Source organism: Narcine bancroftii, chromosome 6 (genome assembly GCF_036971445.1).
Source record: "Narcine bancroftii isolate sNarBan1 chromosome 6, sNarBan1.hap1, whole genome shotgun sequence".
NCBI lineage: Eukaryota > Metazoa > Chordata > Chondrichthyes > Torpediniformes > Narcinidae > Narcine > Narcine bancroftii.
Genome location: NC_091474.1, coordinates 96098143 through 96332033, shown reverse-complemented (window position 1 = coordinate 96332033; position 233891 = coordinate 96098143). Strand labels below are relative to the sequence as shown.

Here is a 233891-nt window from a genome sequence, read left to right as displayed (position 1 = left end):
TCTGACTAACTGAACCTGTGGTTGTGTTGAGCAGAAGTATGCTGTGCATTCACAGCTGCCACTCAATCCTGATGTATTCTCCATTCACTCATTCAAAACGTTCAACCTCTTGTGTTTCATCCCGCACCCTTCCACTCTGCACCCTTCCCCACCCCCCTTTCCAACTCTCCTGCAAGGCAACTGTCCCGTCCACCTCAACTAAGTGGCCGCTCGACTTCAAAGCCGAGTGTCAGGAAACTATTTGTCCAAGGCTGCTCGATGGAACTCCATACTGGTTCATATTGGTAAAGGTGCATCATCGGCCAAGAGTCAGCATTGCAACAGAGGACAGAAAAGCCTCAAATGGTGCCATCTGGCCAACCACGAACAGCGTAACGATTCCCATTTGATGTTTCGTAGACTCATGGCAAGTGCAGCATGAAACAGGCCCTTCAGCCCACCAAATATGTCCTGGCCAAGTTCAAGTTTATTACCATCTGACCATACATATACAACCAGCTTTTCTCTGGATCTCAGTACACACAGCACATAATGATCACATATGTACTACAAGATATAGGAGCAGAAATAGGCCATTCAGCCCATCAAGTCTGCCCACCATTCAACCATGAGCTGATTCATTTTCCCCGTTTAGCCTCACTGCCCGGCCCCATGACCTTTGATGCCCCTGGTTAATCAGGAACCTATCGATTCATATTTTGGGAGTGTCCTGAACAGCAATAATACTGGGAACAATTCTTTAAAACTCTATCACAGGTTCTTAAGATGAAATGAGAACTGTGCCCTTTTGTGGGTTTGTTTGGTTATTCTCTAGAAGAGAGGATTTCCTTGAATTCAACTAAAAAAAAATTGTTCTTCATTGACGAGCAATTTGGATCAGGTGGGAAGACAGCAGAGCACCAGCCCATAAGCACTGGATACAGGATGGTGTGTCTTTGCTGGAATTTGGAGAAAATTAGATCTAATGTCAAAGGTTACATATCTAACAAGATAAGGGGTCCATTCATCAGCATTTGGTGGCTTAGGTAGGGCTGCCCTGGGGGTTTCTATCTGATGTTCGAGAGCCATGTGGCCATGTTTAGTGGGGGGGGGGGAAGAGAGGGGTCTTCATTTTCCTTTTTTTTTTATATAACTAGCACAGATTGGTCTTTTTAGATCATCGCAATGTGCCAGAATATGAGGTGAAATTCTCATACGGATTTTTCACTTTTTTGATAATTATATATAATTAATATGTGACTCATATTGTCATAATCATAACAATTACAGCACGGAAACAGGCCATTAGGCCCTTCTAGTCCGCACCGAACCAAACACCCCTTTCTAATCCCACCTCCCTGCACAATGCCCATAACCCTCCATCTTCCTCTCATCCATATACCTGTCCAACCTTTTCTTAAATAATACAATTGACTCCGCCGCCACTATTTCTCCCGGAAGATCATTCCACACAGCTACCACTCTCTGAGTAAAGAAGTTCCCCCTCATGTTACCTCTAAACCTCTGCCTCTTAATTCTTAACTCATGTCCTCTTGTTTTAATCTTTCCTCCTCTTAACGGAAATAGTCTATCCACATCCACTCTGTCTATCCCTTTCATAATCTTAAATACTTCTATCAAATCCCCTCTCAACCTTCTACGCTCCAAAGAATAAAGACCCAATCTGTCCAATCTCTCCCCATACTCCAGATGCTTAAACCCAGGCAACATTCTGGTAAACCTTCTCTGCACTCTCTCCACTCTGTTTATATCCTTCCTATAATTAGGCGACCAGAACTGCACACAGAACTCCAAATTAGGCCGCACCAACGTCTTATACAATCTCAACATCACCTCCCAACTCCTATATTCCATGCAATGATTGATAAAGGCCAGCATACTAAAAGCCTTCTTCACCACCCTATTCACGTGAGTTTCTACCTTCAGGGAACGATGTACCGTCACTCCTAAATCTTTCTGCTCTTCTGTATTCCTCAATGCTCTCCCATTTACCACATATGTCCTATTCTGATTCTTCTTACCAAAATGAAGCACCTCACACTTATCAGCATTAAATTCCATCTGCCATTTTTCAGCCCACTTTTCTAAGCAGCCCAAAACCCTCTGCAATCCTAGAAAACCTTCTTCATTATCCACTATTCCACCTATCTTAGTATCGTCTGCATATTTACTAATCCAATTCACCACCCCATCATCTAGATCATTAATGTATATAACGAACAACAATGGGCCCAATACAGATCCTTGAGGCACACCACTGGTCACCAGCCTCCAACCTGACAGACAATTATCCACTACCACTCTCTGGCCTCTCCCTTTCAGCCAATGTTCAATCCATTTGACTATCTCAAAATTTATACCTAAAGACTGCACCTTCCTAACTAACCTTCCATGTGGTACCTTATCGAAGGCCTTACTGAAGTCCATATAGACAACATCCACTGCGTTACCCTCATCCACATTCCTAGTCACCTCTTCAAAAAATTCAATCAGATTGGTCAAACATGACCTTCCTCCCACAAATCCATGTTGAGTGCTCCTGATCAGACCCTGTCTATCCAGATGTTTATAAGTACTATCTCTAAGAATTTTCTCCATTAATTTACCTACCACAGACGTCAAACTTACAGGCCGATAGTTGCCAGGCTTCCTCCTTGAACCCTTTTTAAATAACGGAACCACATGCGCAATGCGCCAATCCTCCGGCACTATCCCCATATCTAATGACATTCGAAAAATTACCGCCAGAGCCTCTGCTATTTCCTCCTTCACTTCTCTCAATGTCCTGGGGAAGATCCCGTCTGGTCCCGGAGACTTATCCACCTTTATATTCTTCAAAAGCCTTAAAACTACACCTTTTGTAATCTCTATATTCCCCATATTTACCCAATTTGCTTTTTTTATCCCACATCTCCCAATATCCTTCTCCTTAGTGAATACCGAAGAAAAGAAACTGTTCAATATCTCCCCCATTTCTCTAGGTTCCACACACAGTTTTCCACTCTGATTTTCTAAGGGACCAATTTTGTCTCGAGCTTTCCTCTTACCATTAACATATTTGTAGAACTCTTTTGGATTAGTTTTCACCCTGCTTGCCATAGTTTTCTCGTACCTTCTTTTAGCTTTCCTAATTCCTCTCTTAAGATTCCTCTTACATTCAATGTATCTTTCAAACATCTCCTTAACTCCATGCTTCTTATATCTAATGTACGCCTCCCTTTTTCTTCGAACCAAGTTTCCAATATTCCTTGAAAACCACGGCTCTCTCAAACCTTTTGCCCCTCCTTTTAACCTAACAGGAACATAAAGCTTTTGCACTCTCAAAATCTGATCTTTAAAAGACTTCCATCTCTCTACTACATCCTGCCCATAAAACAAATTGTCCCAATGCACACCCTGCAAGTCCTTTCGCATCTCCTCAAATCTAGCTTTTCCCCAATCAAAAACCTCAATCCTTGGCCCTGATTTCTCTCTTTCCATAATGACATTGAAGCTGATGGCATTATGATCACTGGACCCGAAGTGCTCGCCAACACTAACCTCCGTCACTTGACCCATCCCATTTGCCAACAGTAGATCTAACACTGCTCCTTCTCTGGTCGGCACCTCTACATATTGTTGTAAAAAACTATCTTGCACACATTTCACAAACTCTAACCCATCCATTCCTTTCACAGAATGTGTTTCCCAATCTATATGTGGAAAATTAAAATCTCCCATAATTACAACCCTGTGCTTATCACAAATATCTACTATCTCCCTACAGATTTGCTCCTCTAGGCCTCGGTCCCCTCCGGGTGGTCTGTATTGGCATTATATAAATAATAATTAATATCTAATATGTAATATTTCTATCAAATTAATAAAAATACTTTAAAAAGTACCTATCAAACTCTGCCTTAAATACACCCAGTGGGCTCCATATCCACCAGTGGCAACAAATTCCACCACCCTCTGGCTGAAGAAATTCCTCAGCAGTGGGTGCCCTTCGATCCTGAAGTTGTGCCCTCTTGTCCTAGACTCGTCCACCATGGGGAACAACCTTTCCACATCGACTCTGTCCACATCTTTCAACATTCAAAATGTTTCAATGAGATCCCCCCCATCCCCCCATTCTCCTAAATTCCAACGAGTACAGGCCATATATTCCTAATAATTCCAGGCATTATATTTGTGAACCTCTTCTGAACCCCAACATCAGCACATCCTTTTCTAAACGAGGAGCCCACAAACCTCCGTGAGGTCTCTCCAGTGAGTTGCAAAGCCTCACCATCACCTTCTTGCTTATATTCTAATCCTCATGAAATAGATGCCAGCTTTTCCCATTTGCCCTCTTAAACACCAATGCCACCTGCAAGTTTCCCCTCAGGGTATCCTGCACAAAGACTCCCATTTAGGAATTTTCAGTTTTCTTTCCACTTAGTAAACAGTCTGCCCGCTTATTTCTTCTGCCAAAGTGCACGACTGAACACGTTCCAAAATTGTATTTCATTTGTATCTTCTCTGCCCAGTGTTTCTGCATCCTTCCTCAACACTACCTGCTCCTCCACCTATCTTTGTATTACCTGGAAACTTGGCCACAAAGCCATTCATTCCATAATCTAAATATCAATCAGAAATGGCCCCAAAATCAAGCCCTGTGAAACCCCACTAGCAACGGGCAGCCATCCAGAATATGATCCCCCTACTCTAACTGTTTCCTGCCAATCAGCCAATGCTCTACCCACGCTAGTATAAGTCCTGTCCAGAGCCTGGGCTTTTATCTTGCTAAAGTAGCCTCACATGCAGCACCTTGTCAAAGGCCTTCTGAAAATCCAAATACACAACATCCACTGGATCTCCCTTATCCAGCCAGCTTGTCACTTCCTCAAGAAATTCCAATAGGTTGGGCAACCAAGATTGTCCCTTCAGGAAAACTCGTTGGCTTTGGCCTCTCCTGTCATGTGCCTCCAAGTACTCCATAACCTCATCCTTGGCAATCAACTCCAATGCCTTCTCAACCACTGACATCAGGCAAAACTGCTCTCTGCTGGCCCCCTCCCTTCTTGAACATTAGAGATGAAGTTTGCGATCGGGCGGCGTCAGTAAAATGGTCAACGTTTCAGGTGGAACCCTTCAACAATGATGCCGGCTTACACAGAGGAGGTCGGACAGCTGGTAGAATGGTGCAAAAAAAACAACCTGAGCCTCAGCGTGGACTCAAGGAGATGATTGTGGACTTCAGGAGGATGAAGGACGGCCACTCTCTACTGCACATCAATGATTCTATTGTGGAGATAGTGGAGAGCACAAAGTTCCTTGGTGTGTATATAAAGGGAGACCTATCCTGGGCTCACACCTCCTCACTCAGCAGGAAGGTGCAGCAGCCCCTACACTTCCAAAGGAGTTGAGTGGGTGGGGGGGGGAAAGAGAACAAGGCTAATGACCCCATATTGACAGCCTTTAACAGGAGCACAATTGAGAGTGTCCTGTCTGGCTGCATCACTGTGTGGGTCGGTAGCTGCAAAGCATCGGACTTGAACCAAATATAGAGGATCATAAAACCGGCTGAGAAGATCACAGACATCTCCCTTTCCTCTACTGATGACATTCACTGGGAACGTTGCTTAAGTGGGGCTCAAAGAATTTTCGAGGACCCTCTCCATCCAGCGCACAGTATCATTGACCCACTACCATCAGGAAGGAGGCACAGGAGCATCAAAATCAGGGCTGCCAGGGAAACAACCTTCCCGTTGGCTGTGAGATTGATGAACGGTGTCCTGTAACCAAGTAAATCTTCCCACACTAATAGTATTTATTTCAAATTATTTTTTATGCACATGCTATGATTATGTGCTGTGTATTGTGTGTGGATGTACCATAGACCAGAGAAACAGTGTTTTGTTGGGTTGTATACATACAGTCAGATGGTAATAAATGAACTTGATCAAGACTCCAATGTCTTGAGCAGGATCTACAAAAAAAATTCACCCCTTCTAAGTTCCTTATTTCTCTAATTTCCACCTCACATGGCTGTTAGCTCAAATCTCAACACAAACTCAGGAGAATTTAAATTCACTGTAATGTTAGCGGTTCAAAGAGGTTTGGTCTCAGTAAAAATGATCAGTGGTGGCCAGGAAAGTTGAATTGAAGCTGCTGAATGACTTCCCAGCCAGTCCCCGCTTCAGACCGTGGACGGTGTGGTCAACACTCCTCACTGATGCCTTGCCCGAATATGGACCAAAGAGCTAAAGTGGGAGCGATCTGCTCTGGACATCAGGACACCATTTACACAAATATAACCTCAAGGAATCCCTGGTCAAACTAAAGTGTGGGCAGCAAAAGGAAAATCATCATTGCCTCAGTTGTTGGAGGCCAGTCTTCCCTGAACTTTGAGAGAATATTCCCCAGTTCTCTCGATGACTTCAGCTCCAACAACATTCAAGTCCAGGAACAGGAGCTCATGTAACTGGTTCCCCTACCTATCCTACACATTCATTCATGGACCATTCCAGTACAGGCCTTTCAGTCAACATTGTTGTGCCCGACCTATGTGAACCTACTCCATAACAATCTAAACTTTCCCTCCCTCACACCCAAAATCCTCTGTTTTTCTTACATCCATCAGAGTCTTTCGAATGCCCCCATTGAACTAGCATGCACCAACCTCCCTCCCACCCTCAGCAATACATTCTAACACCCACCACTGTCTGTCTGACATCTCCCCAAAACTTTCCTCCATTCACCTTAAACCAGTGATTCTCCACCTTTTTCGTTCCACTCACATCCCACTTTAAGTAATCCCTATGCCATTGGTGTTTTGTGATTGGTTAAGGTGGGATGTGAGTGGGAAGGGAAAATTGGAGACCGCAGCTCTAGACCAAATTATTATGAAAGTATTTTGCTCGAGAAAAATTGTCATTGGCCCATTTTCTTTGGAGTTAGGAAACTGTGCACATAATGAGTTCATTAGATATGATTAAAACTTTTTCTTTCCACCAACATCCCACCTTAAACGATCTCTTACTAATCACAGAGCTCCGATGGCATCGGGATTACTTAAAGTGGTACATGAGTGGAAAGACAAAGGTTGAAACCACTGCCTTAAACAGATGTCTTCTGTTAAAAGGTGCTGGCTGTCCACCCTATCCATGCCCCTCATAATCTTACAGACACAAGATTCCTTCCACGCTGACACACAGTGGCTGCAGTACGTCACAGTTCATTCCCTGCAGAAGTGTGACAGAGGACCCTCTGATCCACGGCCTGTCGCTGGGAGCCACACTCAGAGTCTGACATCCAGAACTGCTGGGAGACTCACTTTGGCCGGCTCCAAATCTGTGGGTCTTACAGCACATGGAGATGTCGGTGAGGGAATGCTGCCGCCTGGCACGTTCCAGGGGTCCATGCTGAGGGACGCTGTGGGGAAAGACAACGGTCGAGAATCCTCGCATTACCAGGAACTAAGGGGCTGAGATTGAGGGGGAAGCCCTTCAAACAGCAGGAGGGGGGGAGGGGGCGAGGAAGAAGCGACAGGGTGCCACAGTGGTGGTAATGGTGTAAATAGAATCAAATGTAACAATGTACAGAGACTGGAATGTATGGATATGAAAGGGTGGGGATAGACTCCTTTTGGAAATAATTTATTGTGAATAAAGTCTATTTTTGATTTTTAAAAGTGTACCAGCTATAAAATGCACTATATTTACCTCCCTTGCTAACTCAAGAGGTACCTCTAAAACCTACAACCCTGACCGTGAAGCAGGACAAGAGTTGCAGGCGCATGGTCACAGCCCCACCTGCACCTCACACAACATCCTGACTTGGAAACAATATCCAAATCCCGAAACTCCCTGCCCAACAGCAGAGTGGGACCATGTTCACCAGAAGATCTGATGACACTCAAGGAAGCACTCACCATCACCGGGCCATAAACACTGGCCTTGCCCAGATCCTGAATGAATAAACACTTCCATATTCAACAAAATACGTCACCATATGCAACTGATTTAATTTAAAATTGGCTCGGAAATCATTCTGGTAAATCTCCTTTGGACATCTTCCTTCCTGAGAACTGGGGTAGCAGTTACCACAATGCTGTTACAGCGGCAATGTTCAGGACTGGTGTTCACATCTCGTGCGGTCTGTAAGGAGTCTGCACGTTCTCCCCAGGTCTGCGTGGGTTTTCCCCAGGAACTCCGGTTTCTTCCCACTACTCGTGGGGGGGATGGGGGGGTGATAGTCAGTCGTGTGTAATTGGGCGGCGCGGACTCGTGGGTCGAAATGGCCTGTACGTCTACATTTTTTAAAAGCTAAAGACCTCCAGAGATTCATTTATCAGTATTTACATCCCTCAAGGACAAACATTTCAATGCAAATTGTTTATCCCTCCATTTGTGTTTATTCATCCCATTTCTAGATAATTCTCCATACTTAGGAAATTACTTTGATTCTAGGTCCACGTAGAAACCCCACATTCCCAAAACTGGGCTTCAGTTCAATCAATCAGCCCTATACATAAATGTGCTGGAGAAACTCAGCTGGTCACGCAGCATCCATAGGAAGTAAAGGGTAACCAACGTTTCGGGCCCCAGCCCTTCATCAGGTCGAAGCAAAAATCAGGCAGGCATCTGAATAGGAAGGTATGGGGGGGGGGGGGGGGGGGGGGGGGGGGCGGGGTGGGGAAAGAAGGAAGGGACGGGGAGGATAACTGGCTAACAGGGAGGAAAGCCTATCTTGCTGCTTCCCTCTGTTAGCTCCGAGATTGCTAGGGTCTTGCTAGATCGTCAAAGGTTGTGGGGAGAAGGCCGGACAGAGGGGCTGAGTGGGAAAATGGATCAGCTCGTGATTGAATAGTGGCATAGACTCAGTGGGCTGAATGGTCTATTTCTGCTCCTTATCCCTGCTGCTCTCGAGTTCTACGGCCAAGACCCCTTTCCTTAGCCACGGGTCCTTCCCCATCCTATCCCCACTTTAACTTTGGCAGCATATTTAGTCCCTAGTCCTTCACCCAAGTCAGGATAAACAAGGTGGAAAGGGTGAGGACCAAGAACTGCCGCCTAATCACAGACTAATTATTGACAAAACACTCCAGATTCACTTCTTTTCTAACCATTCTCCCACCGAACTAATAGGTTGTCCATGACTGCATGAGCTAATTTTTTGAAGCCATCTCTTACATGGAACCGGATGCTTTACAGACTTCCTCGTATTTTTTTCCCTTTTCTAACATCCCACTTTTGATTTAAAAAAAACCAATGATAATCTCCTTACAGAACGGATTCTTTAAACAGTCTAAACAATCTTGCCCTGTTCAACCTCCAAAAACTAATAATTTCGAGGCTTTTTGATAGGCATTAGTCTTCATCGACAAGAGGCAGGTCTTGGGACAGCAGCCTCTATCCTCAAGGGGCCTCACCACCCAGGCCATGCCCTCTCCTCACTGCTACCATCAGAAAGAAGGTAGCCTGAAGACGAGCACCCTCCAGTACCAACAAAACAGCTTCTTCCCCTCAGCCGTCAGGTTTCCGAGTGGACAATGAACCACAGACATTTGCTCACTCCTTTTTCCTCTTCCTTTGCAGTAATTACTTATTTTTAAAATAGTGAATTTACAGAAATGTAATTTATCAGAATTTTTGCACCCCACTTAACTGCTGCCGCAAATTGTCACGCATCGTCACAACAATAAACCTGATTCTAGACATTTGGCACCCTCAAACGTCGTTTTCCCCCCCCCAAGATTACCGCGGCCAACTGGAGCGATCAAGCGTCAGACTGACCTGGGACCTCCCTGATGCCTGGATCGGACGACAGCCCAAGAAACGCAGGCACTGGAATGGTGAGTGGACAAGGGAGCCGGAAGAAGCCCTCAGCAAGTTAGACCAGCTCTCAAGAAAAGCTCCCGACCCGAAACGCTGACTAACCATTTTCTCCACGGATGCTGCCTGGATCACTGCATAATTATTTTTCCTTAAAGGCATATCTCATAAAAGGCAAGATCAGAACCTTTCCCTGTGATCAGATAACCAGAATCACACAGGTTCCACCCCAAACCTTCGCAAAGCTACATTGGTGTAAATACACAATGCTGGAGAAACTCAGCAGGTCAAATTGTGTCCGATATATTACAAAGATAAAGATACAGAACCAATGTTTCGGGTTTGAGCCCTTCATCAAGGTGAAGAGCTCAAGCTCGATATGCTGGTTATGTATCAGGTATCATACATCATGAAAGGCTCAAGCCCGAAACATTGGTTCTGCATCTTTATAATGGACACAATTTGACCTGCTGAGTTTCTCCAGTGTCGTGTTTTACTTCAACCACAGTGTCTGCAGACTTTTGTGTTTTCCTTCCCCAAAGAGCTTTGGTGTTCAAGGTTCAGGGAAGGGAACCTGGCACATGCCCACCCCTCACTGGAATTGGTCAACGTCAAGCTCCAAACTTACTCTCGGTGATGGTTTCTTCCACAGCACCTGCAAACTCCTCGGCCTCAGCATCGCAGTTCAGGTACTTCCACTTCTGCCAGTCTACAAACAAGGTGTGGAGATGCGGCGTTTCCATCACCCCACAAAACAGGATGACCACTTTGTGTGCTGGTCTCAGTATCCTATGCACCCCTTGTTCCATCCCACTGAACACAAGCCAGTCCAACAACTGGGGCGACAGGACAACCAAGAGGCATTTTGCCTGTCTAAACTGATTACAATCCTGGCTCGAGAATGAGGTATTCTCGCTCACTGTGTAGGGCAGAATCTCTAAGTGACTCCTTGACGTGAGCAAGTTGGTAAGATATTCAGTCCACTCGGTCGCATCTTCAGTGCTCAAAATCACCACATCAGGTGCAATCGATTGATCTGAAAGAGAAATTTATTCCTGTCAATTATTCTGTTAAAAAAGATACTTTAAATTCAGTTCGGTTTGATATGACGCCCCAACGTCACCTCAGGTAGCCTTATCCCACAGTTTCCACCATCCCCCTGTCTCATCTACTGACACCAAAACCATGTCAATCTCCCCCACTGCCCCTCCTCCAATGATGTCCAACCACCTTCCCCAATCCCCTCTCCCACCTCCACCACACCCCTCCTCCAACTGCCCTCTTATCTCCACCCTCCAACCATCCTTCCCCTCTCCCCCTCCAAACAAGGAGTGATGCTACGATGTTTCCAACACCCCACAATACAGAAGGGCCACTTTGTCACCACCCTCCCCTACCCCCTTCTCCCACCTACCGCCCTCCCCAAACCCCACCTCCCTCCCCACCCCTTGCCAACCCCCTTTCCTACCTCCTCCCACCTTCACCCTCCATCAGCCCTCTCCAAACCCCTACTAACCTCCATCCCCTCTCACCTCCACTCTCCCCATCCCCTTCTCAACCTCCTCTCTCCCACCTCCATCCTATTCACACCCGCAACCTCCTCTCCCACCTCCACCAACCCATCCTCCCCAGTCCCCTTCCCCACCTCCCCTCCACATCCACCACCCCATCCTCCCCAGTCCCCTTCCCCTCCTCCCCATCCCCCCACCTCCACCTCCCCTCCCACCTCTACCAACCCATCCTCCCCAGTCCCCTTCCTCCCCAGTCCCCTTCCCCCCCACCTCCACCACCCCATCCTTCCGTCCTCTTCCCCACCTCCCACCCCACATCCACCACCCCATCCTCCCCAGTCCCCTTCCCCCACCTCCCCCTCTCCTCCACCACCACAACCAGCCCCTGTCCCACTATTTTGGATGAAACTAGTGACCCATGCTCCAACATCACATGCACAAGGTAAAGCTTTTTGTCGAGAATAAACCCCCAGTCCAGGGCCTGTGAGTGGGTGGGAGTCTAACTACTTGGCCGAAAACTAACCCCTGAAGAGTGAAACATGGAAGTCTGTAGACGCTGTGATTGCTGTAAAAACCTGTGTTGGAGAAACTCAGCAGGTCTTGCAGTGTCCTTAGCAGGTGAAGAAATATCATCAATATGTTGGGCCCTTTTTCAAGTTATGAGTGAACAGCAGGCAGGCATCTGAATTAAAAGGCGGGGCAGGAGTACAGTCTCACTGACAAAAGATGTTCATTGGATATGAAGAGGTAAATTTGGCTCTGAGAATGCACAGCTGGGGTAAAGGAGACAGGGGAAAAGGGAAGAGAGAGAGTTAGACTAGTGGTTCTCAACCTTTTTCTTTCCACTCACATCCCACTTTAAGTAATCCCAATGCCGTCGGTGCTCTGTGATTAGTAAGGGGTTGCTTTAAGGTGGGATGTGAGTGGGAAGGGAATGTCGAGAACCACTGCTCTAGACCCAATTGTTACTAAAATATCTTGCTTGAGAAAAATTGTCACTGGCCCATTTCCTTTGGAGTTATGAAACCGTGCACATAATAAGTCAATGAGGTTTTCAAACCTTTTCTTCCCACCCACAAACCACCTTAAACAATCCCTTGCTAATCACAGAGCACCGATGGCATCGGGATTACTTAAAGTGGAATGTGAGTGCAAAGAAAAAGGTTGAGGAGCACTGAACTCGAGGAAAGGAGACACAAGTCGGGGTGGAGGGGAGGGCTAACAGATGTCAATGTGTCGATGGCCATGCCATCCGGTTAGAGCACACATGTCAAACTCTGGCCCGCGGGCCAAATTTGGCCCGCGATATAATTATATTTGGCCCGCAAGATCATTTCAAAAATGTATTAGAGGTGGCCCGCCCTGCAGCGAGAGCCGATGCTGTTTTTTGGTAATGTCACCCCCACCATCCTCCCCCTTCATTGCACATCCTTCCCCATTGTAACACGAGAAGTCTGTCGATGTCATCAGCCGGCAAGCCAGTTGGAAGGCTCCCCGCACAACCAGTCACTTCTCCCACCTGTTGAGCGGTGCGGCGGATGGGCGAGCGCCTGTGATTTCCTGTCGGCGCGACGGGCATGGCAGGCTGCGCACAGCCCCCGGGCAGCGCGAGCCCCGCGCGACTGGCACCGGACGGCTCTTCCACAGCGCGAGCGCACTTCTCCCGGTCGCCACGGCCTTCAGCGCTTGCACCCACGCGGACCCCAGGGACGCTGGTTCGGCCCTGCACGTGAAGAGAGAGAGGGTGGCTGTCCGCAAAGGCTGATCGGCAGCACACTGGGCCTGAGTGGGTGGGTAAGCAGGGGTGGGCAGAGGGTGTGGGTGAGGAGTAATGGGCAGGGGAAGTTATGGTGGTGCGAAGGGCAGTTAGAGGGAGGGATGAGTAGAAGGAGAGGTGGATAGGGAAGAGGTAAAAGGGGAGGGGCAGGGCGAGTAGGGGAGGGGTGATTAGAGGGTGAGAGACGGGTAGAGGGAGGAACAGGTTGAGGGGAGAGGCAGTAGAGGGGCATGTATAGGATGGGGTGGGTAGAGGCAGAGCGAGTGGAGTGAGGGGTGAGTAGAGGTTGGGTAAAGGACTGGTCAGGTAGAGGGATGGTGGGTCGAGGGTGAATAGAGGCCTAGAGCCTGAGGAGTGAGCAGGAAATGCTGAGTCCTGATGCAGGCCAAAATGGACATAGCCTGTGAATGCTGACGACATCTCCACAGGGACCAAATAGCAAGATATTTGTCAAGCAAACTTTATCCTCCTAAAGTTATATCCTAAAGTTTAACATTACATATGTTGAAAGAAGAGAAAACATGCAGATGTTGTTGAAAATTTTCAATAATTATTTAGTTCAGCCCTCGACTTAGTCCAAGTTTTTAATTTTGGCCCTCCGTGAATTTGAGTTTGACACCCCTGGGTTAGAGGGTACCCAGATGGAAGATGAGGTGTTGTTCCTCCAATTTGCAGGCGGTCTCAGTCTGGCAGTGCATAAGACCACAGACAGACATGTCGACAAGGGAAATCTTGACCTCTCGTAATGCCAGCCACATAAAGGCTGCCAGCGTACACTGCAGCTATATTGGAAATGGTTAAACATTGAGGTCTGTCATTTTAATCTTGTGTCAGCACACAAAATGAACTGCCCTTAACCACACGATAATGTTGAATAATTGACAACAGTACTCTGAGAACATGTTGGATAATGCAGTTCCTCAAAAGGACCTACACTAACACACACCAGGAAACATCAGCCTTTCTGATTACAAAGAACAAATCATATTAACCATGGATTATCCATCTCCTCGATCTCGTTAAACATAAACTTCATCGAAGAGCCTGCAGGAATGAGTTTGCGTCCTGTTGAATGTAGATTGACATTCATGCAACTCCACTAACATTCATGGAATCAGGACCTTCAGCCCAACTGGCTCATACTGACCAGTTTTCCACATGAGCTACTTAAATTTGCCTGAGTTTGGTTCATTTCCCTCCAAATATTTCCCCTTCAAATAAAATCTCTTTTGAACGTCACAACTGCCCCCACCTGCACCACTTCCTCTGGAAACTCATTCCACGTACCCCATCACCCCATGCAACTAAGTTGCCCATCGGGCCCCCTTTCAACATCATCCCCTCACCGGAGAAAGAGATTGTAACCATTTACCATATCACTAAATGTCATATCTTTCATGGCTTGGTTCAGCATCATGCTGAAGAAGATTGAAAAGAGGGTTGGTGCGAGAACACAGCCTTGCTTCACGCCATTGTTAATGGAGAAGGGTTCAGAGAGCTCATTGCTGTATCTGACCCAACCTTGTTGGTTTTCGTGCAGTTGGATAATCATGTTGAGGAACTTTGGGGGACATCCGATGCGCTCTAGTATTTGCCAAAGCCTTTTAATGCTCACGGTGTTGAAAGCTTTGGTGAGGTCAACAAAGGTGATGTAGAGTCCTTTGTTTTGTTCTCTGCACTTTTCTTGGAGCTGTCTGAGGGCAAAGACCATGTCAGTGGTTCCTCTGTTTGCGCGAAAGCCGCACTGTGATTCTGGGAGAATATTCTCGGCGACACTAGGTATTATTCCATGAAAGACCCCAACAATGAAGACGCTGTTTACATCCGGTACCGCACGGATGGCAGTCTCTTCAATCTGAGGCGCCTGCAAGCTCACACCAAGACACAAGAGAAACTTGTCCGTGAACTACTCTTTGCAGATGATGCCGCTTTAGTTGCCCATTCAGAGCCAGCTCTTCAGCGCTTGACGTCCTGCTTTGCGGAAACTGCCAAAATGTTTGGCCTGGAAGTCAGCCTGAAGAAAACTGAGGTCCTCCATCAGCCAGCTCCCCACCATGACTACCAGCCCCCCCACATCTCCATCGGGCACACAAAACTCAAAACGGTCAACCAGTTTACCTATCTCGGCTGCACCATTTCATCAGATGCAAGGATCGACAATGAGATAGACAACAGACTCGCCAAGGCAAATAGCGCCTTTGGAAGACTACACAAAAGAGTCTGGAAAAACAACCAACTGAAAAACCTCACAAAGATAAGCGTATACAGAGCCGTTGTCATACCCACACTCCTGTTCGGCTCCGAATCATGGGTCCTCTACCGGCACCACCTACGGCTCCTAGAACGCTTCCACCAGCGTTGTCTCCGCTCCATCCTCAACATCCATTGGAGCGCTCACACCCCTAACGTCGAGGTACTCGAGATGGCAGAGGTCGACAGCATCGAGTCCACGCTGCTGAAGATCCAGCTGCGCTGGATGGGTCACGTCTCCAGAATGGAGGACCATCGCCTTCCCAAGATCGTATTATATGGCGAGCTCTCCACTGGCCACCGTGACAGAGGTGCACCAAAGAAAAGCTACAAGGACTGCCTAAAGAAATCTCTTGGTGCCTGCCACATTTACCACCGCCAGTGGGCTGATAACGCCTCAAACCGTGCATCTTGGTGCCTCACAGTTTGGCGGGCAGCAGCCTCCTTTGAAGAAGACCGCAGAGCCCACCTCACTGACAAAAGGCAAAGGAGGAAAAACCCAACACCCAACCCCAACCAACCAATTTTCCCTTGCAACCGCTGCAATCGTGTCTGCCTGTCCCGCATCGGACTGGTCAGCCACAAACGAGCCTGCAGCTGACGTGGACTTTTTACCCCCTCCATAAATCTTCGTCCGCGAAGCCAAGCCAAAGAAAAAATGTCATATCAGCAAGTGCTGCCGCTGGGGTGGACCAGGGAGAGCGGGAACAAAGATCCCTTCTGTAGGGTTCGACCGCCCTGTTCTAATGGCTTTGCACAGCCTTGAAACGGCCTGTTAAAGAGGTTTCCATTTAAAATCTTGCAACTGCAGGGTCTGCGCCCAAGACGTCTGCGCCTGTGTTCAAAAACCGGCACGAGAGGTTGGAGACTCCGAAAACGGGGAGAAACACCACCCCACCCCTCCCCCATTGAGAAGGAGATACAGAGCAAACAACCCGATAGCACGGCAACAGACTAGCCAGGGGCTCAGAAGCTGAGGGGCCCACACGGGCTGCGGTTGGAGGACCCACATGGGCTGCGGTTGGAGGACCCACATGGGCTGCTGGAGGCTGGCTGATGGGAACCAGGCATCGGGGCCAGGATTCTAGAGGATGCCGAAGGCAAGAAGGGCCTATGAAGGGACTCTCTTTTGCCTTTCTCTCTCGTACTCCTAAGTGACACCAGGCAACACTCTCAGCAGCTCTGTGTCTGCCAGGTAGAAGGCAATTCTGTGTAATACTGCACTATTATATGAATCTTGAATAAACCTCCAAGATAAACAGCCCTTGTAACTCATGCCTTCTAGTCCCAGTAACATCCTTGACAAACATTTCAGTTTAATGACAAAACAAAGGAGCAGAATTGGCCAATTTGGCCCATTGACGCCACCCCACCATTTCCCCATGGCTGGTCTATGAGGCATTTTCCTTCAGCTGGGCACCAGCACTGACAAAAATATATTCCAAATCTGGCCCACCAAAGGAAAGTTCCAACCAAGCTGGCCTCTCTCCTCCAATACCCTCAAATAACTGGTAGCCTAAAAGAAGACCAAGTTCAATCTTTCTTTACAATCTTGTTTTGAAAGCTCCGCATGTCCTAATCAAACAGCACCATTTTCCAAACCCCCAGTGACGACCAGTGATGCAAACCTGACCAGGTATGCTCAGTGTCAGAGCCACCATCGTTCTCAACTGATAGTCTCCAGTTGAAGTGCTCTGGGTTCCTGCTACATACAAGCCATCCCTTGCCATCAAAGAAGATTCAGAATTTAAGAACATCTGATGCAAATGCTTTCCTAACCTTTCAAATAGACTCAAACCATTTTGTCAAGATAACAAAAGCAGGGTTTTTGACTTCCTTATTTTAAATTGACCATTGGAGTGTTTGCATTTCAGGAGTATTGCTTCTTCCCAGTTTCAACTTACAGTTGATGACTTTTAAGAAAGAAGTTGGGCCATTTTCGCTTGTTTAGCAAGTTAAAATAAACAAATATAAAAAAATAAAGTTAAAATAAGAAATCGTTCAGAGCAAACAGTGGTTCTGTGCAAACACTGGTCAGGGTTCGAATGTTTTAATTGTACGGTTTCTGATATGGGGATGGGGAAGGGGGGATGAAGAGCGGGGGACTGGGGAGGGGGAAAGAAAAGGGATGGGGGTACACCGGGAGAAGAGAGTGGGGGACCAGGGTGTGGAGGATGGGAAGTGTGGAGAACTGACTGGTGGGAGAGTGGAGCATTGGGGGGGGGGGGGGGAAGAGTGGGATAGATTGGGGGACTGGAGAGGTGGACCAGGTAGGGGGAGAGTGGGAGACGGGGGGGGGGGGGGGGAGGAGTGAGGGTGACTGGCACGGGGGGGGGAAAGAGTGGGGTTCTGGACGGGAGAGAGGGCATTTGGAAGGACAGAGAAAGGTGTTTTGGAGGGGCAGAGAGAGGGGGTTTGGGGAGCAAAAAGAGTGCTGGGAGAGAGGGTGGTTTGGGGGCAGAGGGAAAAGGATTAGTGGGCAGAGGGAGGGCGGAGGACTGGGAGAGAGCTGTCAGGGGCGGAGCCCCCACCACGCTGAGCTGAGGGAAGCAGAACCGACAGGAGCCGGATCATTTGGAGCAGGGAGACCGGCGCCGGCTGCTGGGGTGGATGGAGGATCCTTCTCCCTCCCGCCCTCCGTCCCCCGCCCGCGGACTCCCCGTCCCCCGCCCGCGGACTCCCCGTCCCCCGCCCGCGGACTCCCCGTCCCCCGCCCGCGGACTCCCCGTCCCCCGCCCGCGGACTCCCCGTCCCCCGCCCGCGGACTCCCCGTCCCCCGCCCGCGGACTCCCCGTCCCCCGCCCGCGGACTCCCCGTCCCCCGCCCGCGGACTCCCCGTCCCCCGCCCGCGGACTCCCCGTCCCCCGCCCGCGGACTCCCCGTCCCCCGCCCGCGGACTCCCCGTCCCCCGCCCGCGGACTCCCCGTCCCCCGCCCGCGGACTCCCCGTCCCCCGCCCGCGGACTCCCCGTCCCCCGCCCGCGGACTCCCCGTCCCCCGCCCGCGGACTCCCCGTCCCCCCTCCTTCCCGGTCCCGGCGCTGTGTGTCCGGCCGCTGACCAGTGATTACCTGGGGCGGACATGGTCCCGGCAGCGGCCGCCCGACTGCTGGGGCATCACCTGGGGCAGTCCCGGCACTGCCGCCCACGGAGGCTGAAGGCAGGGCGGCCGGCACTTCCTGAGCGGCGGCTGCGGCTCCGAGCCCGTCCCTCCCCCTTCTCCCGTCCCTCCCCCTTCTCCCGTCCCTCCCCCTTCTCCCGTCCCTCCCCCTTCTCCCGTCCCTCCCCCTTCTCCCGTCCCTCCCCCTTCTCCCGTCCCTCCCCCTTCTCCCGTCCCTCCCCCTTCTCCCGTCCCTCCCCCTTCTCCCGTCCCTCCCCCTTCTCCCGTCCCTCCCCCTCCTTCCGTCCCTCTCTCCCTTCTCCCTCCTCCTTCCCTCCCCTCCTCCTTCCCTCCCCTTCTCCCTCCCTTCCCCTCCATCTCCCCTCTCTCCCTCCCTCCCCTTCACCCTCCCTCAGTCTCTCCACCTTCATCCTCTCTCCTCCCTCCCTATTCACCACCCTCCCTCCTTCTCCCTTCTCCTTCCCTCCTTCCGTCCCTCTCCCTTCTCCCTCCTCCATTCCTCCCCTTCTCCTTCCCTCCCCTTCTCCTTCCCTCCCCTTCTCCCTCCCTCCCCTTCTCCCTCCCTTCCCCTCCATCTCCCCTCTCTCCCTCCCTCCCCTTCACCCTCCCTCAGTCTCTCCACCTTCATCCTCTCTCCTCCCTCCCTATTCACCACCCTCCCTCCTCCCATCATCCCTCCCCTTCACCCAACCTCCATTCCCTTCTCCTCCCTTTGTCCCTCCCCTTCATCTTCCCCAACCCTCCATCCCTCTGTCCCACCCCTTCACCCTCCCTCTGCCCCTCCATCCCTCTCCTTCACCCTCCTCCCTTCATCCCTCCCCTTCACACTCCCTCTGCCCCTCCATCCCTCTCCACCCTCCTCCCTCCTTCCCTCCCCTTCACCCTCCTCCCTCCATCCCTCCACCCTCCCTCCATCCCTCCACCCTCCCTCCATCCCTCCCCTTCACCCTCCTCCCTCTGTCCCTCTCCTTCACCCTCCTCTGTCCCTCCCCCTCCTCCCTCCATCCCTCCTCCCTCCATCCCCATCCCTTCACCCTCTCTCCTCCCTTCCCTTCATCTCCACCCCTTCCCTCCTCCCTCCATCCCCACCCCTTTCACTCTGCTCCTCTCCCATCCTTTCCCTTCCATCCCAATCCCTTCATCCTGCTCCTCCCTCCATGCATCTCCACCCTGTTCCTCCCCTCCCTACCTCTCCTTCCTCCTCCTTCCCAACCCCCCTCCTTCTCCTTCCCTTCCCCTCCCCTCCCTCCTCTCCCTCCATCTCCTCTCCCTCCTCTCCCTCCTCCCTCCATCCTCCCTCCGTGCTTTCCCTCGCTCACCTTCCTACCCCTGCCTCCGTGCTCCCCCTCTCAGCCCATCCCGCTCCTTCCTTAACCTCTGTGCCTTCCTTCAATCCCACTCCCCTCCCCTTCAGGTTTCAAAACTCTGCAGGGCCTCAGGTCACATGGGCTGGGGTCGGAAGATGCTCAGCTCATGACCTGCACTGTCAGACTTCATTGCACTTCCAGACAAATACATTTCAACAAGTTTGTTATTTCTATTCCAGATGTCAGTGTCACCTCTAAGCTCAGCTTCTCTCACCCATGTCCCCTTCAAAACAAGTTCAGCTGCTTCTGAACCACTGCAAACCGCCACCCCCCATCCCCCATCACCTCCGGGGAATCCAGTTCCGATGGATGCCAGGGTTTGTGTCTCATTACCAAGGACTGCTGAGATATTGCCATGTCACCATTACTTCCTCCAGGTGGAGGAATTATTATCATGGTGGGGTGGACTTGATGGGCTGAATGGCCTCATTTTGTTCATCTGTCTAATTGTCTTTGGTCTTCTGTTCTAATCAAAACTGATCATCCCCACTTCTGGCTTTAGAATGGATGGAAAATCATTGAAGAGGGAACCGGAGATAGCAGGACCTTGGACCCCCTCTCATGGTGCCCTGGGGTTAAAATGATCAAACTCCAAGACATAATCGTGCTCTTTCCTGCAAGGCGTGGAGTGTGGTACGTTTGTGATCAACTTAGCCAGGACCTGTCAATGTCATCAGGTGCTTCCTTGAGATCATCTTCGCCTCTCTTTGACTTATGGTGAACCCCTTGATTCATGGTGATAAAGCCCAGAGGTCCCGGGAGAAGGGCAGCACGGTTAGTGCAACGCTATCACGGGATGAAATCCACTGCTGTCTGGAAGGAGTTTGTACGTTCTCCCCATGTCTGCCCAGATTTCTCCTGGGTGCTCCGGTTCCCCCCATCCCTCTCCACGTTGCAAAGATGTAAGGGGTATAGTTTAATGCACATCATTATGAACCCACTGATCCTTCAATAACATTAAAGCACCTCTCACCTCGTGTCCAAAAACTGACTCGAATGAACAGATTATTGGACAGATTCCCTCACTGCCAATGACCTCCGTCCTCCCAATCCTCCTCATTCTCCAAAACAATTGGTTCTCATCATGTTTTTCCGGGTCGGATGGAACCTCGGATGGTCTGCCTCCCAGCTGGATCCTCCCCTTGTCCTCGAAAGATATAAGCAATTGGTGAGTTGGCTCAGCTCCACCACAGAGATCTTGGCTGAAATCCGCCCTTTATAATGATAGTCCACAGTCCAAAAGGTCAGTCCATGGTCCATAACATAGTGGAGAAGAGTAATTATTTGCCTGACATTCCTTTATACACGTGGAGAATTTTCCACATTATTATTGTAAACACCAGTGTTCTCAATTTGGAAAAGCAGTCAACATATTAAAGACCTTGATGAAGGGCTTATGGTGGAATGTTGTACTGCAGGCATGACCTTGCTGGGCCGGGCAGGCTGGCCCTCCTTCTGTCCCTGTAGCCCCTCCCCATAAGATCCCGAGTAAAGGCCGAGAGCCCTAGTCTCCTCCCTTGTAGCTGCCTTGGAAGTGAGCCAGCTGCATGTTGAGGCACGCCAAGGTTATCTGCCTTAGACTGCTTGCTTTGTGTCTGCGGGTGGTCATTGAACATACCACCATTTGTTAATCAGAATTTTAATTGCCATGGACAAGGCAATTAGACTGGAGAAGCTGGAAACCGATTCAAAGGAACCAGAGGCCTTCATCAGGTTCGACATGTGACTATTTTGCTTGAAGATCACAGCTGACATCCATCGATATGATCTGCTCTTCATAGCGGTGGGCCACCGAGTGTACCAGATAATCCATGACTGGGAAGGGTACGACGAGGCAATGGCCCTACTGTGACACCAATACAGAGCCCCGATGAATGCTATGTACTGGGCCCTGGTGAGTCAGTCGATGACTTTGTAAGGGCCATGTGGGAACTGGGGTGAGCCTTCAGGCGCCAGGATGTGACTGCAGTGGCCTACCAGGAGGAGCTCAATCGCCACGGGCTTCCTCTCCCATCACATAAGGGGCGACTCCTGGAGGCGAACGGTCAAGACAGGAAGTCATGCTGTTATAAGCCCAAAGGACCCCAAAACCAAGCAGCAATAGACATTCACCAAGACAAGTGGCTTTCAAAACAAAAGTTATTTATAATCAACTTCAAAGATGAAAATAGAATCAAACTTTAACTTAACTCTATACTTAACTAACCCAAATTAACCCCCTTCTAATTCTAAGCACACGTGTATGTAATGTGTGTGTAGATTCCTGAAAAGTTCTTTGGTTCACAGTTCAATCTCACTTCTCCTTCTTACAAGTTCTCTGGTTGCAGGCAATCACCATACTGTGCACAGAATTTAACATGTATAAAGTTCACCAGGCTTGGTGCTTGAAAGGTAAGTGTTTACTGCTCAGGAAGGTTCTTGTAGGGTTTGCAGAGAGAGATATTTGTTGCTCCAGAATTTCCACAACTGAGGTACCACCACTAGTCACCTCAGGGTCTCGCTGATGAAACTTGCCCCATCAGGGTCTTCTAGATGGTAACCTCTTTCTTCAAGCTACCACGGAGTTCCATTCCTTCCTCTATTTCAAGAGAAACATCAGACAGATAGCACTTCCAGCCATCTACTGCTCTGGAACTTGCTTTCATCAGTTTCAAACAGTTCTCCCTGGATTGCACTTTTCAGTTACTTGACTGACTGAGCTGTTAACTCAACTCTCTCTTTCCCAACTACAACTCCAAAGAGAGCATGTGTCCTGGGTAAACTTGTACCTCTCACTTTGTTCGTTTTAGATTGGTCACAGTGTTTGAGCTACCGAAAGAAAATAGACACACACGCTGAGAGTACTTCAGTTTATACAAATCTTTATTAAAAATTCTAAAGCTGATATCAAACTACAATATGCAAGCCCTTCCCAATTATACTTATCAATGCCTGGACTGGTCCCAACTGCCGAAGCAAGGCAACGACCGCACACTTGTAGTAGGTTGGGGCGCCGGTAGGTAGCAGCTTCTCCACCTCCCCCGACCAGGACGTTGGCTGGACTCTTGGAGTTCTTCTTCTTGCTGAGAGATGTTGCCACCTCTCGGAGTCTCAAACTTCTGCAGCGGGACCATGGCTTATATAACCCAAAAACTGCTTACCCAAGCACCTATTCCCAGCACAAAATGAAAGATAAGCGAGCAAGCTAGCATGCCTAGGCTTCTATCGAATAACACAACTTTCTAGGTTATCACTTTGAATACAATGGTTTATTTTGCGTCAAGGTTAGGTCTCTGCCTGAAAGACTATGACCAAAACAAGCAGGAAGATTAAATGTTCTTGGTACACTGATGTCTTTTTGTCAGATAACTGCATCTCTGGGCCCCATGGTGGAATTTAACATGTCTGCTGAGTCTCAAGCAGGTTACTGATTCCCAGCCTTGCAGGAGCGAATACATGGTTTAAATCCAATACTGCATGTGACTCATGTCTTGCAAAATCCCCCACCTTCTCCAGTAAACAACAAGAGTTTTTTCTTCTGCTCCATCTGTTGCCATCTTAGGTAAACAATCCAGAATTGACCTTTCTGTGAGCACTTTGCAGAAAGGGTACTGATAGACAGCATGACTCCAGCAAGACAATAGTCAAGCATTTTATGGCATCAGTTCAATTAACACCTACTTGTGAAAGGTGCTTAGATTCTCCAGAGATCCTGCAATGTGAATTCTTCAGTCTTTCAAATAAGATCTGTTTTAAAATGACCTACTCTAAATCTTATAAATTCTCCCCAAATATTAATATTGTTACAGTGCAGATGATCCAATCACTGGAGATGGCCTAAAAGAGTGCAGAGGCCTACTCAACAGGCCATGTGGCCACCAGGAGTGGAGAATAGGTGACGCCATCTTGGGACTCAGAGTCTCTGACTGGCACTGCCACCGCCGAGCACACGAGGTGCAACTACTGCGGCTAGAGCAAACACCCGAGGAAGTACTGTCCAGCCTGCAGCAAGACCTGCTTGAACTGCCGGATGAAGGGGCACTATTCAAAGATATATTGGTCTAAACCCCACCCCCCAGGAGTGCCGTGTACAGACTGCAACCCACATCGCCATCTTGGGCTGACCCACTTTCATTTCCAGTACCCAAGAAATGAACATTCAAAACAGGCACACGATGACACAGGGTGATGTCACATCTGGCTTCTGTTCCGTGTGCATGGGGGCGGCCATCTTCATGATCTCCTGAGCAGCCATCTTAACGGCAGCCGTCCCAACGAAATTAGCAGCAGCAGCTCGGACAGTGAGCTGACATCTGCCTCCATCGTGCTGGACCAGACCAGGCCACACCAGCTGGGGCCATCGATGATGGACATTGAAGTAAATGGCCACACCGCAGGCTACCTGTTTGACACGGGAAGCACAGAGAGTTTCATACACCCGGGCACAGCCTAATATTATTCCCTGACCATGTCCACGGCCAAGTGCAAGGTAGCGCTAGCCTCTAAATCCCTCTCCGTTAAAATCCATGGCTGTTGCGCCATGACCTTAACCGTGAGGGGCATGAAATATCAAAACCAGGCTGCTGGTGATGCCCCACTTCTGTGCGCCCATCATACAGGGGCTGGATTTCTAGTGCCAGCTTAAGTGTGCGCTGATGCAGTTTGACGAGGTCCCAAACCCCCTCATGGTTAAGAATAACCAGTTCCTGGAGGTCCGCCCATCCTCCCGAATAGGCCCAATGACACACCTGAACGCTGGGCAGGGTGTCCAACCTGGCCACCCTCCGGATCCCTCCGCCCCCTCTGTCCAAAGCCTCACCCCGGACTGCAAACCAGTTGCCACTAAGAAGAGGCGATACAGCCCCGGGGACACGGAATTCATAAAAACGGAAGTGGGATAACTGCTGGGGGAGGGCATCATAGACCCCAGTAACAGCCCCTGGAGGGCGCAAGTGGTGGTGGTGAAAAGTGAGGAGAAGCACCAGATGGCCATCGATTACAGCCAGATTACAGCCATCAACAAGTTCACCTTATTAGATGCCTACCCTCTCCCCCGCATAGCCAACATGGTGAATGAGATCACCCAGTTCAGGGTCTTCTCCACCATAGACCTCAATTCAGTGAACCACCAGATTCACCTGGAAGACCGACCATACACAGCATTTGAGGTAAACAGCCGCCTCTATCACTTCTTGTGGGTCCCATTCAGCCTCACGAATGGGGTGTCCATGTTCCAAAGGGAGATGGACGACAACAAACTAAAAACTACCTGTCCCTATTTGGATAATCTCACCATCGGCAGCCGGAACCAGGAGGAACACAAAGAGAACCTGCAGATGTTCCTGGCCACCACCAATACCCTCAACTTCACGTACAATAAGAAAAAGTGCATGTTTAGCACCAAGCGGCTGGCAATCCTGGGGTACGTGGTGGAGCAGGTGTCATTGTCCCCGACCCTGGGTGCATGCACCCCCTTCTGAAATTATTTCTACCCCAGGCTTTAAAAAGGTGCCTGGGCTCTTCTCGTACTATGCCCAATAGATCCCCAACTATGCTGACAAGGCCCAACCTCTAGTGAAAAGCACCATCTTTCCCTCACTGGGGAGGCCCATAAGGCTTTTGAGGGCATCAGGGACGATATTGCTAAGGTGGTGATCCACGCCATTGATGAATCTGTCCCAATTCCAAGTGGAGAGTGATGCCTCCGACTTTGCCCTGGCTGTCACGTAGGCAGGCCAGTCGCATTTTTCCCACACCCTCCAAGGCCCTGAATGCAGTCACACCGCCATTGAGAAGTCGTGCATCACTAAAGGCACAATTTTGCCGGCAGACCATTTACCCTGCTGATGGACCAGAGAGCCGTCACTTTCATGTTTAATAACAAACAGCAGGAGAAAATTAAAAATGACAGGATTGAGCTGTCCACCTACAATCTTGTACTGGTCAGGCAAGCTCAATGAGCCACCTGATGCCCTGTCCAGGAGAACCTGTACCAGAAAGCAAGTAGATCGCCTTCAAGGCCTTCCCAATAGCATCTACCACAGGGCTCTACCATTTTGTAACCTCCCCTATTCAGTGGAGGAAGTCAGGGAACTGTCTCGCAGTTGTCTGGTCGGCACAGAATGCAAGCCACATTTTTACAGTCCGGAGAAACCCCAGCTCATCAGCCCCTTTGAACGTCTCAGCACGGACTTCAAGTGGCCCCTCCCTTCCATGGCTGGAACGATTACTTCCTGAATATCATGGACGAGTACTCACGTTTCCCATTTGCCAGCCCCGACATGACCACATCCACAGTTATTAAAGCCCTCGGCACCTTCTTCACCCTGTTCGGAATCCCCAGTTATGTTCACGGTGACCAGGGGTCCTCGTTCATGAATGTAGTAGAGTTGTGACAATATTTCCTTTCTAAGGGCACAGCCACGAGTAGAACCACCAGCTACAAACCCCGTGGGAACAGGCAGGCGGGGAGGGAGAATGGTACGATCTGGAGGGCAGCCCTTTTGGCCCTCAAGTTGAAGGGATTCCCACCTCCCAGTGGCAAGAGGTCCTTCCAGAAATGTTGCAGGCTACCAAATTCCTACTCTGCACTGCAACCCTACATGAAAATTTGTTCTCCTTCCCTTGGAGGTCGATGTCAGGAACCATGCTGCCAGTCTGGCTGACAACCCCAGGGCTGGTGTTTCTCCAGAAGCATGTTAGGACCCACAAGGCGGACTCCCTAGTCGAAGAAGTGCACCTCCTGCAATAAGGTACCCAGACGGATGGGACGATATAGTGTCCATCCGGGACCTGGCTCAAGCTAGGTAACCAGCATGGGACGGTGTCCCGGTACCCCTGGGCAGTGACCAGTCGGCCCCAGGGACCACCCTGACAAGCGATAAAATGATCCCACCATCACCACGGCCCCTCAAGCTGCCCAACCACCCCTACAAACAAGTTCCCCCACCCCCTTGGAACCGGTACACGCAGACAGAGTTCAGCCCTTCGACACCCAACTGCCAAATGAGTCACCGTTCCGTGGGAACCGTCGGCACAGCCGGTGCTGCAGTGAACGCAGCACCAGATAAAACCATCGGATTGGCTGAACCAATGAACTGTTTTGGACTACACGACCAGGGCTGATGGGCATTGCCCCATGTCATCCCACTGGACTTTATTCATAAAAAAGGAAGGGTGAATGTGGTGGAACGCAGTGCTGCAGGCGTGGCCTTGCTGGACCGGGCAGGCTGGCCCACCTTTCGTACCCATTCCCCCTCCCCGTAAGATCCCGAATAAAGGCTGAGAGCCCTTGTCTCCTTCCTCATATCTGCCTTGGATGTGAGCCAGCAGAAAGTAGAGGCACATCTGAGTTTTCTGATTAATAAAGCCTTTGACTACATGCTGGTGGTCATTGATCGTGCCACAGGGCTCAAGCCCGAAAAGTCGGTTCTGTATCTTTATTTTCGCTATATAAAGGAGCCTGTCTGGAGTACTGAGTTTCTCCAGCATCGTCTTTTACTTCAAGCACAGTGTCTGCAGATTTTAATGCTTTATCCCCATACTAAAGACTCATCCTGACCCTGATCTCATGCTCTTCAATGGTCAGAGATCTCGAATATTGTTTCACAGATTTTATTACAAATCTTAGTTTTGTCCTGCATCAATGATCACTGTTGGCCTCCTTGTCTATGGTTAAGGCTACATCTTGGCTTCAAAATAATATCTTCCCAAACAGGTGCTGCATTAAAACGGGCTGTTTCCCAATTATGTTAGTAACTGTATCAATCCTTTCTTCACAAGATGTCTTCCTCCCATCATGAAGAAGACTCATGAGGATGTGATCTTACGCCCTACCAGATTCAAGGACAGTTTCTCTCCCACATTTATCAGTCTCCTGAACGAACCCCATACTGGTAAAATTACATTGGCTTTGCTTTGTACAAACTGATCTCTCTGTAATACTGTACCCTGTACTGGCTTTAATTGCTGGACTATATATGGGTTGACAAGCTGGACTGCTCACAAAATGAATTTCTTCACTGTCCCTCAATTCATGTGACAATAAATTTGTCACACGATGGTGTTGAAGTGTATCGGCTCTAGTCTGAATGGTGACATGCGTCTGATAGCAACAGGTCTACGGTGGATGCCATTTCACAAAGCCCTGGAACACCTGGACAGCAAAGATGCATTCATCAGGTGCTCTTTATCGGCTACAGGTCAGCATTTAACACAATCATCCCTTCAAAATTGATCGGCAAACTCCAAAACTTGGCATTCAACACCTCACTGTGTAATTGGATCCTGGATTTCCTCGCCTCTAGACCACGATAAGTGAGGATTGGCAAGAACATCTCCTCCACAATCTCCATTAGTACTGGATCATCATAGAGCTGTGTGCTTAGCCCCCTGCTCTACTTAGCCCCTGCTCTATTTAGCCCCCTGCTCTATTTAGCTCCCTGCTCTACTTCCTATACACCTATGACTGTGTGGCTTGGTATAACAACACCATCATCTACACATTCACTGATGACACCATGGTCGGGTCATAACGGAGGGAGATTGAAAACTTGGCTGAATGGTGCACCAACAACAACCTTGCACTCAATGTCACCAAAACCAAGGAAGGAAAACCCAGAGGTGAACGTCCAATGATCATTGGGGGATCAGAGGTAGAGAGGGTGAACACATTTAAGTTCTTGGGAGTCCCTATCTAAGAAGACCTTTCCTGGATGCCACACTCAAAAGGCATCGTGAAAAAAGCATGTCAGTGCCTCTACTTCCTCAGGAGTTTGCAGAGGTTCGGTACGACACCAGAAACCCTGGTAAATTTCTACAGATATGTGGTGTGCTGACCAGCTCTATCACAGTCTGGTAAGTGGACACCAATAACCCTGAGCTTAAAGCCCTGCAAAAGGTAGTGGACACCACCCAGGACATCACAGGCAAAACACTTCCCACCGTCGAGAACATCTACAGGGAACGCTGCCGTCGGAGAGCAGCAGCAATCATCAAGGATCAACACCACCCAGCACACGCTTCGTTCTTGCTGCTGCCATCAGGAAAGAGGTATCAGTGCCATAAGACTACATCACCAGGTTCAGGAACAGCTGCTACCCCTCCACCATCAGACTCCTCAACAACAAACTCAATCAGGGACTTGTATTTGTAATGCCATGTATGTACTCTGACGATAAATGCGAATCTGAAATCTGAAACTTGAATTTGATGTGGTGGGCTCGTCCAGCACAGGAACACCTTGTCCATGTTGGCTGTGACGTCTCTCTACTTCCATCCCATTTACCTGCAACCCTCCACACCTTTCCTCAAAGTTCAGATTTATTGTCAGGCTACCTACATGACATCACATACTACCCTGAGATTCTTTCTTCTATGGAAGAGGCAGAATTTCTACTTATCAGTAGTGCAAAAAAAACTGTACTCAAGAAAAGGTACATTTGCAAAAGAGAGAAGTATAAACAAAGAAAGAAGTGTAAAAAAAAATTGCAGAAAATAAATACTCTGAAATAGATATTGCGCAAAGTGAGAGTTTTTAATGAGACTGTGATGGGGTTTGTCATTGAGGACACTGTTTGACCAGCTGAGTTTCTCCAGCATTGTGTTTTTAACTTCAATCACAGTGTCTGCAGACTTTCATCCCAGGCAAGAGCCTGGTGAATCTCACGTGCAGAATTATCATGCCAGAATCGTGTGGTGACCAGAATCGCAACCAATATTCCAGCTGAAGTCGAACAAATTTGTGGAGTGGGAGACATGAGATACAGTGTCTCAGCTAACGGAGGCCAATGTCTCATTCTCCTTCTGCACCCACATGTGCTGCCACCCTAAAGGATTTTTGGATTTGACTGTCAACTTCCTCGATTCTGGCTTGAACAAGCCAATTACACAGTGAGGTGTTTGCCCAGACGTTGGACGCAACTAACATCCGGCACTCGATGCTAATCGTGGACAGTTAAATACAAGAAAAGATGCAACCAATGGTACCCACGACCCCTCGATCTGGTGCACGCACAGCACCCTGATGAGTGATAGTTGCAATACAGGCACAGTAGTGATTCTAGCCACGCACCTCAAACCTCGATAAGCCCCAATCCTTTACCACCAGCACACAATAAATAAATGTCCAGGGTCATCAACGGCTCACAACATGGAGTGGAGCTCGGGTTCATTCCCAGGGAAAAAGTGATCCAGCTGTTCCACATGGTGAGCTTTCTACCCCAGCCAGCTCAGGTATGCCCAAAACAGGGCAAGTGATTAAGGGAGTCAGTGGTGAGGTGTAGATACATTCAAAGGAGCCAATCAAAAGGTGCATGCTCACCTGTGGGTGGGCATAACATTGATTGGCAGGTGTGGTGACCTCCGACTGCATTTGGTTCCAGCTGGAAGGGTCACGTGACCCTCCATTCCACACCGATGCTTTGATGTAACTGTTGCCTATGGTTACGCTCCACACTCTCAACAACTTCACCAATATGCATGTCTTTTGTCCGCCATTGCAGATGAATCTCTTCTTCATTCTCTCAATTCCTCCCACATCCCAACTATTGATCTAATCAAAGCTTTGTACATCTGTAACATTATGTCCCAACTCTCATACTCTGTGCCTCGGCCGATGAAGGCAAGCTCATTGAGTGCCTTTATCACTATCCTACCAACCTGTGTGACCATTTTCAAGGAGATATGAACTTGGGCTCTAGGTCTAGTCAGGTAACATGCCAAAGAGTCGTGTTTAGGAGAATCTTATGGAAACAATTATGAAAAGGATCAATAAGATAGAGGCAGGTAAGTTGTTTCCTCTGGAAGGTGAGATTAGAACAAGGATAAATGGGTTCAAGATTTGGAGTAGTAGATTTAGGATGGAGATGAGGAGGAACTGCTTCTCCCAGAGAGCTGTGAAGCTGTGGAATTCTCTGCCCACAGAAGCAGTAGAGGCTGCCTCATTCAATATATTAAAGACAGAGTTAGATTGATTTTTGCATAGTAGGGAAATTAGGGGTTGTGAGGAAAGATTTAAGATTCTTTTATTGTAATATTACAAGAAATGAAGCTGGAAAGGGTGCAGAGAAGATTCACTAGGATTGGCAGGGTTGAGTTATAAGGAGTAGTTGGATAAGGTGAATGTGGATCATAGAGTCTGAACCTTGGGGCTCTCTCACAACAGTTCCATGGAATCACCTTTATCAGGATGGCAGCAGCACTTCAACGAAACAGCTCATCACCACGTTTACTGCCCATCCCTAAATATCTTAGATGGGCAGTAAACATTGGCCCTGCCAGTACTGCTTAGATCTTGAGCAATGAAGAGAATTAATAGTCTTTAGTCAATGAACAGAGTACAAGCGCCAAATCTCTGTCCTAGTTAGAATCAAGCCCTCTACTTGCTGTCAACTCTCGTTCATTCCACAAGAATGAAACTATTGTCAGCATTACATCTTATTTGTCATTCACGGCCTCTCTACATTTCATTTAAGTTCTTCTATCCTGCCTCGAAATTTTGTGTCATCTGCAAACTTGAAAGTTGTGCCATGTAAACCCAAGTACTCACGAATGAGTAAAAACAGTGGTCCTAATTGAAATTCTCTCTCTCTCTCTCTCTCTGTATCTCTACCTCTCTCTGTGCATCTCTCTCCCTCTCTCACTATCTTTTAATCTCTCTCTCTCACTCTCTCAATCACACTCTCTCTCTCGGTCTTTTCTTCTTTCCCTGCTCCCCAGCTTTTTAATTTAGATGCCCGCCTGCTTTTTATTCAGACCTTGAGGAAAGGCTGTTATATATCTTTTCTTCCTATGGACGTTGCAAGACTGGCTGAGTTCTTCAGCACTTCTGTACTACAATTGCAACATCATGTTTCACCCCGAAACCCTAGGGAACCCAATTCTAAACTCCTGAGAGCAACTTTTCACTACTTCTGTTTCTTATTAATTAATTAATGTCCCGCTCATACGGTAACAACATTTAACGATGATAATGAGTTTATTATCATCTATATTGTACAGTGGATTTATTAAGGGTTACGCAGAGTAAATGTAGGTCGGCTTTTCCCACTGAGACACAAACCAGAGGACAAGGGTTAAGGGTGAAAGGGGGATTTTCTTCCCCTAGAGAGCGGTGGGAGTGTGGAACGAGCTGCCAGCTGAGGTGGTGAATGCGGGCTCAATTTGGACAGGAACATGGATGGGAGGGGTATGGACTGGGCGCAGGTCAGTGGGACAAGGCAGAAAAATAGTTTGGCACAGACTAGATGGGCTGAAGGTCCTGTTTCTGTGCTGTAGGGTTCTTACTTCCTGCAGCTGATTGGGTGCTTTGTAGAAAATGAAATACAAAAACAATGAACAAGCTATGAACAATTAACTTAACCGAATTCAAAAGAGACAAATAAATACAAAAAAGATAAATAATAAATATTCAGTTATCTTAGAGTAAAAAAATGTGATTAACAAAAGGGCAGAGAGTCAGCCATTTTTAAGTAAAAAATGTGAGTTAACCACAGGGCAGAGTCAGCCATTTTGAAGTAAAAAATGTGAGTTAACAACAGGGCAGACAGTCAGCCATTTTGAAGTGCTGGAGCAATTCATGATTAGTGTTACAAGAGGGGAAGGGGGTTGGTTCAAGAGCCTGATACCTGTTGGAAACTGTTCTTAAACTGAGAGCTGCTGGTCTTCAGGGCTACTGTAACGCTCTGCCTGAAGGAGACTGTGAGAAGTGGTAGTGACCAGGGTGATGGGGCTTCCTTTATGATGTTGGCTACCTTCCTGAGGCAGCATCTCACGCACCCTGGACAGGAGGTCAGAACCTGTGATGGACCTGGCTATGTTTGTTGCCTTCTGGAGCCTTCTGCATCCTTCAAGTTACCTAACCAGTCAGCGCACTCTCCACAGGGCACCTGTAGAAGTCTGATAGAGTATCTGATGACATGCCAGATTTCCTCAGACTTGTCAGAATGTTGGTGTGCCTTGATGTGCTGTCTCCAGGAGAGTCTTCTGAAATATGGAGTCCAAGAAACCTTCAACCCTCTTGACCTCCATCTCATCAATGTGGACAGGTATGTGAGATGTTCAGCCTCACATCAACAATAAGCTTCTTGGTCTTGGTGATGTGTGTCATGATAATGAATATGTATGAGATGTACCGGAAGTCACGTGGTATGAGAGAGAGATAAGAACACAAGCAGGAGAACAAAGGAAACGGGAGAATAAAGCCACTGAGAAGTTTACCTGATAAAACTTGTGTTTAATGTTTTATTAACTTCACATTTCGGGCCACAAATGTGACATTGGCGACGAGGATGAAAGAAGCTTGAAAAAAATTAAAGACTAAACAAGATTACAGAGGATTACAGATGACTTCAAGGTGATAAGAATTTTCTCTGTGACTCAGTACTTTTGGGGCTGGAATATTTCTAACACATAGTGGAATTGCTCATTTTGACCCAACGGTTGATGCAAGCACTGTAAGTGTGAAGTGGAAGGCATGGCTGGAAGAATTTGAATCCTACGCCGACAGTCGTGGCCTATTTCTAGATACCGGTACAGTTGAACAAAAAGCGCAGAGGAGGGCGTTACTTCTTTTCACTGCAGGACCCTCAGTTCGGGAAACATTTAAGACACTTTTGAATCCTGGAAGAAAGGATGAGTACCGGAAAGCGGTAGATGCATTAAATGCACACTATGTAGTGACACCGAATGCTACATTTCAACGCCATTTGTTTCGGAGAACGAGACAAGAAGATGGCCAGACAATTACTCAGTACGTGACGAGACTACGCCAGCTCACTGTTGGATGCAATTACATGCCAGCTGATTTGGACAACCAATTACTGGATCAAGTCGTACAGCACTGCAGATCAGATAAACTCAGAAGACGTCTACTGGAAAGAGGGAGTGAGTTGGAACTCACCGATGCTTTAACCATTGCTGCTGCATTAGAGGCAGTTGAAGGGCAATTTCATACCATGACCCTGAAAGACAACTCAAGCCAGCAAATTAAGAGGCTCTCACATCGCCATAATCAGCCAAGATATACGTCGACACAGGACGTGGAGTGTTATCGATGTGGAAACCGAGGTCACTTTGGAAAAGACCCATTTTGCCCGGCCAAAGGCAAAGTTTGCAGAAAGTGTGGAGGTAAGGACCACTTTGCAAAGAAGTGCAAAAGCAAGTCCAATGCAGACCAGAAGAGGAAGAGTACAACTTCCAAAGGCAAAGCCTGGGGGAAAGGAAAGTATCCTGGAAAGAAAGATACCATTCGCCAGATAGACGGTGACGATGATGATACCCAGGAGGGACAGAGTTGTTACCAATTTACGTTGAATGAAGTACGTCATGAGAAGGTCCCAGTGATCATTGGTGGAGTGACAGTGCAGGTCATTGTAGACTCAGGCAGTAACAGTAATGTGATTGATCGACATTTATGGGAGAAGTTGAAAAGGAAAAAGATCATCTGTACCTCAAAGAAGTGTTCCAAGAAACTGTATCCATACACAGCAACCAAGCCATTGCAGACCATTGGATGTTTTACTGCAACTGTTGAAGCTGGAGATAAGTACACCGAAGCAGAGTTTATGGTCATAGAAGAGAGGGGAGAACCATTGCTGAGTAGAAGCACAGCGCAAGACCTGGCAATACTTCATATTGGAGTTTGTGTCAATTCAATTCAGTCATACGAGGATATGAAGCAAGAATTCCCCGCAGTCTTCCAAGGAGTAGGAAAGCTGAAAGGTCGACAATTGAAGCTAGCGGTAGACGAAACGGTCAAACCCAAGGCACAACCAATGCGCTGAACTCCGTTTGAACTTCGTGGGAAAGTCGAAGCCAAAATTAAAGAATTGATCGAACAAGACATTATTGAACCAGTTGAACATTCGACACAATGGGTCAGCCCAGTAGTGATTTTTCCCAAACCAAAGGGTGACTCAAGACTATGTGTTGACATGAGAATGGCCAATGAAGCTATAATTAGAGAACGACACCCTATACCAACAGTGGAGGAAATACTTCAAGAACTAACTACCAGCAAGGTATTCTCAAAAATTGATCTGAAGTGGGGCTATCATCAATTAGAGCTGGATCCAGGTTCCCGAGATGTAACTACATTTGTGACTCACTGTGGATTGTATCGTTACAAGAGACTATCATTTGGAATTAATGCAGCTTCGGAGATCTACCAGTATGAAATCCATCGAGTGATTCAAGGCATTCCTGGAGTTGCCAACATTTCTGACGACATCATAGTCCATGCACCAACGAAGGAAGAGCATGACAAACGGTTGAGGCGTGTACTATCTAGACTACAGGAGGCAGGCCTTACCGTGAATGGAAACAAGTGCCAGTTCGATGTGTCAGAAATGGACTTCATGGGACACAGACTTACACGGAAAGGACTAAACCCTGCAGAGGCCAAGGTGAAAGCTATTGCAGAGGCACGTGCACCTCAGAACGCAACAGAGGTGAGGAGTTTCCTGGGATTGGTCAATTTTTGTGCAAAGTTCATTCCTAATTTCGCTACAGTGGCAGAACCACTAAGGAAACTAACCAGGAAAGGTGTACCTTTTCATTTTGGATCTGAGCAGAAGAAAGCGTTCACAGCGCTGAAGCAAAGCCTGACAGATATTACGATCCGGCGGCATCAACCAAAGTCATAGCGGATGCCAGCCCGGTTGGTTTAGGAGCTGTGTTGGTCCAGATGCATAATGGAGGACTAAGAATCATTGCCTATGCCAGCAGATCGTTATCAGATGTGGAAAGAAGATACTCTCAGACAGAGAAAGAAGCACTCGGACTTGTATGGGCCTGTGAGAGGTTCCATGCATATTTATACGGCATTGAATTTGAACTCATCACAGATCATAAGCCATTAGAGGTGATCTATGCACCTAGATCCAAACCATGTGCCAGAATAGAGAGATGGGTACTCAGACTACAACCCTACAAATATAAAGTAATCCACATTGCAGGGAAAACAAACATTGCAGATCTGCTGTCCAGATTGGTGAAGGATGGTGGTCCACAATCCAAGTCAGAATTGGGAACTGAAACAGAGAGCTTTGTACGCTTCGTAGCTATTCAGGCGACACCGAAAGCTGTGACTACGAAGGAAGTCGAGAGAGAATCCGAACATGATCCAGAACTCATGGAAGTAAGAGAATGCATACAGAGTGGACAATGGGACAAGTGTACTCACAAGGCTTACATTCACATTAGAGACGAACTTTGTTGCATCGGACAGTGTGTATTAAGAGGTTGCAGATTGGTGATACCGCAAAGATTGAGACCGAAGATCGTATCCTTAGCGCATGAAGGACACCTAGGTATAGTTGGTACCAAGCAAAACCTCAGGACCAAGGTATGGTGGCCAAGTTGTGATAAAGACTCAGAGAGATTTGTTAAAACTTGTCACGGATGTCAAATCACAAGTAAGAGTAATCCGCCAGAACCGATCCGGAGTACGCAACTCCCGACAGGACCATGGATCGACGTAGCTGTTGATTTTCTTGGACCTTTACCGACGGGTGAATCAATTATGGTAGTGATAGATTACTACAGCAGATACTATGAGTACGTGGTGTTGAAGTCCACAACCACTGAAAAAACAATACAAGCGTTAGCAGAGATATTCGCAAGATATGGATTACCTGTTACATTATACTCTGACAATGGTCCACAATTCATTTCAGAGACATTTGCGGAGTACATGAAGACCACAGGTATCCACCATCATAAAGTAACTCCGAAATGGCCGCAAGCCAACGGAGAAGTAGAGAGACAAAATCAGTCCATTGAAAAACGATTGAGGATTGCACACGCTGAAGGACAAAATTGGCGAGAAGCATTGCTATCTTATGTGGCTATCTATCGAGCAACGCCTCATGCAACCACTGGAAAAAGTCCTGCAGAAGCATTTTTTGGGAGAAAAATCCGCACAAAAATGCCAGAAATAAAGGAAATCCGAAACGACCAGGAGATGAGGGACCACGATGCTGAAAAGAAAGGTGTAGCAAAGCTGTACACAGATTTGAAATGCGGAGCCAAGTACTCAGACATCATGCCAGGAGATAATGTTCTAGTGAGGCATGAAACTGATGGTAAGCTAGACACACCTTTTTACCATCAACCCTATACTGTCGTATCCAGAAGTGGCAGTATGGTGACAGTCAAGTCTCCGACTGGAGTCCTGTATAAGAGAAATGTATCAGGTGTAAAAAGGTACCAGTCTAGAGATACATCGAGCGAAGAGGTTGAAAGGCCAATACGAGATGCTGAAACTGAGAGACCTGATGATGTTTCAGAGGCAGTTACCAGCACTCCTGATGAAGTGACTAGAGCGCCAGAAACACTCGAAGCCGTGGCGAGCAGTATTTCCGACGCTGAGAGTGAACAACCGAGAAGCGACGACAATATTGCAGGCAGGCCGAAACGAAACCGGAAAGTGCCCAAACGATACGAAGACTTTGTGCCATAGTTTTAATAAGAACTTTGGGACAGTATTTTAATCTTATATCATACAGTGCATGTATGAGTGCTGTAGGAAGTAAATTTTATGTAGTTGAGTTATAGTATTACCATTAGTTATGATGTTTGTATGTTTCCGAGGGATATTGGTAAGTGAAGGTAAAGTTTATTTCTGATTAAAGGAGGGATGTCATGATAATGAATATGTATGAGATGTACCGGAAGTCACGTGGTATGAGAGAGAGATAAGAACACAAGCAGGAGAACAAAGGAAACGGGAGAATAAAGCCACTGAGAAGTTTACCTGATAAAACTTGTTTTTTAAATGTTTTATTAACTTCACATTTCGGGCCACAAATGTGACAATGTGGACAGCAGGATTGTTGTTCTGGCACCACCCACTGAGGTTCTCAACCTCCATCCTGTATACTGGACTAGGCTATGCAGTCATGGGTGTACAGTGAGTCGAGTAGAGGACTAAGCACACAGCCTTGGGGTGCCCCTGTGTGGACGGTCAGTTGTTATGAGCCCAGAGGACCCCAAAACCCAGCAGCAATAGAGATTCACCAAGACAAATGGTTGCTTAAACAAAAGTTGCTTTTAATTATCTTTAAACATAAAAATAGAATCAAACTTTAACATCACTATTGACTTACTTAAACTAACTTAACCCCCTTTTAATTCTAAGCGCATGTATATGTAATGTGTGTGTAAGTTCAGAAAAGTTGTTTGGTTCACAGTCCAATCTCACTTCTCATTCCTCCAAGTTTACTGGTTACAGGTAATTCTTATACTGTGCACAGAATTTAACATTTATGAAGTTCACCAGGCTTTGGTGCTTGAAAGGTAAATGGTTACTGCTCAGGAAGGTTCTTGTTGGTTTTCAGAGAAAGATTTCTTGCTTGTTGGACACAAACAAACTGATTCCTTCCCATCAGCCACTTCAGTATCTTGTCGAAGAAACTTGCCCCTTCAGGATTCTCCAGATGATAACCTCTTTCTTTCAGGTCACCACAGAGTTCCTTTTTGTTCCCCTTATTCCAAGTGAAATAGTAGACAGCCAGTCCTCTCCTATTGCATGAACCACAAGGGCTTTGACCAGTCCATCGTCCAAATGGAACTTTCCACAAGCTTACCAGCTTGTCCTGTTCCAATCCCAACTGCTGTTACTGGCTGTAACACTGTTGAAGAGATCTCTGTGTGTGTCTCGCTCTCTCTTAGAGAAAAAACTCTCTCTCTGCTTGCAAAACCACATGACCCTCTTAGAACAGCAAGCTCTACTCCAGACAGAAGGCGGCTCCGACAATCTGTTTAATCTGTTGCCTTTTTGTAAACAATAATCCATTATTGAAGTCTCTTGGGCACTCTACAAAACTCTTGCAAAAACTGTAGCGCCAATATGTCTAGCATTAGCAGAACTTCAGTATTTCAAATAAGATCTGTTTTAAAATGTTTGTATATGACCCATTCTAACAAACCTTTCCCAATTTATCTCCCAAAACATATCTATATATACTTTGTCACACAGTGAGGAGGAGGTGATGTTGCCATCCACACTGACTGGGGTCTGCCAATGAGGAAGTGGAGCATCCCAGATGCAGGAGGAAATAGAGAGTCCCGGGACCTTCAGTTTGGCTTGTAGTCCTTACAAGAGGAAATGGCTGGCTAGAGTGTTTGTACTGAAATAAGGGAAGCAAAAGGAACTCTGTGGTGACCTGGAAGAAGAGGTTATCATTTGGAAAAATCATGATAAGACAAGTTTCTTCGGCAAGACACTGAAGTGACTGAATGGAGGAAATCAATTTGTGTGTGTCCAACAAGCAACAAATCTCTCTCTGAAACCAACAAGAACCTTCTGAGCGGTAACCATTTAACTTTAAGCACCAGAGCCTGGTGGAAATTCATAAATGTTGAATTCTGTGCACAGTCTAAGAATTGCCTGATACCAGTGAACTTGGAGAAGTGAGAAGTGGACTGTGTTGCACTGGACTGTGAAACAAAGAACTTTCCTGAACATAAACACATTACATATACGTGCACTTAGAATTAGAAGGGGGTTAAGTTAATAGTAATAAGTTAATGTTTGATCTGTTTTTCTATTTAAAGAAAAGTAAAAGCAACTTTTGTTTAAGTAACTTGGTGAATTTGGGTTTTGGGGTCCTCTGGGCCCGTAACACCCCACCATTATATGTTTAGTTCAATCACGGTGACTGCAGACTTTTGTGTTTTACTCCTACCACAAAAGGACAGTCTAAGTTACTTATTTTCTTGTACTGTGAATATTATCAATTTGTCTATTAAATTTATTGTCACTTTTTAATTACAAGTAGATATTTAGCTGAAATAAGTAAGAATTTTGGTGCAGAAGTGCATTGCATAATGTGTATGACATTATTCTTTTACTGTTGTGACTCACTGGACGTAATACTCCAAATGGGGCCTCACCAACGCCTTATAAAACTACAACATGACCTCCCAACTTTTGTACTCAGTGACTGAAGAAGCCTTTTTTTGGCCACCCTGTGACACCATTTTCAAGGGACGATGTACCTGTACTCTCAGATCCCTCTGCTCTACCACACTCCCCAAATCTGTGATGAATTCCATTAACCTGCTCAGCTGCCCAGCTGATCACCATGATGCTGAGGAAGGGCTCAAGCCTGAAACATCGACTGCCCATTGCAAGACCTGCTGAGTTCCTCCTGTCCCGGTTTTCCAGCTTCTGCAGACTTCCTGTTTAACGATTGCCTGTTCCCTGCATGTTCCCTGTCAGACCCACTCCCCATTCCTCGCAGACCCCAGCTCCTGATACCTTATGTTTTGTTGTTCCCTTCAACTGTTGTTGTTCCCTTCAACTGTAAGTGCTGGAGGACCAAGCAGAGCCAGTATTACCAAAGCATTATCAATAGGGCCACAGGCCTGGGCCCAGTCCCGACCACCCCAGTTCCAGCGCCCACATTGACTCCATCAACAGTTCCCGCATCAACACAGCTCCTCAAGGCTGACACCCGGAGACCTCCACTGCCTCTCACCACTGTTTACCATTCCCTATCCCCTCACAATTCTCCTCTCACCTCCATATACTCCTTTAACCCCCCTTTCCTCCTCACCCTCTGACCCTCATTTCCCCAAATGACCCCAACCCCCCTCTCCCTCTGACCTCCCTAACTTCCCCTCCTCCCCCCCGACCTCCATAACCCCCTTCCTCCCTCCCCTGACTTCCCCAACCCCCCTCCTGCCCCCTCTGATCGCCCCAACTCCCCCTCTCCTCCCTCCTCCGACCTTCACAACCCCCTTCCTCCCTCCCCCGACCTCCCCAACCCCCCTTCTTCCCCCACTCACCTCCCCCCTCTGACCTCTCCAACACCCCTCCTGCCCCACTGTCCTTTCCAGCCTCCCTCTGACCTCCACAACCCCTCTCTTCAACCCTCTGACCTCCAAAACTCCCCTCCTCCCCTCTCTGACCTCCCTAACACCCTTCCTCCCCCCCACTGTCCTCTGTCCTCCCAACCCCCCTCCTCCCCCTCTGACCTCCCCAACCTCCCCCCATCCCCCTGACCTCTCCTACCCTCCTCCTACCCACTTTGAGAGGAGAGGGGAGGGAAGGGAGGAGAGGGGAGGGGAAGGAAGGTGAGAGGAGAGAGGAGGGGAGGAGAAGGTAGGGAAGAGAAGGGGAGAGGAGGGGAAGAGAAAAGCGAGGAGGGGAGGAGAAGGGAGGGGAGGGGAAGTTCAGGCTAACAGGTAAGTGGCCATGTGGATACGGATGGCAGGGTAGGAGAGAGAAAAACATGGGGGAGAGGATTTCCCTCTAATAGTAGGAAGGGAAAGAGGTGGGGAGCTGGAGGGAAGGAGACTGAGGGGTAGGGAAACAGAGACTCAGGGAGGTTAACAGATACAGGAAAAGTTGGCTTTAATGCCGTCTGGTTGGAGAGAGCCCAGACAGAATACAAAGTGTGGTTCCTCCAAAATGTTTCTTGAGTTTGTAGCGCATGCACCTTGAATCAGGTAATGCCTTCTCCAGGACTCTCCCGCCTGAGCCTTTCTATTCAATTCAATTCCTTTCTGCCCGGTTGCTGTGAATGTGTGATGCTGGAGCCCTCTCATGGTGGCTGAGATCTTCATTGGAGAGAGGCCACAGAAATCCACCTAGTGGGGAAGCCTCATTGTTGCAGCAAATCATCGCCAGGATCATTTCCAACTCCGAACAATGTAGTGTGCAACTAAATCCTTACTTGTCACTGCCAGACAGGTGACTTCATTCAAAAGGACCACGCTATTTGAATTAGAAAGAGCCGATAAATATAAAAGATAGATAACTAATAAGTTATCCTTGTGCAAGAAAAAAATATGACCCTTTTGGTTGGATCAGATATTTAATTTAAATTTAGACATACAGCACAGTTACAGGCAGGTGGGGGCATCTGTGAGCATTGTCCCCCCCCCGTGAGGTTCTGTGCTCCCTACCAGTTGCGGCCATCGCTCGCCGTCAGAACCGCCCCCCCCCCCCACCCCCTTCGGTTTCACGATTGTGCATCAAGCGTCACCAGCCTCTAGTGACGTTTGACGCCATAAATGCAGCACTCTCTTCACCTACATCGGATGATGTTAACAGTACCCTCCCCCCCCCCCACCAACTGAATGAGTTTATGAGCCCCCCACTAACATGCTAATACCCCCCTCTGACATTTGTTCTGGAGCCGACCCTGATTACAGGCCATTTCAGCCAACAAGCCCGTGCCGCCCAATTGACCTACACCCCCAGATAGTGGAGTGATCATGGAAAAAGATAATGTTAAGCATGCAGACAAAGGCCTCTGCAGTGGGAATAATGTTCTGCGCTGTGCCTATTTCAAAGTAGGAAAGGCGGATGAGCTTAGAGCGTGGATTGGCACACGGAATTAAGTCATTGTGGCCATTAGTGAAGCATCGTTGCAGGAGGGGCAGGTCTGGTAGCTCAATGTTCAGGGGTTCCGCTGTTTCAGACGTGATAGAGGGGGAGGGAAGGAAGGGGGAGGAGTGGTATTGCTAGTCAGGGAAAATAACACAGTTGTGTTCAGGCAGGACAGACCAGAGCCCTCATCTACTGAGCTAATGGATGGAGCTGAGGAACAGGAAAGGTATGACCGCACTCATGGAGCTGCATTATCGACCAGCCAATAGTCAGTGAGAATTGGAGGAGCAAATCTGTAGAGAAAACATAAGGTGATGATAGCAGGTTATTTTAACTTTCCACATACTGACTGATTAGTCAAGTCTTTTAGAGTTTTTCGAGGAGATTATAGAGAGGTAGTGATTTTGTCTACATGACATTGAGTAAGGCCTTTGACAATAGGACGAAGTAATAAATTGGATGAGACATTGGCTTTGTGGAAGAATCTAAAGAGTGCCCATCGAATTGTGGCAAGTGGAGTAGCTCAAGGATCGGTGCAGGGTCTATGATGTTTGTCATCTAAATCAATGATCAGGATGATAATGTGCAAATTGGAGCAGCAGGTTTGCAGATGACACTAAGATTGGAGGCGTTGTGGACATGAAGGTTTTCAAAGCTTGCAGAGGGATCTGGTCCAGCTGGTAAAAGTGGGCTGCAAAATGGCAGATGGAATTTAATGCAAACAAGTGTGAGGTGTTGCATTTTGGAAAGACAAATCAAGAAAGGACATACACAGTAAATGTTCGGGCACTGAGGGGTGCGGTAGAACAGAGGGATCTGGGAATACAGGTACATAATTCCCTGAAAGTGAAATCACAGGCAGGTAGGGTTGTGAAGAGAGCTTTTGGCATCTTGGCCTTCACAAATCAAAGTACAGATATGGTAAAGTTGTATATGACATTGAAGGCCAAATTTGGGGTATTGTGTGCAGTTTTGGTCACCTAACTACAGGAAGGATATCAATAAGGTTGAAGTAACTCTTTAAAATCTCACCCCCACCCCCTCCTGCGTCTCTGTTTGATGCACGCTACGGACTCTCCACCTGCCCCCCGGCCACGTCACTGGTGTGAGTCAGGTGGCAGTAGCATCTAGAGAAGCTTGACACAATAAAAGGAGCGCCCTCGTCTCCTACATCAGAGGGGTGGGTGATGCTAACAACAGGTAGGTCTCGGCATTCAATAGCCCACCCTCCACTCCCCACAATCGACAGGTAGATCCCGGCTAGCTCCCCCCCACCCCCTTCCCCCGGTGAATGAGCCCCCCCCAACATGCAAATGCTCGCTCCCCAACTCATTCTGGCGCTGACCCTGGCACAAGGGAGGATTGGGTTTATGTAGAATGGGAGCACAGGCCACATGGTGGGACAGGTGAGGAAGAGTGAGGATTTTCAAAGAGATTTTTCAGTGCTCAACAACAGTTCATTCCAGTTTAAAAACAAGGACAGGGGCAGTCAGCCGTGGATAACTATGGAAGAAAGGAAGGCATTGCACGATATGCTCATGCACACAAAGTGGCTAAGAGCAGCGGAAAATGGAAGATTGGGAAACTAGTAAAAAAGCAGCAAAAATCATGAGAAATGTTACAAAAGAAGAATAGATACTGAAAGTGAAGTAGCCCAGTATGTAAAAGCAGTGAGGGGTTTATGTACATAAGGTGGGGTGGCTGATGCTTAGAGGATGAGACGGAGGGATCAACAACGGGTAACTCAGAGATGGCCAAGCCCTTGAACAAGTGCTAGTTGATGCACAATCAATTCCACAAAGACTGAAGTTGCTGAGACTGAAGGCAAGAGATGGACAGCACCGACCTCACATTGACCCGGACTTGAACTGGGGGCAGGACAGCTTTTATGGAGAAGAAAGGGAGGAGGAGTCACAAGCCGGCCAGTTAGAGCAGGGTCAACCAGGCATTTGCAAATATGTACAATAGTGGTTTCACCACACTTGTGTCGGTCTTCATTGGAAGACACTGGTAACTGATGTTAGTCAGGCAATGGGAAGTGAGGACTTCGATACAATCACCAGCCTGGCGATGAGAGGGCGTGAGGCAGTTCTGGATGACCCTGATGGGATGCATCCCAGGGGACTGAAAGAAATGGCAGATGTCTTTGTGATAATTTACCAAAATTCTCAGGACTCTCAGCAGATATCAGCAGATTGGAAGATGGTGAATGTCACGCCACTGTTTACACAAGCAGGCAGACAAAAGACAGGTTAACTACCAGCCAGGAAAATGCTTGAAGGAAGAATTGCAGCATGAATTTGGAGCTGGGCCTACAGTTATTCATCATATACAGAAATGATTTGGGAGAGGGAACCCAGCATAGTGAATCTAGATTTGCCGATGACATAAATGAAGTTGAAAGAAAATATATGTAGAAATGTACAGATGGATTCAGTGAGTGCGCAGGGGTCTGGAGGGTGGATTGCAGCATTGTAGAGAACTTGGTCAGCGCCGTCATGACCACTAGTCCATCGAGGGCATCTACAAGAGGTGGTGTCTCAAGAAGGCAGCCTCTGTCTTCAAGTAACCCCCACCACCCAGGCCATGCCCTCTTCACGCTGCTACCATTGGGAAGGAGCCCGCAGATGAACAGCCGATGCTTCTTCCCCTCTGCCATCAGATTTCTGACTGGATAATGCATGACAGACACTCCCTCACTTTCTATTCATTTGCACTAATTTATTTGTTTATTTTAAAATATAATTTATAGCAATATTTGCACCTGTAATGGTGCTGCAAAGCAATGAGTTTTGTGACATGTTCATGCCAATAGAATCTGATTCTGAATTAAAAGTTACACCCGTGATCTTATTGAACAGAGGAGCAGACTCAATGAGGTGAATGGCCAACTCCTGCTCCAGTTTCTTCTGGCCCATAATGTCTGTGCTGAACATGATGCCAAATTATTGTCTCTTTTTCACAGAATGGGACTACAGACGTTTGGACGATGGCAACCAGTCCGAGCAGGGTCCCGCCTGCATAGGCCAAGATTGAGGCTGAAGCATTGGCACTCATCTTCTGCTGGGAGGACTGAGTGGGTGACCCACTCACTTCCTCGGGGAAGGGCAGCCCCATTCGATTCCAGAGACGAGGCAGGGACCTTTCCAGCTGTCGTACTGAATACTTCAGGGCCAGCTGCACCTCCAGATGCATATAAATGATACACGTTGGGAGAAGGGACAAACAGGCGGGATCTTAGTTAAAACACAATGCTGGATAAACATGTCAAACAGTGAACTTTACAAAGATACATAACCAACATTTTGGGCTTGAGCCCTTCATCAAGGTGTGTCAGCGTTTGAGGGCAGCCGAGGCTCAGGTGAGAGTCTGCGGTCAAAGCGTCAGGAGCACCAGAAGGCAGGTGGCCAGGGCCCAGGGCCCAGGCTGGAATTAGCTGTCGAGGCGCCTGGGAGCTCCACTAGGCTGGAGTTTACCTCGATGAAGGGCTCAAGCATCTTTACCTTTGCTCTGTAAAGGACACTGACCTGCAGAGTTTCTCCAGCATCATGTTTTACTTCAACCTGTCTGCAGACGTTCGTGCTTTAATAGTTAAAGGGAAACAAGATTAAAGAAATTCTCAAAAACTCAGCAGGTCAGGCAGGATTTGTGGAGAGAGAAAGTTAACACGTGGAAGACCATCTGACAGAACTGGCAGAGAGGGTAAATAAGCTGGATTTAAGTGGCATGGAGGTGGACGGGGGGGGGGGGGGGGAAAGGGAATTCCTATGATAAGATGAGGTAGGGTTGTCATGGAGAAAAGCACCAAGATAAGAGCTGTTACAGGGTGAGAATACAAACAACGAATAACCAAAGGCATGCTACTGGTGGGAGGAACTGGCCGGCTGTAATGGAGGATTAAAACCATGTGCCCAGATGCTTTTTGCTTATGTGGAACTGATGACACTGGGTCCACACTCAGGTCACCTTACTTTCAGAACTAGCAGATGTAATTAAACTCAGCCATGGGGATTTATCTGAAGATACACTTTGAAATGGAATTCCACTGTGAGGCCCAAGGAAAGCAGTTGTCAAATGCAACACTCTGAAATTGACGAATTGGTCACAACCTGTCTTGCTCAAGAAGTTTTAATAAGTCTTTGTATCTACGAGATAAACCAGGAAATCATAACATCCTGGTTCCATAATAATTAATCTTCTAAATTGTAGAATATTATGTTCAGTTTTGATTTTGACTGACAAATGTTAGAAGGAGTAGGCGCATGATTAATTGTTTTTGGGGTATATAAGCCTGTGGTCCTGCTGCTGAAGTTTAGACTCTCCGAGGGGTGGGAACACCCCTTGTCAAGAAGGAAGAACAGCCAGAGTCCGAGCAACGTACCGGTCGGGGGAGGTGGAGAAGCTGCTACCAGCGCCCTGACAACCTACTACAAGTGTGCAGTCGTTGCCTCGCTTCGGCACTTGGGACCAGTCCAAGCATTGATAAGTATAGTTGGGAAGGGCTTGCATATTGTAGTGTGAAATCAGCTTTTGAATTTGTAATTAACACTTGTATAAACTGAACTGCTCTCGGTGTGTGTGTCTATTTTCTTTCGGTAGCTCAGACACTGTGACCAATCTAAAACGAACAAAATGAGAGGTATAAGTTTACCCAAGACAGTAACTCATAATGTTCTCCAATTTGACGTAATACATCCCCAAACACTGTAGAGAAATCATCGTAAAAGATTTTATAAAATTCAACTGAAAATCCATCATCACCAGGCAATTTACCATTCGGCATTTTAATTTCCGAATCAGTAAATGGTTCCTCTAACTCCTGTATATCTGCATCCTCTAATATCGGTAAATTCAACTGTGATAGAAAAAGATCAATCGATCCAATTTCTTGTTTTTCTTCAGCTGTATATAACTTTTTATAAAATGAACAAAATTCATCATTAATCTCACCAGGTTTATAAGTAATAAGAGAATTCCGTCTTACAGCATTAATAGTCCTCGAAACCTGTTCTTTCTTTAATTGCCATGCCATTACCTTATGTGTTTTCTCTCCCCATTCATAATACTGTTGTTTAGTCCTATTAATCACACATTCAAATTGATGATTGCAAAGTATTATATTCCAATTTCAACCTAGATAATTCTATTTTCTGATCTTCTGTAGCATCTTTCTGAAATTCCTTTTCTAACTCAACAATCTGTTTCTCTAATTCAAGACTCTGATTTAATCGATTCTTTTTTATTTTAGAAGTATAACTAATTATTTGTCCTCTCAAATAAGCTTTCATAGCATCCCATAATACAAACTTACTTTGAACAGAATTACAATTTTCTTTCAAAAAAATTAATTTGTTTTTTCAAAAAATCAATAAATTCCATATTTTTTAACAACATAGTCTTCAACCTCCAACGATAGGCCACTTGAATTTTCTCAGAAGTTACATATGTAAAATATAACAAAGAATGATCTGAAATCACCCTACTTTTATATTCCACTTGTTGTATCTTCCCTTGTAAATGTGCCGATACTAAAAAAAAGTCAATCCTTGAAAACGATTCATGTCTAAATGAATAAAAGGAGAAATCTTTCTCTGTCGGATTAAGACGTCTCCAAATATCTACTAAATTAAGATCTTTCATCAACGCTTGAACCTGAACTGCCATCTTAGATTTCTTAACTTTCTTTGGAGATTTATCCAATAAAGGTTCCAAAACACAATTAAAATCACCACCAACTAAAATATTATCATTAGCCTGACCCAAATATAAAATTGCATCTGAAATAAATATTTCACCATCTGCATTTGGGGCATAAATATTAAGTAAAGTCCAAAATTCACTAAAACTCTTACAATTCAATTTAAGAATACATCCTGCCTTTTCCTCCATTGATTGTAATTCAAAAGATAAATTTTTATGTATCAAAATTGCTACACATTTAGCCCTAGAATTAAATGAGGAAAAATATACATGCCCAACCCAGTCCCTCTTTCATTTCATACTTTCGTTCAGATTCAAATGTGTTTCTTGTAAAAAAGCAACATCAATTTTCATTTTCTTAATACACACCAAGACTCACCTACGCTTGATCGGACTGTTTAAACCTCGAACATTAAAAGTAGCAAACCTCAACTTTGACATATCTACTATTGTTAGTAAATATCAATAATATCTTTATATGAAAACTCAAATCAAAGTATTAAATCTCCAATAGGAAAAAAAATCACAAATTAAAAGCTAACTAAAATGAAAATAAAAAATAATTTAAAAAAATACCCCCCCCAAAAAAACTACCAAAAGGTAGTAATCCCCAAACAAAAATTGGGTGTGGGTCACCCACCAGTGGCTGATGACTAGTAAAGAACTTAGAACAAATCTCTCCCTCCCCAGCCAAACAATCAATAACATCAAAATATCATAATAACAAAAAAAAGTAGAATAAGAATAAGAAAATTCTTCTATTCATCCAAGAGATTCCAGTCTCGGAGATCCCATTTCAGATAAAGTTGGACTCTTGCCATTCCCGTTTTTCCCATTTCTGCCATTTCTTCCATTTCCAGAACAACCAGATTATTCTTTAGGAGGCAACGGTGGACTACGCCTTTGTCCTCTTATGTCTGGCAATAAATCAGCAAAAATCATTGCTTCACGATCATTCTCAAAAAACTGAAATTGATGGTCTCCATAAAACACCTTCAACACTACCGGGTAGCGAAAAGTAGACTTATAACCTTTATACTACAAAGCTACTTTAACTGGGTTAAATCGACGTTGACGTTGACCTCTTGACTCAAGTCAGGATTAAAAAAAACTCTGCTATTCTGAATCAATAACGGAGTTTTGTCGTTTTCTCGCATTTTGCACTGCTAGTCGAAGTATTGCTTCTCTGTCCAGATAATTCAAACATCGAATTATTATCGGTCTCGGTGGTTGACCAGGTAAAGGTGTTCTTCTTAAAGCTTTATGAGCTCTTTCCAGTACCAAGCCTCCAGAAAAAAATTCTTGCCCTAATACTTGTGGGACCCAGTCTTTAAAAAAACGAAGAGGATCTTGTCCTTCCATACCTTCTGGCAAACCAACGATTTTCACAATATTCCTTCTACATTGATTCTCCAAGTAGTCTATTTTCCTCTCTAACTCCTTCTCACGTTCTCCCAATTCTATGACTATTTTTCAACCTTCAACACTTTTTCTGTGTTAGAAACCACTTGCTGTTTACAGTCCAAAAAAGCAGACTGAAATTTTTAAAATTCTTCATAAGATGCTTCCACACGTGCTTTAACTGTATTCAGTTCTGAACTTATACTAGCATTCATTTGAACCATCTCATTCATTAAAGGTTGAATGACAGCATTTAACTGCATACACTGTAACTCAGAAAAGCTCAGCCCTGCTTTCTCTGACGTAGTGGCAGAACCAGGTAACTGCAGCTCCTGCTGCAACTCAACAAAAAGCATTTTAAAAGCATTTTAAAAGTTTTACTGCGGGTCTAGACTCCCAGCGACGACACCCCAACTTCCTCAGGGGGTCGCTGCTGGTCTCCCCCCCCCCCCCCCGCAGCTTTTTTTTTCGCAAAATCACGGAGGAAATCGATATCTTCAGGTTGAAATGCTTCCTGATGCATTTCAAACAATGGAGTCGACTTGCTGCGTGCTCCCTGCGTTAAAATCGAAAGGCTTCCAGAATCGGGATCCACTTCTTGGGAACAGGCACCTTCTTCCAGAGAATGGGTAATTCCGGCGCCATCCTTCACTTGGTGAGTAGTAGACGTTTTTTTTCCAGCTCCCACAGGCAGTCTTTGTGGTTTAGACACTGAAGAAATTAAACCTGAAGCTGTATCAAGTCGTTTAGGCCACAAATCTTCAGCACTTCGAAAATGTAACTTCTTCTGCACTTGAGGTTTAATCTTTTTACCATTAATGGCCATAATAGTTCCTCAATACTTTAAACTAAAATTTAAAAGGTTTAAACTTGAAAACAAAGGGTTAAAAAACAGGTACTTAAAAGTCTGGCCAGAGAGGTCGAGATTACACGTCTAGACACTACGCCATCTTGCCACGCCCCCACGCTTAGCATGCATCCTTGAGGTTGTCTGTGTGGCTTTCAGTTCATACTGGCTGTGGTCTTCCGATGTGGAGGCGGTGTTACAGAGTCCAGAGGACCCCAAAAACCAGCAGCAATAGATATGCACCACAAACACAGAGTTACTCAAACAAAACTAATTTTTAATTATATTTGAACAAGAAAACAGAATTAAACTTTAACTTATTACTTAACCTACTTACTTAACCTACCTAAACTACTTAATCCCCCCTCTAATACTAAGCGCAGCTGTGTGTAATGTGTATTTAAGATTAGAAAAGTTCTTTGGATCACAGTCCAATCTCACTGGTTAGCATTAACAAAGTTCACTAGTCTTTGTGCCCAACAGGCAAATGGTTACCACTCAATAGGGTTCTTGTTGGTCTTCAGAGAGAGGTTCCTTTTGTTCCAGGACTTCCGCACCTGATTTCAGGTCACCTTTCAGATAGCCAGTCTTCTCCTTTGACCAGGCAGTCTTCCAAAAGAATGCCAGCTTTGTCCTTCTGGAATTGATTTCTGTCTCCTTCTCTCTCTGTTTCACACCCTCCCTCTCTGAGAGCAAAACTGTTCTGTCTCTGCCTGCAAAAACCATATGCTCTCCCAGGCAAGCTGTATGCTGCAACTCTGTTGCTCTTTTTGCAAAAAGCACTCTGCAAAAGTCCTGCAAATATTCTGTGTTTTAAAATGTTTGTGTGCCACCTGCTCAAACAATTCCTCCCAAACCACCTCTAAATACTCTGTCACAGCAGGTGCAGAGGCCCAGGGTTTGGAGCTTATTGACCTGTATTGAAGGCTGAGCTGTAGATGATGAAGTTGTTGCCATTGTCCAGGTGATCCAGAGCTGAGTGGAAAGACAGTGAGATTGGAGCGATTGTGACAGTAGGCAAATTGCAGTGGGTCCAGGTCTTTACTTACGTAGAGACCATGAGCAGCCTGTCAAAGCATTTCACCACAGTAGATGTCAGTGCTACTGGGCGATAGTCAATGTGGCAGCTCACACTGATCTCTCTGATCTTCCTGGGCACCAAAACGATTGATGCCTTTTCGAAGCAGGTTGGGGGGTGGGGGGACCTGCGCCTGCAGAAATTAGAGTTGAAAATGTCTGTTGGTTGGCACTGGTTTTCAGGACCCTGCCAGGTTCACTCTCTTGAAGGATGTTCTGATGCCAGCCTCAGAGACAGATATCACAGGGTCGTAAGCTTCTGCAGGGATTCTCATTGGTCCAGTTGAATTCTTCTTCTCAAAGCAAGCACAAAAGTTGTTCAGCTCATTGGGTAGTGAAGCATCACAGCCATTTATGGTGACTTTGGAGCAACAAAGAATGAGAGATAACTTAACAGAAGTGTATAAGATTATGAGAGATGAGACAGTCAACACCTCTTTGTGGGGTGACAAGGGCAAATACCAGAGAATATCTGTTTAAGATGAGTGGAGGGAAGTTTTGGGGAGATTTCACAGGTAATTTCTTTTTACCTAGAGTGTGGAGGGGGGGTGGCAGGAATGCATTTCCGAGGGTGGTGGTGGAGGCTGGTACAATAGGGGCATTGAAAAGACTCTTAGACAGGCACATGGACACGAAAAATAGAGGGTTATGGGTATGGGGTAGGTCGGCACAGCATCGTGGGCTGAAGGGCTTGTACTGTGCTTTAATATTCTATTTGTGGTCATCTTCACTGTAATGGGTGGAATCATATTGAAGTCTCCCCCTCTCCACCTCCCCACACTCTCAATAACCATCTCACCATTCTCTAACTCGGAATAAAAATGTTGAAACTGGGATAACTGATAGTGGAAGATGAAAGATGAGAAAAGCAAAATCACATTGTTTATTTATATTTACTTTTTGTGGACACTTTGGCTGGGTTGCTGTAGCGGTTAGCACAACACCTTTACAGTGCCAGCGATCAGGACTGGGGTTTGAATCCCACGCTGTCTGTAAGGAGTTTGTACGTTCTCCCTTGTGTCTGCGTGGGCTCTGGGGGCTCTGGTTTCCTCCCACCGTTCAAAATGTACTGAAGGGTGTGTTAATTTGGTGTAGATTGGGCAGCACGGACTCGTGGGCCAAAATGGCTTGTTACCGTGCTGCATTGTCAGGCAGATGCAACAGCAACGGGACTTCCTGAGAAGACTGAGATGGGCAAGGCAACCGGCTGCCATCCTGTCAGCTTTCTGTAGTAGTTCTAAGAAGCTCTAGCCTGATTGGCTGCATCACAGTGTGGGTACGGTTGCTGTAGAGAATTGGATCAAGGTCAATCCACTGGACCGTAAGAGTGGCAGAAAGGATCACTGGGGTCTCCCCCCTCCACCTCCCATCAACGTGATCTGAAGAAACCACTAGCAGAATTGATAAGAATAGATAATAATATAAAAGGAATAAAAATAAAAGACAGGGAATATAAAATCAGTCTATTTGCAGATGATGTTATAGTGTACTTAACAGAACCAGAACTATCAATAAAAGAATTATATAAGAAATTGAAGGAATATGGAGAAGTGTCGGGTTACAAGATAAACGTAAATAAAAGTGAAGCAATGCCTATGAATAATGCGGATTTCTCAAAATTTAAGAAGGAATCTCCATTCAGATGGCAAATGCAGGCAATAAGATACCTAGGTGTACAAATAAACAAAAATCTAGGCCAATTATATAAACTCAATTATAATCCATTAATGAAAAAATTACAGGACGATTTAGAGCATTGGAAAGATCTACCACTAACACTGATAGGAAGGATAAACTGTATTAAAATGAACATTTTTCCAAGGATATTATACTTATTTCAGGCACTGCCAATACAACTGACAGAATATATAAGGAAATTTTTATGGAGAGGGGGGAAACCGAGGATAGCACTAGATAAATTAACAGAATGGTATAAACAAGGAGGCTTACAATTGCCAAACTTTAAAAATTATTATAGAGCCGCACAATTAAGATACCTATCAGATTTTTATCAAACAAGGGAAAAACCAGACTGGACGAGATTAGAATTAGATAAAATAGGGGAAAAGATATCTGAACACATATTATATAAATGGGACGAAAAATTGGTACAACATAGAACTTCTCCAGTATTCTCATCATCTCCTCAATATTTGGAAGAAGATCCATGTAGAAAGAAATAAAACAAATTATCTATTACCAAAACTAATATTGACGCAAAATAAGCTTCTCCCTTTTACAATAGACAACCTTTCCTTTAGAGAATGGGAAAAAAAAGGGATTAAAAGAATAGAAAATTGTTTTTCAGGAAGTAGATTCTTATCCTTTGAACAAATGAGAGATAAGTACAATATAACTGGAGATACAGCACTGGCATATTACCAACTGAGATCCTACTTGAAGGATAAATTAGGAAGCAATTTGAGTTTACCAGAGGGAAGTAACTTTGAATATGTGATTACAGATACAATGTTAATCAAAAGATTTATAACAAATATGTATATTAAACTGCAAGAAAAGGAGAATGAGGAAACAAATGGTAAAACTAAACAAAAATGGGAACAAGATTTAAATATAAAGATAAAAAAGGAAACATGGGAGAAATTATGTTCTGGAACGATGAGAAATACAATAAATACGAGGCTACGTATGATACAATATAATTGGTTACACAGACTATACATTACACCACAAAAGTTAAATAAATGGGACCCAACAGTATCTGATAGATGTTTTCGATATTAAATAAAATAACAGAAAACAATATACCAAAGAATCCAGAGATCTTTCTCCTAAGTAACATAAAAAACAAAGAATTTGGAATTGATTTGGAGGATGCACAAAAAAGATTTGTTAAGATAGCCCTAGCCGTAGCAAAAAAATGTATTATGTCAACCTGGAAATTGGAAGATAATTTGAAAATACAACAATGGTATATAGAAATGAATAAATGTATTCCATTAGAAAAAATAACATATAGTTTAAGAAATAATATTGAAATATTCGAACAAGTATAGGAGCCTTACATTAAATACAATAGCGAAAACCTACCGGGGACAAACATTACCTAAGTTGATGGAAGGAGAAGGAAAGAAAAGAATGGACTCAGTAGAATTTCTGGTGTATTTTTGTTGAATGACAACATTGTCTGACTGAATTAATGCAACCTAGATTGTATACCTAAAATGGATGAGAAGGGGGGGGGGGGGGGGGGTGGGGTGGCTTGGGAGGAGGGAGGGCGGGGGAGAAAAAGTCACTGTAAATGTGTGAAAAAGAAAAAGTGTATATCATGGCTAATGTGATTTATGGTGTGAAAAATAAAAAAAATTAAAAAAAAAAAGTGATCTGAAGACGGCTTGCAAAATTTAGGACCCCTTCCACCCCGCACACAGCATCTTACAGCAGCTCCCATCGGGGAAGAGATACAGGAGGATCAGAGCCAGCACCACCAGGCTGAGGAACAGCTTCTTCCCAAGGACGGTGAGAACGCTGAACGACCAAAGGAACTGCTCTACTATTTATTTAACAGAATATATTTATTGTATCTTTGACTGTATGTGAGTTATGTCTGGTTGCCTGCGTGTTTTGGCACTGAGGACCAGAGAACACTTTCACCAGGTTGGACTTGTACAATCAGATGAAAATAAATGAACTTGAACTTACTTTATGTCAATGTTCACAATAAATTTCAATATCCTAATCAAACTGCCTTTGTTAAGGAGTCATTTGTTTGGTTCTTCTGAAGGAAACCTAATTCCTACAACCGTGGAAATCGTCCCAAATAAGTATACTTATTTGCTTATTTATGTGATCATTGTGCAGTGTGTATTCTGTGTCTTTGTGTGTGCACCGTGGTCTGGACAGATGCTGTTTCATCTGGTTGGAGATGCTAATTAACTTGAACAAATATTGCATGAACTCTCTCCAGCTGCCGACTCTTTACTGTTGAGTGTGTTTGTTGCTTTCTACCAATTAAATATCACGCTGACAACAATGTCATAGCTTTGACAAAGTGAAGATGCTTGTTTAAAACACACCTGGCACACTCCCATGCTCAAAGCAATCAGCTAGTCTGGGATCTGGGTCATTATTTTCCCAAGTGAGGTTTCATCCAAATCATTTTGCCAGCATGGTTAGCGTAGCAGTTAGTACAACGCTGTAACAGTGCCAGCCACCATGGTTCGAATCCCACATTGTCTGTAAGGAATTTGTACATACTCCTCGTGTCTGCGTTGGTTTCTTCCGGGACCTCCAGGTTCCTCCCACCGTTCAAAACATACTGGGAGTTGTTAGTCAGTTGGGTGCAATTGGATGCCAAGGTGTGCTACATGTGGATTGTGGAGAAACACGTGGCATCCTTGCCTGTCTGGAATATTGTGGATTGCGGGTGGTCACGTGCCCTCATAGTCTGAAACTTATTCGGAAGTCGCATCACCCATCAATTAAGATTGGACTCTGGCCACCCATTAGTGCACACCTTGCCGCTGACTAATTTAAATTACCTAGGGTCATTATTGGCCAGACGCCCAGATCAGAACTGTCTATAACATCAACTCATCATAGATTCTTTCTCTCTGCCCAGGACATCACTACATGGTAGGTTACTACTGTGGACATCACTGGACATGTTGTGGGTAAGGTGTACACTACATTGAAGCTGAGCAGTGGTACTGCAATAGATCAGAACTTGCAGAGACTCGTACCCCCGCTGGTACAGGGAGTTGGGAGTGTGTATGAAAGTCCCTGTCTTTAGAGCATGTGAGTATGCATAGATGGCCACTGGTATCGTAGTCCGATGTGAAAGTCTACAGCGTTGTTTAGTGGTAGGGTAATTGAGGATTGTTTGACGGTCTCCCCTGTTTGTCTCCTGTGTGTTCATTAAAGTTACCTTTGATTGCAACACTTGTGTCCAGACTTGTCTATCTGTGAATCCACTGAACCTGATACCCTACCATCATGGGCTGAAAGGGACTGTACTGTACTCTAAATTAAAAAAAATAAAATAATTTAATTTAATGAAAATGTAGGCCTACCTCACAGGACATCTCAACATTCTGATTGCTGGAGTGAAGAAATGTTCTATGTTCACAATGTTCCCACAGCCTGACAACCTGTTTTGCAGGTTGGTTGAGGGATAAGCATTTTGTCGAGCAATGGGCAACGTACTTCCTTGTCCTTTGACTTTTCGATGTCATTAATTCGGAAAGTTTCACAGCTTTGCCCAGGAACCTGCAGTGAGGATTAGTGGAGCAGTTTGCTGGGAATGAACCGAGACAGCTGACCAGGCTCAGAATTTCTTGGATGTTCTTTCAACATACTGATCCTGAGAGGACAGTCAGAACCAGAATCAGAATTTATTGTCTATTTGTAGGAATGATTGGCTGTTACCGAAAATTTCGTAAAAATTTTGCAGATTCTCCCGAAATTGGTCGGAGGGGTTGCCAAGAAGCATTTGTAAAATTAAAAGCCATCTTATGCCACCAACCTGTACTTAAGTCCCTGGACTTGAGGAAACCTTTTTCTCTAGCTGTGGACACCATCGATGAAGCCATGGGAGCCATGCTGCTGCAGAAGAAGGAAGATGACGAGGTTGACCATCCTGTGACATACTTCTCAAAGATGTTAAATGAACACTGAAAGGACTACTTGACAGTTGAGAAAGAACTTTTGGCTCTTGTGTTGGCTTTACAACTTTTTGATGTCTATATTTGTACAGCACAATGAACAATTATTGTATATATGGATCACACTCCATTAGTTTTTCTATGTAAAATGAAGAAAAAGAATAGATGGGGGATGTGGCAAGATGGCGTAGAGTCTAGAGGTGTAATCTCGACTTCTCTGGCCAAACTTTTAAGAACCTGTTTTTTAACCCTTTGTTTTCAAGTTTAAACCTTTTAAATTTTAGTTTAAAATATTGAGGAACTATTAATGGTAAAAAGATTAAACCTCAAGTGCAGAAGAAGTTACATTTTCGAAGTGCTGAAGATTTGTGGCCTAAACAACTTGATACAGCTTCAGGTTTAATTTCTTCAGTGTCTAAACCACAAAGACTGCCTGTGGAAGCTGGGAAAAAATGTCTACTACTCTCCAAGTGAAGGATGGCGCCGGAATTACCCATTCTCTGGAAGAAGGTGCCTGTTCCCAAGAAGTGGATCCCGATTCTGGAAGCCTTTCGATTTTAACGGAGGGAGCACGCAGCAAGTCGACTCCATTGTTTGAAATGCATCAGGAAGCATTTCAACCTGAAGATATCGATTTCCTCCGTGATTTTGCGAAAAAAAATGCTGCGGGGGGGGGGGGGGAGACCAGCAGCGACCCCCTGAGGAAGTTGGGGTGTCGTCGCTGGGAGTCCAGACCCGCAGTAAAACTTTTAAAATGCTTTTTGTTGAGTTGCAGCAGGAGCTGCAGTTACCTGGTTCTGCCACTACGTCAAAGAAAGCAGGGCTGAGCTTTTCTGAGTTACAGTGTATGCAGTTAAACGCTGTCATTCAACCTTTAATGAATGAGATGGTTCAAATGAATGCTAGTATAAGTTCAGAATTGAATACAGTTAAAGCACGTGTGGAAGCATCTTATGAAGAATTTTAAAAATTTCAGTCTGCTTTTTTGGACTGTAAACAGCAAGTGGTTTCTAACACAGAAAAAGTGTTGAAGGTTGAAAAATAGTCATAGAATTGGGAGAACGTGAGAAAGAGTTAGAGAGGAAAATAGACTACTTGGAGAATCAATGTAGAAGGAATATTGTGAAAATCGTTGGTTTGCCAGAAGGTATGGAAGGACAAGATCCTCTTCGTTTTTTTAAAGACTGGGTCCCACAAGTATTAGGGCAAGAATTTTTTTCTGGAGGCTTGGTACTGGAAAGAGCTCATAAAGCTTTAAGAAGAACACCTTTACCTGGTCAACCACCGAGACCGATAATAATTCGATGTTTGAATTATCTGGACAGAGAAGCAATACTTCGACTAGCAGTGCAAAATGCGAGAAAACGACAAAACTCCGTTATTGATTCAGAATAGCAGAGTTTTTTTTAATCCTGACTTGAGTCAAGAGGTCAACGTCAACGTCGATTTAACCCAGTTAAAGAAGCTTTGTGGCATAAAGGTTATAAGTCTACTTTTCACTACCCTGCAGTGTTGAAGGTGTTTTATGGAGACCATCAATTTCGGTTTTTTGAGAATGATCGTGAAGGAATGATTTTTGTTGATTCATTGCCAGACATAAGAGGACAAAGACGTAGTCCACCATTGTCTCCTAAAGAAAAATCTGGTTGTTCTGGAAATGGAAGAAATGGCAGAAATGGGAAAAACGGGAATGGAAAGAGTCCAACTTTATCTGAAATGGGATCTTCGAGATTGGAATCTCTTGGATGAATAGAAGAATTTTCTTATTCTTATTCTACTTTTTTTTGTTATTATGATATTTTGATGTTATTGATTGTTTGGCTGGGGAGGGAGAGATTTGTTCTAAGTTCTTTACTAGTCATCAGCCACTGGTGGGTGACCCACACCCAATTTTTGTTTGGGGATTACTACCTTTTGGTAGTTGTTCTTGGGGGGGGTATTTTTTTAAATTATTTTTTATTTTCATTTTAGTTAGCTTTTAATTTGTGATTTTTTTCTCCTACTGGAGGGCCTATATACGTTGATTTGAGTTTTCATAGAAAGATATTATTGGTATTTAGTAATAATAATAGATATGTCAAAGTTGAGGTTTGCTACTTTTAATGTTCGAGGATTAAATAGTGTGATTAAACGTAAGCTAGTTTTGGCGTATATTAAGAAAATGAAAATTGATATTGCCTTTTTACAAGAAACACATTTGAATGTGAAGGAAAGTGTGAAATTAAAAAGGGATTGGGTTGGGCATGTATATTCTTCATTTAATTCTAGAGATAAATGTGTAGCAATTTTCATACATAAAAATTTATCTTTTGAATTACAATCAATGGAGGAAAAGGCAGGATGTATTCTTAAATTGAATTGTAAGATTTTTAGTGAATTTTGGACTTTACTTAATATTTATGCCCCAAATGCAGATGGTGAAACATTTATTTCAGATGCATTTTTATATTTGGGTCAGGCTAATGATAATATTTTAGTTGGTGGTGATTTTAATTGTGTTTTGGAACCTTTATTGGATAAATCTCCAAAGAAAGTTAAGAAATCTAAGATGGCAGTTCAGAATCAAGCGTTAAAAAAAGATCTTAATTTAGTAGATATTTGGAGACGTCTTAATCCGACAGAGAAAGATTTCTCCTTTTATTCATTTAGACATGAATCGTTTTCAAGGATTGACTTTTTTTTAGTATCGGCACATTTACAAGGGAAGATACAACAAGTGGAATATAAAAGTAGGGTGATTTCAGATCATTCTTTGTTATATTTTACATATGCAACTTCTGAGAAAATTCAAGTGGCCTATCGTTGGAGGTTTAATACAATGATGTTAAAAAATATGGAATTTATTGATTTTTTGAAAAAACAAATTAATTTTTTTGAAAGAAAATTGTAATTCTGTTCAAAGTAAGTTTGTATTATGGGATGCTATGAAAGCTTATTTGAGAGGACAAATAATTAGTTATACTTCTAAAATAAAAAAGGATCGATTAAATCAGAGTCTTGAATTAGAGAAACAGATTGCTGAGTTAGAAAAGGAATTTCAGAAAGATGCTACAGAGATCAGAAAATAGAATTATCTAGGTTGAAATTGGAATATAATACTTCGCAATCATCAATTTGAATGTGTGATTAATAGGACTAAACAACAGTATTATGAATGGGGAGAGAAAACACATAAGGTATTGGCATGGCAATTAAAGAAAGAACAGGTTTCGAGGACTATTAATGCTGTAAGACGGAATTCTCTTATTACTTATAAACCTCGTGAGATTAATGATGAATTTTGTTCATTTTATAAAAAGTTATATACAGCTGAAGAAAAACAAGAAATTGGATCGATTGATCTTTTTCTATCACAGTTGAATTTACCGACATTAGAGGATGCAGATATACAGGAGTTAGAGGAACCATTTACTGATTCGGAAATTAAAATGGCTATGATGGAAATGCTGAACGGTAAATTGCCTGGTGATGATGGATTTTCAGTTGAATTTTATAAAATCTTTTATGATGATTTCTCTACAGTGTTTGGGGATGTATTACGTCAAGTTGGAGAACATTATGCGTTACTGTCTTGGGTAAACTTATACCTCTCATTTTGTTCGTTTTAGATTGGTCACAGTGTCTGAGCTACCGAAAGAAAATAGACACACACACCGAGAGCAGTTCAGTTTATACAAGTGTTAATTACAAATTCAAAAGCTGATTTCACACTACAATATGCAAGCCCTTCCCAACTATACTTATCAATGCTTGGACTGGTCCCAACTGCCGAAGCAAGGCAACGACTGCACACTTGTAGTAGGTTGTCAGGGCGCTGGTAGCAGCTTCTACACCTCCCCGACCGTGATGTTGGCTGGACTCCAGAAGTTCTTCTTCTTGCTGAGAGATGTTGCCACCTCTCGGAGAGTCTCTAACTTCAGCAGCGGGACCATGGCTTATATTACCCAAAAACTGCTTACCCAAGCACCTATTCTCAGCACAGCAAGAAAGATAAGCAAGCAAGCTAGCATGCTAGGCTATTAACGAATAACATAATTATCATTTTGAATACAATGGTTTATTCTACATCAAGGCTAGGCCTCTGACAGTCTGTGACCAAAACAAGCAGGAACATTAGATGTTCTCAGTACACAGATGTCCTTTCTTCAGATGAATTTTGCTTATGTCTGCTGATTCTAAAAACAATTAGGTTCTCAGTCTTGCAGAACCCAAAGCTGCAAGCTTAAAAAAAAGGTTCTCAGCTCTGCAGAACCAAGAGCTGGAAATTAAGAAAAAACAGGTTAAAAAATAGGTTAGAATCTTCCATTACATTCCACCCCTTGGTCACAGGCTGTCAGACACGAGACTTGACAAGCATTTGAGTACAAAAAGAGCGTAAAAGAGAAATCAAAACTACAATAATCACAAAAACAAGCAATAAAGTGAGCAACCAACGGAGAATATTGTGGCCCAACCCCCCCCCCAAATGTACCAGCTAACCATGAAAAAGGATTCCAACCAAGATTCACATTATCCTTGTTGGCCACAATACCCAGACACTGGAGCTCACGAACAGATTTTGAAACATGCTGAACAATAACATATTTATGTAAGCTGCACTTGAGGCGGGTGACCGAGGACTTCCTTGATGTAATGCACCAGACCGTGTCTCCCACGAACAACTCCCTCGGAACGTCCTCATTATTACAAATATAATTGTTGGCACCAAAGCAGCTGTTAAGCCAGATCACCAGGAACGTAAAACGGAGAACCTGGAACAAAGAAGCCTGACACATATCACTCACGATACCGCAAGCGTTCAGTGTTTAAACAGACTAAATCATCCTGTCCCTCAATAGCTACCCATTGAATGTTACCCTGGGCAGGTGTCACTATTTCCCCTTTTACAGGAGGGCCACTACCTGTGGTGCCACCCATACCTTTTGTCCAGCATTCTCTAGTTCAGGAGTGGGGGGCAATGACTGTTTTTCTTCTGGAATAGACTGTAGTTCAGAAGCATGAAGAAGTCAGTGGAAAGCTGTACCTCCTTTTAAAGGGCGATGATTCAAATTGTCGACTGCCTGCTGCAGCACATGACACCACCCCTTCAGGGTTCCCAGTGGTGTTAACAAACGAATTTGTTCCTTCAGTAAGCCATTCATTCGTTCAACTAACCCAGCAGCCTGCGGGTAATAAGGAATATGGTGAACCCATAAGATACCATTGTCATTTGCCCAATCACAGATTGCCTTCCCGGAGAAGTGCGAGCCACTATCAGACTGAATCTCCTCTGGTACATCATACTAAGAAATTAAATGATTTAGTCCTTGGATCGAGCTAGCTTGGTCAGCCGTCTTGGTGGGAAAAGCAAAAATCAGGCCCGAAAAGGTGTCAACCATTACTAGGACGTAACGTTTACCCATACAGTCTGGCATAGGGCCTATGTAATCAATTTGCCAAACCGCAGCTGGGTGAGCACCCCGTTTTATTTGGCCATGAGGACCAGGAGGAATGACACGGGATTTCACAAGTTGACATTCTGGGCATGTACGCCCGACCATGCGGACATCATCCAGATGGACGGGTAAAGCATGTGTTCGGGCCCACATAGCTGATCCCTTCTCCCCCAAATGACCACTCTGTTCATGTGCCCATCGAGCCAGGGGGATGGTATCAGCACGGCTGATGGTGGCAAGCTGATCTGCTACTGCATTATGTCGTGCCATGTTAGTCGCCACATTAGTATGGGCATCAACGTGATACACAGTTATGGGAAGCATCCCACAACAACTGCCACAGCTCTTTGCCCCACAGGGCGGTCATGTATCATCCAGTCATTCCTTTCCCAATCAGGCATCCATACCACAAGTCCATTAGCCACAGCCCAGGAATCAGTAAACAGGCGAAGAGGGTGATCATGGGGATCTAGTGGTAAAGTGACTGCCTTCAACTCAGCATACTGACTGGAGCCACCATCCCCCTCCTCTGATAAGTGAGTTCCTGACTTGGGATGGTAAGCCACTGCCTTCCACTTTTGCTTTCCTTGCACCCACCGGCTGCTACCATCAGTAAACCAGGCATCTTCTTGTTCTGCTGGAGTGAGTAAATCATATGGTTTACCCCACTGAACTGGTGAAGGGGGTAAAGGAGGGGGCAAGCCAGGTTCAACGTCCTCATGACGAGACGGAAGATCAGCCACCTGTTCGTGTATGCGGCCCACCCCTTCAGGCCCTCTGGTTGCACGACTCTGAATATACCATTTCCAGTTAATAAAATAAGACTGCTGCGCCCGCCTCATCTTTAGATTAGCGTCATTAGCCGGAACCCAATTCATTTTTGGAAGTGCAGGTCGCAATTGAACATCTGCATCACCTGTCATTCTTTCAGTCTCCAGCAGGGCCCAGTAACAGGCTAGTAACTGTTGTTCAAAAGCAGAATAATGAGTGGCAGCCTCAGGCATGGTACGTGACCAGAATCCCAGCGGGACTCGGCGACCCTCTTGTTTCTGCCAGAGGCTCCAGCAGGCTACCTCATCAGTAACGGAGACCTGTAGTTCGTAGGGGGTATCTGGGATGCGGGGAGCAATGGGTAGGGCCTGAAGAATAGCCTGCTTGGCGGACTGGAACGCCCTTTCCTGATCGTCACCCCATACAAAGTCTGTTTTCTTTCAGGTAACCTTATACAGAGGACATAAAAGCAATGCCAAGTGTGGAATATGGCGTCGCCAATATCCCAATAACTCCAGGAAACGCTGGGTCTCTTTTTTGTTAGTATGAGTGGCCAAGTCTGTGATTTTATTGCGAACTTTATTGGGAACCACTTGTTCTCCAGCATGCCACTGAATTCCAAGGAAAATAACTGTCTGGGACGGGCCCTGTACCTTGGCGGGGTTAATGGCCCACCCTCTTTGCATCAGGGTATCTTGAACACTCTCCAAACCTTCCTGTACCATCTCTTCTGTGGCCCCTTGGATCATCACATCATCAATATAATGGTGAATTGAGAGGGAAGGCGATATTGGCACCGTCTCCAGGTCACGGGCAATTAGGCTGTGACAAATGGTGGGAGAGTGTACATAACCCTGAGGGAGGCGAGTGAAGGTATACTGGCGCCCCTTCCAGGTAAAGGCGAACTGATCCTGTGAGTCCTCAGCTATAAGAATACTGAAGAAGGCATTAGCAAGATCAATGACAGCATACCATGTTCCTGAGTTCCCAATACCAATGTTTTCAATAAGGGTGACAATGTCCGGAACTGCTGAAGCAAGTGGTGGGGCATGTTTGTTCAAAAAGCGATAATCAACTGTCATTCTCCAGGAGCCGTCCGGCTTCCGGACCGGCCAAACAGGGCTATTAAAGGGCAACGTTGCGGGCCTCACTACCCCTTCTTCTTGCAAAGCATCAATGGTGGCACTAATCTCTTCTTGCCCTCCAGGGAGGAGATATTGTGGAATGCACACTGGTTTCATGGGGGATGGCACCATCACAGGATCCCACTTAGCCTGACCCACTACTAGTTTTTTTGTAATGGTCCGAATTCCAAATGCAAATCCCCCTTGGCTAGTATTAAGGGCCGTACCGGCCAACATATTAATACCCAGGATACACTCGTCAGTAGCAGCCACCAGGGCATGTGACCAGATAGGGGAAGGTCTGTCACCCACCGTGGCACGGACTTTTATTTCCTTTGCCAGGGTGACCATTCCTCCCCTATCTGGTTACAGATTAGGTTCTCAGCCTTGCAGAACCCAAAGCTGCAAGCTTAAAAAAAAAGGTTCTCAGCTCTGCAGAACCAAGAGCTGGAAATTAAGAAAAAACAGGTTAAAAAATAGGTTAGAATCTTCCATTACAGTTACCTGAGTCTTGTTCTAGTGCTTTAATTACAGTAATCCCAAAGAAAGATAGATATCCTTTGAAAGTATCTTCACATAGACCAATTTCATTGTTAAATGTAGATTATAAAATAATAGCTAAAATATTAGCGAATAGATTGGCTAAATTTTTACCTAAGTTGATTCATATGGATCAAACAGGTTTTATAAAGAATAGATATGCTTCAGATAATATTCTGCACGTGATTAGTTTGATTAATAGATTTTGACAATCTTCAGATCACCCGATGGTGATAACTTTAGATGCAGAAAAAGGATTTGATAGAGTTGAGTGGAATTTTTTGTTTAAAGTTCTGGAGAAATTTAAGTTTGGTCCTTTTTTTATTGGTTGGATTAAGGCTTTATATAGTAAACTGGTTGCTAGAGTATTGACGAATGGCTTGATTTCAGAACCTTTTAAATTGACTCGATCAACTTGTCAAGGTTATCCTTTATCACCAGCTTTGTTTGTGTTAGTAATTGAACCTTTAGCACAGCTGATAAGACAAAATACACAGATACAAGGTATGAAAGTTATAGATGAGGAGTATAAAATTAATTTATTTGCTGATGATGTATTGGTGTATTTAATAAACCCAGCTCAGTCACTTTTGCACTTGAAGGAGTGTTTAATACAATATGGATGTCTTTCTGGATATAAAGTTTATTGGGAAAAAAGTGAAATATTACCGGTAAGTGAAGGAGATTATTCAGTTTATAAGAATATTATTAATTTGAAATGGACTGATCGAACTAAATATTTGGGTATAATTCTGAATGTTGATTATCAATCTTTATATAAATTAAATTATGTTCCATTAATTAAAAAAATTAAAACTGATTTGATTAAATGGAAAGATTTACCTATTAATTTATTGGGTAGTATAAATACAATTAAGATGAATATTTTTCCACTTATCCAATATTTGTTTCAATCTATTCCGTATTTACTTGATATGAGATTTGAATAAAATGGTTAGGGAATTTTTATGGAGTGGTAAATTTTCAAGAGTAGCTTTGAATAAATTAACTTGGAAATATGAGTTAGAGGGATAACATTTACCACATTTTCAAAGTTATTATGAAGCAGCCCAACTTAAATTTATTAGTTCATTGATGGATTTGGAAAGGCCTCCTAGTTGGGCTAAAATTGAGATGGCAAATATTTCTGAATTTGAAATACATCAATTTTTGTTTAGATGGAATATAAATTTGTTACAGCAATATAATGTGCCTATACTAAAACATTTAATGTAGCTATAGATTAAGAAAAATAAAATGATAGGCTCTAGGGGTGAATTATTGGCTTTGACTCCATTGTATAATAATCAACTTATTTCTTTTTCAATACATAATCAAAGTTTATTGCATTGGAGATTTAAAGGTGAGAAGAATTTGGGAGATTGTTTTAAAGAGGGTAAATTTTTATCTTTTAATCAGATGAGGGACAGTTTTGGTATTGATAAGAATTCTTTGTTTCTCTATTACCAAATTCAATCTTTGGTAAAACATACGTTTGGTAGAGATATGATTTTACCTGAAATGACTAAATTTGAGATTTTTCTTATGAAGGTACCAGAAAAGGGTTATATTTCATCTATGAATCAAATATTACAGGATGGTATGGATAAAAAGGGTTGGGATAGGTCTAAAAGTAAATGGGAAGCGGACAATGGTTTTATTTTTTCCGAGGATGATTGGTTAGATATTTGTTATGATAGTGAAACTAGATTGATATGCACGTTATGCAATGATTAACTATAATTTTTTACATCAATTATACTTAACACCTGAAAAATTTAAAAAGTATGGTTTTCTTGAATCAGATTTATGTTTTAGATGTGGTAATTCTGTTGGAACTTTTTTTCTTGCTGTTTGGTCATGTATACATATACAATCATTTTGGAAGAAAACTCAATTGTTTTTAGAATACCTGTATAAGATTAAAATACTTTTAGATCTGACAGTGTTTTTATTGGGTAGTTTTCAACCTTTGAAAGGATTGGGATTAGATAAGTTTCAACTTGCTTTTGTATATTCAGCTTAATCTGTAGTGAAAAAATGTATTGCTAGTACGTGGAAAGATACAAATATGATTGATATTAATAGATGGCATAATGAGATGAAATATTGCTTAATAATGGAAAAAATGTTTTGCGTGATAATTATAGTTTTTTTATTAATAAGTGGTTGTTATATTCAGAATATTTACATTTCAATTAAAATTGATTAGATCTTAATATGTATGCTTAATTTAATTTTTAATTTTTTTTCTTTTTTTCTTTCTTTATGGCTCTCCTTAGGAGAGTTGGCTGAAGGGGAGGAGGGGTTCTTTCCTTTTCTTTTTTTTTCTTTTTTTTCCTCTCTATATATAAAAAAATAATGTTCATGTTTAGGGTTAATTGTTGTATATGGTCTCTTCAATCTGAGGCGCCTGCAAGCTCACACCAAGACACAAGAGAAACTTGTCCGTGAACTACTCTTTGCAGATGATGCCGCTTTAGTTGCCCATTCAGAGCCAGCTCTTCAGCGCTTGACGTCCTGCTTTGCGGAAACTGCCAAAATGTTTGGCCTGGAAGTCAGCCTGAAGAAAACTGAGGTCCTCCATCAGCCAGCTCCCCACCATGACTACCAGCCCCCCCACATCTCCATCGGGCACACAAAACTCAAAACGGTCAACCAGTTTACCTATCTCGGCTGCACCATTTCATCAGATGCAAGGATCGACAATGAGATAGACAACAGACTCGACAAGGCAAATAGCGCCTTTGGAAGACTACACAAAAGAGTCTGGAAAAACAACCAACTGAAAAACCTCACAAAGATAAGCGTATACAGAGCCGTTGTCATACCCACACTCCTGTTCGGCTCCGAATCATGGGTCCTCTACCGGCACCACCTACGGCTCCTAGAACGCTTCCACCAGCGTTGTCTCCGCTCCATCCTCAACATCCATTGGAGCGCTTACACCCCTAACGTTGAAGTACTCGAGATGGCAGAGGTCGACAGCATCGAGTCCATGCTGCTGAAGATCCAGCTGCGCTGGATGGGTCACATCTCCAGAATGGAGGACCATCGCCTTCCCAAGATCGTGTTATATGGCGAGCTCTCCACTGGCCACCGTGACAGAGGTGCACCAAAGAAAAGGTACAAGGACTGCCTAAAGAAATCTCTTGGTGCCTGCCACATTGACCACCGCCAGTGGGCTGATAACGCCTCAAACCGTGCATCTTGGCGCCTCACAGTTTGGCGGGCAGCAACCTCCTTTGAAGAAGACCGCAGAGCCCACCTCACTGACAAAAGGCAAAGGAGGAAAAACCCAACACCCAACCCCAACCAACCAATTTTCCCTTGCAACCGCTGCAATCGTGTCTGCCTGTCCCGCATCGGACTTGCCAGCCACAAACGAGCCTGCAGCTGACGTGGACTTTTTACCCCCTCCATAAATCTTCGTCCGCGAAGCCAAGCCAAAGAAGAAAGAAGATGGTATGTACTATTTGTTTTTTGAACAAATAAATAAAGTTTAAAAAAAAAGGATGCATGCTAAGCCCACTGCTCTACTTGCTCTACACCCATGACCATGTGGCCAGGTACAATTCAAATGAGTGCGACAAATTTGCCAAAGACCCCATGTTTTTCGGCAGAATCACAGATGGCAATGAGGAAGCATACAGGTCCACTAGTTGAATGATATCACAACAACAACCTTGCACACAATGTTAGCGAGACTATGGAACGATCATGGAATTCAGGAGGGGGAAATCAGGAAAGCACAAACCATTCAAGGGGATCAGCTGCGAACAGGATTAAGGACTAGATTCCTGGGTTGGCAACATCTCTGAAGATCTATCCTGGGGCCTCCATGAAGATGGCTCGCCAGCTGCTGCACTTCATGAAGAGTTAGAGGAGATTTGGTTTGTCTCCAAAGACTCTTGCCAATATTTACAGGTGTACTGTGGAGACCATTCAGACTGGTGGCATCACTGTCTGGTATGGAGGTGTCAAGTAACAGGGCAGGAAAAGACTCGGTGATCGCCATCATAGGCATCAGGGAGATGGTGTGTTAAGAAAGAAGCCTCTTTTCTCAAGGACCCCCACCACCCAGGCCATGCCCTCTTCTCACTGCCACCATCACAAAGGAGGTACGAGAGCCTGAAAATGAACAAGAGCAGTTTGTTCCCCTCGGCATCAGATTTCTGAAAGGACAATGAACCATAGACATGACCTCATTTTCACTTCTTTTGTACTAAATGATTTATTTTTAAAAATGTAATTTATGGCAACATTTTCACCTGCAATACTGCTGCAAATCAATGATTTTCGTGCTGTGCGTGACCATAAATTCTGATTCAAAGAGAAGAGCCTTGCTTCACGTGACATGTTCTCCAATCCAGGCAACATCCTGGCTAATCTCCTCTGCACCCTCTCAGAAGCTTCATCGTCCTTCCTGAAATGAGGCGAACGTGACTGAATGCAACAGTCCAGCTGTGCTCTCACCAGTTCTATAGAGCTGCTCTTGAAATCACCGAATGAAGGCCAACAGATCATACGCCTTCTTAACCAGCCCATCAACTTGCGGAGCATCCTTGAGGGATTTATGGACCTGGACCCTGAGAGCTCTCTGTTCTCCCACACTTTTAGAGTCCTACCATTAACCACACACTCCAGCTTCACGTTCGACTTTCCCAAGTGCATCACTTCACACTTATCCGAGAACTCCATCTCCTTTCAATACAAGAGGAACTGAACTCGATTTAGTAGGAGACAAGAATGAAACACAACTATGGTGTAGCAAAGCACGCTGAGGATTATCAAATCACATCAATTTTATATTTAAATTTAAATTTTTAATGTAGACATACTGCATGGTAATGGGCCATTTTGGCCCACAGGTCCGTGCCGCCAAATACCCCAATTATCCTACACCCCAGATACATTTTGATGGTGGGAGGAAACCGGAGCCTCCATGGAAAACCCACACAGACATGGGGAGAACGTTCAAACTCCTTACAGACAGTGTGGGATTCAAACCGAAGTCCTGTTCGCTGGTGCTATAAAGGCGTTGCACCAACCACCACGCCAACCATGCCATTTTACTTCTCTATGTCTTCAAGCTGAGTGTTGTGTGAATAAAAGGGAAAGATGGATATATTGGGATGTCTCCACACGTGAGAGATTAAACCAATGGTTCTCAACCTATTCCTTTCCACTCACATCCTACTTTAAGTAATCCCTATGTTATTGATGCTCTGTGATTAGTCAGGGATTGCTTAAGGTGGGATGTGGGTAGAATGAAAAAGTTTGAATACCACTGTTTTAATCGTACCTAATTGACTCGTTATGTCCATGGTTTCATATCTCCAAAGGAAATGGGCCAATGACAATTTTTCTCAACCCAAATATTTCAGTGGCAATTGGGTCCAGAACAGTGGTTCTCTACCTTCACTTCCCTCTCACATCCCACCTTAAGCAATCCCTGACTAATCACAGAGCACCGATGGTATAGGGATTACTTAAAGTGGGATGCGAGTAGAAAGAAAACGGTTGAGAACCACTGGAATTAAAGTTACAAGGTTGGAGATGGTCACTTAAAATTGAGGTGAGTAGGAACTTCTCGCTGAGATGGTGAATCTTGGGAATTTCCAACTCTGGAGACTCGTGCAGGCTACAGGTATTAAACTGGAGTGAAGCACAAAAGTTTGCAGACACTGTGATTGTTGTAAAAACACAGTAATGCCAGAGGAACTCAACCGGTCTCACAGTGTCCACAGAAGATAAAGACATTTGGTAGACTGAGCCCTTCTTCAAGGTGTAAGGAAAGAACAGGAAGGGATCTGAATAAACATTGGAGACTGAAAGAGAAAGTGGAATAATGGGAGGGTGTGAATTGGATCTGATAAGAGGAAAGGTGAGAATTGATTTTGGTTCTGTGAAAGGAGACAGGGATGAGAGAGAGAGACAGACAGACAGACCAAGCTGAAGGAAAGGCAGCAGGGGTAAGAAGAAGTGATGTTCAAGGTAAATATTAATGCCCTGACAGAAATGAGCTGCTGTCCCTCCGTTTTGTGGGTAGTCTCAGTCTAGCAGTGAGCCCATGGACTGCATGAGAATGAGACGGGGAAATGAAATGGGTCTCCATTGGGAGATTAAAAAGGGCACAGAGCGGAGGTTACTGGAAGATTAATGATTGGGGATGTGGCACAGAAGAGCCCTGGAGATCAGTCATGATCAGATTGAATGATGGATCGAGTGGTTCGTGCTGATATTGTCATGTGTTAGCCCTCCACTCCTCCCTCCCCAACCCTACCTGTTTTTCCATCCTCCCCAATCTCGCCCAATCGTGCCACATTCTAATGCAAATGTAGGATGTACCACACATCCATTCAATACCACTTCCCACCATGGAATAGAATGGAATCAGAATTTATTGTTATGAACGTGCCACAAAATTCGTTGTTTTGCGGCAGCAGTATTATACTTTATAGGTGCAGAAATTGCTATAAATTACATTTTTGTAAATAAACAATTTTAAAAAGTTAAATAGGTGCAAAAGAAGAGAAAAGAAGTGAGGGGGTAACTTTTTTTACACAGTGGGTGGTGGGTGTATGGAATGGGCAGCCAGAGGAGGGGGGGGGGGTTGAAATTGCACTACTACTGCAATGTTTAGATGGATCCGTGCACAGGACAGGTTTAGAAGGATATGGGCCAAATGCAGGCATGTGGGACTAGTCAGAAGGGGCAGTTGGGCCAAAGTGCCTATGTCCACACTGTGTGACCTCATAACAAGCAGTGATCCACTTGCACCTCCTCCAATCTAAGGCCCTGCACTTGATTCACAATGTGGTCTCCTCTGAGACCACTTTGCATCCAGACTGTAGGGTGGCACAAAGTTCTATGTTGCCTTCAAAGATAATCACAAGATCACGAGTCAAAGGGACAGAAGCAGACCACTAGGCCCATTGAGTCTGTTCCATAAATCGACACTACTCAACACTAGTTCCTATTTCCAGCCTTTTCCCCATAATCCTCGGTCACACTCCCGCTCTCCCTCTGGCCTGTCTGTCTGTAGCCTCCAGCATTGCAGTAGCAAGGCTTGTTGGCACCTGTACAAACAGCAACAGTGTGTGTGGGCATAAAACGAGAAAGTCTGCAGGCGCTGTGATTGCAGTAAATACATAAAAATGCTGGAAGAACTCAGCAGGTCCTGCAGTGTTCAAAGTCATTGTCTAGTACAACCCGACGAAACAGCATGCTCTGGTCCTCTGTACAAAACATGCAGACACACAACCAGACATAACACACACACACAGGAAAACAATACATATGCAGGACTAATATATATCTATCTATATATCTATATCTATATGTATCTATATATATATATATATATATATACTGTATATGAATAAATATTTTGTTTAGTGACTATGAGTCTCAGAGGGTCAGTGTGAGCAGTTCCTTTGCTTGTTCAAAAGTCTCACGTCCCGTGGGAAGAAGCTATTCCTCAGCCTGGTGGTGCTGGCTCTGATCCTCCTGTATCTCCTTCCCCATTGGGAGAAGCTGAAAGATGTTGTGTGCAGGGTGGAAGGGGGTCCTCGAAGGGGGTCCTCTTCAGAAGGATGATGAGAATGAAGGTGGGGCCGCTTAACGATCCCAGTAGATCATGTCAATGTGGGGTGAGGGAGACTCCAGTGATCCTCTCTGCCACTCTTGTGAATTGACCTCCGATCCATTTCCCTGCAGCGACTGCACCCACACTGTGATGCAGTTGGCCAGGACACTCTCAATAGAGCTCCTATAGTAGTTTAACAGGATGGTGTCTAGTAGTGTTGCCCAATTCAATCTTCTCAGGAAGTGCAATCACTGTTGACAAGTGAGGAGATGTTGAGTGTCCACAATAGTCACTGGGTTTAAATGAACTCCTAGGAACTTGGTGTCTCAACTCTCTCCACTACAAAGTTATTGCTGTGTAGTGGAGGGTGGTTGTTCCTGGTCCTCCTGAAGTCCACGATCATCTCCTTAATCTTGTCCACGTTGAGAGTCAGGTTGTTCTTCTTCTTTCTTTGGCTTGGCTTCGCAGACGAAGATTTATGGAGGGGTAATGTCCACATCAGCTGCAGGCTCGTTTGTGGCTGACAAGTCCGAAGCGGGACAGGCAGACATGGTTGCAGCGGTTGCAAGGGAAAATTGGTTGATTGGGGTTGGGTGTTGGGTTTTCCTCCTTTGTCTTTTGTCAGTGAGGTGGGCTCTGCGGTCTTCTTCAAAGGAGGTTGCTGCCCGCCGAACTGTGAGGCGCCAAGATGCATGGTTTGAGGCGATATCAGCCCACTGGCGGTGGTCAATGTGGCAGGCACCAAGAGATTTCTTTAGGCAGTCCTTGTACCTCTTCTTTGGTGCACCCCTGTCTCAGTGGCCAGTGGAGAGCTCGCCATCTAACATGATCTACATCACCTTTGTTGACCTCACCAAAGCCTTTGACACCGTGAGCAGGAAAGGGCTTTGGCAAATACTTAGGAGAGTTGGCTGAAGGGGGGGGGGGGGTTCTTTTTTTTTCTTTTTTTTCCTCTCTATATATAAAAAATAACATTCATGTTTAGGGTTAATTGTTGTATATTTAACCCAGTGACAATTGTGGACACTCAACATCTCCTCACTTGTCAACAGTGATTGCACTTCCTGAGAAGATTGAATTGGGCAACACTACTAGACACCATCCTGTTAAACTACTATATATTGTTGCAAAGGAGGAAAAACCCAACACCCAACCCCAACCAACCAATTTTCCCCTGCAGCCGCTGCATCCGTGTCTGCCTGTCCCGCATCGGACTTGTCAGCCACAAACGAGCCTGCAGCTGACGTGGACTTTTACCCCCTCCATAAATCTTCGTCCACGAAGCCAAGCCAAAGAAAAGAATGTCATGTACTATTTGTTTTTTGAACGAACAAATAAAGTTTAAAAAAAATAAAGAATAAGAATAGACGATTATTGAATTGGAGTTTGATTTTGCAGGAATATGAACTAATGATAACATATTAAGGAGAAAGATAATGTGATTACTGATTGTCTTTCTTGTTAAATTTTGTAAATAAGTAAATTATTGTACGTGTTTATAAGGGATATTGTATTTGTCTTGTATTATAGTTTTGCACTTTAGCTAACTGTTAACATTTTGTTCTTTCAGACCAAATTTTTCTTTGTGAGAGGTGTTGTGGACACTAGACAGCTTATTTTTCAGACCATGTACAGGACTGAGTATGCAGCAAGAGAGAGAGAGGTGCACGCTGTGAGAAGCACTGACGAAGCATGCTGAAAAATCAAGAGCCATGCGCTGGGAGAATTGACAGCTGTCAGGAGCATGAGAGTCCCATGCTGAAGCCAGTGGGGTGGAGAGTGCCCGCCCACTGTTGTCAACCTCTCTCCGCTATTCAGGAGAGCTGAATGCACAAGAGTTGAAGAGCCCAGTGCGCTGAGTTTGAACAGTTAGTCAAACAACAGCTGGTCAGACAGCGGCTCGTCGGACGGTCGGTCTGTGTGTGGGGGCTCACCCGGCAGCTTCAGCAGTCAGGAGGCCGAGTTGCTTTGTTCATGGGTGCCAGCACTGCTATGGGGATCTGTCTGTCAATGAGCTCACCAGCAGCTTCAGTTAGAAGACTGAATGGCTTTGTCTGCAGGTGCCAGCACTGTGTCTTGACAGCAGTTTGTGTCATTCATACCATAAACCTTGCAGTGTACAGTGAAAAAAATGAGATAGCGGTTCTCCAGACTGTGGAGCTGGTTACTGACATGGATAAATTACCTCAGAAACTTTTATAAATAACATATCATAAATAACATATCACTTATAAATATTGTGTTACATTTGCTAGCCCTGTGTCCCTGGAGTTCTGAAGCCTCACAGCTTGGGGGTGGGGGGGGGGAAGGTCTCTCATAATCTGGTCATGAGGGCCCAAACATTTTGCTACCTCTTCCCGGATGGTAGGAGGGTGAACCGATTGCGGGAGGGGGACGTGTGGAGTCCTTCACTATGTTTCTGGCTTTCCACAAACAGCTGCCATAAAAAATGTCCATCATGGCAGTGAGAGACACCCCAACAATCCCCTCAGCAGTCTTTACTATCTGCTGCAGGGACTTGCGTTCTGGATGGTGCAGTTCCCGAACCAGGTGGTGGTACAGTTATATAGGATGCTCTCAATACATCCCCTGTAGAACGTAGTGAGGATGGAAGGTGGGAGCTGAACTTTCCTTAACCTCTGCAGGACATGTTGGACCTTTTTGGCAATGGACCCAAAGAAATCCTCTGCCAGGTGCACACCAAGAAATTTGGTGCTCTTGGCTACCTTGACGGTGGAGCCATTGATGGTCAGCAAAGAGTGGTCCCCCCGGGCTCTCCTGGTTGACCACCATCTCCTTTGTCTTATTGATGTTCAGGTGTAGATTGTGGTCTCTGCACTAGTCCATTAGTGATTGCACTTCCTCTCTGTAAGCTGATATCGTTCTTGCTTATGAACCCCACCGTGGTCATGTCATCATCGAAGTTGATGATGTAATTAGAACTATATCAGTCGTGGGTCAGCAGGGTAAACAGCAGTAGGCTGAGCATGCAGCCCTGGGGGGGTCCCCGTGCTCAGTGTGCTGGTGTTGGACATGCTGTTTCCGATCCGGACTGACTTCCAGTCAGAAAGTCGACGATCCAGTTACAGAGGAAGGTGGTTAGACCCAACAGGTTCAACATCATGTTAGTGACTAGGAGGTCACTGCATGAAAATTAAAGAAGAAATTGTGAAGAAATTAAAGGTGGTGGTTACCACACTGGAAAATTTCTGGAAAGTTTCTCATATTCTCTTGCCCAGGTTGTAAGCCTTTCTCCACACCCAATTAAAAGTCCTGTGCTCAACTAAACCAAGAAATCCATGCCTGAAGACCAGATTCTGGGGACGGTTCTTTTGACTGACGAACTTGAGGTTTTGTTTTGGGAGTTTTATTTTGGGGTATTTTGGGCTTGGACTATAATGGCCTGTGTTCCCCCCCCCCCCCCACCACTCCCCCACATATACATTATGAATATCTGTAGTTAGTATATAGTTACCATAAAGGCAACTATTATTGACAATAAAATGCGAGTTAACCCATCTGTTTGTGCATCTCCCAATTGCTACTGTTGAGGCATAATATCACATTTGGCTGTGGAAGCTGGATCATTGGGTGAATTTAAGGGGGAGATTGACATTCAATGTCACCAAAATTAAGGATCTGAATGCAGGAAGGGAAAACCAGAGGTGCACGATCAAGTGATCACTGGGGAGATGGTGAGTAAATTGAAATTTCTTGGGGTCACTTTTTCAGAGGACTTTTCCTGGACCCAGCTTACCAATGTCATCATGAAGAGGCCACATTAGCCCCCCTCTACTTTCTCAGGAGTTTGTGAAGGTTCAGTTTGTCGTTAGAAACCTTGGCAAACTTGTGCAGATGCATAGTGGGGCATGTCTGGTATGGAGGCACCAATACCTCTGAACGGAAAGCCGTGCAAAAATTCGAGTTCAAATTTGTCAGAGATTCTTTTTCTTGAGTATTTACAGATTCAGATTTCTTGTCAGAATACCGTGACATTCCCCTCATTTTCCAGTTCATATTATTTGTGTGGGACTGTCCCTTTAAGAGACCAGATTTGGCAAAAGCCTGGAGGTTTTTGAAAGTGACTGTGAACAGGCTTCGGAGACAGCATGTTCTTTTCTTGACACATTTTGCACAGTGAAGGGGAGAAGCTCTGAAGCAGAGATCATGTGACCAGCTTCTCAAAAAAGACAGTACACATTTTGTTCAAGAGGCCATTTTAAGAAGGCAGCACAAGAAACATCTCTTCAACCTCCTTTGAGAAACCCACGATCTCATTGTGTGGTTATTGACAGAGTGCTAGATTTCCTCCTTTTGCTTACCGAGGGATGAGAAATCACTTCAACTGACTCCCGAAGAGGGTTTCAAAGTTGCAGAAGAAATAATGCACTCTACCCGACTGACCTGTGGAAAAAGTTCTCTTTCGGTAGAAGAAATATTGCACTCCACTTTGACTGACCCGTAAAAGGGGCTCTAATTGCTGAAGAAGGCACTCATCCCAAAGCAAGAGTTTTCCTGAGGTAATTAACCTTTCACCCTAGGTCTCTTTCACCCACTTCATGAACTGCTCCTTCCATCTAAATGTGTGTCTCACCATTCTAAGGCCTGTGTGTCACAACCATTCTAAAGCCTACGGGTTTCATCAATCTCAAGTCTACATGTCATCACTGAATTTCTGAACTTTGACCTGCCTTCCCAGAATTGAGGCTTCAACTGTAGTGGCTTGGAGTATTTCACACACACACACCAGTATATTCGCGCATAGTTAGAGTTTATGTTAGATAATTGTATATAAATTTAGATAAGTTAGTTAAATTAGAGTAGGTGTTGATTAATAATTAAAAATATTATTTTAAATAAAACATCATCTGGGCTAATTTATTTTTGGAATATTTTATTTTTCAATTTTTCCAAAACATCTGTAAAAAACAATAATTTTTAACATATTTCCACTTTCTTTTAGTATAATTCACTTCTCAGATACAAACACTATTATCAGCTTACTTGTAATTTCCTTCCCTCCCCCAGAACTTAGAAATTTAAACAACTAAAACAATTGAAGTGACAAACAGAAAAATGGTAAAAAGAGAAATTCAGCGTCCTTCCAGTCTTTCTAATCGACTTCCACTCGTGCTTCACTGCTGTGTCTTTATTTATTATGTCGGCTTTTTTAGAACTGTGGCCTGTTGTTATGGCTGTGCACCAAAGTGCTCCAAATAAGGTTGCCATATTTTGGCAAAAGTATCATACTTATTTCTTAAATTATATGTTATTTTCTCCATGGGCTCTCAGCTGTGCATCTCCGTGGGCAATTGGGGGGTAGTCGGACTTCCAGGTGATCACAATGCATTTTTTTGCTACTGACAGAGCAATATCTACAAAGTTAATTTGGAATTTACTTAATGTTCTGCCCACGTCCTCCAGGTTTCCCAATAAATACAGCTCCGGATCCAGCAGGAACTCGAATATGGTTCCAACCAAAAGGATCTCACCTTCGTGCAAGTCCTCATGGAGTGCATAAAGATATCAATTTCTAACCCATTCCTGAAGCACATTTCCGATATATCTGATTTTCCTTTATGGAATTTTTGTGGTGTGAGATATATTTGTCGTAAATTGTATCAACCAAGAGATTTCTTTAGGCAGTCCTTGTACCTCTTCTTTGGTGCACCTCTGTCACGGTGGCCAGTGGACAGCTCGCCATATAACACGATCTTGGGAAGGCGATGGTCCTCCATTCTGGAGATGTGACCTACCCAGCGCAGTTGGATCTTTAGCAGGGTGGATTTGATGCTGTCGGCCTCTGCCATCTCGAGTACTTCGATGTTAGGGATGACCAAGCTTGATACAATTTCTCTTTCTTTCTTCTTTTTTTGGCTTGGCTTCGCGGACGAAGATTTATGGAGGGCTCCTTTGTGGCTGACAAGTCCGATGCGGGACAGGCAGACACGGTTGCAGCGGTTGCAGGGGAAAATTGGTTGGTTGGGGTTGGGTGTTGGGTTTTTCCTTTGTCTTTTGTCAGTGAGGTGGGCTCTGCGGTCTTCTTCAAAGGAGGTTGCTGCCCGCCGAACTGTGAGGCGCCAAGATGCACGGTTTGAGGCGATATCAACCCACTGGCGGTGGTCAATGTGGCAGGCACCAAGAGATTTCTTCGTACGCGAAGCCAAGCCAAAGAAAGAAGAAAGAAATTGTATCAAGCTTGGCTGGCATTGAAAACTGATGTCACACTTTCCCTACAGAGATCTGACCAACACTCTTCATCGATGATTATTGGCTAATATTTATTGCTGCTGTTGTGTACATAACAGTACATACATGACATCACATACAACCCTGAGATTCCTTTTTCCTGAAGGTGAGGCAGAATTTTATTTTTCAATTGGTAGTGCAAAAAGTGAACTGGACACAGCGTGATACATGTAAACAAATAAAAGAATTGTAAACAGATAACAAATGTAAACAAACTGACTGTGCAATACAGAGAACAAAAAGAAAATCAATCAAGTACGATTCCTTGAATGAGTCCTTGATTGAGTTTGTGGTTGAGGAGTCTGATGGTGGAGGGGGAGCTGCTGTTCCTGAACCAGGTGGAGCGAGTCTTGTGCACCTAGACCTCTTTCCTGAGGACAGCAGCGGGAACAGAGGGTGTACTGGGAGGTGTGGATCCTTGATGATTGCTGCTGCTCTCCAACAGCAATGTTCCCCGTAGATGTTCCCAACGGTGGGAGGGGTTTGCTTGTGATGTCCTGGGTTGTGTCCACTATTGATAAGTAGAAGTTCTGTCTGGTCTGCAGCATTCATAACCCATCCTCTTTCCATACCACTTCTTTAACCCTTCCTCATCTCTCCACTACCCCACCTCTTTTCCTCCATCCCACCTTCCTTTTCCCCCTCCTCCCTATCCTTACCCTCTCCTCACACCCTCCCCCTCCCTCTATGCCCTCAGTCTTCTCCTACCCACCTCTCTTCCCATATCTTCCCAATTCCCCATCGTCCCCATCTCATCCTACCGCCACCTCTCCTCCACCCTCAACCCCCCATCCCCTCCTCTCCCCCACCCCACTCTCTACATTCCTTCCTTTACTTTCTTATTCCCCCATCCCCACATCCCTCTCTTCTCCCCTCTTTCCCACAACATCCTTTCTCTCACCTCCTCTTCTCCTCATCTCCCTATTTCTCCCCTCCCACTCCTCCTCCTCCTCTCCCACTTCGCCCATTGGCTCTTCTTTCCCAACCCCCACCTCTTTCCTGGAACTCTCCCACACTGTCTACTTTCACCTTCCATTAGTCTCTACCCCACTCTTTCACCACCCCTCTCCCTTTCTGACACCCCTCCTCTACGCACATCCTCCACACCCTTACCCCACTCTCCTCCCCATTTCTTCACTGCCTCTCCCCTCCTCTAAACCCCTCCCAGCCCCCCTTCCCCACCTCCTCACTCCTCTCTTCCCTCTCCATCTTCACTCCCTTTCCCTTTCTCACCCCACCTCGCCCCGCAATCCCTCACCTCTCCTCCTTCCCACCACTCCCCAACCTCACCTTCCCTCCATCTTCCCAGTCTGCTTCCCCTCCCTTCTCCCCTCCTCTCCCCCCCTCTCCCTCCTCCCCTGCTCCCCTCTCCCCCTCCCCCCCTCCCCCCCCTTCCCCCCTTCCCCCCCCCTCCCCCCCTCCCCCCTTCCCCCCCCTTCCCCCCCTCCCCCCTTCCCCCCCCCGCCCCCCTCCCCCTCCTCCGCCCCCCTCCCCCTCCTCCGCCCCCCCCCCTCCTCCGCCCCCCCCCCTCCTCCGCCCCCCCCTCCGCCCCCCTCCCCCGCCCCCCCCTCCGCCCCCCTCCCCCTCCCCCTCTCCCCCCTCCCCCCCCTCCCCCTCTCCCCCTCCTCCCCCTCTCCCCCTCTCCCCCTCCTCCCCCTCTCCCCCTCCCCCTCCTCCCCCTCTCCCCCTCCTCCCCCTCTCCCCCCTCCCCCTCCTCCCCCTCTCCCCCCTCCCCCTCCTCCCCCTCTCCCCCCTCTCCCCCCTCTCCCTCCTCCCCCTCTCCCCCCTCCCCCTCCTCCCCCTCTCCCCCCTCCCCCTCCTCCCTCCTTCTTCCTCCTTCCCCTCCTCCCCCTTCCCTCAATCCCTGTCCCCGCCCCCCGCGCGGTGCACGCCGGTTCCGCCCCCGCCATGTTGCGCGCTGCCGCGATGCCGGGAGCTTAGCTCTGCTGCTGCTACCACTAGAGTCCGAGGCTGCGAGGGGAGAGGGAAGGCCGGTGTCCGGCAGCACGTTCCGGGGGTGGGGTGGGGTGGGGGGAGCGGACGGACGGAGAGGCTCGGCCGTGACGGCGGCCGCTGCTCGGAACGGGGCCATGGCGGCCCGGGACAGGGACAGGAAGCTGCCGACCGCCGAGCGGGTGGTGAAGGGTGAGTGTCCGGATCGGGGGAGGGGAGAGGGGGGAGAAACTGGGCCCCCACCCGGGGGGGGGGGGAAGGGGGGAGAAACTGGGCCACGGTCCCGGCCCTCCCTCCCTCCCTCCTCGGCCAGCACAGGCCGGAGCTCCGGGCCCAGCCGGCGTCGGGTGGCAGCAGGCCTCGGGCCCGGGTTCTGCCCTCCGCAGTGTTGTGGGGGGGGGGGGGGGGGTCCTGGTTGCCCCGGTGCCTGGACGTTCACTCAGCACAATTCCCTTGGCCTTGCCTCACCGATCTCTTTCCCCCACCCCCCCAAAAAAAAAATTCTTCAGGATGCCCAGGGTTTGTCAGAGCAAGCACTGGCCATCATTGGGGTTCTTAGCAACAAAAAGTAGTGACAGGGATCAGCCACTCCAGTTCCGGGTCCCACTCCCACATTATCTGGCCGAGACCACTTGGTTGTTCTTCTGGCCACCCCAGCCCGATGGTGTTAGCATCAGTTCCTGCTCTCCCTGCCATCCCTTTCCCTCTCTTCTTTCCAACCCATTCACTGAGCTGTCCCCCCATCTCCCCATCCCCCCCCTCCCCACACTTGTTGGCTGGTGTTCCCTCTCTCCCATATTCATCCATTACCTCCTGCCTGTGTGGGACCATGCTCCTATCTACCCCATCATTTTTTTCAGGTCAACATCTTTCCATACTTGGAAGCCCGAAATGTTACTTGGGTATCTTTGCTATATATAAAGCACACCAACCTGCATGAGTTTCTGTGTTTTAACTTCAACCATTAATGTTAACATTTTGCATCTCATTAAAGAACTTGGGTAAGAGAGATTGACTCGCTGGGCCATCAAAAATAGAGTTTGTTACATCTTGGCACAGTCAAACGCACACTCCTGTCTCAACCTGAAGATCTAAGATGTTGCTGACCCACAGCCAAGAGTAGTGCTGACTGGGTGTTATGTTGTTGGATGTCACTTGGCTGAGAAGTGAAACCATGACCCTGCCTGAACGCACTGGTGGCTGAGCTATTTGGAGCAGGGGTGTTTTCTCAGTATCCTGGCCAGCATGAACAACTAAAGACAATTTAATAATTCATTTTCTCTTTGTGGCACCTTTCCATATTGAAAATTGGGTGATATGTTCATTTGCCGTTGCAGAAATTGTATGTCAGAATAATTTCATCAGCGGTGAAGTGTTTTGTCATTTCACGTAATCCCTTTCCTTACATTCCTGTTCCCATTTTTCTGCATTGCAAGTTTTTAATAACAGCTTAGCGTCCATCAAATGCATATTTTGCCAATGGAGAAACTTCATTAATTATGGCCTTCTCAAAGCTCAAATTCAAACTGAAGAATAAACAATATAAAATCGTGGGGTGGTGGAAGACAGTTTGCTGGGGCTGAATTCTGAGAAATTTTACAAAGAAAATAGTCAACGTAGAATCCCTGTCTTGAAAGAAGTTGGTGCAAAGTATTGCAGTTTCTAAAGGGTGCAAGTGTTAAGTTATTTTCTTTTCATTTTATTGTTGCAGTTGGTACTTTGCTCTTGTTTTATGGTGCTTATTTTATACATTGAAGCAGAACTCTTATTTACGAAATCCCAAACACTGCTTGTGTACAAGATACTGTTGTGGGACCGCATGTGGGTCTGATGTGGGCGTTGTTCTCAAGGACAGTATTTGTTGTCTGTTCTTTTTACCACATAGATGGAGGCTGTTTGGTATTACTGTGCCAGGTCCCAGGGGAGCAAACCATTAGTCCCATTTCCCCTCACCCAACTCCTTGAACTCCAACTTGCTCTTTCTAGCATGTTTCCAGGTTGATTCTTTACCTGATTCTTTACATGTCTCTGATGTTTACTAACTAGCTGTAGAAAGTAACAATAAATTGTGCAGTGAGTTTGATCTATATGTATAGGCTTCTCAAAAGCAGTGAGAATGGTGAACAACCAAAGGAATTGTTCACATTGAGCATCTGAGACTCTTGTATATGCAGAACAATATTTGTTTGTGTAGATGGAATACTTGTCCTGCATATGTGCATTATGTCTGGTTGTGTGTCTTCATGTTTTGCACTGAAGACTGGAGAATGCTGTTTCGTCAGGTTGTATTTGTATAGATGGCAATAAAAGACTTGATGAACATTATACAGTGGATATGACAATAAACTGCAGATTGGATGTGGGTAGGGATGGGCCACTGAGAATGTTAGCAACGGTTTCCCACCCTTCACAATAGGCATTGAAGGCTTTTAGATCTCTTTACAGGTATTCTTGAAACATTTTTTTCTCTGCAGTTGAGTAGCAATTTAGAATTGATCATGGGCTCTGCTTCTTGTTGTTCCTTTCTGTATGCATGTTTAATGGTAAGGGATGATTGGTCTCTGTTCAAGTATTAATATTTATAACATAAACTCATTTGCTCTGTTTCTATTTTGTATAAAGAAGGGTTGTATGAAGAGAATGTCCTGTTGTGATTGAGAAGTACTTGCACAAAGCCTGTACCTTTGAAGAGGAGGGCAAAATATGGATGAAGGAGGAATAACACAGATAGTATATGATTGGGTTGCCAGAAAATAAACTGAAAGCAGTTTAATTCCCTGTTTTTAAAAATTTCTGTAGGGGGTGACACGGTTGGCGTAACAGTTGGCACAATGCTGTTACAGTGCCAGCAACTGAGGTTCAAATTTGGTGCTCTCTGTAAGGAGTTTGTACGTTCTCTGTGTCTGCATGGGTTTCGTCTGGGTGCTCCAGTTTCCTCCCACCTTCCAAAATATACAGGGGTTGTAGGTCAATTGGGTGTAATTGGACAGAATGGGCTTGAGGGCCAGAAGGGTCTGTTACTGTCTTAAATGTTTAAATTTAAGTAAACACTTGCATGCCCACAATACCAACATTTTGTGTGGTCGATGTGCAGATGCTTTGCAGCATTTTGCATAGTCTGTCACTTTTGTTTCATTTCTTGTACAGTGTATGAGAATTTCATTAAAGAGATTTTCAAATATCCTCCAATATATTTCAGAAAAACATGTATATTGGTGTTTACAGAAACTACGCTTAAAATGTAAAGTGGGCGGCCGGTAATTGTTCCAGTGGGAGGCAGATGAACTATACCAAGATAAACATTTACGCATTTCGCTTGGACATTGTTTTTTTTAAATCACATTAGCTGTGCTGTCTGAACCTGGTTAAAATGAAATTTTTTTTCAGTCTTTTTGTCCCTGAAGTCTTTCAATTTAATTGCAAACAGGTGGCAAAAACTATTGTGCTACTCATTGAAGTTCATCATGCTGTGGAACAAAGGCCAGACGTTTCCAAGTCAGATCCAGCTCTATGAAGTTGGCTGATTCAGTTGGGGCAGCAGGTGAATAGCTGTTACTAATATGGATGCCCCTGTGCCAGGAAAGAAGAAATGAGACTGTGCAGTATTGTTGCTGGGAAATCTTTTTCTTCATTTATGCTCCGCCTGCATGGCCAGAATTTATTGGCAATTCTTAATTACCCTTGAGAATACGTTGATGAGCCAACATCTTGAACTTCAGATTTTCTGACGAAAGTACTCCCACAGTGTTGTTTGGCTGGGGTTTCCTGCTGTAGAAAAGGCTGTACATTTCCACGTTAGCTGTCTGTGTGACTGGGAGGGGCAGGTGATTGGGCTTCTTGGTGCCATGCTCAGTCAATACTCCCTTGATGTCCCTGTCACTTCGTCTCTGGAATTTGTCTGTTTTGCCTGTGTTTTGGTCAAGGTTAAAGGATCATGGAGTTGTACAGTGCAGAAAGAGTTCTTTCATCCCACATTGTTCATGCTGACTGCTATATCTGACTAAACTAATCCTGTTTGCCTGCATGAGTCCAAAGATTTTTCAGTGTCTTGTGTTGAAGAAAAATCCAAACACGATATTGATGAACTTGGAAAGTTTGCAATTTGGTTGTATGGTCGTTGACAATACTTAAGCAGGATCAAGGATCTTTGACCCCCTGCCACACCATGCAATTTTCTTATAAGATTCCTTTATCCCTTTAATGTCCAAGAACATGATATTTTCTTTCAATACAGTCAGCAAGTGAGACCCCACAGCCCATTTCAACACTATCCTCTGGGTGAAGACATTCCTTCCGTGAGAGCTGACTCATTATTATCGTTCTGTTAGTCCTCATTTTAGGATTCTATGTGAGGAAAAATGTTATTTCTGCATCTTAAGTCCGATAAGAACATTGAGTACTTCGTAAGAGAACCATTTTTTCTCCAGAAAAGGATTTGGGCATTCTGCTTAATCTCTTCTGACAGGACATCGCAGCAATTAATCTGGTGAAGTTTGCACTACCTTTGTCCTAAATATACCCTTACTGAGAGAGACTGGACCTGTACACATTGTTCTGGGTGCAGTCTTATCATCGTAGTATGACATTTTTACATTGAGTGTAAAGGGGGCAATAGCTGATAGAAAGAGGTGAGCTAGCAAGTGATGGGGTGGATCCCAATGCAGAGGATTTGACAGACAAATGAACCCTGTGGGGAGGGAAGAATGGAGGCTGGAAGGGAAAGAGTGAAGAAAGCCGAGGGCTACATGTGATTGATTCTGATATTAAAGGAAGGTGATGAAATGGAGCTGGATAAGGGAGAGGTGGTGGGCAAATGGAAACTGGCTGTGGATAAGGGACCAAGTGTGCACTTGTCAGGCAGATGGAGCCCGGTGGAGGTGAGGAGAACAGGGAATAGGAGTGTTGGGAAAGAAGGGTGCGAATCAGAAGGAGAGAGAAATGAACAGGAAGTGTGGGTTATCTGCAATGGGGAATTCAGTCTTTCAAGTTCAAGATTCCTTTTATTGCTGTGTACATTAAAATACAAAGTTTCCCCTTTGTTCTCTCAAGGCACATGCAAAGATGGGGCCTGTGTCAAGATACAAAAGAATTAAGAGAGGTCTTTCAGAGGCCTGAGGATCTTGCTGCTCTCGGTTGCTGCTACCTCCTGTTCTGTAACTTATATCACCGCAGTCTCCTGTTCGGTCCAGCGGTTAACCCGAGCTCCAGGCATCTTCTCCCACCTCGGCCTGTGGTTCCCAACCCCCAAAGTGTTAGAAAGCCATTGATGCCTGAGGCCCTTTGAGAGCCTTGTTCACTGTTGGCACCACCACAAGTTCTGGATTCAATACCTGGTTCCCAGAAACCAGACTCCTGCAGCCTCGGCTGCCAAGAGTTGAGCTGGAGCCTATGCTGTTGCTTCCCACTCTGTAAGGTCAATGCTTCTCTTTTTCATTGCAGGGGGTGGGGAGGAGGGTTGTTTCTGCTGGTTTCCTGGAATCCACACCCTTGAAGTACGGGTGCTTTCATCTTGTGTACCAGACCTTGATGTAAATCACTGCCGCCAGCCCTGTTCTACTTGTACCAGTCCATCGGGCAGGACAGCTAGGCAGTAGTATCCCGTGCAGGTGTGCTGGAACACCATGGCTCCACTCCCCAATCTCTCCAGGTCCTTGGGTTCATGGTATTGGGTTGTAGATTATCTTGGTGAAATACAAGGGGCTGTTGCTCTTGTTTACATTTGACCGTACCTTGGCAGTGGAAGACAGACTAATCAGTTGGGTAGTGGTGAGGGGTGTTAAAATGGCTTTAAATTGAGAGCTCAAGATGGTTATTACAGACTGCAAATACTCAGCAAAAAGGTCACCTAGCCTGTGTTTGGTTTTGCTGATATCATGGAGGGCACATCAAGAGCACGAAATGCAATAGACGAGTTTTCAGGAGGTGTGTAAATTTCAGCCTTGCCTGGAAAGGCTGTTTAGATCCCTGGATGGTGGAGAGGGAGGTGGTGTAGGGTCAGCTATTGCACTTCCAGTGATTACAAGGAAGTGCCTGGGGGCAGGGAGAACTGGGTGGGGAGAGATGAACTAACCTGGGAGTTATGGAGAGAGTAGTCCCTCCAGAAATCAAAATTGTGTGGGAAAGGGTAGATGTGACTGGCAGTGGGATGGCATTGACTGCATTTAGACAGATCAGATTTGCTCTACATTTTGTGGTCTGGGCAGCTTTTCATAAAGGATAAAAGTAACTGTACTGGAAAGGCTTGATTAGAGATATAGCTAATTCTGAAGTTTAGATTTCCGCCGTTAGACTAAATCAGTCTCTGCCATACAGAGACCTTGGTGGAACCTGAGATAGATTTTTAACTGCATCATTGTACTTTACACTCAGTCTGGATGGAGCAGTTGTTGTTGCCCAGAGGTGCCATTGCCCATTTGTATACCTGAACAAAATTGCTTTGTAATTTTTATTTTTATGCAACACCCATGAAAGTTCTCCAAATCTAAGATTTAATTTATTTTAAGAAAAATCTCTTTGCGGTAGCATACTGACTGAATGTGCATTACCAGCTAATCATTTCAATTATGTATGATGCTCTGGGTTAACATTGTTGATGTACTTTCCAAATTTGTCCAACCTGAAAACCAATCAGAAATGGGCAGTGCACAAAAAATAAAATTAGCAATCTATTAATCTGTGTTCCCTACATATCAACAGTCTGTAACTTGGGTTTATCCAAAGCTTAAAGTTTGTTTGATCAACAAGCCTGAACAGTCCTTGGCATACCAAATACCTGTCTCTCCAGCTGCCTTGTTTCATATTTATTCCCTGATTTTTGTGATATGCAAATGTTGCCATTGATTTGATTGTAGGGATTGAAATGTGCATATTAAGGAGAAAGAAATAACGTTGCTATCCTACTAACAAATTAAGTGCCCCATAATAGCATTAAAATTACATATTGTACAACGATTTATAAAGTTGAGAGTCTGAATTTTTTTTGTTTGAGTTTTGCTGAATTCTCTCCAGTTCCTCAATCTGGCCTACTATTCTGCCGGCGGTGGCTCTAGTTCAGGTGAATGGGAACGTGGAATAATGCATGATGTTGAAGATATAAATAGGTTTCTTTGATTTCAATTTTTTTTGTGAAAACTGGCTAAGTAGTGAAATGTTCAAGTGTGGGTTTACTATCAATATCTTAATTGAATTTAAAAAAAAATTATTTAAAAACTTTAATCAAAATACAGTTAAACATAACAAAGAAAAGCGAAGAACAAATTTTTATATATAAAAAATCCCCACCAACCCTCCCACCCCATCAGCCAGCTCCCTTAAGGGGAGCCAAATATAAAAACAATGGTTAATATAAATAATATTTCAAAGTATTTCCAAATTCATATACTCCAAATAAGGAGACCACATTTTAACAAAAAATTTATCATGAAAATTGCATGTAATTTTTTCCATAATGATACAAGTTCTCAACTCATTATGCCAGCATGTTATGTTAATCTCCACATTATCTTTCCAAGTACTAGCTACACATTTTCGTGCTACAGACAGCACTAGATGTACAAATGCAATTTGAAATTTATCCAACCCTAGTCTTTTCAAAGAAACCATAAATCCTAACAAAAAAAATCGATGGGTCTAATGGCAATTTAATGTTAAATAATTTTTCCAAAACCAATTTAATTCCTTCCCAAAACGGTTGTACTTAACACAAGACCAGACAGCATGTAAAAAAAGTTCCAATACATAATCCACATCTAAAACAAGAATCTGAATTACTAAATCCATATTTTTTCATTTTCTCTGGAGTCAAATATAACTGATGCAAAAAATTATAATTAACCATTCCATATCGTACATTTGTCACTTTAGTTACACTATCATGACATATAGCCTCCCAATTATCTTCGGGAAAAATATAGGTAAAATCACTTTTCCATTTAAGTCTAGATTTCTCCCAGTCCGGTTTTATCCATCGCATCTTGTAACAATTGGTACATATCCGAAATATAACCTTTCTTAGGTACAGAAGAAATCAAAAACTCAAATTTCATCAACATGGGTAAATTCATCTCTTTACCACAATTATTTTTTTATCAAAGCTCTGAGTTGATGATACACAAATAGAGTTTACAGATATATCAAATTTCTCCCTCAGTCGATTAAAGGAAAGAAACTGGCCTTCTTCAAAATAGTCCTGAACTATCTTAATACCCTTAGAATTCCATCTCTTAAATGATTATTGAACATTGGAAAAAGGAATAAGCTGATTATGATATAATGGGGTTTGGATTGATAATTTACCCTTTGATCTCAAAACCATATTTCGTTTAACTCATATCCTTAACAAATGTTTTAGTACTGGCATATTAGATTCTCGCAATAAATTCCCATTCCACTTAAATGTAAACTGGTGTACGTAAACTTCAGATATACAAGCCATTTCCACCTTTGCCCAACTCGGAGGATGGTCCATATCCATCAATCTACTAACAAATTTCAACTGAGCTGCTTCATAATAATTTTGAAAATGAGGTAACTACCATCCCCCTAAAGCATATTTCCATGTAAGTTTACGCAAAGCTACTCGTTCTAATTTTCCCTTCCATAAAAACTCCCGCACTGCTCTATTCAGGTCCCGATAAAACCCCATTGAAAGTAAACATGGTATCGACTGAAACAAATATTGAATTTGAGGAAAAATATTAATTTTAATGCAATTTACTTGACCAATTAATGTTAACGGCAGATCTTCCCATTTAGTCAAATCCTTTTTAATAAAGGAACATAATTTAATTTATAAAAAGATTGATGATCTGCATTTATTACCACCCCTAATTATTTAATTCTATCTGACCACTTTAATTTTATAATACTTTTATATTCTGAATAATCTCCATCCCCAACTGGCATTATTTCATTCTTATCCCAATTTACTTTATATCCAGACAACTCACCAAATTTTGACAAACAATTTAGTAAATATTTCAAAGATTATTCCGGTTCTGTCAAATATACTAACACATCATGTGCAAACAAATTAATCTTGTATTCATCATCCACAATTTTCATTCCTTTAATTTTATCATTCTGTCGTATTGTCTGAGCTAATAGTTCAATAGCCAATGCAAATAAGGCTGGTGACAATGGACAACCTTGTCGAGTCAATCTCATTAATTTAAATGGTAAAGAATTTTGGCCATTTGTCACCACCCTAGCAGTTGGATTTGTAGATAAAGCCTTAACCCAACCAATAAAATAAGGGCCAAAATTAAACTTCTCCAACACCTTAAATAAAAAAAATTCCACTCAACCCTATCAAAGGCTTTTTTCACATCCAGGGCAACCAGGTGGTTGGGTTGCTGTCTAAATGCATTGACCAATGTTATCAATCTGAGGATATTATCAGACGCATTTCTATTTTTAATAAAACCTGTTTGATCTATATGTATCAACTGAGGTAAATATTTGGCAAGTCTATTTGCTATCACCTTCGCTATAATTTTATAATCTACATTTAATAAAGAAGTAGGCCTATATGAAGATGGCATAGAGGGAAGACATGTGCTTCCACCTTCGCCCAGTTGGACTTCTAAATACCTGACTTTAAAACTTGTAAAAGTGGTTTAAAATATAGATTTTGGAATAGTGAAGGATTGAAATGGCTGCAAACGTGACAAAATCAAAAGCTCAATTGCAAAAGAAACTACCTTACAAAAGTGTTGAAGAGTTGAGGCCTACCTATCAAGTTGAAGCCACGGAGTTGTCGATTGGAGCCCTCAAGCCTCAGAGGTCTCCTGCTTGGTTAAGTATTACGCCAGCGCTGATCGCGGATCCGCAAGATGGTGCCGGTTCAGCGACGAGCTTGGCTGGTTCTGACTCGTGCATTCGTGAGTCCAGTGCTCGGGTGGATCGGCTGAGCGAGGACAGAACTGCGACCCCGCAACATTTGCCTGGCGGTCCAGGAGCGCGCAGTGTAGCGTCGGAAGATGCACCTGCGCGGTCGATGGTTCTGCCGGGCATGCGCGGGGCATCGCGGATCTGTGAATTATTGGATAACGTGTGGGCTGACTAGGTCGGTGCGCTATTGTTGGGTGTCCAAACTCGCAGCTGCACCGGAAGAGGACCTACTCCGTTTGAGGAGGAAGAGAGCTTAACTTTATTGGAATTTACACAGAAAGAAATGGGGACTGACATCAGAGAAGGTAGGCCTCAAAGGGAGGTGATGGAACCTGGACTGGATTCTGTGTTTACAATCTTGGAAGGGATTGCTCAACAAATGGAAAAAATTGTCTATTCAGATGACTCACGGATTTATGGAAGTGAAAACCAAAATGAATACGATATGTGAAGAAATTACTTTTATGAAGCAAGATATTACTGTAGTTAAAAGTGATGTTAGTAGATGAATAACATCAGTGGATACTGTACAAGATAATTTAAAAAAGATTGAAGAAGCTTTTTTTGAATGTAAGAATCAAGTGGAGTATAATAGAGAAAAAATGGAAAAAGTGGAGGATTCTTTTGTGGATTGGGGGATTCAGAAGAAGGAATTATTGAAGAAGATTGATTCATTAGAAAATCAAAGTTGAAGAAATAATGTAAAAATAGTAGGTCTTTCAGAAGATATAGAAGGTTCTGATCCGGTAAAGTTTTTTAAGAAATGGATTCCTGAGGTGTTGGGCAAGGAATTCTTTCCGGATGGTCTGGAGTTAGATCAGGCACACACAGCATTAAGGAAGAAACCGTTTCCAGGACAACCACCACGAGCAGTTCTGATTCGTTGTTTAAAATATCAGGATAGAGAAATGATATTGCGAATGGCGGTGCAGAAGGCACGGCAAAACCAGGCTCCAATGATGGTTCAAAATAACAAGGTGTTTTTTATGCAGATTTGAGTCAAGAAACTATTAGAAGGCACCGAGAATTTAATTCAGCTAAAGAAGTATTGTGGCGAAAGGGATATAAATTTGCCTTTCGTTATCCGGCAATATTGACAGTTTTTTATGGGAATTTTCAATCTCAATTTTTTGGAAAATTGATTTTTAAGTTATTTTTCAAAACAAACCTGTAATGTAATTCTGAAAGGTAAATGTTGCACAAAACAGGACAGACACCAATGTAGTTGGAGGAGTTGTGGATAGCATAGAAGGTTGTTGCAGGCCTCTGGCACAGCATGACACAGTGAGACTTGGGACAAAAAGGCCACTGTACTGGAGGAAGTCAATCCAAAATCCTACAGTGTCAGAACAGAGAAAGGTCAAATACCGAGGAGGAATCAAAAGAGCCTGCTGAAAACGCCAGAGAACAGACAGGTGCAGAGGATCCAGCCTGCACAGCAACAAGAACCACCCATGCTAGACAGTAGTGGACCAACGGAGCTGACACAAGCACCTGTGTTAAGAAGATCCGCACGAGTTGTCAAAGCACAGAATCTATAAAAGAAAAAGAACTGTACACTTAAAAGTTTGTGCTGTTGATGATCATGTTTCGTTTGTGTTGAACTTTAAATTGAAAGAATACTGTATTCATGTGTCATGTTAGATTAAACATCTCAAGGCAAGGGGATGTAGTGATAGAGTGCTACCACCAGGAGGAGACAGAGTGAGTAGCATCTGGGGAATGTTCCATCTTGGAAAGGTTGTTGTATCTTGGGCAGATTCAAGATGGAAGGCTCCCCATGAGGTCTGGTTTGTGTGTGTTGTGTCTTAGTGCTGTTTGCTTTAGTTAATAAATCTAGTTGTTTAAAAAAAGTCCAAATTTATTTATTGTAATAAAAGAAACATCACACGGTACCATGTGATTTTATTACAATAAAGAAACCTGGGTTCTTTTTAAACAACGTGGCAGCGAAGAATACCACCTCTCCTCCAAAGTGCTCAGGGGATGTGCAGATCAGCTAGCAGATGTTCTCACTGATGTCTTTAACACTTTACTGAGAAGCGCTGTAGTTCCAACGTGCTTCAAAGCCACCACCATTGTCCGCGTGCCGAAGAAGTCGTCCGTGTCCTGCCTCAATGAATACCGCCCTATTGCACTAATGTCCATCGTCGTGAAGTGCTTTGAGCTGCACCCGTCACTTGAACCCCACCCCTGAAGTTTGCATACAGATCCAACAGTGTTACAGACAATGCCATTAAAACCACCATCCAACTAGCCCTCACCCAGTTGGAAAATAAAGAACTCGTATGTTCGGCATTCAACATGATCATAGCTCAGTACCTCATACCTGGGTCTAAACACCTCTCTCTGCAATTGGATTCTTGACTTCCTGTCGGGAGACCTGAACCAGTCCAGATCGGTAACAGCAGCTCCAAGACCATCATACTGAGCACGGGGGACCCCCAGGGCTGCATGTTTATGCCACTGCTGTTCACTCTGCTGATCCACGACTGTGCAGCTAAACACGGCTTGAACCACGTCATCAAATCTACTGACGACACAACCTTACTAGAAAGAATGAGGAGTCAGCGTACAGAGATGAGGTGGAGTTGCTAACGAACTGGTGGAGAGCCAACAACCTGTATCTGAATGTTAATTTAAAAAAAGGGATAGTTGTCGACTTCAGGAGGACCATGCTCTGCTGACCATTGACAGCTCGTCCGTTGATTTCGTCAAGAGCATCAAGTTCCTTGGAGTGCACTTGACAAGAGAATCTCCAAAACCAGCTGCAAAGCCTAGAAAGGCCAACAGTGCTTCTACTTCCTGTGAAGGCTGAGGAAAGTTCATCTCCCTCCCTCCATTATCACGCCATTCTACAGAGGATGTATCAAGAGTATCCTGTGCAACTGCATCACCTCCTGGTTTGGAAGCTGTACCTCCTCAGACCGCAAAAGCCTGGAGTGAAAAGATCATTGGGGGCTCTCTTCGTACCATGACAGACGTCTACAATACTTGATGCAGGCAAAAGGCAATAAACATGGTGAGGGACTCCACACACACCCCTTATGTAAACTGTTCTCCTTTCTGCTATCTGGTAGGAGGTACCGTAGACACTCGAGCTCTTACGACCAGATTAGGCAACAGTTCTTTCCCCCAAGTCATCAGGCTCCTGAATTCCCAGGACATGTGTGGATAGGGTACTGTGGACTTTTAATGTTTAACTTCTATTCTAACATATTCATGTAAATATACCCCGTGGTCCTGGAGAAATGCTATCTTGTCTTTATCATACAAGCATGGTATGAATGATTAATAAGGATGACAGGATGCAGAGTTGGTCAGAAACGTGGCAGATGGAATTCAATCTGTATAAGTGTGAAGCGATGCATTTTGGGCGTTCAACCTTGAAGGCGGAGAACATGGTTAAAGGAGGGATTCTTAAGTGAGGAAAAACAGATGGACCTTGGGTCCAAATTCATAGCTACCTCAAGGTTGCCATGCAGGTTAATAGGGTAGTTAAGAAGACATTTGGTACGCTGGTCTTCATTAGTTGGAGGATTGAGTTTAAGAGTCATGAGGTAATGTTGCAGCTCTATAAAACTCTGGTTAGACCACATTTGGAATATTGTGTTCAGTCCTGGTCACCTCATTACAGGAAGGATGTGGAAGCAACAGAGAGGATGAGGGGGAAATTTAGCAGGATGTTGCCTGGAATGGAGAACTTGTTTTATGAAGCAAGGTTAACAGAACTGGGGCTTTTTCCTTTGGAGCAAAGAAGAATGAAAACTGATTTAATTGAGGTCTTTGAGATGGGCAGTACAGTTCACGTAGTGGTTAATGCAATGCCTTTACGGCACCAGGAATTAGGACTGGACCAGGGTTTAAGTCCTGTGCTGCCTGTAAAGAGTTTGTACATTCTCCCTGTGTCTGCGTGGGTTTTCTGAGGGTTTAGATGAATGAGTCTGGGCAGCTCAGACTCATGGGTTGAAATGTTGCTGTGCTGTATGTCTAAATCCAAAATCTAAATTATGAGAGGCATAGAAACGGTGAACAGCCACTACCTTTTTCCTGGGACTCCAGAAGAAACTCCAGAGGACATGTGTACAGGTGAAACACGAAAGTCTGCAGATACTGTGATTATAGTCAAAACAAAGAAATGCTAGGGGAACTCAGCTGGATTGGCATCATCCATAGACATTTCGGGCTTGAGACCTTACTGAGATCTGAAATGTCGGAAATGTATCTTTATCTCCTCTGGATGCTGCCAGACCAGCATTTTAAGGTGAAGGGAGGGAATTTCATGGAGACAGGGTAATTTTTTTTACACAGAGCGGTCGGTGGGTGACTTGAATGCATTGCCAGAGGTGGTGGTGGAGGCTTATTCCGTAGGGTGTTGCAACCCATCAATCGGGACACGACCCGGTACACAAAATGGCTGATGATCACGCAGACCCCTCGGGGGCCAATAACCTTCGTCCCAGGTGACCACCTGCATGTGAGAAACAGTGAGCAATGGCAGGGATGCTGCCCAGTTGGAGATCGGCCAGTGCAATAAATCTGACTTCCTGGAGCAGCTGCCCGAAGATATCCAACTCTTGCTCACTGATGGGATCTTCAGCAACCCCAGGAAACTTGCAACCTGGGTTGATGTCCTCTAGAGAGCAAAGAAAGAAAATGGCAGGTCACTAGGCCCCGCACACAGCTGGCAACAAGGCCACAGCAAACAGGCAAGTGAACCCCCAACCCAACAGTATAAGTCCTTGCGATGGGGTGCATGGCCACCACTTTGGTCTTATCCTTGATGTGTTGGATGTCCGTGGGATGAGAAGTGTCTCTGTTGCCCGGTGATACTTTGCAGAAGGCAAAGATCAATGGTTTCTGGTCCGTGAAGACCTTGAATTGCCTGCCTTCCAGGAAATAACGGAAGTGCCTGACTGCCAGGTACAATGGCAATAGTCAAAGGTGCTGTATTTGAGCTTAAAAAAAAAGGCCATGGGCTGCCGTTGCCCTTTGATGAATTGTTCCAGAATGTCCCTACCACTATACTGGAGGCGTCTAATGTGCAGGCAGTCGGCACCTCTGTCCTTGGGGTGTGTACCAGAAGGGTGGCATTGGCCAAGAGCGTCTTTGGCCTTCTGTTATGCCTCTGAGGGCACATTGTCCCAAGTAATGTCCTTGTTCTTCCCTGCCATGAGCCCAAAAAGAGGGTACATGATGTGAGCTGCTGCTGGTATGAATCTGTGATAAAAGTTAATCATACTGGCGAATTCTTGCAGCCCCTTCACCGTGCGGGGCTTGGCAAAATGCCAAATGGCCTCTATCTTATCGGCAGGGGTTTTGCTCCATTCCTGTTGATCTGATGCCCCAGGAAGTCTTATTGTTCATAACCCAAACTGACACTTAGCAGGGTTTATAGTTAGCTCAAATTCCTTCAGCTGGGCACACAGTTGCCTCAGGTGGGCTGCGTGCTCTGTGTTGTTGCAGCTGGCGATATCATCCAAATAGATGAACGTGAATGGGAGATCCTGACCCACCGCATCCATTGGCCCCTGGAAGGACTGGGCTGCATTCTTAAATCCAAAGGGCATTCTCAGGAATTCAAATAGTCTGAAAGGGTTAATGATAGCAGCTTTGGGGATGGACTCTGATCCGATGATAGCCCCTGATGAGATCGACTTTTGAAATCACCCGTGCCCCTTGTAAATTAGCAGTAAAATCTTGGTTGTGGGGCACGGGTATACCTGTTGGGTGTTAGCTGCGAGGAGTGAATGTAGGCAGAGCTGCCAGTGCAATCAATCCGTCTTCGACTTCTATTCCTCGTGTGCTTGTGTGTCTTCTTTCCACATTTCGTGGTAGTGCACAAGCTACAAGGGACATTTAAAAGATTCTTGGACAGGTTCATATTTTCAGGAAAAAGTGTGAGGTAGAGAAGATTTAGTTTGAGTAGGTACTGCACTGTAATGTTCTGTAATTAATTATTTTTTTCTCTGTGAGTGAGCACTTGCAGTTCTCAAATTAACATTGAAGGAGGTAGACTAACTGAATCATTTTATGTCCCTCATTGACAACATCTGAAATTATGTTTAAAAGATCACTGTACTCTTGCTTGGATGGATCAAAATAAGTTGATAGGTATTTATTTTCTCATAGCTTTTTATTTTAGCAACATTGTTGGTCAGGGATTGACCCACCTTGGAAAGAAACTCTGGATAGTCAGTCTACTGGGTGTCCAGGAGATAATGTGCTGGTCAATGACCCAAGAATGAATGGGGTCCATTTTATTTCATCTGATCTGTTGTTTCCAACAACCTTTCCAAGCAACGTGTCCTTCTCATTCACAAACCACCACAGAAACATGTATAATTGCACCTTCCAGAACATCACAGATGGTAGCTGTGGGACAAATACCTCATTGCTGACCCAACAGTATAAGTTCTTGGCTCTTTCCTTCCTTAGACCTGACTTAGATCAAGGTACGGCTGTGGCTCCACATGTGGAAGATACTCGCTGTACCTCAATGTGATTGACTAAGAAATAAATTGCATCAAACTGTTCATAAAGACATTGCAAGAGTTGCCTCACTTGTCCAGTTGACATCTAAGGTATGGACAGGACAAACATCTATGAAAATCTTTTTATAAGAACATAAAACTGTACAGTGCAGGAACAGGCCCTTCACATGGCTGTGGAGAATAGTATGTCCAAATCTATCTAAAACTCTGCTGCTTGCGCTTGATATAGATCCCGCCATTCCCTTCATATTCAATGTATCTGGAAGAGGCTGCCAGGAGTAGTGGTGGAAGCAGATACATTGAATATGAAGGGAATGCCCTGCACATCTACCGTAAACTTCCTTCCCCTGAACTTGAGCACGTATCCTCTAGTATATGATGCTTTTATCCTGGGGGAGAAACATTCTGTCCGTCCACTCTGTCAATACCTCTCATGATTTTGAATCTCAATCAGGTCTCGCCTCAGCCTCAGCTATAGGAAAGAAACCAAGTTTGTCCAATCTCTCTCCATAACTTGTACCTTCTTGAAACCAGGTAACATCTGGTAAACTTCTTTTGTACCGTTTCCAAATCTTTCACATTCTTCCTGTAATGAGGTGACCAAGATCAACCTAAACAAAGATTGATACAGCTGCAACATGACCACCTCACTTTTATACATTACCCTGTCCAAATAAACCAAGCATACCAATAGTCTTCTTTACCACCCTTTCTATGTGCATGGCCACTTTCAATGAGCAATGAACTCTGCCATGAACACATTTAACTTTGTACATTCTCCTTGCACCTGACCTCTCAAAGTGCGGATTAAATTCCATCTGCCATTTCTTTACCTGGTGTATTCTTTATGTTGCTTGCAAAACCACCAATCTTCATGTCATCTCCAAACTTACTAACCCATCCACATTTTTTTTCATCCAGGTCAAAAACAACAGGGGACCTAACACCAATGGCTACAGAACACCACTGGTCACATGCCTCCAGCCTGTGTGACATATTTCTGCCACTACTTCTGTCTTCTATGAGCCAACCAATTTCTTATCCAAACCATTAACTTGACATGGATCCCGTGGATGTGTACTGCTCAATCTGCCTACCATGAGGGACCTTGTAAAAAGCCTTGCTAACATCCACCTTTGTGTCCTCAGAAAATCAAATTTTTAAGACATTTCCCTCCCCTCAAAAACCACTTTGAGTGCTCCTAATCTGGCCATGACTTTCCAAATGTGCATAAATCCTATCCCAATGATCCTTTCCAGAACTTTACCAATCATTGATATGAGGCTCTCTGTCAAATGAGAAAAGGAAACTCTGCTCTGGGTGAATTTGAATGCTCATGTTTGATTGAATTTCACTGGGAAGCACTAATTTTATCTGATATACAATTAAAGAAATAAATGACCATGTTAATTGAGGCTGCGGGATAGGAGAAGCTGTGTAACATCAATTAGCAATCTATTGTTAAACTGAATTGAATGGAAATTTTGAATGAGTTGGAAAACAATTTCCATTTTGAAGTATTTCATGAACATTGGAAAAGCAGAACTATTTCAATTTTCCCCAGTTCATAAGGGCACATTACAGCTTTAGCATGCCCCCAAATATTGGACTCTGCCATAATGTTGGCAGTCTAGCATTGAGAAATGAACGTTTCTGAGTGGAAGTTAGCTGACTTTTCTGCAGTTACTGCTAAATTGAACCCTTCTATTCCATTAGAATTGCAGTATATTTGGGGATACTGGGATATTATTTTGGGAAAAAAACTATAGGCACGATTGGTTTTGTAGAAAATAGGCTTGGGCTTCTGAGAGTTGCAGTTCCCTCGTTGATTGGCAAACGAACAAAGCCTTTAACAAGGAAATCTACAGATGCTGTTATCGAGTGCAATCGTAAGTATGCTAGAGAAACTCTGGCAGGCCAAGGGTTATAAATATTTCAAACCTGGATCTATTGTCATCTTCTCTCTTTGGCTTGGCTTCGGACGAAGATTTATGGAGGGGGTAAATGTCCACGTCAGCTGCAGGCTCGTTTGTGGCTGACAAGTCCGATGCGGGACAGGCAGACACAGTTGCAGGGGAAAATTGGTTGGTTGGGGTTGGGTGTTGGGTTTTTCCTCCTTTGCCTTTTGTCAGTGAGGTGGGCTCTGCGGTCTTCTTCAAAGGAGGTTGCTGCCCGCCAAACTGTGAGGCACCAAGATGCACGGTTTGAGGCGATATCAGCCCACTGGCGGTGGTCAATGTGGCAGGCACCAAGAGATTTCTTTAGGCAGTCCTTGTACCTTTTCTTTGGAGCACCCCTGTCACGGTGGCCAGTGGAGAGCTCGCCATATAACACGATCTTGGGAAGGCGATGGTCCTCCATTCTGGAGATGTGACCCACCCAGCGCAGCTGGATCTTCAGCAGCGTGGACTCGATGCTGTCGACCTCTGCCATCTCGAGTACTTCGACGTTAGGGATGAAAGCGCTCCAATAAATGTTGAGGATGGAGCGGAGACAACGCTGGTGGAAGCGTTCTAGGAGCCGTAGGTGATGCCGGTAGAGGACCCATGATTCGGAGCCGAACAGGAGTGTGGGTATGACAATGGCTCTGAATATGCTTATCTTTGTGAGGTTTTTCAGTTGGTTGTTTTTCCAGACTCTTTTGTGTAGTCTTCCAAAGGCGCTATTTGCCTTGGCGAGTCTGTTGTCTATCTCGTTGTCGATCCTTGCATCTGATGAAATGGTGCAGCTGAGATAGGTAAACTGGTTGACCGTTTTGAGTTTTGTGTGCCCGATGGAGATGTGGGGGTGCTGGTAGTCATGGTGGGGAGCTGGCTGATGGAGGACCTCAGTTTTCTTCAGGCTGACTTCCAGGCCAAACATTTTGGCAGTTTCTGCAAAACAGGACGTCAAGCGCTGAAGAGCTGGCTCTGAATGGGCAACTAAAGCGGCATCGTCTGCAAAGAGTAGTTCACGGACAAGTTTCTCTTGTGTCTTGGTGTGAGCTTGCAGGCGCCTCAGATTGAAGAGACTGCCATCCGTGCGGTACCGGATGTAAACAGCGTCTTCATTGTTGAGGTCTTTCATGGCTTGGTTCAGCATCATGCTGAAGAAGATTGAAAAGAGGGTTGGTGCGAGAACACAGCCTTGCTTCACGCCATTGTTAATGGAGAAGGGTTCAGAGAGCTCATTGCTGTATCTGACCCGACCTTGTTGGTTTTCGTGCAGTTGGATAACCATGTTGAGAAACTTTGGGGGGCATCCAATGCGCTCTAGTATTTGCCAAAGCCCTTTCCTGCTCACTGTGTCGAAGGCTTTGGTGAGGTCAACAAAGGTGATGTAGAGTCCTTTGATTTGTTCTCTGCACTTTTCTTGGAGCTGTCTGAGGGCAAAGACCATGTCAGTAGTTCCTCTGTTTGCGCGCAAGCCGCACTGATTCTGGGAGAATATTCTCGGCGACACTAGGTATTATTCTATTTAGGAGAATCCTAGCGAAGATTTTGCCTGCAATGGAGAGCAGCGTGTAGTTTGAGCAGTCTGATCTCTCGACTTTGTTTTTGTACAGGGTGATGATGGTGGCATCACGAAGGTCCTGAGGCAGTTTTCCTTGGTCCCAACAAAACATATTGTCATATGTTTGACAAAACTAACAAAGGAGACTTTTAACCAAGATGTTCATTTTTCTCAGGCTCGACTTTTAATCTCACTAAACATTTAGGCAAGCTCAGCACAAAGGAGTAGTGTGGCCAGCAATGTGATAATGATTGCTATTTTCATTCAGTTCATAGTATCTTCCAATATCAGACTTGGTTTTGCTGAAGATTCTGATTCTTCAGAACTTGCAAACCATATGATATGATTTCAAAGATTTTATAGACTTCGTGACAGATTTTGACACTTAAAACTTTTAGGTTGTTATTTGAGGCAGTGAGATACTCAAAATGAAAATATTACTTTTTAGGGGCGTGTCAAATGATGGCATAGCGTCAGGTTGGAGAACATAGGTTGCCCACTCTCACTGTGGCTTTATTGCAGATATTTCAGTTAGTTGCTGTCTTGGGTAAAGTTATACCTCTCATTTTGTTAGTTTTAGATTGGTCACAGTGTTTGAGGTACCGAAAGAAAATAGACACACACACACCGAGAGCAGTTCAGTTTACCTAAATCTAAAGCTGGATTTACACTACAATATGCAAACTCTTCCCAATTATACTTATCAACGCCTGGACTGGTCCCAACTGCCGAAGCGAGGCACACTTATAGTAGGTTGTTGGGGTGCCGGTAGCAGCTTCTCTACCGAGCTGGACTCTTGAAGCTCTTCTTGCTTAGAGATGTTGCCACCTCTTGGAGTGTCTCAAACTTTACCAGTGGGACCATGGCTTATATTACCCAAAAGTTGTTTACTTCAGATCTTATCTCTTTGAACAAATGAAACTGCATCTCTGGGCCTCATGGTGGAAGTTGGATAATGTCTACTGATTCATATGCATCCCTGGGCCCCATGGTGGAATTTAGGTGTGACTACTAAATATGCATCCTGGGCCTCATGGTGTAAATTTAGATTATGTCTGCTGATTCTAAAAAACAAACAGGTTCTCAGCCTTGCAGCTGCAGAATTTAAAAAAACAGTTTAAATCTTCCATTACAGCTGCTACATCCCCAAGATGTGCCGGTTGGCCCATTTTCCACAGCATATCTACAGAAGTTTGCCAAAGTTTTCGATATCATAGCAAACCTCTGCAAACTCCCAAGGAAGTAGAGGCGCTGATGTGCTTTCTTCATGATATTAGTGTGTTGGATCCAGGAAAGTCCTTCAAGATAGTAGCCGCTTTCAGGTGGTCAGAATACCCGAATGTAAAGCTGCCTAAAATACCCGAATGCAGCTATTGGGAGACCACCTGAAAGCAGAGAACCCTGACCCAAGCAGTACTTACCCAACCCTCCTTGGGTAGGTGTATTCTCCGCTTCCGAGCGCTGCCCCAGGCATCTGAAAGTGGGCGGGACTATGGCCATAGTCGACAGGAGCCGGTGTTTGCTCTGCGGTGCCTCTCCCCACTGTGGACCTTTTAGGTACCAGAACAGCACCTTCAGCGCTGCCACCTGAATGTCACTTCGCACACACCCACAGCCGGCTCCGGAGCTGCATTCTCCCAGCTATTCCACTTGAAAACAGCTAGGGACTCCCAGGAATTTAAATTTGCTCACCTGATTTCTTCTGGAGAGATCCACTCTGTGTTTTGTCACATCAAATAATTCAAAAGTGCTACCTTCAGGCATCACCTACATTTCATCAAACAAATTGTAGAAGAATAAGTTTTTTAATACAAGTAGACAGAATACAGACTTTCACCTGCACTTGTGTTTTTTTTTAATAGCATTAATAGGAATTGGGAGTAGAGGCTTTGTGAACCTTTGGGCTTTGATTCGATGTGGTACCCACTGTCACAAATTATCCATTGTCCAGCTCTTACAATTGGACATTTATTGTTTATATCTAATTTCACAAGAGATTGTAACTTGGAATTTTTGCTGCCTGTCTTGGTCATCGTGGTTTTTTCAATCCCAGCAAAACATTCTTTTTTTTATATATAAAGGCCAATGAAAATCTGTTAGATGCAGAAGAATTAGAAACTGATTAAACTGGTTAAATTTATTTTTCACTGTGCTCGAACTAACAGAATAAAGTAATTGCAGAGACTTTTCCGTGATATAATAAAACATGCAAATTAAGCTGACGGTTATGGAAAGATGTTGCTGTCAGTTTTCAAGCTACATTGTGTATATCACTGTGTTGTATTGCAGAGAAGAGCTGGCTTTGAATGGGCAACTAAAGCGGCATCGTCTGCAAAGAGTAGTTCACGGACAAGTTTCTCTTGTGTCTTGGTGTGAGCTTGCAGGCGCCTCAGATTGAAGAGACTGCCATCCGTGCGGTACCGGATGTAAACAGCGTCTTCATTGTTGAGGTCTTTCATGGCTTGGTTCAGCATCATGCTGAAGAAGATTGAAAAGAGGGTTGGTGCGAGAACACAGCCTTGCTTCACGCCATTGTTAATGGAGAAGGGTTCAGAGAGCTCATTGCTGTATCTGACCCGACCTTGTTGGTTTTCGTGCAGTTGGATAACCATGTTGAGGAACTTTGGGGGGCATCCAATGCGCTCTAGTATTTGCCAAAGCCCTTTCCTGCTCACTGTGTCGAAGGCTTTGGTGAGGTCAACAAAGGTGATGTAGAGTCCTTTGATTTGTTCTCTGCACTTTTCTTGGAGCTGTCTGAGGGCAAAGACCATGTCAGTAGTTCCTCTGTTTGCGCGCAAGCCGCACTGATTCTGGGAGAATATTCTCGGCGACACTAGGTATTATTCTATTTAGTAGAATCCTAGCGAAGATTTTGCCTGCAATGGAGAGCAACGTGATTCCCCTGTAGTTTGAGCAGTCTGATTTCTCGCCTTTGTTTTTGTACAGGGTGATGATGGTGGCAACACGAAGATCCTGAGGCAGTTTACCTTGGTCCCAACAAAGCTTGAAAAACTCATGCAGTTTGGCATGCAGAGTTTTGCCGCCAGCCTTCCAGACGATGCCGCTTTAGTTGCCCATTCAGAGCCAGCTCTTCAGCGCTTGACGTCCTGCTTTGCGGAAACTGCCAAAATGTTTGGCCTGGAAGTCAGCCTGAAGAAAACTGAGGTCCTCCATCAGCCAGCTCCCCACCATGACTACCAGCCCCCCCACATCTCCATCGGGCACACAAAACTCAAAACGGTCAACCAGTTTACCTATCTCGGCTGCACCATTTCATCAGATGCAAGGATCGACAATGAGATAGACAACAGACTCGCCAAGGCAAATAGCGCCTTTGGAAGACTACACAAAAGAGTCTGGAAAAACAACCAACTGAAAAACCTCACAAAGATAAGCGTATACAGAGCCGTTGTCATACCCACACTCCTGTTCGGCTCCGAATCATGGGTCCTCTACCGGCACCACCTACGGCTCCTAGAACGCTTCCACCAGCGTTGTCTCCGCTCCATCCTCAACATCCATTGGAGCGCTTACATCCCTAACGTCGAAGTACTCGAGATGGCAGAGGTCGACAGCATCGAGTCCACGCTGCTGAAGATCCAGCTGCGCTGGATGGGTCACGTCTCCAGGATGGAGGACCATCGCCTTCCCAAGATCGTGTTATATGGCGAGCTCTCCACTGGCCACCGTGACAGAGGTGCACCAAAGAAAAGGTACAAGGACTGCCTAAAGAAATCTCTTGGTGCCTGCCACATTGACCACCGCCAGTGGGCTGATAACGCCTCAAACCGTGCATCTTGGCGCCTCACAGTTTGGCGGGCAGCAACCTCCTTTGAAGAAGACCGCAGAGCCCACCTCACTGACAAAAGGCAAAGGAGGAAAAACCCAACACCCAACCCCAACCAACCAATTTTCCCCTGCAACCGCTGCAATCGTGTCTGCCTGTCCCGCATCGGACTTGTCAGCCACAAACGAGCCTGTAGCTGACGTGGACTTTTTACCCCCTCCATAAATCTTCGTCCGCGAAGCCAAGCCAAAGAAAAAAAATTGCAGAGAAGAATTCTGTTCAGATTTATTGATTGTGTTTTTGTTTCTTCAAGCTGGCAAAGTTGCAGTGGTTCTTTTTAATAAAAGAACAGCAGCTATTGAAATGTTAAGTGAAGCCTGGTTCTGAACACACTGAGAAATGGGTGCAGGAATTGGCATTAACTGTTCCTTGAATCTGCTTCATCATTTGATACCTGGAATGACCTTATCCTTGACCCCACCTTCCTAGTTCTCCTCTAAATTTTGATTTCCCTTTGCTCCCCATACAAGAGAGTTTCAAAATCCACATAGATTGGGAAACTAAAGTCCTCCTCAATGCAGTCATGGGGTGTGCAGCGCAGATTTACAAGGTTAGTTCCAGGGATGGCGGGGTTGACATATGCTGAAAGGCTAGAAACACTGGACTTGTATCCGATGGAGTTTAGAAGGATGAGGGGGGACATGATTGAGGAATACAAAATTATCAGGGGGATAGACAGGGTGAAGTCGGATTACTTGTTCCCAATGATGGGGGAGACGAGGACTAGGGGGCATAGTTTAAGAATACAGGGTAGGCCCTTTAGGACGGAGATGAGAAAACATTTTTTTACCCAGAGAAGTGTGAATCTGTGGAATGCTCTGCCACAGAGGGTGGTAGAGGCAGATTCGCTGATTATGTTCAAAAGAGAGTTAGATAAGACTCTAGTGGGCAAAGGAGTTAAGGGTTATGGGGATAAGGCTGGAAAGGGGTACTGATGGTAGTGATCAGCCATGATCTGTAAAATGGCAGTGCTGGCTCGATGGGCCAAAGGGCCTACTCCAGCTCCTATTGTCTATTAATTGTGGCAATATCCTGTGAAGGCCCCTACTGATCCTGTCTTTGAATAAGATCATCTCTCATTTTTTTTTTGAAACTTTATTTAAAGATTTTATCACATGAATAAAACAAAAAAAATTACATTTAAAGAAAAAGAAAAATAAAGTAATTATTACAACACAGCATTAATAACCTAACTTAAGTCAGTTTAACCCCCCCCCCATATATACGGCCACTAAAAAAAACTATATATATAAAAAAAACCCACCCTTCCCCCCCAAAATAAAGAGTGAAGAATTAATAAAGTTAGTAATATTATATATAAAAAACACTCACAAACAAAAAAAACAAATAAAAATATTAATTAAAAAAAGTTATCAAATCTAAAATATCACACATAAAACATATTTAAATCAAACTTAATTGCATGTACTTAACAAATGGCGTCCACTTCAGCTTATAAAAATACATCTTATCTTGAATTGAAAAAGATATCTTTTCCATAATTAAACAAGACTTCATCTCTAAATACCACATGTCTAAGGTTAGTATATTTCTATCTTTCCAAGTAAGTGCTATACATTTCTAAGGCTAAATAGATAAAAGAAATCTGATAATCATTTAAGCCTAAGTCAATTAATGATTGCATATTCCCTAATAAAAATATATCAGGATCTAATACAACATAGATATTATATAAACTATTAAATATAGATTGAATACCTTTCCAAAACTTGCAATCGATCACAAAACCAAACTGTATGTAAAAAAAGTATTAGCCGTCTGATCACAACGAAAACAACAATCTACCTTACTAAGACCAAACTTTTTTAATTTCTCTGGTGTTAAATATAATTGATGTATAAAATTATAATTAATCATCGCTAATCTAGCATTAATCAATTTCCGAATACTATTCTGACAAATTTCCATCCAGTTATTATAGAACCTAAATCTTTTTCCCATTTCAACTTATCTTTATCCCAATCTATCTTGTTTTCATTTTCTTGTAAAGTACAATACAAATCAGGTATATACCCCTTTTTTGGTATGGAAAGTACATATTTCTCAAAACTAGTTTCAGGCAATAAAATCATATGTCGGCCACATACCTATTTTACAAATGATCTTAATTGATAATATACAAATACAGAATTTCCACTAATACCAAATTTCCTGTGTAATTCCTCAAAAGAACAAAAACATCCTTCAAAAAAACAATCTGATAAATTTTTTATTCCTTTCCTTTCCCATTGTTTCAAAGTAATATTGGAGACTAAAAGGAACAAGTTGATTATTATATAATGGCAATCGCCCAGACCATTTATTTTTAATCCCCAATTTATTAAGTTTACTTGTCCATAAATTCAATAAATGTTTCAATATTGGTACATCATAAGTTTGTAATAAATTTTTATTCCATCGAAACAAAAACTCATGTGGAAATTTTTCTAAAATAACTGCCATTTCTATCTTTGCCCAACTAGGTGGGTCCTCCGTATTCATTAATGCACTAAGAAATTTAAATTGAGCTGCCTCATAATAATGTTGAAAATTCGGTAGCCTCAAACCTCCAAATTGAAAGTCCCACATCAACTTTCTCATTGCTACCTTCGGAAATTTTCCCTTCCATAAGAAGTCTCTAACTGCTTTATATAAATCCTTAAAAAAGCTTTTTTTTAAAATAATGAATTGATTGAAATAAATACTGTATCCGAGGAAAAATATTCATTTTTATAGTGTTAATCCTCCCCAATAAACCTAAAGGTAAATCCTTCCACCTAAACAAGTCTAACTTAATCTTTTTTTATTAAAGGAAGATAATTAATTGAATATAAATCTTGATATTCTGTATTAACATTAATTCCTAAATATTTAATTTGTTTAGTCCATTTCAAATTTATAATATTTTTATATATTGAATAATCATCTTTATAAATTGACAAAATTTCACTTTTAGCCCAGTTTACCTTATAACCAGATAATTGACCATAATTTTCTAAAGATTCTTGAATTGCTGGTAAAGAAATATCAGGATCCACCAAATATAATAAAACATCATCAGCAAATAAATTAATCTTATGTTCCTCATTTAAAACTCTCATACCCTTAACGTTTTCATTTTGACGTTTTAATTGTGCCAAAGGTTCAATAACTATGGCAAATAAAGCAGGTGACAATGGACATCCTTGCCTAGTAGACCTTGTTAAATCAAAAGATTCTGAAATCTAACCATTGATAGCAACTCTACCCTTCGGACTATTATATAAAGCCTTTATCAATCCAATAAACGAGGAACCAAAACAAAATTTCTCAAGTACTTTAAATAAAAGCTTCCATTCCACTCTATCAAAAGCCTTTTCTGCATCCAACGAAACCACTATTGGATAATTCATTTGAGATTTAGATTTGTTTATCAAAGTTATTAAACGCAAAATATCATCAGACGCATATCTATTTTTTATAAATCCTGTTTGGTCTTTATGTATTATTTTAGGTAAATATTGAGCTAATCTATTAGCCATAGCTTTAGCTACAATTTTATAATGCACATTTAACAACGATATTGGTCGATAAGAAGAAAACTGTAAAGGATCTTTATCTTTTTTTGGTATAACTGTAATTATAGCATTAGAACAAGATTCAGGTAATTGAAAAGTTTTATAAACTTGCTGTATTACATCCTTATAAATAGAAGATATATCAACATAAAAAGTTTTATAAAACTCTATAGAAAACCCATCTTCACCAGGTGCCTTTCCATTTGGCATATCTCTTATTGTCATTTCAATTTCATTTTCTGTAAAAGATTTATCCAACTCTTGTCTATCTTCTTGATTCAGTTGTGGCAATTTAATATTTTTCAAAAAAGAATCTATTGCATCTTCAGTTACATCTTTACATTCTGAAGTATATAATTTTTTATAAAAATTACAAAATTCCTCATTAATTTCTTTTTGTCTAAAAGTAATGCCCGATTTCTTTCTAATTGCTGGTATAATCCTAGATAATTGTTCTTTTTTCAACTGCCATGAAAGAACTTTATGAGCTTTCTCACCCCATTCATAAAACTTATGTTTAGTTCGATTCATTAAACATTCAAACCCATAAGTTTGTAATTCATTATATTTAAATTTTAAATTAGTTAACTGATTCTTTTGCATTTCAGTAGGATTTTTTTGAAATTCTTTTTCAGTAACAGTTATCTTTTTCTCTAAATCTTCAATCTCTCTGATTCTCTTTCTTTAGAAGCATAACTATAATTTGACCTCGTAAAAAAGCTTTCATTGCATCCCATAAAACAAAATGACTAGAAACAGAATTAATATTATTACTAATAAAAACCTCAATTTGTTTATTTAGATAACTAATAAATTCTGGTTTTTGTAATAACATAGTATTAAATCTCCATCTTGGAGTTCTCTGAACATCTTGCGAACTCTGGTATTATAATAATAATAATGAATGATCTGAAACCAACCTTGCCTTATAATCCACAGATATAACCCTATCTTGCAAATACGTTGAAATTAAAAAATAATCAATTCTTGAAAAAGAATTATGGCGTGAAGAATAAAAATAAAAATCTTTCTCTGTAGGATTAAATCTTCGCCAAATATCAACTAAATTCAAATCTGTCATCATGTTAGTCACTTGCACTGCCATTTTACATTTTTTAATTGCTCTTGGATACTTGTCCAATAAAGGCTCCAATACCACATTTAAATCTCCCCCAATCATCACATTAGAATTTGGTTGTCCAAGTAATAAAGACATATCCACAACAAAAGCAGTATCCTCAACATTTGGAGCATAAACATCAAGCAAAGTCCAAGCCGCGTTAAAGATTGTACAATTCAGTTTTAATAATCTTCTACCATTTTTCTCTTCGTTCTGTAACTGAAATGGTAGATTCTTGTGCACCAAAATTGCCACTCCTTTTGCCTTTGAATTAAATGAAGAATAAAAAACTTGTCCAACCCATTCACGTTTAAGTTTCAAATGTTCCTTATCCGTTAAATGAGTTTCCTGCAAAAAAGCCACATCAACTTTTAATTTTTTTAAATAAGCAAGTACTTTCTTATGCTTAATAGGATTATTTAAACCCTGGACATTAAGAGAAGCAAACTTTAATTTAGACATTTCTTACAACAACACAACAAGAGAAAAAAAAAGAAAAAAAAAACAAGAAAAAAAGAAAAGAAAACACCCCCTCCCCTTATCCCTCTTAAAACTACAACAAAAAAAAAGAAATTATTAAAAAAAAATAAAAAGAAACTTCACTCCTTAATCCAAAAATTAATTTAAAAAAACAGGTAGGAGGTTACGACTACTTCCTCCTGTCTGAATCGCACAATGCAGCAACTCCCACAAAATATTGGGTGTGAGATAACTCACACGTAGCTGACGACTTCTGGAAAATAATGCCCACCCCTCTCCCTAACTCCCATTTCACATTAAACTATCATCATTACCTAAATCTTCTCAAAAAAAAATTTATATTTAATCAGCTTTGTCACTCCAACCACCATTGCTTCCATTTCTTCTTGAAATTTGGTTCCCATCTTGCATCTCCACTCTCTTTGGAGACCGTGGAGGACTATGTCGTTCCTGGAATTGCGTAATTGGTAACAGTTGAGCAAAGTCCATAGCTTCTTTAGGGTTATCAAAAAATTTTGGTTGATATCCATCCTGAAAAATCTTCAATACTGCAGAGTATCTAAATGTTGCTTTATATCCTTTTTTCCATAGCACTTCTTTCACAGGATTAAATTCACGTCGTTGAGACATAATTTCTTGACTCAAATCCAGATTTAAAAAAAACACGATTGTTCTGAACCATCAAAGGAGATCTGCTTTGTTGAGCATTTCTAATAGCCACACGCAAAATTGTCTCTCTATCATAATAGTTTAGACAACGGACCAGAACAGGTCTTGGATTCTGTCCTGGAAAAGGCTTTCTTCTCAAAGCTTGATGAGCATGTTCCAGTATTAAACCATCTGGGAACTTATCTTGTCCTAAAACTTGAGGAATCCAATCAGTAAAGAATTTTCTTGGATCTGGTCCTTCTATATCTTCTGGCAAACCAATAATTTTTACGTTGTTCCGTCTAGACTGATTCTCCAAATAATCAACCTTTTTCGCTAAATTTTTATTCTGAATTTGTAAAGTTTCAATTGTTTTATTTACGTCTTGTATTTGGTCTTGTACCTCAACTATACCTTGGTCACAAACATCAAGTCTTTCATTCATTTCAAGCTTAAAAACTCCATAATCAACCATCTGTTGAGTATTAATATCCACCAAGGTATTAAGCTTAGTGTTAACTAGAACCAAAGATTTACCTATCTCTTTGATTGAAGAAGATAACTTAAATTCTTAATAAGCTTATCAACTGGAATAGATTCAGGTACAATAGGGTCCTGCTGTTTCTGAATAACCAGAGGGTCTTCTAATCCTTCCCTTAGTTTAACTGCTTTCCTTGCAGTATGACTCCATGTAGAAACCCCTGCCACAACCTCCTCAGCAATATCAGAAGACTGGTATTCAGGGTTATCCTTAACCCATATTACATCAAGAGCCATTGAAGTCTTCATAACTGGTGGTGCATTTCGCAGCGCCACCGCTACATCAATCGGTGGACGTCTCTTTAAAGTCGGGTCTTCAGCTGGCGGCGTCCCAGCTGTTTCAACTGTCAAAAGTTCAGTAACAGCGCTCATAGCGGGCATTGATTGAAATACACGCGCCTGGCTAGCCCTTTGTTCCAAAGGCTGCCGGGCGCCATCTTTAAAGAGCCCTACCGGTACAGAACGGAGCTCCGTTGCCGAATCCTGCACTTCTCCTCTTGGATCCATTTTACGCTGAGTCCTGGCTTCTTGTAAACAGGTAGGCTCAGATAACTTCGGGAAATGTAATTTCTTAGCGATCTGTTGCCGTTTTCTTTTACTTTTTTTCAGCAATTGTACCATTAGAAGCTAGTTTAACACCTCTAACTACTTATAAACTTTTTAGAAAGTTTCAACGGGCACTTGTAGACAAAACAATAACAAAGAGTCAGGAGAGGACTGGAAGGCACATCTGTTCCTTACGCCATCTTGCCACGCCCCCCCTCTCATTCTTCAAAGTTGTGTTGAGTGATGGCTCAGTCCTCGACTTTCCTCAGCGTAATGCCCAGTAAATATTGTGAATCTCTTTTTAATAAAAAGACCACATCTGTATGCACCATACCAGACATATTACAAAAGTTTGGGATGAGTTGACTGAAGTGGGTTGAGAAATTAGGATTAAAATATATAAAATAGAAAGGCTAAAACAATTGATAATAATTCATAATTATAATTACATTTCCTTGAGGAATAACATTGGAGCAGGAAAAAGAGACTTAAAGGATTGCCAAAAGTGTAGCAAACCTGATGATGGGGCGGGGTGGTCAGAAGAGAATACCAGCAGGAAATTATGACATTGTAAGGGCCTCTCCTTCTCTACATGAAGAAAAAGATATCAAAAATAAACACCACTAAGAGATTATTGTAGTTATATTGGGAATAAGAAAAAGGCCAAGAGCTTAAAGATATACTGTATCTGTTTTCACAGCACTAGGCACCAAGTAATAGCACTGGTACTGGAGAAACCAGAATAAATGCTAACAAAAAGGTGGTTGAAACAGCTGACAGAAGTAGGGAGAAGTAGCCCTGTTAGTTTGCCATCAAAGGGAAAACTAGTATCTCACTGAGGATAGGTGAGATATGAACAGAGGACATGGATTAAGGGTGAAAGGGGAAATATTTTGGGGGAATTTCTGCACACAGAGTAGTGGGAGTATGGAATGAGCTGCCAACTGAATGGTGAGTGAGGGCTCAATTTTCACATTCACAACATACAGGAGCTGAATTAGGCCCATTGGCTAATCGAAACTGCTCTGCCATCCTAATCATGAGCTGATCCATACTCAGTCCCACTCCTTGACTTTCTCCTGTAACCCTTGATCCCCTGACTAATCAAATATCTCCTTAAATACACTCAACGATCCCTTGCTTCTACCTCTGCCTGTGACAACAAATTTCATAGACTCATGACCCTCTGACTGAAGACATTTTTCTGCATCTATTTTAAATTGACGCCATTTTATCCTGAGGTTACGCCATCTTGTCCTTGAATCCACTATCATGGGAGACATCGTTGCCACATATACTCTTTCCAGCACTTTCAACATTTGAAAAGCCTTTACGAGGACCCTGCCTCATCCTTTTGCACTCCAACGACTACAGTCCAAGAGCTGACAACCATTTCTCATATGCTAACCCTTTCATTCCTGGTGTCATTTTAGGGGCGGCATGGTTGCTGTTACAGAGCCCGCGATTGGGACCGGGGTTTGTCTCCCTGTGTGTGGAATTCCCCTGGGGCTCCAGTTTCCTCTCTCTTTAAAATGTGTCAGGGGTTATGTTAATTGGGTGGCATGGGCTGAAAGGGCCTGTTACCATGCTGTATGTCTAAATAAAATTAAAAAAAAATCTTCTCTGAACCATCTCCAATGCCAGCATGTCTTTTCTGAAATAGGTGCCCAAAACTGTACATAGTACTCCAAGTGAGGTCTCACCAGTGCTTTATCGAGTATCAACATTGCATCTCTGCTCTTAAATGCTATTCCTCTAGAAATGAATGGCAAAATTGCATTCACTTTCTTCAATTTAATTTAATTCAATTTAAGATGGACTGGGTGCAGGTCAGGAGGACCTGGCAGAATAATAGTTGGGCACAGATGAGATGGTCCAAAGGGTCTGTTTTCTGTAATGTTCTGTTAATGAAACTCTTGTCAGGTGCGTATGTTCATCTAATTTCAGGGAAGTAGTGTTATTTTTTTTATTTGTTATTGTTCATTGAGAATGTAACTGGTTAAGTAGATGATTAAATCAGACGGTATAGTATGTTTTGGATTTTGAGAAGTTGCAAATGAGATTGGGACTCGTGAGTAGTGGTAATAAATTGGTTAATGAGCATTGGTTAACAGATAGGAATAACAAGATGTGATTCATTGTAGCTCATAGTGCCTCATGCATTGCTTGTCCTTCACCTATTGATCATCTGAGAGTTGTAAATTAAGAAGAGTTTATTGTTTTCTAGCTTGATGACGGGAAGCAATGGTGGAAGGCAAATTACAAGGAGGAAGCAAAGCAGATGAAAATAGATATGGATAGTGTTGCAGGCCAAGAGGACCCCAAAACCCAGCAGCAATAGAAATTCACCAAAACAAATTGTTACTTAAACAAAAGTTACTTTTAATTTTCTTTAAACATAAAAACAGGATCAAACTTTCTTATTACTATTGCGCGCGTGCGCGCGTGCGTTGTGTGTGTGTGTTAAGTTCAGAAAAGTTCTTTGATTCACAGTCCATTCTCACTTCTCATTCCTCCAACTTCACTGGTTGCAGGCAATTCTTATACTGTGTGCAGAATTTAACATTTATGGATCTTCACCAGGCTTTGGTGCTTGAAAGGTAAATAGTTACGGCTCAGGAAGGTTCTTGTTGGTTTTCAGAGAAAGATTTCTTGCTCGTTCGAGACACACAAACTGATTCCTTCCCATCAACCACTTGAGTGTCTTGCTGAAGAAACTTGCCCCATCGGGGTTTTCCAGATAATAACCTCTTTCTTTCAGGTCACCACAGAGTTCCTTTTCTGTTTCCCTTATCTCAGGTGAAACATTATATAGCCACATATATATAACCCTAATCCTCTTGTATGGACCACAAGGGCTTGAAAAGGCTGAACTCAGCTCACAACCCATCTTCAAAATGGGGTTTCAAACAAGCTGCCAGCTTACCATGCTTCTCTCTCTCTCTCTCTCTCTCTCTCTCTGTGCGGCACCGGACCCAGTCTTCTGAGTCTGTTCATCTGTTGCTTTCCAAAACCAATACTCCATGACTCCACAGCATGTCCAATTACCTACTTGTGAAGTTCTTCAGCAAAGCAGTTTCCATTGTCTTTACAAAGGCACTGGGAGCCTGGACTGCCTGACTTGAGCAGAGCTCTGGCATTTTAAATGAGATCTGTGTTGGTGCTTGTGACCTACATTAAACCTGCCCCCACAATTTATCTCCTTTAAAACATTTATATACAATATAAAATATTACATAATCCGACACAACAAAATAAGTGAATGGGCAAGAAGGTGGATGTAGTGCAATGTGGAGAATGACAAATTTATTCACTGTTTGGAAGAATTCAAAGAGGAATAGTTTTACAAGAGTAAAGGTTTAATAAATCACCAGTATTTGCTCCTGTTTTAGTTTTCTGTTTTATTGCTTGATAAATGCTCAAATGTAAAGAAACTTGAGTGTCCTTCAAGAATCATGAAATGAATTTGCAGATACAACAAGGTGTTGGGAAAGTCAATGTCCTGCCTCTAGTTGGAGTACAAGAAAGAACATCTTGTTAAACTATATGGTGCTTTTGAGAATACTACTCCTGGAGTGTTGTTAGTAGCATGGGGAGAAATTGAATGGAGTTTCATGGACACTGAAGATTGAGGCAGCTTCTACAGTTTAAGAGGACTTTACATCAAACATTACAGCACAGTTTGGTCCATTCTACCTATGATGTGCTGATCTATGTAAACCTACTCCACTAGCAATCCATTGATTCCCAACTTCACAGCCCACAACCCTCTATTTTTCTTGCAACCATGATACATCTACTTTACAAGATAGATACTGGGCTGTTTTCCTTGGCTAGAGAATCTGGAACTGGGGAGGAATCTTGGGATTGCAGGTTTACCATCCTGGACTGACTGAGGTGAGAAATGTTTCAGTAAGTGTTTGGACTTGGAATATTCTGCCCTAAAAGAATGCCAAAACAGTTATTAAATGCTTTGTAGATTAAGTAATAGATTTTTGGGAACAGAGAAGAAATTGAGGGAGATGGGAATTGAGTTCAAAAAAGTAATTGATTTAGACAATCTGCTTGTATTTAATTGGTGGTGCAGATTTGAGGCCCAGACAAAGAACTCATATTTCATCATTTTTATTTTCCTGAAAATAATCCTGTTACTTTTATTTAAGACCAAGCTTTCCTTTTCTGACCTTGAACGTACTGAATGTCTTTCTGAACATCCATTTTATTTTTTGTCTCTTTCTAGAAAGAAATCCAATACTAATGTCCATCTGCCTTGTTAATGGTTATTCATACTTTTTTTCTCTATTGAATAAAGCCATAACATTGGCAGCTTTCAAAATACTTCAGTGCTGGATAACTCCCTGACTACAATCTTCTATTTACTCTCAGTAAGACCATAAAATGTAGAACAAGGGGAGGCCATTTGGCCTATTGAACCTGCTCTCCATACCATGGGAGCACAGTTGATCCAACGTTCTTTAAGTCCATTCTCCTTGCCCCATAATGCTATGATTCTCTTACTTCTCCCATCTTGAATACCCAGGGACTCTGCCCTACTTCTCTCTGTCAAGGAGATCCAGGGTCTCTGAGAGAAGAAATTTCCTCTTAATGGGAATTCTTGACACCGCCTGCCTTTCCTTTCTTGGCCCTTTGCTATTCCACAATTTGTCTGTTCCACAGTTTGTTCCTTATTTGTGATTAACCTGCTGAATTACATCATATTATCTGTTTATTCACCACTGTAAATCTCTATCTTGTGGCTGGTGCAGATGTTTTTTAATTTGTATCCTGCAATGATGTGGTAGTACTTGAAAATAACTGAAACACAAAGGGAAGGTACAGTGGATGCTGGACTCAATGATGGCAGCGTCTGCAATAAAGAAAACCCAGTGGTTTGGGCCAACAACCTTTTTCTGGACTGGCAAATATCAGGCATGGGTTTTAACGTTGCGTGAGAAGATTGGAGGCAAAAAAGGGAGGTCTTTGAGAAACCCAGCAAGGTGATATGACAGGAGGATGTAGTCAATGCAAAACAGAGGCTAGTCAATGGGACAAGAAAAAATGCTGAGTGGAATCATTGTCTGAAAACACTGAAGAAATTATTACTCCTTGAATTTGAAATTAAAACAGAAAGTAATCATTATCTGAAATTATTTGTTTATTGTTGAACTTCTTTGGAACTGTTGGGCTGGTTGGAAGTTCCAAGGTAAAATCATGGTCTTGCATCTCCTTCATTTGTCTGTATGGTGTTGTAGCAATGAGAGTGTAGCAGGGGAATCTGGTTTGTTCCTGAAGCAATAGTCCTGTAGATATGCTTGGGGACCTTATCATGGTTATCGTGAGGAGCTGAAGGAGTGAGGGACCTGTTGACTAAAAACTTCAGCAGCTTTGACTCCTGTCTGGTAGTCTTGGAAACTTTTCCATGATCCAAGTTACCAATCAAAAGATGAAATATTGTTTTGTAATTTGGATTCATTCTGCAGTAACAAGTGGGTTTACAAAAAATTAACGTACAATTATACTGCTTTTTTTTTGAGTGGGTGTACACAAATCATTCACAGTACATTGATACGTTAAGAAATACTATGAGGGTGATTGTACACCAACTGTAGACTTTTAAAGCGTGTGATTTCTTGTTTGCATTTGTCCGAGAAAGGTATCTTCTGATTAGTGATAACCTCATTTATATCACCACACATACAAACTAAAACTTGCATTGTTTTCACTCTAACCATGCCTAATCACATGTCTGAGGTAGCTGTGTGAATTCAGATTGCATGCCAGATGCTGGGTGAGACCATGACCCAGTTGAGAGTAAAATTTTACCACTGCCCAAGTCAGATGTGTGTTCATGCCATGCAGGATATTTATAAGTATTATAAATTTAAAATAGATTTAAATTTAAAAAAAAACTTTCTTGCAGACAGTGCAGAATCTTTGCAGCTATACAATAATTTGGTTAGGCTGCACTTAGGAGTATTGTAGTCACCCTATAATGGGAACAATGTGAAGGCTTGGAAAGGGGTACATAGAGATTTATCAAGATATAAGCATCATGGACATTATTTTCTTTGGAGTGTTGGAGGTTGAGAAGAGGTTTATCAAATTATGAGAGGCATTGATGGGGTCGACAGTATTTATATCCAGAGTAATAGTGTCAAAACTCAAAACGGTCAACCAGTTTACCTATCTCGGCTGCACAATTTCATCAGATGCAAGGATCGACAATGAGATAGACAACAGACTCGCCAAGGCAAATAGCGCCTTTGGAAGACTACACAAAAGAGTCTGGAAAAACAACCAACTGAAAAACCTCACAAAGATAAGCGTATACAGAGCCGTTGTCATACCCACACTCCTGTTCGGCTCCGAATCATGGGTCCTCTACCGGCACCACCTACGGCTCCTAGAACGCTTCCACCAGCGTTGTCTCCGCTCCATCCTCAACATCCATTGGAGCGCTTACACCCCTAACGTCGAAGTACTCGAGATGGCAGAGGTCGACAGCATCGAGTCCACGCTGCTGAAGATCCAGCTGCGCTGGATGGGTCACATCTCCAGAATGGAGGACCATCGCCTTCCCAAGATCGTGTTATATGGCGAGCTCTCCACTGGCCACCGTGACAGAGGTGCACCAAAGAAAAGGTACAAGGACTGCCTAAAGAAATCTCTTGGTGCCTGCCACATTGACCACCGCCAGTGGGCTGATATCGCCTCAAACCGTGCATCTTGGCGCCTCACAGTTTGGCGGGCAGCAACCTCCTTTGAAGAAGACCGCAGAGCCTACCTCACTGACAAAAGGCAAAGGAGGAAAAACCCAACACCAACCCCAACCAACCAATTTTCCCCTGCAACCGCTGCAATCGTGTCTGCCTGTCCCGCATCGGACTTGTCAGCCACAAACGAGCCTGCAGCTGACGTGGACTTTTTACCCCCTCCATAAATCTTCGTCCGCGAAGCCAAGCCAAAAAAGAATAGTGTCACAAACTAGAGGACATATGTTCAACAGTGGGATGGAGGGGGAGTTTTCGGGAGATGTGTAGGACAGGTTTACACAGAGAAAATGGTAGGTGCCTGGGGCAGGCTGTCATGAGTGGTGGTGGACGCAAATATGATAGCGGCATTTAGGATTCTTCAGGAAAGACCCATGGATGTGTGGGGAGTATAGGAATTTGTAACATGTAAGCAGGAGTTTTCTATGGGCACCATGTTTGACACAGACATTTGTGGGCTGAAGGGCTTGTTTTTGTGCTGTATTCTTCTAAGTTCTGTTCTAACTATGCTAAGTCAAAATTGGTTTGTTGAGTCAATAACACAGAAATTGGCTTTTTTGGCCCAAGTTCCCCATGTTCTTCATCTGTCCTCTAAGATTCCATATATTCCAGCCTAGAATATCTGTGCTGACCAACTTGCCAACGTATTCATAGATTTCTTCAACATCTCACACCGGCAAGGCAAGGTACCCACCTGTTTCAAACAGGCATCAATGGTACTGGGGCCCAAGAAAAGTGTGATGACCAGTGGCACTCACATCAACAGTTATGAAGTGTTTCGAAAGGCTGGTGCTGAAACATATTAGCTCCTGTCTGAGTGGCAACAAGGATCCATTCCAGTTCACCTATCATTGCAACAGGTCTATGGTGGATTCCATCTCTCTAGCTCTACACAAAGCCCTAGGACAGCAAAGGTGCATACATCAGGATGCTCTTTTCAACTACAGTTTGACATTTAACACCATCATCCCCTCAAAATTGATCAGCAATCTCCAAGACCTTGCACTCAACACCTCACTATGTAATTGAATCCTGCATAATCTCCATCAGTACCAGAGAACCATAGAGCTGCGTTCTTAGCCCCCTATTCTACTCGCTGTGCACCTGACTGTGTGGATAGCTACGATAATAGTACATCAACAAATTTGCTGATGCTACCATGGTATAAAAAGGGGAAATGAATCAGTATATTGGAAGGAGATGGAAAACTTGGCTGAATGGTGTACCAACAAAAACCTCACACTCAATGTCACCAAAACCAAGGAGCTGATTGTTGACTTCAGGAAGGGAAAACTAGAGATGTATGATCATAGGGGGAATCAGAAGTGGAGAGGGTGACCAAATCTTGGGAGTGATTATCTCAGGGGATCTTTTAGGGACCCAAGAAACTAATGTCATTGAGAAGAAAGCATGTCAGCACCTCTACTTCCTCAGGAGTTTGTGGAGGTTTGGCATGACATCAGAAACCCTGGCAAATTTCTACAGATGTGTGTGGAAAGTGTTCTGGCTGCATCACAGTCTGGTATGGGGACACCAATACCCCTGAGCACGAACCCCTACAAAAAGGTAGTGGATGCAGCACAGGACATCGTGGGCAAAACCCCACCATTGAGAACATATATAGGTGAAGGTGCTGTCAGAGAGCAATCATCAAGGATCTGCACCACTCAGCACATGCTCTTTTTTCACTGCTACCAGCAGGAAAGAGGTATTGGTACCTCAAGACTCTCATCACCAGGTTTAGGAACAGCTCCTACCACCGTCAGACAGCTCGACCACAAACTCAATCAGGGACTTAATTTAAGGACTCTTGCACTTTATTGATTTTTTTTGGGCTCTCTTTGTATTGCACAGTCAGTTTGTTTACAGTTTTTATTTATTTACATGCACCTTGCGTACAGTTTTTTTGCACTGCCAATAAGTGTTAATTCTGCCTCGCCCGCAAGATAAAGAATCTCAGGGTTGTATGTGATGTCATGTCTTTGACAATAAATTTATAATCCAATATTACCCTGTATTTATTCATTTGCTTCACGTTTGTCTAGCTTTGCTGAAATATATCTCTCCTATTGGCCATAACTACTCATTCTTTTGGAACGAGCAAAGGAATCTAGTATCTACTGATTATTTTGGAAATTGCGTTTCAGTATGTGGCTCAGTAGTTTTCTTGTGAGGCTGGCCATGTATTACTGGGTGTGTGGGCAGGGAATGCAAGCTGGGGTTTGGAACATGGGGAGCAAGGAATGTTAGTTAGTTAGTTTGCTGTTGCAATCAGTGTCCTGTGTGGGTCAAATGAGTGGTCAGAGTCAGGCTAGCTTGTTGGCAGACTGAGACTTACAAATTGAAACTGATCTGATTTCATTTCCTGTGCACCTGTTGGTTCACCATAAAATTTAATTTAAAAACTATACAACTTTTGAAAAATGTGAAATAATGTGTCTGATAATATGCAGAATCTCCAGTAAATCTGATGTTATCATGCATCCGACGGTGCCAGGTTATCAGAGGAAGTTGAGAGTTATCGGGAATGAGGAAGATGAGTTCAAAGAAAGATCAGGCCATTCATCCAGGTTTAGGGTTTCATTGTGGAAGATTGTTTTGGTATTTGTCCATCTTTGACATAAATAATATATAAATGGCTCCACCTGGCTTGCTTCATGTACCCTCCATCCCTTCTCCATGAGTGAAACTGCATTTTGTTGGAACTTGTTCAAAGCCTTTAATAACAGTGCTTCCTGAACACTTTTGGGTATATTTTATGGATTTTGTGCTGCTATTTATGAAAATCATCTTAAAAGTTTCCTATCGCCTACTGTTTATTTTAAGATATAACCTAGTTTTGTGATTTCCTGTCATATTTTAAGTCTCAAGCCTTCAAAACCCTGAAGTGCAACATGCCATTGAAAATTCATTTTCTGCACTTGGACTTCTTCCCAGTTGATTTTGGTGCAGTCAGTAATGAACATGGTGAACGGTTTCACCAAGACTTTGACGCCACAGAAAAGCTAAATCAGGCAACTGGAATCCATCAACGCTGGGCAATTATCGTTGGACACTGACACGAGGGGCATCAGATGCTGAGTACAAACAAAAATCAGCAGCAAATCATTTTAGGTCAGTTGAACTGACGCAATATGTCAGCGTTATTATATGATTAAACATGCTAAATTCAATAAAAGTCAATTTAATGCTTTTTTCCAACATCCTACGTGATGCAGCAAATCTTTGTGTTCAGCTTGAAGGTGTCTATCATAATCCCCAATTATTTTTCAGGAAGCAAACCTTCAGAAAAAGAATTGTTGTCCAGTTTAATTTTAAGGACACCTGTTAAATCATTCATAAATTTGACCAAGAGAAAAGAGTCTCATCATGCCTTTTCACTGCTATGAATTGTTTCAGGTGTGAAGGGAGACTGGATTGGCTGGCCGGGTTTGTTTTTCTTTGGGTCAGAGAAATCTGAGGGGGGATCTTTACTGAAGTACAGTACAACTACGATTATCTGAAATGGTCGGGACCGGGCCTATTTTGGATAAACTTTTTTTTTTCAGAGAACTGGTCTTTTTTTTTAAAGCCAGCAGTACAGCAAGTCACTTGTAACAGTGTTTAAACAACAACAAGGAAAGGCCTTTTAAGCATTAAAATAATGTTTAATTCTCACCCGAAAAAATCCTGGCCACCATTGATCACCGACCAAGGGCCCCGCTCCTGCCCAGGAGCAGAGGTCCGCTAATGCTAGCGCCGGGAGCCTGAGATCCCTGGTAAGTCCGGCTCAAAAACAAATTGGATAAAAGGATTTCTGGTTTGTTTCAGATATCCTCATTTATCTGAAATTCAAAAAAAAAAATTTGGTTAACTGAGGGTTTTGGGGAATCCGATTTTGGATAATCGGAGTTGTTCTGTTCATAGGATGTAAATTGGATAGATAATGAGAAGTGTATCCACATGGCAGCAATAATTGTTCTTGAATAAATTGTTATCAGCTGTTGATATTCTCATTCACATTTCAAAATGATGAATTGGAACAGTAAATTTTTGCCCTGGTAAAATTTTAGTACTACACGCTAGATCCATGAGCAAAATGGCACTGAACACACTTAGACAGGTTGTGAGTTTGATGTGCCCTATTACAATGGCAATGGAGTGAATGCAGACGAGATTTGGTTGGTGTGGATCTAACTTGTAACTTTTCTAGAATCAATTCTACACTGTTGATTAAATGTTCTGAGCTTTGTACAGTAGTGACTTGGTGTTCCCTTTTTATTTAACCTGTTGATGTACATTTTTGATATTATTGATGGGTGAAGTGTTCTTTTTGAGGGACTGCTAGTACAGGTACACAATCCTTTATCCGGACATCTAAAATATGGAAAGCTCCAAAATCCGGTAAATGGGGAGAGAGACGGCAGCGCACGTCGGGCAGCTGGGAGACGGTAGGGCTACTGGAAGGGGAATTCGGGTGGGCTTAATATCTGGCTTTCCGAAATTCGGAAAATCTGAAATTTGGAACACAATGTCCCCCAAGTGTTCCGGATAAAGGATTGTGTACCTGTAGAACTATTAATCGTTGGTGGTTCCCTGCTTGCAGTGAACGTTCTTTCTGAATGGAGTTTGGTGGGCAGTATATGCCAAAGTCATATATTGAGGTCAAATTTATTGTCACGTGTACCAAGATGCAGCTTGTTTTGTGAGCAGACATCTCGTATATAGTACCAATAAGACTGTACAAAAATGAGAGTTACAAAGAAAGATCAGTTTGTATTCAGCCAAGGGAATGATATTTTGCAATTTTGGACACGTTCAGGGGTGATTTCAGCAAGAAAGAAACTGTCTTTGAATCTGGTGGTACATGATCTCATGCTTGTGAATTTCTTGACATGGGGGGGGGGGGGAAATCAAGGAGTTTGTGGCCAGGAGAATTGAATTACTAATAAGGGAATGAGAGGTTTGTTGTGCTCTTGTCATTTAATGATCAGAGTTGAGGCATACTGTTGAAGCAGATTGCACCTACTTGAAACAGGTTCAAACTGAGCTGTGATTGAGAATCAGTGAAGCATTTAGCTGAAGCATTTTTCTTCAACATTCTCAGCATGAACCTGAAGTAAAACCTCCGTAGGTAATGCAGCATCTGTGGAAAGAGAAAGAGTTAATATTTCAGACCAACCTTTGTCAGAACTCTTTCCCTGAAATCTGACCTGCTCAGCATTTACACTTGTTTGATTTTTAGTTTTGATTTTCAGGATGTTTAATATTTTGAAAGATTGTAATATGTCGAATAGTCAAAACAAGATAAGTTGTTATAATTGACTGCTCATAACACAGTACATTTGTTCCTTTCCTGTCTGACATACACCTAATCCATTTGTCAGAAAAGCTTTGGAGATTTATATTTATGGGGCTTGGGCAGACTTGGATGTCAACTTCTGCCAAAACTTGTCCATGAATTCAAACAGATTAACTGGGATTTGATCATTGACATTTGCTTTTTGTTCCGATTGGTTGACATGTTTGTTTACAAACTTGAGTATTACTAGTATTACTTTGTGAAGTTGCTTGGGCACTTAAAATTCCAGAAAAGATATGTCATAAATACCAGATCTTGTGGGATTGTGGTAGTTCTGTTGTTAGTACAAGACTCTGTAATTTTTAGGCAATCAGGTGCCTTAAGTGCTCCAGTTCTCACAAAGCACATTAAATTGGCAGTTAAATTATCACCATAACTCGGCTAAGATAGGAAATATAAATCCAAATGATGGATTGAGTTAGAATTGTAGGGTTTATTATATCATAAGACAGATGAGCAGAATTAGGCCATTAGGCCCATTAAGTCTTCTCTGCCTGTAATATCATGGGCTCCTATCTTGTTTAGCAGCCTTGTGTGTGGCACTTTGTCAAAAGCCTTGTGAAGATCGAGGTAAAACAACATTCACTGACTCTCCTTGCATATTCTGCTTGTTACTTCCTCAAAGAATTCCATCAGATAGGAAGTTTTAATTTAGACATGCAACACAGTAACAAGCCCCTTCAGCCCACAACACTCGGAGGAAACCCATGTAGGCACAGGGCAAACGTACAAACTCCCTACAGACAGTGCAGGATTCGGCCCTGTAATAGGCTTGCGCTAACTGCTATGCTTACTATGTCATCCATTAAAAAAAATCTTGAATTGCCCCATTCGTTTGAAGGCAGTACCACTAACAATTAGCTATCCTTTCCTGCCACATTTATGATATAGCAAAATATGTTCTCTGTCAGTTTGCCTCACCTAACTTGATAGACAACTGGTTTTGATTGATAATGGCTTCCAGTCAACTGAACAGTTGATTTTACAGTGGGGATATCTTTATCTTGGGATCCTATGGATAAGAGATGACACATGATTTCAGTGGGTTTTAAGGTGAATGATGTGATGTGGCTGATGTGGAGTTTGCAGACTCTGTCCAAATGGTGCAGGAGGTAAATGATGGGGGCAAGCTCGTGGATAGTTTGGGAGGTGGTGCATTCATTGGACTTCTGTAGGCACCTGATGGATTGACTACCAACCTGATAACTCCTTTCTCCACTTTGAGTTGCTATGTGATGTCCCATTTTTTTCAGGAGGCTGTGATGGCAGCCTGATTTGCAGCTCCCCAAGTGTAATTAGGCACTTGCTGTTGGGAATGTAATCCCAGGAGAACACCCTATCAGTGGATTTGGATTTTGTGGAGGCCGCATCAGTGATGTCTTTCTAGTGCTCTGAGTTGGCTGAAGTCTAAAGATTTCAGATTCAGATTTACTGTTAGAGTATATACATGACATCATATGCCACCCTGAGATTCTTTTCCCTGCAGGCAAGGCAGAATTACCACTTTTTGGTAGTGCCAAAATAAAACTACTCAACATATGTAAACAAATAACTGACTGCAAAACAGCGAGAATAAAAAAAATCAATAAAGTGCACAAGTAAAAGTCTTTAAATGAGTCCCTGATTGAATTTGTTGTTGAGTACTGTGGTGGAGGGGAAGCAGTTGTTCCTGAACCTGGCACCTATACCTCTTTCCTGATGGCAGCAGCGAGGATGGAGCGTGTGCTGGGTGGTGTTGATCCTTGATTGCTGTTGCTCTCTGACAGCAGCGTTCCTTGTTGATGTTCTTGATAGTGGGGAGGGTTGTGTCTGTGATGTCCTGGGCTGTGTCCACTACCTTTTGCAGGTCTTTGTGCTCAGTGGTATTGGTGTCCCCAAACCAGATGGTGATGTAGTCAGTCAGCACACTTTCCACCACACATCTGTAGAAATTTGGCAGGGTTTCTGGTGTTGTACCAAACTTCTGCAAACTCCTTAGGAAGTTGAGGTGCTGGCATACTTTCTTCATGGTGCCATTTGTGTGTTTGGACTAGGAAAGATTCTCTGAGATAATGACTCCCCAGAACTTAAATTTGCTCACCCTCTGATTTCCCTCCCCCCACCCCCTCCCCAAAAAGATCATTGGATTGTATACCTCTGGCTTTCCTTCCTGAAGTCAACAATCAGCTCCTTAGTTTTGGTGACATTGAGTGCAAGGTTGTTGTTGGTGCACCAATCAACCAAGTTTTCAATCTCCATCCTGTCTGCTGACACATCACCTTTCCTTACAGTGGTATTGGCAAATTTGTAGATGATGTTACGTTGTAGGTGTAAGGTATAAACCTCAGAAAGATAAAGGAGGATAGGAAAGAATAATTGGTAGACCATGAGCATAATCTTCAAATGCTTTGAGTTGGATTGCTGAAGATGGTACATTTCACGCATACCTATTCATGCTGAGAGGTTGAGGGAAGGCGCTCAAATTAGAGCAAGTGGTCTGTATATTCTGGAGTCTCACCTTAGACCTTTGTGGTGTGAGAGCATTGTAGGGCTGGGCTGGTAGTGGATCGGTGTGTTGTGAAGGTTAAATCATATTTATTACAGTAGAACCCCGTTATAATGTGATAGTTCAGGTCCAAAAAATCAGATGGCGATAAAAGCAGGATCGTGCTAAATCAGGGTCACGAAAACAGCGTTTTAAAAAAAAAAAAAATAAAGAATACATGTACAACACCTGTATTTGCAATCATCATTTTATTTCTTAAAAAAAGCAATCGAGTGTGCAAACTCCAATCAAAGTTCGTGTATTTTGGAGCAAGCTGGAATCCAAATTGAAAAGTATTCAGCTACATAAATTGTCTTGTTATTTTATGAAACTGTGTGGACAAGGATAAAGAACAGGGAACCTTAGCTGCAAAATGTAAGAGATTTACACAGAAATGTGTAAGAGACTAAATGCAGGGGAAACCTTTAAGGGCGGTTACGGCTAGTGCGGTACTGTTACAGATCGGGTCCGGATCTGGCACTTCCTGTAAGGAGTTTGTATGTTCTTCCAGGGTCTGCCTGGGTTTCCTCCCATCCTTCAAAAACGAAACAAGAGTTGCAGGTCAATTGAATGTAATTGGGTGGCACGGGGTCGTGGGCCTATAACTGTGCTATGTGTCTAAATTAAATGAAAATCAAATTTTAAAAATTTCCCTCAAAAGTTGTGGGGTGAGTTTGGCGAGGGAACGAACATACAGATATTCAGAATTAGCCTGACAAAGGAGAAGAGACCATCATGTTTTGGGATCATAGAAAATGTTTTTAATTTGAGCTTTGCTCACGTACAAGACAAATGGCCAATTCGGAATAAATGAATAGCCTATCTCTAGGTTGTGACTTCTTTGGGTTTTTAAGTATCAGAAGGTAACAAGACAAAATAAGACTGGAAAGAGTGCAGCCAGATTAACATTTCATGCATTGATATTCCAGTTGGAATTTCACAATGAATGAATGTGGCTCTCCCTCCGTAGTTAACTGGAGTCGTACCTAACTTTGGAAGTGGGATTGTGAGAATCTGCTAAGATACTTGGCTTTCCTTCTCTCTGTTTGCATTATGATGTAAATAAAGCTGAATTGTATGTTTATCATTGCTCTGTAATTTTATAGCCTCTAAACGGAGATTCTTGATGTTTAAAAAAAAATGCTAAATGTGCAGTCTGGATTTGCACAATTTAACTGGTTTCATTAATGGTTTTTAAACTGCAGTTTTGGGAAAATCGCAGAAAAAAATTAACATAATCACTGCCCGTGTGGACATTCACACTGGACGCCTTTTTACACTGCAAGGACTTAGAGTGTAACAGTCCCTGGTGGTTGGATGTGCAGTAGAGTGGACGACCTTTGTTGACCTCACCAAAGCCTTCGACACCGTGAGCAGGAAAGGGCTTTGGCAAATACTAGAGCGCATTGGATGCCCCCCAAAGTTCCTCAACATGGTTATCCAACTGCACGAAAACCAACAAGGTCGGGTCAGATACAGCAATGAGCTCTCTGAACCCTTATACATTAACAATGGCGTGAAGCAAGGCTGTGTTCTCGCACCAACCCTCTTTTCAATCTTCTTCAGCATGATGCTGAACCAAGCCATGAAAGACCTCAACAATGAAGACGCTGTTTACATCCGGTACCGCACGGATGGCAGTCTCTTCAATCTGAGGTGCCTGCAAGCTCACACCAAGACACAAGAGAAACTTGTCCATGAACTACTCTTTGCAGACGATGCCGCTTTAGTTGCCCATTCAGAGCCAGCTCTTCAGCGCTTGACATCCTGTTTTGCGGAAACTGCCAAAATGTTTGGCCTGGAAGTCAGCCTGAAGAAAACTGAGGTCCTCCATCAGCCAGCTCCCCACCATGACTACCAGCCCCCCCACATCTCCATCGGGCACACAAAACTCAAAACGGTCAACCAGTTTACCTATCTCGGCTGCACCATTTCATCAGATGCAAGGATCGACAACGAGATAGACAACAGACTCGCCAAAGCAAATAGCGCCTTTGGAAGACTACACAAAAGAGTCTGGAAAAACAACCAACTGAAAAACCTCACAAAGATAAGCGTATACAGAGCCGTTGTCATACCCACACTCCTGTTCGGCTCCGAATCATGGGTCCTCTACCGGCACCACCTACGGCTCCTAGAACGCTTCCACCAGCGTTGTCTCCGCTCCATCCTCAACATTCATTGGAGCGCTTTCATCCCTAACGTCGAAGTACTCGAGATGGCAGAGGTCGACAGCATCGAGTCCACGCTGCTGAAGATCCAGCTGCGCTGGGTGGGTCAAAGGAGTGATTGGTGGAAAGGGGGGAGTGGACAAAGGAGCTACTGAGGAAGTAGTCTCTGTGGAATGCGGAGAGGGGAAGATGTGTCTAGTGGTGAAATTATGCAGAATTGGCAGTAATGTTGGGTGTGGAGGCTTGTAGGCTAGGACAAGGGGGATCCTGTCCTTGTTGAGCATGGGGGTGGAGGGGGCCAGGGCAGATGTGAGGGTAATGGAAGATACCTGAGCAAGGGACAAGTTGATGGTACAGTATGTTTCCGAATATCCAAAATGCTTGGGACTGGACCTGTCTCAGTTGAGCGGACTTTTCGAATATTCAGGTACTTTCTCTAAGTAGACCAGAAGCATCAGCAGAACACTTGTTAAACTACAGCAAATAACAGAAGGTTTTTCAAGCATGAAATAATGTTTAATTCTTACCAAAATATATGATCTCTGCTTTACAACATGCAGCAACAAACACTAGGATTTCTGCATGCTGATTTATTTTTTATTTCTAATGCTTCCTCCAATGTCTGCTTCATTACAATGGTTTGATGTCTTTAATTCTATACACTGACATGATCTCTAGTTCTGTTACGAATGCATGCTGCTCTAGCCAATCAATAATCCATCACACATCTATAGACACTTTTTCTAAGTATCAACTAAGTTCTCTTCGTCACACTCACCTGGATGCAGAACGAGTTCAGCTATTCCACCATCTGTCAGTAAGTGAACAACTGGAGCATCATTATCAGTGTTTAAAAACTTCTTCAATGTCCTTTTCTTCCAGTTTACTGATGGGCTCAAAAGATTTTTTTTGCATATGCAAGATCAGGCAACATCTTTTCTCCCTTAACGCATGGAATCCTTCAAATTCACCATAGTGTTTTTCATCATCATGGATTAAATGTGCAGGTCAGATATTGTGTCTTTGGTCACTTTGCTCCAAGCGTTGACAGCAGCATAAATTGCATCCTTTATGGTAAACTCCAATTGGAAACCCGCCACACCCAAGCCTCTGTTCACTGCTGACAGTGTATGGTTCAAAAAAGTGTTTTTATGTTCACTCTTCAGTGATCAAAGGATACCTTGGTCACATGGCAGATTTAAGGAAGTCACATTTAGGAGAAGGTACATGGCATGAACATTGTTGAGACTTTCAGCTGGAGGATAAGCTGAACTGTTGTCAAGGAATAAAAAAATCTTAGTTGGCATCCAATTCAGTCCGGCCCACTGGAACAAAATGCTGATTAAACCAATCAGAAAAGATATCCCTGGTGACCAATGCCTAGTAAGAAATTCACTCCTTTAAAACAACGAAGACGCATCCATTTGCCCATCACAGCCAGCTTACACATATGTGTGCCTGCTGCATTAACACATCCCAGCACAGTTATTCTGTCCTTGGCATCCTGAATCCCTGTAGGGGCTGTTGCCAGTGTTCTGGGGCAAAAAGAAACCAAGACAGTGATGTTTCATTGGCATTATAGACTTGTTCTGGCTGTAGGTTTTCATCAGCAGTGATGGTTATACGACGAGCTCTCCACTGGCCACCGAGACAGAGGTGCACCAAACAAGAGGTACAAGGGCTGCCTAAAGAAATCTCTTGGTGCCTGCCACATTGACCACCGCCAGTGGGCTGAGATCGCCTCAAACCATGCATCCTGGCGCCTCACAGTTCGGCGGGCAGCAACCTCCTTTGAAGAAGACCACAGAGCCCACCTCACTGACAAAAGACAAAGGAGGAAAAACCCAACACCCAACCCCAACCAACCAATTTTCCGCTGCAACCGTGTCTGCCTGTCCCGCATCGGATTTGTCAGCCACAAATGAGCCTGCAGCTGATGTGGACATTTACCCCCTCCATAAATCTTCGTCTGCAAAGCCAAGCCAAAGAAGAAGAGTGGACGATTGTCAGTGAATTCTTCTGGTATGATTTACACTGCAGGCTTCCTCCAAAAAGTTGAAGGCATCCTGCAGGATAAATCACAGGGCAGGAATGGACTCAAAATTCTTGTACATTCCTTTTCAGACTGCCTGTGTCATGGCAAAATTGTGCAGTTACATGCCTGCAGTCTAAAAACCATAATCAAATCATCTTGAAAGTGTGAGAGCAGTAAGAATTGTACAGTCTTCATATTTATTTTGAAAATGATGCATCAATAAAGCTAAACTATGTATATCTTAACTAAAAAGAAAATATTGTAAAGACTCAGCTGGTCAGAGAACATTTCTGGAAAGTGAAACAGTCAGCACTTGCAGGACAATTCTGATCTAACCATTTGATCTAAAATGCTGTTTCTCTCTTCACAGTTGCTGCCAGACCAGCTAAGAATTTTCCAACATTTTCTATTTTTATCTCAGAAGTCCATTACACACAGATATCAGAAATTTATTTCTTGGGGGACCCATGGAGCAGTTCCACACCCCACTATTATTTTTGTAGTGTGGGACCAGAACAGGAAGCTTGGAAGGATTACTAGTGGCCATAAGACATCGAAGCAGAAATGGGCTATTTAGTTCACCAAGCATGCCCCATCATTTAATCATGAGCTGATCCATTTTCCCACAGCCCCACTGCCCAGCCTTTCCCCATAACCTTTGATGCCCTGTCTAATAAAGTACCTATTGACCTGGCTTACACAATGGCCTGTGGCAACAAATTCCACAGATATACCACCCTCTGGCTTAAGAAATTCCTCTGCTTCTCTGTTCTAAGTGGATGCCCTTCAATCCTGCAACTGCTGCAATTGTGTCTGCCTGTCCCGCATCGGACTTGTCAGCCACAAACGAGCCTGCAGCTGATGTGGACATTACCCCTCCATTAATCTTCGTCCATGAAGCCAAGCCAAAGAAAAAGAAAAAAAAAGCCAAAGAAAAAAAAACGTGGAGCATTTGTTGACATACTTGGAATTGAACTGCTAACCTGCTATCTTTAAGGAACATAAACCTGATGAGGTCTCTGGGAATATAATTCTCCCAGTTATCTAGATGGAGAGAAGGCTGAGAGAAGGTCTCCTGGGATACTCTGATATAAACATGAACATCAGAAGGACACCAGAGGTGCTCCAACCACTAGGGATCCTGACATCAGGTTAATGCCAGTGAAAGTTGGTGTATGAATGGCGAAGCACTCATTTGAATGGGTGGGGGGATGGGTTACCAATCATGTGAAAGGCAGAAAGTTTCCATTATTCTACTTTATTCATTATTTGTGATCCCACTGCCCCGCATTCTCTCCATAGCCTTATCAGTTCCCATTCTAATTCCACTGCCCCACTCTCTCCCCACAGCCCTGTGTCGGTCACCACACTGATCCCACTGCCCCACACTTACCGCACAGCCCTATCAGTTCACACACTAGTTCCACTCTCCACACAGCCCTGTGTCAGTTCCCACACTGATCCCACTGCCCTGTATCGGTCCCACACTGATCCCTACTTACAAATACAGGTGCACTACAGTATCCCATATAGCTTTGCTAGGTATATAATATGGTGTTTGCACAATGTCCAATTTCACAGAACGTATAGTGGACGTTAAGTGGCACAAATTCCTCACAGACTGGTGGGACTCGAACCCCGCTAATGATTTCTGGCACTGTAAAGGTTAAATCTGCTGCCATTGGTACAAACTCCTTACAGACATTGAGGACTTGATTGCTGATGCTCTAAAGGCATTGCGCTAACCGTATTGCCCCACAGTATTACTTCCTGTTCCAAGCTTCGTTCAACCTTTGATATGTTTACATAGGGGGTTCCCTTAGGGCTCAATTTCTGTTTTCCAGCATTTTCTGTGGTCTGGCAATGGCCAGGTCCAAATGTCGTCGGATTAAAGAGGTACAACCTGTATTATATGTGCAAATACTACCATGTAAGTAATAATTCTCACCCGTTCAATGACTCCTTAAAACTTCAGAACCATTTGTGGAGTTTGGTGGCATGCCTCGATAGGTACAGTGAAACAGGCCACACTGAGCAACATGCAGGAGTAAAGTTCATCATGGCAACACTCGCCCCCAACCCTCAAACCTTTGGCTCAAATCCCTCTGTCGTATAGTGGGTACTAAATGCAAGCCTCCGACTTTGCTCTCATCCCAGGGACAAAAATACTGGTATCTTTGTTGTCAAACAATCTTTCTACATTTTCTATTTATTTTGCACACATCTTCCATAGGTTGACATCACTGCAGCCGGATGATGTTCAATATTTCTACACATGGTATCTTTCCATTGGTTTTGTAATAGTTTGACCACTCGAGTGATTATATTCATTGTGCTTTTACACTCAGCAGGGAAGACTGGCGTCGGCTTAAAACAGTGCTGATATTTCCAAATCGGTCAAAATCAAATTCTATTACCACTAACATGCAAATTAATCCAAATAAATCTGAACAAGTGTCAGCTTCCACCAAGCAGTCTGGAGGCTAACAACTATTGGTGAAATTGGAGCCAGAATGCAGTCTAAGATCTAACCACTGACCGTCTGTTTTTTCTCTTTGAAATATAATAAAAGTCCTAAAATCCAGACTGCTTGGGGATATTTCAGATTCCTTGGCAGTATATCTGTGGCGCTTACACGCATGCAGAAGCCGAGAGTTCTTGAGCAGTCCGGATTCTCGGGTGATCTGGATTTTTGTACTTTCACTACATTGGATGATGAAGATTCATGTTTTTAAGGGACATGGAAGTTTTGTTTGCAAGCTTGGGAAATTGCATATGCTGGAGACTGGAGCAAAAGCAATATATAAGTATATTGGAACTCAGCAGGTCAAGCAGTCAGTAGAAAATAATGGTTGACATTGTGGGTTGAAACCCTTCATCAAGTATTGATGAAATATTAACTATTTTATATGACTGTAATGTTAGTTTTCAGATACTATCTGTTTTTCTGAATGGAGGGAAAATCTCTAGTATAGTTTTTGTAATCAGTTGGTGGGGAATTCAGTTGCCTACTGCTGTTTTGTTTCTAGTATATGGCAGTTAAAAATTGATCTCCCCTCTACATTGAAGTATTATAACGACTATTTCTGGCTAATTTGTGATGCACATCCCAGCACAATTTCCAATTTTCATCTGCATTGGATGACAAATGGAAACAGTTGTCAGAATAATCTGTGGTTCTAATGAAGCATCTTGAAGTATAGTAGAGTTGACTGCTCTTCAGGATCCGAGCCAGCACCACCAAGCTGAGGATCAGCTTCTTCCCATGGTCAGTGAGAACGGTAACGGCTAAAGGAACCGCTTACACTAACCTTCCAAGACCCTCATTCATGACACAATATTTATTTGTTTGTTTTTGTGTGTGTGTGTGTGTGTGTACATATCGGCCCTACGAGTCCGCACCTGTTCACTTGAACAACTCCACTAGTTCCCCCCTCCTGCTCTCCACCCATAACCCTCCAACCCCCTCACATCCATGTACACATCCAGAAAAGACCCTGCCTCTATGAAAACTTGTCCTGCATATGTATTGTTTGTCTGTATGTGTGTTATGTCTGGCTGTGTGTCTTTTTTACATCAAGGATCAATCTATTTCATTGGGTTGTCCTTGTACAATCAGATGACAATAACTTTGATTTGACTTAACTTGAATTTCAACTTTTTGGGTATATGCATTTGCATTCAGCAGATTTCCATGCAGTTGTCTGGAATCCAATATTCAGGACTGGAAGAATTAGGAACAGAAGTTGGCCTGACTAAATGACTACTGACCACTGGCACTCACGCCAGATTTCAGATTTATTGCCAGAATACATACATAACATCAAATTGAATTGTGAGATTCTTTTTCCTGTGGGCAATTAACATTTATTGGTAGTGTTTTTAAAAAAAAGCTGTACACATGTAAACAAATAAAGAAATGTAAATGTGCAATACAGAGAAAAATAATCAATGCACAAAAGTCCTTAATTAAGATTGTTGTTGAGTCTGGTGGTGGAGGGGGAGCAGCTGTTCTTGTTCCTAACTTGTGGTACCTACACCTCTTTCCTGATGGCAGCAGTGAGAACAGAGCGTGTGCTGGGTGGTGTGGATCATTGGTGATTGCTGCTGCTCTCCAATGGTAGTGTTCCTTACCGATGTTCTCAATAGTGGGGAGGGTTTTACATATCGGACTGTGATGCAGCTGGTCAGCACACTTTCCACCACACATCTGTAGAAATTTGCCAAGTTTTCTGATGTTATACCAAACCTGAGGACGCAGAGGTGCTGATGTGCTTTCTTCCCAATGCCATTAGTGTATTGGTGCAGGAACAATCCTCTGAGATAGTGGAGTCAAATTTAAAGTCCAAGGAACTTAAATTTGCTCACCATCTCCACTGATCCCAATGATCACTGGATCATACACCTATGATTTTTCCCTTCCTAGTTAACTTGGTTTTAGTGATATTGAATGCGAGGTTGTAGTTCAGCCAAGTTTTTAATCATCCTCCTGTATTCTGACTCATCACCCATTTTTATACATCCACAGTGATAAATTGTTTTGAGAGACTGGTGTTGAAGTATATCAGCTCCTGCCTGAATGACAACATGGATCTGTTCCAATTTGCCTACCACAGCAAACAGGCCTATGGCAGATGCCATCTCATTGGCTCTATACAGAACCCTAAATAATGGACATCAAAGATGGATGCATCGGATGCTCTTTATCGATTACATTTCAGCATCCACCACCGTCATCCCCTCAAAACTAATCAGCAAACTCCAAGTCCTAGGCCTCAAAACCCCACTGTGCAGTTGGATCCTGGATTCCCACCCCCCAAGATTCCAGGCTTGTTAAGAACTTCTGCACAATCTCTATCAGCCCTGGAGTACCACAGTGTACATAACCCCCTTGCTCTACTTGATTTACACCTACACTGTGTAGCTCAGTACAATAACAACACAATTTATGAATTTGTTGATGATACCACTGTGGTGGGCTGCATTAAAAGGAGCAATGAGTCAGCATACAGGAATGACTGAATAGTGTACAAACGTCAACCTTCTCACTCACTGTCACCAAGACCAAGGAGTTGATTGGAGATTTTAGGAAGGTAAAACTAGAGGCGTATGACCAGGCATCATTGGGGGAGGAGGAGAGGAGTCAGAGGTGGGAGCCGCTATCTCAGAGGATCTTTCCTGGACCCATCATGCAAATGTCATTGTGAAGAAACCACGTCAGCACCTCTACTTCCTCAAGAGTTTGTGTGGGTTTGAGATGTCATGGCAAACTTCCACAGATGCGTAGTGGAAAGAGTGCTGACTGACTGGGGACACCAATACCTCTGAGGGGAAAGCCTTGCCAATGGTAGTGGTCACAGCCTAGTACGTCACAAGCAAAACTGTCCCCACTATTGTGAACATCTGTGTGGAACGCTGCCATTGGAGAGCAGCAGCAATCATCATGGACCTACACCACCCAGCACACGCTCTGTTCTCGCTGTTACCATCAGGAAAGAGGTAGAGGTGCCACTAGACTCACACCACCAGGTTCAGGAACAGTTGCTACCCTTTCAACAACACTCAATCAGAGACTCATTTAAGGTCTCTTAATTTGTCCATTATTTATGACTGAATATTTTTTCCATATTTGCACAGTTTATTTGTTTTGGACTACAGTAGAAATTCTACCTGGCCCACAGGAAAAATAAATCTCAGGATTGTATGTAATGTCATGTACGGTATGAACTATGATAAATTTGAACTTTGCCTGCTCTACCATTCAGTGAGATATTTTCAAATCCACTTTCCTGCCCCTTTTCCATCTCTTTCATTCCCTCACTGATGAAGAATCTCATTTCCATAACTTCCCAGGCTAAGACATCTAAAGACTTTCAACCTTCTTCCTCCTCATCTCAGTCTTAAGTGGTAACTTAAGGGTCTGAGACTAGTCCCTTTTGTTCAAGAATATCCCAAGGGGGCAAGTATTTTCTCAACATATATACTGGCCAGGCATATAGGAATCTTGTATGTTTTGATAAGATTGCCTCAATTTTCCAAAAGATCATCTCCTAACCTGATATTTTTCAAGTGAACCTCCTTAATTTAAGGAGGTCTGATTATACACAATACTCTGGATTTGGCCTTGTGTAATTGTAGTAATGGGACCCTACTATATTCCTGCTCCTTTATAAGAAGGGCGACCATTTAATTATCTTTCCCCGATTACCTGCTGCAAGGTAAACTAAATCCTTTTGTGCCTCAACCTTCTGTAGACTTTTTCTATTTAAATAATCTTTGACATTTTTCTATAAACTGTGAATCATTTCACTCTTTTCCACATGCTCCATTTACCAACTTCTTGGTCATTTAATCAACCAATAACTTCCTGTAAACTTCAACTTTGTCTTACTCTCTTCCCCACCTCCTTTCTGTATTGTTTAAAATTTGGCTTAGTATATTTGCTTCCTTCCTCTACATAGTTAAGAGATGATGAGATGAGAATTTATTGTCATTTAAGTGCAAAGTGCAGAGATACCAAAATTGTTTCTTGCTTCAGCCACATGGGTACATAATCTACATCAACAGATTTTCTTCAGATTTATTGTCAGTACATACATGACATCACATTATAGCCCAGAGATTCTTTTTCCCTATAGCAGTACAAAAAAAACTGACTCGATATATGCATGTAAGCAAACTGTACAATACAGAGAGAAAAAAATCAACAGTCATACAAATTAAGTTACTACCATATTGCCAAGACAGATAATAAATATAAAAGGTAAGATAATATTCAGTTTCAGTTAGTGCATGAAAAAAGAGGGCGTTTCAATAATGTGGACAGATTTTTGATGGTCTCAGTAGTTTATGATTACGAGTAGATTCTAGTGCCTTTGGTGCTGGGGGAAAAAAATGGTTTTTGAGTCCTGAAGTGCTTCAGGCACAGAAACAGGCCACCTCGGCCCCTCTAGTCTGTGCCTTACCAATTTTTCTTGTCTAGTCCCACTGACCTGCACTCAGTCTATGAGCCTCCATACCTCTCCCATCTATGACCCTGTCCAAATTTCCTTGAAATGTTAAAATCAAGTCTGCTGATTTCCTCCTGAAAGTAGCAGTGGGAAAAGATTGGGACCGGCAGGAAGGAGATCCCTATGATATTGGGTGCCTTTTTGAGATACAGTCTCACATAGATGGGAGGTCTGTCTCCATGATGGAGTTAGCTAAGTTTGCCACCTTCTGTAGTCTTTTGCATTATTGGGCACTGAACCAGTCGGTATACTTTCCACAGTGCACCTGTAGACATTTGATATAGTATCAGATGACATGCCAAATCTCCTCCGATTTCTGAGAAAGCAAAGGCTTTGGTCTGCCTTCAAGAGTCCCAAGAACTTGAAGGTACTAACACTCTCTACTGCCTTTTGGTCAATAAAGTTAGTGGTGTGGTCTTCCTTTCCTCACCTCCCCTTATAACTTCAATAAACTCCTCGGTCTTGCCGCCATTGAGAACAAGATTGCGGTACTGGCACCACCCAAGCAGATTCTTGATCAACTTTCTGACTGGTCAGAATCAGAATTTGTCATGAACAAGTCATAAAATACGGTGTTTTGCGGCAGCATTATGCAATTATTCCCCTACTTAACACCTATGCAACTTAAAGTATATACGACTGAATTTTATATTAAAAAAAATATAAGAATTACATGTTACAGGTGGTTGTCTATGGAAAATAAAGCCTCTCGCGAGAGCTGGCCTTGGTGGTGGCTATGTTGAATTTGACAAACTATAACACAATTCAGTGCAATTCTGACATGCGTCCATTCCGAGATACGACCAGTCAGCCAAAATGGAACACGGTTGCACATTGAGGAATACCTGTAGGGCAAACATTCATATTATAACCACCTTACAACATTACTCTAAAATATAAAAATAATAGTGTATGAAAAGTAAGGCAGTGTCTTTGGTTCATTGATTATTCAGGAATCTAATGGCAGTGGGGAAGAAGCTATCCTTGTGCACTTGAGTGCTCATCTTTTGGCCAATCAGAGTGTCAGAGAATTTATAGTTTGTGCTGGAGCTGAACTTGGCTATGTCATCTTGAGTGTAGAAGGAATAGAGCAGAGGACTAAGTAAGCCTCTTTGAGGCGTGCAGCGAGAAGGAGGTGTCATTGCCAATCTGCACAAATTGGGGTCTGCCGATGAGGAAATCGAGGATCCAGTTACAAAGGAAGAGACTACTGGATACTTAAGTTTAACTGTTAGCTTTACTGGTATGATGGTGTCAAACAGCAAGCTATAGTTAGTGAACACAAGCCTGATGTAGGTGTTCTTGTAGTTCAGGTGATCTAACGCAGAGCAGAGACCCAATGAGATGGAATCTGGTGTTGACCTGCTATGATGGTAGACAAATTAAAGTGAATCCAAATCGTTCCTGAGATGGGAGTTGATTTGCTCTGTTAAAGTACTTAATCATGGTCGACATAAGTGCCTCAAGCCGATGGTTCTTGAGGCAGGTCACCTTTTAGGCACCATTGATATAATGGCCATCCTTTTTGAGGATGCATGGTCTACTTACTGCATGGGCGGTACGATTGGCATAGCAGCAGCGATTGGGACCAGGGTTTCACATTCTCCGTGTCTGCAAGGGTTTTCCCCCCCGAGGCCTCCGGTTTCATCCCGCCCTTCAAAAACATACGGGGGGAGTAGGTTAATTGGGAGTAAATTGAGCTGCAGAGACTCACGGGCCAAAATGCCCTATTATCGTGGTTTATGTCGAAATTTATATTTTAAAAAAAATGCACTTTTCACATTATCAACCTGAAAATATCCACTTTTCCTCAGTATCTACTTCTAGTTAGTCAATCTTTGATGCACGATATTATTACTGTAGCTCCACCATCGTGACATCTTACAAAGTAATCTTTTGTGTTGCAACTTTTTGACAGCCTTTTAAACTTCTGTGGTTCATAAATATCACATCTCCTGCTCTTTGCCTCTATATATTCTGTTGATATCACATCTCCTGGTCTTTGTCTCTATCCATTCTGTTGATACTTCCTTTAAGAACTCGAGATGCCAGACGTGATTTTCCTTCGTGAAACTGTTTATTCTGCTTGATCAGTTATATCAATGTGCAGTGGCAGCTCAACACTAGGCAGACAAACCAGCCCCGCTTGTAAGCCACACAGTGGGGCAGCCGGCCAAAATGGTGCTGTCGGGGACCACGTGATGCCCGGGTGACGTCAGAGCCCTCCAGCGCAGTTCTCAGTCAGGTCCGGGCTGGGAGTACAAGTGCAGCCCGGCAGCCTGCAATAAACTAGTCTGCTCACTGAGCTCAACCCGTCTGGTTGTGTGTGTTCTTTCAGGAGCACTGTAGCTGCCGCTACAGTGCTGTTGTTACCTCCACCATAATTGACTCCAAATTTTTCTTATGATAGATGTCAGGCGAACCGCATTATAGGTACTGATTTGACTTCCAGTCATTTAAGTGAGATTATCACGTTGGCAGTTATGCATTTCTTCAGAATGTCTGGACGATTACAACTGGTGGCCACTGCTTTTTAATCCTCGATCACCAGCTGTCAGGACTAGGGAATTTGTCAGCCTTTCACCCCATTGTTTTGCCTAATGCTTGTTCTTTAGGGATGTTGATGATGTTAATTACTCAGGTTAGAGTGATTTTTTTTTAGAATTTTCTCCCCATAAAGATTTTTTTGTTCATAATAATTTCCTTATTCTCCAATGGGCTATGTTCACTTTGACCTTTTTTTATGTTTAAACTCTTGTTAATTTTTATATTTCTCACTAATTTGCTCTTGTAATTTATTTTCTTCTTGATAATTTTTGGTTCTCTATTGTTGGATTCTTGTCTCTATCTTCCACCTTATTGATAACTTTTGCTACCTTGTACGTTTTCTCCTGTGGCATCCCTTGGCGTACCGTCATGTAAGATGGCATCCGAATGCGGCAATCCTGCAAGAGCCATGCCAACTAAATTGACTTCTTCATAAGCTGCCAGCCTAGTTGCAGGAAACACCAAGCACCGGCAGGAACGCTGGCCTATTCTTGACTGGCAAACCCTAGACATCATTTCTGTTGGAAGTGGCATAACCATCTCGCCCAGTGGGCCTATATAAGGCAGAGCGAACCATCAATAAAGTTAGTATCGACTGTACTCACCTTGTATCAGTGACTTGCTTTCACGCTCTGCTGTAGCATGTGCTACATTGGTGACCCTGACCAGTCTAAACAATGCTTTGGACCCGACGATGGAGGAACAAGTTTCATTGAAACTGCCGACGTTCCACTCTCATGAATGACATGTTAGTGTTAAATGATGGCCATCACCTGCGCTTCAAGCAGATCTTCCTGGAGCGACTACCAAAGGATATCCGACTGCTGCTCAACGAGGACTCAGCGACCCCAGGAAGGTCGCAGCCTTAGCAGATGTCCTCTGGGGAGCGAAGAGGGACTCCAGCAAGACCAAGTTGCAAGACCTCGAACACAGCAGATGACTAGATTGCCACAGATGACCAGCAGGCCAACAGGACAACCCCCCCCCCCCCAAGTGAGCAATGCTGTTTCTTTCACCAACGGAGGGGTTTGGAGGCCCGTTTATGCTGAATAAATCGGCTTTTTTCTCGAGCTGCTGGCTGCCTGACAGGAAACAGGAATGCTGACCTGTCCATGGCCAGCAAACTGGTGACGACATTTTTGCCGGAAGCAGCGTAACCATCAGGCCTGGTGGGCAGGCGAACCATCAATAAAGTTAGTATCGACTGTATTCACCTCGTGTCAGTGTCTTCCTTTCACACTCCTTCAATTTAGCACCATCCTTAATTTTCCTGGTTAGCTCCTGGTTTGGTTTATTCCCCCCTCAGCCCACCCATCCAAAAAATTGAATGTTTTTTTTCTGGATTATCCCTAAAATGTCTGCCATTGCTTATCTATTGTCTAACCTTACAGATTTATTTGCCCAGTTCACTTTGGGGGGCAGTGTGAGAACCTGAGCAGTAGGGCAGCGTGGAGGAGTTGAAGCCGATGTTAGGGAAAGTAAGCCTAAACTCCTCCCCTCTCTGCCTTCCTTAGGGACCACTACCTCCATGATTCCCTCAAGCACTCATCCCTCCCCTCCTATCGCCCCCACATCACCCCCCACCACCACCCCCCCCGGCACTTTCTCCTGTGGCCGCAGGAGATGCCCACACCTCTTCCTTCACCACAGTCCAGGGCCCCAAACAGTCCTTTTAAGTGAAGCAACACATCACTTGTCTATCCACAGGACTGATTTACGGCGTCCGGTACTCCCTTTGTGGCCTTCTCTACATCGGAGATTGGCAGATTGCTTTGCTGAGCACCGCCCACTCTCTCCGCCACAACAAAGACCTCCCAGTAGCCAATCATTTCAATTCTGAGTCATACTGGCATGCGTACATGTCTGTTCATGGCCTTATGTACTATCCCATCGTGTCCACCCACAGATTGGAGGAACAACACTTGATTTTCCGACTGGGCACTCTCCAGCCAGATGGCATTAACATCGACTTCTTGGCTTTCTGCTAACCAGCTTGCCTTTTCTTTCTCCTTCCTCTTTCCACCCAGTTCTCCCCTCCACCCACCCAGCCATCGCACCTCCTTGATCACTGCTGTCCCCTTCCTCCCTTCTCCATCTGCCTTTGCACCCCCCCCTTCCTCCTCCGCCTTTTTATTTGGATGCACGCCGACACTCTTTCATACCTTGCTGAAGGGTTCAAGCCCAAAACGTCATTCCGTATTGTTACCTTTGCTATTTTTTTCCCAGAGCAATAGCGTCATACACCAGAGGACATGCATTTAAAGTTTTAGGGAGGTGGTTTCAGGAAGATGTGTGGGGGGCATATATTTTACAGTGTAGTGGGTGCCTGTAATGGCTGTCAGGAGTAGTGGTGGAAGCAGATACAATGGTAGCAATTTAGAGGCTTCTGGATAGATGGAGAGTTACCTATCTACTAAGCAGCAGAGTTTTAGTTTGATTTGGACATCATGTTCAGCACAGAATTGTGGGCCGAATGGCCTGATCCAGTGTTATGCTATGTTCTAACCACCTTTATCTTTGTTTCTCACGATCAAACCAAATGTTGAATTCTATCAATACTCCTCAGGGAATCTTATCACTCTGAGATCATTCAATAGATCTCGTTCGTTGAACATTACCTGATTGGCTCTGGGCATATTTCTCACATTGAACTCTTCTGAATGTACTCTATGAATTTGTTCTTGTGTGTGCCATTTCAAAACTTGATTAATGCAGTGTACATTAAAAATCATCCATGTGCTACTCTTCTTACAGTGTGCCCCATCCACATCATTCTGTGACCTTCACCCTTTCCTCCAGTATACATTTTCTGATTGGTGGGCAGTGTTGAGAATGGATTCCAGTTTATTCATTCATATACAAGTTGCTGGGGCAGCAAGAAATTAACCTGTGGGGACTTGTTCCCAGCAGCTTCTGAGTCCTGTTACAGACTTTGGATACACTGGGCCGAGAGCTGTACATTACTATTAACCACCAAAATGATGTCACGAGGAGCTCCGGGTTCTAGAACTATGTGTATGAAAGCAGAGGTCAGTGTTTTTAAAAGAGGGAAAAAAACTGGAAGAAAAAGGAATGTGTAAGATTAGGAAGCCCCATTTGATCTTGTACTCTTGCACAGGAAAATTCCACAGTAATCCACTGCCAAATGTCGATCTTCTCAAATAGCATTGCTGTGGTCAGCTATATTGAGCACACTCCTGGTGCCCAAGTTTTCAATCCTTCTCGACTCGATTGCATGATGTAATAGTTCATTTTTCTTTAACCCTTTGGAATCCATGTCTTGGTTTTCAGGGACTACAACAAGTGTGCTGTCCTGTTTTTATACCCAATACCCAACCACCAGCTTGTCATGCTGGTGTTCGTACTATAAAGTATATCTTTGCAAAGGTTGGGGTAAAAACTCCTGGTATATGGCACCTACAGACGCAAATTTCCCAGTGCTCAAGACCCACTCTTACAATGCCTAACTAATGCACCACCAATAAGAATAAACATTTAAAAAAACAAAAGAATGCAAAATGTAATTTGGAAAAAAAATTATGTAGTTCTTAATTATGTAAAGTTCACTTTAATCAGGTAATTCCTGTAACTTACAAATTTTAATTTAAATTTGAACCCCTGTTGCTGACACTGTAGCAGTGTTTTGTTAATCATGCCACCATCTTAATTGCCACCCCCCACAAGTTTACAGATAAATACTTATTAAGCAGGGATAAGGAGACATTTTAAGAGAGTCACCCCAACGGCGAGTGACATGAACCAGCTCTTCATCCTGGGTAACATCATTTTATTCAAACGCAACTTTATTCAAATAGCTGCTATGAGCAAACCACGACCAAGGCATTCTGGATGAATATTTGCTCCCATCTTCATCAAAGGTTTACTTCAGAGAACATTTACTTCTACAATTTTAAACTTTCATTTAAATGTTTATGTATTATTTATAATTTTTATCTATTTATTTTCCTTGATTGTTTGAGGATGCCGATTGCTTTAATTCCAGATAACAGTGATTTTACTGTACCTATCCAAATTTGTCAAACCTGAATCCAGCTTGTTTCACATTTTCACCATCCTCTGAGTTAAATTTCCCTTTCAGATTGCACCTTCACCTTAAAGTGCCTGTAGGTGTTATTTTTATTTGTCACTTTACTACTTTGAGTTGTGATGGCCCTTCCACCTAAGAATTCCTTACATTTTAGATCTTCTGTTTGTTCTTGTCAAATGTAACATTGCTAACGCAAATTGAGGATTTATTTCGATATTTATATACAGGTTGAATCTCTTAATCCGGCAACGTTGGGACCTGGCCATTGCTAGAAAATAGAAAATGACCCCTAAGGGAACCCCCTATGTAAACATATGAAAGGTAGAACAAAGCTTAAAACAGGAACTAATTCTGTGGGGCAGCACAGTTAGCATTGAGGTTAGTGCAACACCTTTACAGTGCCAGCAATCGAGATGTTAGTGCAAGCTCCTTCCTTGCAAACAGCGCGGGACTCGAACCCCAGTTCAGATTGCTGGCGCTATGAAGGTTGAATCTACTGCCGTTAATACGAACTCCTTACAGACAGCGCGGGACTCGAACCCTGGTCCCGATTGCTACGCAGTAAAGGTTTAATCTGCCATGATCAGGACCGGGGTTTGAGCCCCGCACTGTTTGTAAGGAGTTTGTGCAAATGGCAGCAGATTCAAAACATGTCAGACCATGGGAGTTGCTGGACCACAGAGCACCAGATAATAGGTTTAACCTTCAATGGAATTTAGCTTTGTATGTTGACTTGTTTCTGCTCTGTTTCAAGATGTATCATACCCTATAACTTCCACTTTATTAGAGTCACTTGAGCTATGGAGACAAACCCAAAGATCCCACAATTTGCAAATGAGTTGAATGACCAACTATTTTTCACAGATCTGTTAAAGGAGGTATGTTTCCCAGTCACCAGGAGAATTATTTCTCTGTACCGCTTGGGATAATCTGAGCTGGGAGCAAAGTATTTGAAAGATGGCACCTCTGAAAACGTAGTGTTCTTTTAATATACAAGGGTCACAGCTGAATGCATGTTTGACTGGGATGAATGAATGAAGCCGGTGAACAGAGTCAAGCTGGCAATCATCATTTCATTTTCTGTGAAATAATGGGACTTCAATAGAGTCAATAATTTTGGTTTAAAGATTTTGAGTCTATATATGGTGATATTTTGAAATATCACTGGAAGTACCTTCAGTTTATCTGGAAGTTTAGAAATAATTTATAGGATTGCCAGGCAATGAAAGTTTTGTGATTATAATTGTTTCTTCTCCAACCTGTTAAGACCTCAAAAGATACTGATTCTGATCACCCAGTTATTGGCTTGAGTGTTGATAATTCAACCATCTTATGGCAGTGCAACCACAAAGTCAGTTGTAATACCCTATTGCAAGATCCAGCTCAGCCTAGTGTATGTGGCACAGAGCCACATAAAGTTTCTTAATCAGCTAAACCATGACTGTGGTGGGATAACAGAAGTGGAAGCAGGATGGGAAAAGAAACTTGCCACCGTATCAATCAATGGAACTGCTATTCGCAATTATTTAAAATATGTGCTTGTTTTATTTTCCACTCCATTCAATCTCACATATTTCCAACTTCAGTGATATTGAAGTCCTTTGGAACTGATTCTGATTTTCTGATACGTACATTCAAACAGTGGTGTTAATGGTCATCTGCGATGCTCATTCATAAGAAGTAACACCATGTTGTATTGTGTGTATCTCTTTCCTGCAGGTGTTCCATTTCCACCAACCAATCGTTTGACTTTTGAGGAGATCTTCAGTGTCGATGGCAAACCCAGGGTGGACGTTTTGAAAAATCATTTAATTAAAGAAGGCCGTGTAGATGAAGAAATTGCACTTAGAATTATTAATGATGGAGCTGAAATTCTGAGACGAGAAAAGACTATGATTGAAGTAGAAGCACCGATAACTGGTGAGGCATTGTATTACGTTGGAATATTCTCTCACTGATTGAGTCACATTTCCCTTTTGCCTCACTAGAAACCTGACGCAAAACTCAGTTGAAATAACCGATATACTGTATACTGCGCGTAATGTCTGTGTGTTTGTACTCGCCCTTCTCTTCAGGTTTAGGAATGTAATGGGGGGGGTGGTGCGCATGGCAAGATGGCGAAAAGGCAAGACATGTATTCCACCTTCTCCCAGCTGGAACATTAAACGCCCGACTTTACGTTGTTTAAAATTAATATTTTTAATTTTTTAAACAATAGTAAATTACTATGGCAATTAATGTAAAAAAAAAATCTAAGGCTCAACTTCAAAAGAAATTGCCATTTAAAAATACAGAAGAATTGAGGTCTACCTTTACAGTGGAATCCTCGAAGTCGATTTCGGCAATTCCTAAGGCCCAGAGGACCCCAGCCCGGCCGATTTTGACACCGGCGGCAACCTTGTTCCCGCAAAATGGCGCCAGTACCTTGGTGACCTCGGCCACTGCCGATTGAACGGCACGGTCGACAGAGAGACCTTGCCAGGTGGCCTGGGGACACGCGGAGTAGCGTCGAAAGATGCCCCGACATCCCCCGTGGCTTTGCCCGGCCTGCGTGGAGCGTCGCAGGTCCAGGAACTCCTTGATAAGATGTGGGCTGCGGGGGAGCTCGAGCACCGGCGCCCCGAAGAGGTCGGGGTGCCAGCGTCAGGTGTCCAGACCCGCAGGATTTATGGAGGTGAAATTGAAGATGCATACTTTGTGAAGAAATGTCAAATATGAAGCAAGGTATGAATGTAGTCAAAAGTGACATTAATAGATGTATAAAATCTATTGATACTGTACAAGAAAATTTTAAGAAAATTGAGACAGCTTTTTCTGAGTGTCAAAGTCAAGTGGAGCGTAATAGAGAAAAAATGGAAGGATCTTTCGTAGATTGGGGTATTCAAAAAAGAGACTTATTGAAGAAGATTGATTCTTTGGAAAATCAGAGTCGGAGAAATAATGTGAAGATAGTTGGTCTTCCAGAAGATACTGAAGGCTCTGATCCTATAAAATTCTTTAAACACTGGATCCCAGAAGTTTTGGGTAAAGAGTTCTTTCCTGAAGGTTTGGAGTTAGATAGCACTCTGAGAGCTCTGAGAAGAAAACTGCTTCCAGGACAACCGCCGAGAGCAGTTTTGATTCATTGTTTAAAATACCAGGATAGAGAAATGATTTTGCGTATGGCAGTACAAAAAGCATGACAAAACCAATCCCCATTAATGGTTAAAAATAACTGAGTGCTTTTTTATGCTGATTTGAGTCAGGAAGTTATTCGTAGATGGCGAGAATTCAATACGGCTAAAGATGTTCTGTGGTGAAAAGGTTATAAGTGCTTTTCGTTACCCTGCAATTTGAAGGTTTTTTATGGAAACTTTCAATCTCAATTTTTAAAAAATGATCATGATGCCTTAGTTTTTGCGAACTCCCTGCCAGAATTGAGAAGAAATGGTCGTTCTCCGCCTTTGTCTCCTAAAAGGAGATTAAATGGAAATGGAAATGGCAGTGGAAATGGAAAGAATGGGAAAAATGGAAAAAAATTGAAAGAAAGAAAAAATACAGAATTCTCTTGATATCGAAGATCCGGAGCAATCGTTGGGTTTGGAGTTACTGGGTTGAAGATATGGACTATGTTTATTTATATAATAAATATGTATCTGGCTGGGTGGGGGGGGGGGTGGATGACACTGAAAACTTTGCTATTCATCTGCCACCAGTGGGTTTCCCACACCCAGTTTTTTAGGGTAATACTGCCTTTGGGTGGTTTTTCTTTTGTGTGTGTTTTTACTTTTTTAAGAGGGTTTTTCCTCCTTTTTGTATTTTTGAAGGATTACAAAGGGGAGCATTATTTTATAGAGTTTAATTTTTTAGTGTGTGTATTTACTAATAGTTAAAATTATGTCTAGATTGAACTTCGCAACTTTTAATGTTCATATTGCTTTTTTACAAGAAACACATTTGACTGAGAAAGAACATTTGAAATTGAAAAGAGAATGGGTTGGTCAAGTTTTTTATTCTTCTTTTAATTCTAAAGCAAAAGGAGTAGTGATTTTAATTCATAAGAACTTACCATTTGAATTGGAATCTACTAAAGGGAATGCTGGTAGAATTTTAAAAGTTAATTGTAAAATTTTTGTGGAATTTTGGACACTGCTTAATTTATATGCACCCAATATAGATGATGAGCGGTTTATTTCAGAAGCTTTTTTCTTGTTAAATCAGGCTAATGAGAATATTTTAGTGGCTGGTGATTTTAATTGTGTTTTGGATCCTTTATTAGATAGAAATCCGAAGAGTATAAGGAAGTCAAAGATGGAAATACAACTTAATGCGTCAATGAAAGATTTAAATTTGGTAGATATTTCTCCTTCAGAGAAAGATTTTTCTTTTTATTCTTCAAGGCATGACTCGTTTTCTAGATTTATTTTTGGTATCAGCATATCTGCAAACTGAATATAAAAGTAGAGTTATATCAGATCATTCATTATCTATTTTTTCTTGTGAAAGTTTGGAGATAGTACGTTCGATATATAATGCAATGGGTTTAATGCAATGTTATTGAAAAAAAGAGTTTGTTACCTTTGTAAAAGCGCATATTTCTTTATTTTTGACCGAAAATGTTAATTCTGTAAAGAGTCATTTTGTAGTATGGGATGGTTTAAAAGCTTATTTGAGGGGACAGATCATTAGCTATTCTACAAAAGTTAAGAAACAATATATGGCAGAAAGTTTGCAGTTGGAAAATCAGATTGCTGAACTAGAGAAGGACATAACAGATATAACAGAAGATTTTTTAAAAATTACGAAGTTAAAGTTACACTATAATACTTTGCAAACTTACCAGTTTGAGCACTTAATTAATAGATCTAAACGTTATTATGAATTGGGGAAAGGGCTCACAAGGTACTTGCTTGGCAATTGAAAGCTGAATAGGCGTCTCGGACTATTAATGCTTTTAAGAAGAATTCTATAATTACCTATAAGCCTCAGGAAATTAATGACCAGTTTTATTCATTTTATCAAAAATTATATACTTCTGAGGGGAAACAGGATAATGGTTCTATTGATTCTTATTTATCTAAATTAACGTTACCGGTACTGGATGAGAAAGATATTAGGAGTTGGAATTTCCATTTATGGATTTTGAAATCAAGGAAGCTATTCAGGAAATGCCTAATGGTAAGTCCCCAGGAGATGATGGGTTTCCTGTGGAATTCTATAAACTTTTTTATGACGAATTTTCTAATATATTTGGAGAAGTGTTAAATCAAGTTACTGAAGATCAGAAGTTACCGGAAGCATGTTCAAATGCTTTAATAACTGTTATCCCAAAGAAAGACAGAGATCCTTTACAGGTATCTTCATATAGACTTATTTCTTTGTTGAATGTAGACTATAAAATTATGGCGAAAGTATTAGCTAACAGACTAATTTAGGTACTATTTACCTAAATTAGTATATATTGATCAAACAGGTTTTTTTTTTACTTTATTTAAAATTTTATAACATGAATACAATAAAGAATTATATTTAAAGAAAAATAGAAAAAAAATTAAAGAAGGTATGATTACAATATTACATCAGAAAACTACACAAAATAACCCCCCCCCCTGTTAATTGTAACACAATATTGATAGTCTAACTTAAAATTAGTCCAACCCTCCCCTCCAAAATAAAGAGTGAAGAGTTAATAAAATTGACAATATTATATATGGAAAAAAAAATACCCACTTACAAAAAAAAGGAGATAAAACTTAGCCTAAAAAAAATTCTAACAACAAAAAAAAATTGTCAATACTAAAATATCACGTTTAAACATATATTTAAAACAAACTTAAATGCATATAATTAGCAAACGAAGTCCACTTTAACTTATAAAAAGACATCTTATCCTGAATTGAAAAAGATATCCTTTCCATAGTCAAACAAAATTTCATTTCCAAATACCACTTATTCTAAAGTTAGTATATTTCTATCTTTCCAAGTAAGTGCTATACATTTCTTAGCCACAACTAAAGCTAAATAAATAAATGAAATCTGATAATCCCCTAAATCTAAATCGATTAATGATTGCATGTTCCCTAATAAAAATATATCGGGATCTAATACAAGATGGATATTATATAAACTGTTAAAAACAGATTGAATACCTTTCCAAAACTGTTGCAATCGATCACAAAGCCAAATAGTATGCAAAAAAAGTATTGGCCGTCTGATCACATCGAAAACAAGAATCCAACTTACTAAGACCAAATTTTTTTAAATTTCTCCGGCTTTAAATATAGCTGATGAATAAAATTATAATTAATCATCGCTAGTCTAGCATTAATTAATTTCCGAATACTATTCTGACAAATTTCCATCCAAGCTTCTTCAGCTATTTTATGTCCTAAATCTTTTTCCCATTTCAACTTATGTTTATCCCAGTCTTTTTTACTAAAAAAATACAATACAAATCAGATATATATCCCCAATCATCACATTAGAGTTCGATTGTCCAAGTAATAAAGACATATCCACAACAAAAGCTGTATCCTCAACATTAGGAGCATAAACATCAAGCAAGGTCCATGCCTCATTAAAGATTGTACAATTTAATTTTAATAATCTTCCACCATTTTTCTCTTCATTCTGTAACTGGAATGGTAGATTCTTATGTACCAAAATTGCCACACCTTTTGCCTTAGAATTAAACGAAGAATAAAAAACTTGCCCAACCCATTCACGTTTGAGTTTCAAATGTTCCTTATCTGTTAAATGAGTTTCCTGTAAAAAAGCAACATCAACTTTTAACTTTTTTAAATAAGGAAGTACTTTCTTACGGTTAATAGGATTATTTAAACCCTGAACATTAAGAGAAGCAAACTTCAATTTAGACATTTCTTACACTCAATAAAACACAACAACAAAAAAAGGAAAAAAAGAGTAAAAAAAGAAGAAAAAAAAAGAAACCCCCCCAAAAAAAGAAGAGGAAAAAAAACCCTTAATTCCCCTTTGAAATTACAACCAAAAACTAAAAAATTTTTTAAAAAGTTATATATTTAAAAAAATTAATTATTTAAAAAAGATAATTTAAAAAAAGTTTAACTCCCTAACCCAAAAATTAAAAAGAAAAAAAAACAGGTCGGAGGTCACAATTACCTCCTCCTGTTTAAACCGCCTAATGCGGTAACTCCCCCAAAATATTGGGTGTGAGATAACTCACACGCAGCTGATGACTTCTGGAAATTGGTGCCCACCCAGTTCCCTCTCCCAACTCCCATCACTATTTGAAATCTTCTCAACAAAAAATAATAAAATTTTTAAAAATTTTTTTAAAATCAACTTTGCCATTGCGACCACCGTTTCTTCCATTTCTTCCAGAAATCAGATTTCCCTTCTTGCAGCTCTGCCCTCTTTGGAGACCGTGGAGGACTACGTCGTTCCTGGAATTGCGTAATTGGTAAAGACTGAGCAAAATCCATAGCTTCTTTAGGATTATCAAAGAACTTTGGTTGATATCCATCCTGAAAAATCTTCAATACTGCAGTGTATCTAAATGTTGCCTTATATCCTTTTATCCACAATAATTCTTTCACAGAATTAAATTCACGTCATTGAAACATAATTTCCTGACTCAAATCCGGATAGAAGAAAACACGATTACTCTGAACCATCAAGGGAGATCTGTTTTGCTGTGCATTTCTAATAGCCATACGTAAAATAGTCTCTCTATCACAGTAATTTAAACAGCGAACCAGAACAGGTCTTGGATTCTGTCCTGAAAAAGGTCTCCTTCTCAAAGCTCTATGAGCCCGTTCAAATATTAAACCTTCAGGAAACTTATCTTGTCCCAACACTTGTGGAATCCATTCAGTGAAAATTTTTCTTGGATCTGGCCCTTCTATGCCTTCTGGCAAGCCGACAATTTTCACATTATTCCGTCTGGATTGGTTCTCCAAATAATCAACCTTTTTTGCTAAATTTTTATTCTGAATCTGTAGCGTTTCAATTGTTTTATTCACATCTTGCAATTGATCTTGTACATCAGATAATCCTTGATCACACATCTCAAGTCTTTCAATAGTTTTGACTTTAAAAGCTCCATAATCAGCCATCTGTTGAGTATTGACATCCACCAATGCATTAATCTTAGAAGTAAGATTATTCATAGAATCACCTAAATGCATCATTGAAGAAAATATCTTGTGTTCAAGACTCTTGAAAAGTATATCAACATAAGTAGATCCAGACATGGTGGGATCCTGCTGTTCTTGTGAAATCAGAGGACCTTCTTTTAATTTAGTAGCTTTTCTTGCAGTTTGACTCCGTGTAAGAGCCCCTGCCACAGACCCCCCAGAAGTGTCAGGAGGCTGATGATCAGGGTTATCTTTGATCCAAACCTCCTTTAAAAGCTTCGTTACGTCAGTATCTGGAAGAGCTGTTGTAACTGGTGGTGTAGCAGTCAAATGACAACTCTTTAACTCTACAACTGGTGGCGCCCCAGCTAATTCAGCAGTCAAAGTCTCAGTAACAACACTCACAGTAGACGTTGTTTGAAATACTGGCACCCGGCCAGCCCTTTGTTCTAAAGGCTGCTGAGAACAACCTTCAGAAAGACCTACCAATTCAGAGCGGAGTTCCAATGCCAAATTCTTCGCTTCTTTTCCTGGATCCATTTCACGCTGAGTCATGGCTTTTTGTGAACAAGCAGGCTCAGATAATTTCGGAAAATCTAATTTTTTAACAATCTGTTGATGTTTCCTTTTACTTTTTTTTAAACAAATGTACCATTAGGTATTAATTCAACACCTGATACTATTTATAAACTTTTTAAAAAAGTTTTAACGGGGACTTAAAGTCAAAACAATAAGTTAGAGTCAGGAGAGGACTGGAAGGCACGTCTTTTCCTTACGCCATCTTGCCACGCCCCCCAAACAGGTTTTATTAAAAATAGAAATGCCTCAGATAATATACTTCGATTGCTTACTTTGATCAATGCTTATCAGCGGCAACCTAATCACCCTTTGGTAGTTGTACTAGATGCCAAAAAAGCTTTTGATAGGGTTGAAAGGGACTTTTTATTTAAGGTATTAGAGAAATTTAAATTTGGCCTTTTCTTTATTGGTTGGGTTAAGTCCTTATATATGAATCTGATTGCTAGGATGGTGACAAATGGACAGACATCTTTACCTTTTAAATTGACTCGATCAACTCATCAGGGCTGCCTATTGTCGCCAGCCCTATTTGCATTGGCTATAGAACTGTTAGCACAGGCTATTAGACAAAATGAGGATTTTAGAGGGATGTGGATTAAGGATGAAGAATATAAAATTAATCTATTTGCAGGCAGATGATGTGTTGATATATTTGACAGAGCCTGAGAGATCGTTGAAACAGTTACAGGAGTGTTTATTGAAATTTGGAGAATTGTCGGGATATAAAGTTATCTGGGATAAAAGTGAAATTTTGCCAATTGGAGTAGAAGATTATTCTGAATTTAAAAATATTACAAAATTAAGTTGGATGAATAAATTCAAATACTTAGGTGTGTTTGTGGACAATAACTATCAATCGTTATATCAATTAAATTATGTACCTATACTGAGGCGGATTAAAGCAGACTTAACTAAATGGAAAGATCTCCCATTAACTCTAATTGGACGTATTAATTGTATTAAGATGAATATCTTTCCTCGAATTCAATATTTATTTCAATCAATACCTTGTTTACTTCAAAGAGTTTTTTTCAGGATTTGAATAAAGCAGTACGAGAGTTTTTGTGGAAAGGTAAATTAGCTCGAGTAGCGTTGCACAAACTTGGAAATATGCATTGGGTGGCTTACAACTTCCACATTTTCAAAATTATTATGAGGCAGCTCAGTTGGTTTATTAGTAGACTGATAGATTTGGATCATCCTCCTAGTTGGACTAAGGTGGAGATATCATGTCTACCTAGAACGGAAATGCATGAATTTATATTCTGTTGGAATTTAATTTTATTACAGGAATATGATATGACAAAGATTTGGATTTTTAAAAAAATTTTAGGGTCGAAACTGCATTATACAATAATCGGCTTATTCCTTTTTCAATGTTTAATAGTTATTTAAAGATTTGGAATTCTAAAGGTATAAAGACAATACAGGACTGTTTTGTAGAGGGACAATTTCTTTCTTTTATCCATTTGAGAGAATGATTTGAAATACCTTTAAATTGTTTATTTGTGTATTATCAGATAAGATAATTATGGTAGAGAGATGTATTTACCTACTTTGTTGAAATTTAAATTTTTGACTTCTACTAGACCAAAGAAGGGATATGTATAAGTTATGTATAATTTATTACAGGACAATATGGATAAACCAGATTGGGAAAAATCTAAACTTAAATGGGAGACTGATTTAGTGTTTTCCTGAAGATGATCGGGTGAACATGCATCAGGACAATGTAATTAAATTGACTAATGTAAGATATGGTATGGTTAATTATAATTTTTTAGATCAATTGTATTTGACCCTGGAAAAGTTTAAAAAAAAAATGGGTTTAGTAATTTAGATTCTTGCTTTAGATGTGGTTTATGTATTGGTACTTTTTTACATGCTGTTTTAACTTGTGTGAAAGTCCAACCATTTTGGCAATAAATTGAAATAGTTTTGGAAAAATTGTATAATTTTCAAGTACCTTTGGATCCAACGATTTTTTTGTTGGGAGATTTGTATTCATTAAAGGAAATGAGTTTGGATAAAATTCAAATTACTTTTGTACGTTTGGTGTTGTCAGTAGCACGTAAATGCGTTGCTAGTACTTGGAAAAATTATGTAGAAATTAATATAATGCGCTGGCATAAAGCTTGTATCGTTATGGAAAAAGTTACTTATAATTTAAATGACAATTATTCTTTTTTTATTGATAAGTGGTCTCCTTATTTGAAATGTATGCAATTGGATGTGTTATTAACATTTATAATTTTTTTATATATATGATTTATATTTTTGGCTCCCCTTAAGGGAGCTAGGTGGGGGGGGAGGGGGTGGAAGGGTTTTTTTTGTTTTCTCTTTTTTTTTGTTTTTTTTTTCTTTTTAAATTCTTTTTATGTTTGTTGTGTTTTGTTTTACTTTATATATAAATCTTTGTAAAATTACTTTGTTTGAATATTTAGATTGTATGTTATACTTTTTACTTAACTTTTAAATAAAGTTTTAAAAAAAAGGGAATGTAACTCAGGAATTTGACACCAACTATAAACCGTTAAACAAAAATTTACTGTTTTATTTTCACGGCCTTGTGAGCATAGGTGCAAAGCAGTAAAAGTCGGAAGGTTTCAACATGTACAAAAAAAAACCAAAATAGCTGGAGGAACTTGGCATGTTTTGCAGCGTCCATAGGAGGTAAAGATGCATAACCAATGTTTTGGGTAACTAGGGGAAGCAGCATCACCTCGCAACCAACATTGTGGTTTGGAATGCATGTGCAGATTGCTATTGCTCTCTCTCCCACTTCAATCTCATGCTCCCCAGCGATGGCACTTTGCGCTTGCATTCCAAATTACTTTTCTTTTCAAAAAAAAAGGCATTGGGTCCATCAAAGCAATAGGAGCATCATTGGATGGAAGCATTTCCTTCAGAGAAGGAATACAGGTAGACCCAGACTTACCTTTATTCAAGACAGATTCTGATCATCTTAATCTCAAAATATCGTACGTCGGGATCTATCTGTAGAGGGAAGAGAGAGACAGTCAGAGCAAAGGAAATGTAGGGGTGGGGAAAGAGAGAGCAATGGGGCTAACGGAAGCTGGAGGTTGATGCTCATGCCACCTGGTCAGAGGGCACGCAGCTGGAATGTGGTGCTCCTCCAATTTGTATGTGGTCTTCGTCTGGCAGTGCATGAGACCGTGGACAAAGATGTTGGCCTGGGAATGGGACGGCGAATTGAAATGGGAGATCCCTGCTATTGTGGCAAGTAGAGAGAATATGCTCAGGGAAGCGAACTCCCAGTCTGTGTCCAGTCTCTCTGATACAGAGGAGACCACAACGGGAGCCCCGAATGCAGTAGATTTATGTGAGATGTTGCTTCATTTGGAGGGGCTGCTCATGGCCCCAAATGGTGGTGAGGGAAAACGTGTAGGTGCAAGAGTAGTGTTTCCTGTGGTCACAGGGGAAGGTGCCAAAGGGGTGATTGGTGGAAAGGGAGGAGTGGACAAAGGAGCTACTGAGGAAGTAGTCTCTGTGGAATGCGGAGAGGGGAAGATGTGTCTAGTGGTGAAATTATGCAGAATTGGCAGTAATGTTGGGTGTGGAGGCTTGTAGGCTAGGACAAGGGGAATCCTGTCCTTGTTGAGCATGGGGGTGGAGGGGGCCAGGGCAGATGTGAGGGTAATGGAAGATACCTGAGCAAGGGACAAGTTGATGGTACAGTATGTTTCCGAATATCCAAAATGCTTGGGACTGGACCTGTCTCAGTTGAGCGGACTTTTCAAATATTCAGGTACTTTCTCTAAGTAGACCAGAAGCATCAGCAGAACACTTGTTAAACTACAGCAAATAACAGAAGGTTTTTCAAGCATGAAATAATGTTTAATTCTTACCAAAATATATGATCTCTGCTTTACAACATGCAGCAACAAACACTAGGATTTCTGCATGCTGATTTATTTTTTATTTCTAATGCTTCCTCCAATGTCTGCTTCATTACAATGGTTTGATGTCTTTAATTCTATACACTGACATGATCTCTAGTTCTGTTACGAATGCATGCTGCTCCAGCCAATCAATAATCCATCACACATCTATAGACACTTTTTCTAAGTATCAACTAAGTTCTCTTCGTCACACTCACCTGGATGCAGAACGAGTTCAGCTATTCCACCATCTGTCAGTAAGTGAACAACTGGAGCATCATTATCAGTGTTTAAAAACTTCTTCAATGTCCTTTTCTTCCAGTTTACTGATGGGCTCAAAAGATTTTTTTTGCATATGCAAGATCAGGCAACATCTTTTCTCCCTTAACGCATGGAATCCTTCAAATTCACCATAGTGTTTTTCATCATCATGGATTAAATGTGCAGGTCAGATATTGTGTCTTTGGTCACTTTGCTCCAAGCGTTGACAGCAGCATAAATTGCATCCTTTATGGTAAACTCCAATTGGAAACCCGCCACACCCAAGCCTCTGTTCACTGCTGACAGTGTATGGTTCAAAAAAGTGTTTTTATGTTCACTCTTCAGTGATCAAAGGATACCTTGGTCACATGGCAGATTTAAGGAAGTCACATTTAGGAGAAGGTACATGGCATGAACATTGTTGAGACTTTCAGCTGGAGGATAAGCTGAACTGTTGTCAAGGAATAAAAAAATCTTAGTTGGCATCCAATTCAGTCCGGCCCACTGGAACAAAATGCTGATTAAACCAATCAGAAAAGATATCCCTGGTGACCAATGCCTAGTAAGAAATTCACTCCTTTAAAACAACGAAGACGCATCCATTTGCCCATCACAGCCAGCTTACACATATGTGTGCCTGCTGCATTAACACATCCCAGCACAGTTATTCTGTCCTTGGCATCCTGAATCCCTGTAGGGGCTGTTGCCAGTGTTCTGGGGCAAAAAGAAACCAAGACAGTGATGTTTCATTGGCATTATAGACTTGTTCTGGCTGTAGGTTTTCATCAGCAGTGATGGTTATACGACGAGCTCTCCACTGGCCACCGAGACAGAGGTGCACCAAACAAGAGGTACAAGGGCTGCCTAAAGAAATCTCTTGGTGCCTGCCACATTGACCATCGCCAATGGGCTGATATCGCCTCAAACCGTGCATCTTGGCGCCTCACAGTTCGGCGGGCAGCAACCTCCTTTGAAGAAGACCGCAGAGCCCACCTCACTGACAAAAGACAAAGGAGGAAAAACCCAACACCCAACCCCAACCAACCAATTTTCCCCTGCAACCGCTGCAACCGTGTCTGCCTGTCCCGCATCGGATTTGTCAGCCACAAACGAGCCTGCAGCTGACGTGGACATTACCCCTCCATAAATCTTCGTCCGCGAAGCCAAGCCAAAGAAGAAAGAAAGATATTGATATATATACCAAAAATAACAGTAACTGTGTTTTGTATCTGGTCACTTTTTTACTATTCATTGTCAGGTATCTGGCATAACCTTACTGTTCGTGAGGTCTGGAGGCAACATTGTTGACCTGAACTGTCAGGCCCATACTCCGCCTATGCTTGATAGTTTTCCCAATTCACCTTTCAGTTGTATTGGTTTAGCTCTTTGTAAATACCCTCAAAGGGTGGTAAGCAAAGGGGTTGTAATTGTTTCTTCATTTTTTTCTAGCTTAACAGTCTAGCGTTGGTACATAATTATGTAACTGTTGAATACATTATGGATTTCTGCCATATCAACAGTTGTGGAGCCCAGCTGGTTAAGCATGGCTGTGTTAAACACACCAAAATGCTGGAGAAACTCAGCTGTTTTTTTCAGCATTTGCAGTGGACAGAGATATTTCCAACTTTTCGGGGCTGAGCCCTTCTTCAAGGAAAAACAGAAAAGGCAGAAGCAGGATGTATCAGAAAGTCTCAGAATTCAAACAGTAAGGGAGGAATCCAGATTTTTTATTATAAGGGACTAGGTAGAATTTATGTCTGTTTGAAAGGATGCAGGGAATGGAAAGACTTCGGGAAAGAAGGGGGCGGGTGGGTTTTTAACGAAAGACAGAGAAGTCGATATTGTTACCATATGATTGGAAGGGGCCCAGTCAGAAGATGAGGTGTTTTTCCTCCAGTCTCAGACTGGGAGATCGCTTTGTTGAGCACTTCAATTCTCTCTGCTGCAGTAGCGTGAATAACTCAGTGATTCTCTGTCCCATTCCCTTGCTGACATGTCTGTCCATGGTCTCATGTCCTGCCAGACTGAGACCACCCGTAAACTGGAGGACAACACACACCTCATCTTCCGACTGGGCACCTCTTAGTCCCTCATCACATCCAATTAACACCTTTCGGTGGTCTGGATTACTCCCCCATTGTTTGAATTCTGAGACTTTCTGATATATCCTTCTTCTGTCTTATCTGATTTTTTTTTCCCCCTTGAAGAAGGGCTCAGGCTTGAAACGTCTGCAACACATTTTTGTCTCCTATAAATGCTGACAATACCAGCTGAGTTCCTCCAGCATTTTGATGTGTTGACTACAATGACCAGCTTCTGTTTCCCTAGCAGCCTTTATCCATTTTGTTTCAGGTTGGTTTTGTTACTGGTTTCAAGTTTTGAAGCTTGATATTTTAAAGAGACCATACCATAAATTAAAGCAAAAGTCTCATAATTGTGTCAAAATGGGTTAGGGGGTTCAATTGTTCTGATACTTTTTGACATTTTAACTTCAGTGTTATTTAAGCCACAAAAATGTTGTTATCACAGTTGACATCTATTAGTCTTTTTATGTTCAATGCGGTTTTAAGTTTAAACCCATCTGCTGTCTTCTTGCAGTATGTGGTGACATTCATGGTCAGTTCTTTGACCTGATGAAGCTATTTGAAGTGGGAGGATCACCAGCCAACACCAGATACCTCTTCCTTGGCGACTACGTGGACCGAGGTTATTTCAGCATCGAGGTAAGCTCTGCTTTGGGCCAAGGGGTGGAGAAAGAGGGTTTAGTAGCACAAATTGTTGGGGAACTCAGAAGGCCAGACAGCAGCCATGGAACCTTTTCTCACCTCTTTCTAAAATGCTGGATATGTTCAACTATGTACTGTGTAAATTCTCTACGTGTTGTAGTTCGGTGGCACAGAATAAGGTAGTGTGGGCAATAAAATAAAGACGTGTCTGACCTTAAATTTGAAGATGATATTCAGTTTCTATTCTCCTCGGAATTAGCCAATTGGAGCACAAATAGCAGTTGGGTGGCTGTAATTAAACTTGTGTCTGTGGGCTAGGATATCTGTTGATTCCTGCTTTCAGATGAGTAGATTGGGCTTGCTGCAGTTTGAATAGTTTTCTGTTCATGTGACTAGTTTCTCAGGAAATCAGTACTCCTACTAACTGTAACCGGCAATAATCAACTCCTTCAACTGAGGAGGATAGAAATTATAAAATGCCTTCCTCGAACAAACTGCACCAGTTGTGATGAATGCTGGAGGAAGAATTAATTACCTGAGCATTTTATTCAGGAGTTTGTTGGCTGTGTAGATTTGGTAGAGGGCAGGGAGAGGAAAGTATGGTTGTATGCCTGGCTGAAGCAGAATCCAAGATGCAGTGAAACAAGAGCCTCTGCCTTCGAGAGCCTTAGAACGGTGCAAAGGGCCAACTGAAGGAAATGGCAATTTGATCATAAAATTTGGACGATGGGAAGCAACTGAACAGAGGGTGTATAAGATTATGAGGGGCAGCACCTTTTTTCCAGATCAATACCAGAGGACATCTGTCTATTTTTAAATATGTTCAAAATGTCAGTTTAATTTGTAGCTTGATTGCAGTGCTACTTACTGTTTGTGACATTTTAGTTACCAACAATTACCAAGTGATTCCCTACCACTCCCACCTGATTCAGAAACCTATGGGTTAAATCTCTACGCCAGAGAGTTAGGCAAGTAATCCATAGTGAAACTTCAGGGCTTGATAAAGAGAGTTGAACCAAGGCTTTGACATTTCATGACATTTTGAAAGACAGTGAAATTTTTTCTAATGTCCCAGACACTTTTTACTCAAAATAAAGTGCCTCTCAATTAGCAACATTAATAATCACATCTCATCATTGGGACTTTGTCTTTTAAACAATGAAAGCTCATTAAGAAAATACTTTGAGGGCTGCTTTTCCCAGAGGGCAGTGAATCTGGAATTTGCTGCCCATTGAAGCAGTGGAGGACACCTCAGTGAATATATTTAAGACAAGGTTGGATGGTTGGGGAATTGAGGGATATGGGGAAACAGCAGATAAGTGGAGATGAGTATCATCAGATTAGCCATGATCACGTTTAATGGCGGAGCAGGCTCGACGGACCAGATGGCCAACTCCTGCTCCTATTATGTTCTTTGTAATTTTGTTGACATTTGCTGTACAAGGCAAGCTCTTTCATATGTTGCCTTTTCACTGTTTACCTGCTTGCATTTTTTGCCTCATTTCAATCAGCGTAATTTAATTTGTCCAAATGTGTCACTACAATGAAACTTTAGAACATAAAATTGTACAGCACGATTCAGGCCCTTTTAGCTGCAATGTTGTGTAGACCTTTATAAACCTACTCAGTCGATCTAAAACATCCTTTCCTCACTGTCCATAACCCTCCATCTTTCTTGCATCAATCTATACAATGTCCCCATTGTATCGGTCCCAACCATCACCCCCAGAAGTGCATCCCTGGTACTGAAAAACAAAAACACAATGAATTAAAGTAATAAAACAGACTCTGTGCATCACAATGCATGTCCCACCAAGTAACAAAACCATAACACAAAAGTCTCCAGACACTGATTGAAGTAAAAACAAAGAGTTGGAAAGGGTGAGCTCAAAGGAGGAGGTGAGTTTGAGTAGGGAGAAGTGTGAGGGGGATAGGGAAGGGTAAGGAGTGGTTGTTGGGGGTTGGGGGGTGGATGAGCTTTAACATGACTTTTACATGAGGTAGACTTGTACACGAGTGCATATGTGTACATGAGTGGTATCTCCCTGAACTTTCCTCCATTCACCTTGAACAGATATCCTACGGTATTAGCCATTGATGCCCTGGGTGAAAGGTGGTGGGTGTTCAATCTATCCCTCTCATAATCTTAGTCACCTCTATTAAATCACCTCTCGTCTTCCGTCATGCCAACAGGGAAAAGCCCTAGTGGGGCATAATGCATGTTCTCCAATCGAGACATCATCCAAATAAATCTCCTCTGCACCTTTTGTTCTGCTTCGAAAATTGAGATGACCAGAACTGAACATAATACTCTTGTGTGGTCTAACTAGTGTTTTAAAGAGTTGCAACGTCACTTCATGGCTCTTAAGTTCAGTCCCCCAACTAATGGTCAATGCACCAGACACCTTTTTAACCACTTTATCAACTTGTGCTGTGACTTTGAGGGAACTTTAGATCCAGACCCAAAAATCCCTCTGTTCCTCCACATTGAATTCTGGCATTAACCTTGTACCCCACCTTCAGGCTCATCTTCCAAAGTGTATCAATTCACATTTTTCTGATTGAATTCCGTCTGCCACTTCTCTGCGCAACTCTTCATCCTGTATGATAACCCTTTAACTATTGTCAACCATACTGACAAGTTAACATTTTCATATTTCACTGATTCCTCTGTGTAGGCAAAGTTTCAATAACTTAAATCCTCCTTGTGTTTTGTATACAATAGTGTGTTCTCTACTTATGGACTCTCAAGATTCTATACCCAAGTACATTGTTCCTTTTACGAGGGAATCATGAATGCAGACACCTCACAGAATATTTCACTTTTAAGCAAGAATGTAAGTAAATATTAACTTAATTTGCATCTTTTTATTTAGTAACTGTTTTTAATAGTCTGGAAGATTGATAATTATTTGATCATAGGTGTGTCCTTTGCCCTGTGGTTACTGCAGACTGGGATGTACGTACAGTTCTGCAGTTGTTGTTGTTGGGCAAATACTAACACTGTGATTTTTGCATGGAGTCTAATGTTTGATATTCAGACTCTGTAGCCCGGTCACAGAGACATTCACAGTTGAATAATGGAGGTTAATTTCTGAGCTTCCATTTAGTTTTGCTTTCATAAGTAAACTTTCTACAAACTTGAAATTGGTATCAGTCCAGTTATTCACTAGTTCAGCACTTGTTTATTGCAGTCAACAATTTTGGTAGACCATAGCTATTACTGTTCTGGTACTGACTGGACATGAAGGCAGGTGACTTTGCAGAGAAGATGATTTATGGAAGAACAGAGGTCTGGAAAACACCAGTTTGAATTTTGTCCTTTGCAGAGTTTGTTAATACCCATTTTGGATACCACAAGTGTGAAGTGTGATTGAGTGACTAAGCCCCTCATCATGTAATTCCATGAGGAATTGTTCCATGGCCGTCTCAAAGTTAAATAACATGGGAAAAGGTTATTTACAAGCAAGGAACTGTTTGGAAGATGACAATTCCATGGATAAATGTCAGCAAAGTTATCACAGAGAGAGGAAGAACAGGACAAAAGTAAAAAGCTGACAATAATGAGAGATTTTTTTTAAAATGAATAATTTTTGATATTAGATGGAAAAAAATTAATAGCTGAATATTAATCTTCAGTTTTTCTAAACAGGCAAAATCAAATATTCTGAAAGGGTGTACGATGCCTGTATGGACGCATTTGACTGCCTCCCTGTTGCTGCACTTCTGAACCAGCAGTTTCTTTGTGTTCATGGGGGGCTTTCACCAGAAATTCAGAGTTTAGAAGATATTAGAAGAGTAAGTATTGTATGATATTCAAAACCATTATATAAATCGTGATAACACTGGTAACACTTCAGTTTGAAAAGAACTTGCCTTATAATGTCTGCAGAACTTCACAGCCTATATTTGTAATTTTGATTATTTAGCAGAGTGTGGTGGGCTTGTGTCATTAAAATACAAAATATATTAGTTTGAGGTGTCAAATGTATCCTGCAGATTTAAAAGATGAGAACATTACTCCTTTAAGAAACTCAATCCCTGTGAGTTCAGTGATGTACAACTGATAAATTCCAGTCCCTAATCTTTTCTCTCCACAAGTGTTGGTTGTTCCTCCTTTTTTTGTAATGCCATTGTATGCTGATGTAGAAATGTCTACTCTTCCTGACTTAGCAAACAGCTCATTTCACATGGAACCACCTCTCTTCATTCAATACTGCCTCATCATTTCCTTGTGATAAAGGTGATGCTAAACACATCAGCTTTAAAAATTTGTGTCCCATTTCTTAACCTTTTTCTCAAATTCTGGTGACATGCGTTTTCCCCACGTTCTTCATTGAATCCATTAAAATCAACACTCACCACTGACACAATCATTGAAAACTGTAGCCATGGTGCATTAATCGGTCTTGTTTACTTCAGTGGTTAACAACTTGATCTTAACTTCTTCTCTTTCATACTGAGCTCACCCTCTCCTTTAACTGAAGAGCAGATCTACAAAGTGGTGTATAATTAGGTTTGAATCTGTCCTTGGGTTGTTGTTGCCCTTCTTTGCATGGCGTATTTATGATAGAATAATTTGGATGGTGCACACCCCTTCTCTTCTGTGACCACACCTTGAATATCCAATCATTGCTGCTCATCACCAATGTATTATTGCAATTGACCAACAGACAAACTAAAACCACCATCGTTTGTCCTTGTCGTAAGCTCTTTTCGTCTCTTCTGAACCCATTAATGATCTCGCCAACAATGCTTAGTGTCTGTGGAGGATCATTTCCAGAGAATTAGATTCAATTGGAAGGTAGTTCTGCCTTCTGTAAAAAGCCAATCTTCTGACTAAAAACTTGGCTATGATTGTCACCATTGATTTCAACTTTAACGATCCTACCTCTTCCAGAAAAGTGTCAGCTCATGCTTTCTGCTGGCATGTCAAGCAGGTCTTGATGCATGGCTCATAGCATGTTTATTCTCCATGAATAAGATATCATTGCTTGTTTCAACCGCTCCAAATAAATTGAGTAATATTTCTGAACTGACCCTCAAGCACCACATTAGTTTGTGAAAGTAACAGCTAAGTTGAGGGACTCTTTTGTCAGCTCTTGGGCCCATTTGAACCAATGTATTAGTTGAAGTGACTTCTGAAGCTCTTTCTCTTTATTCATGGGATGTGAGTCGGTCAAAGACAGCATTTAATGCTTCACAAAATAATTTCTCATAATTTCACAGAAATAGGCCCACCTCATCCATGCTGGTCAAGTTGCAAACTTAATAAAGGAGCTGGAGAAACTCAGCAGGTCAGGCAGCATGCTTGGGCGAGAAATGTCAGTAAGCACTTATAACCATTTACGGAGCGGAAACAGGCCATGTTGGCCTTTTGAGTCCGCACCAGTTCACTTGGCAGAGAACTTTTATGAAGACGCAATTGATAGATTTCTCTCCATGGGTGTTTCATGTCCTTTTGCTCACTTAAGATTTCAGCATCTGCTGTTCTTGTTTGTGTCTACCTGAGCCAATGTTTGGCCCTTTGAAATGTTATAATTGTACCCATCTCTACAACTTCCTCTGGTGGCTTGTTCCAAGTAGCCACTTGAGCTACCCTGACTCACCCAACCAACCCCCCACCCCCCAAAAAAAAGAAGACAACTGTGGTGAAAGAATGTCCACAATGCTATTGAACTGAAGTTTTGGCTTGGCGATGAAATGGAATTTGTGATGTATTCCCAAATTGGGTCAAAATGTGTTTTAAAAAAAACAGGAAAATGACATTTAAAGTGAGAGAGGGATTGTGTTTGATTGATTCTCTTGTTTTCTCGACTTGTCTCTTCACAGTTAGATAGGTTTAAGGAGCCGCCTGCGTTTGGGCCAATGTGTGACGTGTTGTGGTCAGATCCATCAGAGGACTTTGGAAATGAAAAAACGCAAGATCACTTCAGTCATAATACAGTGCGGGGGTGCTCCTACTTCTACAGGTGCGACCAGGGGGTAGACCTATGGTTTTCTCTTTCTATCAATCTTTAATTTCTGTATTTTAAATTCATATTAAATTATACTTTTTTTTATCATTCCAGCTACCCAGCTGTTTGTGAATTTTTACAAAACAATAATTTGCTCTCAATTATTCGAGCTCACGAAGCCCAGGATGCAGGGTAAGAAAGTTGAACTCAAACATTTTCAATACAGATGCCTAACCTTTTATTCAGAATCATCAGGACCTGCCGTTGTTCGGAATCTTCTGGATTTTGGAATCATTTTGATTTTGACCCCTTTAAGCAAGTGCCTCACACCATGCCCCTTCTGGCAGTCGATCTATCAGCCCCCTCTCCCGGGCTGGTGCCAGACTATTTTGCCCCCTTGGCCAAGCTGAGCACGGTGTGAGGGGGGGGGGGGCTGCTGCTGGCCAAGCTGAGGGGGTGGGGGAGGGGGTTGCTGACTGGGCCGAGCAGTGGTCCAACGTGTGGTGTACAGGAGGCCCTCGGCCAGTGTGTCGGTCAGGTGGAGGTCGAAGTCAATTTTGTGGCCCAGGAGCTCAACAAAAAGGCAGCCAGCGTTGGCTGTTCAGAGCCTGGGCTCAGCAAGGCAGAAATCTGGTCACGAGGCTTTCAAACGCTCCACCAGCTCATCGGGCCGAGCCTGGAGTTTACTGAGTGCCCCACTGGATCGTAACAACGGCTCAATGCGGGAGCAATGGCTGTCAGAACGGTTCCAGCTGCATGGGGGATAATGGATAAGGAAGATGGCCATTGCTCCCACATTGAGCCAGCTGCCGCCTGCTTCTCTCCCACTGGGGACCGAGAGTTACCATTCCACCGAAGGTAAGACTGGATGCCCACAGGGGCAGGGATGACAGGGACTGGGTGGGGGAGGGGTTTCCCTCTGAAAATAGAGAATTTATTATGGGAAATTAACATTACTTATGTGTCATCTCATCTACCGAAAAAAGTGCTGGTTTTTGGAGGTTGCTGGTTTTTGGAATTCTGGGATAAAAGGTTAGGCACCTTTGCAACAAAAGCATTTCCATGTGAATATTGAACTGTTGGCCTGTATCTTTGCTGTAATTGTTATATGGCCATGTTGGAAGTACTCAGGAGATGGGGCAGCAAATCTGAAGATAGAGTTCATTTGAGGTGGCACAGTTAGCAATAGCGGTAAGGGGAATGCTGTTACAGCACCAGCGATTGAGGTTGAATCCGGCCCTGCCTGTAAAGAGCTTGCATGTTCTCCCCGTGTTTGTGTGGGTTTCCTACCACCCTTCAAAATGTATGTGAAGGTCCTGTATGTATGTATGTGTAAATGTTTCAAATCAACCTTTGTCAGATTGAAGACAATTTTAGAAATCAAATATATTTCAAATAATCAGAATTCTGTCATTCAGCCGCTCCTGATCCCTGATCCCTTTATCCCTATTCCTTCTTCAGTGCAGCATCAAGCACCTAGATCTCTAACTTTTATTAATTCTGAAGGAAGTTATTGACCAGATGTAGCCTGATTTGATAAGTACTTTCAGCAATTTCGGTTTCAGATTTCTAACATCTGTAGTTCAACTAAAAGCACCACATTCTGTTTAAAAGTTTGGCTCCAAAATAAGATTCCACAAAATATGTGCACTGGAGTCATTGAGATAAAGATTTGTAATTTACAATACAAGAAGATCAAAGAATGTTCATTTTAGAAAGTCATTTTGCAACTGGACAATCAGAGCTGATTCCGATATTAAAAGTGACCCTCTGTTAACCTGTCTGATACATTACATAATGCTGAAACCACGGTACCAAATCGTACATTCCTTGCTAATTCACAGCATCAGTCTTGTCAGGAGTTTGTACGCTCTGCCAGTGTCTACATGGGCTTCCTCTGGGTGCTCTGGTTTCCTCCCACCCTTCAAAAAGCATACAGGGGCTGTAAGTTAATTGGGTGTAATTGGACTGCCTGGGCTCGTGGGCTGGAAGGGCCTGTTACCGTGCTGTATGTTTAAATTAAAATTTGATGTGGCTGCATTTTACTGTATCTTGTAATTATAGTGTATTTAAAACCAGAGAGAATTTGCTTTCGTGGCTTGATTTCTTTTTTGTGTGTGACTTGCTTGAATGTTAAATGTGGGCAGGTGAACAATATATATAACTGATGAGGGAAATATCTTAGAATAACCTTTGCATGTTAGTTTTAATTTTCAATGTGTAGTTCAGTGAGGCAGCAACCTGAGAAGTGTGGGATTTCACTGAAACTGAAGGACAGTGCAAAGTTGTCGCTCGAAACACCATTCCCGTTTTTGCAACTGAATATTCAAAGGTAATTGAGCAATTGGACACCAGGGTTCAAATCTCTAAACCAAAGGGGTCATCTTGCTATGTAACTTAATTGCATTTCCTGATCTTGGAAAGGCATAGTTTAGCATCGTGTCTCTTAATTCATCATTTGATTGGGTGAATTACATTTCATTGCAGATTGATTATGGTTTTATATTCTTCAAACTTTGTACATTGATAAATGGTGTGCAGCCTTTTCTTGAAATTGATCTCCCTATTTGTGTTGTTCAATCTTCAGTGGGTTGATTAGAGCATCTTGATTGCATCTTCCAGCCCTATTTTCTGCTCTGTTTAATTGTATCCTTCAGGAGCCCATTGCAAGATGGTAATGACTTAAAACTCTGAAGTGAACTGAATAATGCCAAGATTTTTAATGCTTTTTAATTAGTCTTATTTACTTTTATTCTCGGTATAATTAAATGACAAGGGTGACTATAATCTAAACCAGTGGTTCTCAACCTTTTTTCCCTACTCACATACCACCTTAAGTAATCCCTATGCCATAGGTGCTCTGTGATTAGTAAGGGATTGCTTAAGGTGGGATGTGCATGGAAAGAAAATGTCTGGAAACCACTGTTTTAATTGTCCCTCATTGACTTGTTATGTGCATGGTTTCGTAACTCTAAAGGAAATGGGCAATGACTATTTTTCTCAGGCAAAATGTTTCAATAACAATTGTGTCTCGACCAGTAACTCTCAGCCTTCCCTTTCCACTCACATTCCATCTTAAGTAATCCCTTACTGATCACAGAGCATTGATGGCATAGGGATTACTTAAAGTGGCATGTGAATGGAAAGAAAAAGGTTGAGAACCACTGATCTAAATGTGTAGTATTTATTACAATTTATTTATTATAACTGTGTTATACATATAATACATTTAGATTATATTCACCCATGTCACTTAATTAAACTGAGAATAAAAGAAAACAAGACTAACAAAAGAGACAATCACACTTTCATTTAGCCTTGAATATAATTTCTTTGTAGGAATCTTCACAACTTGGTTGAAAGCTGTTTTGCTTTTAAAACCTATTGACCAAACCATCAGAAAGAAGGAGGGTGAAGCTGTACGATCTCTATATGCTCCTGTGTCGTAATGATTCTCAGAAGTTATTGGTGCGTTTGGTGGCCCTCAGGTGCTGCCAAGTCAGAGCACAGCAAGAGCGTTCTTTTTAGCTCATCTTGGTTCTGTGCTGACTGCTATTATGGCAGTCCAGAGCAGAGATTTAACTGGTGCTGGGTAGTGTTCAGAAATGGATCTTCAGGATTTAATGTTCAGCACGTTGCCACATTACTGGTCTTTTCACCTTCGCTGTAGCTTCTTTTAAAAAAAATTGGAAACGTAATTTAATGATTGCTATAGATTGGGTATTAAATGTTTTAAAGATCTCTTTATTGATAATAGCTTTGAATCTTTTGCTCAATTGGTCGGAAAATTCAATTTTCCAAATGCTTAGTTTTTCAGATATTTTTCAAATTAGGTATTTTGTTCAATCTTAGATCCATGATTTTCCTTGTAATAAATATTCTTGATACATTTTTTTTGGATTGCAACCTTCTGGTAAAGGGTTAATATCTGTCATTTATGACAAGTTGACTGGTTTTAGACACACGCCTTTAGCCCAAATTAAGAATGGCTGGGAGCAGGATTTGAATCTTTTGCTGTCCAATGTTTCTTCTTTCTTTGGCTTGGCTTCGCGGATGAAGATTAATTGAGGGTTAATGTCTACGTCAGCTGCAGGCTCGTTTGTGGCTGACAAGTCCGATGTGGGACAGGCAGACACGGTTGCAACGGTTTCAAGGGAAAATTGATTGGTTGGGGTTGGGTGTTGGGTTTTTCCTCCTTTGTCTTTTGTCAGTGAGGTGGGCTCTGCAGTCTTCTTCAAAGGAGGTTGCTGCCCGCCGAACTGTGAGGCGCCAAGATGCACGGTTTGAGGCGATATCAGCCCACTGGCGGTGGTCAATGTGGCAGGCACCAAGAGATTTCTTTAGGCAGTCCTTGTACCTCTTCTTTGGTGCACCTCTGTCTCAGTGGCCAGTGGAGAGCTCGCCATATAACACGATCTTGGGAAGGCGATGGTCCTCCATTCTGGAGACGTGACCCACCCAGTGTAGTTGGATCTTCAGCAGCGTGGATTCGATGCTGTCGGCCTCTGCCATCTCGAGTACTTCGATGTTGGTGATGAAGTCGCTCCAATGAATGTTGAGGATGGAGCGGAGACAACGCTGGTGGAAGCGTTCAAGGAGCCATAGGTGATGCCGGTAGAGGACCCTTGATTCGGAGCCGAACGGGAGTGTGGGTATGACAACGGCTCTGTATACGCTAATCTTTGTGAGGTTTTTCAGTTGGTTGTTTTTCCAGACTCTTTTGTGTAGTCTTCCAAAGGCGCTATTTGCCTTGGCGAGTCTGTTGTCTATCTCGTTGTCGATCCTCGCATCTGATGAAATAGTGCAGCCGAGATAGGTAAACTGGTTGACCGTTTTGAGTTTTATGTGCCCGATGGAGATGTGGGGGCGCTGGTAGTCATGGTGGGGAGCTGGCTGATGGAGGACCTCAGTTTTCTTCAGGCTGACTTCCAGGCCAAACATTTTGGCAGTTTCTGCAAAACAGGACGTCACGTGCTGGAGAGCTGGCTCTGAATGGGCAACTAAAGCGGCATTGTCTGCAAAGAGTAGTTCACGGACAAGTTGCTCTTGTGTCTTGGTGTGAGCTTGCAGGCGCCTCAGATTGAAGAGACTGCCATCCGTGCGGTACCGGATGTAAACAGCATCTTCATTGTTGAGGTCTTTCATGGCTTGTTTCAGCATCATGCTGAAGAAGATTGAAAAGAGGGTTGGTGCGAGAATGCAGCTTTGCTTCACGCCATTGTTAATGGAGAAGGGTTCAGAGAGCTCATTGCTGTATCTGACCTGACCTTGTTGGTTTTCGTGCAGTTGGATAACCATGTTGAGGAACTTTGGGGGGCATGCGAGGCGCTCTAGTATTTGCCAAAGCCCTTTCCTACTCACGGTGTCGAAGGCTTTGGTGAGGTCAACAAAGGTGATGTAGAGTCCTTTGTTTTGTTTTCTGCACTTTTCTTGGAGCTGTCTGAGGGCAAAGACCATGTCAGTAGTTCCTCTGTTTGCGCGAAAGCTGCAATTCTGGGAGAACATTTTCTGGGAGAACATTATGCTATTTAGGAGAATCCTAGCGAAGATTTTGCCTGCAATGGAGAGCAGCGTGATTCCCCTGTAGTTGGTCCCGGAATGTCCGATTTGCCGTTTAGACAGCCACTGTCTAGGTCTGTTGCCGGAAAAAAAATTGGTACTCAAATGAACCCCCCACCCACCCCTATTCTATCTTCGTGTATTTTTTTAGGCAGCAGGTATAGTATATAAAAAAAGCACCAAATATCCCGGAACGAAATGGCTGTATAAAAAGCACTCATGTCTTACCGTAATTCAATCGATGTCACCTAGATCCTTCAACTGTGCAACTTATTTTATCATTTGTACAATCTATTAAGATGTGGAAAACAGTATGAAACTCGTCTCGCACAGAATACTCATCAGTGAGTAGCAAAGGGATTTTGTGTGGTACTGCAGTATTGGATGCAGACTTTTGTGTTGCCAAAGGAAGCAACAAAATGGAAACAAATTGCTTTTGATGGATATGTGACCATTGTGAGCAGAAATCTATGTGCCTCATTATTTGAATGCATGGTCTAGGTTAGCACTAAATGCAGCCTTCAGAAATTTAGATAATTTACCCAGAATATTAAACAACTAAGACTTCCTCTTCCTCTTCCAGTAATGTTTTTTTTAAAAGTTGGGGAAGTTAGTTCTTCATGATCAGCGCATGTCCCTCAACAGGAAACTAAAAGTGAATAGCTGCTCATTTATCTTATCACAGTTTGAGGAGGTTGATGTCCAAAAGTTAGCTGTTACATTTCTGTAGTCTGCACACTTCTGTCTTGTCAAGGACGTTGCATTGTTTTTTAATTTGTCCAGTTTCATTGTAATAAGGAACTTCTCTTTAATTTCTTTACTATTTGTGTCACCAGTTACAGAATGTACAGGAAAAGCCAAACCACTGGGTTCCCGTCGCTAATTACAATTTTTTCTGCACCAAACTATTTAGACGTCTATAACAATAAAGGTAAGTTTGACCCTAATTTCAAAGATTTACATCATCAAAGTGTGCATTTTATTAGCTGTAGAATATACAGCCTGGAAGCAGGCCCTTCATCCCTCTGAGTTCACATAAATTATCTTTCACTCATTTTTTAAAAATCTCCTTCCATTGTCATCAAATGACCACACCCCCCCCCCCCCCAACTCAGTTTATCACCCACCTACGCATTGGGGCAATTTACAATGGCCAGTTAACTCACCAACCCAGATGCCTTTGGGGGTGCATGAGGAAGCAAACGTGAGCAGCTGGAAGGAAGCCGCAATGTCACAGACGGCACCTGATGTCAGGACTGAACCTGATCTTAAACGTGCCAAGTAGCTGCTTCTCGAACTGCTCCTTCCTGCTGCTGCCATTTTTCCATTTTATCTTGTGGCTCATACATTAGATCACTTTGTCATCTGTGCACCCTGAAGGCAAGCGCCAGGGCAATATTGGGAAGACATTGCTGTGTGCATATTGCAATACACAAGAGTGCTGGAGAAACTCAGCAGGACAGGCATCCATAGGAAATCCAGGGTAATGAATGTTTCAGGTCTGAGCCTTTTGTTAGATGCCTTTTCTGCTATTTTTCATGTGCACCTTCTTGTGGTCATCATCCTTGGGAGTCTTGACTAACTTTCATTTACTTTCCTTGCATTGATGCCAATAGTAGGTTTTTCCTCACCTTTTGTACCAATCAGCTAATTTTGCAATTGCTGCAGGAGTGACAGATTCACGAAATTGCTGGCGGTTAGCTCAACGCTATTACAGTGCCAGTGACCCAGGTTCAAATCTTCCGCTGTCTGTAAGGAACTTGTATGCTCTCCCCAAGCCTCCTGGTGCCCAAGTTTCCTCCCACCCTCCAAAAATATATGGGATATTTGGAGAGCGTGGGTTTGTGGGCCGGAAGGGCTTGTTACCGTGCTGTATGTCTAGATTTTTTTTTAAAGTGAATATTGTTTTTAAAAAATCTTTAGGTGATTTTTAAAAATTACTTAACAAGGAAGAATTTAGAACAACGCTAAGAAACTGCTTCTTCATTTCAGCTGCTGTATTGAAATATGAAAACAATGTGATGAATATTCGACAATTCAACTGTTCTCCTCATCCTTACTGGCTGCCTAACTTCATGGACGTCTTTACATGGTCACTGCCATTTGTCGGGGAAAAAGGTATAGCTATTGAACACTCATTTTGCTAAAGGTAAATTTAAAATATTGACAAAGTAAAATTTGAAGCATGTGATCAAGATGATGTATGCCTAAATTAAATAAATTTATTTCTTTCGTTCAGTAACAGAGATGCTGGTTAACGTCCTCAACATCTGCTCTGACGATGAGCTCATGTCTGAGGGAGACGATGCATTTGACGGTAGGAGGACATCTTGTACTTAGTGGACAGCTCGATCTTTTTACAATGGGTATTGTATCGTAAGAAACAGAACATGCCTTTGTGATCAGGGCCATTATTACAACCACGGCTTGTTGTGTGCAGTGTCTTCCTGCAATGTACCAGGTACAACATTTGCATCGCTCAGAAGTCAAATAGTCATTTGAAGAAAGGTGATTGGCATGACTTTGTCATGAACTTTGATCAAGTCGACCCACCTGTCGAAGGATTTTTGAATCTTGAGATGTTCTTCCAGCCACCTTTTAGCAGACTCAGGACCAGTTTGGCCCCAAATGTGCTTGTGCAATTGAAGCAGGTGTTTTGTTGCTGTCTGATTATATTTATACTGGGCTTTGGACCAGTAGTTGTAGCTGTAGATTAGTTTAATACTTGCTAGGTTTCTAGGTTATTTTTCATACTCCACTGATCAGCCTCAGTTCCTGGTAGCTCAGGGTAGAACCCTTGTTTGTGGCTGTTTTGATGAGTTTTAAATTGTTTGTTGCTATCAGCATAGAACCAATCACTAGCTGGCTGGCTGGATGTGGGACCATTCATTGGCTGGCTGGCTGGATGTGGGACCATTCATTGGCTGGCTGGCTGGATGTAGGACCATTCATTGGCTGGCTGGCTGGATGTGGGACCATTCATTGGCTGGCTGGCTGGATGTGGGACCATTCATTGGCTGGCTGGCTGGATGTGGGACCATTCATTGGCTGGATGTGGGTCCATTCATTGCCTGACTGGCTGGATGTGGGACCATTCATTGGCTGGCTGGCTGGATGTGAAACCATTCATTGGCTGGCTGGCTGGATGTTGGACCATTCATTGGCTGGCTGGCTGGATGTGGGACCATTCATTGGCTGGCTGGCTGTATGTGGGACCATTCATTGCCTGGCTGGTTGGATGTGGGACCATTCATTGGCTGGCTGGCTGGATGTGGGACTATTCATTGGCTGGCTGGCTGGATGTGGGACCATTCATTGGCTGGCTGGCTGGATGTGGGACCATTCATGGGCTGGCTGGCTGGATATGGGACCATTCATTGGCTGGCTGGCTAGATGTGGGACCATTCATTGGCTGGCTGGCTGGATGTGGGACCATTCATTGGCTGGCTGGCTGGATGTGGGACCATTCATTGGCTGGCTGGCTGGATGTAGGACCATTCATTGGCTGGCTGGCTGGATGTGGGACCATTCATTGGCTGGCTGGCTAGATGTTGGACCATTCGTTGGCTGGCTGGCTGGCTGGATGTTGGACCATTCGTTGGCTGGCTGGCTGGATGTTGGACCATTCGTTGGCTGGCTGGCTGGATGTGAGACCATTCATTGGCTGGCTGGCTGGATGTTGGACCATTCATTGGCTGGCTGGATGTTGGACCATTCATTGGCTGGCTGGCTTGATTTTGGATCATTCATTGGCTGGCTGGTTGGATGTGGGACCATTCATGGGCTGGCTGGTTGGATGTGGGACCATTCATTGGCTTGCTGGATGTGGGACCACTCATTGGCTGGCTGGGACGGGCATGGGGCGGCCCATTGGCTAGCTGGGACAGACGTGGGGCCGCCCATTGGCTAGCTGGATGGGTTTTGAGTCATTATACTTAAGGCGTTTCTATGGATTTTGAACCATTTCTTCATGTTTTCAGTGGATGATTTTCTTCGTCCCATTAATTTGCTTTACTTCTGCCTTGTCTCGGTATGAGAAATGTGTCCATAATTTTTCAGATTTGTTTTTGATGATGTGCATTTGATAGTTTTGTGAAATTTCAATAATCTGATGAGGACATTCTGCTTTTAAAAAAAAGATTATTAGGAAACTGCAGACTTTTGTGATGCAGGACTAAAGGATGGCTTTGATCAGTGGTCTGCATTGGATCAGCCAATCTGATTTGATACTTTGGTGTGGCTCTGCAGTTGATTTTAGTTTTCCTGGCTAAGAAAAGCAAATTTCATCCAAGAATCTGACTCATGATTGCCATCTGGTGACCTCTGGTGGAAAATGTTGAGATCAGAGTTGGCAAGATTCCTTTCAGTTTAATAAACTGCAGGTAAATAATTATTCTTGCATGGAGCATACCTCTTGGACAGGGATCAGGGTGCCAAAGTAAGTGTTTTCAAGTTGGGAAGGAAGAAAAATGGACTGAACAAATTCCCATCTCTTTGGCTGATATGAAAATTTACTTCGTGGTCTCTGCCAAACACAATTAGATTTTATAAAATACTCGCAATACTTAATAATCCAGTGCACAACTTTTAATTTTTCATACATAGGCACAGCTGCAGCTCGGAAGGAGATCATTAGGAACAAGATTCGAGCGATTGGTAAAATGGCCAGAGTATTCTCGGTGCTAAGGTGAGAATCCAAAAACCAGTTTGACATTTCTCAACTTGTTCTTCGCTTTCTTTCTCATCACTTCTGTGAGGCTGGGCTACTCTCCCTTTTATGATTCTTAAAACACACTACTGAAGTTAAGAGTCCTGCGGCATACAACGCACCCTCCTGCTTTAGTCCCAGACCCCTGCAATCCATGTAGCAATCTGAGTGTTTCTGAAAGGAAGCTAACGTAATGAAAAGAATTTGTTATTCTTGTTTTGTAATCTGCCTCCTTTGCAATAATTCTTGCTCCTCAGCATCTTCTTTTGAGCTATGATCAGATCAGCCATAATCTCATTGAATGGCATAGCAGGCTAGACAGGCGGATGTCCTACACCTATAGTGCCTCCAATTTGTGAAATATTTGCAAATTCAAGTAATAAAAATTTGGCTTTATTTGGCAAAATGGTTTGTTATTCTTACCATGGCTGTAGGATGTGACACTGACTGAGAGGATCCTAAATTTAATCTCCTGGAACAGTGTGCTGATCTCAATTAATGTTAGTACTGCCTGGATTAGAGAGGCAACGTTCACCTGGGGTTGACATTGTTGGTCATGGATTCAGTGGCCTGTCTCATAGATACTATAAATGTCTATTAGGTGCCCTTGATTGATCAGTTTAGTAACACGGATAAAAGCTCTTGAATGAGAAGATAAGAAACGAGCAAAGGAGAAAACACCTTCAGTCAACAGTTTGTCAGAATTTTATTTCCCATTAGTTCTGAATGCATTCTTGATGATCCACATTTGCAGAGAGGAAAGCGAAAGTGTGCTGACGCTGAAAGGATTAACACCAACTGGGATGCTACCAAGTGGCGTGTTGGCAGGAGGACGACAGACCCTACAAAGTGGTAATGATGCATTGCCTCTCCCTGTGCCTCAGATGGATTGGGGGACATCTCACTGTTTCACAAGCACAGCACATAATGCATGTTGGGAATTTGTGATGCTTTCTAGCTCTTGTCTTGGTGGCTGATCAAATGCAATGTTGTATGTAAATCAAGCAATTTGGAATGCACGCTGTCCAGGTTATAAATGCGATCACCAGGTTTTCACATAGAAACTAATTAGTTCACTCTTTCTAGCTTTTACTTTTTTTTTCGAAGCTTCTTCAAGTCAAGGTGTTGATGTTTTTAGCGATGTTGATTGTTTTACATCCGTTATCTTGTATGTTATAAATTTTGATAATCAAATATTTTGAATCTTGTAAAGTAAAATTTTCAGGATGGAGTCTCCATAATGTGACCCTTGGAATTAACCATGTCCACACTTGGGAAGCTATGTTTGCTAATAATACAAATTCTTGAAAGTGCAATCCTACATGATAAAATCATTTTAATTGTGATCAATCTGTGTTTCACTTGGGAGGGAGAATAAATAAGGAGCAATAAGTATGGAAAACCTGTATTTATAAATCTGTGTTTCCACATATCCAGTGATCTGATGTCAAAGTATTTGTCTTCTGTTGTGTCTCACTGTTGCTAACTTTCCTGAATCGCTTTCTGAATTTGTCACATGCCTTTCCTTCCTCTGCAGATGAAGCTGTCCTCTGCGACCGTCCATCTCTTAGGTGTAGATGCGTGTCTGTAATTTTGTCAGAAGCACCTTTGCTGGGAATGTTGTGTAATATGTTAATAACTTATATTTATACTTTGAATGGTTTGCTTGTGATAGTGAGTGTTATAAATTTTGATGAAATCTTACGAGCCTCAATTTCAATGGAAATGGAAGAAACATTCGAGCTTCATTAAATTGTGCACAGTTGTTTTATTTCAAAATAAAATTGGTCTATGGAATTCCACTGATAAACTGGTTTGATTTAAATACCTTGCAATGACAGGAGAGAGCTGCTTTAAAAAATTTTGTGTTCCTACAGTGTGGAAACAGGCCCTTCAGCCTAACTTGCCCACACCAGCCAAAATGCCCCACCCACATTAGTTCCATCTGCCTGCGTTTGACCCACATCCCTCTAATCCTGTCCTATCCATGTATCCATCTAAATGTTTCTTAATCATTTTAATGATTCCTGCCTCAACCACCTCCTCTGGCAACCATTCCAGATACCCACCACTTTCTGTGCAAAAATGTTACCCTCAGGTTCTTCCCCCCTCCCCCCCACCTTAACTGAAATCTCTCTTCTCTCATTCGCATTTCCTTTTACTGATTTTTTTTTTAAAACTCAATGCGTTCACCCAATCTATTCCTCTTGTGAATTTGTACACCTCTGTTGGGTCACCCCTCATCTTTCTGCGCTCCAAGGAATAAAGCCCTAACCTGCTCAACCTCTTCCTGTCGCTCAGGTCTGCGAGACCAGGCAACTTCTTCATAAATTTTCCCTGCACTCTCTCCAGCTGGACAACATCTCTCGTGTAGCACGGTGACCAAAGCTAAACACAGAACTCCAAACAGGGCCTCTGCAATGTCTTGTACAACTGCAACATCACCTCCCAACTTCTATATTTAGTTCTCTGATGCAGGCTAATGTGCTGGAATTCCTTTGACCCCCGCCACCCGCCACCATCCACTTGAGACGCTACTTTCAAGATGGTCTGTGTTTATATTCCTAGATCCTTCTAATCTACAACACTCCCCATATCCTACCCACGCCTTGCAAAGTGCAACACCTCACATTTTTCTATATTAAATTCCATCAACCATTCTTCTACCCACCTGCCCATCCAATCAAGATCCTGCCGCAATCTTTGGCAACTCTTCACGATCTACAATACCAGACACTTTAGCATCATTCGTAATTGCCAATCGTGCCATGTGTTTTCATCTAAATTATTGCTGTTGATTCCAAACCGCAATGGGCTCAGTATAGAATCCTGAGGCACACTGCTAATCCAGTCCACATCACCTGCTTTCTTCCACACAGCCAATTTTCTATCCATTCGGCTATCTCTCCTTGGATCTGATATGATCTAACCTTCCAGTGCAATCTCTGTGTGAACCGTATCGAATGCCTTGCTGAAATCTAGATATAGAATGGTATTTCAGGATGGAGAGTGGCCTTTCTGGTTTACTCATGTCCATTCTGGTCACGTACCCATTTCCCTACGGCACTTAGCCCAAAGACCAGCAAAAGATCTCTGATGAAATTCCTCTGTTTTTATTCCAGAGCATCAACCAGACCTGCACATAGGATGCCAGTGGGGTCCTTTAATGTTTTAGGTCATCGTACCACTGCACCTCAGCTGCTGAATTCTGTGCCCCAGCTAAGGAAGACACGTCCCTAATGCCTTGTTAATGACCTTATTTTGCTCTTGCCACCTCTGGGATCCTTGGTACTCTCTCAGCTCCTATCACTCATTATGCATGTCCTATCCTTACTTATCCTCCCTAAATGCATTGCCTCACATTTTTCGTGCCATGTTTCTGCCCATCCTACAGCTGTCTAATATAATTCCAACGCCAAAATCGACCTTCCCCATTATTGGCTTCTTTCATCAGCCAATTCACAAGTCCTGCCTCCTTTGTTCACAACCAGATCATTAATGTGCATAACAAAATTGCAAAGATTCCAGCATTGGTCCCTGAGGTGCAGGTTGCCCTTCTCCCCAATAATCTTAGGACTCAGTGTTGTGATCAATATCTCTGAAATGCTCTCCCTTCATTCGATTGAATCCTGGTCACACTATCAAGATATTGGTTAAAAAGCTCTGCTGGACACACTTCAAAAATTCTGCCTCCTGCAAGCCTTTCACACTAAGGTGATCCTGGGGGAGTTGAAATTCCTTACTGCTACATGTCGCACCTCTCGATTTGCCTACGTACCTCCTCTATATTCTGCATTGCATTCCCAGCTGGGATTGATCTTTTAGCTCATTGGAAGAACCTCCGTAAGGGGCTCTTTGATTAATATTGCAATGCTTATTTACATGGTGTACACAAAAGTGCTGGAGAAGCTCAGCAAATCAAAACTCCTGAAGGAGGGCTCAGACCTAAGGAGGCCTGTATTGACTGCAGAATTTTTCCAGTGCTTTTGAATGCTGCTCTAGATGCCAGCATCAACCCTCTTCCCCCCCCCAAATCATGCTTGAAGATTTGGTGGTCTGGAACATTGATTTGCCATTCCGTTCATCTTTCAACTACATCTGGTGGCCACAGTATCATATCCCCATTGCAGGTATACCCGTTTTTCAAATACTCGCTCTATGAAAATTCGCTTTTACTAAGAAACCTGTGTTCGCTCTTGGAAAGAGCCATTCTAGCTTATGAAAGGTTTCATAGGAACGCTCTAGTTTTGTAAAGCAGGGTATGCCTGTTATAGTATCCACCTCATTGACCACCTGCGCAATGTTTCATGTGAAAACTATTTAAAAAAAACAATTTCTTGCTTACTAGTGTCACTCCTGTTTATTGGCCCATTCCTTACTGATTCACTGAGCAGGGATGTCTATTGCTCTCCATTTATTACCACCTTTAATTACTACCTAAAATTTTGTTAAAACATTTTCCTTAGGTTTTTTTTTTATTTAGCTGCAGGTTTTGCAATGGCTCTGCAAGATGCTCACAGTTGTCCAGTACTTTGGCCTAATTCAAATGTTGGCTTTTGTATGTGCTAGCAACGATTTATGTTGTCTTTAGTACTGATTTACCTTTTGAAGAGTTATGTATCTTGTGTTTCTGTCACAATTCTTTTTCCTTAAAATCTTTTGGTGCCTGGCCTGTATCCACTCAATTTTAGCAGACCGCAATGTCGTGAAAGTTTGTGTCAAAAAACTTGGACTCCTTTTCTCGTGGATCAAGGCTAAAGTCAATAACACGAAATAATAATGGCACCCCTAACTTGAATTCCCAGATATTGTCACCTGCCATTTGGGAGGGAGGAATAGCAACAACTTTTAACTTTGCTTTTCTTGCAAATTTTCCATCTAAATATCCACAAGTTCTGTAAATCAAAAGCCACAGTTTCATTGCTGGTATTTGAAGTGCCAGGTATTTAAATGTACTTTGAAAATTCACATGCACATTCAATTATGCACTTTTATTTTCCAAAATAGTTCATCAGTGCATTCTACTTTTCACAAATACTAACATCATCACTTGCTCTTGTTTCAGTATTTACTTATTTATTCCTTTTTTTTTGTTTTCAACCTTTAAGTGTAGCTGAGGTAAGTTTAACTATACCAAGCTTCTGGCGTTATCCTTTGTTGCAAATAATCGATGGCAATGAGTCATATATATATCTGAGTAAAGTCACTTGAGTAAATGCTTAATTAAGTGCAATATAACAAAGTTATTTTCATATACTCTTGAGGTGTTGGATGTCACACAACGTCAAGAAAGACATTTAAAAGCTTGAAAGAGTTCCATTTTGACCTGCCTCAGAAGTTAGATTGATAGTTTGAAAATTTAAGGTAGCTGGGCTACCATGATAAACCTTGATGAAGGGCTCAAGCCTTAAACGGTTGTATGTCTTTATCTTTGTAATATAAATGTGTACTGTTTGACCTGCATTGTGTTTTTAGCATGTTTAATGAGTGTCACTTGGAATTATTCACACTTTGTTTACCTCAACATTTGAAGTGAATATTGCAGGAGTGAAATTGGATTTTAAGGGTTGCCTCAAATGTGCTTAGTTGAGCATCTGATCACTAAGCAATGGGTGCAGGGGATTGAATTTGGCACCAGCTGTCCTCGACAATCTGCCACTGAACATCTTCCAAAAACAGGGTTGTATTTCACATTGCTATAAGGAGAGGTATTGTTTTCTCTGGAGTGTGGAGGTTGAGGGGCAGACTGAAAGAAGCATACAAAATTATGAGAGGCATAAATTAGGATCTTGTTCCCCAGGTTGGATATATCAAATGCTAGAGAGCATGAATTTAAAGTGAGAGGGGGAAAGTTTAAAGGAGATTTATGAGGTAAGCTTTTCACACAGAGTACTGTGTCTGGAGAAAGTGGCCAGGGGAGGTGATGGACTATAGATGCATTTAGACACTTGAACAGGCAAAGATGTAGACCACGTGCAGGCATATGTACATGTTAAATTGGCATCATGGTCGGCACAGTCATTGTGGGCCAAAGGGACTGATTCTGTACTATGTTTTGTTGTCTCTTTGGTACTCCTTCCTAGTTCAGATTGTATTGAACATTGATAAAACCAGGAGCAGATGGGGCGGCACAGTTAGCGTAATTTGGCCACCATATGGCCACCCCTGATATACTTTAATTCTGTTTTCATCACTTGAGGCGTAGCTTTTTGTCTCATCACGTCTTCATCTAAGTACCTATTTAATGTTGTGAGAGGACCTGTCTCCACCAGCCCCTCATCTGTTTCTACATTTAATCCAACTTCTGGGTTTAAAAAAACTCTCTAAACATCCTTTCCCCTACCTTAACCAGAGGGAATAGGTTTATAGACACCTCTTCTAAGGGGAAAAGTTATCTGTGCTACTTGCAATTATGTAACACTTAGACTTTCCAGCAAACCTAGGAATGAAATGTCAAAGCCATGTTTGAGGTACTTGTTTATTGTATCTCTGCTATTTCCCAGTGAACAAAAGTTGATTAACTCTGATTGAATAATGAAGAACATTGTTGTTTGAAACTGCACAAAATGGGTTGACCAAATTTTACAGGATGTCATGCAAACCTTGTGCTCACTTCTCACTGTTCATCTTTTCATTCAGTTCTGAACAGATCTAAAACGTAGTTTTGGGAGTAGATTCAGCATTACGCATTAACAGGCCAATCTCACCTCAGTCAAATTTATTGCTGTGGCTGTACATGGTCTGGCTCAGGTGGTCCATGAACAGAATTTGTTGTAGCGATCAAAGATGGTGGCTTTGGGCTTCCCAAGATTTAGGTGGAAAATAACTTTGTGCAGCCAAGCAGAATGACAAACTAGATCGAAATAACAGAGTCCAGGGAGCTGTGTTGAGATAGTATGAATGTAGATGTGGAAACTGCTATAGGGAATACCACTGAGAACATCCTGCAACTGAGAACTGGAAGTGATTCAAGAAATGATAGTGCAGTTAGAAGAAAACCATTCTAATTCTTTGACTATCAAGAGCAGTTCTACACAACAGGCTAGTGGAGAAGTGTCAAAGGAATATGTGTTGGAGGCTACAGACCAGTCGAAAGGAAGAGGAAGGATTGTTTCCCTGAATTATAATTTCATTTCTGATTTTAATCAAAAGTTGTTTCCATATTGTCGCTGGACTTATCTGATTGGGAACAATTCAGAAGCAGAATTGCAGGAAGGATGTGCAGAGACATACGAGGAATATTGTGTTCAGATCGGAAGGAAGCTTGGGAGATAGATTTCAAGGCCCAGAGTCACTGAGTCAGTATGCATGGAAATCAGAAACAGGAAGTGAGAGATCACTCTATTGGGAGATAGGCCTCCAAATACCCATTGAGACACTGAGGAGCAGATAAATAGGCAGATTTTAGAAAAGTGCTAAAAATAACAAGGGGTTGTTATGGGATACTTAAATTTCCCAAATATTAACTGACACCTCCTCACTGCAAGAAGGATAGATGGGGCAGATGTGTCCAAAAAAGGATTTCTGACACAGTATGTGGACAAGCCGACCAGAGGAGAGGCCATACTGGATCTAGTACTGGGTAATGAACCTGGTCAGGTGACAGACCTCAATGGAGGTGGTGGGGGGGAGCATTTCGGTCAAAGTGACGACAACTCCCTGTCCTTCAACATAGCTATTGACAAGGATAATAGACGACAAAATGGTAGAGTGTTTAATGGGGGGGGGGGGGGGGCTAATTACGAGAGTAAATTTAGAACCACATGTTCCAGAATCACTTGCACAAGGTCCTTGTGCAAGGTTCTGTCCCATTGAGATTGAGACAGGGAATAAATAGATGGATGGGATCAGGGAACTGTGGTTGACAAAAGTGGTGAACAGCAAGTTCAGAGAAAGGCAGAAGAATACATTAGATTTTGGAAGCAAAAATACAGGATTGGCTCATGAAAATTGTATAGTAGACAGGAAGGAACTTAAGAAAGGATTTCAGAGAGCTTGAAAGGAGCTAGAGAAGGCTGCGCCATGTGGGATTAAGGAGAACCCCAAGGCATTCTATGCATGCGCAAAGAACAGAAAGATGACGAGTGAAGGTTGGGCCACATAAGATAAAGAAGGCACCCTCCTGGATGCAGAGGACGTTGGGGAGATCCTAAATGAATACTTTACTTTATTGCTCGCCAGAGAGAGGAACCTTGATTAATGTGAGGTCAGTAGAGAACAAGCATATGTGTTGGAGGATATTGAGGGTAAGAAAGAGAAAATCCTGTATCTTAAAAATATTAGGATTGATATATCTCAGGTTTCTATAGGAAGTGAGGGAAGAGATTGTTGGGGTGTTGGCAATGATCTTTGCATCTTCCCTGCCCACAGGGGAGGTACCAGAGGATTGGAGAATAGGGATTATGGTCCTCTTATTTAAAAAAACAATAGAAGGCATCCTGGGAATTATAGACCAGTGAGTCTTGCGTCAGTGGTGGGCAAACTATTGGAGAGGATTTTTAGGGGCGGGATTTACAATCATACTACAAAAAAACCCCCAGATATTAATAAATTAATAAAATAATAAAAGAAAAAAGGAAAAAGAAACCTCCCCCCCCCCAATAGTCTTCTCAGGAATAGTTGACATGGCTTTATCAGGGGTAGATTGTGCCGAATTGAGTTTCTTGAGGAAGCCACAAAAGAAATTGATGAAAGTAGGGTGGTTGATGAGGCATACATGAATTTTAATAAGGTATTTGTCAAGGTCCCCCATCATAGACCCATTCAGAAAGTCATGAGACATGGGATCCATGCTTCAAGACTGTGTGTATTTAGAATTGGATTGCCTGGCTGGACTGTCCCTTTAAGATTCGTGTAATGGATGGTTGATGTTTGGAACAGATTTGTTGAGCTGAAAGACTTGTTGCTCTGCTCCATCTCTTTCACGCATCTGCCCCTACCCTCTGAAAAAAGGAATTACAAAGACATGCAACTGTTTTTAAAGAAAAATCTGTTTCTGTTCCAAATGGGCAACCCCTTATTTTAAAATTCAAAGTGCTGGCTCTTTCCATAAAAGGAAACCTCCTCGCGTTCACCCTGCGTCAGGTCTGTTTCAATTATGTCCATTACTCTTAGAAGCTATTAAAAGTCTAACCTGTTCAAAATTTCCTCATCGTACATCCCATCTATTCTTGTTCATGAAACCTATCCTTAACAACTTACAACATATTAACATCCTTCCTTAAATAATAAGAACAGTTATGCAATACATTTTGCATATAGGTTAGCCCAATGAGGTTCGAATCCGCGGTGTCTATAAGGAGTTTGTAAGTTTTTCCTGTATCTGTATGGGTTTCTTCTGGGTGCTCTGGTTTCCTCTCACCCTTTGAAACGTACCAGTGCAGACTAGAAGGGCCAAATTGGCCTGTTTCCGTGCTGTAATTGTTATATGGGTTGTAGGCCAATTGGGTGCAATTGGACAGCACGGAGACCCTGTTACCGGGCTATCTTTGTGTTTTAAGTTATAGCAGTTGCTTAATCCCAAAGTGTGTTAAAAATACATCATTTGAGGATTGACTGGAAATGTACTTTTCCAAATTATTGTTTGTTATTTGAAATAAACCTTTGGATGTATGGTATATTCCCTTTAATACATGCCTGTTCACTATGGATTGCGAGACATTTAGTCTATGTTGTAGCCTTGGAGAACAGAATTGAAGATAAGCATGGTTATGAATATAAAAATGTGGATAGAGTCATGGATAGAGGGTATGGAGGGTTGTGGTCCAGGTCAATGGGACTGGGCAGAATAATTATTTGGCACAGTCTAGATGGGGCAAAGGGTCTGTTTCTGTGCTGTGGTGTTATGATGTATGTTATATGGCTCGTGCAGAGTGTCATGGTTCCTTGCACACCGTGGTTGAATGACGTACCCATTTCCCCACTCAGCAGTTGTTTATGCCTCAGTACAGGGAAGGTGGAACCCACTGAGTTTCTTTACCTCCTACTGTTGTTTTAACTGCATAGTTACTGCAATGTGGTTCAGTGGGTTTTTTTTTCCAGGCAGCACATTTCAAAATCCAGCTGCCATTAAGCTTGTCCCTTGATGGGAATAAAGACTGCTGGTGGTATGATAAATAAGCAACACGACATTCACGATAAGATATTTGATAAAGCACTGGTCTCTATATCCCTTTAATCAATTGAGAAAAGCAAAATTTGCAAATGCCTGGAGTAAAGTAATGTGGCTGGTTGATTGAGAAATGCTTCATTGTGCTTATTGTCTGGAAATAATGAATAAGGGAGTTAGTGGACATGTAAAAGAGGATAGATTATAGGGAAATAGGTTGCGAATGGGAATTGATAAGATTACTGAGAGCAAGCATATACTTAATGGGCTGAATAGCCTCTTGATGGGACATGTGGTTGTTAGTCACTTGAAAGTACTGTAGGTTTAAGTTAGGTGCACATAGATTCAAAGGAGGAAAAACTTAACCCCAACCGACCAATTTTCCCTTGCAACTGCTGCAACCGTGTCTGTCTGTCCCGCATCGGACTTGTCAGCCACAAACGAGCCTGCAGCTGACGTGGACATTTACCCCTCCATAAATCTTCGTCCGCGAAGCCAAGCCAAAGGAGACATAGATTCTTTATAAAAATTCTCTGACATGCCTCAATATTTTTACCTAAGGTAACTATTTCTGGAGAGTCCAATGTCTGATAGCTGATTCATGATGAGCTTGACTGCAGTGTTTTACATTCAATTTAATGGTAGATGAGAATTTCAATTCCAGTTCATTGATTCAGATTCCTTCCCTATTATAAGATTAAAGATTTACTGTCAGAGTACATATGGTACAATTTCGATTATCCAAAATTGGATTCGCTGAAATCCTCATTTATCCAAACGGGTTTAAAAAAAAACTCGACATGAAATTAGAACGACAATTGTCCTCATTTCAGGTAATTCCCTCCCCTCTCTCTTTCCATTTTTTCTTTTGTTTCCCCTATTGACTTTTCTCTCCAACTCTCCCTCTCAAACCACGTGCCACTGTCTCTCAGGCTCAAACAGTCGAAAATATCCCTTGTCCCGGTATCATCAAGGAGTGTGACCTCCTGGGCAGGAGTGGGATCTTGGCCTCGGTGGCATTCCTCCCTCGGCACATGGGAGTTCCCGGCGCTGACTCTGAAGCCTCCCTAGGCCTACTACAGCATAAGCACACCGGACTCCCTGGTGTGCATGTGCAGTAGGCTTAGGGGAGGATTCGGAGTTGGGTCTTGGGCATCAGGAGCTCTGGTGACTCGTCAGTGAGTGTTACCAGCTCAGGAAGCCTCCCAGGGGATCAGTGGCGGTGATGGGGAGGTCTCTGTGATCAGCGGCGGTAGTGGGGAAGTCTCGGTGATTGGCGGTGGAGGTGAGGAAGTCTTGGTGATCAGCGGCGGTGGTTGGGACATGTAAGAATTGATAAGAATTAAACATTATTTTGATGCTTTAAAAGCCTTCCCTTGTTGTTTAATGTTTAAACATTCATGCAAATGATTTGTTGTTGATACTGGGCTGCTTTTAAAAAAGTTTATCTGAGATAGGCCCAATACTGACCAGTTCAGATAATCGGAATTGTACTGTACATTACATAAAACCCTATGCTTTTTCCAGTGGGTGAGGCAGAATTACCACTTTGTGGGATGCAAAAAGACTGTACACAATGTATACATGTAAACAGTGAATAAAGATAGATAAATCACCTGGGCCAAATATGATATTCCCTCAGACTTGAGGGAGACTAGTGTAGAAATTTTAGTGGCCCTGACCGGAATATTCAAAATGTCCTTTGCCACAGGTGAGGGGCCAGAGGATGGAAGGTAGGTGATGTTGTCCCGTTGTTTAAAAAAGGCTCCAAAAATACACCAGGTAATTATAGGCCGGTGAGCCTGATGTCAGTATTGGGTAAGTTATTGGAAAAAGTTTTGAGAGACAGGGTATACAGGTATTTGGACTGTCATGGGCTGATTAAGGACACTCAGCATGGCTTTGTGTGGTAGGTTTTGTTTAACAAATGTAGATTTTCGAGGAGGTGACCAAGAAGGTGGATGAAGGAAAGGCTGTGGATGTCTATTTCAGTAAAACCTTTGACAAGGTTCCACATGAGATGTTAGTTCAGAAAGTATTCAAGGAGAGGTTGTAAACTGGACTTGAAATTGGCTGCATAGGAGGGTGGTATTGGATGGTTGCTTCTCAGATTGGAGGCCTGTGATTAGTGGTGTGACTTAGGGATCCATGTTGGGACCATTGTTGTTTGTTGTTTATATCAATGATCAGGATGATAATGGAGCTGAGTGGTCAGCAAGGAAGATTTTCAAAGGTTGCAGAGAGATCTGGACCAGCTGGGCGAATGGGACAAAAAAATGGCAGATGGCGTTTAATGCAGACAAGTGTAAGGTGATGCATTTTGGAAGGGCAAACCAAGGTAGGAGATATATAGTAATTGGTAGGGGACTGAGGAGTGCAGAGAAGTAGAGAGATCTGAGAATACAAATATATTATTTCCTGAAGGTGGCATCGCATGTGGCCAGCGTTGTAAAGAAAGCTTTTGGCATCTTAGCCTTTATAAATCAAAGTATTGAGAATAGGAGTTGCGATGTTATGTTGAAATTGTTTAAGATATTGGTGAGGCCAACAAATTTGGAATATTGTGTGCCAATCTGGGCACCCAGCTACAGGAAGGAGAGCGATAAGATTGAAAGAGTGCAGACAAGATTTACTATGATGTTGCCAGCTCTTCAGGAGTTGGGTTACATGGAAAGATTAAACAGGTTAAGACTTTATTTCTTGGAGTGAAGAAGAATGAGGGGAGATTTGATAGAGGCTTACCAGATTATGAGAGCTATAGACAGAGTGGATGTAAGAAGGCTTTGTTCCACTTAGATTGGGGGAGATAAATACGAGAGGTCATAGTTTTAAGCTGAAAGGGGAAAGATTTAGGGGGAACATTAGGGGCAAGTTCTTCTCTCAGAGAGTGGTGGGAGTGTGGAATGAGCTACTATCTAATGTGGTGAATGCAGGCTCAATCGTGTGTTTTAAGGTGCATGGATGTGAGAGACCTGGAGGGTTATGGAATGGGACCAGGTCAGTGAGATTAGGGAGATGATGGTTGGCACAGACTAGGAGGGCTGAATGACCTGTATTTTGTGCTGTCAAATTCTATGGTTCTAAACCAATAAAGAACTGTAAACAGATAATGAATGTAAACAAACTACAATACAGAGAGAATTTAAAAAATTAATAAAGTGCAAAAGAGTCCTTAAATGAGTCCCTGATTGAGTTTGTCATTGAGGAGTCTGATGGTGGAGGGGGAGTAACCTGGTGGTGCGAGTCTTGTGGCACCGATACCACTTTCCTGATGGCAGCAGCGAGAACAGAGCATGTGCTGGGTGGTGTGGATCCTTGATTGCTGCTGCTCTCATATGGCAGTGTTCCCTGTAGATGTTCTCGATAGGGGGGAGGGTTCTGCCTGTGATGCCAAGGTATAGGTGGCACAAGACTCACACCACCTGGTTCAGGAATAGCTGCTACCCTCCAGCATCAGACTTCTCAGTGCCAAACTCAGGCTCATTTAAGATCTCTTTCTTGTGCACTTATTGATTATTGAGACTCAGCTCCACTCACCCACCTACAAGTTCAAATTTATTATCATCTGACTACAAATACAATCAGACAAAACAGTATTTCTCTGGACCATGGTGCATACACAATACACAGCACATAATAATCACATATATACATAAAGATACAATTTAAAATAAATATTTTGGGATTATTTACTTGTTTAAAGGATACTCTGCAACCTGTGGGAGGAAGCAGTCCTGATTTTGTTCTCCTGTACCTCCACAAAGATATTGTGCGCTGGATGGAAAGGGCCCTCAATAATTATTTGAACCCTATTTAAGCCACACTAAGGTAAAATGTTAATAGGGGAAAGGGAGACCCCAGTGATCTTCCCAGCCATTTGCTGATCCTCTCTTGACTTCAAGTCCAGTGCTTTGGAACTACCATCCCACCCAATGATGCAGCCGGACAGGACAATCAATTGTGCTCCTGTAAGATGTTGTCAAGAAGGGGTCTGTTAGCCTTGCCCTCTTCAACCTCCTTAGAAAGTGGAGGTGCTGCTGTACTGCCTTGACTAATGAGGTGGTGTTATTGGTCCACGATTGGTTGTCCTTCATGTACAGACCAAGGAACATTATGCTCTCCACTCTTTTCCCCAGAACCCTATCTAACTCTGTTGCAAACATATTTAATGAGATAGCTTCCTTGAGTATGAACAACAAAGAAAAATGTTTGGTGTAATTTGCCTCTTTCAAAATGATAACAACTTTCATTTATCAACAGCATCCTTAGCAAAGTTGTGTGACAGAAACTGTAAAGAAAATGCTGATCCCATTAAATAGCTCACTATCCCATTACGTGAGTACAAAATTCTTTGGACAAAAAGCAATGAAACGGAGCCATTCAGTGCCACCACCTTTTGAGAACAGAGATCTCAGTTTTATAATGGTTCGCACAATAGCTGGCCGAACACACTTTTGTTTGTGGGAACCTCTTCTGTGTGTTGGAAAAGGGACTACTGTTTTAGAATTGAGCTCATGTATGCTTGTATTTGTTCACTGTGGGAGAAAAGCACCAAGATCATATGCACAGTGCAATTGTGAAATGTGCAGAGGGAATTTGTTGTCAGAAGCTTGCAGACAAGTTAATAAAGGTGAATCCAACAGGATCCTAGTTATTTTGCTTCATAAATTAATTTGACCATAAAATCAAAAATAATACAACAACTTTATAAATGACGGGGTTAATTTTTTTAAAGGAATGTTGAGGATAATAACGAGAGAAGACAGAAGTGAGTTACGAGGGGCTGGGCAGAGAAATTGAAGTAGTGAGCTGATTGAAGTTGTCAAGGTGATGAGAGACGTGACTGGATTGGCAAATTTCATCAGCTCGAGATTAGAAATCAACACAGCATTTGGAAGGTTCTAGCTGAAAAGATGGGTTATTCTGCAAATTTTGGCAAAGGAATATTTGAGAAAGAAATTTTCCATGTCATAAAAAAATAATAATTTATAACAAAAACAAAGTACAAGGAATACTCAACGGGTCAAGCAGAAGCTGCAGAGAGAGAAGCAATGTGGTGTCAATGGCCTTTTGTCCGAATGAAGGAAAGTTACCCATATTTGATGGCATATAAGACCCACTTTTTTCCCCCAGTATTGTATGCAAAGTTGAAATTATGGTGATAATGGTGAGTAATCCCAACAATGATTATCGTTGCTGGGTGGCCCTCTAGCACCACCACCATCTATCATTGGGGACTGGTGGTGGGCTGTCAGGGGTGAGTGGGGCAATGGGATCGGTACGGGAGACTCTTCTGGCCAGCTGCTGTCGGTCCCCACACTGGTTCCTCTGCTCAACTTCCTCTGACAGCCCGCCACCCGGCCCCACACTGATCCCACCACCCTGCTCCCACCCCTTGCCCTGGGAGAGAGCGGAGCAGTGCGACGAGTGCAGGGACCGACAGCGGCGGTTTTTATAAAAGGTTTTATGCTATAACTAAGCTGATTTTGTTTTCCCTTGTAAATTACAGCAGTATTATTATTAAAAGATTTTTTTTCTGTTGTCCTATTTGCATGTTTTGTCCAAGTTTTTTCTGCTATATTCCATCTACATATTTCAATAACAATAAATGCTTACCCATAAGTACACTAAAAAAATTCTTGATGTTCCCTGCTGAAATGGGGTGGGGGGGAGAGGTATGCCTGTGAGTTTTACATGTCATCAAATACGGTGATTAACAGCTTTAAGTCACAGAGAATCGGGAGGGAGAGAAAAATGGGAATGCCTGAATGAGACAAAAAGTGGTGATGTCAGCAGGCAGGGAGAGATTACCGACTTAAAGATATGTGGTTTGCAACTGATCTATCTGGAGGTAATTTAAGAAGAAGGTGGTGTTTAGCAGAGTGGTTCGAATCCAGTGCTGTCTGCAAAGAGTTTGCACATTCTCCCATGTTTGTATGGCTTTCCTCTGGGTGCTCCAGTATCCTTCCACCCTTCAAAACATAACAGGGTTGTAGGTTATTCAGGGTATTTGGGCGGTATGGTTAGTGCAAGTCTATTACAGCGCCAGTGACTTGGGTTTGAATCCGGCCCTTTGTACATTCTCCCCATGTCTGCACGTGCTTCCTCCGGGTGCTGTGTTTACTCTGTTTCGAGCCCAAAGGACCCCAAAACCCAGCAGCAATAGACATTCACCAAGACAAATGGTTACTTAAACAAAAGTTGTTTTTAATTATCTTTAAACATCAAAACAGAATCAAACTTTAACTTATCTCTATTTTTAACTTAACTTAACTTAACCCCCTTCTAATTCTTAGCACACATGTATGTAATGTGTGTGTAAATTTAAGAAAGTTCTTTGGTTCACAGTTCAATCTCACTTCTCATTCTTTCAAGTTCTCTGGTTGCAGGCAATTCTTATACTGTGCACAGAATTTGCAGGCAATTCTTATACTGTGCACAGAATTTAACATGTATAAAGTTCACCAGGCTTTGATGCTCGAAAGGTAAATGGTTACCGCTCAGGAAGGTTCTTGTAGGTTTTATAGAGAGTGATGTGTGGTTCCAGGATTTCCACAACTGAGGTACCACCATTAGTCACCTCAATGTCTCGCTGATGAAACTTGCCCCATCAGGGTTCTCCAGATAATAACCTCTTTCTTTCAGGTTACCAGAGTTCCTTTCTGTTCCACTTATTCCAAGAGAAACACGAGATAGCTCATTTTCTTTTCTTGCATGACACTACCCTGGAGCTGCTTCTTCTGTCTGACACTGTTCAGTCACCCTCTCTCTCTGAGACACTGAGACTCTCCAACTGCCAGAAAGCCCATGTGACCCTCGCTCTCTCACTTGTAAAAAAAATCCTGACCTTCTCCAGCAAACAATAGAAGTCAGTCTTCTGGTTCATCTGTTGTTTTTACGTAAACAAGAACCCATCAGTGACCTTTCTGTGAGCACTCCAAAACTCTGCAAAGAGCTATCAATAGACATCATGTCTCCTGCTTGTTGCTTTAAAGACAGTAGTTCATTCATTCTACAAGTCAATTCAATTAACACCTATTTGTGAAATCTCCATAGGCATTCCTCACAATTTCTGCAAAGTCACTGTGGATATGAATTCTTCAGTATTTCAAATAAGATCTGTTTTAAAGTATATCCATGTAACCTACTCTACTTTTCCCAATTTATCTCCCCAAAGTATTTCTATATATTCTGTCACAACTCCCACCATTCAAAATGTACAGGGGTTGTAGGTTAATTGGGGTATTTGGGTGGCACGGGCTCATGGGCCAGAAGGCCCATTTACATTTAGAAACAACATTGGAACTTTGAGAGGTAAAACATTGCAGTTTTTAGAAATACTGAGCAGGTCAGGCAGCATCTGTGGAAGGAATTGGGGGGGGGGGGGGGGGAAACGACTGGCCAATTATGATACAAACTGGAAAGATAACTTGAAAGAAATTGTTGAACTCGCGTGTTGAGAATAATAGCTTACCTCGACAGAGAAAGGGATGCCATTGCTTGATCTTGCATTGGGCATCACTGAAACGATGAGAGAGAGGGGTCAAGATGGGGGATGGGATAGAGAATGATAAGCCCCTGAAAGTTCAGGGGATCCTTTCTTTAATATTTTTGTTTATTTTCCCCATAAATATACATAGAAAAACTGTCCAGTCTTAAATGTGTATTGAACTTGTTCTTTACAACAGAAACCCCACCCACAATACAAATCCACACATCGTCAGGCCTCACATTTATGTCGAAAATCAAAAATTCTATATGGGCATTTATTATTATCCTTTTTAATTATTATATTTATAATTACAAATGGCCCCCTAGATCCAAATATGGCTGCCATATAGAAACATAGGAAATAGGAACAGGAGTAGGCTAAAAATGGCCCATCGAGCCTGCTCCGCCATTCAATACAATCATGGCTGATCTAATTTATGACCCAACTCCACCTACCTGCCTTCTCCCCATATCCCCTAATTCCTCTATCATGTAAAAATTTATCTAACCGAATTTTAAATATGTTTAATGAGGCAGCCTCAACCACTTTCCTGGTTAGAGAATTCCAAACATCTTAATGAACATATCATATTTGTTCCTAGTTGTATAATTTTTTCCATATGTATGCAACTATTCATCTCTGCTGTCCATTGTGCTATCTGTAGAGGGGAGTTGGACTTCCAAATAATCACAATACATTTCTTAGCCCCTGCTAAGACTATTTTACCAAATGAAAATTGGAGTTTAGTTAGTTTATTACTTATTTCAATGAAGTTGCCCAAAAGCTAACGCTCCTGGTCACCTGTGAAGGCCACCCCTGCTATCCTTGTTCCTGCCAGAAAGGTCTCCACTTCACACACAGCCATATAGCATGTAAAAATGTTCCTACTACTGTCCCACACCTAAAACACATTTTCAATATTTCAGGTTTTGTTTTAAGCAACTTCTGTGGCGTGAGATATAATTGGTATAGGAAGTTATATTGCACTAATCCATATCCAAATCCCAATCAGACCAGGATCTTTCCATTATTTGTAACACCTACACCCGACTCCTATCTCTCAGTCTCTGTAAACCTGGTTTTGCACTTTAATTCTAGAGAGCATAGCACATCTTAGTTATAAAATTGTTAGTTCCATTTCACTAATTTCAAGCAGGGCCAAACTTGTCCTTCTTCTTTCTCTTAGGAATGGTCTTAGCTGGAGAAAACAAAAGAAAGTCCCATTAGCTACTCTATTTATTTCTTAATTGTTCAAAAAGACATAAGAGATCTCTCCACATAATATATCTTATTCCATTTTCGTACAATGAATTCAATATGTTGTTACCCAGATTCATAGTCAGAAACACCTTTTTACATACTGGTGTTCTTAATGATATGAGTGCAATCCTCAGGGACTCCACTTGATAGTCTGATAGTTTTGTGCCAATAACCACAAGATTACTCGATAAATACAGTTCTGGTTAAAATGAAAAATACACTTCTCTAATTTTTGTCAAAAGTTCTGCCAAGTCAAACCAAAAAGATCTTAATTTCACACATAGCCAGGTGGAATGTATGTGTTCCAACTATACCACACCTAAAGCACCAGTCCGGAATTTCAGATTTTAAACCGTGTAATTTTTGCGGTGTAAGGTATAATTGGTGCATAAATTTGTATTGTATCAATCTATATCTGGCATTGATAAATGATGTCATATTATCGGAGCACAATTTTGACCAATATTGTTCTTGAATCCTTTTCCCCCCAAGTCCGTCTCCCACCTTTTCCCTTGATTTGTGTAAGCCTGGTTTCGGGCTATTGGTCTGCCTTAGGAAATGTATCTGCAGTATAAATTGTGATCCCCTTTCGAAGAAGAGCATGTTACGACACGTTGGCAGGGTCACGGCTCGTCCTAAACTCTCTCTTCAAAAAAGATCTTAATTGAAGGTAGCAGAAGAAAGTTCTATTTGACAAATCGTTTCTATTTTTTAGCTGTTGAAATGTCATAAATTGTCCTTGTTCATAACAATCCTCAATGCACATGATCCCTTTATGGCGCTAAGTGTCCAGGATTTTATTACCTAATGTCATTGGTATTAACTCATTTACAAGGGTATTTTTGAAGATAACTCCACTTTTAGACCTATACATTTATTAATTTGTTGCCATATTGTTGCCAAATTATGTGTTTTAGAATGGGGCTATCTGTCTTAATATTCCAATTATAAATGAAAAATCTTATGTGATCTTCTCACCTGCCAGGTGTGGAGCAATTTGAACTCAATTGGGAATATTCCCTCCCTTAAAAAAAAATGCTATAAATTTCATTTGGGCAGCCAAATATTTTTTAAATTGATTAATCATAGAATGTAAAATATGGTTGGATATTCTCAGCAGGCAATGTATGCATGAAAAGAGAAAATTAAGTTTAGTGTTAAAGCTACAGGATCTTGAACCAAAATATCAAATTTAACAATTTCCACTACCCAGCCAGATCTGATACATGATATATTTGTAGCATTAACTCGGCTCTTCTCTCTTCACAGATGCTGCCTGACCTGCTGAGTATTTTACATTTCCAGCAGTTGCTCACAGTCCCTGAATGCTTTTTCCTCCCTCCCTCCATCTCCCTTCATTTACATGTCCTGCAGAGTTGAACTGCAGTTAACAAATCTCTGCAGCCCTGTCTCAGCTTGAACTGTCTCATTCATTCTCTCGTTTCTTCACCATATCGCAGACCTTCTTGCCGTTCTCCCTCTCTTCCCCTTATCACCTGTTCAATTTTAATTTTTTCCTGCTGCTGAAAATTCCTCAGTGTGAAACATTAACTCTTTTTCTTTCCCCACAGACGCTGCTGAATCTATCCAGCAATTTCTGTTGTTTCCTTTTTCCAGCATCCCATGTGGCCTTGCTGATAATTTAGTAGATTATATTCTAGTACAAGATCCTGTCTGGAGGAATCATCAAAATGTCAGCAGCTGATAGCTAATTTAGGAGCAAAAATTCCTTTGATCTCTGAGTAACAAGTCCGCTCCACCTCTTGAATCCTGCTGTGTGGGAAAAGGATCTCTCTTAATCACCGTGATCTACCAATTCCTCAGTTAATGTTATTTAAATGTACCCATCATGATCATATCTATTCTAACTATGCTTTTCATAATATTTAAATGCCTAGATCAGATTCCTCAAGGCAGAAAGCTGCCTTTTAGGTTATATTTTCCAGTTGCAGTATTCAGTACATAAAAGTGCTGGAGAAGTTCAGCAGGTGGTATGACATCCATAGGAAGTAAAAGGCCGTCACTGAAGGCCTCAGGCTCAAAATGTGACCGGTTTTTACTTCCTCGTGATGCTGCATTTTTGTGTACTGCACTTGACCCCAGTATCTGCAGATTTTCTTATTAATCTATTGATGCTTCCACACCCTGCCCCCCGCCCCATGATCTTCTTCCAGCATCACCATGGTTTTCCTGGGTTGCAAAGGAGCCTGTACCAAGCTTCATGAAACTCTTCATGAAAGATGTGTAGCCCATCGTGCATTAGATGATCAAAGGACTTTATAGCCAATGACGTACTTGTGAAACGTTGTTCCTGTTGGAGGTCATCGAAGAAGGCTTTCAAAGCTTGCAGAGGGCTCTGGACCAGCTGGAAAGATGGGCTGCAAATTAGCAAAGGAATTCAATACAGAAAAGTGTGAGGTGTTGCATTTTGAAAGGACAAACCAAGAAAGGACGTGCACGGTAAACGGGTGGGCACTGAGGAGTACAGTAGAACTGAGGACCTGGGAAGTCAGATATCTAATTCCTTGAAAGTGAAAGATAAAGTTCTAAGAAGAGCGTTTAGCACATTTGCATTTATCAATCACTGTTGGGATTCTATGATAAAGTTGTATAAGGCCAAATTTGGAGTACTGTGTGCAGTTTTGGTCACCTAACTAAAGGAAAGATTAAATTGGAAGAGTGCAGAAAAGATTTACAAGGAAAGGTTAAGGGAAAGGTTGGGTCTTTATTCCCTGCAATGTCGAAGAATGAGGGGAGATTTGATAGAGGTGTACAAAATTGTGATGGAATAGAGTAAATGCAAGCATTCTTTTTCCACTGAGGTTAGGTGAGATACAAATCTGAAGACGTTTGTTAAGGGTGAAAGGGGAGAAATTTAGGGGAAACTTCTCCCCCTAAGAGTAATGGGAGTTTGGAACGAGCTGCCATCTGCAACTGTGAATCCAGGTTTAATTTTAACAGTTAAGAAGAATTTGGACAGGTTTGTGGATAGGAGGGGTATTGTGGGCTATGGGCTGGGGGGCAGGTCAGTGGGACAAGGTAGAATAATAGTTCGGACAGATAAGAAGGTTCGAAGGGCCTGTTTTCTGTGCCGTAATGTTCTCTCATTCTAGGAATGAATGAAGAAATAACTCATTTACTGTTGTCATCTGTGGGTAGCTCTCTGGCCTCGAAGTCTGAAGTGGGTTGGACAGCAATTAATGCTATTGCCTCCGCTCCAGCGACTCAGCCTTGATCCTGATCTCAGTGGTGTCTGTGTGGAGTTTGCATGTCCTTCCCATTGCCTGCGTGGATTTCCCCCCCCTCCCCTCCCCCCAGGTGCTCTGGTTCACTCCCACATCCCAGTGACATGCTGGTTGGTTGATTAATTGGCCATTGTAAATGACCCCTTGTATAGCTGAATGATGGAGGAATCGGTGGTCACGGTTAGCGCAGCAGTTAGCATGACGGTGCTAGTGACCCTGGTTCGAATCCAGCACTATCTCTGAGGAATTTGTATGTTTTCCCCATGTCTGTGTGGGTTTTCAGGTGCTCTGATTTCCTCCCACCTTTCGATATTTGGGCGGCACAGGCTTGTGGGCTGGAAGGGCCTTTTACCATGTCTAAATTTTTTTTTAATGTAATGGGCGCAAAGACAGTAGGTCACAAAGAAATAAAAAAGGGACAAATGGCATTGCTCTGATGGAAGCCAGCATCGACTTCATGGGCCAAATAGCCTCCTTCCATGCTTTAGTCAATAGGTGGATCCCTTCGTACAGGGACTTTAGTGTAAAATTTATCCTTTTGAGATTTGTGAACCATCCCATCTTTTGGATGAGTCCTGACATTGAGACTATGATTACCCTCCACAGTTGTGCTCCATGGATTGCAAGACTCAAATAACTCTCACAATGTCCTGTCAGTGACCATTGGTACCTCAACATCAACAAACATATGATCAACGTACACATGATAGGCTTGCATGGGAGCCAGGACAAGCTTGCTTCTTGGATCCAAAATGAGCTTAGTAATAGGAGGCATATTAACAATTTGTGAATGTAGGAGATAGGTTTAGTAGGTTTGCAGATAACGCCAATGTTTGTGACATTGTGGTTAGCAAGGAAGGTTTCCTCGGGCTGTAGCAGAAACTTGAGCAAAGAGTTCGCAGTAGGATGTTAGCCCTGACAAGAGTGAGGAGAGGTTAATGAGGGTAGGATACATACAGTACATGGTAGGAACCCTACAGAAAGTTGGTGAATAGAGGGTCAACTCTAGTTCCTTAAAAGTGAGAACACAGCTAGAAAGGTCGGTGACTACATGAATCAAAGCATTGAATATAAAAAACGAATACTGTACAAAACAGGATTTTTTGTGCACTGTTGGTAACAACACAGAAAGGATGTGTTTGTGTTTGAAAGTGTAGTGCTTTAGATAAAGAGAGATTGGATAAAATGGACTGCCCTGGAGTGAAGAAGGCAGATGGGCAACCTGGTAGAGGTACATAAAAGATGATGGGGGATTTGAGGGAAAGTTTCTTACAGAGAGTGGTAGATATCTGAAACTCCTTGCCAGAGAACAAGGTGGAATCTGATACGATCACTAGATTTTAGGGAAGTTTAGACAAGGCAGAGAAGGACATGCAGGAACGTGGGGTTAGTGTAGACTGGGGGGAGGGGTGTGGCAGAAGGGCAGACACGAACGCGATGGGCCAAAAGGCCTGTCCTTGTGCTATGACTCTTAAGGAGCTGAGTAAATTACCTGTGACGCTATCTTTGATGTCATGGAAAATACGTATTTTCAAATAACACCGTAAAAACATTCTTGGAATATGACACTGTCATGTTAGAGGTGATGGTTTGGCAGGTTTCCTAAGTTGAAACGCTGCAGTACTTCTGAGCTAGGGTGAGATTTGGGTCATGCTGTGAGTGAGAATGGCACCAGGGAAATGAAAAGAATATATAAATTCCAAAGTTGGGAACTCCTAGTTCTGAACATTTTTGAATTTAGGCTATGGTATTCAAATTTCATACGAGGTTGGCAGTCTGCGCAGGCTAATATGATTCAAAGTGACATTGGTACATGTTTTTGGCAGAATAACATTTGATTGAACTATATTTGTCTTTCTTAGACATCACAATAATATTAGAAATAAAATTTAAAGTAAGAATTTTCATATTTTAATATTGATTAAGCCAACCGTAAATTGTACCAGTTTTTGCATTGCAACTCTTAATTGTGTTTTGATATGTGTTGAATCTGCTGTTCTGAATATGAAATTTATTACAGTACTGTCTGGAGATGATGTATGCTGCTGTTCAGTTTTTTTAATGAAATACTACGCTACTCATCTTTCTCATTCATTTTGCATGCAACTACACACTTCTGTACAGCCACAGTTGAGGCAATTGAGGCTGATGAAGGTACGCCCAGTGTTAAGGCATCAGAGATGTATGGTTCAGGATAGGGTGGGGATGTGGGTCAAATGTTGGGTGTATCTTAACTTGCACAAGCAGGATTTGAATTGGTTTATATTGTTAAAATTCTTGCAAATATAGGATATTCTTCAGAAATAATATGTTTGCAAAGGTGGGTTATGTTTATGTCTGTCTATATTACCTTACGAAGAAATTCTCTCGAAGTGTATGGTATTCAGTACTTTATCCTCTAACAGCTTTGACTTTTGGTAAGACGCATGCTTTTCGAGTTTGCACCCTGCATGTTCCGTGAAGTCGTTCCAATGTTTGCAGTTATTGTGTGTGAGTGCTGATACACTTTGCATGTTACTTTTATGAACTTAAAGCATTGTGCTTCACCCTCTCAATAATAAGTGAGCTGAGGGTGATATCTCATTGCCAGCACTGAATGAACCTCAATCATGTCTTGGGGCTTTTGTACATCAAATCATTTTGCAATATTTCTTGTCTTAAGACCGGGTATTAAAAATAGGGCTGGGCATCCCTCATGGAACCTTGAAACGATCTTGAGGGTGGCTGAGATTAAACACTATATTTAAGCATTGCAGCATCTGTGATATCAGAGTGCAGTCACCCTGTCAACAGAAAAGGAAGGGAAAAGTCCAAACCAATTTCTGTTAGCAAGGTGATGAATTTATGTTGTCCCTTCACTTCTGAACGTTCAGTTGAATACTATATATACTTGTGTAATCAATTGTTTGGACCACTTTTTTGGGCCAAAAAGGGCAGGAGGGTCGACTTTTACACGGGTAAAACTTTTGACCTTGTAAGTACCTGCGATGTTCCAAGCATTGGGAGCTCAGATGTCTGGGTCTGGCTGGTATGCCTGCGGTTGAGTCATCAGAAGCTCAGGTGGGTGGGCGGCCAGGGTGTCGGGAGTTCGGATGGGTGGGTGGCCGGGGCGGGGATCTTCAGTCAGGAGCTTGGATGGGTGGGCGGTCAGGGCCAAAATTAGAGGGGTTGATTGTTACATGAGTCATAAAAACACACCCAAATTTTTGGGCCAAAAAAAGGGGGGGGCGTCAACAATTACATGGTATCAATGATTACATGAGTATATACAGTAGGTTATGCTTGAGGCAATCAGATAAATGAACACCAAAATTATAAATGTTAATAAATGCCTTCCCTTCCCCCCAAATAAACCTGCAACAATTCTTGCTAAATGAAAGCTGTAATGAAATGAGCTTTCAGCTTACAACCTGAAAGATAATGTTCTCCATCAACTGCCTGGTTGTGCAAGATTATAGATTACAAACTTGAAATTTGTTGAAATCCTCTATTTAAATAACACGTGTTGAAATCTTTAAATAAAATGCTGAGCCTGTATTTGACATAGATGCCGTTATTTCCCCTGACAGATGATGTTGGTTTTCCCACACTCTTTATGGTTGTTAAATGTGATTTCTTTAGTGGAAAGTGTTAGATCTGTAATTTAGCTTAAAATCATTCCAGAAAAAAACTATTAGTAATGTGTTCTTGCATTAATATTTAAGAAACAACATACTGAGATAGCAGTTTTTGAACTGTGTGCTCTCTATTTAAATATTTAAATCTATTTAAAACTAATAGTTTTACTGCTTCTTTGAAGTAAGATTATTTGAACGCAAGCTCACCAACATAGTTCTCCACCTCGCTTATCCTTTATTGAGTGGGGGGAGGAACTGATGGGTAGTGACGTGCTCCTGATCTTGCCCGCATTGGGCGGTAAAGTAGATCGGTGTGGCCCCATGACATGGATAATAGCATCGAAACCATGTTTAGTCTGCTGTGGGTTGAGAAGTTGGTTCCAAAGAAGAGCTCTGAAATCCATTTGCAAAAACGAGAAACCAGACAAAATAATTAAAAATGCCAGAAAGTAAAGATATCCACGTTTTCCCCTTCCGTTGCTCTTGCAGTGCGTTCATTACCAGGTTTTATTTGTGTAATAATGAAGAGAGCAGAATTGTATCCACATTCCCTTAAAATGCACCACAATAATTGGGTAATTTTCAAAGAAAACTTTTTGCCAAAAATCCATGAACTGCAGTGTTTGGACTTTTCCCCATTCTTGCATGACACTGACCTTCACTAAGATCAATTAGACAGGGGAAACTTTGCACAATTGTTAAGATGACTCCTCTGGGGGACAACCTCACTTCAACTGTTCCACCGTAGGGGGTCCGCACTTGGACCAGAGCGTCACAATGAAATCCCATCTACAGCAACTCTTTGACCAAGATGTTATAGTTAATTTTTATTTAATAAATTGAATGCCAATCAGCTGATGCATTTGGGCGATCTAATAATAAGGGTAGGATATGTACTGTGAACAGTAGGACTATGGAAAGTATTGAGGAACTGAGGGATCTTGATGTAGAAGCCTGTAGAGGTGTGAAGGTAGCAGCACAGGTGGAAATTAGAGATGCCTGCCTTCATTAGCAGGGTCATAGAATATATAAACGCGGAGGTTATGGTACAATTATAAAATATAACTTTGGCCACAGCCTATATACTGAGTGCAGGTCTGGTTGCCCACTATTGAAAGGAGATGATTGCATCAGAGAGGATGCAGTGGAGGTTGGCCGGAATATGAAAGACTAGATATTTTCCAAGGGATAGAGCAGGAATATAAATAGGGTGGATGGTAAGAAACCCTTCAGCTGAAGAACATAGAGCATCAGTTTAAAGTGATCAGCAAGAGGGATCAAGGAGATCTGACATTATTGCTTTTACTCAGAATGGTGGCAGTGATTTGCCTGGGGTGGGGGTGGGCGGTGGGGAGCAGCCGCTATCACAAATATCTGGACAAGCTCCTGCATTGCAAAGGTGTAAAAGGTTACAGAGCAAGCACATGTAAATGGGTTTGGAATAGATGGGTGCATAATGGTCAGCACGGGCACAATGGGCCAAAGGGCAGTTTTTTTGATTCAGGACACGAGAGGGTCTGTAATAATGAGCTGCTGTAAGGTGCAGACAACTCTCATTGTGGTTCTAGAGTTTATGGTTGGGGTCATTCTGGGAGGTCTGTTGGATAAAACTGTTCTGGACGTCAGGCTTCTGAACATTCTGCCCAAAGGTAGCAGTGAGAAGAGAGATGAACACGATCTAGACCCTTGTACAGCAGTCGGAAGGCTGTAGGAAGTCTCACATAGACACAGCAGGGGAACCTAAATTAGATAGGTTTACCAAAGAGGGCCCTCTCTTAGTCCAGAGCCTCACTGACCATGAGGGTCCAGGAGTAACTGGGACCAGTACGTCACTGAATCCAATCTAACCAGTATCCAACAGGGCACCTTGGATAGAACAGCATGTGGCTCCAGTCTGCTGTCTTCACAATGATCAGAATACCTGGCTTAGACAAGCACTCTCCAGTCAGTCTGGCCTGCCACAGGATGATCACGTCCACCAGTACACCACAGGGTCACCTCCTCAGATTAAAGGGGCTGGAAGATCTCTCTCTGCCAAACGATGCTAAGTCAGGATGTTTTGCAACGCCCTGCTACACTGCTGTCTAAGTCACTGTGTTCACCATGTGTTGCGAGGATCAAATCCACTACAGTGGAGCTGATACTGTGCAGGAATCTGGCAACAACATGGGTGCGGCAGTCCAAGCGGGCACTGTGGTTTTCTCGGATTGTCCTCAGGTTGCTTTCATGGGAGTTAAGGGCTCAAGTTTCACTGGCAGGCATGCAATGCCAAATTCCCTTGCAGTTCAATGGTAGTTAATAACACTTTATGTCGGTGAGCTTGTAACTGAAGTTTTTCAAGTATGATGAGCAGGACATTTCTTGAATGCACAACATCTCTTGCGGCTTTGAGTGTTTGATGATGTATTTAGGGTGGCTCTGCAACAGCGCCAGCAAACGGGACTTTGGGTTCAAATCTGGCGCTGTCTGTAAGGAGTTTGTACGTTCTCCCCATGTCTGTGGGTTTCCCCCGTGTCTATGTGGGTATCCCCCAGGGGCTCCAATTTCTTCCCACCCTTCAAAACTAACTGGGGATTGTAGGCCATTTGAGTGTAATTGGGCGGCACGGGCTCGTGGGCAGAAAGGGCCTGTTACCGTGATGTATGCTTGTCTATTTGCCCTGTGTCATTTCTGTGACTTATCTCACCTATTTTGTATCTCATTCAGCAATCCGAGGGTTCTCGCCGCAGCACAAGATCTGCAGTTTTGAAGAAGCGAAAGGCCTGGACAGGATTAATGAGCGGATGCCCCCACGGAAAGACACTCCCCAGCAGGATGGCATCAATTCAGTTAGCACAGCAAATACCAATGAGAACAATGGAACTGGCAACAGTAACATACAGTGACCATGCCCCCCTTCACACACTCGCATCACCCAGAATCACAGCTTCTGAAATGGCCAAGGCCAGTATCCGTGTGTTTATGAACAGCTGAACAAATTTGGGGAACTTTAAATGATCAGATATGGTAAAGACATCCTGCTTTTGAAAGAAGGGCCTGTGGTAGATGAAGATTCATGTGCATGCAGCATGTAATCAAGACTCCTGGACCCTTGGAAAGTCAGTACTGGTTTCACTAAATCACATCTAGAATAGCATCTCACACCCATCGACTTCAACACTTAAGTTTACAAGCAAGATCTATCTTGAATAGCTTTAGTTGCTTTCAATCAGAATTTGAACAGAAACCCTAATTAATGCTGAAGAGCTGACTATTTATTGATGAACATTGTTTCATGATGTCTACTACAGACAAGTTTTTAAATTGTAGAATGGTCTTAAAACAATAAATCTGAGGCTGTAAAAAGGTGTATTTTAAATTTATAAAATGCCAAAATGAATCTATTGGGCTGCAGGGCCTTGGTAACACACTAACCTCAGGTTAACTCCTTCCATCGGATCCCGTGTTATAATTGCTGCGTCGTACTTTGTAGGAACGTGTCTTGCTTTTGAAGAAACCAAAGCTATTTAAGCCAGAACGACAGTAGACCATAGAACCCTGCTAAGTTGACTTTTGGACCCCTTTTTAAGTTCTACCATGCATTTTGAATGAATAGCCTGCACTCAATATGAATTGAAAGGTACTTTTAATTGAATTTTGTACATGATGGAGAGACATTTGATTCATATCAAACCTGAAAAGCTTACCTGTGTAATTAGTGTATGCATGTTTTTCATTTTGCAGATATTTAATATATAAACATTTAATGTACAGGACAGTAATCTATAAGGTTACATAAATGTAATGGATACCTTTTAGTGCATTGTGAGTATTCGACTGGCTTATACTATGTTCCCAACACTCTGGAAGAGCTTCAGGCATTTTAATGTTTCTCTATGCGATGCAAGCTATGGCCCAGTTTAAAAACAGGATTGTGGTGACAGTCTCAAATTTTAATGTTAATTTTTTTATAAGATTGCTTTGTTCAAATACATCATGTCAAAGGTAGTATGTTCGATTAGCTAATGATGGTCACCCCATCGCGTACTACCTGATTCATTTTTATTTTTTCCCCCATCCCAAACACAATTTTAATCACAAGTCACAATAGAAATCATCTCTCGTTTTGGTTTGGCATCAGCACATTGTACATAACTCTCAGCTGAAAATTGTATGTCTGCTCTGAACTATTTAAATATTTTATAGGATGGTACACAATAAATGTTGTGTATGGGCCACTGGTTTTATTGGATGATGTGGATTTCTTCAGTCTTCTCTGAAAAATTGTTGCTGAAAACAACGTGGAAGAGGTCAGTCTTCGACCGTATCCCAGTGAAGGTATTCAGCCCGATGTTCATGCAATGCACAAAATGGCTGGAGAAACTCAGCAGGTCACACAGCATCCACAGGAAGGGAAAGGCAGTCGACGTTCCAGGCTTCAGCCCTTCATCGGGAATGTGGAAAATCAGGTGCCCACTGTTTCCCCAGCACTTTTGTGTATTGGACTAAACCCCAGTATCTGCAGATTTTTTTGTTTACGGCCAGCTTCCATGTTTTAGTTTAATTAATGTATTATTTGCAATATTGCATTACTTGTTTTGATACTTAATATTTCACCTTTAATAGAGTTTTAATTTAACAGGTAAGATTGAAACTTAGGACCACAGCTATTTACAAATAGAAATGAACAGTTCAGAAGAATATCTCCAGGTTTGCAGAAGACATTGGGCTGAGGGTGGTTCCAAGGGGCTGCAGGGTGACGGACAGATTAGGAGAGAGGGAAAAGGTATGGCAGGTGCCGTCTCATGTAGATTAATGTAGAAGAATGAGAGGTGATCTTTTAGAAATGTATAAAATTACAAAATAGCGCAGATAAGATAGAGGTAGGTAAGTTGTTCCCATTGGTGGGGGAGACCAGAACAAGGGGGACATCGCCTCAAGATCCAGGGGAGTAGATTTAGGATGGAGATGAGGAGGAACTGCTTTTCCCAGAGGGAATCTGGTGGGTGGGGATGAGCCGATCATCAGATCAGCCATGATCTCATTGAATGGCGGAGCAGGCTCGATGGCCCAGATGGCCGACTCCTGCCCCTATTTCTTATGTGGGGTTCTCCATGAGAGCATTATTATCTGCATGGTGACAAATGAGCAAAAAAGGAGATGCAATGAGTCCTGGGGTGGGTGGGTGGGGGGGGGGGGTGGCGGCGGGCAGTCATGGTGCATCAGTCACTGAAGGTTGGAATTCAGATCCAGCAGGTGGTGAAGAAAGCAAAGTTGGCCTTTGTTGTGAGAGATTTTGAATATGGAAGCAGGGGTGTCTTACTGCAGTTGTACACGGCCTTGGTGAGGCCACACTTTTAGACCCTACACAACTATGCACAGTTTTTTGGGGGGGATTCAGCGAGGGATCACTGGAACAGCAGGACTGACAGGTGAAGCAAGACTGGAAACACCAGGGTTATGATCATTGGAATTTAGAGGAATAAGGGTATTTCAAAGAGATGTGTAAAATTCGGAAAGGACTTGACAGGGTCAGATGCAGGAAGAATGTTCCTGATATTGGGGGAAGTCCAGAAGTGGTGGGGGAGGGGGGGGGAAAGCCACAGGACTGAGATGAGAAAACTTGTGGGATGGCCTGTGAAGATGTTGAGGCCAGTTCATTAGATCTATTCAAAAGGGAGTTGGATGTGGTCCTTGTAGCTAACGGGATCAAGGGATGGGGAGAGACAGCAAGAACAGGAGACTGAGGTCATAAGACCAGCCACAATTGTATTGAGCAGTGGAACGGGCTCGAAGAGCCGGATGGCCTCCTCTCCTGTATTCTATGAAATGTATGTTTTTACAAATCCTACATCTGCAAATGTAATGGTCTTGAACAATCGCCTCATGTACATTCATCCATCTCTGGCAACAAGCTCCAGATACCCTCCATTCTCTGTGCAGAAGATTCCCAGAGGGAATAGTGCAGCAACTGGCTTAGACTCTGGGTTCAAGTTTTCCTCCGTTTTCTTCAATTCTCAATCTATGCTGATGCTTCCATGAGTGCTGGCTTGAGTTGCAGGAAACCTTTTGCTCCCACATTGATCATTTGGGCTGTTGAGCAGGATGGAACTCCATGTGTTCTCTCCAATGCGTGTAAAATATCAGAAGGCTGTGTTCTTGGAATAGCCATGGCAGTGTTTCACCCTTAAACAACCAAATCGGTGACCATCTTCAATTTTCCAAGATCATGGAGTGTTCGACAAATGCATGTTGTGTGTGGATGGGGTAGATGGAGAGAAACCTTTCCTCATGTTGGTTGAGAATGAGAGGGGATAGGGTTAGGGTAGTGAGGGAGAGGCTGAGGAGGGATCTGAAAAACTCCTCTATAAAACTGGTTAGACCAAACCTGGAATATAGAGAGAGTGCAGAGAAGGTTCACGAGAATGTTGACAGGATTTCAAGGTTTGAGTTACAGGGAAAGGTTGTGCAGACTAGGGCTTTTTTCTCTGGAGCGTGGAAGATTGAGGGGGTACTTGATAGAGGTGTTTAAGAGTAGGGGAGATTCAAACTTGAGGGCATGGTTTAAGATTGAAGGGGGAAAATTATAAGGGGAACATGAGGGGAAATTTCTTTACGCAAAGGGTGGTAGGGATGTGGAATGAGCTTCCGGAAGACTTGGTTGAGGCGGGATCATTGGTTACATTTAAGGAAAGACTGGAGAGGAGAGGACTGGAGGGGTGTGGACCGGGTGCTGGTCAATGGGACTAGGAGGGTGGGGATTTGTTACAGCATGGACTAGTAGGGCCGAACTGGCCTGTTCTGTGCTGTAAGTGGTTATATGGTTATATTGTGTTCTGGTCACCTCATTATGGGAAGAATGTAGCAGCTATGGAGAGGGTGCAGAGGAGATTTACCAGGATGTTGCCTGGATTAGAGAATGTATCTCACGGGGCAATGTTAACAGCTGGGGGTTTTCTCTTTGGAGGGCAGAAGGATGAGAGGTGACAAGATTATGAGAGGCCAGTGCCTTTTTCCAGCAGCGACTGTAGCAAACGCCAGAGGACGTTAGTGCAAAGTGAGGGGAGGGAAATAGTGGGGGCCTGGAAGCATTGCCAGGGGTGGGGGTGGAGGAGGCTGGAACAATTGGGACATTTAAATGATTCCTAGGCACATGGATGTAAAAAAAAATAGTCATGAGATAGGGAAGATTTTGTTTTTGAGTAGATTTATCTAGGTCACCACAATGTCGTGGCTGAAGGGCCTGCACTGTGTTTATTGGTGGGTGTGGTCTTTAACCCACTACCTGATTGGGTGGAGAAGGCAGAGTCTCTTGTGCCATTGCACAGGAAACCACAGACTAACTACACTGGACAGCGAAGATTTTGCTTCCTGAACACTTTGTGGATTTTCATTTCTAAATGAAAATCACCTTAAAATTTTCCTTGATCGTACCTTTTATTTTAAGAGAGAATCTGTTTTTGTGATTTCCTGTTATAGTTTAAGTTACTGGTATATTGCCCACAAAGTAAGCTGCTTTTGATCAGTCCAGGCATGCACTCAGTGCAGGTGCTATTCATATGTTGACCAAGGCCTGGCCATGCTTAGATGCAGACTGTCTATAAAAGCAGCTCGCATGTGCACATGTTCTTCAGCCAATAGCACAGTGAGCGGACTTAACAATAGCATTTATTGTCTTCAGGAAGATTCAATACAGCACAATGTCTCGTCAATGTTGCAACAGCTGCGATACATTCTGTGGCGAGTGTACGCTGAAGGCTCAAAGAAAGCCTATAAGCTCTACTATGACTAAAAGTAGTGACTAGGACAAACCCTGGTCTCCTCACATTTGTTGTGTAACACATGCAGTCAACCTGAGAGCACCATTGTGCAATTAAACATGCTAAATTCAATAAAAGTTCATTTTGTTTCTCTAGCTTCCTACGTGATACAGCAAATCTGAAATTATCTTTGTGTTCAGCTCGAAGTTGTCGATCACAATCCCCAATGTTTTTCTAAGAAGTGAACCTTTTGGGGGAAAAGAAAGTAGTTGTCTATTGGTAAACGAGAACCTGCAGCTCCTGGAGGAAATCAGGAGCAAGTAAAGGGTGTTCAACATTTCGGGCTTGAGCCCCTCTGAAGCTCGAACAAAGGTCTCCGACCCAAATCTTCGACGCTGTGTGACCTCCAGCGCTTCTGCGTACCTCACTAACGAAACGACGCTATTAATCCCGAAAAGTACTTGATGCTCAGCATGGCCAGGGTGTTTGTGTTGGACAACTCTGAAGTCCTTTGTTTTAGCTTCAAGCAACCTTTAGGCCAATGGCTCAGCTTTGCCATCCTTTGGACGTTTAGTTTTCAAAAGATGAGAGTAGATAAGGTTGCTTGCCCAGGGTAGTGGTATTGGTAACCAGAGGGGAGAGACATTTAACAAGAATATGAGGGGTATCATTTTACACACAGGACAATGGGTGTATGGAATGGGCTGTTGAAGGAGGTGATTGAGGCAGATTCCATTGCAATTTGTAACCAAAAGCTGGATGAGATGGGTTCAGAGCAGTGACTCTCAACTATTTTTCCCTCCACTTGCACACCACCCCCAAGCAATCCCTTACTTACCACAGAGGTCCTACGGCATCCTAGGCTTTGGGGTGAGTATGCGAGTGGAAAGAAAAAAAGACGAGAACCACTGGTTTACAGAGATACAAGCTGAGCGCCAGCAGGGTGAGTGGGACATTTTGTTCAGTCTAGGCAGGTTGGGCTGAAGGGCCTGTCTGCACACTAACTAATCCACTGCTGAACACTTGAGAATAAGAATGGAGAATTTTCCTTGCTCTGATCCGACCTCTGGTCTTCCTGCCGAGGCACCGGACTGGCAGGGCAGGGCCGTATAAAGCCATAAGTTGTGAGAAGAGAGCAAAAGACTTGGCAGTGGGAGGAGAGAAGCAAATGATGTGAGAGGGAAAGATTGTGATGTGAAGAGATTCAAAGCAGGCATCTGAGAGGGCGAAATGGTGGAAGAGAGGGAGATGCAGGCACTCTGAGAGATGGTGAGGGGGGGAGATGCTAGCACTTTTTTCCTCAGGGCAGCAATGGCCAATACCAGAGGGCATCTGTTTGTGGTGAAGGGAAGATGTCAGCAGTTATTTCCACCCCCACCCCCCACACACACACACACACACACAGAGTGGCGGGTGCCTCGAATGCATTGTAGAGGCTGGTACAATAGACATTCAAAAGACTTCGAGCCACAGCAGGTTTCAAAACTGCCATCATCATTCTGATATCACAGAAGGCCACAGCAATAGGACTCTGACTACCGCCCAGAGGTACTGACCTCAACAATTATGGGTATCTATTGATGGGACACATCAAAGTGCTCCTCCCAGAAATGCTGGACCCTTTTTCAATTTGCCATTCCACAGATGATGCTGAGGCCTTGTCTCTCCTCTCCATTCTGATCTACCTGCCCTTCATCGACTTTAGCTCAGCGTTTAATATGATCATTCCCTGGAGGCTGGTGGAGAAGCTGTCCTTCTTGCGACTCAACACATCGCTCTGTAACTAGACTTTTAACGGAAAGACCACAGAGTGGTCAGCAGAACGTTAAGCACTGGTGCCCCTCAGGGCTATGCGCTCAGCCCACTCCTGTTCATGCTACTGACCCATGACTGCATTGGCAGATCCAGCTCCAAGTGTAAAGTTTGCAGATGATTCTCAATATGGACAAGACAAAGTAGATGATTGAGGATTTCAGAAGGACCAGGAAAGACCACCCTCCACTGCACATTAACTCAGTGGTGGAGAGAATGGAGAGCAACAAGTTCTTGGAGTCCACTTAACTAATTACCTCTCCTGAACACATCTCCTCACTTGTCTGGAAGGCTCAACAGCGACTGAGAAGACTGAAGCAGGCGGTCACCCATCATTTCGACCTTTGACAGGAGCTCCGTCAAGATCGTCCTGGCCGGCTGCATCGCAGTAGAGCTGTTGCAGAGAAATGGATCGGATGTCAATCCACAGGACCAAAAGAGCAGCAGAGGGGATCACTGGGGTCTCCCCTCCCACCCACCCCATCGACGTGATCTCCTGGGACCGTTGGCTGAAGAGGGTGCACAAAATCATTGAGGACCTCTTCTACCCTGTACACAGCATCTTTCAGCTGCTCCCGTCGGGGAAGAGATACGGGAGGATCAGAATCAGCGCCACCAGGCTGAGGAACAGCTTCTTCCCGCGGGCAGTGAGAATGGCGCACGGCCAAAGGAACTGCTCACACTGACCTTCTGAGACTACTATTTGTTAAAAAATATTTTATTTTTTTATATATGTATGAACTGCATGTGTATTTGTGTGTGTTATATCCGGTGGGGTGGGGGGGGGGGGGGTGTCTGCATGTTTCGTCAGGTTGTACTTATAAGAAAAATGGAGGTCTATGGGCTGTGAGCTGGGGAAGAATGAGGTTGATGTGGATAAATTGGCACAACATTGTGGGCCAAATGACCTGTACTGTGCTGGGGGAACTGAGCAGGGCAAGCAGCATTTATGGAGGGAACATGGAATGTCATGAACTAGTCGTGACATTCAGTGTTTTGCCACAGCGTCACAGTGCAAACATACATATTATGATCCTTTTACAACATTACTCTAAAAATAATAGTGCACGAAAAGTGAGGCAGCTTCTTTGGTTCATTGATCATTCGGGAATCTGATAGTAGCGATTCAGCTGTCCTTGTGCCGCTGAGTGCTTGTCTTTAGGCTCCTGTACCTTTTTTCCGATGATAGCAGAGTGAAGAGGGCACGGCCTGGGTTGCGGAGGGTCTTTGAGGATAGAGGATAGAGGCTGCATTTTTAAGACACTGCCTCTTGTGGATTCGTTACTAGTCAGGTGTCCTCGATGGGGTGAAGTCTGGTGCCTGTGATGTTGCAGGCCGAGTTAACAACCCTCTGAGAGTTGGTGCCGACAGTGATGCAACCAACCAAAATGGTCTCCACGGCATACCTTTTTTTTTACAACTTTATTTATTTGTTCAACAAGTTTATTACATACAGTAAAAAAGGTACATATTATGAACAATTTAAAAAAATTTATATATGAAAAAGAAAAGTGAGAAACAAAGAACACCCCCTCCCCCTCTCAGCCAGCTCTCTTTAGGAGAACCAAAAAGAAAAAAAACTAAAATATATTTACTAAAATCTAATCAAAGTAAATCTAAATGTAAATATTCTGAATATGAAGACCACATTAAGAAAAAAAAATAATTATCATGTAAAACATACGTGATTTTTTCCATTACCAAACAAGTTTTCATCTCATTATGTCATCTATTAATAACAATCACATTAGCATTTTTCCATGTACTTGCTATACATTTTTTTGCTACAGATAAAGCTAAATATACAAAAGCAATCTGAAATTTATCTAATCCCAAATCTTTCAAAGACTTCAACTTACCCAACAAAAATATTGTCAGGTATAAAAGTATTTTAATCTTATACAAATGTTGCAAAAACAATTGAATTGCTTTCCAAAAAGATTGTATATGTACACATAACCAAACAGCATAAAAAAAAATTCCAACTGAATTACCACATCTAAAACAAGAGTCTGATTCACTAAAACCATTTTTTTAAAACTTTTCAGGTGTTAAATACAATTGATGTAAAAAAATTGTAATTAACCATTGCATAACAAACATTTATCAATCTAGCAACACTATCATGACAAATATCTAACCAGTCATCCTCAGAAAAAATAAAATTAATATCCTTTTCCCATTTAATCTTAGATCTATCCCATCCCTTTTTCCATACTTTCCTGTAATATTTGGTACATCAATGAAATATATCCCTTTTCTGGTACAGTCACAAGAAAAGATTCAAATTTAGTCAATTTAGGTAAAATCATATCTCTACCAAATATTTGTTTTACTAAGGATCGAAGTTGATAATAAATGAATAAAGAATTCTCATTAATACCAAAATCTTCCCTCATTTGATTAAAAGATAAAAATTGACCTTCTTTAAAACAATCCCCCAAATTTTTAATACCTTTAGATTTCCAATGTAATAAAAATTGATTATACACTGAAAAAGGAATAAGTTGGTTATTATATAATGGTGTTAAACCCTTAGAACCTATCATTCTATTTTTCCTCATTCATAACTTCATTAAATGTTTTAGTATAGGTACATTTTATTGTTGTAATAAATTTAAATTCCACCTAAACAAATATTGATGTATTTCAAATTCAGAAATATTCGCCATCTCAATTTTAGCCCAACTAGGGAGCCGTTCCAAATCCATTAATGAACTAATAAATTTAAATTGAGCTGCCTCATAATAATTTTAAAAGTGAGGTAAACGTAATCCTCCTAATGCGTAATTCCAAGTTAATTTATTCAAAGCTACTCTCAGAAATTTACCTTTCTATAAAAATTCCCTAACCATTTTACTTAAATCTCAGAAAAAATTCTTATTAAGTAAACACGGAATTGACTGAAACAAATATTGTATACGTGGAAAGATATTCATTTTAATTTTATTTATTCTTCCAATTAAATTTATAGGAAGATCCTTCCACTTAATCAAATCAGCTTTGATCTTTTTCATTAACGGTACATAATTTAATTTATATAAAGATTGATAATCAACATCCACATTTATACCCAAATAATTAATTCGATCAGTCCACTTCAAATTAATATTATTCTTATAAACTGAATAATCTAATGTATCTTAGATTTTGTACTTTAAATGGATGGGGGGGGGGAGGTAGGGAGGGTGGGATGGGAGGAGGGGGGGGGAAAATGACACTGTATATATTTGAAAAGGAAAATGTATGTATCATGGTCAATGTGGTTTATGGTGTGAAAAATAAAAAATTTAAAAAAAAAATAATCTCCTTCACCTATCGGTAAAATTTCACTTTTTTCCCAATTAACTTTATATCCAGATAAAGATGCATATAGTGTTAAAAACTCCTTCAAGTGTAAAAGTGACTGAGCTGGTTTTGTTAAATACACCAATACATCGTCAGCAAATAAATTAATTTTGTACTCCTCATCTAAAACTATCATACCTTGTATCTGTGTATTTTGTCATATCAGCTGTGCTAAAGGTTCAATTACTAACGCAAACATAGCTGGAGACAAAGGACAACTTTGTCGAGTTGAATGGGTTAATTTACAAGGTTCCGAGATCTGACCATTTGTCAATACCCTGGCCATAGGTTTATTGTATAAAGCTTTAATTCAACCAATAAAAGAAGAACCAAACTTAAATTTCTCTAAAACTTTAAATAAAAAATTCCACTCAACTCTATCAAAGGCCTTTTCTGCATCGAGAAATATCACCATAGGATGGTCAGGGCACTGTCGATATTTATTAATCAAATAATCACTCGAAGAATATTATCTGAAGCATACCTATTCTTTGTGAATCCTGTTTGATCAACATGTATCAACTTCGGTAAAAATTTAGCCAATCAATTCGATAATACTTTAGCAATTATTTTATAGTCTACATTCAACAAAGAAATTGGTCTATATGAAGACACCTTCAACGGATCTCTATCCTTCTTAGGAATTACAATAATTAAGGCACTAAAGCATGATTCAGGTAGATCTGTCGTAACACATCTCCAAACACTGTAGATAAATCATCATAAAATACCTTATAAAATTCAACCGAAAACCTGTCATCATCAGGTGATTTTCCATTTGGCATTTCCAATATAGCCGATTTAATTTCTAAATCAGTAAAAGGAGTCTCCAGCTCCAATATGTCTTCTTCACCTAGTACCGGTAATTTTAACTTTGATAAAAAGGAATCAATCAATCCGCTCTCCTGTTTATCCTCAGAAGTATATAAAATGAGTAAAACTCTTCATTAATCTCACGAGGTTTGTAAGTAACAGTCGAATTTCATCTGACTGCATTAATAACCCTTGATACCTGTTCTTTCTTTAACTGCCATGCAAGTACCTTATGCGCTTTCTCACCCCATTCATAATATCGTTGTTTAGATCTATTAATCAAGCATTCAAATTGATAAGATTGCAACGTATTGTATTTCAGTTTCAATCTAGACAACTCTATTTTCTGGTTTTCTGACACATCTCTCTGAAATTCCTTTTCTAATTCATCAATCTGTTTCTCTAATTCAAGGCTCTCATTCAAATAATTCTTTTTAACCTTAGAGTTTCTAATTATTTAACCTCTCAAGTAAGCTTTCATCGCATCCCACAATATAAATTTATTCTGAATGGAGTTAACATTTTCTTCCAAGAAAAAAATTATTTATTTTTTAAAAAATTCAATAAATTGCGCTTTTTTTTCAATTTTTTATTTTTCACACCATAAATCACATTAGTCATGATACACACTTTTTCATTTTCACACATATACAGTGACATTTTCTCCCCCCCCCTCCCTCCTCCCAACCCACCCCCCCCCAACCCCCCCTCCCATCCATTTAAGGTATACAATCTAGGATACATTAAACCAGTCAGACAATGTTGTCACTCAACAAAAATACACCAGAAATTCTACTGAGTCCATTCTTTTCTTTCCTTCTCCTTCCATCAACTTAGGAAATGATTGTCCCTGGTAGGTTTTCTCTATTGTATTTAATGTAAGGCTCCCATATTTGTTTGAATATTTCAATATTATTTCTTAAACTATATGTTATTTTTTCTAATGGAATACATTTATTCATTTCTATATACCATTGTTGTATTTTCAAATTATCTTCCAATTTCCAGGTTGACATAATACATTTTTTTGCTATGGCTAGAGCTATCTTAACAAATCTTTTTTGTGCATCCTCCAGATCAATTCCAAATTCTTTGTTTTTTATGTTACTTAGGAGAAAGATCTCTGGATTCTTTGGTATATTGTTTTCTGTTATTTTATTTAATATCTGATTGAGATCTTCCCAAAATTTTTCTACTTTCTCACATGTCCAGATTGCATGAATTGTTGTTCCCATTTCTTTTTTACATCGAAAACATCTATCAGATACTGTTAGGTCCCATTTATTTAACTTTTGAGGTGTAATGTATAGTCTGTGTATCCAGTTATATTGTATCATACATAGCCTCGTATTTATTGTATTTCTCATCGTTCCAGAACATAATTTCTCCCATGTTTCCTTTTTTATCTTTATATTTAAATTTTGTTCCTATTTTTGTTTAGTTTTACCATTTGTTTCCTCATTCTCCTTTTCTTGCAGTTTAATATACATATTTGTTATAAATCTTTTGATTATCATTGTATCTGTAATCACATATTCAAGGTTACTTGCCTCTGGCAAACTCAAACTGCTTCCTAATTTATCCTTCAAGTAGGATCTCAATTGGTAATATGCCAGCGCTGTATCTTGAGTTATATTGTACTTATCTTTCATTTGTTCAAAGGATAAGAATCTATTTCCTGAAAAACAATTTTCTATTCTTTTAATCCCTTTTTTTTCCCATTCTCTAAAGGAAAGGTTATCAATTGTAAAAGGGAGTAACTTGTTTTGCGTCAATATTAGTTTTGGTAATAGATAATCTGTTTTATTTCTTTCTACATGAATCTTCTTCCAAATATTGAGGAGATGATGTAATACTGGAGAACTTCTATGTTGTACCAATTTTTCATCCCATTTATATAATATGTGTTCAGGTATCTTTTCCCCTATTTTATCTAATTCTAATCTCGTCCAGTCTGGTTTTTCCCTTGTTTGATAAAAATCTGATAGGTATCTTAATTGTGCGGCTCTATAATAATTTTTAAAGTTTGGCAGTTGTAAGCCTCCTTGTTTATACCATTCTGTTAATTTATCTAGTGCTATCCTCGGTTTCCCCCCTCTCCATAAAAATTTCCTTATTATTTTCTTCAACGCCTTGAAGAATTTTTCTGTCAGTTGTATTGGCAATGCCTGAAATAAGTATAATATCCTTGGAAAAATGTTCATTTTAATACAGTTTATCCTTCCTATTAGTGTTAGTGGTAAATCTTTCCAATGCTCTAAATCGTCCTGTAATTTTTTCATTAGTGGATAATAATTGAGTTTATATAGTTGGCCGAGATTTTTGTTCATTTGTACACCTAGGTATCTTATTATTGCATTTGCCATCTAAATGGAGATTCCTTCTTAAATTTTGAGAAATCCGCATTCTTCATAGGCATTGCTTCACTTTTATTTGCGTTTATCTTGTAACCTGACACTTCTCCATATTCCTTCAATTTCTTATATAATTCTTTTATTGATAATTCTGGTTTTGTTAAGTACACTATAACATCATCCGCAAATAGACTGATTTTATATTCCTTGTCTTTTATTTTTATTCCTTTTATATTATTATCTATTCTTATCAATTCTGCTAGTGGTTCTATAGCTAACTCAAACAATAAAGGTGATAGTGGGCATCCCTGCCGCGTTGACCTGCTTAAGTTAAATTGCTTTGATACATGTCCATTTACTGTCTCTTTTGCTAACGGTCCCTTATATAATGCTTTAATCCAATTAATATACTTCTCCGGTAAACTGAATTTTTGCAATACTTTGAACAAATAATTCCATTCTACTCTGTCAAAGGCCTTCTCTGTGTCTAAAGCAACTGCTACTGTAGGTGCTTTATTTCCTTCTACTGCATGAATTAAGTTAATAAATTTACAAATATTGTCTGTTGTGCATCTTTTTTTGATAAATCCAGTTTGGTCTAAATTTACCATTTTCGGTACATGCTCTGCTAATCTGTTTGCTAATAGTTTAGCTATTATCTTATAATCTGTGTTTAGTAAAGATATTGGTCTATATGACGCTGGTGAGAGTGGATCTTTCTCTTGCTTTAGTATCACTGTAATTATTGCTGTTTTACATGAATCTGGTAAGCTTTGTGTTTCATCAGTCTGGTTGATTACATCCAGGAGGGGCGGAATTAATAAGTCTTTAAATGTTTTGTAGAATTCTATTGGGAATCCATCCTCTCCTGGTGTCTTATTATTTGGTAATTTTTTTTATTATCTCTTGTATTTCTACTATTCCAAATGGTTCTGTTAATTAATTTTGTTCCTCTATTTGTAGTTTTGGTAGTTCAATTTTAGTCAGAAATTCATCTATTTTCCCTTCTTTCCCTTCGTTTTCAGTTCGATATAATTGTTCATAGAATTCTCTAAAGTTTTCCTTAATTTCTTTTGGATTATATGTGATTTGTTTGTCTTTTTTCCTTGATGCCAATACCATTTTCTTCGCTTGTTCTGTCTTAAGCTGCCATGCAAGGATTTTGTGCGTTTTTTCACCCAGTTCATAATATTTTTGTTTTGTCTTAATTATATTCTTCTCCACCTTATATGTTTGTAGTGTTTCATATTTTATTTTTTTATCCGCCAATTCTCTTCTTTTAGTTGTATCTTCCTTCATTGCTAATTTTTTTTCTATATTTACTATTTCCCTTTCCAACTGCTCTGTTTCCTGATTATAGTCCTTCTTCATCTTGGTTACATAACTTATTATTTGCCCTCTAATGAATGCTTTCATTGCATCCCATAGTATAAACTTATCTTCCACTGATTCCGTATTTATTTCAAAATACATTTTTATTTGTTTTTCAATAAATTCTCTAAAATCCTGCCTTTTAAGTAACACGGGGTTTAATCTCCATCTATACATTCTTGGAGGGATGTCCTCTAGCTTTACTGTCAATATTAAGGGTGAATGGTCCGATAGTATTCTAGCTTTATATTCTGTTTTTCTTACTCTATCTTGCATACTAGCTGATAACAAAAATAGGTCTATTCTTGAGTATGTTTTATGTCTAGCCGAGTAATATGAATATTCCTTTTCTTTTGGGTGTTGTTTCCTCCATATATCCAAAAGTTGCATTTCTTCCATTGATTTAATTATAAATTTGGTTACTTTGTTCTTTCTGTTAATTTTTTTCCCAGTTTTATCCATATTTGAATCCAAATTCAGGTTGAAATCTCCTCCTATTAATATGTTCCCTTGCGTATTTGCTACCTTCAAAAAGATATCTTGCATAAACTTTTGATCTTCTTCGTTAGGTGAATATACATTGAGTAGATTCCAAAACTCCGAATATATCTGACCTTTTATCATTACATATCTATTATTTCCTCTTCTATTTTAAATGGCACATTTTTACTAATTAAGATAGCCACTCCTCTTGCTTTTGAATTATACGATGCTGCTGTTACATGTCCTACCCAATCTCTCTTTAATTTCTTGTGCTCCAATTCAGTTAAGTGTGTTTCTTGCACAAATGCTATATCAATTTTTTCTTTTTTCAGTAAATTTAGCAGTTTCTTCCTTTTAATTTGGTTATGTATTCCATTAATATTTAAAGTCATATAGTTCAACATAGCCATTTTATACTTTGTTTATCTTCCCTTTCCGTTTTTCCATCATTACCTTTCCTCCTTTTCCATTTCTGTTTTCTTATTTTAAACCCTTTATAAGACAACATTCCTAAAACATCAAACATTTTCCTTATTCTCCTATTTAAAACTTCTTTAGCCCCAATCTCCCCTTCCCCTCCTGAGTTGTCCTTTATCCCTTGTTGGACAACCACATCTCCCCTCTCCATTTGGGTTTGCGAATTCACTCGCAAGCGTCAGCTGATTTTGCAGTGACCGCAACTCCTCCCCACCCAGCCCCCCCCAGAAAAGATTTCACTTTTCATATGTAACAAAGGTCACTCTTTTAGTTCCCTCCTTATTCCCTCTATTCCATTTCCTTCCCTTATTAATTCTTGTCTATACTATCTATATTTTTCTCTAAATACGGATACATTCACGTATGCACATTGTACATATACACACTTATACCTCTTTACCCACATACATATAAATCGTTGTCATTTTTACTCTCATTACACGTCTTCATCCCTCAGTCTATTTTGTAATTGTTCTGCAAATTTTCGTGCTTCTTCTGGATCCGAGAATAGTCTGTTTTGTTGTCCTGGAATAAATATTTTCAATACCGCTGGATGCTTTAGTATAAATTTATACCCTTTCTTCCATAAAATCGCCTTTGCTGTATTGAACTCCTTTCTCTTCTTTAGGAGTTCAAAACTTATATCTGGATAAATGAAGATTTTTTGCCCTTTGTACTCCAGTGGCTTGTTGCCCTCTCTTACTTTTTCCATCGTCTTCTCCAGTACCTTTTCTCTTGTAGTATATCTTAGGAATTTTACTAAAATAGATCTTGGTTTTTGTTGTGGTTGTGGTTTAAAGGCCAATGCTCTATGTGCCCTTTCTATTTCCATTTCTTGCTGTAGTTCTGGACATCCTAGGATCCTAGGGATCCAATCTTTTATAAACTCTCTCATATTCTTGCCTTCTTCATCTTCCTTAAGGCCCACTATCTTTATGTTATTTCTTCTGTTATAATTTTCCATTATATCTATTTTCTGAGCTAACAGTTCTTGTGTCTCTATAACTTTTTTATTAGATTCCTCTAATTTCTTTTTTAAGTCCTCTACCTCCATTTCTACTGCTGCTTCCCGTTCTTCCATCTTGTCCATTTTCTTTCCCATTTCTGTTAAGGTCAAATCTATTTCATTCATTTTCTCTTCTGTGTTGTTTATTCTTCTTCTTAAATCATTGAATTCCTGTGTTTGCCATTCTTTAAATGACTCCATGTATTCTTTAATAAGAGAAAGTATATCCTTTATCTTGCCTTTCCCTTCTTCTTCTATTTTACTGTACTCTTCCTCTTCCTCTTCTTCTTCCTCTGGGTTGGCCATCTGTTGTTTCTTTGTTGCCCTTTTCTTCTATTCTTTCTTGTTTTCATTGTCTTCTGTGTTCTCTTCTTGCTGCAGGTGTTCTGCAGCTGTCGTTGCCGGCTATGGAGATCGACTCCCCAGCTGGTCACCCCTCCCGTCGGTGTGTTTTTTTTCGTGCGCGGTTGCACACTTTTACTCGGCTCAACGAGCCATTTTTGTTGTCCACTTTCTACCGACCTGAGGGAGCGGGTTTCTCTCTTCACCGCGGGCCTCTTCGAACAGGTAAGGCCATCTCCTTCTTCCTCTGTTGTCTTCTCTTCCTCTCTTCTTACCGTTGATTTCGATTTTTCTTTTTTTGTCGCCATCTTCTTTCCACCTTTATACTCACTTTTCTTTAACTTTTATTTCTGTGCCTTTGTGTTTTCCTTTGTTTTTTCCGACTTTTCTGGAGAGGGCTGGAGTTCACCGTCCGGCCACTACTCCATCACGTGACCCCCCAAATTGCGCTTTTTTAAACATCATATTGAATCTCCAACGAGAAGCTGCACGAACTTTTTCAGAACTCTCATAAGTAAAATACAACAAAGAATGATCCAAAATTACCCGTCTTTTATATTCTGCTTGCTGTATTTTCCCCTGTAAATATGCCGATACTAAAAAAAAAATTCAATTCTAGAAAAAGATTCACGTCTAAATGAATAAAAAGAGAAATCCTTCTCTGTTGGGTTGAGACGTCGCCGAATGTCCACTAAATTAAAATCTTTCATTAAAGCTCGAATTTGAATTGTCATTTTGGATTTTTTAACATTTTTTGGAAATTTATCTAATAAAGGTTCCAAAACACAATTGAAGTCTCCTCCAATGAAAACATTTTCATTAGCTTGTCCCAGAAGCACGGTACACCTGTAGAAGTTTACATGAGTCTTCGGGGACATACTGAATCACCTCAGGCACCTCACAAAGTGTCACAGCTGGTGAGCCTTCTTTGTGATTGCATCGATGTGGAGGCTTCAGGACAAATCTTCAGAGATGTCGACACCTAAGCATTTGAAGTTCTTGAACCTCTCCACTACTGAGCCCTCAGTGAGAACTGGGTCGTGTTCCCCTGACTTCCTCTTGAAGTCCACAATCATCACTTTGGTTTTCCTTGATGTTGAGCTCAAGGTTGTTGTTACACCATTCAACGAGCTGATCTATCTCCCTTCTGGACGCTTCCTCGTTGCCGTTTGTGATTCTGCCAACAACTGTGGTGTCATCAACAAATTTATAGATAGCATTGGAATTGTGCCTGGGTGTTCAGTGAGTAGAGCAGTGAGCTAATCACACATAATTGGGGTGCGCCTGTGTTGATGATCAGTGAGGAGGAGACATTGATTCCAATTTGTACCGACTGAAGTCTTCCGATTAGAAAGTCAAGGATCCAGATGCTTGGGGAGGTGGGTGGGGGGGGGGGTGGTACAGAGGCCTAGAGTTTGTAGCTTCTTGACCAGCACTGAGAGATTAATGGTATTGAAGGCCGAGCTGTAGTCGGTGAAGAGCAGCCGTGTATATAAATTGCTGTTGTCGAGGTGATCCAGAGTCAAGTGGAGAGCCAGTGATATTGCATCTGCTGTGGAGCGATGGTGACAATAGGAGAATTGCAGTGGGTCCAGATCTTTGCTTAGGTCTGTGTTAACTCTGGCCATGACCAGCCTCTCGAAGCATTTCATCACAGTATAAGTTAGTGTAACTGGGCAGTAGTAACATTGAGGCTGGTCACGCTACTCTTCTTGGGTACTGAGATAATTGATGCCCTTTTGTAGCTGGTGGGAAGGTCATGAAGTAGCATTGAGAGATTGAAAATGTCTGTGAACACTCCGGCTAGTTGGTTGGCGCAGATTTTCATTCCCTTGCCAGGTACACCATCAGGGCTTGACACCTCACAAGGGTTCACCTTCTTGAATGATGCGCTGACGTCGCCCTCAGAGACAGATATCACATTGCAGCTCAGTATTGGCCCTCCACGTTGTGCCAACCTATATATTCTTACCAAAAAAAAGTACTAAACCTTCCTCCCTTGTAACCCTCTATTTTTCTTGCATTCATATGCCTATCTGAGACTCTTAAATGCCCCTAATGTTTCAGCCTCCACCACCATCCCTGGCATGGCATCCAGGCACATACAACTGTGTTTTTAAAAAAAATGACCCCTGATGTCTCCCCTAAACTTCCCTCCCTTTGTAGAGATGTTCCCTGGTGTTTTCTACTCCTGCCTGGGGAAAAAGGCACTGGCTGCCCACCCCATCTATGGCTCTGAGAATCTTGTAGACCTCTATTAAGTGTCCTCTCCTTCTTATGAGTTCCAAAGAGAAAAGTCCCCACACTGCTAACCTTGCCTCATAAGACTTATTTTCCAATCCAGGCCACATCCTTCCTATAATGAGGTGTTGAGAACTGAACACAATATTTCATGTGTGGTCTCACCAGAGATTTGTAGAGTTGCACTGATGAGAAGTGACCTGATTGACATGATGAAGCATTCATTATGTGGATAGTCAGAAGCTTTCTCCCCAAGGCTGAAATGGTGGCCACAAGAGAACACGGGTTTAAGGTGCTGGAGAGTAGGTACAGAGGAGATGTCAGGGGTAGGTTTTTACGCAGAGAGCGGTGGGTGCGTGGATTGGGCAGCTGGCAATGGTAGTGGAGGCAGATACGATAGGGTATTTTAGGAGAATTTTGGATGAGCACATGGATTTAGAAACATAGATGCTTTGGGTAAGCCTAGTAATTTCTAAGGTAGGGACACTTTCAGTGCAACTTTGTGAGCCGAAGGGCCTGTATGGTGGTGTCTTTGTTCTATATTTCTATGACCTATTGACTTGAACTCCAGTCCCCTATTAATGAAGCCAAACATCCATAGGCCTTCCTAACAATCCTACCAACCTGCATGGTAGGATGCATGGATTTGGACCCCAAGGTCCCTCTGTTCCTCCACAATTAAATATTTGACAACTCTCTCAGCCTTCTGGTTTAACCTTCCAAAATGCATCACTTCACACTTATCCGGATTGAACTCCATCTGCCGCTTTTTCCGCCCAACTCTGCATCCTGTCTACATCCTTTTGTAACCTATGACAAGCTTCAGCACCATCCACAACTCCTCCAACCTTCATAACATCTGCAAACTTACTGACCCATCCATCCGCCTCTTCATCCAGGTTATTTTTAAAAATCACAGAGCAGGGGTCCCAGAACTGATCCTTGCAGAACTCCACTAGTCACCGACCTTCAGAGAGTATAAGTTCCATCCTCTACAAATCTCTGCTTCCTATATGCAAGCCTAATTTTAATCCACACAGCCAAGTCTCTGTGGATCCCATGCCTCATGACCTTCTGAATGAGTCTCTCCTGGGTGACCTTGTCAAATAACCATATACCATAACCATATACCAATTACAGCACGGAAACAGGCCAATTTGGCCCTTCTAGTCCGCACTGATCCGTACCCTCCTTTAATCCTACTTACCAGCACTCTGCCCATATCCCTCCATCCCCCTCCCATCCATATACTTATCCAACTCTTTCTTAAATGACAAAATTGACCCTGCCTCCACCACCTTTCCCGGAAGTCCATTCCACACAGTAACCAGTCTCTGAGTAAAGTTCCCCCTCATGTAACGCCTAAACCCATCAACTCTCAACCCATGACCTCTTGTATCCATCTTTCCTACTCTCAATGGGAAAAGCCTTTCCACATCAACTCTATCTATCCCTCTCATTATCTTAAACCCCTCTATCAAATCCCCTCTCAGCCTTCTACTTTCCAAGGAATAAAGACCTAATTTGCTCAATCTCTCCTTGTATTCCAGATGCTGAAACCCAGGCAACATTTTTGTAAATCTTCTCTGCACTCTATCTTGTTAATTAATATCCTTCCTATAAATCAGTGACCAGAACTGCACACAGTACTCTAAATTTGACCTCACCAATGCCTTGTACAGATTCATCATTACTTCTCAACCACTATATTCTATGCACTGATTTATATAGGCCAGTATACTAAAGGCCTTCTTCACCAGCCTATCCACATGCATTCCTCCCTTCAGGGAACAATCTTTCTGCTCCACTGCATTCTTCAATACCCTCCCATTTACCACTTATGTTGCATTACTAAAATCCATATCGACCACATCTACCACCCAACCTTCATCAATTTATTTTGTTAACTCCTCAACAAAGCTCAATTAGACTTGTGAGGCATGACCTTCCCTTCACAAATCCATGCTGACTATCTTTCTCCAAATGCTCATAGATCCTTTAAGAATCCTAAATTTACTCTACATTAGTTCTGTGCTTTCTCCCTTGAACATCTGTTTCCAATTTACTCTCACTAGTTCCTGCCTCAACCCATCGTAATTAGTCCTTCCCCCAGTTAAACTCTTTCCCATTTTGTCTGCTTTTATCCTTGTCCATAAGATATGCCAAAGCTCAGGAACTTGTGGTCACTCTCACTGAAATGTTCCCCCACCAAGAGGTCCGCCACCTGACCATGTTCATTACCCAGAATTAGATCCTGTGTGGCCTCCTCTTGTTGGCCTGACCACATATCATGTCCACATATCATGTCTTGAAAACACCTGACAAATTCAGCCCTGTCTATCCCTCTTGCATTCAGGAGGTGCCAGTCAATATTAGGGAAGTTGAAGTTTCCCATAATTACAACCCTGTATTTCCTGCACCAGTCCAAGATCTGCCTGCTTATTAGTGTCACGATGGCTGTTTGGGGGCCAAAAGACTAGTGTGAGAGATGAGAAAAACTGTTATTGCAATATGAACATGAAGAAATGAAGAAAATAAAATTGATACATAAGTAAATGAATGAAGCCAGTACAAACAACATGAGACATGGATATTAGAAGGCAGGAAGCTGACACTGTCTGAGTAAGATAAGAATCTCCTAACCCTTCAGACAGAAGCAGCAAGTTCACTGAATGAAGGAGATAAGGACAGACAATTGATGATAGAAGTAGAGTTAGTCTGAACGAGATAAGGGTCTCCAAGCCCCAGATAGAATTAGCAAGGCTTGCATAAATAATTAGAAAACCTTAGACAGTATTAGCCAGTTCTACATATATAATTAGTAAGCCATACACAGATTTATCAAGTTATGCATATTTAATTAGTAAAACCTAGACAGGATTAGCGAACTCTGCATATGAAGGTAGCTCTGAGAGTAGGAAAGGTGTGAATGGGGACAAGGGCAAGGTTGTGAATAAGGACAATGGGGATAATGATATGAGAAGACACCGACAGGATACCCCCTGGTCCTCCAAGTGCACAGAAACAGCCCGTAGGCAGGATTGCCTAATGCCAAACCTCTCCAGCAGGAGGCAGAAGAATGTAAGGGGGGCGGGGTTATTCCTATACTGAGATAAACTGTATAAAAGTTGGGTGAGCCCCAGTGTATGTGTGTATTCCCAGGGTAAGGGGAAGCACCCAACTTTGCATTGTTGTATAATAAATGTTCTTTGTTCTCAATTTTTGTCTCGAGCAATTTCTTTAAAGGTAATTCTGTTTCTAACACTAGTGATGGCTCCCTTCCTATTTCTGACCTTCCCTCCTTTTCTGTAACTGACCACGGGAACTGCCCTAGCTAATCTTGCCCTTCTGCCTATAAGTTTCAGGTCGAAGCCCTGCTTCAGAATCGAGACAAAACGCATATGTGATTAGAGGGAAACAGTCTTGGTTTATGAAGTGTATCTTGTCCAACGAGCTGATTGAATTTCCTTGCTGAAGTCATAAAGAAGGCCATGAGGGAAATGGGTTGATGTAGAGATTTCCAAAAAGTTGTCAAGACTGAAGATCATAGAATAACAGCGGCTATGGCAATGTGGATAAAGAAAATTGGCTGTATTGCAAGAAAGAAAGAGAATATTTGGATTGGAGGGAGATGTTCAGTGAAGTTCCATTGGGATCCATTCTTACAAATGGTTTGCACATGGGTGTAATTTTGCAAAATAGAATTTCCAAACAATTTCCATTCTTTCCTGATTTTCAACACAATGTCCTTTAAAAGGAATGTAGGCAGCAGATGAAAGTTGAGTCAAGAAATGAAGAGGTGTGTTTCGGGAGAAAACATCCAAGCTTCCGGAGTGTGGTAAAGCTCCTATTCCATCTGGGCGCTTTCCGTTAACATCTCCAATTTCTGCTAAACCACTGCCCTGTCCTTCCCCATCCTTCTGTTACCTTTCCTCTAGCTCTTCACCCCTTCCCTCTCCTTTCACAGGGCCATCCCCCCTATCCCCATTTGCTGGTGAGCCCTCCCTCCCTTATCCACCTATTACCTCTTGCCCTGCCCCTCCCCTACCATTTTGTTTGGGCACCTGCCGACACCTTGCTCGTACCTGATGAAGGACCTGGACCCGAATCATTGGTTATACATCTTTATTTTTGCTACATTGTGATAGAATATTTAGGAATGTTTTTGGGAGACAATTTGGAAAAGTTAGAATAGGTTACATACATACACACCTTAAAACAGATCTTATTTGAAATACTGGAGAATTCATATCCACAGTGACTTTGCAGTGGTTGTGAAGAATGCCTATGGAGATTTCACAAGTAGGTGTTAATTGAATTGACTTTATGGAATGAATGGACTATTGTCTTTAAACAGCAAGAGACATACTGTCTGTTGATACCCTTTTGCAAGGCTTTTGAAGAGTGCACAGAAAGGTCACTGATGGGTTCTCGTTTACCTAAAAACAACAGATGAACCAGAAGACTGACTTCAATTGTTTTTGCAAGAGAGATGAGTCAGACGGGCTTTCTGGCAGTTTCAGTGTCTCAGAGAGGGCGACTGAACAGTGTCAGACAGGAGAAGATTGTTGGAACTGAAACAGCAGCTCCAGGGTGGAGGACAGCCTACTCTTGTGTGTCATGCAAGAGGAGAAAATGAGCTGGCTAGTGTTTCTCTTGGAACAAGTAGAACAGAAAGGAACTCTGTGTTAACTTGAAAGAAAGAGGTTATTATCTGGAGAACCCTGATGGGGCAAGTTTCATCAGCAAGACATTGAGGTGACTAATGGTGGTACCTCAGTTGTGGAAATCCTGGAACCACACATCTCTCTCTGCAAACCTACAAGAACCTTCCTGAACGGTAACCATTTATCTTTCAAGCACTAAAGCCTGATTAAGTTTATGCATGTTAAATTCTGCGCATAAGAATTGGCTGCAACCAGAGAACTTGGAAGAATGAGAAGTGAGATTGGAGAGTGAACCAAAGAACTTTTTTAAATTTACTCACACATCACATGCACATGCACTTAGAATTAGAAGGGGGTTAAGTAAGTTAAAAATAGAGATAAGTTAAAGTTTGATTCTGTTTTGATGTTTAAAGATAATTAAAAACAACTTTTGTTTAAGTAACCATTTGTTGTGAATATCTATTGCTGCTGAGTTGGGGTCTTTTGGACTCGTAACAACATCAAGTATGTTGTTTTGACCTGATGAGTTTTCGCTAGCGTTGTGTTTTTACTTCATTCGTGGTGTCTGCAGACTGACATGTTTTACATCATCCAGAGTGCACTGTTCTACAGAGGGAACGAGAGTACATCTGGAGGTTCCACGTGCACAGTTCAGTGAAAGAGTCGGTGTAGCCTGACAAGATGCTTCACAAAGTAGAGTGGAAGAGTAGAAAAGCAGGGATGTTATGCTTGAATGACTGAAACACTAGTAGATCAAACTGTGTCCAACCTCTGGACACTTTCTGGAAAATAAAGGCTTTTGAGAGGTGCAAGAAAAGATGTTGTGAATTTTTGCAGTATTGAAGGACCGGTGAAGCCAAGGTCCATCTCCCAGGAGTGAGGTTGCAAGGTGATCTGATTGAGGTGCACGACTCCATCAGCTGGGACTGGGGATTCAAACACCCAGGAGGTCACACATCTTCTGTGAGGAGTCAGAACCAGGCAACTTGGAAATGGTCTCCATCCCAGAAAACATTCTGGTGAGTCTCCTCTGCACCCTCTCCATGCCAGGCACATCATTAAGGCTCATTGCCATTATATCTGGCAGAGGTTTAGATACTCCATGTCATCAAAACTTTCTTCTCAAGTCCGCTTTAACAGTACTTCCTCTCACCTTGAAGCATTGCCTTTTTGTTCCAGACGGCCCAGGCATGGAAAACTGTTCTATTTATCGTACATCAGCCACTTCTAATGTTATATGTCAACCTTCAGCCAACTTACAGTCAGAGTTTAACAACACCTGAAAAAGTCCTTCACCCAACGTCCCATTTCCCCAGATTTAGACCATATCCCTCAAAACTGTGGCTGTTCATGTATGTGTCAGCTTGTTCCATGAACCCACCACCCTCTGTGTGAGAAACGTGCCCCTCAGGTCCTTTAAATCTTCATCCTCTCTCCTTAAATCTCTGCCATGCAATTGAGACTTCTGCTTCCCTGGGGGGGTTGGGGGGGGGGGGTGGAGAGATTATGAGCACTAACCTCATTTCTGCCCTCCATGGTTTTAGATATCCCAATAACATCTCTCTCATCTTCACTCCAGGGAGAAAAGGGAAGCCAATCGGACAGGGCCCTGGAGGAATGTGAAAATTGCAGAAAAAAGCTCAGGTGGGATGCGAGGAAAGATAAAAGGGGCCAAGGGATGTGTTCAGTGAGGAGGATTAAGGAGAATCTTAAGGCATTAAAAACAAGAGGATGGTGAGGGAGAGGTAAGGACAAAGGAGGGGATTTATGTTTGGAGGCAGAGGAAATGGGAGAGGTGCTAAATGAGCACTTTGTTTCAGTGCTTACCAAGGACAATGGAATATGGAGAATTATCATGTGTCAGGGCATCATGAAATCAAGAAAGAGGTGATGTCAGGTCTTTTGAGCTGAGTTAATGAGGATGTCCCCTGGGCCTGATGGGAATCTATCCCTGGTTATTGGATGAGGAAGAGATTGCTGGGGACTCGACAAAGATCTTTGCACCCTCATTAATGACAGGAGAGATCCCAAAGAACTGTAAAGTGAATTATGTTGGACCTTTGTTCGGGAGGGGGTGGGGGGTGGGGGGGAAGGATAATTCAGGAAATGATCGACTTGTGAGATTCGCTATTGGAGAGGATGCCAACATGCAGCAAGGTAACAGGCCTTCGAGCCCGTGCCGCTCAATTAACGTACAAAGAGTGGGAGCACCCAGAGGTAACCCACGCAGACAAAGGGAGAGCATAGAAGCTCCTTACAGAGTTGAACCCGGGTCATGGTCAGAATGGACAATGTGGCTTTGTGAAAGACAATTTCAGTTTTTGGAGGAGGTGACAAAGGGGGTTGATGAGGATGGGGCCGTGGATGTTGTCTACATGGATATTAGTAGGGAGTCTGGCAAGGTCCCTCATTGTATTGCTGATCTAAAGGTGCAGATGCATGAGACCCATGGTGAGTTGGTAGTTTAGATAAGGTATTGGCTGGCCCGAAGAAGATGGAAGGTAGTGGTGGAAAGCTGTTATTTGGGCTGGAGGCCTGTGAATGCGGGGATCAATGTTGGAACCTTGATGTTTTATGAATGAGATGGATGGAAAAAATAGGTGTGTGGGTTAGCAAGTTTGCAGAAGGTACAAGGAATGGTGGAGAAGTGGACAGTGTAGAGCAGCCATTCTCCACGGGGGCAAAAGCACATCTAAAGGTGGTGGGGGGGGGGGGCAATGAAATCCTAAATATTTTTTTATGCAGTTGGTAGGAGAGTGGTACAGAGACTTGACTCTTTATAGGGAAGGGGGCCCCATAAAGCTGGAACAGTGTCCTAAGAGGGCAATAGCAAAAAAAGATTGAGAATGGCTGGTGTAGAGGACTAACAAACCCCCATAGGATTATTTGCCCCAACACATGGGCAGAGAAATAGCAGATGGAGTTTAATGCAGACAAATTGATGGAGTTCAATTCAGAGAAATGTGTTACATTTTTTTAAGGAGGTCCAACGTGGCAGTGAATAGGGTTCTGGGAGTACAGACACATAGTGCTTTGAAAGTGGTGTCACGAGTAGATGGGGTGGTAAAAAGACTTGCAACGTTGGCCTTCAACAGAGTACTGAATTACAGTTGTCTAGGACATTTGGTGAGGCCTCACTTGGAAGGGGTTGTACACCTTGATGACCAAGGAAGTAGCAAAGCCCCAGCAACATCCAACATCCATGAGATTCCAGCACTAGTAACAACTTTGGAGTATTGTGTCCAGATTTGGTCACCAGGCTGCGGCAAAGATGTCCAGCGGGGAGGGTGCAGAGATTTACAATGATGTGGCAGGACTCGTGGGGGGGGGGTGGGGGTGGGGGGGGGGTTGGGGTCTGAGCTATAAGGGTGAGGTGGAACTTTATTTCTTGGAGGATGAGGGGTGATCACATAGACATGGACAAATCATGGGGGGAATAGATCAGGTGAAAGCAGAATCTTTTGCCCAGGGTAAAGGAGCATTGAGAACTAGAGGATTTTTGTTTTAAGGTGGGGAGAGGAACCTGAGGGGTAACATTTTTTATTCAAGAGGGTGAGTGTATGGAATGGGTCTGCCATAGGAGGTAGTTGAGGCAGATACTATTGCAAGGTTTTTAATCAGATGCATAGATAGGATGGGTACAGAGGGATATGGGTGAAGCACAGGCAGGTGGGACATTTTGGTTAGTGTGGGCAGGTTGGGCCTGTTTCCATGCTGAGTGACTTGCTTTCCATCTGCCATTTTCCCCAGCCGATCTCAAATATTGTCATCTCGTAACCTTCCTCACTATCCAACATCCGTACACGTACTAACTGCCTATTTTGTCCTCCAAATTGTTTATTATAGATGGCAAATGGGAAAAGTTGAACTGAAGGGGGTTGTACACCTCGATGACAAAAGAATTAGCAAAGCTCCAGTAACATCCACTTTCAATGGATTATGCTTTCCACCAACTTCCCTGAGATTCCAGCACCACCTTCCCTCCCCTCCACACTGTTCCTGCTCACGTGCCCTTCCATCTACACCACACATGTCAAACTCTGGCCCGATATAATTATATTTGGCCAGCAAGATCATTTCAAAAATGTATTAGAGGTGGCCCGCCCTGCAGCGAGAGCCGATGCTGTTTTTTGGTAATGTCACCCTCACCATCCTCCCCCTTCATTGCACATCCTTCCTCATTGTAACACGAGAAGTCTGTCGATGTCATCAGCCGGCAAGCCAGTTGGAAGGCTCCCCGCACAACCAGTCACTTCTCTCACCTGTCCAGCGGTGCGGCGGATTGGCGAGCGCCTGTGATTGCCTGTCAGCGCGACGGGCATGGCAGGCTGCGCACGGCCCCCGGGCAGCACGAGCCCCGCGCGACTGGCACCGGACGGCCCTTCCACAGCGCGAGCGCACTTCTCCCGGTCACCACGGCCTTCAGCGCTTGCACCCGCGCGGACCCCATGGACGGCTGGTTCGGCCCTGCACGTGAAGAGAGAGTTGGTGGCTGTCCGCAAAGGCTGATCGGTAGCGCGCTGGGCCTGAGTGGGTGGGTAAGCAGGGGTGGGCAGAGGGTGTAGGTGAGGAGTAATGGGCAGGGAAAGTTATGGTGGTGCGAGGGGCAGTTAGAGGGAGGGATGAGTAGAAGGAGGGGTGGATAGGGAAGAGGTAAAAGGGGAGGGGCTGGGCGAGTAGGGGAGGGGTGATTAAGGTGAGAGACGGGTAGAGGGAGGAACAGGTTGAGGGGAGAGGCAGTAGAGGGGCGTGTATAGGATGGGGTGGGTAGAGGCAGAGCGAGTGGAGTGAGTAGAGGTTGGGTAAAGGACTGGTCAGGTAGAGGGATGGTGGGTCGAGGGTGAATAGAGGCCTAGAGCCTGAGGAGTGAGCAGGAAATGCTGAGTCCTGATGCAGGCCAAAATGGAAACAGCCTGTGAATGCTGACTACATCTCCACAGGGACCAAATGTTTCCCTCAGGTCAAGCAAAGGGTGAACTTGAGCTACCTACTCCTGACCTGTAACATTATCCTCCTAAAGTTATATCCTAAAGTTTAACATTACATATGTTGAAAGAAGAGAAAACATCCAGATGTTGTTGAAAATTTTCAATAAATATTTAGTTCGACCCTCAACTTAGTCCAAGTTTTTAATTTTGGCCCTCCGTGAATTTGAGTTTGACACCCCTGATCTACACCATCTCTCCCCCTTCTTGCAGTCCTTTCCCATGCAATACCTGCTCTTTTATCTTGCATTGAACCTGTTTTTTTTGTTGCCTATTGTCCAAACAAATAATAGCCTTGACTTCCCACTCTGTCCACCAGAGAACAATGCCTCGTACGCCCGGCTGTTCATTGATTTCAACAGGATCATACCTCAGAAGTTAGTTACCTACCCGTGCTGGGACTCCATGCCCCTCAAACATCGATGAACGCTAGTTAAGTATCTTTACCTTTGCTACATAAAGTACACGGTTTCTCCAGCATTGGGTTATTACTTCACCCATGGAGTCTGTAGAATTTTTATGTTTTACTTACACCCCTCTCTGCAACTGGATTCTGGACCACCATCAGTCCAGGTTGGTAGCAAAATCTCAAGTCCCATCACACTGAACACTCAGCCCACTACTGTTTACATTGCTGAATCACAACTGCACTGCACTGCCAGATTCAGTTCACGAGATAAAGGAACAGAAATAGGCCACTTGGCCCATCGAGTCAGTTCAAGTTTGCGAATGGTGCAGCAGTAGTCGGCCTCACCAGCAATAATGAAGAGTTGGCTGGATTAGAGGAGGCTCGTCAAATGGTGCAACAACAACCAGTCTCAACGTGGACAAGACGAAGTAAATGATTGTGGACTTTAGGAGGACTAAGGTCACTCACTCTCTATTATATATCGGTGGTTTCATCACGGAGATTACAAAGTTCCTTTGTGTGCAATACCATGGATGTCCCATCCTGGGCCCACCACACCTCCTCATGAGTCAGGAAGGTGCAGCAGTGCCTGAGAGTGTCCTATCTGACAGCATCGTTGTGCGGGATGGTAGCTGCAAAGCATGGGACTGGAAGTTCACAGAGAACAATTAAGTGGCTGAGAAGATCACCTTTACCTCTGTTAATGACATTTACTGGGAGTGTTCCTGAAATAGGGCTCAATAATTATTGAATCCCCCTACGAACCTCCACACAGTATCTTTGACCCACTACCATCAAGGAGGAGCAGGAGCGTAG

The 233891-nt window shown here is 42.5% G+C and overlaps 2 protein-coding genes and 1 non-coding gene across 16 annotated transcripts in view; 2 read left to right on the top strand and 1 right to left on the bottom strand.

Moving 5' to 3' along the window:
- pik3ap1 (phosphoinositide-3-kinase adaptor protein 1) overlaps window positions 1-18506 on the bottom strand; it is a 141429-nt gene extending 122923 nt beyond the window's left edge. For all 5 annotated transcript variants that reach the window (XM_069885834.1, XM_069885835.1, XM_069885836.1 and 2 more), the window contains exons 1-2: window positions 18408-18506; window positions 10429-10836 (exon numbers count right to left, since the gene is read on the bottom strand). In XM_069885834.1, coding sequence (XP_069741935.1) covers window positions 10429-10836; window positions 18408-18420 — 421 coding nt within the window. In that variant the 5' untranslated portion in view covers window positions 18421-18506. The remainder of the gene's footprint in view (window positions 1-10428; window positions 10837-18407) is intronic.
- Window positions 18507-80391: 61885 nt separating this feature from the next.
- On the top strand, window positions 80392-205243 carry LOC138736379 (serine/threonine-protein phosphatase 2B catalytic subunit beta isoform). 10 transcript variants are annotated; one of them, XM_069885824.1, is made up of 16 exons: window positions 80392-80649; window positions 145238-145438; window positions 147447-147493; window positions 150860-150938; window positions 158955-159079; window positions 161808-161919; window positions 162735-162880; window positions 164915-165054; window positions 165154-165231; window positions 171435-171529; window positions 172591-172716; window positions 172838-172915; window positions 175204-175285; window positions 176061-176158; window positions 199536-199565; window positions 203735-205243. In XM_069885824.1, the coding sequence occupies exons 1-16, from the start codon at window positions 80595-80597 to the stop codon at window positions 203911-203913; spliced, it is 1671 nt and encodes a 556-aa protein (XP_069741925.1). In that variant the 5' UTR covers window positions 80392-80594; the 3' UTR covers window positions 203914-205243. The 10 variants fall into 10 exon arrangements, with proteins under 10 accessions (XP_069741925.1, XP_069741924.1, XP_069741929.1 ...); XM_069885823.1 differs by lacking the exons at window positions 199536-199565; window positions 203735-205243 and adding an exon at window positions 176844-177117; XM_069885829.1 differs by lacking the exons at window positions 80392-80649; window positions 147447-147493; window positions 150860-150938; window positions 199536-199565; window positions 203735-205243 and adding exons at window positions 153826-153943; window positions 154773-154866; window positions 167264-167371; window positions 176844-177117 and having other exon boundaries at window positions 145363-145438.
- On the top strand, window positions 162016-162151 carry LOC138737850 (small nucleolar RNA SNORA84). Its single transcript, XR_011341280.1, has one exon. It is a non-coding gene; the product is annotated as a small nucleolar RNA SNORA84 (small nucleolar RNA).
- Window positions 205244-233891: the final 28648 nt, after the last annotated feature.

What these genes read in the sequence shown, in the direction of transcription:
- LOC138736379 (XM_069885823.1), top strand. Translation starts at nt 80,595, where the DNA reads ATGGCGGCCCGGGACAGGGACAGGAAGCTGCCGACCGCCGAGCGGGTG. An exon ending in AGAGTATTCTCGGTGCTAAG is followed by an intron (nt 175,286 to 176,060) that starts GTGAGAATCCAA and finishes CCACATTTGCAG; the next exon opens with AGAGGAAAGCGAAAGTGTGC. An exon ending in ACGACAGACCCTACAAAGTG is followed by an intron (nt 176,159 to 176,843) that starts GTAATGATGCAT and finishes CTTCCTCTGCAG; the next exon opens with ATGAAGCTGTCCTCTGCGAC.